The following is a 288,358-nucleotide window of genomic DNA, read 5'->3' as shown; positions in this document are numbered from 1 at the left end:
TATATCTCCCTCCTTCCACTCACCCTGCAAAAAAATAAATAAATTGTTGGGTCCCATGTAAACTGCCTGTCATACAGTTTTTAATTTCTAGTCAGCAGACAGCAACTTGACCAGGTCTGATATGGAACACAGAGGCAATTAAAGAGCTTAGATCTACTACATCCAGAATAAATGGAAACTAAAATAATTTGTGCTTTGGTGTGAAACAGTATAGAGGGTGACTCCTGTGACCTTTTCTCTAAAAATGTCACTTTGCAACCCCCTAGATGACAAAAGCATCCATGTTTCCCCACATGTTTATCTTTCCCAGCAAGGAGTGAGGATAAGAAACAGTGAGGTGAGCAACACTTGTCATTTCTCGGCAGTTTCATTTGCGGTTGCCCTTTAACGGATTCGTAATGAGACATTTCAAAGACGGTTGAGCCAAATCGTTTCTTTCTTTTTCAAGGAATAATACAGAGCCATTGGTGAACTGATAATAATGTGCATGAAAGGAAAGCTTCGCTGTTGCCAGTCGACGTAACGAGCTAGTGAGAAGAATAAAGTAAAAACTGTCACGATGCTAACTTCAATTCCCTGCATCTGTCAGCTGACACCATGTAGAACGCATACGCTTATAAAGACCCATAGGGCTCCTCTCTTCCCAATCCTACTGTTTATTATCTCCATCTACAGCACACATGAAGAATCTATGGCTCTATGAATCTCAATATAGCCATGCTGACTAGAATTGATGGGAATTTGGAGTCAAACTACATCTGAACAGCCACAGGCTCCCTATCCCTGGTCTACAACTCAGCATCCAGCACAAGATACAGCAACCAGCAAAGATTATAACAGCAACACCAAATGTACAGATTATTTATTGTGCCTCAAATCTTTGGATTTTCTCTTTTTCTAGTTCAGAGATCACCAATGTGGTACCTTTAGGTCTTCACCAGCACCCGTGAAGCTACTCAGCCTAGTCTTTAATATGAATGGGGGGGGGGAATATTGATTCAGTTTGCATTTAAATGTGAATCTATCAGATTCACACTTTCGGACACAATATGTGAACCAAAACACAGCTGTCTTTCGAAATTTGCACTTATCTGAATTTTGCAATGCAGTTCTTCAACCAACCAATGCTCTCAAAAATGCACACCTCAGTGGAAAGTGTACATAAGAGTAAAGGCATTTGTGAAAATAACATACAGAAACACATTGCATTAGGGGAAATTGCTTGCAGAACATGGGTTCATTAGCCAAAACTGCAGACAGGTGGCGACCATTTTGTTTGCCTCCGATAGCTGTGCAACCGCTGACATGCACAACACAACCCCTTTGCAATTGAGGAGCTGCCTGTATAAAAGTGTTTATTCAGAGTGTGTTTATTCCAATTTACACTAAATTATAATGGAGTTTTTTATTTTTTAAAGAGTTGCAAATGGCTACAGAAACATGGAGAACTGAATTTAAGTTTGGAAAAATTAGAAACTGAGAAAACAATAATTGACAGATCCTTCCATCGCCACTTGAGGTAGTGAAGAGAACATAGAGCTGGAGGAGGAAACTGGAACAACGACTCTCTTTCCAACTTCCTCTAATAGCTCTGTGTGCTTTTAGGTCTACTGAATAAGGTCTCTTGGAAAAATGACATGGGTCTTAGAATGGGGGAGGTTCATGAAAACAGGACCAAAGGGGACATTGCCCACAGCAGTCACTCAAAAATCTAAATGTGCTCACAGGCTTAAAAATGTGGGTAACTTCCAATTAATAAGTGTGTTTGTATGTCCAAAACCCTATAGACATAATGTATATCAAACTTGAGTCTCCTGCTGTTGTTGGACTACAACTCCCATCATCCCTAGCTAACAGGGCCAGTGGACAGGGATTCTGGGAGTTATAGCCCAACAAACAGCTGGAGACCCAAGTTTGAGAAACACTCAAGAATCACCACCAGTACTGAGCTAGCTGGACCAATGACCTGGCTTTCTATGAGGCAGTTTCCTATGATTTGTGTTCCTATGTCCTACTCAGAAAAAAAATCCCCATTGAGTTCAATAGAACATACTTCTATAATATATAATGTATATAATATCGTAGCCTAAAGCTTGAATGTGTATTTTGCCAAATAGGGATTCTAGTTCTTTGCTTCAGCTTCTCTTCTCCTTGCTACTGTGCACCTAAAATTCGCTTTCTTTCAAGGCAGAAGAAAATAATTACCAAACGCGTCATCTCATATCCTCAATGAAAACTGACATCCTGTGTATGTCATGTGGAGAGCTCTCTCTTTCTCTTTCTCCCCTCTCTCTACTCTCACATCCTTGACATTTGAACTGGCTCCGGAACAAACAGATGGAATTTCTATAGCATTACTTACAGATTACCAGATGTTTACATTGCAGTCTTCAGTGCAAACAGGGCAGGTCAGTTGTGTGTTGCATTTACTTAGCATTGCCTCAGGCTTGCAATAAAACTCTGGCACAGGCAACTCTCATTATTCATGGTCATCCATTTGATTAGATGCTCAAACCAGCTTGCAAGGGGTAGGACCATAGACATTCCCCTCGCCTGTCAGGTATATTAAGTTGGGAGCACTTCTATAGAGGTATTGGGGGTGTCTAGCTTTTGAACAGGTGCCTCTGAATTATGGTGCTGGAGGAATCTCTTGAGAGTCCCATGGACTGCAAGAAGATTATACCACTTTAAAAATTATAGGAGTCCCCTATTGCCCCTGTAGAGCTACACTTCCGAGAGTTCCCTGGGAAAAGGGACTGTTTAACTACTCTGGGTATTGGAGCCCTGTGCTGGGAATAGGGGTCTCCTAGATCTCAATGGGACTCGGTAGCGCTGTGGTCTAAACCACTGAGCCTATGGCTTGCCGATCGGAAGGTCGGCAGTTTGAATCCCTGCGATGGGGTGAGCTCCCGTTGCTCAGTGCCAGCTCCTGCCAACCTAGCAATTCGAAAGCACATCAAAGTGCAAGTAGAAAAATACTGTAGGTACCGCTCCGGCAGGAAGGTAAATGGTGTTTCCGTGCACTGCTCTGGTTTCACCAGAAGCGGCTTAGTCATGCTGGCCACATGACCCAGAAAAACTGTCTGCGGACAAATGTCGGCTCCCTCGGCCAGTAAAGCGAGATGAGCACCACAACCCCAGAGTCATCTGTGACTGGACTTAACTGTCAGGGATCCTTTACCTTTACCTTTTAGCAGATCTCAGCATTCTTAACAATCAACAGGATTGCCACAGCTGCTTAAAGCAGAGGTTATATAAGCCCATTGTTATGTCCCATTCTTCTCCTTTTTCCTGCCACTTCTGGGGCACAGAGATGTGTGCAGGCACAGTCACAAGTGTTTTGAATGTGTGTATAATGGTCATTGCCTATATAAGGTTTATTTCATCCATGTTATAAAAATTAGTGAATTCATCTTCTTGGCAGATAGTATGTTTTCCTAATATTATTTTTAATATGCTAGATTAAATCTTCTATTGATTAACTTCAGCATTATGCACTCCAATCGTATCATTGGAGGCCAACTCTAATGAAGGCTTCATTGTCTCTTCTTAATCATCTCTCAAATTAATCAGTGAATTTCACCATTTGCAGAATATGTCATTCTTTTTCACTGCTGCATTTTCAATGAAGTTGCCTCTCTCACACACACTTTGCATCTGTTAATTCCATACCAGTTCCTGATTCTCCAAATGCAGAGGATTGAATCCAGTGCTGTTTGCACATGGGAATGTCAGAGAATTCAGTGGAAAACAGAAACAGGAGCGGAAATTACAGGTGTTCACTTATTTGTCCCATGTCTGGAACAGAAATCAATCCAGCAAACTTTTTTTTTTTTTGCTGTTGCTTTCAGTCTGCAAAGGATCCCTGATTGGTTATGCTGCCCCAGTTCGTATTGTGTTTCATTTGCATTAAAATGCCTTGGATGGAATAACAAAGTGGCAGTGTAGCTTATGCGATTTGCATAATTAATTATGTCAGTTACATAAGTTATATAATTTTGCCACCACAGACAGTGAGACAAATGACAGCAGAACAGAAACCAAGTTGCATGCAACGAATGCAAGGTGGAAGAGAAAACATTGCCATTGTATGACTGCAAGTGCTTTCACATAGTCCTCACAGAAACATTTACATATTTTTGCATGACGCCCCAATCACCAAGCAGTGTGTCCAGGGGTTCCAGGATTTGTGTTTCCTTCAGAATGAGGTACAGGCAACATTGTGGTTTCTTTATAATATATGCTTTATTTACACATATATGCACAACCTGAGCCTATGATGGAGGGTTTCATAGCATTAACACCCCAAGAGGGTCTTGCTTCAGCCTGCTTCTTCCTCCAGCTTCTAGCTTATGCTTACAGAACTCAGCTCTGACTTTTTTCTTTGCTAACTACCTACCAGGAAGTTGTGGGAGCAGGGCCTACTTATTTGCTATAGCGTGTTCTCACTAAAGGAGAGCACGTGTTGCGGATGGGGCCAGGCAAAGCACCCCGTAGTTGCCAGGCAGGATAGATTGAAGGGGCCTGGCTTGGATTGGTGGTTGGTGTTGCTGGGGTAAATTTGATGTTGTCAATTTGGGGGTGGGAACAGAGGTTATTTAAACAAGGTTCACAGCAAGCTGCTTTCTCTTTCGCTGTGGGCACCGGATCACCCGCCCGCCCTCCCTTGTTTGGGCTTGTGCTTTGACCTTGCTATGCCTGTCATGGGGTTGTCCGCCTTGGTGCGGGGGCCTGGTAGGAATTTTTCCATTTTGCTGATTAGTGTGTGTCATTTGGTTTTTGCCTACTGCGTAGCAGATCGTCACAACTTGTAAGGTTGGCGGTTAGGCATTGGTTTAAATTGGTTGGTGGAGGGGTACGGATTGGCGGTGCCTGCCCCTCCAATGCTGCTGCTGCACGGGAATTCCATTAAAGGAATTCAGGGGCTTACCATCCTTTCGTCCAAACCCCTGGAATTGGGTTTGGGCCGCGTAAGCCCCTGGGAGCATGCGGGGAGAAGCTGAGGGTCTGTGCCGCAGCTCCAGTTATCCCTGATCTTGTTCATCCACACTGGCTTTCGCTGGAATCCAGGAGTCAGTGCTGTCCCCAAGGCGGGGGGGACAGATAGTCAGAACCAATGCCTAAGCAACCACTCACAATTTGTATGTTTAATAAAGTTGTGGCCAAAATTATGCCAAAAACCTTAAACGAAATTTATGAGTGATGTGTGAGTTATTGGGGTAGGGGTGTTTTGGGGGACCTCAGCATGCAACTGGCACACACTGGCACAGGAAGAGGGGGGCATGGGGAGCGCACTGCCCCTGGCAGCGTGATCCCGGTGGGGTGCCATGGCGGCTACCCCCCCCCCCCGTGCTGGGCACCACACCACGCAGGTAGTATGCCACACCCCCAGGGCGCACATTATGCCCCTGGGACACCACACCAGGAAGCTAGCCTGGCTATTTCAGGAATTTGAATCATGGTACTTGCTGTACCCAGGAATTAGAAGGGTCTCTGCATACAGCCTTCTCCCCAAATTTTCACCCCGAACACATAACAATATCCTAACAGGACAAAGCAGACTTGTATATCTTAACATTAAGGCAGCAGTTCTATACCTCTTACCTTGGAGAAGGGATTTGGGCACAGGGGGTCGGATTCAATTCAATTCACATTTAAATATGGAACCTTTTAATTTGTGCTTTCTGAAATGATACGTGAACTGAAACAAAGCCATTTTTCAAAACTTCTCGGATTTTTTTTATGCCGCTCCCCAAGCAATCTTTATAAACATTAGGGGGAAGTATGCATAATCTTCCATGTATTAATGAAAATAATACATAAAACAATGAGGAGAAATTGGCGTGCAAAGAAAATGTGTTCAGCAAGCCCACAACTTGCGCAAATTTAACTTGTGCACATTCCGCTTTGTATGTGTGGTGGTAATAATAATAATAATAATAATAGGGAGTGAGAAAGGGGTTGTGTTCTCAGGAAACTGACTTTGGCAACCCCACCTACCATTGAACCATAGCTATCAATGTTTTCCTTTTTTTAAGGGAAATTCCCTTATTCCGAATAGGGTTCCTCGCAAGAAAAGGAAAAAGTTGACAGCTATGCATTGAACGCAATGGGTTTTGATTATATACAATTTTGATTTTAGGCCCGATCTCTGGAACCTAACCCCCATGTAAGTTGCTGGCCTACTGTGTAGTATGCATAATTACATACAGAAATGTGTATGTTAGGGGAAATGCTGACAAATTTTCAAGATGTCTTTTTCTTAAAAATGGCCAACTGAGGAGAACTGAATTTAAGATTGCAAAAATGCGTAACTGAGAGAAACTGGAATATGATAGTTCACTCATCTCTACCTAGGAGTAAGCATCATAGGAGTTTATGCATAAACTCACCAAAGCCAAATATAATATCTGATGTTGTTGTTGTTTAGTCGTTTAGTCGTGTCTGACTCTTTGTGACCCCGTGGACCAGAGCATGCCAGGCACTCCTGTCTTCCACTGCCTCCCGCAGTTTGGTCAAACTCATGCTGGTAGCTTTGAGAACACTATCCAACCATCTCGTCCTCTGTTGTCCCCTTCTCCTTGTGCCCTCCATCTTTTCCAACATCAGGGTCTTTTCCAGGGAGTCTTCTCTTCTCATGAGGTGGCCAAAGTATTGGAGCCTCAGCTTCATGATCTGACCTTCCAGTGAGCACTCAGGGCTGAGTTCCTTAAGAATGGAGAGGTTTGATCTTCTTGCAGTCCATGGGACTCTCAAGAGTCTCCTCCAGCACCATAATTCAAAAGCATCAATTCTTCGGTGATCAGCCTTCTTTATGGTCCAGCTTTCACTTCCATACATCACTACTGGGAAAACCATAGCTTTTACTATACGGACCTTTGAATGCTGCTGCTGTGAGTCATAAGTCCCATTTCTTCTATTCACCTTTTCCACAGTGGGCTTACGTGAGAGCCATACACTGAACATTGTAGGAGCATTTGAAGTTTGGATGCAATGGTTTCTGCTAAAAAATGCAAACTTTTGATGGTGCTGTAGCCATCAACATTGCTTGCATCCTTTCCCAAATTTGCTCTAAAAAGATCCGAGCAAACTGCACATAGCAAGCTTGGTGTATTTCCTATGTTGAATAAGACTCCTTGAAATGGGGAACGTATTTTGTTTCATATGGTTTTACTCTCCCCCCGCAAACAGCTTTTGCAGAATCAACATCTGATTCTTTGAAAGGACCAAGGTTGAAACATTGGAGCTGCAAACTAAAAAGCCTTATAGGTTACAGAAATACTCTGGGAGTTATTATATTTCAGATTGTTTGTTTAATATCCTTGTCATAGTAAAAAAAAAAAGAAGTAGAAGAAGCATGTGTTTAAAGGTGTAATAAAGAAGTATCAACAAAGCTTCTTCAAGTATTGGAGTCTCTGCTACATCACGAAGGAAATTAAAAATATAGGTCTGCTTTGCTGAAATGTCACTTCAGAGTCAAGAGTCAGTAAATAAGTTTTGCAAAGGCAGGAAAAAAATGCTTCAATTTTCTCCAAGGAATCTTCTTAAAAATTGTATTCTTGTTCGGCCACTTCCTTCCAATTTAATGAATAAGGTGGTGGATGACTGTCTATTTGGGTTCCACCATAACCAGCAACCTCTCCATCGATGTTGAGCTGGACAAGTGGATTGGCAAGACAGCTATGTCAATAGCTTGCGTCTGCAAAAGGGTATGGGAAAATGTGATGTCAACATCCAATACCAAGATGAAGGTCTTGGTATTGGATTTTGAGCATGCTGCTTTATGGAAGTGAGTTGTGGGCAACTTACAGCTGTCATCAGCTGAGGTGCCTGGTGCCACTGAGAGACATGGTGAAACATTGTATTGGCTGTGTGTGAATGTTCCCAGCAGAGACCAGATTCACAGAGCCAAGGCAGCAGGCTTTACTCTCCATCCATCAGCTGATGAGCAGGAGTTAAATCCTGCTCAGTTCAAGCAGGCTAGCATTCCTGTCTTAGTCTCTGGAAAACAGGCTGAAGCAGCAGCAGGGGAGTTATCTAAAACCTCTCTGTGAAAGGACTTTAAAGCTGCCCAGGATTTCTGGCTGGGGGCTGAAACAGAAGGTGGAGGTTTGTTTGAAAGCTCTTTGCAAAAGGGCTTTCAACTAGCCCTGCACTGCACGTTGAAGTCCTGACTATTGGAACGTCAAAGCTCAGCATCACCTGATGAGAGATAACACAAGTGGGGAGAGAATGATCTGGCCAGAAGAGGTTCCCCAACTCTGCAATATGGAGTTAAATAAACACTTCGGAGAACACTTGTCAAACTTACAGTTCAGGATATGAGGGGCAATTGATATTTTCTGCTTGCAACAAGGAAATTTTGAGTGAGCTCAGTATCTAATATTAAACCCATCACCCTTAAGGCTTTGAAAGAAGTAGATTTAAAATGTGAACAACAGCTGGCTGAAAGCTACAGCTGTCCCACTAAATGACACTGAAGACCTCATTAGCAGCGTATTTATGAACCAAATGCCATTCACTTAATCTTAAAAGTGTAGCTAACAGTTAATAGCTTCAAGTCACTGCCTAATAACCAAAGGCATTCAAAATATTTACACTATAAGCTAATCAAACAGCATTTCCCCCACAGCAAAGGACCCTATCTTTCATGTCCTTAAAAGAAACATTGCTAATTTTGATGTTGAGGCATTTAAAGCTTGGCCAGAATGAAAGCTTACACTCTGTGGCTTGCAAGAAGAAACAAAGAAAATGGCATAATGCAAATCTGTTGAGGAAATGAAATAGTGTATTCTAGAATTTTAGGCCTTTAACATATCAACAGTTAATGTATTTACTCCCTTATATAGCCTTCCCTACCTATAGAGAAAAGAAACTATTGTACGCATAAACTACATGAAATAAATGAGGTATGAATATTACATTGTTAAGAGACCCCATTCCCCTCACAGAGCTAAAATTTCCAGAGCTCACTGGGAAGAGGGACTGATCCTTAAACCACTCTGGGAATTGTAGCGCTGTGAGTAGAAAAGCAGTCTCCGAACAACTCCCATCACTCATAACAAACTACAGTTCCTAGGCATCTTTGGGGAAAGTCATGACAGTTTAAAGCGGTTTAATAGTGCTTTACATTTATAATAATATAAATAACATAATAATAATTTATTATTTATACCCCGCCCTTCTGGCTGGGTTTCCCCAGCCACTCTGGGCAGCTTCCAACAGAACACCAAAATACAGTAAGCTATTAAACATTAAAAGCTTCCCTTTTAACAAGGTTGCCTTCAGATGTCTTCTAAAAGTCTGGTAGCTGTTTTTCTCTTTGACATCTGGTGGGAGGGCATTCCACAGGGCAGGTGCCGCTACCGAGAAGGCCCTCTGCCTGGTTCCCTGTAACTTGGCTTCTTGCAGTGAGGGAACCGCCACAAGGCCCTTGACGCTGGACCTCAGTTTCCAGACAGAATTTATAGTGCAGATGGGGCTTAAGTTGCAACAACTGTAAACACAGACCCTCCAAGTGTTCCTATTTTCCAGGGACAGCCCCAGATTTACAGAAACTTTCCCAGTTTCTGATTTGATGCCACAATGCCCAGCTTTTCCTTGGGACGTACCTATTTTCATTGGATAAATGTTGGTGGGTATGGAGTTATGCCAACCCTGAGCCAAGGAGACATATGAATCTTTAGAAGACATCTGAAGGCAGCCCTCTATAGGGAAGTCTAATCTTCAGTGCTTTATTATGTTTTTATATCTGTTGGAAGCCACCCAGAGTGGCTGGGGCAACCCAGTCAGATGGGCAGGATATTATTATTATTATTATTATTATTATTATTATTATTATTGAATAGGACATCCCTGTTTTCATTGGAGGGTATGTAAACAACAAGACCATCTTAATCATAGGACAGCTGAGTAGGCAGATAATGGAAATAAGCAGCTGAGGTTGAAATCCTATACACAGTTACCCATGAATGAGTCCACATGTATAGCAGTGTATGCTAATACATATTGGCCACTTATTAATATAGGTCAGCTACTACCCACACCAGATTAACTGTCCCATCTTTATTATGGCAGTTTGCTAAGAAATATCACAAGGCATCAGACAAATTGGGCAATACAAAATGAGGTCCAGAATAGCATGTACTGTAAATCCAATATTATTATTTTTTATAACAGTGATAATTGTCAAGGATAAATTGGCATGTGCTGGTGTTCAGGAAAAGAAAAACAGCAACCCCCAAACCTTGCAGATGAAATGAAATCCTTCATATGAAGGGAAAAGAGAGAGAGAAAAAGAGAGAGGAAGAGAGAGAGAGTCATATCTGCTCCACTGAGTTGAACAGTTTCATTTTCTTACATGGCTAACATCATTAATGAATGTTTCCAGTCTACCAAATGTTTTAAAACTCTGTTTAAAAAATGACAACCCACATATACAGCGAACCATGAAATGGGGGATAGCTTGCTATAAGCATTAGGAGGTGATTTGAAGGTCACCTAAAAAAGTAGTGGATTACTTAATTGGTGGGGGAAATGGGGGCAGGGGACGCTGTCATGAACAGTAGAGGGGGTGGAAATAATGTTTGGGAAATATATTTCATTCAGACATGCTGTTATGACACATCTTCCTTTCAACTGTATTAATGTGTACAGTGGTACCTTGGGTTAAGAACTTAATTCCTTCTGGAGGTCCGTTCTTAACCTGAAACTGTTCTTAACCTGAAACACCACTTTAGCTAATGGGGCCTCCTGCTGCTGCCACATTGCCTCCGTGCGATTTCTGTTCTCACTCTGAAGCAAAGTTCTTAAACCAAGGTACTATTTCTGGGTTAGTGGAGTCTATAACCTGAAGCTTCTGTAACCCGAGGTACCACTGTATTATGATCTTCCTTTCAACTGTATTAATGTGGTTGCCATGAAGAACATATTTAGAGATTCATATGAGAGCCACTGAATAGGTCAGGGGTCGGCAAGGTGATCTGGGCATGGGCTGGATCACTCCCGTGGAGTTTCTCTATGGGCTGGATTGGCGCAGCGCGACACTGGAAATCGCTTCTGTGCATACCCAGATGCCGAAAATTGTGCCTATGCAGAAGCGATTCTCTGCGTCTGGGCATGCACAGAAGTGATTTTCGGAGCCGCAGAAAAGAGTCCCCATGCTGCGCTGTGCCAGTTTAGCGCAGCACGCAGGGACTTGCTAAGCGGGCAGCTCAGTTCGGAGGCAGCTCAGGGGCCAGTTAAACGGCCTCTGTGTGCTGCTTCCAGCCCATGGGCCTTAGGTTTGCAACCACTGGAATATGTGAATCCAGGGCTTTTTTTTCAGCCAGGACTCAGTTCTGGTATCTCTCAGGTGTGCACCATTGCTATAATAAGAGAACAAGGGAGGTGTTGCTGGTGAGTTCCATCACCTCTTTTTCTAGAAAATAGCACTGAGTGAATCCCTGTAACAAAATGGAAGGAGAGGGGGCAAAATGCTTGTGGCCTGGATGAGAGCCAATACACATAGTTTAAATCCTAGCAAGATGGAGGCCCTGTGGGTGAATGGTTCCTATGTCTGGGAGTTACCTGTTCTGCACTGCCTCCAAAGGAAAAGGTATAAGAAACAGTCTGTTGGTGTTCTGTGTCACTTGATGTCCCTCTGCAGATCTCCATATTGGCAACCCCTGAGGCAGAGTATTGTATTTGTACCTTGGCAAGTGTTTTCTTTTCTTTTTAAAAACTTATTATCATGTGATGTAATGTGGTATAATCAAAAGGCAGAAATTGATTGAAGGATTTTGATTTCCTATATCCCCGTCCCGCAAGAGATGTTCTCTTAATTGCAAACATGCAACCACCAAAGAAATACACCCAAACAGAATAGAACCTTTTGTAATGTTGATCTGCTGCAAGATCAATATACAGACGTATTCCTTTACAGCCTCATTCTGAGAAAGGTTTGTACTGCTGTTAAAACTATTTGTGTGGAAGTGTTAAAACAGAGTTGGCTTTAGTGACCTGGTTCTAAATAGTGTTTTTTTTTTTAAGTCTGAATAAGAAAAGCTCCCTCACAAATAGAGTTTCTTATATATGTAGCTTCTCTGAAAAAGGTTGGCTTACTGTGTAGAACATATGATATATTATTCAGATAGCACCTTTTCCTGAAGTTTACTTACCCATTAATTTATGTGGTTTATGTGATCCTTTACACGACGTAAAAGCCACTTCTGGAAATCTAGTGGAGTCTAGCAGAAGTTTAGCATTCATTTCCTCATTTAATATTTCCAGAAAATATCCATTTGCAACCAGGAAATTTATGGGAGTTTGGTGCTGCAATTTCCCTGTCCTTTTCATGGGTTGTACTATGACGACTCACATGGTGAAATTTGGGGTGGTATTCTGGTGGGCAGCTTTTGCACACCATCTTCATGGGGGAATAATAGGAGAACAGAAATCTGCATGCACATAAAGGGTGGTGACATGTCTGATGACATTGGCGGCTGTATCACACCATGCCCACAAGTTTGAATGAAATGTAGCATTACATGGCAGTATATCAATCAAAATACCACATGTCCACAGCACAATAGGTAATGCTGTTGTGGAGAGGAATGTTAGGAACCAGAAGAAGACATCTTAACCAGGAAAACTAATGCAATAACCCACATACAGTGGAACCTCTACTCACGACCACAATCCGTTCCAGAGGCCCATCCTTATGGTGAAATGGGTCACTGGGAGAGGCGCTGTTGTGTGCAGGTGCAGGCAGCGATTGCCCGCTTCTGCGCATGCACGAACGGCGGCAAACCTGCCGGTTACTTCTGGGTTTGCCGTGGTCGCAACTTGGAACGTCCACGAGTGGAGGCAGTTGTGAGTAGAGGTACTACTGTACTAGAATGTACCCATATTGTCTTGGTAAGATATTATTTTATTTCTAAAATTCTTTTTAGTACAGTATCAAAATTAGTTGGGCTTGTTCCCACACATTTGGAGTTAATAGGGCTCCCCCCCCCCGCCACCTAAATAAGTTTGCTCAACCAGCTGATAAGGAATGGAGATGATTTCACCAGCTAATAATAATCTGAAAGACAAAAACAGATTGCCTACTGTTCTTTGGCATGAATGTCAGGAAATGTCACACAAAGGCTGGCTAGCATAATTTGATATATACTTGCATTGTGATATGGTTATACAGATTTATTTCAATGGCTCTCAGACTACAGCCTGTTGAATTTGATTGACAATATGATGTCCTGGCCCAATTATCTGAGTATACCAAAAGTACTGGAGAAATGAAAGAAGGAAGGAGCCTTAGCAGGGAAGATAAAAAGACTAAATATATGTCTATGAAAATAGATTAAGTTCTCCCAACTTCAGTAAACCAGTCTTTTCTATAAGTGGAGATAACTCAGGACATTTTGGTGCTCAGTCTGATCTTCTGGCAAATCCTGGCCAAAATATCAAGTCTGAAGCAACTGATGCCTTCATGTAAGGCAAAGAGAAGGGCATTCCCAGTATCGGAACAACAGCTGAAAATGCCCATTTTAGGGTCAGTACTCAATGATATTTTGTAGGGTGTGGTGTCATGAGAAGTATTTCCCCAAATGCTCTAACGAGTCTATACAAGGGCATGCAATCTTTCAGATAACCTGGTCTTGAGTTGTTCAGAGCTTTATATGTTAACAGCAAGACCTTGAACAAGTCCCAGCAGCTGATTGGCAGCCATTGCAGATTCCTCAGCACAGAAGTAATATGGCTGAATCAAGGTGCTCCAGTTAACAACCTGGTTACAGCATTCTGCACCAGTTGTAACTTCTGGACCAGTCCCAAGGGAGGCCTCACATAGAGCGCATTGTTGTTGTTGTTTAGTCGTTTAGTCGTGTCCAACTCTTCGTGACCCCATGGACCAGAGAACGCCAGGCGCTCCTGTCTTCCACTGCCTCCCACAGTTTGGTCAAACTCATGCTGGTAGCTTCGAGAACACTGTCCAACCATCTCGTCCTCTGTCATCCCCTTCTCCTTGTGCCCTCCGGGAAAGATAGAGTGCATTACAGTCGTCCAAATATACTAAATAGTTGGCAATCTGCTCCCCACAAAAGGTACACACAATCTGCTGCCTACTTGAGCACAGGACACCTCATCTTATTAGCAAAGTCAGCCTCATGTGTACTAAAATCATAGACTGCCAGCTTTTGGGTGGGGTGACACAGGAACACCACACACACCTTACCTGAAATATGATTGCTATGAAGCCACAAATCCACTTGCTAGGGCACATGCCCCTTGCTTTCAGGTGATAATATCCAGCAACACAAAAGTTCCTTATTCAGGTATGAAGAGCAAATAACTTGGGGAAGAACTTTTAGCAGACATAGCTTTGAACAGGGATTTCCTAGGCTGCCCTAAGTCGTATTTTTCATGGTGAAATTTTGGGTGGTATTCCGGTGAACAGCATATCTCCTCCATTTTCAAGGGGTGGGGGGAGACAGTGACCTCCAACAGCAACAGGCTAGCTTAGGGAGTGTAGAACAGGCTTTGTGGTGTAGGCATCTCTGTTCTTCAATATCTTACCATTTCTGGTTTCCCTCCAGCACCATATGCCACCTGAGTCAGCTGCCTCACTCTGCCTAACAGCCCTCAAGCATCCATGTCATCTGAATATCTCATTTCGCAAAGGGTTTGGCAAGGATCTCACTTCTCCAAGGGGTCCCTGGTAGCTTTGTATCCTGGGAATATATCCCTGGCATTATTAAATAATGATGAATGCAAGTGTTCCCATATGTGAGCATAACATGAGCCTCAACCCTGGAGCTGCAGGAAGAAAAGGAAGTGACATGCAATATACAACCTAATAAAACCAGTGATGGAGCTGAAATGTGTTCGTAGCACTGGGTTTTTATTTCCAGAGGTTGCAGAGCTTGAAGGATGAGGTTATGGTAAAACAAATGCAGAGTGTGTTATATAACAGCCAAGAGTGATCATAGTGTTCAAACAAATATGAAGCAGTGGTGTTTTTTTTAAAGACCTTTGCATGGGTCTTTCCTTACTGAGTAATTCAAGAAACACACCTGCCTTTAGAAATAATAATAATAATAATAATAATAATAATAATAATAATAATAATAATTTATTTATACCCCGCCCATCTGGCTGGGCCTCCCCAGCCACTCTGGGCGGCTTCCATAGAAACCAAAAATACAGTAAAATATCACACGTTAAAAACTTCCCTGAACAGGGCTGCCTTAAGATGTCTTCTGAATGTCAGGTAGTTGTTTATCGCTTTGACATCTGCTGGAAGGGCGTTCCACAGGGCGGGCGCCACTACCGAGAAGGCCCTCTGCCTGGTTCCCTGTAGCTTTGCTTCTCGCAATGAGGGAACCGCCAGAAGGCCCTTGGCGCTGGACCTCAGCGTCCGGGCAGAATGGTGGGGGTGGAGACGCTCCTTCAGGTATACTGGACCGAGGCCGTTTAGGGCTTTAAAGGTCAGCACCAACACTTTGAATTGTGCTCGGAAACGTACTGGGAGCCAATGTAGGTCTTTCAAGACCGGTGTTATATGGTCTCGGTGGCCACCCCCAGTCACCAGTCTAGCTGCCGCATTCTGGATTAGTTGTAGTTTCCGAGTCACCTTCAAAGGTAGCCCCACGTAGAGTGCATTGCAGTAGTCCAAGCGGGAGATAACCAGAGCATGCACCACTCTGGCGAGACAGTCTGCAGGCAGATAGGGTCTCAGCCTACGTACCAGATGGAGCTGGTAAACAGCTGCCCTGGACACAGATTTGACCTGTGCCTCCATGGACAGCTGTGAGTCCAAAATGACTCCCAGGCTGCGCACCTGGTCCTTCAGGGGCACAGTTGCCCCATTCAGCACCAGGGAATCCTCCACACCTGCCCGCCTCCTGTCCCCCAAAAACAGTACTTCTGTCTTGTCAGGATTCAACCTCAATCTGTTAGCCGCCATCCATCCTCCAACCGCCTCCAGACACTCACACAGGACCTTCACCACCTTCACTGGTTCTGATTTAAGAGAGAGGTAGAGCTGGGTATCATCCGCATACTGATGAACACCCAGCCCAAACCTCCTGATGATCTCTCCCAGCGGCTGCATGTAAATGTTGAAAAGCATGGGGGAGAGGACAGAACCCTGAGGCACCCCACAAGTGAGAGCCCAGGGGTCTGAACACTCATCCCCCACCACCACTTTCTGAACACGGCCCAGGAGGAAGGAGCGGAACCACTGTATGACAGTGCCCCCAGCTCCCAGCCCCTCAAGACGTTCCAGAAGGATGTTATGGTTGATGGTATCAAACGCCGCTGAGAGATCCAGCAGAACTAGGAAACAGCTCTCACCTTTGTCCCTACCCCGCCGGAGATCATCAACCAGTGCGACCAAGGCAGTTTCAGTCCCATGATGAGGCCTGAATCCCGACTGGAAGGGATCCAAATGCTCCGCTTCTTCCAGGCGTGCCTGGAGTTGTTCGGCAACCGCTCGCTCAATCACTTTGCCCAAGAATGGAAGATTTGAGACTGGGCGATAGTTGGCCATTGTGGCCGCATCTAAAGATGGTTTTTTAAGAAGCGGTTTAATAACCGCCTCTTTCAGCGGGTCTGGGAAGGCTCCCTCACGGAGGGAAGCATTCACCACCCCACGAAGCCCATCGCCCAGTCCTTCCCGGCTAGCTTTTATAAGCCAGGATGGGCAAAGTTTTCCTCATCTGCTAATTGGCATAAGCAGAGTGTGAACCCAGGAAAACATAGTGTTATCCAAATTCTATTGCATATGTTTTTTTCCTGAAACATTTGGTAATAGTTACTCCGGTCATAGCTAAGATAGACGGGATGGCGCATCTGTCCAATATGTGAGTCTCTATGGTAGAAAAGTTGTTTGCGATTTTGATCAGTGTAGGCCATGCCCTGTTTACAGACAAGCTATAAACAGAGCATGACCTATGCTGGTCAAAAGCACAAACAACTTTTTTCTTCCATGGAGACCCAAATCATGGAAATTTACCTTCCTCCTCAATTTCATGGGGTTTTAAACAGCAGAATTTTCTAGATGTCTTGAACTTCATGCATGCAACAAAGGACCCCCCCCCCCAACTGCAGTGTTCTGGAGATGTAGCTGTAATATTTGCTAAAGAACTGAGCAAAAAAGAGGGGAGGGGAGATATTTTTATTGCCTTGTGTTGCTGTTGTGTTTGTTCTTATGTTAGGGTTTTTTATGTTTCTATATTGAAATCACCCTGTGATCCTCAGACAAAGGGTGGTACATAAATTAAAATAAATGCATAAGCCTATCCACATTCCAGTGTAAACATAGGGCCATGGTAGATAACTTCTGCACCTAGACAAAAAAGTGTATTCATAAATTGCATAAACTAAGAAAATGTCCATGGCTGGTTGCGAAAGTGCTGCTGTAGCCATGCTGTCATACCTAGTGGAATTTTTGCCTTTCCTCCTCAATGTCTTTGCTTTACAGAGGCAAGTTCTATGTTTGAAGGAACTTAGGCATCGGATCATTGATCCATAGAGCTCAGTATTTTCTACACTAGCAGTTGTTCGAGGGTTTCAGACAGGGGAAACCTACCTAAAGATGCTAGAAACTGAACCTGGGACTGAACTGAATCTTCTGCATGCAAGGTAGGTAAGAACATTAGAAGATTGTGTTGGATCAGGCCAATTGCCCATTAGCCTAGCATCCTATTGTCATTGTGGTCAACCAGATGCATGCCTGGAGTTTGCAAGTAGGACCCAAACACAAGAGCATTCTCTCCTCCTGTGGTTCCTAGCAAATGGTGTTCAGAAGGATTACTGCCTCTGACCAATCCCTGCCTCCTGTGAGAGCAAGTTGCCCTATTTTTTGCTCCATAAGACGCACCTGACCACCTAGTTTTTAGAGGAGAAAAACAAGAAAAAAATATTCTGAACGAAACAGTGGATGTATGCTTTTTGGGGATCATGCTGTGGCCACAGACATGTGATCTGGTGGTGAATTTGGGGCGACCCAATGCAAAAATCCTGAGGATCCATGTGGATCCGTGCTTTGTAACCATGTTTTTGCACCATTGCGGCCCCATGCAACAGTGGGTGCGTGATTTTTTTGGTGCAGGCTGTAGCCATGGACATGCTATGTGATCTGATGGTGAATTTGAGGTGACCCAATGTAAAAATCCTGAGGATCCATGGGCTTTTACCTCCCCCCTCCCAGGCAGCCTCCGCTAGCGTCCCTTATCTCTCTCCCGATCTCACCAATCAGCTGTTTCCTTTCAACACTCCCTTCCCTCTTGTTTGCCTTAGTGTCTTTTCCTTAGCTGGAACAGTTTTTTGCTCCTCCCTTTCTTCTAATTTATCTCCTTATTGCTTTAGTCTTCCTGTTTCCCCCCTTTGCAAGTTTGCTGTCTTTACCTCCCCACTCCCAGGCAGCCTCCTTTATCTCTAGCGTCCCTTATCTCCCTCCCGATCACTTGCTGATCAGCTGCTCAGCGCCTTCGTTTCAACACCCACTTCCCTCTTTCAAAAAAACAACAACATGATCTGCTTTTTGCCCCTGGGCAATTCAGCTCCAGGGACCACACATTCGCTCCATAAGACGCACAGACATTTCCCCTTACTTTTTAGGAAGAAAAAAGTGTGTGTCTTATGGAGCAAAAAAATACAGTATGTACTGTAGCACTCAGCTCTAGCACCGAGCTATGATTCTTCCCCTTGGAAAAAAAAGTGTTGTATTCAAATAAGTCCCACTCAGAGTCGGCCCACTGAAATTAATGAACCTAAGCTAGTCATGCACATTAACTTCAATGAGCCTACTCTGAGTAGGACTAGCACTGAATGCCATTCAAAGAATCACAAAAAGAGGAAGCAGAGGCCTTGAAGTTGTCAGTCAGCAGTTAGCACCCAGTCACAGTCTTGTACTGCATTTCTATTTAAATTATAGTGAATATTTTTAATTTGCATCTGGATATATAAATTAGCATATGCACATTTCATGCAAATATGAATTCTCCATCATCTTCTCTTTGAACGGTGCATTTTCAGTGCATTGCCATTTCAAATGGCTTCTTTTTAAATGTATTTTCTCACAAAATGCAAATAACTAAACATATTTTTGGCTTAATTTATGCAAGCAAGATATATTTTGTTACATTTTCTGAGCCAAGCACTGTATCAGAAAATTTGGAGAAGGGCATCATCTGAAGGATCAATGTATTCTGATCTTCACATAATTCAAGATGTGTGGTTCAGATCAGTTCATATTGAAATGTAAAAATAAAATAAAAAATTCAAACATCCCAACCATCAAAATTTAGTAACCTCATCTGCTTTGGTTAGAAAAAGAATTTTATACATCTCAACTTTGTAGTATTTAGGGCAATTTTAAACGTTTAAGCAAGTTTTGTTACAGAAGAGAATAAAGAAAGGTTATTTAATGATTTAAGTGCTGAGAGCCCACACAATCTCCTAAGGCTGCATAATATTTGGTAAATAAATCACGAGCCAACATTTTCTGCCTTTACAGAAACATGCTCAGAGTTTTGGGAAATCAAAGGACCATATACACACAAAAACATCATATGGTTTTGCCAGCTTTGGCCAAGTTATTTAATTAAGTCCCTCCTTCTGCATATTTCATTGCTGGCTCTGGAAGGTTATAGATTAGAATTAAGATGAGATAAAGTGCATACTTTAGGAAAGGTGAAACATCCTTAACTCATTGCTGGTCAATTTACAAATGGCAAGATGTGGCAAGTAGCAATTTTCAGTATTCAGATGAATGTCAAGTACCAGGTTATATAAGCAATATATGTGGCTCCAAAATCCTTTTGTAAGGTTTCTCAATAGCTGCAGGTTTAGATCACACATGCATAAACTCAAAAAGCTGTGGATTATGTTGAGAAGGTGCCAATTTGACACTGACTGCTTGCCAAAATTCATTGGGGACTTTAGTATAATGCTTTACTTGGCCATTGTCCCTCCCAATTTCAGCATAGCTATGAAACTAGAATATTTGTTTGTTGATAACCTCCTATCTCGAGAGACAATGGAGTGCACCTCCCAGGGTGAAGTCAAACCACTACATTCCACTTAAACAGGCTTTCTTATATCCAACAGAGTATAACAATAAAACAATGAACAGGTAGTGATACAATGACTACTGCAATCAACATAAGATAATATCACTAAGGCAACTATCTGTAAACAAACAATAAATGTATGTAAAAATGGCAAAAGTAGTTTCTTTCCCAAATAGGTTCTATCTTAAACAATAGCAAACACAGTAAATAAATTGTTCACTTGTAATATATCAGTGGTTCAATGCTCAGTCCTTCTCTTTCCAAAATAGATTTTATCTTGAACAATTGCAAACACAGTAACAAAGGGCCCACTTGTGATATACCAGTGGTTCAGTGCTTGGATGCTGTTCCAATAATCCAATGTTTCGTTGCTAAAAAGCTTAGTCATCAAGCTGTCAAAATTGGTTGTAACAGAATTGCACTGAACTAACAAGTAGAATAAGGAAAATTAAAATGAAAAATATTCCTGGCCAGGCACAGTTCTGGATGAATTTACCTAATTTTATCAACTCCTGATATTCTGTACTCACATTTTATCCATAGGATAATACAACTTAGCCCTAGTATAATCGCACAAAACAAGTGATACGGTGCTGAGAGCCAAGATTGGTATTAAATGGTTTCTATTACTGGGCATAGGGACACGGGTGGCACTGTGGGTTAAACCACAGAGCCTAGGACTTGCCGATCAGAAGGTCGGCAGTTCCAATCCCCATGGCGGGGTGAGCTCCCATTGCTTGGTCCCTGCTCCTGCCAACCTAGCAGTTCGAAAGCACATCAAAGTGCAAATAGATAAATAGGTACCGCTCAGGCGGGAAGGTAAACGGCTTTTCCGTGCGCTGCTCTGGTTCGCCAGAAGGGGCTTAGTCATGCTGGCCACATGATCCAGAAGTTGTACGCCGGCTCCTTCAGCCAATAAAGCGAGATGAGCTCCACAACCCCAGAGTCGGTCACGACTGGACCTAATGGTCAGGGGTCCCTTTACCTTTACTATTACCGGGCATCTGCTGATGCCTGAACAAATTCAGGAGTTCCATTGCCACTGCTGAGCCTGAAGATTATGGATACTGCTGTTTCTCCTTCTCTTATTTATTTATTTATTTAGCCTCTGCTTGCTTACTTGCCCTCTCCAAGCATTGGCATGAGTGAGAAGATGAATCATCCTTGCCTTTCCTCTTCCTCCTCTTCCTCTTCCTCCTCCTCCTCCTCCTCCTCCTCCTCCTCCTCCTCCTCCTCCTCCTCTTCTTTTTACATTTCCTATGCTGATTGGGGCCAGAGGAAGGTGGCACATGCATGGTCAGTGGTGAGAAAAAAAGTGGACACTCAGAGAGACATGGGAGCCCCAAGCCAGGAGACTGCATTGCCCTGCGCCCAAAAGGAAAAATGTCTTAAAATGGAGTGGGGAGCAAGCCCAGATTCTGTGAACCACAGGTAACACTTAGGGCCCACTTTTAGGCTCCCACTGTGAGCAAAGAGGGCTGGACTACATTGGCCTTTGGTCTGATCTAGCAGCGCACTTTTTACGGTAAGTTTTGGTTCCATTCTATTTCTTATAGCAAGAACTAAAACTCTTGAAATGGTATGTATTTTTGAAGGGGACAAGAGCTCAAATAACGCTTCAACACTTGATGCAGTACATGTATCTGTATCTAAGTCTATTCATCAGTTGGTTCTTAGTAAGCAGTGGAATTCAGACAAATGTAAGGTAGCCTTCCTTATGTTGACCCAGTTTTCTTTCTTTCTTTTTTGTATTGAACCCTGCTGGAACCTTGTATATATGCCAATAAAGGTTTGAGAATCTGATCTGATATATCACTACCTCTCCCCCCCCCCTCGTGTGGCCATTGTCCAGACAAAATTGCCTAACTGCATCAATTGAGTAACTGTTCTATTCCCTATAAAATATTTCTGGCCCTCATGGCCAGAAGAAGACATTGCAAATTTGATGATGATTGAATAGTTATATAATTGTGGCATAGCTATATAGCAGTGGTTCTGGGGAACCCTGGAGCTCTTTGGAAACTTATCAGGGATTCCTCAATGACAAGATGACTAACAATGGGCAAAACTCCCAGAAAAACAGCTTGCCTAGCATCACCAATCTTCTCCTGCAATGTGTTGAGTGTTGTTTCAGTGTGTGCAACAGACCTGGCCATCACCCCATGTGAACTGAGTGTTCAACCTAGCAAACTCCCAAAAACTATCTGTTCTGTGGTAGACATGCGGGGAAGTCCTGCAAAACAAGTTCGTTCGGAAAAGAGTTCTCCACAGGTGGAAAGTTTGAACAACAACCACTATACAGATTTGTCAGCCAGAGTCTCCAAGTGTCCTTGAAATGAGCGGTTATTGTGATGTGTCCTCTTCTCTTTCTGTTGTTCATGGATGTAGATGTATAACATCCCCAGTTGCAGCATATCAGAGTGGTTTATCTACGTGTCCCAACTCTACCTTGGTTTCCAGTACTGAGACTATTTACTGAGACACTTCCAAATGCAAGCTGCAGTGGTACTGTAGCTGGGATGTTGGCCAGCATATCTAATTGGCCAGCAAGCTTCCAGCAGGATGATATTATGTCAACAAATGTGTTAGAATCCAAAGGAGAACTCAGCTGCAGTCTCCTTGAATTTGCCAATGAACAGTGAAGGACAACACATCCCCATATAATTTCTTGGTGGGAAACTTGGGTGAATTTCAATTAGAAATTGTGCTGTTTTGTGGAAATAACAATGGTCACGAAGAGGAGCAGTTGGTATTGTGTACCAAACTCCATCAAGCCAAGTAATCAAATTGCATCTTTATTCTACTTCCCACAAAATCTTGGTGGTTGTTCTTGGGGAGAAGGAGCATCCCAGAGCCTGGGAGTGGAAATCTAGTTAGCTCCTGGGGAAAGCTTCAGAGACACCATCACTACTACACCTGGGACTGATGTAGAGGCAGGGAAGCTGTGGCCCTTCAAATGTGTTGGATTGCAACTTGCATCATCTCTGGCCACTGGTGATGCTGGTTGGGGCTGACTGGGGCTGACTGGACCAGAGGGCTGCAGGTCCCCCAACCCTGGGCTGAACTTTGCTCTTTATCTACCACGTCCAGCATACTCTTCAACATCTCTTCTGATGGAGTGCAAGAGATAACTGTCTGAAAAATCAGAATACTGGCATGGACCCAATGCTAGCCATACTCAGAGCAGGTCCACTGAAATCAATAGACATGGCTCCAACCCACTATTCTTTTTGGACCTTTTGGACTGAGTATTCTGCAGTGGTTTATTTTCTTTCTTAAAAAGAAATCTTATGTTTGCAATGTCTTTAAAAATATATTTTGCTATTTCATCCCCTATTGATTATCTGTCTATCTATCTATCTATCTATCTATCTATCTATCTATCTATCATGAACCCCTTGGGGACAGAACTACTAATATTTAGAGGTGGGGGGAAACTGTTGTGAGCTGCTTTGAGTTCATAGTTTTAATGGATAGAAAAGCAGACAAACCACCTCCATTGGCCACCTTGTAATGACAAAATAAACTCATTGCTGTACCTAGGAAATTCTAAAGAAATTCTGTAGTCACCATGGCCAGTAGTTAGGGTTAATGGGAGTAATAGTCTGACAATATCTGGGAGACCACAGAATTCCCATCGTTGATGTTTTTTGATTTAATCCAATTAACATGTGTCAGGGAACTGCCATCGGAACGAGAGGAGGAGGAGGGGCTCCACGACGATGCTGGAGAGGGGCCAAGTAGGGAGAGAGGCAGGTCTCCTGTTGGGGAAGAAATTCAGCGCGACACCAGGGATGGAGGGGGGCCAATGGGGGAAGCGGAGAGCAGGCTCAGAGACTCTTCACTGGACACCAGCGGAGAGAGCACAGGTCCTCCGATACCCACGCCCACCCGCGCAGGGAGGCCAGGAGGAGACTGGGCGTCAAACAACTTTTATGTTGGAAAAGGTTGAAGAACGCCCACTGTCGGATTCTGCCAGTGACTGAGCAGCCACGAAGTGAGGGGCTGTCCAGCCAGGAAAGGTTTAACCAGGCCACCTACCCAGGAGTGGCGGCAACTTACGCACGAGCAACCCCATAACCATTAGAACATGTAAGTGTTAAATAAGTGAAAAGTAAGGAAGAACAGATTTCTCTGCTTCTTGTATTGTTGTTTTGCATTCCTCCTGAATTCTGGTTTAAGTAGGACAATTTCTAAAACTATTGCTGGAATTGGAGCATGCTGCAGCTTTCATTAAAAAACAACAACCCCAAAATATGCCATAGCAAGAACAAAAAACAAAAAACCCTATTTTGATTTGGCTTTAGGATGTCAGCACATTGCCAGATCCCATTGGCTAGGTAGTGTCATCAAGAAGCCAAATAAAAGGGAAGGCTTGCTTTTCAAAGCAGCCTCAAGGAGTTGGTACCCCAAGCCTTGCTTTTCAATTGGGCCCTGTCCACAGCCCACCCCATGTGAAACACTGCTGAAGATGGAGGGTCTGTTTGCATTTTGGTCCCATTATATTATTGATGCCATATGCCACAAGCCAAACGCAGCTTCTCAGCCACACATGGCTGCCCACAAGTGCTCAACGTATAAGCCTCCAGTTTTTGCTGCCAGTTTGGGATTGCTATTTGTGGGCAATTTTGGCTCAGCCCTGAGCCAGACTTTTGGAGAGCTTCTGGGACAGCTGCCTCCTTGTGATATTTGGCAGTGAACCCCACAGCGTTCTATTCTGACAGGGGACTCTCAGCAGACTCCTCCAGTGGTGTGGCTGCAGGGATCAATTTTTACTTTACTCAAATTATTGACATCCCGCTTCGAAAACCAATTATCAAAGTTCTTTGAGCTGGCCTGGAGTCCAAAACGCCAGCCCCCGCTACACACAACAGCGGTGCTCAAGCTTGCAGAACTCCCAATCTTTTCCAGCCGTACGTTTTCTATGAGCATAATCCAGAAAGCTCCGGCGCAAATTAATGAAAAGCAACTTAGTTCCATCTATTTCCCACTCGGCTGTGCTGTTTTCACCGGGAAGCTGTCACATTGCAGTGAAGCTGTTACACATGCAGATGGCTGGGCTTCCTTGTAGGCATGGACATCTGCACCCATCCCTGGTAATCAGATCAGCACTTTCTACTAATTACCCTTTCAATGCACTCTGATTATCCTCAATTGTTCCCACTAGAAAGCCACTGGGGTTTGTGTTGCATTAGCTTTTACAAAACTGGGAGTGGGGAGACGGAGGATGTATGGACACGCAGCAGGAGCCATCTAAACATTCACATATATATCCCAATCCGGTGATTACAAGGGACATGAATAATATTTGTCGAATTGTTACTTCAATCTCACTGAGCAAGGCATCTTGAGGAGTCACAACACAGTCGTGTCCTTACGTTCTCCCAAAGAACACCACCATTAAGAAGAAGAAAACTCATGGGGTCATAATCGTGATGACAGTCCGTGCCCCCAACCACAATTATAGCAGCAATTACCATAAAGCGAACCCAAACAACAGCAACAACAACAGGAAAAAAAGGAGGTACCTTGAACTGAGCTGAAAGCAAAGCGGATAAGAAAGACACCTTAATATCACGCTGAGCTGCTGGAAACGATAACCGGATCTTGCTTATTATCAAAACTGAGCAGCTGCTCTGCCAGGATACTTTTGCTTACCCTTCCTATCCGGTGCCATGCCCACTGTTTAGATCTGCTTTGGGGATTTGGTGACAGCTTAGTGTTGGGAGGAAAGATGCTGAGATGAATCGGACAGCCGTGTTGCGGCTCCATCTGGCACATGCAAATGTTTCTGTGCCTCTGTAAGAATTCCTCGGGACCTTTGAATGACCCTGTGTCTGCACAAGCCATACTGAACCTCTAGAGGGGCCACATGGTGCTCTCTGCAGGTGGAGAAAGACTCTTCTCCGTGGAAGAGAGGGGAGTGGTTGTGGGCGGGAGCCCGAGCACCGCCCCTAGCAGGGGGCGTTAGCCCCCTGCCTCCACCTCTCCTGGCTGGCGCCCACGCCCCTCGGCAGGCACCCAACCAGGTGCCTCCGAGGGGGCGTGCTTAGCAACCTTTTGCTGCAGCGCCAGCCTCTCCCCAGCCTCATTCTTCGCCGTCGTCTCGTCGCGAGTCACCCACCCTCCACTCCCTTTGAGTTAGGGCTTAGGTCATTGGCCTTGCTATGGACCTTAGGTTGGTCGCCCTGGTTGTCCAGGGGGCCTGGTAGGAGTTTTTCCATTTGGCATTAGGCCTTTTGGTTTTTCGCCTACCTCGTAGCAATCGTCACAACTTTTGTGGTATTGGTGGGTAGGTTAGGCATTGGAATAATGTGTTGTGGTGTGTCGAAGGGCTAGGTGTGGCCATCGCCTATGCCTTCAATTTTTGGGTATTCCGTTAAAGGAATCTGGCGGTCGTGTATTCTGTCCGATGCCTGCTTGGCGGGAGGCCATGGCACGACCCTCGGTGACATCAGGGGTGAGCCTATAGTTGGATTAGCATCAACAGGCTCCACCTACTGGTGAATAAACCCACTTGTTTTAGAGATCCAATGCCTAAGCCAATACCTTTTCACTGCTGTAATCAATAAAGTTGTGGCCTTTCCTTGCCCATTAACCTTATATCATGTGTCCTTGTGTATTCATTTCACATTGCGGGGGTCGGGTCCTCGAACCACAACATCAGACCGGGGGCTGAATGCAGCCCTCCATGCTTCCCTGTCTCTCCTCCTCCTTCTTGAACCCTGCTCCTCTTCAAGTGCTTTTGCCTGGCTGGAATGTGTCCTTGAACTGTGATAATGCTTCTTGCTTCCCTGGATGGAGGATGGAAAAACGTGTGTGTTTTCGCACAGCTGGAATGTCATCTACTGTAAAAAGACAAGAGAGGTCATCCAACCAACCAGCTTTCTAGCTGAGGAAGGGACTAACTACTACAATGTCTCTCAGCATCAACCTGCTTCTTCCTCTGTCCTAACAAGTACTGGGATATTGTTATACTTTACTAGCTCCAAGACAAATAGCAGATGGGTGGGCAATTTTCAGCAATGCAGAAACAATACAAAAATCCTCTTCTTATACCATGGTTTTAAAATTAGTTTTAAAAGACTGAAAGAGTCTGAAGCACAAGATTTAAAAATGACAGTAACATAATGCGTATTTTGAACCTTGGTTAATGATAGGCATATCTTTTTTTACAGTCCCCCCCTTCTTGCCTGCCTGATGCTACAGCCTCTGAGAGCTCCAGTTAAGTGCCAGAGTAAACCCTAGGCAGTCAAAATCTCGGGTTCCTCCTTGCAAACCCTAATATGTTTTTTTTTTTTTGTAATTTTATTTCAAGATCAAATCAATATTATTTTTATCTGTTGTTGTGGGGTCCCTAAAAGCCATGGGGGGCATAGGCAGGTGCCAACTCTGACTACTTGGTAATCCAGCACTGACCCAGATCACACTGGGCTGCCCAAGGTGACCCACAACAGTCCAGGAGTAACTCAACCTGACTTGACCATGGCCCTGAATTAGCCCAAATCAGCTCAGGTCTTGGACCTTGACCAAATCTGGGGCACAACCATATTAAATAAAGGTGTAGATTGTTGTTTTTCTCTGTACAAAGTCACCACCAGACAGTTGTATCCAACAAACTCATCCCATGACTTCTCTTTGGCCAACAGAACTTACCCTCCTTGTACTCCCCTGGGGAGCCCCTGCCCCAATCTGCTTCAGAGGGTTGGGAGAACACGTGGGGTAGGAAAAAGAGTTCCATTTCCCAAGCAGATATCCTTGTATGAATGGGTTGCAGCCCCTCCAAAAGAGTCTATCTTCCAGGGACAAAAGCCATCCCAGTTTCTGATTTCATCCCAGAATGTCCCACTTTTCCTTAGGACACCCCTGTTTTCATCAGAGCTCAGAGTTATGTAATTGCAGCCAAACTTTATAAGAAGTTCTCCAAATAGTTCCACCCATTTAAACATTTCCCCCCTTTTAGCCAAATTTTGTAGCACATAGCTCCAGGCTGGGCTGATGGTAAAGAGCCATTTGTCCGCTCTGCAGTTATCGTTTTGCTTGAAAGAATTGTTCTGCCTTTAAAGAACACCAGGTCTTTCTCCTGCATCTCCAAGCCGTTATTCACTGCAATCGGCGTTCACAGAAAGAGTACTTTCTTTACATCTAACAAAGAGAGAAACTTGTGTCAATTCTTGCACACCAGTGTACGTCGGCATCTGGCATTGATATTAATTTCCTCCTCTGATCTATCATTTTAGGCAGCCACAAAGTTGTCCCCGCAGATCAAAGAGGCAGCAGAGATCCAACTGACAAAAAGTTGAAATGGGACTTCAGAGCAGCAGCAGAGAATCATTCCCTTTAATCATAGAGTGAGCCCAAGCCCAGACTGTGAGGAAGAAGAAATCTGGAGATCAGGAGATTCTCTGCCAGTTTTTCAAAGTTATGCTAGAACATCAAGGCAGAGGACACATGTACTGGTGTGCAAGCAGAGAAAGGGGCCAAGGGCCAAGTAAAGGGGGAAGTATCAAAAACCAGAGGAAGGGACATGTACATCTTATCTAGGGTTGAACAGAAAGTTAAGAGTATTGGACTTTTTGCTGAGCTTTTTCAGGGCAGGGGAGGTGTACCTAAAACTGGAAGGGGGAGAGACAGTATTAGAGAGGATTTAAAAGTATCAGGGATGCTATTTATAGCCTGTGCTGGCTTCGCACATCTCAGCAGTTGCCAATGGTTGCATCTTCCTTACCCTAAATTCTGCAGGAATTATGCCATGTCATGATATAGCATTGTTCTGAAAGAAATTGAGGGACAGAAATGGCTACTCCATTTCCCCTCCTTAGAAGCCCTCTTGGAGCAGTGGTTTGCCTAACATTGTACCAAGAGAAATGCCATCCAACACAACACTACCATCAAAGATAAGTGCCCCCTGAAATGTTACAACCCCACTCCCAGCCAATTGTGAATTGTACAATCATATTTATATGCAGCTATATACATGACACTCCGGGTCTAATCCGTAACATTTCCAGTTAAGTAGAATTTAACTTAGGGATAGGGAGCAAGTTGTTATTCCAGATGTTATTAGAAAAGAACTCTCACCTTGACTATTGGCATCCTGGCTGGGGTGATGTGTGTTGAGTCCACCAACATCTGGCAGGCCACAGGTTTGCCATATCTGTTACAACTAATTTTGCTAGGGAATAATTCTGCCTGAAATCCTAAACACAAAGGCTGGGATCAAAATATGCTTGTGAGTGGATCTGTTTTCAAATGTTTGGTCGGGTGCACTTGAGCATTCACAAGGTACTCTCATGATTACTCCATCGCTTCTCCGAAGAATTCACTGGCTTTTCAGTGGCCAGCTTTTCAGCAGGGCTGGCCGAATACATTTGCTCCCTGAGAGGAGCAGCAAATGGATCCCTGCATCCTTGTCAAGATGCAAAATATCAAGGGGCAAGCCAAGTTACTTTTGGCACGTTGAGTGAGAAAATCACAGGAAATGAACCAGGTGGTGGCTTGGAAGCCCTGGTTAGCATTGAAAAACGTCCCGCCCATATATTTCATCTGGGGCAACATCAATAGTCTCCAGAGGTCCAGTTCGGTTTATTACAATAGCTCATATCGAAATATAAAAACAGAAAATTCTTGAGCTGTCTTTGTGGAAGGATGGAATTAAAAATGGAGAGGAAAGGGGCACGTCAAAGGATTTGGGAAAATGTGCTCACTTACTAAGAAGCAATATCTTTCTAATATTGGATTTCTTAGCCTTTGACTAAAAAACTTCAAGTTCATCACTTTTTTGCTATTTATTTTCTGAAGGCAAAGCATACCCATTGAACAATACTTACGATACGATATCTTTATTGTCATTGTCCCTTGCAGAACAATGAAATTGAAAAACTACATAAAACTACATCAAACTACCACAAAACTACATAAAACTACATAAATACATAAAACTACTACAAAACTACATAAAACATTCAAAAACCCCTAAAAACTCTAAAATTCCATTTTAAAATACACTATACTACAGAGACCCCTTAGGCTGCGTTTAGAACCAGAATTGCATTAGCGTAGAAACTGTTTCTCAGGCGGCTAGTCCTGGCCTTTATAACCCTATACCTTCTTCCAGAAGGCAGAAGCTGAAAGAGATCATTTCCAGGGTGCGTACTATCATGTGCTATCTCTGCCGCTTTCTTATGGCACCTGGCAGCATAGATTTGATCTAAGGTGGGAAGAGTGTGTCGGTTTCAAGCCAGCAGAACCAGCTTAGCTCTGAGGAATTTGGCCACCCTCCAGGTGCCCGGCTTGAATCCTTGTGACCTCCTGTCTGCGACTCCCGGCAAGATCAAGGGAGGTCTCCAATCGGCGATTCTTCTCAAACGTGAAAAGAACACACCATTCCTCCCCCTCCCATCTCCAGGGGGGGGGGGGAATGAGACAGACAGAAATATATTTACATGTCTTTATTCCTGTCTTTCACCAGTACAGAGAAAACACGTCTGTACCCTCTGATTCACAACTGCAGAGAGAGAAAAACTCCACCCATGTACTTCCAGTACAGGGTCATGTGACACTCTGAGCTAACATCCGGCGCTCAGAGCACTGAACAGACTGTCCCTGGTTCCCACGGTACAATCCAATAACATCAGTTTCCTGTTTACCATTCCAGCCACCTGGAGCTCGCTTCTGCATTGCTCCTTTTTCGTAACAGAGTGCACCCAATAATTCTCTCTGCAGTCTTTACAACCCTGGATAGCATTGTTTTTTCCCTGGCCGTGCAACTCCCAAACCACACACACAGACCATAAGTTAGTACGCTCTCCACAGCGCAATGGTAAAATTCCATGGTCTCCCAACTCCTAGCCCAACTCTCTAACCCTGTCAATAGTCTCAGTATGCGTTTCCTGGACATCTTACCCCAGGAACACTGAGCTAACATTATACCTTATATCTATAAGACTTGTATCCCAGTGCATGACTTGTGTCATATAGGACTGCTTAGTTGAACTGGGTTGGTAGGTAGGGGTGAGCAAACATGTCAGTTTTGGTTTCTCTCTATTTCTCATTTTTCCCCCAATCTTAAATTCATCCCTACACCAGTTTACATTTTTTATAGGGTCCTTATTAAAATTTATTAGCATTTTAGTGCAAATTTATCATAATACACACATTTTTCTATGTAATTTTTCTTAATCTACACATTTTCGCAAAGCATTTCCCCACAATATATGCATCTTAGTATGTTATTTTCAAAAATATATGCATTTCTAGAAACACTTTACCCTGGTATATTGCTTCTTCTTCTTCTTTGGCAATCATTAGTAGCTGAGTAAGATTGTCTTCCATGAACACGGTCTTAACAGTGAGTCTGTAAGTGTCTGTGGAGGCCAATTCTGGATCCACACATCTTTCCACAGTGGGGACATAGTTTTCTGGGCAGGAGTTGAACATGGTGAGGGTTTGCCAAGTGTGCCTTCCTTTTAGCACATTTCTCCCTTTCGTCCTGAGTTTGAGCATCTTCAAAGTCCATGACACCTTTGGTAAAGGCTGTTCTCCAATTGGAAAGCTCGTAGGCTAGTGTTTCCAAGTTGTTAGTGTTTAAACTACTTTTTTAAAAAAGATTTGCTTTGAGAGAGTCTTTAAACCTCTTTTGTTGACCACCAGCATTATGCTTTCCATTTTTAAGTTGGGAATAGAGTAGTTGCTTTGGAAGACGATCATGCGGCATCCAAACAACATGTCCAATAAAGTTGATGTTGAAGAATCATTGCTTCAACACTGGTGATCTTTGCTTTTTCCAGTACACTGACATGTTTGCCTATCTTCCTAAGTGATATGTATTTTTTTCCCCAGAAACACCATGGATGGACTCTTTCGAGGAGTTGGATATAGTGTTTATAAGTGGTCCATGTTCCACAAGCATACAGTAAGCTTGGTAGTACAATAGCTTTGTAAACAAGCATTTTGGTTTCACTGCGAATGTCCTGGTCCTCAAACACTCTGCACTTCAGTCAGGAGAAAGCTAAACTCAGAGAGCTCAGGCAATGCTGGCTTTCGGCATCATTGTCAGCCCTTGTGGGAAGATAACTGCCATAGTAGGAGAAGTGATCAACACTTTCCAACGTTACAAAGGGGTTGTTTTGTGCTTGTTAGTGCAGCACTTTGGTTTTTTGGATGTTGAGCGATATAGGCCAAGCTTTCTGTAAGCTTCTACGAAGATATTTATGATGTTTTGGAGATCATCCTCTGAGTGTGCACACACTACGTTGTCATCACCATATTGAACTCTATCACGGAAGTTATGGTAACCTTACTCTTTGCTTCCAGCCTGCCCAAGTTAAAAGCTTTCCATCTGTTCAATATATGATTTCTACTCCGGTGGGGAGTTTCCCTTCAACATTGTGTAGGATCATGGCAATGAAAATAATAAATATGCATGGCTTGACTGCACTGCAAAATTAAAATAAGTGCAGATTACAACACCCAGCTGTGTTTCAGTTTGCACATTGTTTCAGAGAGTGCAAATTCAGCAAGCTCACCTTTAAATGTGAACTGAATCAAATTTATCCCCCATTCCTTTGGTGGACACCATTTGTGCAGACTTATTTGCTATTGAAGGGACACGGGTGGCGCTGTGGGTTAAACCACAGAACCTAGGACTTGCTGATCAGAAGGTCGGCAGTTCGAATCCCTGTGACGGGGTAAGCTCCCATTGCTCGGTCCCTGCTCCTGCCAACCTAGCAGTTCAAAAGCATGTCAAGTGCAAGTAGATAAATAGGTACCACTCTGGCGTGAAGGTAAACAGTGTTTCTGTGCACTGCTCTAGTTCGCCAGAAGTGGCTTAGTCATGCTGGCCACATGACCCGGAAGCTGTACGCCAGCTCCCTCAGCCAATAAAGCGAGATGAACGCCTCAACCCCAGAGTCGGTCATGACTGGACCTATTTGCTATTTACAATGGCCAACCTGGGGCTTGCTTTTATTATTGTTTGAGACAAAACAGTAACAAGAGGATTGTGTGGGATGTTGACAAGACGCAGGATGTCGCAACTGGGTGTTATTCAGGTTGTTGGGCTCTGCTACCCTGTCCTAAACTTGTATGTTTCTGTAGAAGAAATAAACAGCTCCTTTCCAGGGGACAACTATTATATAAGTGGTTTTTGCACATTCAGAAAATGGAGACAATTATGTTTGCACCTTGTCTTATTGGTTGGACTGGTGGCTTGTCAAGAGTACAGAATTATGGAATCAGTATATCACTGTAGCTCCCCTAATGCCTGAGACATAATGGAAACTTGGAGTCAGAGCCAAACATGTCATCTCCAGTTTGGGTGCTTCAGAAACATAGCTGGCCTTCATCCTTGTAGAATTTGGTTCTTTGGAACGAACAAGCTGCAACAAATAAAAATGGAAAAGAAACATGACACAGAGATAGATAATAAGACAATGAAAAATGAGACAAATTAGTGTATGTTACAATATGATCTGCATCCCCCTTCCCACAAAAAGATAGAAAGAACAACCTCAGGTTTGGGAAATAAAGATTCTATGAAGAGAACAAGGAATAGCCAGACAGACATATAGCAATCACAATTACTGGGAGGTCCAAATCTGAAATACGGGCAAAGAATCATGGCCAATCTTACTCCTTTAAGAATTTTAGAATAAAATGAAAAGCTCCATGTTTTTTGAAATTGTGAGAAAGATGCACACGGAGAACAGAGCAGAAAACAGGACAAGTGGGGCTGAAATTACTTGATTTAAGAATGGAATATTTCTCTCTCTCTCTTTGCAAGTTTCCTCAATAGTTGTTGTTGTTGTGTGTTTTTTTAAGGCACTGGAATCCAAATCAAGTTGGCAAGAATGTATTGGCCGAGGCTTTGAAAGAAGTATTTTTATCCTTTGCTTTCTTGAGAAAACTCAACTGAGAGTTAGGAAATATGATTTTGATTATTTTAAATAAGCAGTGTTCAAAAGACAGAAGCAACAGCAGGCAGCTTAAACAAAATATTTCAAAATACAGTCATGTATAAAAATGTTACATTCCTACAAAGTAATCATTACCTGGACATGGGATCTATGTCTGATTTATACAATTACCTACCCTGCTCCAAAAAAGAAAAAGAAAAAGAAAAAGTATTTTTTCACCATAATAAAGCTTTAAAGGTAAAGGGACCCCGACCGTTAGGTCTGGGTGTGGACGACTCTGGGGTTGCGGTGCTCATCTCACTTTACTGGCCGAGGGAGCCGGCGTACAGCTTCCAGGTCATGTGGGCGGCCTGACTAAGCCGCTTCTGGCGAACCAGAGCAGCACACAGAAACGGCGTTTACCTTCCCGCCCGAAGCTTTAGGCATCATCAAAATAACCACTGCATGAGCAAATCAAGCCACTTTCGCATTCATAGCCTTGGTTCATGGCTTGGTACATGGCTCTATTGGCATCTGCTTTAGCAGCAGACAATTTCACACTCACTTTTGCCCAAGAGAGTTGATTTTTCAAGGATGACAGAGATAGCTGCAAAGAAATGCCAAGTCTGCATGGAACAATTAGAAAACAGCTGTACTCATGTTCTGAAAACCCAAGCTGTTCAGGATGCAAATCCATTAACTTCTTTCCATCTTCAGAATTTGTCTCCTGAATTCGTATGTTATGCACTAGGGAGAAAATATTGTCCATTTGACGTCTTTTAGCATTTAGGATCTCACTTTCATATAAAAAGTGGACAGCGCTGATATTTAAGTCTATTATTTAATTTAAAAAAACTGTTAATTCAATGTTAAGTAAAGTATAGTCCAAACAGTGAAATAGTAGATGTCATCCTAGTCTTCTGTAATAGGAAGCAGATTAAAGTGTGTGGCAATTACATCACTAAACCACTGTAATAAACAGGACAATGACTCAATCAAGACTGCCATTTTGCATGTTCTGAGACGTATATGAACATCACAACTCTTTCTGATTTGCCATAAGGGAACATTACATAATGTTTCTGTTAATCACGGTGCGAACCTGACCCCCCCCATCCATACCACTGGAGAGGATTAGGATACATTGGAGGTGACAATTTGCCAGTCGCCACTGGCCTTTTTAAATGGGGTGGTCTTAGCCACTATGGAGGCCCCTACCACACTCAGAATTGCAGGAAGCTACTTGCAGAGAAGCCCATAAATGGAAAATTTCAGACTGGGCTGCCAGCAGGGATGAATAATAATAATAGAAGAGTTTGGATTTGCTATCCCACTTTATCACTACCCGAAGGAGTCTCAAAGCGGCTAACAATCTCCTTTTCCCTTCCTCCCCCACAACAAACACTCTGTGAGGTGAGTGGGGCTGAGAGACTTCAGAGAAGTGTGACTGGCCCAAGGTCACCCAGCAGCTGCATGTGGAGGAGCAGGGAATCGAACCCGGTTCACCAGATTACAAGTCCACCACTCTCAACCACTACACAACACTGGTTCTATAGTAATAATAGTAATAGTAGTAGTAGTAGTAATAATAATAATAATAATAATAATAATAATAATAATAATAATAATAATTTATTATTTATAGTCCGCCCATCTGGCTGGATTTCCCCAGCCACCCAGGGCAGCTTCCAGCAAAATATTAAAATACAATAATTCAAATATTAAAAGCTTCCCTAAACAGGGCTGCCTTCAGATGTCTTCTGGAAGAAGGCATCAATTCCTGTTCTGACCTGTGTTCATTCCATGCAGCACTCTTTCTCTTCTGCTACAGTTCAGTTTCCAGCAAAAACTAGATTATCCACTACCCATGTACAAAAGAAGCAACAGATTTTGTGTTTAGCTTTTGTGGATCGGGGGGTTAGGAACAACAGTGTCTGTACACAAGTGGCTGTATTCATTTAAACAGTTGTCCAACAGTGATGTAGCACAGCAATGATTTAGATTGTGCTTTTTAGTGAGAGTCTTTTTGAACTATTTATTGAATTTCCCTACACGAATTTTTCCCTATATTGGCATACAAAAAAGTTAACAAAAATATACATTGATATAAGTATTTAAACATCACACAGATGCCTGTTTCTCAAGTATTGTATTTACTTCAGCTGGAACCAGAAGGTCCGCTTTTCCAGAAACATATCTAGCCTTTTTATATTATTGAATCTCTGCTCTCTTCAATTTTGATATTTTCCCCATGTTCCATGTTTTTTCTCAAAATACTTTTTTTGTATTCTTGTCTAGAGCTGATGCTGAAAGCTCCCCCCCTCAGCAAGTCTTTTCTTTTCCAGTTCTTTCCCCGCTTTCAAACATTCTTATTCATTTATAGACTCTCTTTTTTAAAAAGGAGAAGTTTAAATTGTATTTTTTATGCCCCCAGAGTTGTGCAATGACCCTTTGGAAATACTCCATAGAATTCCATTCACTAACAAAATATGTTCAGTGTGCCTCAGAAATCATTATGAGGTGCATTCTACTGCTTCAATAGTACCTGATACTGGGAGAGAGAAAAATTAAATGGCGGCTATCTCAAGACCTATATCTGCATTCACAATATACGGGGTTTTTTGTGCAGACAATATGTGCTCTGAAAGCCTTACAATCTGATATTTTCTACTTCTCTCCATAAAATATTTGACACCAGACAGTCATACAATAGAACATTCTCTCCCTATAATCCATATTGCTAGAACTCAACTTTCTGCCTCAAATAACTTTTTGGAAATGTATTTTTAAAATCTGCTTAGTGCCTAAGGAGAAATATCACAGATAAGCAATGTGGTGCCCTCCAGATATTGCTAGACATCCAGTCCCATCAGTCTCAACCAGTACAACCAATGACAGGGATGATGGGAGTTGTAGTTCTGCAACCTCTTGAGGGCATCTTTCTTGCTACTCCTGCATTACATATTAAAAAAATTAGAAACTGCAGTCCTGCACCCAGTATCCTGGAAGTACATGGGAGTAGACATGTTTAGTATTGCCCGATTATAAGCATTATAGAGGTGTTATGTACTAAGCTTGGATCCTAGAACAATAGGCAGGTAGGATCCTAGAAGGCAACAACCTGATTGGCATGCAGGAACAGCCCAATCAGACCCCAGGAGGAAGTTAATCAGCCTATTAGGTCAGTAGGATACTATGATGCAGGAGCAGCCCAATCAGGTTCCAGGAGGGAAACATAATCAACCAATCAGTCGGTTCTCGTTGTGTAAATAATGTATATAAAGCCTGAGGTTAGGGGGGAAATTCAATCACTGTTCCTATGAGCTGAAATAAAGAGCATGAAATTACTACTTGGCTCTGAGTATATTTCAAGAAGATTTCTTCCCTATGTTTTACAGCTGCCATGCTGAGTAGCTTCATGGAACTGGTGACTCCGCCAACAATGTCCCAACTTTGTGGCATGTCTATCTACCCCTGCACTTTGAAAACACATGTCCCTACTTACATATGCTGTATGGTGGCACTCACCTGCCAAGTTGATGTTGCTTGTTGAGAAGGAGAGCAGGAGGATCAAGGTGGCAGATAGGTCAGTGTGGTGCAAACACGCTAGCAGAAACACCAGATTGGCTCTGCTGGTGTGTTTGCACTATGCTGATCTCCCTGCGATCTTGCTCCTCTCCTTCCTGGTAAGCAACATACCCTCCGACGTTTCTCCAATGACGTGGGTGGTGCTGTGGGTTAAACCACAGAGCCTAGGACTTGCTGATCAGAAGGTCGGCGATTCAAATCCCTGTGACAGGATGAGCTCCCGTTGCTCGGTCCCAGCTCCTGCCAACCTAGCAGTTCGAAAGCACGTCAAAGTGCAAGTAGATAAATAGGTACCTCTCCGGTGGGAAGGTAAACGGCATTTCCATGTGCTGCTCTGGTTCGCCAGAAGCAGCTTAGTCATGCTGTCCACATGACCCGGAAGCTGTACACCGGCTCCCTCTGCCAATAAAGCGAGATGAGCGCCGCAACCACAGAGTCAGCCACAACTGGACCTAATGGTCAGGGGTCCCTTTACCTTATTCCATAATAATAGTAATAATATATATATATATATATATATATACCCTGCCTGTCTGACTGGGTTGCCCTAGCCACTCTGGGTGGCTTCCAACATATATAAAAACATAATAAAACATTAAACATTACTAAACTTCCCTATACAGGGCTGCCTTAAGATGTGTTCTAAAGGTCAAATAGTTACTTATCTCCTTGGCTCAGGGATTGCATAACTCCATACCCTCTAACATTCACCCAATGTAAAAACGGACATCCTAAGGAAAAGCGGGACATTTCAGAATCAAATCAGAAACTGAGATAGCTTATGTAAATCTGGGACTGTCCCTGGAATATAGGGATACTTGGAGGGTTTGAAGCAGCAGTGACTCAAGAGTTTAGGAGGACAGATGAGCACCTGCCCCTCCCATGTGCTCTCCGCTGTTGCCTATTTAAATCCATTGTTGCAAGGCATCATATTAAAATAACAAGAAAAAGGCTTTGCCACACCTCAGACATTAGCCCCACTTAGTTTAATAGCATTATTCCCAGGTAAGTCTATGTAAGATTGCAGTCTAAAAATATTTATACCATATAAAGCACCTGGCTTTTCTGTCCAATGAGAATAGTTGTTAAGAATGTCTGTGGAGCTTTGTTGCTATGGTAACAAGCAATTATACTCTCATGTCAGTTCAAGGGTTTATATCTTCTCTTCCAGATTTTCAGACATTTGGAAATAGCCATTTCCCCCCCCTCTCATATTTCTTATATTTAGCAAAATGTGCCACATAGCTCCAGCATCTTAAAAGTTTTACTTACTGAGATCCTTTTAGTATGTTCTTTGTCAAGCCAATTAATGTGATAAGAGGCGTGGCATTGTGGCAGGAAATTCTGCCCCCAACTGATGTGTGGTCCTTTGTCGGTAAGATGTGAAAATGCGCTTTTCCATGGTTTTTCAACATTCCCTCCCCATGATCAACTGTAGGCATGGAGGTCTTTTCAGAGACTACGATGAAAGCATTCAGGTCAAGGTGAAGCCTGCCATTTATGTACTGCAAACACACACACACACACACACACACACACACACACACACTCTTATTGTATACAGTAGGTTATGAACCACTGAAACCCATTTCATGAACCCATTGAATGCATTCATTTAAGATGTCATTTATAAAAGTCGATTCTAAGCTATACTTCCAAAGAAGTTCAAAATTGAACCAACCCATTGAACCAGCCGTTCATGCTACAATAACAGCTTGTCACTTGGAGGAAATTCCTGTTTAACATAGGTGACTAGTTGATTATCTACTTGCAAGACTTCTGGATAATGAACATGGCACTTTTAGGTTATACAGAGAGCTGAAATCACTGAAGGCACAATATAAATACGATGTAGTAGAAGTAATACTAGTAGCAACAGCACACATCCAGCTTAATACATATCTGCTTACTCTGCCCATTGAGATACAGTGGTACCTCAGTTTAAGAACAGTCTGGCTTAAGAATGATATGGTTTACAAACTCTGCAAAACCGGAAAAAGTGTCTTGGTTTGAGAACTTTACCCCAGTCTAAGAATGGAATCTGAATGGTGGAAGGGCACCGGCGGCAGGAGGCCTCATTAGGGAAAGCACGCCTTGGTTTAAGTGCAATTTTGGTTTAAGAACGGACTTCCAGAATGGATTAAGTTTATAAACCGAGGTACCATTGTAATTAATACAGGTGTCCTTGGACATTTTGATAATTTTACTAGTAATTGTTGATTTTATTGGCCAGTGTTGTGCTTTATTATATGGTGATCCAAACTGGCATTTATTTTTGTAAAAGAAAAGTGGTATAGAATAATAATAATAATAATAATAATAATAATAATAATAATAATAGCAACATTAATTAACAGTATAAACTCATTATCCTGTCTCAGTGCTGCCCTTGTAGACGTGAGGAAGGAAGAGGACAGGGAAGAAACTAAAATGAATGGCCTCTGTCTTTTAGTAGCTCTGGCTCCACCCATTGGGGTCCCTGGCTTCTGGCTCCTCTGGAATGACTCAGGCAGGGACAACAGGGGCTTTGAAAAAGAATGGGAACCTTTTATGATATATTTACAGAAACACACAAACACAAAATGGACTCGTTGGCAGGATTTAAATAAGTATTTAAAATTTTATTTACATAAAACAAGGACTATAACACTGTGATAACATAGTATTGTATATAAACAGCAGAATGTATCATTTGATGTAATAAACCAGAAATGGAAGCAGAGGGAAGTCAACGGGGGGGAGGGTGTGTGTGTGAAAAACGTGAGGCACGTTTGCAACCCGCATCATTCACAACCTGCAGTGCCGCGTCTGCTCACACGCAGGTCATGATTCGGCGCTTCTGCGCATGCGCAAAGCGTGATTTAGTGCTTCTGCACATGTGCAAGTGCCGAAACCCGGAAGTAACCCTTCTGGTACTTCCGGGTTTGGCGTGGTGTGCAACCCGAAAATGTGCAACCTGAAGCGTCTGTAACCCGAGGTATGACTGCATAATAATGCAAAATGCTACTGGGAGTAATCATATCCAATTGCCAGGCTTCAGGGGAATCTGATCCCTCCCACGGTGGCAGCGAAGAAGCAGATAAAAAAGAAGAGCTCTTACCAAGTCTTTTATTCAATATTTACAGAGAGAACATAGAAATGCCATCTCTCCTAGATAATGGCGTTGCTCCGAGTAAAGTCCCACCCCCTCCATCTTGCCTATTCTACATCATCCCTGCACCGACTGATCTGTGCTCTTTGCCTCTGAGCTTCCTGTTCTACTACTCTCAATGCACGCCGGGTCCTAGGAGAAGGGGGGTCAAGAATGCTTTTTAATGCTAATGTGTCAGCCAGCTCTGCTGTCCCCCCTCCCCTTCCATTATTTCCCAGCTTTCCCCCTCTTCTTTCTCAGAGTCAGGACCTTCAGCAAACCACTATTGTAATTCTATACTGCCCTCTTGTTTTGGGGAAAGTTCAGGAGAAGGAGCGGGGCTGTCTCCACCATTCCTCCTCCAATGTCCAGTTCCTGACACCAATAGATGTAGGTGCACATGGATATAGATGGAAATCAAAGCAAATAAAGTAGACATTTGATGACATTTTATATTTTTCATAAAATTGTGACTAAACATAGCTTGAGGCTTCTCTGAGGCATCCGTGCCCTGAAAATACACCCCATGTTTAAATTAAAGTTAAATGACTTGTTGAGCGGGGAAGTCGATTAAATATGCAAAAGTTTAGGGATCACATAAATGAGATTCCATTTCCCACTTTGTTGTCTTAGGGATCTGCTGGGCAGCAATTCTTTGCGGCCCTCCATTCTCCTTTATTCATTAGGAGGAAAGAAATTGAATCAAGGAAAACAACAACATATGCCTCTGAAGCCAAGTTTTTAATTATTGATGGTCAATTTGAGAATGAAAATCTTCGGGGGGGGGTTGTTGTTGTTGGCATAGCCTGCAAAATAATCTGAGAAATTTCAAGCTGTATATTCTAAAGAAAATGGCCGGATCTGAAAAATCTTAGTTGGCTACTGTAGTTATTTTAGCACAATTTTGTTCTTGGTTTACATGTTACATAGCCAAAGACCCTACCTGGGATTATTAGCGAATTCCAGTTTCTCACCTAAAAATGCAGGCTTTGTGAGCCTCTGGTGATTTTCATCCAGGATGGGAAATCTATTTCCTGTCTATGCCACTTTCCTTTGAATTCAATTCCCTTTCTGCATTAATGAGCACATTTTCTTTTTTTTAAAAAAACAACAACTTTCAAATTACATCCCTAAATACATATTTATATCATTTATTTATTGTATTTATGCATCGTTCTTTCCCGAACATCGCTGAAATGAAGAACAGACAAGAAAATTAGATCAGTGATTAAAATGATTAAAACAAATGCAAACCTAAAATATTTATAATGGTCATTAAAAACGCAGTCCACATTCTGCCGTTTCAGAGTAAACATTGACATATCAGTCTGAAAAGACCTGAGTAAACAGAAATGTCTTTAGCTGATATATAAATCTCAACAATGAAAAGGACAGATGCCACTCTGAGGGGAGTGAAAGCCCGATCAGAAGTTCTCCACCCAATCCAGTTCTCATGGGAACTACAAGCAGAGCTCTCCTCCTCCTCTACTGGCTTGGTACTGGAAGAAGCACTCCTGCGGACGCATGGGCCCTGAGACATTTAGGGCTTTAGAGACTATTACTTTGAATTGGACCTGTTAGTTTACCACAGCCAGTGCATCACATTTCTTCTTCTTTCTTCTTTGACAATCACTCGTAGCTGAGTAAGATTGTCTTCCATAAACCTGGTTTTAACTGTGAGTCAATAAGCGACTGTGGAGGCCAATTCTGGATCCACACGTCCTTCCACAGTGGGGACATATGTTTCTAGGTGGGAGTTGATCATGGTGAGGGTTTGTCAAGTGTGCCTTCCTCTTAGCATGCTTGCATCCTGAATTTGAGCGTCTTCCAAGCCCATGACACCTTTGGTAAAGGCTGTTCTCCAATTGGAGCACTCACAGGCCAGTGTTTCCCAGTTGTCAGTGTTTATACTACATTTTTTAAGATTTGCATCACATTAAGGAGTGGTGATGGTCCATGGGGTCACGAAGAGTCGGACACGACTAAACAACTAAACAACAACAACAACAAGGAGTCGTTATATCCAAAGTCCTGAACAACTCAGGCCCAAGGTACCTTTATTTTATTATTTTTTTATTATTATTATTATTATTATTATTATTATTATTATTATTATCATTATTTTATTTATTGAATTTATATACCACCCTATACCTGGAGGTCTCAGGGCGGTTCATAATAAAGATCAACATAAAAACTGTTGGGATTTTGCCTACCTCCAGCTTCCCACAGAAGAAGAAGAGTTTGGATTTGATATCCCGCCTTTCACTCCCTTTAAGGAGTCTCAAAGCGGCTAACATTCTCCTTTCCCTTCCTCCCCCACAACAAACACTCTGTGAGGTGAGTGGGGCTGAGAGACTTCAAAGAAGTGTGACTGGCCCAAGGTCACCCAGCAGCTGCATGTGGAGGAGCAGAGGCGCGAACCCGGTTCCCCAGATTACGAGACTACCGCTCTTAACCACTACATCACACTGGCTCTCCAGAGGCAATTAAGAGTTGGCCAAAGGCCAAGAAGACTGAGCAGAAGGAGCTATTCTGCCTCGAGATATGGGACCTTGGATACAACTCTGCTATTGGTTGAGGTCTCCACATAGGCATGATGACTCATGACCTTCCTGGCTGGATAGGTGGTTGGTCAGTGTTGTGTTCTGAGAGTCATTTGGAGTTTGTTCAGTGAGAGAGAGATTTAAGATCCGTATCTGTGTCCTGTATATAGTAACTTGTAGAGTCTGTTGTAAATAATAAACACCTCTAAGTAACCAAGTTACTGGTAGCAGCGTCTTGTTCCTGCTTCATCCTTCCTTCATGCAACTGATTGCTTCTGGAAGTCAACTGGGTCTGGCTAAGATCCTGCAACAGGTTAAAGTTGTGAAACACTAATAAAAACTGCAACACACACACACACACACAAAATAAAAACAATCCAATAACACTCCCCCAAAAGAGCCATGTTTTAAAAGGGTATAGGTTGTCAATCAGATCAGCCAAAGGCCTGGTTAAAAAGGAATGTTTCTGCCTGGCACCTAAAGGTGTATAATGAAGGTGCCAGGCGAACTTCCACCTGAGCCATTATATTTCAGCTCAGGCACTGAGATCATCTGGAGGAGCTGCTGTTAGATGTCCCTTGCATCACAGAGGCCCAAACAGTCCTCAGGTAAAACACAGCATTAAGTATCACTGATCCCATTCTGCGGAACACTCTTCCAACCAAGATTCAGCAGGCATCCTCAAGGGCAGTTCTACTATGAAACTACACTTCAGTGCCCCTAATCCTGGAGAGGGCCCAGTATTGATTTTAGTCCATATTACTTAAAATTTTGGGGTCTAGTAGACCGGATTTGACTAGCAGGATTCAAATCATTCTATGATGTGTCATGCAGGTATATAACATTTCTCCAATAACTCAAAAGCATAGGAAATTTGTATTTGCGTCACTGACTTTGACCCCTTCAGATAATACCATACAGTACAGCAATTTTATGAAAAATCTGAGTTGTAGTAGTTACAGTGATACCTTGGGTTAAGTACTTAATTCGTTCCGGAGGTCCATTCTTAACCTGAAACTGTTCTTAACCTGAAGCACCACTTTAGCTAATGGGGCCTCCTGCTGCCGCCGCGCCGCCGGAGCACGATTTCTGTTCTCATCCTGAAGCAAAGTTCTTAACCCGAGGTACTATTTCTGGGTTAGCGGAGTCTGTAACCTGAAGTGTCTGTAACTTGAAGCATATGTAACCCAAGGTACCACTGTATTCTTTTTTTAAAAAACAACAACAACAACACATACAATTATGGTGATCTGTTAAGGAATAACCGAATTGAAAAGATATAACAGTGGTTACCCAGACCTTGTTGCTAGTCACGAAGGGACCCCCATGGCAGTTCAAAAATGCAAGTCTGCCAGTGGGCAGCCTTGCCTTGGACTTTTAAATATTTATTTAAAAGGCCTTTGCAGCTGGTTAATTCTGATTAGCCAGTTATTGATTATCTGTTCCTTCAAAATATAATTTATTTATTATGTTTTAGTAGTGTGCATGTTGATATAGAAATAATTTCATAAACAAACAAAGAAATACCATACTCACTCCAGGAACAACGTCAGAAGGTGAAGTGGCAATAGCTGGAAAGAGACACTATTTGTCACCCAATTTATGATTTGCATGCCCCTTTTTCATGAGTTCATACATTGAATTCTTGGGGGTACATAAGTGGCTTTTATGTTCTTAGGTTTACATGGTTTTCCCATTATGACACTTTTGCCTCATGCCCCATTTCAGAATTCACATGACATTCAGAAAGCTGCAATGAGTTAAAAGCAACAAAGGTCTGAAAAGAGGAAGACTTACAATTATTCTCTTAAAATCCGACTCGCAGAGATACATGTAAATCAAACAAGCAGCCTCTCTCCACCAAATATCAGTGACTGAGATCAGTTTTCTAAGTGCCCTAGGGATAAATCAGCATTGAATCAGAATGTATGTCAGAACTCATGTGATTTATGAAGCTGTTTACTAAACTATATTGAACTGATTGTGCTCCACTGATGCCACGTATGGGGGAAACTCATGCATGACAAGTAGAGAATATTATGTGTGCTCCCCACTTAGATGATTTTTGCCTTGTGTGACTTTCCAAAATGTGTGTTCTGGGGAAATAGGTTCTTGCAGTGGAGGACTGCTTTTGCATACAAAAAAGGTAGATTGTTAAAAAAGAAAAGAAAACCGAAACTCTTAGCATATAGCCCTGAATTCCAGTTTCACAGTGCAAACTAGACCATATTAGCATTTGGCCTAGGGCATCATTTAGAAGCAATGATAACAAAAAGTCACTATCTCCTCACATCTTCCATATAACATCAAGTGCTATTTGTGAAGGTTCATAGCTGGAATGAAAGTAGTTCAAAATGAGGAGAAATTCCAAATACTTGTATATGCTTTGAGAGCTGATGAATTAGACCCAGACATTTTGCCCTCTCATATTTTTCACCTAGAATATATTGGACTTCACTAGCCACCCTCGCACTTAACATCTGCTATGAAAACTTTTATCTGATGTTCTAGTAGAGGACTATTTTGTTCTTAGCTACCCATGAGATGATTAGCACACGTTAAAAAAAATACCAAGTGTGGGAAGGGGGGCGCAATAGAACAATTTACATTGGGGGGGAATCCCATTGGCACCTGGTTAGTCCTTTTGACTGACTACCTCAAGCTGAGTTTGGCCCTTTCCTGGCACATTTACGTCTGAGTAGACCTGCATAAAAGTAGGAATTTAATGTGAAGGAATTGTAAGTGAAAGATACTATTCTTGAATGTTCTCCTCAACTTTTTATTTTTATTTTTTAATCTCTATAATAAGAAAACTAGGAGTCGGGGGCGAAATATAGCCAAGTTCTTTTATTGTTCTGCTGGTTTCCTGTTTGCCGTGAGATATTAATATATTAATATAAAATAAATATTAATATTTGAAGACCCACAATCTCGGGAATGGTTCTGTCCATTCTACTATCTCATCATTTCCCCCCTCTTACTTTGCTGTGTGTACAGATGAGGTCTAGGACAAGAAGCTAGGCTACTACCTGCCTAGGTTGTATATTCCAGTTGGGAAGCATAAGGGTGTCCAATTCCCATACTATTTTCAGGGAACACCTAATGAACCTTATCAGTGGAAGCCCTGCAAAAGGGCTTCCACTTGCGAAACATGGTTTCCACCCTCTCTTCTCCCTGCACACCCCCTATGCCCTCTGAAGTTGGCTTTGCGGGAGAGAAGGGGCTTAGGAGAATTTCCAGAACAGTAGTGGGAGGGGACATTTCACCTGGAAACCCCCAGTGCTTGTGCAGACAGAACATTTGTAATACTGTGACATTGAATTCTGCCCACAAGGTACTAAGGTAGACAATAGGGTCATCCTAATGGGCATGCCATGGATTCTATGTACAAGAACCTATGGAAGCCAGACTTCCTGGAAAGCCATATATATGAGAGCAAAGCCAGAGAATTAGAAAGTGATCTGAAAATTGGTCCTGCTAGCATTTAAAGCTGAATCCATCAAATTCACACTTTCTGAAACAATATGTTAACTGAAACACAACCATTCTGCAAAATACACACTTATCTGAATTTTGCGAAGCAGTTCCTCAGCTAAGCAATGTTTGCAAAAATGAATATTTTAGAGGAGAGTGTACAGATATGTGAAACTGAAAATTGCATTCTGTTAGGAGACATTGCTGCAAAAATATGGACATTAGCCAAAACTGAATACAAAAATGTGTTTCTTATTTAAATGTGCAAATACAAAAATGTTATTACAATAAAACACTGAACAATTTCCAAAATTATTATTATTATTTTAAAAAATATGCAAATAGCTGCAGAACTGTGGAGAATTGAATTTAAGATTAGAAAAATTAGAAACAGAGAAGTGAAATGAACAGATCCTTCCATCAGCACCTGGTTCATACCGTATTTTTCGCCCTATAGGGCGCACCAGCCCATAGGACGCACCTCGTTTTTTGGGGGGAAATGAATAAAAACAATATATTTCCCCCCCCAGCCGCAGGGCTGGGGCGGGGGAAGCCCGAGCTTCCCCCGACCCCAGCCCCCAGAACAGGCTGCTATCCACAAGCCTTGCGAGCCCACGGGAACTCCCGCCGGGTGCGCAAGGCTTGCGGACACCTGCGTGAAGCACGGGGCACCCTCCGGAGGGCGCCCCGTGCTTCGGGCTGCAGGCTGCTGCCCACAAGCCTTGCAAGCCCGCGGGAACTCCCGCCGGGCGCGCAAGGCTTGTGGATAGCTTCCTGAAGCCTGGAGAGCGAGAGGGGTTGGTGCGCACCGACGCCTCTCGCTCTCCAGGCTTCAGCGAAAGCCTGCATTCGCCCCATAGGACGCACACACATTTCCCCTTCATTTTTGGAGGCGGAAAAGTGCATCCTATAGGGCGAAAAATACAGTAATTTAATTTGCTATTGTTTAGTAACCATAGAACCAGATGAAAAAAATATTTCATAGCTTATAACCACAATGAGTTTCTGCCTTGATGTAGAATCCATTATTAAACTTTCTTCTTTTTCATTTTTTTCTTTTTATAAAAAAGGGGCATCGTCATGTGGGGCAGTTTTAGGCCACTTTGTAGCCAGATGGTTAAAGGTTGTCATTAAATTAGCGGAGAACAGCCAACTTCCCATCAGTTCAATGTATATGTACCATAAATGGCAGATGAGTTTTCTTTGCACTGATTATGCAACTCACAACATCTGCCCATTTTCTGCTTCTTTGGGTCCTGTCTGAAATAGTCATTCCCCAAACCTGCCACAGCCCAATTGAAAACCTGCTAGTTCTCGAACAAGCTTTCACGCACACAACTATTCAGCCTCTGCTTCCATCACAGCTTATCTTGTATCTTTAACAATATGTGATGAGCTGTGTAAAAGTAAACCATTAAATGCTAGATGGCAAATAAGCACAGAAATTATATTTAACGCTGTCCTGTTGCAGGAACCTTTATTGTTCTCCACTGGGGCTGCTGTTGTATGAATGAAAACTAGGTTTAAAATGCTTTCCCTCAGTCTTGATATACAGGACAGTGGCTATTCTGAACCAGTGTTTCATCTCACAACAACCCTGCGAGGTAAGTCATACGAAGAGATAGCTTCTGTGGCAATGCATACCTGCAAGATGCATTTTATTGGTTTAATAGAATATCTCTAGAAGATACTATATCCCACACTGCAAATCCCAAGGCTGCACCCTCATCAGTTCCAAAATATGCATAGTGCTGTGGTATATTGTTGAAAATGTGTCTGCTCATGAACTATAGGTGTGCTCACAATTCTCTTCCAGCAGCCTAGTGTACTGGTGGAAATCTCAAAATTGTAATGAGTGATCCCCCGCCCTCATTCTTCAGCCTGCTGTTCCAAATTCAGATAAGAAATTTGACCTCTCATATCATTCAGTCTTTCTGTAATGCCACTAAAAAACAAGAACCCCTCTGCTGTGGTGAGTAGGAATGAGGAACAAATCCAATTCAGGCAAACATGCACTTTCCGGAACAATATGTAACCCAAAACACAGCCAGCCTTTGAAATTTGCCCTTCTCTGAATTTTGCAATGCAGTTCTCCAACTGAGTCATGCATACAAGAATACATACACTAGGATAAAGCATGCATTCAAATTAATATATATTGCTCAAAACAGCATATATTAGGGAAAGCTACCTTGCAAAAATGTGAATATGAGAAGAGGAACTACTCCCACTCTGTAACCCATCCTGGAAGCTCAACTGATTTTTGAGCTTGTAATCTGTACATTTTCCTTCCATGTTTACATTTATATTCAGGCAGAAAAATAAAAATACTCTTCTTTAATATATGTTAGGACCTGAGATGACTGCTTCAACCACTTGCTGCTTACTATATAATCTCTGGGGGGGAGGGGAACACCTTACACAAGTGTTTTACCAATAGAGTTGAGTTCTATTATGCCTTGTTCCATGCTCAACAAGCATTATATGCCTTTGCCCGGTGGTGGTGCGGTCCATAGATTGCAGCAAAATACTGGGCAAAGTTTTGCCCAGTATCCTCTATGTGTGACGGGCTCATGGGAAAAAGCAGTCCCATGAGCCCTTGCTGAAGAGGGGAGGAGAAAGCCTCTATAAGGCTGCTTCCCCTGGAGCTCACAGCCATTTTGCTTTGGAAGCCTCCCACCCCCCACCCCCAGGTTAGAGCCTTCACTGAACAATTTTGGGTTGCTGGGTGACAGGGCCAGAAATCTATTTTTTTCCCTCTCAACCTGATTGGCACTTGGTTGGTTCCCCCCCCTCTTTTCCCTCAGTGAAATTATGGCCTTCCTTTGTTATGCAGATAATGTTGTTTGTATGAGGGTGGAAATGGCATTGGGTAGGATCAACATAGTACAGCCCCCCCTCGTAAGGAGTTGAGTCCCAATGGCAAACCCAAGTGTGGGTTTTGTATTTGCGTGTTCAGACCCAGAAACCTCCCCCCTAAATAAATTCAGACAAGATTCAAATTTTGGTTTTGGTTTTTGGCAGAATTTAGGCCACAACTTTATTGATTACAGAAAGTTACTGGTTGCATAGGCTCTGGTTCGACTAACTCCCTGCCATGCAGGTAGTGCTGACCCAGGGTTCCAGCATAGATCAGCCAAGGGTGAACACCTGGATAAGCGGAAAGCCGGGAACGGGCTAACTCTGCCACCCAAATGTCCTGCTGGACTCAGGCACAGGCACAACCCCCTCTCAGGGGTTGACCAAACCATCAAGTCTCTGGATTCCTTTAATGGAATACCCTTCACATAGGGATGGCGAGAGCCTTCTCCCATCCCTATCACCTGAACCAGAGCCTATCCTCAACCTTACAAGTTGTGACGATTTGCTACGCGGCAGGCGAAGCCCAAATGGCAACAGCCAATCAGCCAAGTGGGGAAAATTCCTGCCGTGCCCCTGTCCCTACGACAGACGACACACAACGACATAGCAAGGTCAAGCGCAAACCCTAAATATAGGGAGAAGTGGGCGGGTGTTCCGAATGCATGCACCAAAAGAGGAAGCTCTGGGTCATGTGCATGGGCATAAATAGGTCCCTCGAACCGTTTGGACTGCGTCCCTGCTGCTGTCAATAAAGATTTGGCCTGATTTTATCCCAACATCAGTGTACAGTCTTGTTATTTTGCTGCTTTCACATAATGTGCTTCCTGGGCAACATATTTTTGCCTCTTGACTCACCCAAACATAAAGTAACTTAATACCCAAACCTACACCCAGAGATCTGGCAAAGGACATTGAAAGTACGACATCCATCTTTAGGAGAGGGAAGTGATTGCACTTCAAAATAACTAAAATCAAAACCATTCAAATACACCAAATGAGTGCCACAAGGACTTAGAAGATGCACTCTTGTGAAGTCTGGCTTCAATTAAGTTGGTGAATTATTTATCGGTGCTTTTTGTTGCTGTCACAAGTAAAATTCACAAATACCTCTGGAGTTGCAAAAGTTGCATCAATAATAAATGCTACCAAGAAAAAGAAAAGAAAAGAAACTAATAGATTAAAGAGATAAGAAAGAGAGCAATAAAGAGCTGCTTATTTACTCGGTATTCAAATCAAAAATCAACCCGGATTAACCCCTCTGTCAAACTTTCCTCTTGATGTAATTGATTTCCAAAGAGGCCATAGAGTAATATTTAAGCTTTGTACATTTTGTGGCACTTTTGATATGTGGATACACTACTTGATTAACCCTTGGTAGCACTTTATTTTAGAATTTATGTTTGTGCGTATTGAAGCACATATGAATGGCAGTGTAGCAGTTATAAGCATTTGATCCAGACTGAAAGTTCTAGGATAAATTCTTGGGAGGAGAAACATTCTGACCCCAAATTAACTTTACTTGAAAGCTGTTTTCAGAGCCAATATCTGAATCTGAATCAACTTTATTACAGTCACAGACCAGCATAAGAAAAACATATAAATAAAATAGCAGTTAGGATTTAAAACAGGTAATTGTTAGAGCAAATAAGAACAAAGAAACAAGCATAGGATAAAACATGTGAATAGAATACGAGATTAAACACGGATAATGGATGGATAAGAACTGATAATTAAAACAAATAATTACTAAAAGACACACAGTTAAAACAACTGTAAGAGGTAAAACTTAAGGGAATACAGGTCTTGGACTGTGAGAAAACAAATGTTCTTGCAGCATTGTGATGCGAGAATTGTAGCTGGCCCTAGCATAATTTTTTTTGGGGGTGGGGATTACAGTATGCCAACCTGTGAGCAGCTTAATAATAATAATAATAATAATAATAATAATAATAATAATAATTTATTATTTATATCCCGCCCATCTGGCTGAGTTTCCCCAGCCACTCTGGGCAGCTTCCAATCGAGTGATAAAAACAATAAAGCATTAAATATTAAAAAGTTCCCTAAACAGGGCTGCCTTCAGATGTCTTTTAAAGATAAGATAGCTACTTATTTCCTTCAGATCTGAAGGGAGGGCGTTCCACAGGGCGGGCGCCACTTAGGTCAAAGGTACTCATTCCTATTTAACGTTAAAATAATGAGTCTGAAACTGTGCAGCAGTAGCTGGTTGTGCACAGGGTTGATTGGCTGGTAACTGATGTTACTGAAAATCAGCCCTCCAGCTTTTGTTGGCAGTTTACTGTAATAAACATTGATTGATTGAGCCCTCCAACTTTGAATAAGTTTTGAACTTTTGTAAAGAGTTTTATTTTATTTTATTTTATTTTATTCATAAGGCTAAAAGTTAACAGAACACCTGTTAATTTTAATAATATATTTATATATTTATAAATATATAATAATATATTTATATATTTATAAATTTATATATAAATGTATGTGTGTGTGTGTGTGTGTGTGTGTGTGTATATATATATTAAAAGGACCTATGACCTATCAGAGAAATGCAAGAAGCAGGGACACTACTGCTAACTGATGAAGTGTTTGATTTATTAGTATGCATGCAATGAAATATTAAATCATTTCTGTTGTAAATTTAGGAGGTAACTTCTCATCCCATGGCAAAGGGAAGTACTGTGAGCTCTCTTTTTGCATCAGAAACCACCCTGAGATACTAATTGTAGTATTGTTGTACTGCAGTGCTACACATATTGCTAGGATCCATGTCAGTCTACATATATGAAAGTGTTTGACATTCCTGAACAGCAGATTAGCTGATCTCGCAGTATATTAATTTGCTATATGACTAACTGATGGATATAATTATACACCAGGTTAATTCTCTTTAAATTACATTGCTGTGGATGATACTTATGTAAATATGGCATCCTCTCAAGAAGAGGAAAAGAACTCTAAAGGAAATCATTAACAAGAGTTGTGAGTGCTTACCAGCTAGAGAAGACATTAAATTAGCAAACTGCTGCCTGTTGACAGGAGTGTTACCTTGGAGCGCCAAATGAATTCTTGCTGCCAAATTTAACGGCTCATTCCAAGAACCTCTTTATGCTGATATGTTCCTTGGAAGAATGATGGGGATTTGGTATGTAGGTCACAGGTAAATTAACAGAATATGTTCCTGTGAATGACTCCAGTTGTGGAAATCACAATACAAAAGCTACATTGGAGGGTTTCCTTAGAGAACTTTAAGCTCAAATTTAGGGACTGCAGGTGCAAGTTCCTGCCACTGGAACTAAAGTTGAATCTATGTCCATTTTGTATATGTCTGCCCTGTCTCATTTATCCATTGATTTGATTTTTTTTTTAAAGTCTGATAAAAATGTGGTCTTTAAATGCATATATTCTATAAAAAAATACACATTACTAAAAGCATTTTATTCTAAAATACATGTTTCATATACATTTGAGTGCATTTATTGAGCTGGGAATTGCATCATTCCCGGGGTTGGATTAGATGGTTCTCAGGATCCCTTCCTATACTACATTTCTTTGGTTCTATGATTCACAAAATCTGGAGAAGTGTGAAATCTGTAAGAAAACTGCATACCAATCCACACAATACTCCAGGCTGAGGAGATCAAGTCAGTTCGTATTAGAATTTGCAAATAATTCACCTAGCCACCCACAAATTGGAGTCCACTTCATCCTCAAATATTTCTGAGCTTTGCCTGTAAGGACATAGGATTGATTGTGTCTGTTCGATTTGAGGCCACAAGATGAAGCAATTTTATTGAAGCAAAAATAATAATGATTATTTTTATTTTTATTTTTTTGCGAGAAGTGAAATTACAGGGATCCAGGCAGAAGACATTTCAGTAGTCACACCCACCCTGTGGAACACTCTCCCAGAAGACGTCAAAGAGTTTAACAACTATTTCATAGACATTTGAAGGCAGCTGTGTTACAGGAATGTTTAATGTTTGATTTCTTTTTCTTTTTTTCTTTCCCATTGTATTTTTATTGGAAGCCTCCCAAAGTGTCTGGGGCAACCCAATCAGGTGGGTGGGGTATAAGAAAGAAGGAGGAGGAGGAGGAGGAGGAGGTGTGGGTCAAAGTAAGGGACTACCCGGTAAAGGTAAAGGACACCTGACAGTTAAGTCCAGTCACGAACGACTCTGGGGTTGCAGAGCTCATCTCACTTTACTGGCCAAGGGAGCCGACGTTTGTTCCCAAACAGTTTTCCCTGGTCATGTGGCCAGCATGACTAAGCCACTTCTGGCGAACCAGAGCAGTGCACGGAAACACCATTTACCTTCCCGCCGGAGCAGTACCTATTTATGACTTGCACTTTGACGTGCTTTCGAACTGCTAGGTTGGCAGGAGCTGGGACCGAGCAATGGGAGCTCACCCTGTTACACTGATTCGATCCGCCAACCTTCCAGTCAGCAAGCCCTAGGCCCAGTGGTTTAGACCACAGCGCCACCCGGCTGCATTATTTCCAGATAAACGAAATGTTTAAAAAAGATATAAAGGAAAGTGGTTATGTAGAAAAAGATTCTAAGTTCCAAATAGATATAATAAATAATGAATATAAAACTTTGTCAAAAATGTATAAGATATTGTTAGAATGGTACATGAAAGACGAAGAGGTTAAATCGGTCATGATACACTGGGCCAAAGACTTTGGTTATAACATTCAATTTGAGGATTGGGAAAAACTGTGGAAAGAAAATTTAAAATTTACTGCATGCACGGCGTTGAAAGAAAATGTTATGAAAATGTTTTATAGATGGTACATTACACCGGTAAAACTTGCAAAAATGTATAAAACATGTAATAAGTGTTGGAAATGTAAAGAAAAAGAGGGAATGTTTTACCATATGTGGTGGGAATGTAAGAAAGTGAGGAGCTTTTGGGAAGTGATATATAATGAATTGAAAAAGATGTTAAAATACACCTTTGTTAAGAAACCAGAAGCTTTTCTCTTAGGGATTACAGGAAATGAAATAAGAAGAAAAGACTGTAAACTTTTCCAGTATGCAGTTACAGCCGCAAGAATTTTATTGGCCCAGAAATGGAAACAAGAGGAAGTACCGACGATACAAGAATGGAGATCGAAATTAACGGACTATGCGGAACTGGATAGACTGACTGGGAAAATAAGATATGTTCGAAACCAAAAGTTCATCGAAGATTGGGGAAAGTTTGTAGATTATCTGAAAAATGTATGTGATGTGCAAACAACACAAGTGGGGTTTCAAGAAGCACTGTAAAAGTATGAGATGTATTGTCAATAAGAAATAGAAAGAGGAGAGAAGAAAAATGGCAATACAATGAAGGGAATCCGTAATTGAAGAGTAAATATGGATGATTACCAGAGAAGCGGGAGGAAGTCAAGAAGTTTAATTTGTTAAAATATGTAGAAAAATGTATAATTGTGTTGGAAAATTAATAAAAATGATATGGGGAAAAAAAGACCACAGCGCCACCCATGAGGTGACTACCTGAGAACCCCACTATTTTCAGCCTGAGTTCCATGATGGGAGAAAGGGGATAAATAAAGGTACAATATTAAAGTATTTTACAAATGAGCCTAGAAATGAAGGGATTTGCCATTTGTAGCCCAAGGAATATATATATATATATACAGTGGTGCCTTGCAAGACGAAATTAATTCGTTCCGCAAGTTTTTTCTTCTTGCGAGTTTTTCGTCTTGCGAAGCACGGTTTCCCATAGGAATGCATTGAAAATCAATCAATGTGTTCCTATGGAAACAGCCTTCAGACCAGGTCCGGGGACAGTCTGTCCCCCGACCTCTTCTGAAGGCTGGGGGGGGGGACAAGGGCTTTTCTTCCCACCGCCAGCCTTCAGAAGGCTGTTCTGAAGGCTGGCGGTGGGAAGAAAAGCCCTTCTCCCCACCTCCCACCCGCTGCGCTTCTCCGCTATCCCAGGAAGGCAGGCGGGGGGGGAGCAAAGACTTTTGCCCCCCGCCGGCCTTCAGAAGAGGTCCAGGACCTCTTGTGAAGGCCGGCGGTGGGCGAAAGTCTTTGCTCCCGATGGCCAGCATTTAAAAGAGGTCCCCGGGGATTTCCCTATGGGCTTGCTTCTTGCGAAGCAAGCCCATAGGGAAATTTGTCTTGCGAAACGACTCAAAAACGGAAAACTCTTTCGTCTTGCGAGTTTTTCGTTTTGCGAGGCGTTCGTCTTGCGAGGCACCACTGTGTACACACACACACACACACACACACACATATATATATATATATATATATATATATATATATATATATATAATGTCTACATAGGTATCATAAGTGTAGACTTACAAGCTGAATTTAATGCTCCCCCATTGCTGCCTAGCTTGTGAACAGTTTGCAAAGCCATACATTCTCTCACTGAGTTAGCATATCAAAATATAATTCCAAATCAATGAAGGTTTTGACAAAGGTCAGAATTATCTATTCTACTGCCATGGACTGATGATTAGGATAGCTAGACACCTGGCTAATCAGTGTGTCTGATTTCAGTTCCTGAAAGCATAGCATTGAAATATGCTGCTGCTGCTTTATGCGCACAGCTTAGACTAGGAAAAGAACAACAGGTTGAAAGAAATTATTATTGTTATTAAGCGCTGCAGAAATAATAATGAGTGCACCTGTTCTCTGGCTCAATTCATGGTCTGAGCAAGCTGAGTTTTTCCCTCCCCTTCCAAATTATTCCAAGGACAATCTAAATTGAACCCTGTTGCATTCTGAGGGCGCCCCTGAGAGAGCAACACAGTTCAGGTCTTCGCCCTAACCTCTTGACATCTATGAAGCCACAGTACTCTGAAGTGGCTGCTGCTGCATGGAGAAGGAAGAGGCAATGGCTAGCGCTGTCGTAATGACTGGCACAAAGGCACTCTAGGGACTGAGGAAGGTGTTTAGTGAGACCTCCAACTGCTAAAGGAGCAGCAGCAAGAACCAGAGAATAGCCTGGTAAGTGAGTGGATAGCTGTGAGAGAGAAGTACTCCATCTCATATTAGAATCTGTTATGGAAAAGAATCCAGGGCTATTGTCTTCTCTAAGATTAGCATGAGTTTTGGAAGTTCATTTTCCAAGTAATTGTGAAGTCTTTTGACATTATCACTTACAACTCTTTTAAGAATGATTTTTTAAAAAATAATGTCCTGGAGATATCATGTGCGCAATGCTTCAACTTCTTTTAGAAATGATCCTTTGTCCTATTTAGAAGGGAAATGTTTTATTTCAATATTTTTATTGCAGACTTTTACAAATGAAAACCACAACTGCAGGGTTTTTTGTTTTGTTTTATAAACGCTTCAGCGATGTCTCTTCTCCTGGTACACATCCATGCTCAACATTACTTGACTTCTAGCTAGTTATTCAGGGGTTCAATATAATTTCCCCCCATATAAACTGCAGCTAGTCCATCTCTTTATCTGCATGTTACACAGCTAAATTCAGAGTAATTTTCCTGCCTTCTTAGGAATCTGTTGTATATCACATTCTCAGCTCTTCTGCTAGTCAGTTGTGCTAACAGGGAATCTAAGTAATGTTTTCCAAGTCACTGCAAGCCATTTATTATTGTATTACATTAAAGTCTTTTGTATTGACTGGATAAAATAGGATTGGTTTACTTCCTTCCTGTCTGTCAAAAGCATAAGATGATAATATCCCCTTTCCCTCTCTTCTCAAGGCATCTATTGTCTATGTTTGACAAAGTGTGACTATTCACATAAGTTTCCTGGTAGAGCAATTCACTCTGGAAAACACATCACTGCACCAGCAGTTTTACTGTCTATGGTTTTTGTTTTTAATTGTTTTGTGAATCCAATAGTTTATCCAGTTGCACAGTAGAGGATTATTTAAAGATTAAAACAGCCATTGGGTCAAAGCAGATGGATGAAAATAGGTTTTATCTAGGAAACACGCACTTGGGCTCATCCACACTCACCTATGCCCAAACCTTCTTGCCAGAGATCTGGGCTTCCCAGTTCCTTTTTTTATTATTATTTACTATTGAATTGGAGGAAAAGGCAATGCGTGGAAAATCCAATTGCTATTTGCTCTGATCCAGTGGTAAAACATAGGTTTTCTCAAGGAAAGAGCTGGGACAAAACAACAACCCTCCCCTCTAGATTGTGCCCAGTTTTTATTCAATGCATAAAATCCAACCACATTAACTATGTTTATTCATGATAAGATTAGCCATTGTGTTGAACTTGATGGGGAACAATTTGATGTCATGTGTAAGCATGTTGTTTAGCCATTGGTTGTCACCAAGAAATAATAGTTAGCAGTCTAACTAGGACTAGTGATTTATGTGAAATCCCAGAATATATCTTGGGGAAAGTATAACATGAGGATGGGAGGCAAAAATAACCAATTCCACATGCACAGAAAATGCATTACTGGTTAAAGAATAAAGGGCTTAATTTTATGCAACTTGATCTGGTGTTTGATCACCAGCATAGCTGTCAACTTTTCCCTTTTCTTGCAAGGAATCCTATTCAGAATAAGGGAATTTCTCTCAAAAAAAGGGGAAAGTTGACAGCTATGATCACCAGTCACCAATTTGTACAGAAGTCCTGTACCTCCAGTATTTAGCACTCAGAGATTATCATCAGAAAATATATTGGCTGAAAGAACTGGTTAACCAAAGTAGCCATGAAAGGTGTTAAAAGATAAATAAACTGTTAAAATCTACATAAGAAGGGAGGGGAAGAGAATAATAATAGAAGCTGTGTGCAACTGATGTATTTGTGCCATTGTTGTGGGACGACCCAAAGACGTTACTGTAAGAAAAAATAACATAGATTTATGCAGTGTTTTTTTCTGGGGGACGCAGGGGAACACATACTCCTAAACATTTTGTGAATCTAAGTTTGGCCTCATTGAGGGGCAGTATTTCAATATGAGCAGGAAAATGAGAGTACCCCTAAACGTTTAATTTTTTTAGAAAAAAAGCACTGGGTTTATGCTACTGAGTAGTTTATATTCTTTTTCCCCATTTAGATAAAGAGCATTATGATGCTGTATTTGATTCATCATGTGGTTGCTCGGCTGCCTCATTGTGCATTGGCTATTCTAAAGTTGCCTATGCAATTTATAGAACATTTCTGGGAACTCGCAAAATCACAGATATTTCCAATTAAAAATGCTCTGTGAGAGGTGCTAAAGCATTGCTCATTTTTGGCACTCTGTAGGGAAATCAATATATTGTCTCCACCCACCTTAGAGGAGGATGAAGTTGAACCTTGCCGAACAATTATGCACAACAGTCAAGCATGAAGAACTACTGCTGTGGATATGCTATCTAAGAAATGAGCAGAAATACAAAATATATTTTAAAAAGAGCCCCAACTTTTCTGGAGGCAATTAAATGCCAACCGCAGGGATGTAAGTAACAGCAAGGCCATGGCACAAACAGATAAGGCAGGAAATTAGAATTCTTAACTTTCGCTGTGAGGTTAAAAAACAAAACCAAAAAGCCAAAAGCAGACACAATGGGGGTGATTATGAAAAGCCGTAAAAGTTTTAATATTGGATTTCTGGCCCAAATATTTCTTTAAATGAGTGCATGTCAAAGTTGCTGTGGATGAAATAGTGGAAGCTTCAATGAGCTTCTATTCTGTGCTTGTTTAGCAGTAAAATGACCACCAGAACACACTTAAACATTGGAACAACTACTGGGCTCTGGGCAGGGAAACAATTAAGAAGGAAAAGAAGACTAAAGAAAAAGAAGTCCTTTTTAGGCATTCACTTTTAGAGTGCATGGAGCAAGAAATGCCCCCCAACACCTTCATCCCCACAAGCTGCAGCCTCAGGGTGATATCAAACAAAGATTCCAATCAAGGATTGATTGACGGACAGCTGGGAGGGCACAAAGAAAAGGAAGGAAGAGGTTGCTAGCTGCGAGAGAACTCAAAGCTAGGTCCAAGTTTGATGGAAGTGTGTTTGGCAAAAGCTTCTCCTCCCTGTGATGTTCTGAACTTCAGTGATTACAGTTTCTAATCTGAGGAGAAGAGGTGTTCTCGGCTTGATCTGTGTCCAGCACCTCCAATTGGGGACATTTTCCTGAAAGGCTTACAATCTCTTCAGAGGAGCTATGCAAATATACGAGGGTGGATTTCTGGTTGTTGTGCTTGTTAGACCGGCGTGTGTGTGTGTGTGGTGTGGTGTGATGGAATCTAGCATGTAATATCCAATAACAAGGAGTGAAAAGGCATAAAATTCAGAGACAAGTTGGCGGTGCCTCTTATCCTGCCATTTGCTCTTTCAAAAAGTAATGAAATATACAGGAACATGTGTGCTCTGTCAATTTCCTTTACATTTACATCCTGCAGAGATATGCCTCACTGTGGGAACCTGCTTTCCCTTCATGTTGTTGTCTTGTTTCGTTCTCAGACACCATGAGTCTATTTAGTTGCCTTTGCATCTCTCTGTCTGTCACAAGAAAGATAATTACATTTGATGATAAGTTACATCGGAGAATAGGGAAACATGTAAGGGACTTTCTCTCATTGCCTCCTCCAGATTTTGCTTTGGAACGGGAGGAAAGTGACAGCTGCATAGATTTTCATGAACACACAGCTACAAAGATTCCAGCCACTGATTTTCTCCATAGTAGGGTAATTGTATGTTTTGAAACGGTATGTTCTCCCTCACTACCCTTTAATCTTCATAACCAGATACAAGGAATCTAGAAAACACCAGGGATGTATTTGCCCGGGCAGGAGCATTATGTGAACCATGTGAACAGCAAAATAACCAGACTGTACAATGGTGACGGGATAAAAGCAGACTGAATCTTTATTGACAGCAGCAGGCAGGGTAAAATTTGGCATGGCATTGCGTCCCAGGAAATGTATCCACCAGGTTTGAACCGCCCCGGGAGTCGGCCAGTGCTGAACTTTGTCGTGGTGCAAACCAAGTAAACAAGGTCTCACTGGGCAGATTCCAGCCAGGCAAATATCCCAACCTGAGCTTGGGGGTGCTGTGGTCATTCCTCCCCTCAGGCCCCTTTTGGGGGGACCCCCTATACTATGTTGTTCCCGCCCAATGCCATTTCTGTCCTCATACAAGCAACATTCTTCTACTAACAAAAGAAACCCAGCCAAGTGTCAATCAGGTTGAAAGGAAAAAAAATCATTTCCGGCCCTGTCAACCAGAGCCCTAAAACTGTTTAGTGAAGGCTCTAACCTGAGGCTGGGCAAGAAGCTCTCAAGGCAAAATGGCCCTAAGCTCCAGAGGAAGCTGCCTTATATAGGCTTTTCCCTCCCCCTCTGCAGCAAGGGATTTGGGCAGCTTTTTCCCATCAGCCCATCACACAAACAAGATACTGGGCAAAACCTTGCCCAGTATTTTTTCCTGCAATCAATGGGCAACAGCATCGCTGGGCAAAGGCGTCACACCTTATTTGGGCGTAGAACGAGGCTTACGTAACTACTGGCATCTTCCTCAAGTCCAGGCATAAATTTCTCAATCTTGTCCTGATGAATGACCTTGCTATGGTTGTGATGAAGTAAAACTAATCTTAAAATAGACTTGTTTACCACTTTTGGCAGCCCAGGAAAGGAAATCCAAAAAAAGAAGCCAAGCCAACACTGGTGGTCACTTTGCCCTCTACCAGCCAAATGTCTCCATTATTTCTGCTGCCCAGGGCAGCAGTGACGTGTGACTGAATGTGTACTAGCAATGTCATTCCTCTAAAACTGTTGCACACCCTGACCATGCATCTGTCTCTCCATTTATGCCTATCTCTCCTGGATGTCCTCTGCGTTCACATTGTCTTTTGACACCTTTTATATTCTCTTTCTCCTCTCAGTCTTTTCTAGTAGAAGGTGCTAGGCAGTCTGGAAAAAGAATCTCTATTTGTGGAAGCCAACCTTCACTTGCAGTGCTGTTCCCTTAGGAAACCATGTGCAGCAAACCATTCCATGAAATCTTTGCCTGTCTATTGTGCTTACCTTTGCCTGTGGTCCAAGGCAAAGTACCTTCTTCAAGGACATTCTTCAGCTGAAAAAGGAAGAAACACTGCCATTAATTTAGTGAATTTTTTTCTATGCAAATTGAAGGCCTGCTATTGCCACTTTGATGAACAAAGGGACATTTGTCAGACTTTGACAAACGTGTCTCTAAATAACACCTGGTTGTTACCCAAATAAAATGTGACCTGATGAATTTTTTTGTGGTGGATAGAGTATTAATTTGCAAACAGTGTTTCAGCAGGGCACACTGTTATGCCACAAGAAAACTGGTAGTATGCTCTGAGGGGAAGAAATGAATTAACTAATTAAACCTCCCCTCTTGCAAACCCAAACCACTCACGAAGGAGACTGCTATCACAACTGTTCTGTCATGAAATTTTACTCAGTATTGATCCAGAGTAGATTCCAATGTATAGTTAGCAGACTAACAACTTAAACACTTCTGAAGAAGTGTGCATGCACACAAAAGCTCACACCAATAACAAACTTAGTTGGTCTCTAAGGACAGTGTCAATTCTGATTTTCCTGATCCTGGAAGGATTTTTTTATATTTTGTTTCAACTTAAACATGTTGCGGGATTCCCAAAAAAATAGACCAGAGGCAATTGTATTTCATCCAGCAGAGCTTTACTGCTACTGAAGGCAAATGAGCATAATGGTCACAAATCCAATACATTCAGGATTGTCCATAAGAAATCCAGTTGCAGCAGACTTGACTTAAACTTATAATAACATATAATAAGTCTAAACATTATCTATGTACAGAACACCACACCAGAAGGAAAAGAGACAGAAACAGACAGTGTGAAACCCAGGCTCCTTCTGGCCTTACTTTTAGTCAGCATGACCTTGACTGAAAGAGATAACAGAACCAGTTTAAACCAGTTGTACTCAGCTTCTCTGGAGGAATAACCCAAACATCCTGAACCTTCTGCTTGTTTCTTCCAGAAGCTTCCAGAACCCTCTTGAATTAAGTAGAATAGGAAAGATCTCTACACATCAAATCAATACTTTCTGCATTAAGAAATGCAAACTGACATGTTCTTCCTGTGTCTCTCAGGAACACAGACCCCTGGGTTCATTTAGATCAGCAATGTCTATGTTAACTGACAGAACCTCTCCAGGATTTCAGACAGACAATCTTTCCTACCCTTCCTGCAAATGCCACTGAGCTATGGTGTCACAGGAAGCTGTCTTACTTTTTTGTTTTGTTTTTTGTTTAACAGGATTTATTTATATAGTGCTTAATCATTCTTAATCTCTAAGCGGTTTACATAGTATAATGTTCCTAAAAAATTATACCATGTCAGACCCTTGGTCCACTTTGTTCAGTATTATCACTCCAGGGCTTCAAACCCTACTTGGAGATACTGGTGTGTGATGTGCCAACAGAACCACTATGTCCTTCCTCTCCGTCTCTGCAGGAAAAAGTAGTTTCTGCTGCATTGGATATGATTGGCCCAATCAACCATTCTTGAGGCAGAGAGGCAGCTGAATTTACCTGTGTGACAGTGGTTCCCTGTAAAGTCCTCTTGTTTGTTAGCCACATCGCCATGAGGAGACCCCACAACGGGGCATGGAGCACATTGCAGGCCTCTTAGTTTATGAACCTAAGAACATAAGAAGAGCTCCGAAGGATCAGGCTAAAGGCCCATCTAGTCCAGCAGACCTTTCTCACAACAGCCAACCAGATGCGCTTATGGAAAGCCCACAAGCTTTCTGAGTATAACAGCACTTTCCCTGCATGCTGTCAGTAGCATCTAGTGGGGAAAAAAAGCTCATTCCTGACTAATTTTCTTTTTTGGTTGAATATACAGACAGACAGACAGACAGACAGACAGACAGACAGACAGAGAGTCATCTCAGGGGTTGAATGGTGGGGTTCCAATCATTTGTTGGAAATTGATCTGAAGGCTGAGCTTCAGTGACCTTAAGCCCCTGAATTTTGCTACCTGGAAAACAATGAAGACCTGAGAAGGACAAACCTGGATCCATCTTCATTATACCTAGGGTCAGAGTTGCAAGTTGCTATTTTTGGTCTGCCCTATCTTGTAGAGGACAAAGTCGAATTTCTAAGCAAATACACATTTCGTTTGAATTGTATTCTTTACGTAGAATTGTTGGCTGATTCCACCTCACTCCATGTTTCCTGGCATGGTACCCCTTACACTCACAAATTGTATGAGACAAAGTAATGACATTGCTATTGTAGATGAAAGCTACTTTACTTCCCGCCCCCCCCTCTCATCTGAACTCTCTCCATTCCAAATAATCATAGGTTACAAGTGAAACCGGAATTGAGCTTTATATCTTTATTATTCACTAAATTATTATGGTGAGTACACTTCCCTGTATACATAATTCATCTACTATGTTTGAAGGGGGTTCGTTTAATCTGGATAATGGACTTATCTTCAGTTTTCAGACAGTCCAGACTGCATTATTCAAATGACTTGGCGCAGGCATTGCAGAAACAGCAGGGCCTCTCCGCATTTCCCCTTCTACCCGAAGCCTTTAAAGAACTCCAACCCCACAGAAAGCTAGTCACAATTTGATGTGAAATACTAAGACTCTGTGTACTTCTGCACATCACAAACACCTCCCTTGATCAGCACAACAATGAGGTTGTGATGTGTGAAAGGAATAAATGGGGAGCTAAGTTGCTAAGGGGCAATGAGGCATAAGAAAAACAAAAAGCAGATTACATGCACACAGAGAGAAAGCAAACAAAGCATATGGCAGCCATGCTTCACGGGAGGAAATGGCACATGTACGCACATGTTGTATGCAAGTGTGTATCTATTCCCTGAACAATCACTGCCTAAGTGGCCTGTTTTGATGAAATATTGTGAAAATGATGATATAATAATTGAAAATATATCAAAAGATGAGTCCTGCTGGATCAGACCGGAAGCCTGTCTAGTCCAGCATTGTGCTTTCGTATCCAGTTGGTCACTGTGGTAAAATAATTCTGGACAAGATGGGCCTTTGGTCTGACCCAGGAGGGAAGAGATATGTCCATCTATTTTCTTATTGATTTTCTTCACAATCCCACCCCCCCCAGCAAAACAGTACAGTTCTTAACAAATTGTTCAGATCAGTCGACCAGCGAATTCCATCTCACATGCTGACGGAGTTTTGATCCTTCTGCTTTTTCAGTAAAGCTGAAACAAAATGGTTGTTACAGAAATATTTTATATTTTCAGTAACATTTACCTTCAACCCTGAAGATGTAATCTTTAGCCTTTGGCTAGAAGATCGGCACTACAACTGTATATTGGTAGATTCAAGTACTCTTTAATGTCTTCTTGATACCTCCACTTCTGCTACATTTGCGGCATTCAAAGCAACCATGTGGTCAATTGTCACACAATGACTACTCCCCACATCAAATGGGGGGCGTTTTTTGTGTGGTCATATGCAGCCCCCCAATCCTACACAGCTCCCTAAAATACAACCTGGCTTTGTCCCCTCCCACTGCCTAACCTCAGACAGTTAACAAATCCTGGGGTTGGTTGGGGCGTTGCCAGGGGAGTTGGCCAGGTAGGGTGGGACCACCCTGCCTACACAATAGAGGGTGAAACTTACCTGGGAGTCCTCGGTCGGCTCCAGAGCCTCTCCCACCCTGCCCTCCCTCAGTTATGCCTTCTTTTGCAGGTTTACCTCTTCTCCACAGGTATGTGAGAGCGGCTACGTCATTAGTTGCTGTTAAAGGACCAGGAAGGAATTCTCCTGCATTGGCAGGTTTGCCTTCCCCATAGCAAAACATCACAAGTTTGGCAGTTTCAGGCCTTGGGCAGAATCCTTTAGTCTATCTTCCCTAAATGGGGGGGGGGCGTGAAGCAGTGACCCACGCCCCCCCCCTGCAACGGTGATCCCAGGGTTCCCCATTAAAGGGGTTGTTTTGAGGGGAGTCATTGGCCATACGCCGATAGGTTGTCAGTTGTCTCCCCTGCGTTGCGGCAAAATGGGGGGCAAGCTCTCTGCTTAAACATACGTTTTCCAGAGTCAGCTCAGTCCCCACACATTTTGGATAACCCTGATGTTCCCCAGATCCCCGGCTGAGGACTGGGAGGGATAAACGCCCAATGCCTAAGCCAAGGTCTCCCTACATCTGAATCTTTAATAAAGTTGTGGCCAATTTTAATTCCATAACATGTTGTCATGAGTCATTATTCCACTAGGGAGTCGTCTGGGGTTGGTGGGAGGGTCTCTGCCTGTCCACACAAACACACATTACTGAATCATTATTTGCTTTATTCTAGCCATCAAGGATCAAACAGGTAAACCGCCTATCAGTATTGTTATAATTATCATAATTATTCACAATATAAAATATCATTTTAAAACACCACGTCCAGTAAATGTCTGCCAACCCCTGCTCTACTGAGAGATATGCAACCTGAATGTAATGACTGAACCGTGACAATGCCGTGCTTATTCGCAGAAGGGCAGAAAAGAGAATCTATGGCATAAGTGAACTGAGCAACCATTTTGGCAATGGCATCTTGCTGGTATTTGCTGATTTCAAGGATTAAAAAAAAAAAATTGTCATCCCAGAAGCCTTTGGAATCTTGCTTTAAACCTTCACTTGGTTTAGAAACTGCCTTCCCTGGACTTTCCTAAATTTTGTGCTTGAAACAACCTGCCTAACCATACTCACCTCATAATTAAGTTGAATCTTGCAGAAATATATTAAAATCAAAATAGGGAGTACATTGATCTCTCGCTCTCTGTTTCTCTATCAGTATAGGGGACCCTTTTCTCCCTGAGGGCAGCATTCTGTAACAGGCAACCTTTTGAGGGCAACATGCCTTTGGCGAGTGGGAAGGGCATGGCTGTGACTCTTAACTTTGTACCATAGGCTATGTTCAGCTGTGCAAAAGTTAGAGGTTTCTACACAAATACCCTTCCATCTTCCTTCCAGGTAAGCAAAAGGCATTAAGACAGTTCAGTAACACATTCCAACTAATGTGGGAAAGAAGAGTCCTGAGGGTCCAATAAAGAAACCTAGAGGACTGCATTTGGCTCCCAGATCTGAGGTTCCCTATCATGGAGACCTGCCCCCTCCCCACAATACAATGCAGACTCCATGGTATCATGAAGCATCCTCAAGAGGCACTTGCACCCCCATTTTCAAAGTGTGTGACAGCTGTCGTGTGCAGGAATTGGGGGGGGGAATGGGGGGAAACCTCCAGACCATCCCCATATAGTTGTTAGGAGCTCAGCCTACACTTGAGTAGGACCCTGGCAGAGACACATGCCTAACTGGCATGTTCCCTCCCTCCTGGTCAATCGTTCAAGAGCTTCATAAGCTTTCTTTAGCCCAAACACCACAGCGACTGATGCCAACAGACACTGGCACACTTAGGGATCTGCAGAGTTTGTGCAACTTGCGTAACAGACCTCAGCAACTCAGCATTTCGGCTAATCTACTTTATTTACATATAAACACACATGGAGCACTGCAATATGGCTCCCTCTCTCTCTAGCATCAGACAGCAAAGAGAAATAGAACAAAGGACAATAGTCTCACTTCACGGAACACAGTAACACAAACATCCTGTCTCCGTCACTTCCCACTTTGTGGAGTCAAAACATACACCATTATGTGATAGATAACAATCCCATGACTGCAATCATGGAGCAGGAATTCTAACATCAGTACCCTAAGAACTTGAATTCTACCCAAAACTATTTCTGCGCATCATGGATGCCCCTGAACTTCCACCTGCATCCCCAGTGCACACCTTTGCTGGGGAAAGGAAGGAACTTCAACTGGCATTTATCACATCTTCCCAACTGATGTGTCTGTCTATCTTCCACCTGCAACCAGAAAAAGGCAATTTAAAAACAGCAACACAAGTAAAGCAGAGGCGGGCGTCTTTCTCCCTCCACACTAATTCCACACCTGAAACTTGCCACAGTAGAGAGGGAGTGGGCCATTCTGATCCTTATGCTCAGCTGAGTGGAAGGATTTTTCATTTCTCACAACTGATGAAGGTTCATGCGATGAACGAAAAGAACAATCTTCCAGGCTGAAAGGGGTTATACAATTAGTCTGGATAGGAGGAGGACAAACATTTTCTCCCTATAGAGGACGTTACCAAAAATTGCAGTAAATCAGAGAGCATGATCTGAGCATCCTTGGAAAGATGGCTATTTCATCTCCCAGGGCAACATCTTTAGAACTCACTATCCTAGGACAATTCTGATGACTCTATAAGTAATCAACATTCATAACCAGACAAACCTCTGTTGGAAGACAATGACAAGTGGTTCTGGGCTATGTATGGTGATTAGTCAGCTACTTACCCATCACGATTTCCAGAGGAATCTTTACTATAAAAATGTGTACTTTGTTCTTAATGGGAATATTATTTTAGAAGAAATAATATTTGCATGATTTGTGACATTTAGTCTTCAATATATCTAGAGAATGGCATTCGTTCAGCATGCCGCTTGCCATAAGATAAAAAACTGCACAGGGTGTCTATTTATGCATAATAGCTTCTATATGCATCTCAAGTGGATATGTTTTAAAGAATTAATTGCCTTAATTAAAATGCTGGCTTTGTATGTAGCATAGAGCCAGCATTACCATATACATTAAGAAATAAAATAACTAAAGCCAATATAAAAGATCTACTGCCTCCTCAATGTAAAATACATCTTTGTCAACCAAGGCCAATGATCTGGAGGAAGAGATTCTTGGGTGTGCAATTCCATTTGTACCTACTCAATGCACTCAACAACTCTGGGCCATCTCCCCCCATTTTCTAAAATTTGAGTCCCCCAAAATAGGGGTAGTCTTATACACGGGGGGAGGGGGTGTATTATACAGGAAAAAATGTGGTATATTTAGAAACCTTTAAGCAGTTTAGTAAAGGTAAAGGGACCCCTGACCATTAGGTCCAGTCGTGGCTGACTCTGGGGTTGCGGCGCCCATCTCACTTAATTGGCCGAGGGAGCCGGTGTACAGCTTCCGGGTCATGTGGCCAGCATGACTAAGCCGCTTCTGGCGAACCAGAGCAGCACACGGAAACAACATTTACCTTCCCACCGGAGCGGTACCTATTTATCTACTTGCACTTTGACATGCTTTCAAACTGCTAGGTGGGCAGGGGCAGGGACCGCGCAACGGGAGCTCACCCCGTTGCAGGGGTTCAAACCGCTGACCTTCTGATCAGCAAGCCCTAGGCTCTGTGGTTTAACCCACAGAGCCACCTGCATCCCTTAAGCAGTTTAAAAACCATAAAGATCAATATAAATTAATGCAGTCTCACTACTTATTGTGCTCTACATGTTCTATTAGTTTAATTGGAAGTCTCCTTGAAGATCAGACCATTGATCTGTTTATTTTGGTGCCAGTGGCTTCCCAAAGTCTCAGGAGGATGTCTTCATCAGGTGCCACCTTGACCTGGAGATCCCTAGGACAGGAACAAAGGTATTCTGCATTCAAAACATATATCTCACCATTGCCCTATGCAGCTTTCCTACAGTATATGAGCTTAACATGTCACCTTAGCAGATTCAAGGCTAATATTTGCAAACCTCTATTAATTGTTTTTGAACGCATTCACCACTTTTCACAGAAAGCATCAAATTGACTTCCAAAATTTAAAATAATACACAGTACAAAATGCTTAAAAACCAGCTATAGCAATACTAAAAGCAATACAAACAAACAAACAAATCTTCCCTTCTCAACATATGCCTGACTACAAAACCAACCAGCTAAAACACCGTCAGCTTCTGCAGGAATGAACACTCTGAGGCCTTGGCTGCATTTCTGTGACAGTGAATGAGCTATTTTACCGATCAAGGGAAAACAAATATTCACAGCATTACTTGTGATTTGCTGAATGTCACTCAGGGGCTTAATGGCTCGACTCAGATACTAGATCTCTAAGCATACTCTTAACTTAGTGGTTGTGTCCTGCTGCGTAGATATCTAATTTTTTAAAATTTCCCAAGTAAAAAAAGAGAGAGAGAGAGAGAGAGAGAGAGAGAGAGAGAGAGAGAGAGAGGACTATTAGGTTCACTGTAGTGAAGACTACGGAAAGCTAGAGGAAAGCCAGTTAATTAGCAGAGTCTATCACAGAACTTAAAACTGTGAGAAGTTAAAATATACATTCATTTCCAAGGCACTGAGTCTGGTGGTAACCTTAACCATTTAGGAAAACCTACTTCATAAATTGGCATGGGGATAACTTTAGAAGCTATAAAATGATATTCATCTCAAAGGCTAGATATGATATTGCCTTCAAGGGGCTCAGAGTCCCATTTTCTGCAAAGTTATATATCTTTGTATACATTTAAATTTAATGTAGCCCAGAGAGGGGGAAAGGCTAACTTGGGTTCTCCCCGCCTTTTTTTTCTTTTTTAAAGCACAGGGAAACTTATCTTGCAAATGAAAAATGACTGCTCAAAGTGACTCATTAAATCTTCTCAGTAGAGCATCCCAAGAGGCATGATTTGGATGTTCCCAGTGATCAAACTCTACAGATGTAAAGCTCACTCAAGATGTACTACTTAGTTTATGCTGTTGATAACAGAAGCATTTCATACACTGCATTGTAGAACATTGCATCTTATTTTTGTCTTCTTTGACAAAGCCCAAAGCTATGAATATACATAATCAAAAACACAGACCTAGATTAGATCTAATTTAGCTTGTTCTCTCTGAGGGCTTTTTCAAAACGAATTCTACATCAGTCAAAAAACACCGCATTCTCTCTTTTTTGTGTGTGTCTTCCACAATCCCTTACATGTCACTGCCTCGGGCAAAACCCGTCTTCATTTTCCTGTATATGATTTCCAATGAACAGGAGCTGTGCAACTGCTCTAGGTCCCATTCATTTCAATGGGATTTGTGAAGGGGAACTTTCCCCCCTAAAAACAACAACACACACAAACAAGAGCTCCGCTGGATCACATATCAACACAATTGATATGGCAGTGTAGTCAAGCATCATTGAATGGCCTCGAGGACAGGTTAAATCAGCATGTTAATTTATTTTGGCATTTCACATGCCTGTAAATCCCGTGAAATAGTTATGTTCACAAGATAGTTATGTATAACTTGGTAGCTCAGCTGGTAGAACATGAGGGTTGTGGGTTCGGGTCCCATGTTGGGCAAAAAAGTCCTGCATTGGAGGGGGTTGGAGAAGATGGCCCTTGTCATCCCTTCCAACTCTATGATAAACTTAATTTTACACATACACATTTGATTTCAGTGGGTCTCCTCTGAGTGTGACCCAGTTGAATATCACCTTTTGTATTTATATATTAAATGTTCCTTTGTGATTTAAGTGCTGCTTCCTTATTTTCCCTTCACTTATGTTTGTTTGTTGAGGGTAAGGACATCTCCTTTTTTAAACTTTATGCATCGTTTGAAAACAACACGGAAGTAGGAGAAGACAATCTGATTTCCACTCACAGTCCTAGGCAAAAACAAAAGGGAAACATTTACAGTAAGTTTGCATGAATCTGCAAATGGAGTGAGAAGTTGGAAGAAGAAAGAGGACTAGGCCAGCGATACATTTGTCACACTTATCTTTATAAAGTGTTTCCAAGAAACAAAACTCGCTCGTGACTGGATTCTGCAGGAAGCTGAATGAACCGATTGTAATGTTTATTTATAAAAAAAAGACACATGGGGAAAATACATTATGTGGTAGCAACTAAGCCCTTCAGCCTTGGGAGGGTAATAGGTAAAGGTAAAGGGACCCCTGACCATTAGGTCCAGTCGTGACCAACTCTGGGGTTGCGGCGCTCATCTTGCTTTATTGGCCAAGGGAGCCAGCTTTTGTCCGCAGACAGCTTCCGGGTCATGTGGCCAGCATGACTAAGCCGCTTCTGGCGAACCAGAGCAGTGCACGGAAACACAGTTTACCTTCCCGCTAGAGCGGTACCTATTTATCTACTTGCATTTTGTGCTTTCGAACTGCTAGGTTGGCAGGAGCTGGGACTGAACAACGGGAGCTCACCCCGTCGTGGGGATTCGAACCGCTGACCTTCTGATTGGCAAGTCCTAGGCTCTGTGGTTTAACTCACAGTGCCACCTGGCTCCTGGTTGGGAGGGTAATAGGCAGTGCTATTTTTCTAGAAAAAGAGGTGCTGGAACGCACCACAAACACTTCCCTTGATCTCTTAGAATGGCAATGGCGCCCCCCTGAGAGGTGCTAGAACTGAGTTCTGGTGGGTTGTGGCTGAAAAAAAGCCCTGCTAGAAGGTCAGTTCATCATTTATGGCAGTTTTCAACCTTTTGGAGTCCACAGCTCCCTTAACCAACTACATTCTTTCTGTGACACCCCTGTGGAACTCAGTAGCCCAGTTACGTCACCCCTTGCCTGCAGAGCTGACAGCCTCTCACCCTTTTTTGAACACCCTCCCTTGTTCCTCGGGGCTACCATATTTTGAAGAGCAAAAAAAGAAGAAAAAGGACACATTTGCTGACTTCAGCTTTTAGCTACAGTGCTCTATGACAACTCTCATGATGAAAAAGGGGAGGTGCCTTGGAAACAGAGGACATATGGCGACCCTAGTTTCCCTCAGCCTCCTCGCCTCTCCCCTCTCCTTGGGAATCCTCCAGGCACCTGGTGCTGCCATCCCTGGCCTTTAAGCTGCCCCCACTCCATGTCATGTGACAAAGCTTTTTGAGAGCAGAAGCAGTAAAGGATGCAGTAAAGCAGTCTGGAAATGTTGGGAAATGCTGTAAAGCTGCACATTCACTCTGTATGCTGAATCACTGTGACTAATCTCAAGGATGACTCATTCTCTGTATAAATGTATCTGTTTGCAGGCAGAGTTGGTCAGACAGTTTGGAGCCTGTTAGTTTGGAGCTTGTGAGCTGTGGAGCCATGAGTCAGGGTGGAGTCAGTGTGTGTATGGAGCCTGACTCAGAAGTGAAGCCTGTTCTCTTGTGTATGCTCTGAAGCTAGTTTAAATCTTCTGCTCACTATGCTGTTTATTAGCAAAGAAGTTCTAACTCAGTAAAGCTTTTATTATTTTACTGAAGAAGACTCTGTGTTACTAATTTACACTGCAAGTCACTCCACCCCAAACCAGAGGCAAAATTCGCCTGCAACGCTTATAGCCAGGGCTGCTGCAACAAACAGCTGTGCTAGCCTTTGGAAGGCAGAGATATGAAAGGGCATAGGAAGGGAGGGAAGGAAAGAGGGAAAGAGACCAGTGTTGCCCGCGGCATCCCGGACTATTATTCGAGGCACCCAGGGTGCCAAGGCACACTAGTTGAAAACCACTGATTTAAGGCAACAATTTGAGATATAAAACAAGTTTCTATATGCACCTGATTCAAGGAATGGACACAAAAAAAATGTTTGTTCAAGGAGTCTAAGGACAAGCAAGCACAAAAAAAGAGATCATTTGGCTTCTCCGGCTTAAAATTAGAGAATAAAATGTATGTCATTTATTTTTAGATTTGTATTTATTGATATAAGCTGTCTTTCCATATATGCCCAAGTATAAATATAAAAAACCCAATAAAAAACAAAAGTGAGACATCAAAACTTAGATGGAGGCAGGATCCCTCTAGGATTTTGAATCATTGTTCAGAGGGATAATTCAAAGCCCATGAGGTGTTCTAAAGTGAGAAGTGTGCAGAACGAAGAGAACATGTATGTATACAGCTCAGTATACAGTGGTACCTCCGGTTACATACGCTTCAGGTTACATACGCATCAGGTTACAGACTCCACTAACCCAGAAATAGTGCTTCAGGTTAAGAACTTTGCTTCAGGATGAGAACAGAAATCGTGCTCCGATGGCGCGGCAGCAGCAGGAGGCTCCATTATCTAAAACGGTGCTTCAGGTTAAGAACAGTTTCAGGTTAAGTACGGATCTCCGGAATGAATTAAGTACCGAGGTACCACTGTACATTATAAAGCATCCTTCCAAACCATGGTTTGGAAAATCTGAGGTAGTGGGTTCTGGATGCAGCCAATATCTGTGTAATAAAATATACAGATTCCTTCCTCCAAGACATACTAATACAGTTTAGATTATTTTGTTCACTGTAATTCTGCTTGACAAATGAGCATATTTGTATTTTGAATGACAGATTGATTTTAAAAAAGGAAAAGAACATTTGATGTGTGATCAATATGTTTCCATTTATTTCTCAGCAAGACTTGATCATAACCTCTAGCCATAGTCTCTTATCTTCTTTTGGATTACAATAGTTAAGTCAGAGTGGACCAAGGCTTTCCATCCCATTACTTGCCAGGTTTACAGCAGATGTTCCACAGTAACAATCTCCATGATTGCACCATCAGCAGCAAATGATTCCTGTCCTGACTGCATTTAAAATCTCATATAAGCTCAGTAGACCAGGGGAGTGATCATATAGCAAGTTCTGTCAGGCTAAGTGGGTTAGTATCCAGCCACTTGAGATGGGAGGTTTCTGGTGCAGCCAGGATGCCCTTCATCCTTGGCTCAGCGAGAGATATGCCATTGTATATTTCCCATCACAGCTCGCCAGTGGATCTTCAGCCAATGTAACACTTGATTAAAGGGGTGTTCCAGTGGTGGGGCAGGGGAGGGACCACAGAGGGGGTAAATTATGCTGGGACGCGGGTCCCTTTTGTTGGGATACTGCCAGGGAGACAAAGGCCATCATGCCCCCACACCGGCTCTTCCGGACGATCCATCGATCTCCCGTAGATACAGTATCAGTCAATTAGCGACACGAGCCACAGAAATAACATGCCACATTCCAAGGCTGATGCACCCTCTTTCAGCAGAGTTCGCACAGCGAAAGATGCACTCAGGAGAGCATTATTTACAACTTTATTCAGTGTTGGTCAGAACAAAGAAAAACATGACCGCCTGCTTCGATGTCTCAGGCACAGAGAGAAAACGAAAGCAATGTACAAAACATAAACTTCCCGTGAACAGGAAATACGCAGGCTGTGACACAACAACCTGCTCCCTTCTTAAGGTGGAACGGAAATATCCTAACACCTTTACCTTACACCCATTCAGTTTTGTCACATGACATGGCAACCCAGCATAAGTTGGCAAAACAGGTGATGAAACTGAACACTTCAATTTCCCCTCTGCCAGGCTTTCACTGGGTTGTTTTCCCGCTGCTGGTTCTAGGCTTACTCAGCATCAGTAGCTCCACTACTGAATGGAGTTTGGACCTGCTGTAGCTTTATGCCATTTTAATTCACACCAGCTTGCTTTGCGTGTGAAGACCCCCAAAACCACCCCCAAAATAAATACACAATAGACACAGGATTTTAGTTTAAGGTTTTTGGCAATAATTTGGCCACAACTTTATTGAATTATAGCGTGTGAGTGGTTGCTTAGGCATGGTTCCAGGCCACCTGGCCCGGCACCATGGCAGGACAGGACTGACAACTGGACTCCACCAGAGGTCAGTAAGGGAAAACATACTAGGGGAGTTGAGTGCAGGCTTCAGTTCACCCATGTTCCCAGGGACTCTGGCGTGGCCCTAACCCCTGAAAGGGGATTGGACAAAAGTAAGGCAAGTCCCTGGATTACTTTAATGGAATTCCTTAGCAGCAGCAATGGAGGGGCAGGCACAGCCAACCACTTCCCCTCTGAAAAACATCGAACCAATGCCTAACCACCAACCTTACAAAGTTGTGACGATTTGCTACACAGTAGGCAAAAATCAAATGGCAACGGCCAATCAGCCAAATGACAAAATTCCTACCGGGCCCCTGCTCCAAAACATAAGACCCCTAGACAGGCATAGCAAGGCCAAAGAACAGCCCTAAATATAGGGTGGGAGGGCGGGTGATCCAATGAATGTTGCAGGAAAGAGAAAGCTCCTAGCGACGTGCAGCAGCTTAAATAGCCCCTCAGTAGCCAATAGACAACCCAACAGGCCAAATTTCTACCCAGCAACCGAGGGGCAACCAATGGGGTGTTATGGCTCTCCAAACGGTCCCGCCTCACAACAGGGAGAGCATCGTGCTCTCCACGATGGAGGACACATTTATGACAGCTTATTGTGTAGAGGATTTCTCCCTGGGTTCCAAGGCCAGCTAAGGGTATCAGGATGAAACCTAGAGTTTCTGAACAGGATATCTATTCTGATGGTACAGCTCCTGATATTTCTAATCCCAATCATGATTGCAAGGCATTCAGCAGCACCGTTTAATAAAGAAAAGTGTGTTGTTTAACATAAAGGTGTTGCAATCTGGGATTTGTGAGAATCAATACCTTTGTACATTGCATCTTAAATTCTACTTATTATAGCCTTGCTAATAGCCTCATTGATTCCTGACTGCCAATATTGGGGGGGGGGGTTACTAAGGAAGAAGATACATTGAACAGACATTTAAGGAGCCTTAATTTATAATTGTTACCCATCCACATATCAGGCTCTTCATTTGTCACTTAGGAAATAAATGAAAACTAAAACCTTCCTAGCCTAGTAGCTCCTTGCACTGGCTTTGCGCTTAGACATGAGGATATTTCCATTTCCCTTTGGCAAGATTACATTCCTGTTTCTAATCAATCTGATTGCAAACTCAGAAAAGCAATAAAAACAACTATTGTTTGATAGTTTAAGGTGCTGACCTTTAAAGCCCTAAGCGGTTTTGGCCCAGTATACCCAAAAGAGCATCTCCACCCCCATTGTCCATCCCAGACACTGAGGTCCAGCTCCGAGGGCCTTCTGGCAGCTCCTACACTGCAAGAAGTGAGGTTACAGAGAACCACGCAGAAGTCCTTCTTAGTAGTGGCACCCGCCCTGTGGAATGTCTTCCCATCAGATGTCGAGGAAATAAACAACTGTCTGACTTTTAGAAGACATCTGAAGGCAGCCCTGTTTAGGGAAGTTTTTAATATTTGATATTTTGTCATGTTTCTGTTGGGAGCCGCCCAGAGTGGCTGATGGGTGGGGGAAGAAGAAGAAGAAGAAGAAGAAGAAGAAGAAGAAGAAGAAGAAGAAGTGCTGTCATTTAACTGGACAAATGTGACAAACAGAAACTTTGTGTGTAAGATGTTGATGTCATAAGGGGCCCTGGTACATATTCTGTTTAAAAGATGAGCTATACCAGTTTGTGAGTTTCATATGGACCTTTATTAAGGTTTTTCTTGATTTTTGTGGTGGCATCTTTGGATGTTGTACTAACGTTACAACAGGGGCAACCATTAAAACAAGTTCAGGATGAGGATAGCTCTGTTTCCTTGATTGTGGACTTCCCCTGCTGCTGTCATCCCTAGGTCAAGAACTTACCTTTGGATCAGGGAAAGGCAAAGGCAGTGGTGTCAGCAAAGACCTGCTGTGTTATCTTTTGCCATCAAGGTTGGGGCAAGTAGCCTCAGAATTCCTGTCAGGAAAATGGTGACAGCTGTGTAATTTCTGCCACCTAAATATGTCTGGGTGACTCCCAGATCCCATCTGCAGCAGAAGAAAAAAGAGATGTCTTCTTCTGCCATTTCCCCCAAATGCAAATTTTTGGTCTTCAGGGCTGGGGGAAGCAGATGTGGCAGAGCCATCGTGTGCACTTCTGAGCCTTTTGCAAGTGCTCAAACTGGGTGCTGTCAAGAGCTTAACCATATCTCTATCATACTATCAGATGTTCATGCATCCTTAGCAAAATCATTTAAGCAATGATTCAGTTCATTCTTTAGCAGCTGCAAAAAATAAATATTATCTACCCCAATCAAATTTTACTAACTTCTTCAACCTCTCATATTATGACAATGGATACATCCCATTTAATTGAATCCTTGCTGTGAAAGTATGTTGCCGTTTTGTGCTCTGTTTCTTCCATACATACTCTACTGAATCTATTTAATTTATCTAATCTGTATTCCAAGCAAGGATCTATTGAAACGAGACAATATCTAGCTTACTTTGAATTATTATGACCTACTTAAGTTTCATTGCAATGATACCCGATTTAGTCCTGTAATTTATAGCCAATTATGAAAGGCAAGATTATTAGGTTATTATTATTATATGCATTATAGATTTTTAAAGGAAGTTGTCATGTCTAATGAATGTCATCATTTGTGGGATGTGGCCTATGTTCATGGAATGATGGTACTAGCAAAGAATGGTTTGCCATTTATTCTGCAGACTTTGAAATGTGATCATGGTCCCTTCCTTTGTTCCTACCTTTCTTTCCTTTGACCACTGATTTCCTGCCTCTGCTTATCCCTAAGATTCTCACATCTGTCTGGTGATTCAGCTGAATCATCTGTCTGACACCAATGTTGCTGTTGTTTTTTCCCTAAATATTTTTTTATTAAAGATTTTCTTGGTTTACAAAAGCACGTGCATTCTCTCTTTTTCAGATTGTAAAGTCTTTTCTACAGATCAGAACATTTGATATGAGACATTTGTGTTGTATATAGTATAATGTCGGGGGAGAGGAGCGGTAGGGTGGTGAAACTTATATAATTTTATATAGTGTACGTGTGGGGTTTTGTGCCAGCATCAACTGGCTAGGTTCTCTTTTCTTTTCACTTATTACATTTCCTTTTTTTTAAAAAAAATAATATTTATTACTTTTAAAGATTACAGAAAAGGAAAGGAAAAAGAGAAAAGAGAAAAGAGAAAAAACAAAAAAGGAAAAGAAACAATACAATATAATATATAAACAATACAAAACACAACCTAAACACATTAAATTAAACACATTAAACTAAACTAAAACCCTAACCCATCCTAAAACAAAAACCATTTAAAAACATACATCACACCTTTTCCATACTCTATCTTTCATTCCCTTGTTTCCTCGACTTCCTCTCACCTCCCTTTTTGTATTCCACTTTTATTAATTGTTTCAGCAAATCCTTTCCATCTTTCTCTATTTTCTGTCATATTATAGATATCTTAACATATTTTTTATCCTTATTTTTCATTAAAACTAAAATACTTATATATGCTTAACTCCTTATAACATTTCTGCTAAGGCCATAAAATTTCTTTCCACCATTTTTCTATCACTCATTAATTTTACAGTATTTCTATATATAAACTTTAAATTCTCCAATCTTCTTCCACCATCTCCTCTCCCTGGTTTCGGATTCTGCCAGTCCTTTCCGTCAATTCCAAATAGTCCATCAACCTGGAGATCTTATGTCCGAGGCTCTTAACTCTTTTCCAGGTCCCTTCTGCAGGTCTTCTTCATATTCTTTAATGCCAAAGAGCAGATCTCGAGAAGACTCCAACCTAACAATGCTTTTATTCCTTCTGGACAGGTCAGCCAAATTTCCATAGTTGAAGCTGAGGTCTATAAGGTGTTTCATGACCTGTTTCAAAATTCCTCCAAATCCAAAGGCCCCCAGAACTCCATCTCCTCCAGACCCAAGTCCATGTCCCAAAAGTCAATCAATCCCTGCATAGAGGGATCTTTCCAACTTTCCTTCTTCCGTCCAAGCCGGGATCCAATCCTCAAAATCTGGCTTTTTCTAGATTCAATCATAGAAGGCCTCAATTTGTAATCCTCAATTTGCTTCTGTAAGACTGAGGATCCCGCTTGTATTACTTTAGGCTCAACAACCACAGCTTTCTCTTTCTCCTCCACAATTTGTCCTGCCAAAGTAGATTCTTGTACCAAGTCCTGAATTATTTCTGTGTTGGTGCTCACTTTTTGTCTCCAATTAGTCACTTTTTGTTCCAAGTTGTCAATTTTAAAAGACATGTCATCCGTCTTCTTATGAAGCTGTTCCAGCGAATAGCTTATCTTACATAATACCGTCACAATGGCTTCTCCTGTCAACATTTTAAATGGTCCAAGGTCAATCTCTGGTTCTCACAATTTCTAATCTTGCAGCTGGCGATTCCTCAGTTACACTCCTGTAACAGTTTCAAAGGCTCCCTCTAGAGGGAAACAGTCTCCATTTGTATCAATCCTTTCACAACTCAAACCATAAAGATAGTTTCAATTTCCAATTACTTTTCCTCCTTTCTAAACGCAGAAGAGGACAATGGAAACAGTATCTTTCTCTTATTTAACTAGCAGTCAAAAATGCTCTGTTCGAAGTCAATGAACTCTCCCAAAACTTCACTCTTTCTGGCAGCCCTTTTCCAGGTTCAGAGCAGTGGTAATTTGGTTTTTCACTCTCTCCTGCAGGCTCGCTAAGTCCAAAATTTCCCCCCTCTTCTCCTGCTTCCAAGGGGGGTTTTGTAGTTTTAATAGATGGAAATTTAATCCTTTGCCAAAAGCTTTCAAAGACTTTAGCTTATAACGTCTTTGCTTCAATCTATTTACAAAAGGGGAAGGCGGACTTCCTGTTTAAGACCTTCCCTGTTTCGGCGCCAAATTAAGATATTTAAAGATCCAATTTTCCGTTCTACTCACGGGTAGTTGTTTAAAATCCAATTGTCCACAGGAAAAAGTCAGCGCTCTCCAGCAACAGCAATGCGGCTTCACTCCGTGAAAGAAGCAGCCAATTCGAAGCACCGCGCCACTCACCCCACATCGCTCCGGATCCCCAAAACAGGGTTTCCCTGCGAGTAGGGGAGGCGCAGAAGGTGCCAGCCGAATCCCAAGTTAACAAGCTTCTCCCGCTTGTGATTTCAGAGGGTCTCCGCCTTCGCCGTGGCGGTCAGACCCTGCTTTCTACGGAGCAAGTTCCTCCCGATCGGAGGAGCTCCGCCATTGCTGGAGGCGCCAACCCGGAAGTCTCACTTATTCCATTTCCTTGGTAGTGGGCTCAGTGTGTGGTTTGTTGCCTGTAGTTGGCCGCTGTGAGATTGGTTTGCATTTGTGAGGGGAAGAGGAATTGTTGTGTCATGTAAGCCATATCGATTTGTAGGCTGTCAGTGGATTCTTCTTGCTGTCTTGTTGGGCTGTGTATGTGATAAAGGGGAGCCGTACCGGGGTGAAAGCATCCTCTTCTGTTTGACCCTGTATCAGTTTCAGTCTGTTCATTAGCTTTTCTAGTAAGGCTGCTTCCCATACGATTGGTACCACTGGTCCATGTTCACTCCTGACAGGTCTTCACATTGTCTGGCTATGATGCTTCTGGCCGCTGAAAGTAGGTGGGTTGTAAGCTCTTTATAATGGGACGCGGGTGGTGCTGTGGTCTAAACCACTGAGCCTTGGGCTTGCTGATCGGAAGGTCGGCAGTTCGAATCCCCGTGATGGGGTGAGCTCCAGTTGCTCAGTCCTAGCTCCTGCCAACCTAGCAGTTTGAAAGCATGTCAAAATGCAAGTAGATAAATAGGTACCCCTCCGGCGGGAAGGTAAGTGGCATTTCCGTGCACTGCTCTGGTTTCGCCAGAAGCAGCTTAGTCATGCTGGCCACATGACCCGGAAAAACTCTCTTCAGACAAATGCCGGCTCCCTCGGCCAGTAAAGTGATATAAGCGCCACAACCCCAGAGTCATTCATGACTGGACTTAACTGTCAGGGGTCCTTTACCTTTTTTTTTATTAAAAAAAAGCCCTTTATAATGTGAGTGGGCTCTTCCATGAACAGAGAAACCAATATCTATCACTTATTTGTAGCCAAGGTATGACACCTTCCTATATGTTTTTGACACGATATATACAAGCCTACATTATTGGAAATGCAAAAGTTTGTATTAGGCAGAGTCATTAGATTAATAGGTATAATTAAGGGTTTTTTTTAAAATAGCATATTATATAATAGTTCAATTTACATTTTGCAGGGGATATTAGTTTTTTTCCTCTCCTTTGTGTGTGTGTTGCAGGGGTGGGGGTGGTTAACAGCTGAATTGCAGGAGCAAAACCCATACTCTATATATCTAAATCTAAGTATATAAAAGTAGCACTGCTCACATGGGGAAAGTGTTGATTAACTACCATAGAAGTAGGAGGAAGTTCAGATGCTAATATTTACTAAGAGATTTCATCCACAGTTTCATATTTTCCCTCTCCCAGTTGGGCAGGGAGGAACACAGAGAAATTGCAGACTGTAGGACTTCATTATGCCATTGCAGAACTTGGATAAAGTTGCATGCTACAACTTTTCCTTTGATTCCCATTTAGGTCACAAATAAGGCCAAATTCCACAGGGAAACTTGAGTATAGTAGGCACTTAAAAACATAGCAGTGCAGAGATAAGTTGATGAGCCCAGCTGTTTGTGCCCCCAAAAATTATCGGGTGAGACTTTTCAAGCTACCAGAAAACACAGATGTAATGACACCAACTCATGCCATTGGAGCAGGGGTAGGCAACCTAAGGCCCAAGGGGCCAGATGTGGCCCAATCGTCTTCTCAATCCGGCCTGCAGACGGTCGTGGAATCAGCATTCTACATGAGTAGAATGTGTCCTTTTATTTAAAATGCATTTCTGGGTTATTTGTGGGGCCTGCTTGGTGTTTTTACATGAGCAGAATGTGTCCTTTTATTTAAAATGCATCTCTGGGTTATTTGTTCATTATTCCCCCCCCCAAAAAAAAATATAGTCTGGCCCACCACATGGTCTGAGGGATGGAGGAACGGCCCACAGCTGAAAAAGGTTGCTGACCCCTCCATTGGAGCCTCTGCACAATCTTAAAAATGCCGTGATTGTGGTGGCAACACACATAAAGGTAAAAGGTAAAGAACGACTGGATGGTTAAGTCCAGTCAAAGGCGACTATGGGGATGTGGCGCTCATCTCACTTTCAGGCTGAAGGAGCCGCCGTTTGTCCACAGACAGCTTTCCAGGTCATGTGGCCAGCATGACTAAACTGCTTCTGGCACAAAGGAACACAGTGACGGAAACCAGAATGCACGGAAACACTGTTTATCTTCCTGCTACAGTGGTGCCTATTTATCTACTTGTACTGGTGTGCTTTTGAACTGCTAGGTTGGCAGGAGCTGGGACAGAGCAACGGGAGCTCACTCTGTCGCTGGTATTCAAACCGCGGACCTTCTGACCGTCAAGCCCAAGAGACTCAGTGGTTTAGACCACAGTGCCACCTATGTCTGGCAACATACATACCCAGCAGTGACCACAACAGGGAAACACCTAATGTGCAGGTTTATGGGATGCGTATCCAGGTAATATTTTTCAATACATGCTTGAAGCACCTCAGATTGGTACTCCCCAAAATAATGTCTCTGGCATAAGACTAAATTCTCTTCTCAGCTGGCATAGTGAATTAAATATGCTGTTCTCAATACAAATAGTTCCGCTATGTGACATCTCTATAATATATGCTACTGTTGCCTGCTTGATTTTTTTCATACAAAGCACCATCATGACAAATACCTTATTTGGCTTTTTGTGTTTCATAATCTGTGGCCATTTCGATTGTTATGCGTGCAACCACTGTTTTTTTTCTTCCTGGAACCAAAAACATAAATCACGCCTTAATTTATGTACGCATTTACTGGAAAATTGTTTTCAAGGGCAATTCACTTTGACTATCTTATTTGCAAGGCTCCTCTTCTAAACAAGCTTGAAAACCTAACAGCAAATCCCAAATTGCCCAAGATGAAAAGAATGCTTCAGAGCATGAGATAAAAAGGATGCCTTGAAACATCTTCACTAAACTCTTCATTGTTTAAGCAATTTAATGGAGCATACTTTAGTGCCACAGGATATTATATGTGCTCATTAGCCAGCATGAGCCGTTGTCCCACAAAAGGTAATATTCAGGGATGCATGAGAGGTCACTGTTTTGCATGTATTAAGGTCCTGGGTTATTTGTCATCACCAGTAAAAGGATTATCTGAGACCTGATCTGTGCTTTGCGTGTCGAGGTCCCCAGGGCCACCCCAATAACTCACACATCACACCAAATTTTTTGTTTAAGGTTTTTGGCATAATTTTGGCCACAACTTTATTAAAATACAAACATGTGAGTGGTTGCTTAGGCATTGGTTGCGACTATCTGCCCCCACCGTGGGGACAGACTGACATTCCACACGCCAGCGAAAGTCAGAAAAGGGGAATACACTTGGGGGTAGCGACGGAGCAGGGAACCTGCCCTCAGCCCACCCCAAATGCAGCCAGGAGCTCTTGCAGTGGCCTGAGCCCCCTTGACAGGGTGGACAAGCAATAGTTAGCCCCCGATTCCTTTAACGGAATCCCTTGCAGCAGCAGCATTAGAGGGGCAGGCACAGCCAATCCATGCCCCTCAACCAACCAAACCATAAACCAATGCCTAACCGCAACCTTACAAGTTGTGACGATTTGCTACGCAGGAGGCAAAAACCAAATGGCCCCAGCCAATTAGCCAGATGGACAAAATTCCTACCGGGCCCCTGCCCCAAGAGCAGAAGACCCCATGACGGGCACAGCAAGGTCAAAGCGAACAGGCAATCCAATGCACGGGCGAAAAGAGGAAGCCCTAGCTTCGTGCAAGGAGTTTTAGCATTTCTGGCTGTCAATCAGCAAATGGCAACATTAACTTCTTCCCAACAACAAGGGAAGCCCAATCGCATCAGTGGCCAATGATCAATTAGCCCGCCCCACAACTTTGGAGTGTCCTGGCGGCCCCCACCGCAACATGTGCTCCCCATGAAGGAGAACACGATTTGTCTGACTACATTACAGGAACATCTCCCTTGACAGCCATCCTAGAACTTGACTTTTTGCTGCACCTGACTACAAGTATGAGAACCCGACTCCTGTTTGCTGACCTCACTTTTGAGATCAGACCTTGACCATAGGACCCTGGATGTGGATTTGGTCTGCGTTTCACTCCCCTTGAACCTGAGCCCAGATACGTTCTACCTAGGGTAGACCTCCCAACCCCTTGCCCCACAGCAGGACATATTCCTTGAACAGCTGTTTGTGCATGTGTGTGTGTCCCCTTCACTAGCTTCAGCCATATCCATTGGGAAATCCAAGTTTCTTGACCCTTCTTTCCTCAATTTCAAGACCTCTTCAGCATTACTTTAACAGTAAACAACTGAAGGAGAAGAGTGCTGACCATCCCAATCACCCCTCCATCGTCCATCATAAAATTTGTCTTGGCACCGAGGCAGGAGTGTACGTACACCTCTCTTATATTTGGCAAGCTCTGAAAATACTGGGGGTTCGCATATGAGCTTGTTGCAGCATGTGCCGATTTACCAGTCAAGTACTATTTCATGATGTTGTTGCTTTGAGAAGATTCTGGCTGATAGTTTTGCTCCGCAGTTGATAGTGCGAGATCACATTAAATAGTCAAGTTGAGGAAGCAGGGGAGCTTGGAGGGTGAAACAAAGATACAATCTGCACTGTATATTTAAAGCAGCACTTTAAATTGTTCTGCCTTTCCCCAAAGATTTCTGAGAACCGCAGTTTGTTAAGGGTACTGGCAGCCCCCCCCCAATTTATGCAGGGGTTATGTCCCAAGGCACTGCACACATTAGTGAAATTGCGCAGAATTGAAACCCATTGGAAAAGCCTGCAAACACCCCATTTTGCCCCCACCCCACCCCGTTCCACCCTTTTAGTGAAATTTCAGTGTCATCTTTATGACATTTCTGAGTCACTTCCAGGTTCAGCATGAGGCACGTATACACAATCACGCACATATTGAAGGAGCGCAAATGGAGGATTGCCTGTACTAAGAGTTGTGAAGCGTCCCCTATTCCCTGTTCACGAAAAAGAGAGATTGTTGAACTCCCTTGGGAACTCTACTACTACAGTGAGAATTGGGCTCTCCTAACAGCGGGTGGCGCTGTGGGTTAAACCACAGAGCCTAGGACTTGCCGATCAGAAGGTCGGCGATTCGAATCCCTGCGACGGGGTGAGCTCCTGTTGCTCGGTCCCTGCTCCTGCCAACCTAGCATTTCGAAAGCATGTCAAAGTACAAGTAGATAAATCTGGCGGGAAGGTAAACTGTGTTTCTGTGCACTGCTTTGGTTCGCCAGAAGCGGCTTAGTCATGCTGGCCACATGACCCAGGAGCTGTACGCTGGCTCCCTCGGCCAACAAAGCGAGATGAGCGCCGCAACCCCAGAGTCGGCCACGACTGGACCTAATGGTCAGGAGTCCATTTACCTTTACCTAAAAGCTTTCAGAACCCTTAACAATTTATGTTTCCCAGGATTCTTTGGGGAAACATGGTTATTTGAAGTGGTATGATACTGCTTTAAATGTACACTGCAGAAGGGCCAAAGTGTGCTTTCAGGCTAAGTGTTTATTGTAGAATCAGTCTTCCATATGCATGCAAGCTTTTTGTAGTATCCACACGTCATAACTATCATCAAAATGGCAGCTCATACTTCCACCCCATTTAATCCAGATTTATTCCTTCTAGAGAAAATTTAAGAAGCACAAAACAAAAAACAAAAACTGTTGCTTGTGACCCTTTTCCAGTATCTCAACAATTCATTTAAAATATTAAACCTGTGTTTGGAAACACCCAGATATACAAGAATGTGATTTTTTTCCAGTCAAAAATGAGTAACTAAATGCCACCTATTTCTGTGAGTAAATCTTTTTGCATAAATAAACAGCATCTCTATATGAGCACAACATTGCACATTTGAAGGAATGTGTAATAAGAATTTCTCATTTCATGGTCAGTGTAAAGATGACCACATTTATAAGCCCTAACAAAAGCTGAGAAAGAATACTTGGGAAAAATCTTATTTCTTTTTGAGGGTAGAGAGAAGATGACACAAAAATGAAAATATAGTTTCTCTGGTTCTCTTGGTGATGCGCCTGAACTTGACAACCTCTTGGTTTTTGAAATGATCAAAATATTAAGTCAACTATGAAGTGTCTAGATTGAACCTGTGACCTTTCCAAAGCAGACTGGGTAAATTTTTTCTGACAGGCTCAGATTAGAAAAAGCTGAAAATCACTGAGAAGCATAAGTAGGCGTAGAAGCTAGTACAAACATAGCTAAAATATGGACAGTCATTCATCCCAAGAGAAAGACGATCAAGCAGTTCCGTAATGTGCTTGTTCTGTGTTTCTTTCACATGAAAGAACCACTGGACAGAACCAAGGCATTTTAAATATTTGAAGTAGACATCTATGCCTTTGTGCACAAATGGGGGGAGAAAAAAGTTCACAACCAAGTGAGCTGATATTTTCAAATAACTCAATATCCTGCACTTTAAAAATGAATTTCTCCAAAGGTGTTTGAAAAGCAATTTACATCAGGCAGCATTTAGAACAGTTCCTCTGTCCGGTGACCCATGAATGATTATCTTGCTCAATGATAGGAAATATATATATATATATATATATATATATATATATATATATATATATGAATGATATTTCTTAGCAGTTGCATACTTTTAAATATCTTGTTGGAGGTTATATACTTGCCATCTATATTCTGTTTCATGGTGATAAAAGAAACTGTTCTTCCGTACTTATATAAAAAAATGGGACTACATTTTCTGTCTGGGTTATAAGCAGGCATTTATGACTTGTACTCCATAATGCTGCTGACTTTATATTCTTCTGGGGATGAAGGCTATTTGTTTATGTATTTAAAAAGCATCTACCCCTCTTTCTGATCAGATGTGCTCCAAAGGAGCTTATGAGATCATTTAAATCAGTATCTACATAAAATGAATAAGATAATTAAAAAGTATAAAAACTCTTACACAGAGCACATTGAAGTAAATGTCAGCAACACGATCCTAGGGATGGAGCAACCCAATTGGACAATCCTAAATTTGCTTGTGGATTAGAAAACAACAACAACACACTTCTGCAGATTTTGCGAAACAGCCTTGGTGCACAAAACGCATGTACAAAAATACCATTTGATTGTAAAAATGTATGCGAAATACGTATCTTACAAGGGGGAAATGAATTTGAAAGAATGCATATAATAATATGTACAATTTAAATGTATGTTCTTTAAAAAAAAAATGCACAAAGCTGGGCAGGACAGAATTATGACTGAATGTCGGGGGATAAAATAAACTGAAACAGGATGGACTTATGTAGCCATGACAGAATTACTTCTATACTATCAGCAGAATTAAACAGAGCAAAACTGCTGGGTTATACCACTTCAGACTACAAGTGAGGGATGGGAATACCATTCCTATCAGTTTTATCCTTCCTTACAGGCAGGCAGAAAGCGTATCAAACCACTACTGGAAATGAGATTCTTTGCAACACACACGGCTGAAAATGTATGCATGCACCCTGATGCCATTTTTTAATCCAGTAAGTGAACCCTCCACTTAGGACCTTAGGGAGAATAATATGTTCCATGGGAGACTGAGGGTCTGTTTCAAACTGTGCAAACCACATTCCCACGGGGAGAAGCCGTGTGCAGTTGTTAATGGGCTAACAGAGTTACACATTCATTGCTTCAGTGCCTAAATGTTTAGTGCCTCATTAGCTGGAACTTTTAAGAGCTTAAACAGTCAGATTTAAAAGGACATCAAGTGTGCATTGAAGCCAGGCATCTGCTGATGGATCGATGCAGTGCAGCACACAGTAGCAAACTGGATTTCCCTTAAACCAGAAGGATGGGTTTGGATCTAGGATTCCTGAGGTCAGGTACCTTCTTTACAATAGTGGTGAAGCAATAAAACTGCTAGCACATTTGCAAAGCTAAGCAGGGTCTGGGCTGGTTTCAAATTGGATGGGAGACTGTATGTTGAAATTCCTGCATTACAGGAGGTTGAACTAGATCACCCTCCATTTTGAGGACAGGCTGTGAATGTGCTCAGCCTGGAATCCTCAAGAGCCACTGGCAGTCAGAGCAGAAATGGCTGTGCTAGATGGATGAATAGTCTGACTGAGGATGAATTCAGACAAATGTTTATTCAATTTTCCCAGTGTTTCCTTACCCAAAAATTCCCATGGTTTATGTGATCTTTCACATAAAATCTGTTTGCAGAACTCCATTAAACTAGAAAACCCACAAGAGTTTTGCATTGTAATTTTGTGTGGTGATATTTGGGGTTGTATTCCAGCATACAGTTTTTTCCATCGTCTAAAATTTAGTGGGATGTGGTGATACAAAAAACCATGGTTCCATAACGCAACAGGTAAGCTGTGTAAAAGGAATGTTAGAATCTGGGATAAAAGTGCTAGCATTAATTGGGAAAGCTAACGCAATAATGCCACTTCTGTGTTCACCCCCAGTATAAGGTAGCTTCCAGTGTCCCCACATTCAAAATTATCACATTCTTTTTTGACTCATTAGAGGTCACACATGAGATAGGACTATTTTTTTATAAAAACCATGTTCAGTTATCAGTACAGATGAATGGAAAGTCTCTAAGAAGGTTCTGCTAGTTAGATGATTCACACTGTCTCAAGTACAAAATAGGTTGGATTTCTATGGATATAAATATGGACTATCATTTTATATATGAGGCAAATCAGAAGTGTAGACATTTATGTCATTTATGTCATTACCTAGTGTCTCATTCAAAGTATGGAGTCCTACATTCCCCCACCCCAAAACAGACCAACTATTGGTTCACTATTTCAACCTGTTTACGTTCTTAAACCTTACAAATGAGACTGAATAGGCCTCAGATTCAAACTGAATATTCACTTATCACACACATCTTCAAACTTATCACACACAGGTTTCAATGTGCATTTGGTTCTCTAGGAGTGATCTGGCTTGTGAACAGCTGAAATGATTGATCTCCAGATCTGAAGAGCCCAATTTATTTTCCATAGCTGACCAGTGAAAAACAAACTTATTTCTCCAAAATGATATTCCCTTTGAAACACCATGAAGGTGATAAGATTTTTTTTAAAAAAAAAATTGCTATGGTGAATGTTTTTTTAAAAACTAGAACTACAAATCACATTAGCTAGACAGCTTTTACCTAAATTGAGTTATTGCCGAAGATTCATTCAGTGATACAAAAGTGGTACAACTTCATATAATTCCTGAGGATGTTATAAACTAATACTGAAACAGGAAGGGCAGGGAAGTTGCCCTTCCTCCTTTTACCCCTTTTCTGTAATGTCTGAAAAGGAAATGCCTGCATTTTCCTCACATTTACAAGCCTACGCCCCAGGTTTATAGAAAGAGAAAGGTGGCCTAAGGAGGAGTTTGCATCAAGCAAAACTTAATGAGTTGATAGGTTGGGACACCGTGATCTTCACAGACAGAGGCTTAGAGGCATTGTGTAGTGGTAAGAACCAACAACTGGGGAGAGAAAAATGATCTGTCATGTATGCCATGTCTGACATGAACATAAGAAGAGCCCACTGGATCAGGCCCATGTCCCAGCTAGTTCAAAATCCTATTCTCACAGTGGCTGAGTTTGGCAACAGTATCATGAGAAGCACCTGAACCTATGCAAAAAACAACAGGTCAGGTCTCACCAAAGTCACGGTTTGGTCTTCCATCTTGATTCAAAATGGTGGCTAGCATTGAAACATTGACTATGAGCACCACCTCCACCTCAGGAATACTCCTGCTAAGTTTAGTGATGATATCACAAGTCGTGTCTCCTAACATTCAGAAAAAGAACAATGGACAAACAGACAAACGAACCACTTTCCAAAATATGTAGCAGATAGTCTAGCATACTGTATTAATTACTTGTATATTTTTGTTGAGAACAATAACAGATAGAAAACAAAACCATGGTGACTTAGTTCTCATGGTGTACTGTAGCTGTCCACTCAATGTATGGGACTCTGTTATTACACGTTGATTCCTTTTTTGCCATGGCAGCAGCCTCTCTCCTCCTGGAAAAAATTCAATTTGTGCTCTATAGAAACCATTGCATTCTGAAGAATGTGACCAATTTGCAGTTTAGTGTCATTTAGCCATCTGCTAAACACAGCTCCTAATTGAAGTCTTCTTACTGAAAGTTATACTGGCTTCCTTTCAATACTTACGGGCAACAGTAAACATAGGACAGCATCTTTTACAGATACTAAGATATATATTACAATATGTGGTTGATTAGGCCTTTGTATTTGTGTGCTGAACTTTCCCGAGAAAGAAGCCAATTATCTAAGCTTCAGCTCCGTCATACGGTTTGCAATTCAAATTCAACCCATTCCCTCTCCTCTGTGTTGGCCCACGTCAGTGTAATTCTAGGTAAATGGCAGGTCCTTTTCTTCAAATATTTGAAATGAGTCTTTCTGGAAATCATTTGTTACAGCATAGTATTAACTGGAAAAGCAGTTGTAAGATGCAAAGATGGTACTGTTCAGGGAAGTTTTTAATGTGTGACATATTAGTGTATTTTGGTCTTTGTTGGAAACCACCCAGAGTGGCTGGGGAAACCCAGCCAGATGGGCGGGGTACAATATTATTATTATTATTATTATTATTATTATTATTATTATTATTATTATACTAGCATGTTAGATAGCTCAAGGTTGACAGCTGTTGGTATAGCACAGCATAAAGGGTCTCTCATTTAAACCAACATTTGGTATATATACCTGTTCCCAGACTGGCTATCTAATGAATGCTAATGAACAAAATTTATCATTTCAGGCATCCACCCTTATTTACCTAAATAAATATGGACCTATGAGGTCCATAATGAAAAACTATTAATCAATCAAGTAAGAAGAGTTCGTGGGTGTCAAATTCATGTAAATGTATGCACATTTAACAAAGCAAGTTGACACTGAACTCATTGGGAATTAGTCCAAGTAAACATGTTTAGGCTCAGGCTGTGACTCATTTCAATCTGCACAACTAGTTGTTGTTGTTTAGTCGTTTAGTCGTGTCCGACTCTTCGTGACCCCATGGACCAGAGAACGCCAGGCACCTCTGTCCTCCACTGCCTCCCGCAGTTTGGTCAAACTCATGCTGGTAACCTCGAAAACACTATCCAACCATCTTGTCCTCTGTCACCCCCTTCTCCTTGTGCCCTCCATCTTTCCCAACGTCAGGGTCTTCTCCAGGGAGTCTTCTCTTCTCATGAGGTGGCCAAAGTACTGGAGCCTCAGCTTCACGATCTGTCCTTCCAGTGAACACTCAGGGCTGATTTCCTTCAGAATGGAGAGGTTTGATCTTCTTGCAGTCCATGGGACTCTCAAGAGTCTCCTCCAGCACCATAATTCAAAAGCATCGGTTCTTCGGTGATCAGCCTTCTTTATGGTCCAGCTCTCACTTCCATACATCACTACTGGGAAAACCATAGCTTTAACTATACGAACCTTTGTTGGCAAGGTGATGTCTCTACTTCTCAACTAGACACCTAGTTGTACTTCTGCACAACTAGACACCATGCTAAATATGTGGTTTGTGCTGAAAATTGTAGTTGTGTACCTAGTTTTCCCTCCACCAACTACATCAACAACAATTTACCCATCTCCTGGTTTTGCAGTATTTCTCCATTTTCTGCCCCCGGCAATAACAATCACCAAAGGAGTGGGAACAAAGGACACATCATAATGTCTGGGCAGAGGTACATTTTTCTAGATGCTCTGCAGTGGGAGGGAAACTCAATGTGTGGCCATTTACAGCAGCAGATATTCATAACACCTAGTTTGGTTTTTTTGCATTCAGGGCTATGGTAGAATTATCTATGGGCAGATAGTTATCTATGAACATATGCATCTATGAGGCAAAGCCAATAGCAGTAATATGGCAATGTGTCTTGAACCCCTGGTCTACCTGGTGGCAAGTCAGCATGTCAATCCATGTGTCCAAAATCCAAAATGAAGCACAGTCCTGTAGAGATCCAGGAACATCCAAACTGAGGTCCATCAAGGTGGATAATTGAGCACCTCAGCTCTGCTGCCCTTTTATACTTTGCATGATGGTTGCAGCTGCTCCGCCCCCTTGGTCAAAATGGTTGTCCTTTTCTGAACCTTTTCTAACTCTAAGGCCTGAAGTAACAGAGCAAGGCCTGAACTAAGAAAGACCAAATCTTTCTGTTCCTTTCTCCTTAAATTATACACACACACAACCCCCGTTTGCTTTGTAAAGTGTTTTCAGGACTTCTTTTCTCTCTGGACTCTATTTGTGTTATATAAGTGCTAAGTGCTACAGCTTGCCCTGCACATCATCAGCAATAATAATAATAATAATAATAATAATAATAATAATAATAATAATATATTACTTATACCCTGCCCATCTGGCTGGGCCTCCACAGCCATTCTGGGCAGCTCCCAACAGAATATTAAAAACACAATACAACATCAAACATGAAACGTACCCTCCAACATTTCTCCAATGAAAATAGGGATGTCTTTTTCCAATAATAATAATAATAATAATAATAATAATAATAATAATACTCAATCCACCTGACTGGGTTACCCCAGCCACTCTGGGTGGCTTCCAACATATAACAGTAAACATCAAAAATCTTCCCTATATAGGGCTGCTTTCAGATGTATTCCAAAAGTTGTATAGTTACTTCTCTCCTTGGCTCGGGGGTCGTATAACTCTGTACCCTCCAACGTCTCTCTGGTGAAAATAGGGATGCCCTACCATACCCTCCAACATTTCTCCGATGCAAATAGTGGCATCCTAAGGAAAAGTGGGACACCGTAGGATCAAATCAGAAACCAGGATGGCTTCTGTAAATCTGGGACTGTCCCTGGGAAATAGCGACACTAGGAGGGTCTGCGTCAACTAGTGGGTGATGGTGGTAGAGGAGCACCAGACGACTGGGAAGACCATGCCTAAATGTGGACCCATAGTACAGGTGGATGGTGACGGACTGCAGTAATGTACCACTTGATGAATTAAGCTCTGTTTTGATCCTGAGCATTTGATATAACGCTTGAGCTTACTCAACTGTAACCCAGAGAACAAGTCCCAGTTCACCATCTGGTGCTGTAATTCAAAACTTATTATTTCCCCACACAAGGATGGAGCGAACTGGAAATTATTCAGTGGCAAAAGGGATTATCTTCCAGACTGTTATCTTGAAATAACATTCACTAACATCACTTTCTCTTATATGCTTTCAACCATTTCAAGTGTGCTTATTGTTTAGAAAGCATATCCTATCGTTTTTCCTCCCATCATTTTTATATCTTGTCTTGCTAGCTAATTGTTTCTGTTCGCCATGTGGTCAAAGACTCTGAGTATCAACAGAGGACAAAGCGATAGCGCAGACCTATTTTACAACCTCCCAACTCTGCCAACCAGCTGGACTGTACTTGGCAATCAGTAGGTGCAATTAATATATGAAAATGTAACACACAACCTGAAGTGCATTATTGATGTTTTAGCAAAATTGACTAATTTTCAGCCTGTTTAAATATTCAGCATATCTGAATCCATTATGTGAAAAAGAAAACATAATTAATATGGAAATTATATTTGGAGAGCATTTGATGGAAGATGTTTATTTTCCAAGACTTGGTTATAAATTGCATAAATATGCGCTTGCATATCATTTTATGCAGTTAGAGAATCAAGTTTTGCCTCATTGTCCACAGGTAGTGATTACACTTTTGTATTTGTATGCAGTGTTATTTTTCTAGAAAAAGAGGTGAACACTGTGACAATGGTGCCCACTTGAGAGGTGCTGGAACTGAGTTCCGGAAAATTCCATCTGAGGGAAAAAAGCCCTTTGCCTATCCAATACCTTTCCTAAACCAAAAAATGATGTATTTGCATTGAAAGCTAAATATTCCACCTCTCTCTTGACTTCTAACCCCTGCTTGGTGCACAGCTTCTGCAATACAATTTATGGTTTCATTTCTCTCAGTCCTCCTTTACCATGAGATGAGGTTTCAGTTCACTGATTTGTAGTTACTAGTGCCCTGTTTAGTTCAAAGGAGCACTGAAAAATAGCTTTTGGGCTTCTCCACATCACACATCAGCTCTGTTGGGTAACTGTTGATTATATTTCATTCCTTGGAAATGTTTGATGCTGCTTAGCTCCTAAAGATATTCACTGGGTTGGGGGTTGGACACACTGTTTTTCGGTGTTTTTGCTCATATCTGGAGAGCTGATTTCAGAAGATGCTATTGGACAACGCTGCTTTTGCCCTGTGGCCTTTTGTTTTCAGAGTTCCCCCAAGAATCAATTCTGTCCCCCATGTTGTTCAGCTTTATTTGTAGCCACTGAATGAGACCATCTGATGCTGATGTTGGGTGTCACCAATATGCTGATGACATCCAGGTCCATCTGCCTTTTCCAGCTGAGTCAGAAGTGGTGCTTGGAAGCAATAATAGACTGCATGATGTTCGATAAATTTAAACTGAATCCTGATAAGATGGAAGTGCTATCAGTAGGCAGTTTGTTTGCACAAGGATGTGATGTCCTACTGCCTTTGGAGGAAATGAGCACTCACACTTTACATTGTGGGTGCCCTTTGCAGGATCATGCACAGCGCTACAGTTCCCAGGGAGCTCACTGGCAATCAGGGGCTGGCTTGCCTCTCAGTGTTAATTTTGGAGGTTCACGCCCAGCCTCAGTAATCAAGTTTCTTGCTGGGAGGCGGGGCCAGCCCCATTTATAAATAGGGGTTGGAGCTGACAATAGCCAGGCAGTCGGCTCTGGAGATTCACCCTCCCTACCTTCCCTTTGTTTAATGTTTCTTGTTTGCAGGTTAACTTTTTCTTCCTGTTTAGCTGGCGCTGCTGCAGTCTTTGACTGGTTGCTGTTGAAGGACCTGGAAGAAATTTTCCTGCATTAGCAGGTTTTGTCTTCCCCGCAGCAATTCGTCACAACTTTGGCGGTTATAGCCTTGGGTGGAATCCTTTAGTTTTTTTCTTCCCTATATGGGTGTGTGTGAAGTGGTGACTCACCCCCCTGCGGCACAGATTCCAGGATCCCCCTCTTAAAGGGGTTATATATAATGGGTGTGATTGGCCATACACTAAAAGGTTGTCAGTAAACTACCCTGCATGCGGGGATATGGGCTGGGCTGCCTGCTATACTTACGTCTCACAGAGCACCCCCATATCCCATTTACCCTGATGAGCCCCAGTTCCCCCCGGCTGGGGGGCTGGGAGGGATACATGCCCAAGACCTAAGCCAAGGTCTTCCTATATTCAGAAGTTTAATAAAGTTGTGGCCTAATTTTAATTCCATATACATCGTCAGAGTCTTTATTCCTTCCTTATGATTCCTGGGGGCTGGGGCTGTGCCGCTTGGTCACACAATTGTAATTTCCCTAAAGGATAAGGTGTGCCATTTGAAATGCTATATCTCTTGCAGCACAAGTAGCCTTCTATCACTGGAGGTTGAGAAACTGATTATGGCCCATCTGAAACTGAGATGATAATAATAATATTTTTTTTATTATTATTATTTATACCCCATCCATCAGGCTTGGTTGCCCCAGCCACTCCGGAAAGCTTCCAACACATATAAAAAATCAACCGTTAAAAAAACCTTCCTGATACAGGGCTGCCTTCAGGTGTTGTGTAGTTGTTTATCTCCTTGACATATGATGGGAAAGCATTCTACAGGGCGGACACCACTTCCAAGAAGACCCTCTGCCTGGTTCCCTGTAGCTTCACTTCTCATAGAGTAGGAACTGCCAGAAGGCCTTCAGTGCTAGATCTCAGTGTTTGGGCTTGACGATGTGGGTGGAGATGCTCCTTCAGGCATACAGGGCTGAGGCCATTTAGGGCTTAAAAGTCAGCACTAATACTTTGAATTGTGTTCAGAAACATACTGGGAGCCAGTGTAGATCCTTTAAGACCAGTGTTATGTGGTTCCAATGGCCACTCCCAGTCATCAGTCTAGCTGCCACATTTTGGATTAGTTGTAGTTTCCGAGTCACCTTCAAAGGTAGCCCCACATGGAGCACATTGCTGTAGTCCAAGTCGGAGGTAACCAGGACGTGTATCACTCTGGCGACACAGTGTGCAGGCAGGTAGGATCTCAGCTGGCGTATGAGATAGAGCTGGTAGACAGAGATAGCCAAGCCTCAGTTATCCATGATGTCCTGACAACTTTGAGGTTGGTGCTTTATGTGGGGCTGCTTTAGAATGCTGTTCGGAATAATAAAGCTAGTCTAAAGGTAAAGGGACCCCTGACTGTTAGGTCCAGTCACGGACATCTCTGGGATTGCGGCGCTCATCTCGCTTTAATGGCCGAGGGAGCCGGCGTACAGCTTCCGGGTCATGTGGCCAGCATGACTAAGCCGCTTCTGGCGAACCAGAGCAGCACACAGAAACACTGTTTACCTTCCCACTGGAGTGGTACCTATTTATCTACTTGCACTTTGATGTGCTTTTGAACTGCTAGGTTGGCAGGAACTGGGACCAAGCAACGGGAGCTCACCCCATCGCGGGGATTTGAACTGCTGACCTTCTGATCGGCAAGTCCTAGGCTCTGTGGTTTAACCCACAGCGCCACCTGCAGCTAGTCTACAACACTGCAGTTAAGTTGCTAACAGGATTCAGATGAAGATTCTGTATTTTTTGCTCTATAAGACTCACCTTTTCCCTCCTAGAAAGTAAGGGGAAATGTGTGTGCGTCTTATGGAGTGAATGCAGGCTGCGTAGCTATCACAGAAGCCAGAACAGCAAGCGGGATTGCTGCTTTCACTGCGCAGCAATCCCTTTTGCTGTTCTGGCTTCTGAGATTCAGAATATATTTTTTCTTGTTTTCCTCCTCCAAAAACTAGGTGCGTCTTGTGGTCTGGTGCGTCTTATAGAGCGAAAAATACAGTATCACCTTCTGTCTGTATTGGAACAACCCCATGAGCTTCCACTGTGTTTCTGAACTTAATTCAAAACTGTTTTTTTTTTTTTGTTTTTTTGTTTCCTCTATACTGCATTTTAGGTTGTAAGCTCCGTCAAGCAGGGACCAGTTGTCTTCAACTCTGCACACTGATGGCGCGGTTTGTATAAAGAAATTCATACACACATAAAGAAATCATATGCGGGTTGTCTTGTGAAATGGAAAGCCACTTTGTAAGAATGGCCCAAGGAGTATATTGGCAATTTGACACCTATCGCAAAGTTTTTTCACCCCGAACTCCTGGTGGCAGGCTGCTAGCAGCTTCATAAATATCCTGTTTTTGCTGACTCCCGGCAAAAAGACTGTCAAACGTCATACAAAGCGACAACACTTGGATTTTCACAAGTGCCACATAAACCAACAAATCAATACAAGTGTGATTGATGGAGTTCTGTTCACTGAGTACAATTTATGCAGGCTTGCTGCAGTAATCTTTTCATCCTGAAAATGGGTTAAACATATTTAAAAGAACATGATGAAATTGTAACTAGACTAGGGTTAGTCATATGTCAGTATATGGTCCTTGTAAACAGTGCCCAGGTGGAAATTGCTGAAATGGTAGCCTATGTCAGAGATTATTTTTTTTTGGGGGGGGGGGAGATGCAACGACACAACCAACCAGAGATATGGTGAGCGGTGGCACCCCACCCCACAATCCACTGTTGACCTAGACTACATGTTTGTCTTTGTGGCTCTCTGACAGAAGGGATCATGCATGAGGCTTAGAGCAGACTGTGATAGCTACAGGAGCTAAAAACATTGGCTCTCTTATAAACTGTCATGTAATGCAGCTACAGCCGACATATCTTTTCTGCGTTTGTGCACTTCTACTCTTGTCCACAACACATTTATGAGTCTTTCCTCCGCCTGCCCCCTTGCAATTGTTTTTTTTTATTAAAAAATATATAAATAAGCAAAATCTTTGGTAATAATCCAGGCTTACTTTGCCTGTGGGGCACAATATGATTTTGCAATTGCATCCCGATCACACCTGTTACTGCGCTTCCAAATGCATTTTTAACTACCTGTGATGGGGAAAAACAACAGGGGCGTCCCTCTTCTCTGGAAACAACAGGTGCTGTCTCCTTCGAAAAAGGCCGCTTTGCCTTCTGTTTACCATTTGTTTCATTAAGAAACAATGCTTCCCTGCTACCTCAAGCTGGCACAATGCTGGTATCCTACATCTTCTGAGAGATTATGTGCCACTGTCAACGTATCTGAGTAGCTTCCCTTTCATCATAAATATTGAAGGAAACAGATGTCAGCTGTTTAAAACCATCCTCAACTTTAACAAGGAAAGCCTGAGTCACCACCTCTGAAACTAGCATTAGCAATTCTTATGTGTTTGCAGACAGTTTTCCATGGCTGCTTATTTAACCCTTTATGGTTAGGTTGTCCTGTACCAGTTGAAATGAGCTTACAGAAATAATACACCCATGTTTTATCAATTGATTCACAACGGAAATCCCCTTTTTCTTCTCCTTCCGAAAATATTATCCCTTTTTTTCATCCAGCACAAACATTTCCAGCTGGTATATAGAACAAAAACTTGATTATTAACTTCTGCCTTCTGTGCAGCGTCTGATATTTCCATCCACTTTACAAGTAGCTCCTTCTGTTTACCACCTGTGTCATACTAGGGTACGGGTATGAGGCCTTTCATTGGAGCAACTTCTGTTGGGGAGATTGCAATCTGATTTTGGAAATAAATGAATAAATAAAGAATGTTCTTTAGCACAAAAGTGATCAAAGCAAGGTTAGGGTGGTTTTCAGTGACTCAAGTGGGACGTTTTGGAAAATTAAAGAGCAATGGACATGAGCATATCAAAGGAGCAGGCGTGTTTTTAAAAACACAAATCAGCATTTCCATTTAGCTGGGAAACTGAAATAATAACAATGTAGGTTTTCTCATGGGGATGCAGGTGGCACTGTGGGTTAAACCACAGAGCCTAGGACTTGCTGATCAGAAGGTCGGCGGTTCGAATCCCTGCAACGGGGTGAGCTCCCATTGCTCTGTTCCTGCTCCTGCCAACCTAGCAGTTCAAAAGCACATCAAAGTGCAAGTAGATAAATAGGTACCGCTCCAGCAGGAAGGTAAACGGCGTTTTGGTGCCCTGCTCTGGTTCGCCAGAAGCAGCTTAGTCATGCTGGCCACATGACCCAGAAGCTGTACGCCAGCTCCCTCGGCCAATAAAGCGAGATGAGCACCGCAACCCCAGAGTCGGTCATGACTGGACCTAATGGTCAGGGGTCCCTTTACTTTTTTAGGTTTACTCATGGGCTGTTAGAGTCTCACTATGGGTAAACGAAAACCTTTGCAGGCACTGGGAGAGCATTGAAAACCTCACAATGAGTAGGGATGTCAATGAAGTCAATTGTAAATGGCAGTGGAGATTGCTACAATTTGCATGTTCTCCTGAGGTCAGGAACATAAATCACACAGAGAATAAGAGTGGGGTGTGCTATAGTTATGTAATGTTAAAAAAATGTTTTTATGTTATTTTCTTCATTGTTTTCCAAGTTAAATGCTTAGACCTGGTAGCTCAGTGACAACCAGTGCAGTGCTCTCAATACTGGAGGGCTGTCCTCTCCACCAGCTGAGGTATCAAGACCATTTTCAGGGCCCAAACACAGAATGCATTTCCTTACCATTGACCTATCTCAATGATAGCAGGAAAACCAAGTACCCCTTCTCTGGTCCTGCACACCCCCACATACACACTATGCCCTTTTTGGAGTGTGTATGCTTACGATCGCCTCAGCTTAGCCAGATTTGTCTTAGCTGGCTGAGGCACAGATGAGCCAGGAAGAACAAGTTGATTCAGTGTGTGATTAGCTGAGCCTATGGAGGAGACTCAATGCTGGCTGAGCCTGGCTAAGCCAGAGATCCACTAAGCTGCTCACAGATCTTGCCATGGGATTTCCCCCCTAAGGCCGCTAGCTTCCTATGTTTCTAGGATTGCAGCTGTAGGGTATAATGCAAGCACATTTAAGCACTTCAGTGTGCAAGTCCAGACAGGCACATGTTTAAATCTCTCTCAATGAAAACAAAGGACCTAAAAAAGTGGTTAATTTTCATTGAATTGTGAGCCAGTTAATAATATGCTATACACTGATATACTATTGTTTATATCAGCAGAATACAATGTTCTGCTCTTTGTGTATTAATGCAAATACATTTTTTTCCCTAGTAGGGTATGATTACCATTCAGACATGTACAAAAGCACATGGAGCTGCAAGATAAAAATGTGTTCAGGCTTTTATATAAAAGCGTACATTTGTACAGTGCTAAAATTCAATTAGCTGCTTGAAAGCATTGTTTGTGCAATCAGAGACATGCCCTTCTAAGCGACTCCAAGTCATTTCACATCTAAGCTATTCCAAGCTGATCTTGAGAGCCCTCATGCATGCATTTTTTAAAAAAAGAAAGAAAGAAGAAAAAGAAAACAGCGACAACAGCAATTACTGTTAAAAGGAAGAAATGTTAGAGTGCTACCTTTTTGGAGACCCGACTTCTGTTTTACATCAACAGCAGTTTTACATTTTATTCCCTTTCTTAAGAAACACATTCAGAAGACAAGCACCTTCAAAAAGCTCCTGTTTCATTTGATGAAATAAACATGCTGCCTTTTTCTATGGGTTGCAAGGGCAGAGAGAGTTTGAATGTGTCTACAGTTTCATTCCAGGTTAGAGAAGAAACTCAGAGGGCACATGCCAGAGTGGTGGCCTTCAGTGAGATTTCAGGATGCAGTCGGTTTCTGACCAGATGGTCAGGACAGCATTGACGTAAAGCGGTTTCGCTTAATTTTTCACAGCATATGTATTTCCCCCCTGACAACTGGTCCAGTTGAATGTTCCACTTGAAAAGAGGGAAAGTGTGATATAACCATCTGAACAGGAAGGCGTTAGTGAGTGGAGAATACCAACTGTCCCATGCCCAAGAATAACACTTAGCTGTGTTAACACGCTAAGCAGAAGGTGTAGATGTATTGATTGCTAAATATCTTGCCGTAGTAAAGACTTTAGTATACTAGCATTCCTCTTCTGGATCATAAAATGCTTTTGCTTACTCTTGCAATGGAGGGCATGAGATGCAAAAGATCACAGGGTAAGCTGAAATCCATATTTCACAGAGGAAAAGCAGCAGCTGCTGCCATTTGATTACAGAATACAGAGACATGACGACATTTCCAGTGGGGTTCCTTACATTACCCTACTAGCAAAGTGATTATTAGCATTTTGTAAGCACAGCTATGACATAAGTATCATTATCACACAGCCAAACAAAATTAAGGGTTAGCACATACACACCCTTCCATTGACAGGCTCTTTTGCAGTTAGCAACTGCAAGATCAACAAAGAATCTCAGATTTCTTTTTCCAGCGAAAGGAATGTCTTCACTTTACTCTGCACACATTTAAAGGTGGAAAGCTGGCAATCCTAATTTTTGCCAGGCTCAGATATATTTTAATTCATACAAATAAATCTCCTCACTCTCTTTGTCGCTGAATAAACTGATGTCATATGAGAATGTGACTCCAATGTGAGACTCCCCCCCCCGCCTTTTTTCCCTTCAACCCAGAAACTCTTTGAGTCTTTCCATAAAGCACATTTAATTGTGGAGATGCTGTATATTTATTTATGTTATTCGTGTTGCAACTGAACCAAGTTATATTATTTATACTGTATATTGTATGTATGTCTACACGTATAGAGCTGTAGCCATATTTGTGTTAGTGACTGGATGTAACTTACAAAAATAAATGCACAAGGAAAACTATTAACACTGCTGTGGATGACAGGTGACTATTATAAAAGAGTTTATTCTAAGGAAACTGAGAGCTGGAAGATATGATCTAGTTTTGACACTTTTTCAGAATCCATTAGACACCATGTTCTTGGCTAAGTGTCAGAGAGTAACAAGATGTCAGCACAGATTTTTGAGCCTCACATCCCCTGGAATAATATGTCAGATGAAAGTTACCAACAGCCCTAGCAACATCCACACCCCCAGCTTCAGATGGCTTTAAAAGGGAACTGGTAAATTCATGGAGGATGATGCTATCAATCGCTATTAATCCTGTTGGTTTGTTCTACCTCCTCCATCAGAGACAGTATGCTTCAGAATATTGGTTGCTGGAAACCACAGAAAGACAGAGTGTTTCTTCACTCAGGTTCTGCTTGAGGAATTTCCACAGGCATCTGGTTGGCCACTGTGAAAACAGAATGCTGAATTGGATGGTCCACTGGCCTGTGTTATTATCCCACACTGAACTCTTCCAGTAGCTCTGGGAGGAAAAACATCTTGGGATCTGAAGTGTAGGTGGGTTCCCACAAGGCAAGACACAGTGATAACAGCAAGAACCCTTATTGAACGAACAGAACTGGACAACAGGGTCAACCGCTTATATACATTTCTGAAGGCCTGGGCCACTCCCAACCTGATTGGCTATCTTAACTTCCAAGCTGCGAATCATAACTCAGAGTTTAAGGGCCAATGGCAGAGGCCCAAATCCTGAAATGTTCTGTGATTGGATATCATGTATTGAATCAGAACACAGGGGCTAAGAATCCTTAGTCCAGACTCAAGCTCGGGCAAGCACAGATCACTGAATACACAACAGGATCCAAGCACAAATCATTTACACTCTGCAGCTTCATGCTTCCATTTGCATGGTGGTTACCATATTGTCTGACATGAAGAAGAAGAAAAACCCTATATACTTTTCATTTGTGAGTCATTGTAAGATGGATTTAGGGTAGAGATGAGTATTTCAAGAAGCCTGAACCACATTCCTGTTAGAATTGTAGCAAGGCAGGCCACCTCAAGCAGTTCTGAACATCTCAGTTCTGTTCCTGTCATGTCTTCCTTCCACCAAGAATAACAACAAAACAACAACACATCAGCTTGGGAAATGTGAATTGGGTAGCAGACTATGAAGAGCTCCAGAGGGTTAGTCCTGCCACCAAGCATCACACTGAATGCAAATACTCTTGGCGGTGAGCATGAGGCTGATTGACAATCTTTAGATGGCATATCAACAAATCCTTAATCTATTTACCATAAATTTGGCTTCACTGTACTTGAACCTGAAGTGGTACAGTTCTGGAACACCATAACCCCTCAATTCTGCTGATGGTATAAAGTTGTCCTCTAAATCTGGCTGTTAAGAACATATCACTTCAGTCAGTTCTAAGAATGGGACTTTTTTCCAACTGGGAGGAAATTTCACAATTCATTATACTCCATTTGCCAGGTCATATTCAGAATATTAGGTAACAAAACCAAACAGGAAGCAAGCATTCTGCTTCTAAAGCATTTATTAAAGGTCACATTGAATTTTGGCTTATTGATCGATTCTGCAGTGGGGAGGCCAAAGTGTGCATAGGAGTTGTACTTCTTTGAAACTATAAAAAGTTATGTTATTTCAGAACAACCCACATGTTTGGAAGGCAACCAAGATTCAAGTCCAGCTGTTCAGAGAGCAAGATATTTTATTGTCTTTCCTCTTCTCCATCTTCTCTTTCTTCCTTGTAAACCCTCCATGTTCTAAAACCTGCCTTCATTTAATTAAGCCAAATTACAAAGAAACATATCATTTGAGTAGTGATATTATTTTTAATTATATGCTTTAAAGAACGCCTTTAGTTTTATAGCACAGACTAGCGTGCTGTATTTATCTGCCCTATGTACAAAAATGGATGTGTTATATTTCGTTGCCAAGACTTGCCATGTTTTTATAAGCTCTTAGAGCCACTCAGTTTACAAAGGAAACTGGTGTCTCTCTCTCAAAAACAAACGTTGTTCTGATTATTGTCTACAGGATACAAGGATTGTCATACAATAGTACTTGTTTATATCATGTTTTAGGCATTTGAAGATATCATACAGAATCACAGATTTATTGCTTGAATGGTTTGTAAAAGACAGTTTCATCTTTTCTTCTCCTTCTCCAAGGAAAGCCCAGCTTATTTATCACATCCACGAAATCTTACAAGACACATAATTTCCAGGTCATGTTAATAGCAAGTGCAGTAGGCTGGACGTTAAGTTGCAAAGGTGCTGTACCTCCCTAAAAAAAATAAAATACTTATTCCAAAAACAGTTCTGTGAATTGTTCCTAACAAACATGCCTGTTAAGTTTCAAACTCAAAAACATGCTTTGCTCCGCAGTTAAATACACTGCACATTGTCCATCTTTGTAAATTTAGCGTAAGGGACAAATTCTTTAAGTGGGATAGATAACAAAATGTGCAACAGATATATGCTGCTATTCAGGTCTCCAGTCAACCAGCTCTATACTCCTGGTTACTGTAAGAACGTAAGGAAACCAATTCACTCTCCCTTCACATCCCCCCCCCCATTTTCAGAGGTCAAAGAATATTCCATAGTTCCCTCCTACTGATCACTGGCCTGCTCAGACCTCACTGGGATGCTTGGGTTTTGTTTTCTGTTTAGGACAGGAGGTTATCTGTTTTGTTTTGCTTAAAAAATGAGACATCTGCACATTTTGGGGGCTCTCCATAAATGCCGATACCTTCCTCTTGTTTAATGGTGGCCTCATTCTGACTCCACTTCTGTTGACACAGAGATTCTAGAAGGGAGTGATAGCATTCCATTAAATGCAAAAAAGTAAGGAAAATTATGTGGTCAGTTCACCAACTGCTTCAGAAGACTACAGAACATTGGTCTAGTCCTATTGAACTTGGCTTCCACGAAATTAGTGAAGCCAAGTTAGGACATGACTAACACTGATTTCAATAGGACATAACCTCAGTTATTTTAGTCTCCATTCATCATGTTGCAGATCAAATTAATACAGCATGGAACTGGATTTCATCTTAACAGGAACTCATTTCCCATCAATGTGTTGGCCTTTCTACTGGCTTACATTTGAAGTATTCTCCTTCTCAAGGAATCTATTTAATCCACCTTTTTTTCCTTATGCCTCCAAAATCAAACAAAGAAAAAAATGATTTATTCTTATTCTATACTCATAGATTTGCCATAAATTCATATTTGTAGTATAGACAACTAAATACATAATAACTCTCTGAGAAGGAGGAGTGCACAGCTGCATAAGACCATCATATTTCTATCAGAAGGCTTAAGCTGAATGTTTATGCAGCTAAATTGTTTTGCTTTTGAATCAAATAACTCTGCACAACTATTACCGGTCTTCAAAAGCTCAAAACAGCCTGTTAGCTGATGTTGACTTCCTTAGTCCGTTCCACCACTCAAATCCAGAGGGAGACTGGGGGTGAAAGTTTACGATCGAAGAATCCTTCCTATACGACAAAATGACACCTCCTAGTAGACCGGTTGATAGAAAAAGAAAAATCACACCTGAGACAGCAGATGGTCAAAGAGACAGGGCAGGACTAGCACAGCTGATGCCAAAAAGATGAAATGAAGATGAAAGAATTCTGGATAAAGGCAATAAAAGCCAGGGCATACTAGGAAATCACTTTGGATGCTAATGATATGCACAGAGGAAACACGACTGAAACATAGTTCCCACATTTGTGTATACCTTAAAGATCAGAAGTGGGGAGTTGTGCAAGGAGTGAGCTGCAAAAAAAGGTTCCTTCATTCATAAACCACTTAGAGAAAGATTCAACCCCAGGAATGTGACAGCAATAGACACCTGAGCAGGTTTAGATGAGAACCCGAACAGAAGAGTATTACCGTATTTAAAGGTAAAGGACCCCTGACAGTTAAGTCCAGTCGCGGATGACTCGGGGGTTGCGGCGCTCATCTCGCTTAACTGGCCGAGGGAGCTGTTTGTCCACAGTTTTTCCGGGTCATGTGGCCAGCATGACTAAGCCACTTCTGGCAAAACCAGAGCAGCGCACAGAAACGCTGTTTACCTTCCCACTGGAGCGGTACCTATTTATCTACTTGCACTTTGACGTGCTTTCGAACTGCTAGGTTGGCAGGAACTGGGACCGAACAACAGGAGCTCACCCCGTCGTGGAGATTCGAACCACCGACCTTCCGATCGGCAAGCCCTAGGCTCAGGGGTATCACCACAGCGCCACCCACGTCCCTCTATTACCGTATTTAATCAAATGTAATGCACACATTTTGGGGGGCAAATTACATCAGGAAAATTAGGATGTGCATTAGATTTGATGGAATCAGCAAATACTTTTCTGGTTTCAAGGTTTTGAAAATTGAGGTGTGCATTAGATTTGATGGCAAATTAGATTTGCTTAAATACAGAATGCCTGTTGTCTTTGTCCATGGAGTTTTCTTGGCAGGGATACTGGAGTGGCTTGCCGGTTCCTCCTCCAGGTGGATCACGTTTGGTCAAAACTCTCCACTATGACCTGTTCATCTTGGGTGCCCTGCTCGGCATAGTTCATAGCTTCTCTGAGTTCTTCAAGCCCCTTCGCCACGGCAAGGCAGTGATCTATGAAGGGGAAGGAAGGTCCAATGCTGTAAAGAAAAATATTGCATAGGAACCTGGAATGTAAGAACCATGAACCTGGGTAAGTTGGATGTGGTCAAAAATGAGATGGCAAGAATAAATATTGACATCCTGGGCATCAGTGAACTAAAATGGACAGGAATGGGCGAATTCAGTTCGGATGACCATCATATCTACTACTGTGGGCAAGAAACCCGGAAAAGAAATGGAGTGGCCCTCATAGTCAACAAAAGAGTGGCGAAAGCAGTACTGGGATGCAATCTCAAAAATGATAGAATGATCTCGATACGAATCCAAGGCAGACCTTTTAACATAACAGTAATCCAAGTTTATGCACCAACTACTGGTGCTGAAGAAACTGAAATTGACCAATTCTATGAAGACTTACAACACCTTATAGAAGCGACACCAAAGAAGGATGTTCTTCTCATTATAGGGGATTGGAATGCTAAAGTAGGGAATCAAGAGATAAAAGGAACAACGGGCAAGTTTGGCCTTGGAGAGCAAAATGAAGCAGGGCAAAGGCTAATAGAGTTCTGTCAAGAGAACAAGCTGGTCATCACAAACACGCTTTTCCAACAACACAAGAGACGACTCTACACGTGGACATCACCAGATGGGCAGCATCGAAATCAGATTGATTATATTCTCTGCAGCCAAAGATGGAGAAGCTCAATACAGTCAGCAAAAACAAGACCTGGAGCTGACTGTGGCTCGGATCATCAGCTTCTTATAGCAAAATTCAAGCTTAAACTGAAGAAAGTAGGAAAAACCACTGGGCCGGTAAGATACAATCTAAATCAAATCCCTTATGAATACACAGTGGAAGTGAGGAACAGGTTTAAGGATTTAGATTTGCTAGACAGAGTGCCTGAAGAACTATGGATGGAGGCTCGCAACATTATACAGGAGGCAGCAACGAAAACCATCCCAATGAAAAGGAAATGCAAGAAAGCAAAGTGGCTGTCCAATGAGGCCTTACAAATAGCGGGGGAGAGAAGGCAAGCAAAATGCGAGGGAGATAGAGAAAGATACAGGAAATTGAATGCAGATTTCCAAAAAATAGCAAGGAGAGATAAGAAGGCCTTCTTAAATGAGCAATGCAAAGAAATAGAGGAAAACAACAGAATGGGAAGAACCAGAGATCTGTTCAAGAAAATTGGAGATATGAAAGGAACATTTCATTCAAAGATTGCCATAATAAAGGACAAAAGTGGTAAGGACCTAACAGAAGCAGAAGACATCAAGAAGAGGTGGCAAGAATACACAGAGGAATTATATCAGAAAGAAATGGATGCCTCGTACACCCCAGGTAGTGGGGTTGCTGACCTTGAGCCAGACATCCTGGAGAGTGAAGTCAAATGGGCCTTAGAAAGCACTGCAAATAACAAGGCCAGTGGAAGTGATGGTATTCCAGCTGAACTATTTAAAATTTTAAAAGATGATGCTGTTATGGTGCTACACTCAATATGCCAGCAAGTTTGGAAAACTCAGCAGTGGCCAGAGGATTGGAGAAGATCAGTCTACATCCCAATCCCAAAGAAGGGCAGTGCTAAAGAATGCTCCAACTACCGCACAATTGCACTCATTTCACACGCTAGCAAGGTTATGCTTAAAATTCTACAAGGAAGGCTCAAGCAGTATGTGGACCGAGAACTCCCAGAAGTGCAAGCTGGATTTAGAAGAGGCAGAGGAACCAGAGACCAAATTGCAAACATGCGCTGGATTATGGAGAAAGCCAGAGAGTTTCAGAAAGACATCTACTTCTGCTTCATTGACTATGCAAAAGCCTTTGACTGTGTTGACCACAGCAAACTATGGCAAGTTCTTAAAGAAATGGGAGTGCCTGATCACCTCATCTGTCTCCTGAGAAATCTCTATGTGGGACAAGAAGCTACAGTTAGAACTGGATATGGAACAACTGATTGGTTCAAAATTGGGAAAGGAGTACGACAAGGCTGTATATTGTCTCCCTGGTTATTTAACTTATATGCAGAATTCATCATGCGAAAGGCTGGGCTGGATGAATCCCTAGCCGGAATTAAGATTGCTGGAAGAAATATCAACAACCTCAGATATGCAGATGACACAACCTTGATGGCAGAAAGTGAGGAGGAATTAAAGAACCTTTTAGTGAGGGTAAAAGAGGAGAGCGCAAAATATGGTCTGAAGCTCAACATCAAAAAAACGAAGATCATGGCCACTGGTCCCATCACCTCCTGGCAAATAGAAGGAGAAGAAATGGAGGCAGTGAGAGATTTTACTTTCTTGGGCTCCATGATCACTGCAGATGGTGACAGCAGCCACAAAATTAAGAGACGCCTGCTTCTTGGGAGGAAAGCAATGATCAACCTAGACAGCATCTTAAAAAGTAGAGACATCACCTTGCCAACAAAGGTCCGTATAGTAAAAGCTATGGTTTTCCCAGTAGTGATGTATGGAAGTGAGAGCTGGACCATCAAGAAGGCTGATCGTCGAAGAATTGATGCTTTTGAATTATGGTGCTGGAGGAGACTCTTGAGAGTCCCATGGACTGCAAGAAGATCAAACCTATCCATTCTTAAGGAAATCAGCCCTGAGTGCTCACTGGAAGGACAGATCGTGAAGCTGAGGCTCCAATACTTTGGCCACCTCATGAGAAGAGAAGACTCCCTGGAAAAGACCCTGATGTTGGGAAAGATGGAGGGCACAAGGAGAAGGGGACGACAGAGGACGAGATGGTTGGATAGTGTCTTTGAAGCTACAAACATGAGTCTGGCCAAACTGCGGGAGGCAGTGGAAGACAGAAGTGCCTGGCGTGCTCTGGTCCATGGGGTCACGAAGAGTCGGACACGACTGAACGACTAAACAACAACAAAATACAGAATATTTTACACTGAGTAACAGTATAAAAAGAATACTTAGCAATTTTATCACATTTTCACATACAGACATCAACCAATTTGCACAGGGGTTACACCCCACCCCATCCCGTTACACTCCTTTTTGTGATGTTTTCGGGTCACTTCTGAGTTCAGCGTGATGCACTTGTGCATATCAGATGTGCATAAAACAGTCACTGCCTGAACTTAAAGCAATTCAAATAGATTTTCTTCTGATTATGACAACAACCCTCTATAAGTCAACAGGCTTGGTCCCATATTACAGACAAATTGATGAGGATAAGAGATATTGGTTTTCCTAAAATCACCTAGTCGCAAAGGCCAAACGAGATAATTTTCTGATTTGTAGCTTGCTTTCTTAGTTGCTAATCCACAACATTTTCTACAGTCAGTCCATATGGTACAGCCAATCTGGTATTCTCCAGATGTTTTGACTACAATTCCCATAATTTCTGATTGCTGGCTGTGCTGGATGGAGCTGATGTGAATCCAAAACATCTGGATTACAAATGGCTGCCAATGCCTGATAGAATGGATAAAATGCTTAACATGGACCAGGGAGTCCTGGGTAAGTCATGTTGTGTGTCACACACCCACCCACACACACACATATGAAGTGTAAATGAAAAACACATGGATGATTTTCTTCCGCTGAATTAGTGAAACTTAAAAGTGTAACTTTAAACAGATTGCTTTGAAAGGACAAGCGCGTGAACTGAGGTAGTTGCCATTCCCATTTTCATATATTATGGAAAGCTCCAACATCCCCGCTGCAGGTATATATTTAAAATAAATAAATATATATAAGTGGGCCATGTATTTTATGAGACTTCAGGAGCTCATTATTAAATTAAATTAAACAGCTAATCTCTTTAGAATGTCAGCTTATGAGTTCTACTGGGGACATTTAGCATGAAGAATGTAATTCCAAAGACAGAATGGAAGAACTTGCAAAAAAGGTTTGATGAAAGATAGTTAGGCATTTTGCTCTAAACCGAATTATGGTAGACATAAATTTGGAGATGCATTTGTCCTGCTCATGTGAAGCAGCAGCATGCTTTGCATGCTTTCACACAAGAAGGTGTAACCACAAAACAGTCCAGTCAGCTGTTAAGTTGTTGTGGGTTGTGTGTTTTTTGTGTGGTGGAGGGAAGTGATACGTAGAGTCAACTCTATCTGTGCACAAAAGCTTTTCTCCATGCACATCCTTTGCCAGGAAAGGAGCAACTGCTTTCAAGGAGCAAAGATTTCTGCAAGAAAAAATGAATTCTGATAGTTACCCCATGGGATTGAATGTGGCAGGTTATTGTAACTGAAATATAGAAATGGAAGAAATGGACGTGCCTTAGCAGGCTTCTGTTTTGGACTTCTGAATCAAATATATGTACATGGCCTTTTTTGTCACTTCTGTGACTTAGCACCAGTAGGACTGGGAGATCTGAAGTACTGTTAAGGAATGGCACACAATCTTAAGTGGGTAGGGAGGACGGTGAATCACAATCCTGACGCAGATACCATTGGCCACATGTCAAGATAGCATCAATCCACAAAACAATCTAGCAAAAAGAAACCCCAATATGCTGCCAGGATCCTTCTGCAGTTTGTCAGGACAAATTAGACATAGAGTTGATTGTATGATTGCTTTTGCATCCAGCCTATTGACATTTAAAAATGTAAAAAATAGAAGCTGTTTGGAGCGGGTGGTGATCAGAATCGAAATCTTGGTTTGTGGGATCAAACTCGTTGCCCCATTTGCCGATGAAAATCAACCCATCCCAACCTCTGTTGACTTTGGAAAGGAGGTTCCTGTTAACATCAGTGAGAGCTTCCCTAATACAGAACAAAAGCAGTCTTGCAGTTGGTGGGATAATTTTTCATATGGACCACATTGTGAGGAGCGAAGGTTAGCAAGCTCCCTGCACATTACAGTCCTGATCCAAAATGCCCCAGTCCCCTAAGACTACGATTTTAAAATTCAAAAGTAGATAATGGGCTGCATCTAATGTTAGCCCTTCTGATCAGCAAGCCCTAGGCTCTGTGGTTTAACCCACAGCACCTCCCGCGTCCCACATACCAACACATACACACACACACACACACACAGAGAGAGAGAGAGAGAGTTCCAGTACAGATACAGCCTGCAATAAAGATTTCAAAGGCTTCATTAAAGATGAAGATCTTCAGTAGATTCCCAAATGACAACGGAGTCTGATATGTAATGGAAGGAAATTTCAGTATGTAGGTGCCTCCACACTGAAGACCCTCTTGTTGAGATGTCTACTCACCAGCCAGTCTGTATACAACAAATGCAAGCAGAGTTGGTTGGTACTGTGTCCATCCCCGTTCATCCCAAATTATTAGCATATATTTCGAACAGGTTCTGCTTACCAAGAAAAGGTCCCACTCGCCCCCTCTCACCTCATGGATAGTACAAAATTTGATTATAGTACATGGACAGAGCGTTCTGAACGGGGGGGGGGGAAATAGTGGTTTAGTACTGGGAAGGGAAGGGACACAGGTGGCGCTATGGACTAAACCACAGAGCCTAGGACTTGCCGATCAGAAGGTCGGCGGTTCGAATCCCCGCGATGGGGTGAGCTCCCGTTGTTCGGTCCCTGCTCCTGCCGACCTAGCAGTTTGAAAGCACATCATGTGCAAGTAGATGAATAGGGACCGCTCCGGCAGGAAGGTAAACGGCATTTCTGTGTGTTGCTCTGGTTCGCCAGAAGCGGCTTAGTCATGCTGGCCACATGACCTGGAAACTGTCTGCGGACAAACACCGGCTCCCTCGGCCTATAGAGTGAGATGAGCACGCAACCCCAGAGTCGGTCACGACTGGACCTAATGGTCAGGGTTCCCTTTACCTTTACCTTTACTGGGAAGGGAACAAAAAGTATCTCCTGGAGAACGTTTTGGAAATATTTGTTATTCTTCAAATGTGCCACTACTCTATGTATTTTAGTTTTCAAAGTTAAGCTTGGGATCTTCATCTAGACCCAGGAGAAAGTGGCAAATCTCAGACTTGTTAGTCTACATAAGAAGTGACATTAACAATTATTAACTTTAGGCTCGTTTCAACAATACTTTTGAGTATACATGTATAAGATTTGCATTGTTAAAGTGGCAAAACTAAAGTTGCCTAATGTTCTTTGTTTCATTTTGACTATGCTCCATTTATCTTGGAAAACCCAGCACAACAGCCTTTAAAATTGATTTCATGGGGTTTCAGCCCCCAGAAGTCAACTTATCAATCATTTCATTGGAAAACTGGACCAAGAACGTAAGGACAAATAGAAACACACCACTGATTTAAGTTCCTAATGTGAAAACAAAGGACACAATCCATCAGGAGGTCCTCATCTCCAAGCCCCATTTAAATGTTTTGGAAGTATGCACTCTGCACTATTTAAGAAAAATATATAGCATGCATAATGGATGGCTAATGTCCATGCACTGGTAGTTCATTAAAGTTCGAAACCCCTCACATTGATTAACAGACCATTAAAATTCAAAGAACACTGGGAACAAACATAGCTCCTATTACAGCTTAGTTAATTAAATAAGGATGCAATCAAATTAAATGCATAGGCCACTGTCCAAAGACGTCATAGGTGGGTGATGTTGCCCATGCCATTGGTGCCAAAGCGCTTCCTTTGAAGGTTGCCCTGTAGCAGCTTCCACTCCCAAAAAACTCAGCTTACTTTTGGCCTTAGAGACAACTTGGCTTTTGGTGAGTAGGAGCTGCTGTGGGCAAAACTTCAAAGTGACTTCAGGAGTGAGAAAGTCTGCCTAGCTGGGTGGAAATAACTGCTTTGGGTCATGGCTTTAGGCTCTGTGCTAGCTTGAGCACTCATCCAACATTTTCTCTGTTTACTCATTGTAGGAGGCCCACAAAGTACCCTCAGAAAGACTTGCAACCTCAGTATGTCCTAAAATAGACCCTAGCCTGTGCCCGTGCTACTCACAGTACTTTGAGATAGTCACATTCAAAGTTGAACAGCCATAGTATTTCCTCTTTAGTCAAATGCCACTGAAACATCTGCTCCCGACAGTGTATATGAAGCAGCTGCCACAGTCTTCCTGTTTCGTCGAACACCCAAACATCCCTTCAGTAAATAAATCCTTGACGCTTAACCTTTTTTCAGATTCAGGGTCAGCTTTGCAAATTCCTTCCATGTAAAACTTTGCACGCTACTGGGACTGAGAGTGATAGCTTTCCAGCAGCCTTATCCTAGCTAGGTTGACTAAGAAGTGTGCTCTGCACAGGGTTGGACTAGATGATCCTCAGGGTCTCTTCCAACTCTGCAATTCAATGATTCTATGAGTGGGCAGTGGGATGCAGCAGCAGCAAAAGAAAGAAAAAGAAAAGGCTAACACTGCCCTAGGCTTCATCAACAGAAGTATAGTGTCCTGAACAAGAGAAGTAATAATCTCCCTCTATTCTGCCTTGGTGAGACCACATCTAGAATACAGTGGTACCTCGGGTTACAGACGCTTCAGGTTACATACGCTTTAGGTTAAAGACTCCGCTAACTCAGAAATAGTACCTCGAGTTAAGAACTTTGCTCCAGGATGAGAACAGATATCGTGCAGCGGTGGCACGGCAGCAGCGGGAGGCCCCATTAGCTAAAGTGGTACCTCAGGTTAAGAACAGTTTCAGGTTAAGAACAGACCTCCGGAACGAATTAAGTTCTCAACCCGAGGTACCACTGTACTGTGTCCAGTTCTGGGCACCACCATTTAAGAAGGATGTTGACAAGCTTCCATGTGTGTAGAGGAGTACAACCAGAATGATTAAGGGTTTGCAAACCAAGCTTGATGAAGGACAGTTGAGGGAACTGGGCATGTTTAGCCTGGTAAAGAGGAGACTGAGAGGAGATAGGATAGCCATCTTCAAATATCTAAAGGACTGTTGCTTGAAGGATGGAGCAAACTTGTTTTCTCCTGCTCCAGACGCTAGGACCACAACCAATTGATTCAGGTTACAAGAAAGAAGATTCCAACTAAGCATCAGGAAGAACTTTCTGACAGTAAGAGCTGTTTGACAGTGGAACAGACTCCCTCAGAATGTGGTGGACCCTCCTTGGAGGTTTTTAAACCAAGGTTGGGTGGCCATCTGTCCTTTGTGATCTAGTTGAGATTCCTGCATTGCAGGGGGTTGGACTAGATGACCCTTGGGATCCCTTCCAACTCAGCAATTCTATGATTCATAGAATCATATGACTCATATATATGAGTTTAATGTTACTGTAACTATATGCAATTACCGTTTTACAGCTCATCGGCAAACCTTTTCCAGACATTATTATATGCCAGACAGCAGGCTTAAGTTCCATTTCAAATGGATTTCCCTCATCTTTTGAGGAATACCATTATAAAAAGATCGAAATGGATAAATTAGAACCTGTACATCAATGAGAATAACTTATGCAAGTTTATAATAAAGGCGAAAGATTCCCCCACTCTGATCCCAAGAATGAATTTGATGAAATTGTGACTAAAAGAACTGGAAGAATCATGTTGTTGAAATATAAGGCAAGGTCAGTCACTTTTGAAGGCCCAGTACAAGAGGCTGAAATTGATTGATTGACATAACTCCAAAGGAAAATGAAAGAGCAAGCTAAAGAGTGGAGCCTTCCCTCCAACCCATAATAACAGGAGACCATATTTAACTCTATAACTACTAATTCTGATAAAAGGTGGCTTCCTATGTTCCCGTTGGCTTGCAGAGGTTCTCCAGTGTCTCAGCTTGGCCCAGAGGCTTCCTTTGTTGCCTGGGAAACAGTCTCTGGGACTTCCCATGTCAGATGCTGGCGTGGGAATGACAGCCCATAATGGCGCCCACCAGAGAAGGTGAATGGACTTCCCACATCTGTTGTCTGACCCTTCTTAACTAGCGATGTCAGGAACTGAACCTGAGACTGTACATCAAGAATGGCTCCACTACAAAGCTATGGACCTTACCCAAATGGTCCTATCAATTCTGAAACTCAGCAACATGACTAGGGAGGACTGTCATGGTCACCTTAAGCAACATTTGGTAGATAGGCCAGATAGAAATTTCGCAAATAATAGCTAAATTTTAAATGCTGCCGTTTGGCTGGAACATTTTTTTAAAAAGCTTTGGGTCTCGGGGGTTTTCCCTCCAGTGTACAGAAGTGTGAGTAACTGCATTGGGGGGGAAAGTCAATCTTATAAAACCTACTCTAGACTTGCCTCAAAGTTGCCACAGTGCAAACCTCTTAAAATTCATCTAAACTTCACTTGAACTGAAATTTGACGGCAACGCTACTGTAGCACATCGTTTACTTGTTTAATGCTCATTGTTGCTTTATGCTTGAGCAATTTGCAATACAAGATTCTGAACACAGCCCACTAGTTTAGTATCCAGCCCTGCTTGGAACAGGGTGGTTGTGTTTGTGGCACCTGGTAGGTAGTGGGAATAAGCAAAATGTCATTTTCCAAGCTGTATGCCAAGAATGTTAAGGATATTACATTAATGGTTTCTTCTTTTTTGCAAAATAGCTCGTAATGAGCGAATAACTACAATGTACATTACATTTCTTTATAGCACGTTATCGCTTCCTGAAATGTCTTTAAACCTTCTTTAAAGACTGGGGTTCTTTTTATTCATAGGTTCAGCAGCAATGACAAGTGTTTTACAGAGAAAACCTATGCATATCTCATCAGATAAAAGTCCCAAGGAATTCAGTGAGATTCACTCACAAGTAAGTGTTTATAGGATTGCAGTCTGAGCCCATAGCTGGCAGAGTGATTGAGCCTGCATAGGACCCAATGCTAGGATATAAAATTGTCATTATTTTCCAAAGTATGATAATCTGTGCCATAATATTTTCCAGAAATGGAAATGATTATTTCTTTCAGCTGCATTTTATACAAACTTATGGACTTCATATTACCTCTTAACTTGTTTGATGAATAACTAGAGAAATGTCTGCTTAGCAGAGCATGCTTGATACATAGTAAATCTTTAGTTAAGCCCATTAGTTCATGGTCAGATGCTCTGAAGCCACTTGAAAGATCCTTAACATGGGGGTGAAGGTAAGTTACTGACCAGGCTTCACACACACACAAAAAAACCCCCACCTTTAATTTTACCATTATTAAACTGCCTCACAGCCAGAAGCTACCGAAGCAGTGCACAAGACAAAATGGGTCATAATACCAAAGATAAAAACTTTTTAAAAAAATAAAGATAAAATCAACAACATACAGAGTCTAAAAATACTAAAAACCATTATGTGAGCAACTTCCAGGAATAGGGTGATTTTAAATGGAACATTGCATGCTGTAATGGTTCTAGGGGTTGCTCGTGCGTAAGCCTGTGCCAACACCTGGCTGGGTTGCCTGAGTGAACCTTTCCTGTCCGGACAGCCACTCACCTTTGGCTGACTCAATCGCTGGCAGAATCCGTCAGTGGGCGTTTCTTAAACTTCTTCCAACAAAGAAGCTATTTCACTCCCAGTCTCCTCCTACTCTCCCTGCGCGGAAGCCTTCCGCGCAAGGAGGGCGTAGGCAGCGGAGGACCCTTCCTCCCCCCGCTGGTCCCCGGCAAGGAGTCATGTGACCCCCTCTCAGATTCCCCCATCTGCCCCCCTTCTCCACTGGAGTTAATCTGATTCCCTTCCCCAGAAGATGGGCTGCCTCTCCCAATCCCGGGACGCTCTCTGGGATCCCTCTGGAGCTTGCTCTCTCCCTCCAGCACTGATGGCAGTTCCCTGACACATGCATTTTCATGACACATTAACATATTTAATGAACGTATTTTCCTTTTTCTCACAATTCTCTCGCTTGCCATGTCTGAAGCACTTTAAACCAACAATTTAAGCAGAAGGTGTTGCATCCAAGGGAACAACACCGGTAGCTGTTACCTGGGGCGGGTGGGCATGTGCCAGGTGGGAAGGATGCCAGTCCAGCTCTTGCTGCTGCTGCCAGAGTGACCCCACCCCCACCAGAGCAAAGCGGGGTGGTGCTGAGCCACCTGACAGACCATGCGGTGGGGAGCCCAGCCTGCCAATGTGGCCCTTGGGCAGAGAGAAATGCCGGGCTGGAGGCTCCTGCATTGGGGTACCTGGTTCGCAACCCTCAAAAATTGTGTGTCCAGGACCACGGCCCCTCTGGCACACACACCCATGCGATGCCCCTGGTTGCATCCAATAAAGTTGTGCAAGCAGAACAACATCCACTTGCTGACTGGGACTTGGTCTTCTTCACACACACACACACACACACACACACACACACGTTCCCCCACCTGGCTCTGCTCTGTGGGTTCCACCAAGCAGATTTGGTGAGGATACTGGGAAACCTGGGGAGAGCAGGCACAGAGGAAATTCCATTGCACAAGTAGAAGTCATTCCACTGATGTTAGATTCAATCTACGGGGTGTTGTTGAGTGTTAGTTATAGTAGATCCATCAATGGACTTAAATTATCTAAATCCATTGCTTTCAATAGGTCTCCTCAGAGTACAGTTCACATTGGATTTCACCTTAGGTTTTTGATCCAGCTAAAATATTGAAGGACAGATCGTGAAGCTGAGGCTCCAATACTTTGGCCACCTCATGAGAAGAGAATACTCCCTGGAAAAGACCCTGATGTTGGGAAAGATGGAGGGCGCAAGGAGAAGGGGACGACAGAGGACGGGATGGTTGGACAGTGTTATCGAAGCTACAAACATGAGTCTGACCAAACTGTGGGAGGCAGTGGAAGACAGGAGTACCTGGCGTGCTCTGGTCCATGGGGTCATGAAGAGTTGGACACGACTAAACAACAAAAATATTGAAAGGGCCACGCTAGAACCTCTGGTTGTTCCATCCTTCAGACATTTGAATCCTAGTCAGACAGAAGAGAATTCTTTTGAAAGCAATTACCAGCAATCAGACTGGGGTGTTAAAAATGCTCAATGTAAGCAAATCCAAAGAGACTTTCTTCTATATATTGGGGATGACACATGGCAAAGGAAATTGAACCTTGACACTGACATTGTAATAGGGGTTGGCAGTGAAAGCCTAGGACACAATGTTTTATGGGAAACGCAAAAATAAATATTTCTGAAAATTGTCACCTCTAATTAATAACGGGAAAAGTCCATCGATTACCCCAGAGATTACAGAGATACCTTTTGCGTACCCAAAATTGTTGGTTTAAAGTGTTTCAGACATTGCAAAGCCACCACTCCTGGGAGCAGGACTACGAAGGGTAGAAGAACTAGACGTGATACCATTCTGGGATTAAATGGCCACAGCTTTATTGATTTCAGATGTAGGTAAGTCTTGGCATAGGGATTGGGTGTGTATTCATCTCCCCGGCCTGCTGAAGGTCTGAGGCATGACAGGATCAAATTGGGAGATGAATCCATTGCAAGACACAGGTCTACGCAGCCCATTGAGCTGCGAGGTGCAGCGTTGGCCAGAATTTATGTCCTGAGTGAAGACTGCTACCCGCAGGTCTGTTCGCTAAGGCCTGCCCCCCAGGTGGCTGCTGATTGGCTAGGATTCAAAATGGGTCTGGCGAGAACCCGTGATGTTCTGCAGTGGCCAGGGAAACATCCAACAGCCAAAAGGAGCATGGCACAGCTCCAGAGGGTGGTGAATCAGCCACAGTGGGTCGCAACAGCTGCCCACCCTTTAACTGGGTAAGCGTCCATTACGTGCTGGAGCTTCAAGATGAGCATATTGATCTAGAATGCTTAAAGGGCTTTCCATTCGCTGCAGTGTTGAGGACATGTCTTCATCTACTTTCACCATTGTCCTTCTAGAACTGTCCCTGCAAACAGCCCTTGTCATTGCAGGGAGCGGAGAAGCCTATATTTGCAGAAACGTCATCCATTAACAGGCATCTCAGGTGGCTACTAAATGATACCCTTTCCCTATTCACTGTATGCAAATGGTGTGGCAAATCAGTGTGGAGCAAATCTGTCATGTACACCACCATGCAAATATTCATTTTTCATCCATCTTCTCTTGTAGTCAAGTCTCTTCCTCCATCTCTCTGCCATTCTTTCCCCATTTCTCATATTCAGTCCTTGTATGTCCTGTATCCTCACATTTGTTCAAATCTCCCAAACACTTTCTTCTTCTTCTTCTTCTTCTTCTTCTTCTTCTTCTTCTTCTTCTTCTTCTTCTTCTTCTTCTTCTTCTTCCTCTCCTCCTCCTACTCTATTTCTCAGTATTGCATCCAGGAAACTGTTGCTCTTAATAAATGTGTCAAATAGTAAGCAGCTGCAATAAAGAGCCAGAAACATTTCTGAAAGGCTTCAGTTAGCAGTTGCTGGTAGCTTTGAGTGATTTCAGCTAATTAAAACTACCCACCCCCTCCGTTTCTAGTGCGGAAACAGTTGAACGAGCTTGCCTAAAATATATCCTCGACGTACGTTTGGATTCCTTTAAGGTTGTAAAAATGTCATCCCCAAAGGAAAATTGATCTTACCCTTTCAGAAACTGAGTAATGAAAATAAGAGGGCTATTTTGGAACTGTGTTTGCAACTTTAATAGCCTCTGCTGCTGCTAACACCATAACATTTGGAATGAAAACATTGGAAAAGGAAGGGCAGCTGTACTCTCTGCACCTATTTCCTAGAGGCAAAGATATTATTAGCCGTTGCTCATTCACATTGATTTGAAGCCAGTTGATCAGCATATGCGAGCCTCGCAGGGACAATGTTTGTACCGCACTCTCAAATGTAGAAGATTTATTCTCAAGCTTCATCATATAAATTGACCCCAGGCTCTCTTATGAATGAGATATGGCATATCTCCAAAAGGATATGTTAAATTCATTTGTACAGTGGGTGTCTGGATAGAACATCAGCTGCCTGCACTGGACTTCTTGCTCAACTTAGGCTTCCATCGCCTGATATTTTCAGTTCTATGCAGTATCTCGAGCAGTGATAACCTCATTCCATTCAGACAGTCGGTGACTGCATGCCTCATATATCATTCTGTCCATGATCTGTCCAAAGTAAAACACTTCGGATTGGATACAGACTTTTTCAGCTGAGCCAGGGTTGGGGACTCAGAACCAACTGAGCCCACCTGAACTGCTAATTGGCTGTCTGAGCTGGAGATCTGTTGCATCCCAAGGTGCTGATCCCAATAGAACTGCCTTCTGTATGACAGATATTTTACAGATTGAGGTTGAATCCTGACAAGACAGAAGTACTGTTTTTTGGGGACAGGGGGCGGGTGGGTGTGGGGGATTCCCTGGTCCTGAATGGGGTAACTGTGCCCCTGAAGGACCAGGTGCGCAGCCTGGGAGACATTTTGGACTCACAGCTGTCCATGGAGGCGCAGGTGAATTCTGTGTCCAGGGTGACTGTCTACCAGCTCCACCTGGTATGCAGGTTAAGACCCTACCTGCCCCCGGACTGTCTCGCCAGAGTGGTGCATGCTCTAGTTATCTCCCTCATTGCGAGAAGTGAGGTTACAGGGAACCAGACAGAGGGCCTTCTCGGTAGTGGCGCCCGCCCTGTGGAACACCCTCCCTCCAGATGTGAAGGAAATAAGCAGCTATCTTATCTTTAAAAGACATCTGAAGGCAGCCCTGTTCAGGGAAGTTTTTAATAGTTAATGCTGTACTGTTTTTAAAATTTGATTGGGAGCCGCCCAGAGTGGCTGGGGAAACTCAGCCAGATGGGCGGGGTATAAATAATAAATTATTATTCTTATTCTTATTATTACCTGTCCAACCCTTAAAGCTGCATTCCCTCAGGTAACCAGAAAACCCAGTTCATTGCATAACTTTTCACACTTCACCCAACACGACTTGTTGGATTTCACCGGTTTCTACCTATACATTGTCCAGACTGCCCTGTTTTGTTCCCTGATCTACCAGATTCCTCCAGGTCTCTGTCGAAATAATGATAGGAAGGAATCGTGCCAAAATCTACAAAACAGATGCAATTTGCACAAAGTCAGAACTTTAAACCCCTGAGGGGACAATTTGCAAAGAGTACCACCATTATTAGTTTGATAAATCATGGTCATTTTCTGCGTGTAAAATATAAGCTGTAAAGAGCACACCTAAGACTCATTTCTGATTCGCTGGAATCATTCTGGCCATGTTTCTTAGGATAGGGAGCTGCTGTCATCTCCAAGTAGCAATCTGCTTCCATTTTGCAGTTAGAGCTTCACAGTTATAACATATAGCATGGCATACAAATAGGACCATATCTCCATTTACAAATAGAAAAAAAGAATGTTAACAGTGGGTGGCATCCAATTGTGGTGCCTCTCTTACGCAATGTCAGATCTCAACCATTGAACTTTAGGTCCGTTAAGTTGAAAGATTTTTAGTAGGGCCCAGAAAGGGGGGAAAGGGAGAGAGAGAAAAAGATAAACACTGTTGTGGCTCACACAGCAACCACAGACCACCAATTGGCCATTTCAATTTCACATAAGTCTGTTCCATGTGCTTTCCATATTAATCTGTGCTTATTATTGTTCTAAAAATCAGCAAAAATGTGAACTTAATTACACTTTAAAAACACCTTTCAGCGCAACAGTATGTGTTGATAGTGTAAGCATGTGTTATAAATGTATTTTCTTCTAAAATACACATTTTATTTCTTTTTAGCTGAGAAGTCTGCTGCAAATTTCAGAAAAAGTTGAATCCAGAAGATAAGTATAATCTTAATAGCGCACTCATTAACACTGGAATTTACAGAAATCAAATTTCTCAACTATCCCCTTTTGTAGCATATGTGAGCAAACCTTTCATTCCTTCTCCGCAATTTAGTAGAATTTCAGAATGGAAGTTCAGTGGTAAATCAGTTAAATATGCTTGCCTCCCATGGAGCAGCTTGCAATTAAATAAACGTTTTCACCGCTCTATGGTGTACTTATTCTCGGATTCGTCTCCATCAATCCCCCCCCCCAAGCAGGGAAGTGAAAAGAAAATTAGGGTTAGAAATATGTATCAATTGCTTCTCTTTATGCTTTCCATGGAGAAAGTATCTGTTCCTTCTCTTTCTCCCCATCCTGAAATGTCCTCTTTGACCAACAAGTTGACTTGACTCTTAAAACATGTGATGTCAGCAGTAGAGGAGTATGGCCAATTGGGGAAATAAACAGAAGAAGCAGATGAACTCTTATGAAACAATGATTTCTGTTTTCATAAAAATGTCTTTGTTAATAAGAAGCAAGATGAGAAAAGCAGAAAAGATATGACATATTTAGGTTGACTATTTTCCCCAAGTAAACGAACAAATAAAAAAATCCAAGCTCTGTTCAAAGTCTTACTTTCTTTTAAAATAATAATAATACAGCAGCTACCACTAATTTCAGATCTTCCTTTCCAATGAACTACATTTATTTTTTCAGAAATTTGTTTGGCTATCTCTACTGGATCAGATAAAAACCCTTCTACTCCAACTCCTTGCTTCCTACCGAGGCAAAACAGAAATGCCAGATAAATCCATCAGGAGGACATGAAGGTAACAGGCACCTCTCATTGGTGCTCCCGAGCAAATGGTATGCAGAAACATGCTGACTATGCCTTCCAGGGTCCATAGAATTAAATCTTTACAGAGCAATCCTAACTATAGGAAGTCAATGTCGCTTACAAGCATAGGTTACTCCTATTCTGAACCCCATTCAATAGCTTCTGGGAGGGGCCACTGGCAGCTTAGCCAGCAGGTGAACATGGGCCCGTGTTTTGAGGATTGGGCCCTAGATCACAGGACCAGGATTTGTGATAGGTGCAAGCTTTTCCTTGCCCTATTCTGCACCTGCCATTCCCCTGGCATGTCCATTTTGGGGGACTTAGGTCAGCACAAATTACACCAGTTTAAGTTCCACTTACTGATCCCGGTGAGGGATTTATGCCAGTATAGCCACAGCCCAGGGATGCAGGTGGCACTGTGGGTTAAACCACAGAGCCTAGGACTTGCCGATCAGAAGGTCGGTGGTTCGAATCCCTGTGACGGGGTGAGCTCCCGTTGCTCGGTCCCAGCTCCTGCCAACCTAGTAGTTCGAAAGCACGTCAAAGTGCAAGTAGATAAATAGGTACCACTCTGGCTGGAAGGTAAACGGCGTTTCTGTGCGCTGCTCTGGTTCGCCAGAAGCGGCTTAGTCATGCTGGCCACATGACCTGGAAGCTGTACGCCTGCTCCCTTGGTCAATAAAGCGAGATGAGCTCCGCAACCCCAGAGTTGGTCACGACTGGACCTAATGGTCAGGGCTCCCTTTACCTTTACCTAGCCACAGCTCAGCTGGGAAAGTTCAAGATCCACCGGGTATCCAAACTCTCTCATCCTTCTGGCACATTTAGCAAAATGACATGGCACATTAAAATATAATTTGAGAAGAAAATGGAGACAATAAAGGGAAGAAGCGTTTAAAATATTTTTGCACATATTTATTTCAACATTGAGAGAACTCTGTCCCAAGGGCTCACTTACAATAGACTCACTCCAGAAATAATTAATTATGTTCTTATCAGGCATGCAATATAATTTATTTGATATTTCATTTATTCAGTGAAATTTATATACCACTTCATTGGAGAAAAACCTCTGATGTTTTTCAGTAATGTTAAAATCAAGTAATTAAAAATATTTTTTTTTAATGAAAGTAGTAAAGAGATTAAATCCTGCCCGTGTCATCTATGTTGTTCGCATAGGCTTGTCTAAAGAAATAAAAAATTAAGCAGGCACCCAAAGGAAAATAGTGAAGTTTCCTGCTGATGCCAATAGTGAGGGAGTTCCAAAGTGCTGGTGCTGCCACAGTACAAAGATGAACTGGGATGAGCAAGATTCAGTTGTTATCTTTGCTGAGCAGGGAGATTTCCACCTTAACTGAGCTATATTTCTCATCCTCTGCTCAGCTGAAGGTACATCATTGTATTTTCCCCATCCTGGCTCAGCTGAGACCCAACTGGCTGAGCGTGACATATCTTAAGCCAGGGAAATAGGGGAGTGGTGAGGGCAAGATGGGGTGGGGAATAAGGCTGGATCCTAAGCCCATTCAGCTTGGCCCCATGACCTGGTGACCAGTTTAAGTGAAGCTAGCAAAAATGGCTGCTTTCCCTCTACCAGACTTAGGATAGCTCAAGCAGCAGTAGCCCTGATGCTGAGCAGAGTTTGGATCTGGTGCAACTTTGAGCTGGTTTAATTTACACCAGCTTATGGCATATAGAAGCATTATCTGTCACCTGCATTAGTGCCAGTTCACAGTTTATAGTTAATATAAGTACAGTGGTACCTCGGGTTAAGTACTTAATTAGTTCCAGAGGTCTGTTCTTAACCTGAAACTGTTCTTAACCTGAAGCACCACTTTAGCTAATGGGGGCCTTCTGTTGCTGCCACGCCACTGGAGCACAATTTCTGTTCTCATCCTGAAGCAAAGTTCTTAACCTGAAGCACTATTTCTGGGTTAGCAGAGTCTGTAACCTGAAGCGTATGTAACCTGAAGCATATGTAACCCGAGGTACCACTGTAATAATAGAATTTAAGGAATAAAAAAGGCCAAGCCGAGTAAAAATTATATTTTGGAGGGGAAATCACATGTGGTTAAAATGATTAATCCTATCCCACATTCTCTTGTCCTGTGTTGTCTTCCCTATGCGCGCGCACACACACAAACACTAATTTTCCCTATTAGTAAAATCCTGGTTGAATCTCGACACATCAAAGAAGCATTTCTGTTGAAAGCATTGTAAATTTAAACAGGGAAAACAGGTAAAGAAAAACGGGACTCCACATCACCCTCTGGTAGCACAATGTTATATCACACATACAACGCATATAAATCGCTTTTTCTTTACCAGTCTAGCTGAGAAACCTGTCTCATCTAGTTTCCAAATCTCCCCAAACTTATTGAATACAAGTGAAAGATGGATAAGAAAATAAAAACAGCAGATCTCTCTCCAATTTGTCACTGACAAATATTCAGGATTATAGGGCACAATTGAGATAAGCAACAGAGGGGGGAAATGACTTTTAAAGTCTGCTAAATTCAAAAAGCATGTTGGGATGTGAAACTTTTAGCAAAAAAAGATAAACAAGTGCTGATGTATGTCCATTATTTTCCCTGAAAATTTCCCTTCAGAAATGTGGTACACATCTGAGGAATGCAGCTGGTATTCCCTCTCCCCTAATGATAAATCAACTGTCCTGTGAAGTTGTTATGATGACATATGACAGTTGGAATAGTAATGAAGTGTGAATTGATGTAGATGAAACACTTTCATTGTGATATCAATCATAAGGTCAGGAGAAGATGAGCTATTCAGTACCAAGAGAAACAAACTTTTACTGGCAGTTTCAGAACAGAGCATATGAAAGCAATCAAACAAATAGTGAATTTCACAGTGTTGGAGCTAGACTGTCTATTAAACTTATTTCCAAGTGATATCAATGAGACTCATGCTAATTTGTACCACTGATTTCAATTAGAACTAAATTAAGCTAACTTAACTTAACCTGGAATTTGGATTCAAACCATCCCCCTCCCCTAATTTATTTTAAAAGATCCTAAAACTGTCAGGTGCTGTAAAAATCAAATAAAAAAGGACAGAGGCAGTAATGCTTCCCAGTGAAGCTGGTGTAAAGTTACACTAGACCCAGACTTTGTTCAGTAGCAAGGCTGAATTGGAACAGTCGGGTTTTACCACGGATTTCCATTTGTTCTGCTTTTGCGCTAAAGATTGGGTTTTCTAGGGGAAAGCACCAGAGCAAAGGCCACACCACTTGAACTGTGTGTTCTAGGAATGGAACAAGCAGACATGTGGATGAGGTCTGAGCTGGTCTAAGCCCAGACCCTCCAAGTATCCTTATTTTCCAGGGGCAGTCCCAGATTTTCAGAAGCCGCTCCGGTTTCTCATTTGCTCCCGAAATGTCCTGCTTTTCTTTAGGACATCCCCATTTCCATTGGAGAAATGCTGGAGGGTATGGAGTTATGTGACCAATCCCAAACCAAGGAGAGAAATAATTATACAACCTTTAGAAGACACCCGAAGGCAGCCCTGTATGGGGAAGCTTTTTAAAAATGTTTAATGCTTTATTATGTTTTTATATATGTTGCAAGCAACCCAGTAAGATGGTCTGGGTATAAATAAAAAAAATGTTGTTGTTGTTGAATAGGACATCCCTATTTTCATTGGATAAATGTGTGGGAATGTTCAGGCAGGCAGGAGAGGATATTGTTTAATGATATCCTTCCTAATGTGCGTTAGCAAATTCTATCTCTAAGCAGAGTTTAAACATTCCCCTTTAAACGCACAGCGGTTTGCTTGTTGCATGGTAGTTCTAGCCTCTAAATACAGTGGTACCTCGGGTTAAGTACTTAATTCATTCCAGAGGTCTGTACTTAACCTGAAACTGTTCTTAACCTCAAGCACCACTTTAGCTAATGGGGCCTCCTGCTGCCACCGCACCGCTGGATCACGATTTCTGTTCTTAACCTGAAGCACTATTTCTGGGTTAGCGGAGTCTGTAACCTGAAGTGTATGTAATCTGAAGCATATGTAACCCGAGTTACCACTGTATAGGATTCCTGGTAAGATCCCTTCTTGTCTCTCTTTAAAAGAATAAACATGACAATCTTATTAAAGTCAATATAAAAGTAGTTTCCTCACATTCATTCAGTTCACAGTTGGATCCCTGAAGGCAGACTTATGTTACAAAAGTATATACACATGTGGAACTATTTCATAAGGGAGTTAGATCCTAAGTGACTGCGAACAGGCAGTCACTTCTCCTCACGCATAGAAAAACAAAATGGAGAATATCAGAAAGAGAGAGAGGTATGCTCTCTGCCTTGCTCTTGTTTCCGGGGTAGAGAGAGGGCCAGATTAGACCACACCCACCTCTAGTCACATGCAGAGGAAGTTTGTCCCAGCTCAGGAGGAAACAGGAAGTTTTCTCCTGGCTGGTACACAGCATCCCCTAGCATGTCCACTCTAGGAATGTTGTACTTGACTGCTATTTGTTTCAGATCCCACAAAATGTTGGAAGCCTGGAAGAGGGAAAGCCAGCCTTTAAACTAGTGTTTTAATTGCAGCATCATCCCTTTTGGTGGCTTAGTTTGCATTGGGTTGACAGGTCATGTGACAAAGCTGAATGGGGTAAATGTCCTTTTCGCCTTTCACTGTGGCTACCATTAGTACTGCTGCCACTCTACAAAGCCCCACTAGTGGGAGTTAGATAACTCCCTAACTTTGGATTGGACCTGATTCATAAAACCAATCAACTAAATCTGCAATCCTATACCTAATAACATTGTGATAAGTCTCATTGACTTACTTCTGCATAGACATGCATGGAATTGCTCTGTAACATTTATTTAATTGGCTGTGAGCCCTAGTTTTAAAATTTATATTATTTTGCGATATTCCATGCATACAATGAAAAGTGTGGGTGTTTTTTTCCCTTCTTCTACAGGCCGTTAATCTGGGTGTTATATACACATCAGTGCACATAATGTAACCGGAGGGATCATGGAATCAGTACCATAAATGAAATGAATTGAATGATTTATTGTGACACAGCGCTCAACATTAAAAAGCATGGAATATAACACAAAATAGAAAATGAAGGTTGTGGTGCAGTTCTGATCTCCCCAAGCTGTCTCCTTAATCTTGCTTAGTCTCTCCTTGCCTCGCTCTCCATCATCTGTAAATGGAGGAATCACACCAAAGAGCTCAGGGAAGGCAGATATTCTCCTCCTTGATGACCTATCTGCTGTCTATTTCTACTTGGGTGGACCATTTTCAACCCATTTCCACTTTGATTGTTTCAGTCCCTAGCCTCTGGCTATGTGTCAGCCTTGTGATTGACATCTGCCATTCTCCAACCAATCAAGGCCAACATTCTGAAAGGTGATGTGTTGCCGTACAGTCATTTGATTCTCAACCTACCTCAGCTGACCATCAACTCTGCAGCATTTGAGGAGGGCAGGAACCTGTTTCTAAGTAGCTGCAATAAGATAGACTTCAAATGAATTGCGTCCTTCCTTTTTATAGTACCACTCTGCGTTTCCCTTTGTCCTCATCTTTTTTAAAAAAATCTGACTAAATTTCCTTTTTTAAATAATTTTAATTTTTTATTGGAATTTTATTTACAATATAACATAACCCCCACCCCCCAATACACAAATCCACCCTCATTAAACGTGAACATAACATACAGTGAGCATAACATACAACAATACAAACAACCAAATATAAAAGACTTCCTTTATCCTGTATCTGGCCTCCTTATTTACTTCTTATAAACTGTTTCCTTTATGAATAATTATTAAGATTTTTCTAATTATAACTTAAATATCCACAAAGTCTTCTGCAGACATTAATCGAAACAAGTCCAGTTATGTATTTTAGGGCACTGTTTTGTGAAGTATTCTCTGCATTTTCCCCATGCTTTTTGAAACTCTTGTCTAGTGTGATCTCTGATTGCCTCTCTTAATCTAGCCAGTTCAATATATTCTAACAGTTTGTCTTGCCATTTATTTTTGTTGGCACAGTTTCTTTTTTTCCAGTTTTTAGCAGTTAGGACCCTTGCCACTCCTGTGGCATAGAGGAATATTTTCTGATCTTCTCTTGCTATACCTGTGTCCATTATCCCTAGTAGAAAAGCTTCTATGTTTTCCATAAAGTTATACTTAAACATTTATTTAAGCTCGTCATATACTGTGTCCCAGAAGATTTTGGAAAAAAATATGAGTAAATTTCATACCATTTAGCTGTAGGGTTCTTGGCTGTATCTTTACCCCAACTCAAAGGGTTATTCTTGGTTCATGATACATGTGTGTGTTACACTGGGCTCAGGAAAGAGGTAAATTGGATGCTTTCTCAGAATACCTGCCATTTACTCCCAGAAATCACACCCATCTGAGAGTAAAAGGAACTAAAGGAGTGTGGTGGTAACCTATCTGACAGCCTCTTGCATGGCTGGTCTACCCAGATCAAAAGCCATGTAAAGAGAATGAAAAGGTTCTTCCCTGGCTCCCAGTACATTTATGAGCAGTGTTAGTGCTGACCTTTAAAGACCTAAATGGCCTCGGCGGAGTCTTCACCCCCATCATTCAGCCTGGAAACTGAGATCCAGCACTGAGAGCCTTCTGGAGGTTCCCACACTACAAGAAGTGAAGCTACAGAGAACCAGGCAGAGGGTCTTCTCAGTAGTGGCACCCTCCCTGTGGAACACCCTCCTATCAGATGTCAAGAAGATCAGTAAATAGACAACCTTTAGAAGACATCTGAAGGCAGCCCTGTATAGGGAAGCTTTTTAAGGTTTAAGGATTTATTTTGTTTTCATAGATGTTGGAGGCTGCCCACAGTGGCTGGGGCAACACAGTCAGAGGGCGTACCAAGCCCAGGTGGTACCCAGTGCGGAATTTTTTTTGTCACCCGCCTGCATCGACAGCTCGGTGTAGGCTTGGGAGTAGTGGGTGGGCATCGAATGTCCGCTTCTCCTTCCTACACCTCTGTGCCCCCATCCCCGCAACTCCCAAGTACCCTGAGACGTCAGGGGGAGGGGGAGCCATGGCTCACATCCGCCCCTCCCTGGCTCTCTGTAAAGCGGCAAAGCAAGAGCCACTCACGGCGAGCCGGGGAGGGAGGGAGGCTGGGAGGGCAGCCTCTGGCTAGACGTAAGCGGCTGCTGCCGGTGGTGGAGGGATCCCACCATCGTCTGTACGGCGTTCTAGTGGCGCCGGTGGCAAACTGCTATGTACAGCGCATGTGCAATGTCGCTACGCAAAGCAACACCGGATATGTGTTGTACGTAGCGGTTTGCCACTGGCGCCGCCCGATAAGCCATACGGATGGTGGTGGGATCCTCTGCTCGCGGCTGCAGCAGTGGTGGAGGGATCCTCCGCTTGCGGTTGTAGCTGCGATGGAGGCAACCCACTGCCATCCGTGCGGTGCTCAGGCAGCGCCGGCAGCAAACCACTATGTACAGTGCATGTGCAACATTGCTACGCACAGTGCATGCATGCGACACCGCACATGCATTGTACATAGCAGTTTACCACCGACGCTGCTCGGACAGTGGCAGGATCCTCTGCTCATGGCTGCAGCGGCGAATGGAAGATCTTCCACATGCGGCTGCGGCGGCGCGATGGCTGCTTGCGCCACCGCGCCCAGGCTGGGCCGGGCCAAGGCGGCAGGGCAAGCACCCCACAGGGTGCCTTCCTTGTCACCCTCACAGACATGGAACCCGGGGCGAACCGCCCCCACCTTGTGATGCCACTGAACGCAGTCAGACGGGCAGGGTGCAAATAATTTATCACCATTATCATCCACCTCCTCCTTGCACTCCTTTTGCCTCTTGGGAGTCAACTGGTTTCGCTTTGGGACCTCAGATGGCTGATCCCTACACCAGATTTCCTTCTAGCCAACCTAAGCAAAAATATGCTTAATCTCAATAAGCCCTTTGACAATCACATAAAAAATAAAATAAAAAACCCTTGGAAACATTTACCAATGCCGGATGTCAAGTTTTGAAATATTAGCTTTTTGAACGTAACAGGAGGTAAGAAGAAATAGTACACGAAATTAATGTTTTCAGAAGGATCGCCAGGGACTTAAAATCTAAGTCTGCCTTGCCGCACTATTTAACAAAAATGTCACTCCTGTTTTGCCAAATAGCTGGGGAGCCATTCTCCTCTGTTTTCTATTTCCTCCAGCTCTTGTTGAACTGGGCTGTTTGATGTTCTCTCTGCCTTGATAGATTATCTATTTCCTAACATGAAGAGGAACCATGGGAAGGGTTTGAGGTCTCCACATCTGTCTAACAATCAAAAACTGCAGTGGGATAGAATCGAGAGGTGGAAGTGTTAAAAAGCTGCACAGTTATCTCCCGCTATCTCGGGAACATATGTACTTTGCAACATAAAAAAAAAGGAGTCTAGGAAGTACAGTCAAGTAATGAGCATGATCCAAAAAGCTACTTTAGGCTAGCCCCAAGGGCAAAGGTAACTAATCCAATTCTTGACTTGTCTTTGAGCAGCAAATTCTTATTCCAAGGCTGCGTAGCACAACCCCATAATTTCAAGCATACTCTGGCATGTCGCATAATGCACTTCAGGGAGAGTAGGGGCACAGGTCCAATTTCCGCTCTTTCACTGCATCACCTTATTTTCATCAATCTTTTCCAAGTTGGAAGCTGACCTTCTGAAGTAGGGAGTCTCCTCTACTCAAGAAGCTGCCATGCAGGATTTGAACCCTGGTTATGCAGGGTTCTAAATTGCAAATGGAGTCTCCACAAGTACAAGAGTTGGAGCTGACCCTCCCATCGGGGAGGGCTGGCCACATGCTGGAGGGAGAAGGTCTTGACAGTGTGCCTCCATCTTTATCTCCTGATTTTCATCTCCTGTAAACACTGAAGACCTGAAGATGGCTAGAAAAGAAGATGAAAGTCCATAAATCTTCTTCCTTATGTACCTTGTGGAGCCAGTCTTAGCCAATCTGTGATAGCCTGAAGAGATGACCTATTGGTAATGAAGACATTGCCCTCCTCCAAACCTGTGCACTTCTGGCTACAGAGGTTCTTTAAGATTATGTTGGTTAAGGAAGCCTTAGCAAACTTTGTCTCATTGGCTCAAGAAGCATTTGGAAGAAAGTTGTTTGCATTCCACAACTATACCACAAAGAAAGAGAGTTGCAAAAGCTAGAGCACCTAAAACCAATAAAGAGTAAAAAGAGCAAATTCTGAAATCTGGCAGTAAGCTCCCTTTAGCCTCCAGAAAAGCGCTGCAAGCATTACGGCCCTGAAAAAATGAGCTATTTGCACATAAGAAAAAACTGCTTCCATGTGTGAATTTATGTCTGCACGAATTCAGATACACAGAAGGAAATGAAAACCATTTTGCTTTCTGGATGGTTTTCAACAGCTAATTCATATTTACATCTCACGAAATCTACTTTCAGAAAGAAAGAGTAAACAGGAGTTCCTCTCTTAACTACCTAGGGGGAGAAATAATTCTGGACTGAACATGACCATGTAGCTGCAGAACCAAAGCTGCAACCTGATATTTAAAAAAGTAAAAAAGAAAAAGCTAAATTCTGCTTCATGTTTTCTCTCAGACTTTTTAAAGCATGTAGATGTGACAGCAGGGAGACTTTTTAATTAGTGTGTTATGGTTGAATTGAATTCAATGAATTACTTCATTTGCAGATATAACGCTGATATAATTGGAAATGGCAGTCAGCAGAATGATCAGTGATGGATCAAGAGGACAGAAGGAGCAATCCTATCCACAAGAAGCTGACAAAATACAAGCTGGTGTACGTTAAGCCAGAGGTTACACCAGATCCAAACCCTGTTCAGCATTGGGATTGGTGCTCAGCCTATGCCTGTCAGAGGAAAACAAGTCTTTAAAACAGGCTTTTATTCCAGATTGCCAGGTCACATGACTGAGCTGATTTGGTTTAGGATTCAGCCTAAATCCCCATATTCTGGGCATGCCACACACCCAGAACACCCCTTTTGGGGGACTTACAAAAGCAGAGCCAGCTTTGGCTCAGTTGGGATGAGCAAATCACACCAGAATAATATTCAGCTGAGCCAAGATTGGAGATTTAATGCCTGGTGAGTTTGATGGAGGGATGAATCACTCAGCTGAACTGGAGAACTGCTACATCATGGGTAGGCAAACTAAGGCTCAGGGGCCAGATCCGGCCCAATCGCCTTCTAAATCTGGCCCACGGACAGTCCAGGAATCAGTGTGTTTTTACTTGAGTAGAATGTGTCCTTTTATATAAAATAATAAGAATAAGAATAACACTGGTCAACAACAAATTTGTTGTCTGTGTTTTTTCAGTTGATTTAGGACGAATCTGATGCGCTGAATCCAAAAATCACATTGGTTTTGCTCAATCAGGTCAAGTTTTTGAGCTATGGCCACATGTCTTTTTTTACGCTTTTGTTCACATGTACGCTTGTGTGGAGCATTTTAGAAGAAGTTGGTGGGGGTAAAATGCCATGTCGAATAATTGTTTTGATTGGAAATGATTATTTTAATGACAAGAAGTATTCAGGTCCGATAGTTTTGGGTGATTATGTCGAAAAGGGATCAGTTTGAAGTCATAAAACCTCGAAATCTTCCATAAATTGGTGCAGCAAAGCATAAAGTTGGGGGATCAAAACTAAGTTAATCCTGATCTTCAATCAGCACGTCGTCCTGTAGCTCATTGTGATGAAATTCCAGTGCCTATCTTCGGAGAACTTCCTGACATTAGTGACGAAGATGCCTCCAGTGTTGAAGGACATGAAGAAAGAAGAAGTGGTTCTTGAAGATGATGCTCCACATCCATTTTCCCAAAAGGAGTTGAATGATCTAGTTCGCGACCTCAGCTTGTCAAAGGACTCTGCCGAACTGTTGGCATCCAGATTGAAGGAAAAAAACCTCCTCTCTGATAGTGCTCGCATTAGCTTCTTCCGCAACAGGCATCAAGAGTACCTCCGTTTTTTCTCGGAAGAGAAGGACTTGGTGTACTGTGCAGATATTGCGCAGCTTCTGCTCAAGCTTGAAGTGCTACAGTACGAACCCAAAGATTGGAGACTGTTCATTGACAGCAGCAAGCGATCACTGAAATGTGTTCTGCTACACAATGGCAACCAGTTTGCCTCTATACCCCTGGCTCACTCGAGTACACTGAAGGAGAACTATGAAGCGGTGAAGTATGTGCTGGAGAAAATTGGTTATGATCAGCATAAGTGGTTTATTTGTGTTGACCTGATGATGGTGAACTTTTTGTTGGGACAACAGTCTGGCTTCACCAAGTACCCATGTTTTCTGTGCATGTGGGATAGTAGGGACCGTGCTCAGCATTACACGAAGAAGGACTGGCCTGTGCGGGAGGAATTGGTGCCTTGCAAAGAAAGGAACGTCATCAACGACCCTCTGGTGGACAGAGACAGAATACTCTTCCCACCGCTGCACATCAAGCTCGGCTTAATCAAGCAGTTCACCAAGGCTCTGGACAAGGATGGTGACTGCTTCACTTACTTGTGCCAGGCTTTTCCAGGATTGACCATGGAGAAGTTGAAAGCTGGCATCTTTGACGGTCCTCAGATCCGTCAGCTCATCAGAGATCCAGAGTTCGGAAACTCAATGAACGAAGTGGAACTGGACGCGTGGAAGGCATTTGTTCTGGTAGTGAAGAACTTTCTTGGCAACAATAAGGCCAGAAACTATGCAGAACTTGTCAACAACATGCTGACTGCTTTCAGAAACCTGGGCTGCAACATGAGTGTCAAGATGCACTACCTATTTTCACATAAGGACCGGTTTCCTGAGAACCTGGGTTCAATGAGTGACGAGCAGGGGGAGAGATTCCATCAGGACATGAAAGAGATGGAGACCAGGTATCAGGGTCGCTGGGACGCAGTCATGATGACTGACTACTGTTGGACTCTGAAGAGAGACCTCCCTGCCGCTGAGCATTCCAGGAGTTCCAAGAAATGGAAGTTCAAGCCCTGAAGTTTGAAAAATGGTGAAGCAGCATGCAATTTACGTGTACTTACCTTTATCAATGCCCACCATTCAGTTTACAGTAAACCTGACCTGATGGAGAGAAACGGATGCCATTTCCTGATTCAGCAGTGCAAAAATACCCTAAATCAGTTGTAGAAATCTAGACAACATTCAAAAAGTAAAAAATTGTTGCCCAGTGTAATTTATTATTTATACCCCACCCATCTGGTTGGGTTTCCCCAGCCACTCTGGGCAGCTTCCAACAAAATATTAAAATACAGTGGTCTGTTAAACATTAAAAGCTTGCCTAAACAGGGCTGCCTTCAGATGTCTAAAAGTCTGGCAGTTGTTTTTCTCTTTGACATCTGGTGGGAGGGCGTTCCACAGGGCAGGTGCCACTAGCAAGAAGGCCCTCTGCCTTGTTCCCTGTAACTTGGCTTCTCGCAGTGAGGGAACCGCCAGAAGGCCCTCAGAGCTGGACCTCAGTGTCCAGGCTGAACGATGGGGGTGGAGATGCTCCTTCAGGTATACTGGACTGAGGCCATTTAGGGCTTTAAAGGTCAGCACCAACACTTTGAATTGTGCCCGGAAACATACAGGATCTCTGGGTTATTTGTGGGGCATAGGAATTCATTCATTTTTATTTATTTTTCAAAATATAGTCCGGCCCCCCACAAGGTCTGAGGCACAGTGGACCGGCCCCCTGCTGAAAAAGTTTGCTGACCCCTATGCTACATCCGAAGCTGCTCATCCGGGTGAATCTTTTCTTAGGATTGCTCTCTTAGTATCAGAAGGTTGTGGTAGAGTTAGCTGGGTGGCATCACTCTTTTTATGAAGTGTGCCCAGAAATACATGTTGACATGACCATAGCCTTATCTGATGAAGACTTCACTGTCCTATAGCCACTTGACATTATATATATCTGGGCATATATCAAAGAAACAATTCCTATACATGAATAGATTTCAGAAATTGTGATGTGTTTAAAGCACCAAATAATGTCACCAGAAGAAAACCAAGATCTCTATTTTAACTGATGACATTTTGATTAATCTTAGTCCACACTAGAAGTGCTTGACAAAGACATTTTGCACTTCTAAATGTAACATACTTATCAATGTTTTTTCAGTAGGACTGGCATTTTGTCTTGGGAAGATAAATACCATTTTGGGAGTTAGCAACAAATATATTATTTAATATGAAAACCATTATCCTCCTCACACTCAAGTATAAAGTGAATGAGATCTTCAGTCATCTGATGATTACAGGAACAGACTTGATTTGGTTATTTAAATAAATGTGTGTTAAATTATTTTAAATGAAGATTTAAAATATCCTTCTGCACTCTGCATTTTAAAAATGCAGTTTTGAATTTAACCCTACCCCCTGTTAAAATTCCCTTTTTAAAAGCCCTTTGCAATTTGACATGTTTTTATGTTACACATGAATAATCAACCTTTCTGGTCTCTTATACCATCTGAATGTAAATTTGTTTGGGGACAAATGCAAATAATTGTGTAGATTTGTATATACTCATATATTCAATTAAATTTTGTTTTTTATTTACCCTGACCTTATATTTTCCTTATTTGAATCCATATAGTATGTATTTTTTCTGTGTAATAAAAATTTTCACTTCAAAACAGTTATAAGATTTGTTCATCTTATTAAGAAGAAATCTTTTCTGATGTCATGTCATATATATATATATATATATATATATATATATATATATATATGAATGATATTGGCGAATATAAGACATTCATGCTAAGGATATTCAGAATGGATAAAAATTAAAATCCCCTAAGGCTTTGAAGCATACTAATAGGTATATTTTTGCAGAAGGGTATTTGTTTTAAAGACTTGTGGGCAACTTGGCGATGTAAAGAACATAAACCCTCAAATGCCATTGTGCGAGTTCATTCAAGGTTTCTCCAATCCACAATAAAAGACTGCAGATCAAGTCAACTTTGTCTGGGTTCTATATCCAAGAAGAGCATCTTGCAATGCATATAGCCAAAGGAGAAATCATTTTTTAAGTGTGATGTACTGCCATCCTTCTCTAAGCCTGCACTGGAAATTTATGCAGAAGTCTCAACGTTCTACCCAATAAAGGATGATATGAGGTTGAGGCTAGAACTGTAAGAGCTCCACAGCAGAAATATATGTAGAGGTAACTTTGCGGTTAGATCTCCCCTTCCCCCAGCTGCCCAACCACCAATATTTCCATGTCAGGTCACATTATTGCATCCTTAGTGGTCTAGCATCAGCTTTAAGGTAAATACATTTACAAGACATTGGGTGTCGTTACGAGTCATTGACAATACGCCACCAAACAGCAAGAATAGAAATATCTCACTAGAATTTCCTGTGGACTTGTAAAAAGAAAATAATTGTCTTGTAACATTCCACCCTGGAAAGGAGTTAAAGCGAACAAATATACAGCCTTAGAATTAGTTTATTGGTGCCCTATACCTGTCTGTACATCACACGCAAAACTCAAGAGTCAAAGTTTCAAGTTCCTGATTTGGGATTTATAAAGGTTTGATCTTCTTGCAGTTCATGGGACTCTCCAGAGTCTCCTCCAGCGCCATAATTCAAAAGCATCATTCTTCGGCGATCAGCCTTCTTTATGGTCCAGCTCTCACTTCCATACATCACTACTGGGAAAACCATAGCTTTAACTATATGGACCTTTGTCGGCAAGGTGATGTCTCTGCTTTTTAAAATGCTGTCTAGGTTTGTCATTGCTTTTCTCCCAAGAAGCAGGCATCTTTTAATTTCGTGACTGCTGTCACCATCTGCAGCGATCATGGAGCCCAAGAAAGTAAAATCTCTCACTGCCTCCATTTCTTCCCCTTCTATTTGCCAGGAGGTGATGGGAGCAGTGGCCATGATCTTAGTTTTTTTGATGTTGAGCTTCAGACCATATTTTGCGCTTTCCTCTTTCACCCTCATTAAAAGGTTCTTTAATTCCTCCTCACTTTCTGCCATCAAGGTTGTGTCATATGAACCCTATAGCACAGCCAAAACCTAATCAGAGCAAGGAAGAACATCATTCGCTAAATGTTCATATAATCTTAGAATTGTAGACCTGGAAGGGAACCCAAAGGTCATCTAGCTTTACAGCTATCATGTTTGCTTCCCTAACTGTTTAGGGAGGCTTCCCAAGGATTCCCTCCACCCCCTGTGTGAACAGTCTGTCCTAAGAGATCTCATTCTGGCCCTCCAGAAAGTGCTGGACTCCAAACCCCATTAGCTCCAGCCAGCATCACCAGTGGTCCATGATGGTCGCAGTTTCAGTCTAGCGACAAGTGGAGGGCCACATGTTCCCCATCTCCAACATATATAGGTATGTCTTTTGCTGCATTCTGTTACCTCCTCAAAAATATTCCCATTCTTCCTCAGCCATTCCCCGCTCCGCCGCCAGTCCAGACAACCACAAGTTTAGCCTCTATAGTATTTTTAAACTACAGCAGGATATATCATCACCCTTGCCAACACAAATGAGACAAAATCACCGAGTCATATTGACGCATTTCCCTCCTGACCATATTTTTTAATATTAAGGTTGTTTTCTCCCTGGAATCATTAAGACATGACACAGAATAGGCTCGAGCTACTTCATAGCATCAAATATTTCCCTGCGTTGCTATTGAAACAGATCGTTCTTAGTAAAAATGAACCTCAAATGCAATTACGGGAACACCCTAGGCTATGTCAGCACTTCCATTAGAAACTCCTTGTTTCAAGGATTTATATCGTGGCAATAAAAATTGGCTTTGGGCTGGAATTTACTGTAGAAATTCAACATCAAGGGTGTTGTTTCTCTCGCTAATTTTTTCCCCCCTCTCGCTAATTTTCAAGACCGTCTCATCATTTTTTTTAAAAATAAATAAAGTGAAAGAAATGAGCAAGTAATAATGATGGGTGTTTGTTCTTCTTCCTGGAACAAATTGCTTCCTTCCAATCTCCAAATTAAGAGCGCCCACTGCTTTATTCATGGAAATTCAGCCACCTCAAAAATGCTGGGCAAAGCACTTTAATCCATTCTAAATTCCTACCATAGAGTATTTCATAAGTCTGCCTTGATCTTCTCTACTGCATCATAGGTGGAGGACCTCAGGTTCAGGGACTTCCCGGCTACTCTTTCTAGTCCTTGAAGGTCCCCCCCAGGCCACACTTCTCATTACTGCCTAGCTGGAATGTGTCCTTGATATTGAATAATGATTCCGATGGAAGACAAGAGAGTGGGCCTTGAGTGTGTGCAGGGAGTAGCCTTCTGTGCAAATATAAATTTGCACATTTGTTTCTCTACCCACTTTGAGCCTGTCTACCCCTCAGGCTCAGAAAGGTTTCCTACATAGTTGAGTTTGGGGCTTACCAGTGTTTACGGTGACAGAGGTCTACATAGATTGCAACGCACTGCTAAAGAACCATGATCAATCAAATAGTATGGCTTATTTTGCCTAACAAAACTGTCACCTATCGAATCGGCTCTTCTTTTGGTGTTTGTTTGGTCTGAAACTCTGAAAGAACAGGACCAAATTGCCATTATTCTGAGTTTTTTTACGAGGCATTGCAGCACGCTGAACATTTACAGTAATGAAGATAGTCAATAGGGATTGATTGTTAAACTACTCTGGGGTTTGTAGCTCAGTGAGCACCCTTAACTCATAGCACCCTTAACAAACTACATTTCCCAGGATTCTCTGCAGGAAACCATGACTGTTAACGTGGTATCATAGTGCTTTAAATGAACAGTGCCGCTGTGACCTTAGTCCCGGGCTTTATCCAATTTGCCTACTATATAGAGAAGGTCCCAGTACCTTCACTCTCTAAACAAGATACTCTACAATGTTAAAGGAAACAATATTCCTAGCACAGCCTGAAGAATGTGCAAATGAATGCTGAATTTTGTATTTGTGTGGACATCAGTTGCCAGATGAGGGTTAGAAATGCTTATGTTCTGGAGATATTGCCCATCTTTTTCTTTTCATTCAGTATGGATTTTATTATAGGCTTTTTTAAAATCCTGGCAGGAAAAGACCACCTGATAAATCTGGAATTATTATTATTTCATTTTTCAGAATGAAAGTGGGAATATTGCACACTGTAATGCGCACACCCACCCACACCACTTATTTCCACTGGTTAAATTGGTTAGAATTTATAATTGAGTTTTATCTGATTTTATATATTTTATGTTTGGTCCCCGCATTTGTATCTGGATCCAATGAGATGAAGGGTGGGCTATAATTATTCCTCACAAAATGATGAAATGAAAGATTGAGGTGCTAAATTAAATATGGATTAATTTGCTAGCCTTTTTATGGTTAGTGAACAACAACCAGGCAGCTCTGTCAACTAAACACAGAAGTCTGGCATTGTGTTACATTTAACAAAAATAAATCCTGGTATCTTTCAAATGGGATGTAATGGCTTAGCCAGTAATGGGGAAAATACACCTGTTTGAAATTTGTGCAGTTTATTTTGGGGGTGGGGGAGGGCAGCATTAAACCTTAACAGTCTAATTTATAGGTGGCAAAGCACACATTTTCTCCCAAGCTGTGCACGGTAGACCGTTTGAATGCATTCCTATATATTAAGATCGACAGTTGTACACATGGTTTACATTCAACTGCAAAGCATATAATCACCTGTTTTCAACCATTCTAAATTTGGTTCAAAAGTACCCCAAATACCAATTTACTCCCAAAGGACATTTAAATTTCCTTTATGTTAACTCTGGGTCACGTACTTCAAAGGAGGCAAACTGACAGCTTTTATTACACGTTACACATTCCATTCTTTTCTGTGTTAAATACTTTAATGGCTGACCTGGATTTGCTTATAAGTAGCCTGATGAGATGTGCTGAAATGCTGCCTCCCCCCGCCCTACAGCTGTTACTAGTCTTTCAGCAATATTTAAAGATATGTGAAATTTAATTCCTTATTTTCTACCCCAAAGGATAATTTCTAGGCAGCAATCCTATGACAAGATCTGAGAGGTTGAGCATCCCAGGATACAGCAGATCTCTGACTCAGCTAGCTGAGGTCGCCTGAGGTTGCACTGCATGATGACCAAGGGACACGGGTGGTGCTGTAGTCTAAACCACTGAGCCACTTGGACTTGCTGATCGGAAGGTCGGCGGTTCGAATCCCCAAGACGAAGTGAGCTCCCATTGCTCTGTCCCAACTCCTACCAACCTAGCATTTTGAAAGCATGCCAGTGCAAGTAGATAAATAGGGATCGCTGTGGTAGGAAAGTAAATGGCGTTTCCATGTCACGGAGTCCTGTTGTGCCAGAAGCGGTTTAGTCATGCTGGCCATAAGACCCGGAAAACTGTCTGTGGACAAACGCCGGCTCCCTCGGCCTGAAAGCAAGATGAGCACCGCAACCCCATAGTCACCTTTGACTGGACTTAACCGTCCAGGGGTCCTTTACTTTTGACCTTGCATGATGACCTTTGCCAAGAGAGATAGGGAAAATATGTCCTTGTTAATTCTCCTCAACATCTCAGTGGCTTTTGATACCATCAACCATGGTGTCCTTCTGGAGCAGCTGTCTGTGTTAGGGTGTTAGGTAACACCAGTGATTTTTTTTCTAGAAAAATATGTGCCATTACTCACCATTAGGTTGTTACAGTAAGCGCCACACTTTTTAACAATGAAAAAAGTCGCACTAAGTATCCTTATGTATACTCTGAAAAAAAAGCACTGGGTAGCACTGCTTTGTGGTGGTTCTAGTCCTTGCACTGTAGGGCTCACTGAGGTAAATTGTGTTTTTAAGTAGCTTGACTGAATTCATGCTTCTTTTTTCACACTTTCAGTATCGCACAGTGGATAAAATACTGAACTGGATCTGGGAGATAAGAGTTGAAGTCTCGACCCAGGGCTGAAGTCCCGACTAGGTGACTTTGGGTCAATCACTGTCTCTCAGCTTAACCTACCTCACAAGCAGGGCTTTTTGCCAGCCGGAACTCGCCGGAACTCCATCCTGGCACCTCTCAGGTGGGTGCCATTGCCATTCTAAGAATGAGGGAGGTGTTCATGGTGAGTTCCAGCACCTCTTTTTCTAGAAAAATAGCAGTGCTCACAAGGTTGTTGTGAGAATAACACAGGAAAGGATCAAAGCATGTATGCCACAGATGATGTGCAGAAATGGATTTATGAATAAACACATGCAAACTGTCACGTACCAGAAATACACTGATCCATCTGTATCTCTGCTTCCATGGAGAATGTTGCACGTGACTCAGTACATATGTTGAATTCAGAATGTGAATTTGTGTGAGAGACACATAACCATTGCCTTCAAAGGAACACACACTTGAATGCACTTCAAAAGATAGGTGTCATCAGAGAAGGTGTAGATTAACAATGTCACACTCAAAAATGCACTTGGATTTGCATCTGAGCATAGATGCTTCCTATCAACACTGTGTGGATGCCATTTAAAGCATCCATACTGGAATTGGATTACTGCAATGGGGATGATGTGAGGAAACCCATATGTGTCTTGAGAATAACAAATAAAGTTCATTTGGCTAAAAGGTAAAGGTAAAAGGTAAAGGACCCCTGGATGGTTAAGTCCAGTCAAAGGTGACTATGGGGTGCAGCGCTCATTTCGCTTCCAGGCTGAGAGAGCCAGTGTTTGTCCACAGACAGCATTCCGGGTCATGTGGCCAGTATGACTAAACTGCTTCTGGTGCAACACCGTGACAGAAGAAAGAGCGCATGGAAACACAGTTTACCTTTCTGCCACAACAGTACCTATTTATCTACTCTCACTGGCATGCTTTCAAACTGCTAGATTGGCAGAATCTAGGGCAGAGCTACGGGAGCTCACCCCATTGCATAAATTCAAACCACCAACCTTCTGATTGGCAAGCCCAAGAGGCTCAGTGGTTTACACCACAGCGCCACCCAAGTCCCATTTGGCTAAAATAGCTACCTAAACCATGAAAATGTGACAAATCTACCTGTCTTTAAAATTATTGGAAATTAGATTGCAGAAGTTCCCAAAAGCTGATTTGGGGGAGAAGATATCCACCTCCACCATTTTCAAATGGCTCAAGGAGACCATTACCCAGACCTGTCAAGTTTTGGGAAAGTCCCACTTTCATACACAAATCAATATGGTTGTGAACTCATATCTGAATACATACCTGCATGAACAGTGAATTATGTAGCATTGCCTTGAGGTGCACATAGAGATCTTTATCCCTGTCCAAGGCCACCAGCTGTGTGCAGTTAAGGGTCAGCCTTCAGTTTATATAATCTGCAGGAACACCTTCGGGAACCATTTGATGCACAGGAATTTGGCATGAAGCAAGATGGTGTGAGTTAAGCAAGTGTAAAGTTACACCAGATCCAAACCCCATTCAGCAGTGGGGCTCCTGCTGCTTCTTTGCCTACACCTGGCAAAGGGGAAACAAGCCTTTTAAAAGTGCTTTGGGGGCTGGGTTTCCAGACCATGTGAGTAAACTGAAGGGGTTAGGATCCCACCTAAGTCTCTCCTCTGTGGACGCACCCCCAGAACATTGCTTTTGGGGGAATTACACCAGCTTTGGCTCAGCTGGCAGAGGCAAGATGCAGTAGTTATGCAGGCATACATTGGGCCTAGCTGGCGTTGGGGATAAGACGAGATGAGCTAGGAATCAGTTGGTAATGCTGGAGATCTGTTGTGCCCTAAGTTGCTTGCCCTGGTGGATCTTGCCATAGGAATGTGCCGTTAGACAAGAACTCAGTTTCACTTTGTCCTGGATCTGAGTTTGACAAAAACAGAAAACTGAATCTTTGGACCTGCAGCTGTGGGAAACAGTAGATGTCTGCTGATGTACTTAATATTTCTTGTGTTCTGTTAACTTAAGGATTATTATTTTTAAGTATTTGTATTCCCATGAATCTATAATTGGATGCAGTTGGTAACTGTCGTATTTTAATTAAAAAGTAGCATTAAGTCATGCTGAGAATATAAACACAATGAAGTCATGGCATGTAAACAGTCCTTAAATCCAAAACTTCATTATATTCCATAATTTGTTGAAGATATTTTCTCTAACGTGTGGCCAAAAGCATTGAAAAGATGTGTTGCCTCCAAGTTCCATATGACTCAGAAAAATGATAATCATGGGATCTAAAATATTTTTAAGGCAGATTGCCCCCTTGCCTTTCTGAAACCTCCTTCTGGGTGAAATATTAAGGTTGCAATCCTAAACATGCTTTCTAAGAGATCATTGGGGAACCTGTGGCTTTCCAGGTCTTGTTGCACTATAATTCCCATCATCCTTGACCATTGGTTATGCTGGCTGGGGCTGATAGGAGTTGAAGTCCAAGAACATCCCTCATGGAGGGTGGCTTTGCATGTCAGCTAGCTCATTTGGTACACTGGTACCTCGGCTTACAGACGCTTCAGGTTACAGACTCCGCTAACCCAGAAGTAGTACCCTGGGTTAAGAACTTTGCTTCAGGATGAGAACAGAAATTGTGTGGCAGTGGTGCAGCAGCAGTGGGAGGCCCCATTAGCTAAAGTGGTACCTTAGGTTAAGAACAGTTTCAGGTTAAGAACGGACCTCCAGAATGAATTAATGAGGTACCACTGTAGCTGCTCTTTCTTTCTTTCTTTCTTTCTTTCTTTCTTTCTTTCTTTCTTTCTTTCTTTTTTAAAATCAGGATCAAGCAAGATCTAGAGGGCAAACCTGTTCTTCAGCTGTCAATTTGTTCCTTAATTCAAACATTAGTTCCATGATCTGGTGAGGATTTCCATGTAAGATCAGAGACATATTCATTCTCTCCTTGAAGCCAGCAGGAAAATGGTAATTGACGTCAACAGGAAGTAGAAATAGCTGCTATTTGAGAGAGCCAGGCAACAACAAAACCAGCATCGTTTCCCTAAACATTATGCTTGGCTAATTAAGTCAGCATGCACATTGAATTTTGAACTTTTGCCATTTTTTGCAGGAGTGTATCCCCAAGGGAGTTCTAAATACTGCCTAATCAAAGCCATTTCCCCCCACTCTGGGGAAAGCAGATAGAAGTTAATTTCTGTCAGTTTGGGAATGTGTCTCAGAGCCAAGATCTGTTTGCCATCTGTGGCTAGGGGCCATAATAAACAAGCCTCAAACTAACTTTCAGATCCCAAATCTCTCAAAAGGTGCCCATTGTGATTAAGAGCAGAACATGCACATCTCATTTTCCACACAAGATAATATATATTCTGCTTAGTTGAGATGGGATGGTAATTTTGTTTCTCATATTTTGATATTACATGTCTCACTGGAGAATATACTTTTCCTCAGCTTGCTTAACTCGGATGGCAGTTTTGGCCTAGAAACATTATTTTGGCGGCTTACAAAACATTTGTCTCCGGCATCCAAATCTCTCTGAAGTGAAAATGAACTCGATATAAAGAACAGGCAGCACACGGGAGTTGAATTCATTTGTAAGACCTCTTGATTTGAAAAGCGGAGAGTCAAAAAGGTGGAGAAGTTTAAATATTGTGGGATGTGTGTGCACGCACACACACAGTGTTTGAAGAGAATTAAACGGTTTGGTGTGAAGAGACAATGGCAGCATTCTAGGTATACGTATCTTGAACCTAGGGGAAATGACAGAAGAAAGCAATTAACATTGCTGCCATCGCTGTTCTGCAGGTGCATGAAATTTAGAGTACACCATCAGATTAGGTTTAATGTCCGCTTTCGGAAGATGCTCATAAACACAAAGCGTGTTCTCCCTAAAATGAGAGCACGGGTTGCGGTGTGGGCTGCCAGGCCAGCCCTCTGTTGCCAGGCAGGTTAATTGGTTATTGCCTGGTGCAACGATTGGCTGACCGGGCTGCTGGGGCAAATTGCATGTAGCAAATTAGTGGGTGTGACTATAGTCTTTAAATATTGGGGCACTCTGCCTTTTGCTTTCTCTCTAGCAGAGTGCATCGGATCACCCGTCCACCCGCCCTGTGTTCCGGTTGACGTTGCTTTGCCTGTCATGGGGTCGTCTGCCTTGGAGCAGGGGCCTAGTAGGAATTTTGCCATTTGGCTGATTGGCTGGTGCCACTTGGTTTTTGCCTACTACTTAGCAATTCGTCACAACTTGTAAGGTTGCGGTTAGGCATTGTTCATAAAAAGCTGGTGGTGGAGGGGTCAGGATAGGCTGTGCCTGCCCCTCCAATGGTGCTGGAAGGGAATTCCATTAAAGGAATCCTGGGGCTTGCCACAATTTTGTCCAATCCCTGAAATGGGACCAGGGCCGGCTGTAGGAATCAAGCCTAGTCAGAGGAATTGGCCACTCTCCAGGCACCCGGCTTGAGTTCCTTGTTGACCTCCCCGTCTGCGACTCCCGGCGAGATCAGGCGAGGTCTCAATCGGCAATCCTCCTCTAACGTGAGAAGAACACACCACTCCTCCCCTGCCATCCCCAGGGAGGGGAGAGAGAGACAGACAGAAATGTATTTACATGCCTTTATTTCTGTCTTTCCAGCAGTACAGAGAAACGTGTCTGCACTCTCTTAACACCAACAGCAGAGAGAGAAAAAACTCCTCCCCTGTACAACCAGTACAGGTCAGATGACACTCTGAGCTAACATCCGGTGCTCAGTACATTGAATAGACTGTTCCTTTGTTCCCACGGTACAGTCCCAAACATCAACATCCTGTTTGGCTTTCCAGCCATCTGGAGCTCGCTGCTGCATTGCTCCTTTTTCGTAACACCGGCAAGCCTTGGGGAGCTGGTTGGGTGAGCAGTGAGGGACTGTCGCTCAGCTCAACTGATCCCCAACATTGCTTTCCCTTCTCTGGCTTCCGATGGAGTTCGGAATGTCAGTTCTGTCCCAGGCGGGGGGGACAGATAGTCATAACCAATGTCTAAGCAACCACTCACAGATTTTGTATATTAATAAAGTTGTGGCCAAAATAGTGCCCAAAAACCTAAAACTTAAATTACGTGTGTTTTGTGAATTATTTTGAGGGGTGGCTTGGGGACCTACACACGCAACAAACCATTGTTATAGTTGTTTCAGTTGTTTTCTTTTGAATGAAAAAGCATGTATCCCTCGCTCTCCCTTGCAAGAAATTGCCTTCCATTATAATGGACTGTGCATACGGGTGAAGGGAGAATGTGCAAATATTGCAGATATACCACAAGGGGATGGATACAGCACCTCTCTTGGTGATGTGCAGATTTGTAAAGGCACATTGCCCTTCACCCATGGGGCCTGTGTCAGCCAGAGCCTGGTGACCAAAGAGTCAGGCTGGATAAAGCCTTGAGTCAGCAGGGCCCACCTTAGGGAGCCCAGCATGCATGAGATCCCACCTGGTCTCATCCTCTCACATGGCCACAGATTGTGTTCAGTTGCTTTCCATCCACATGAGATGTCTTGCCACTGCTGCCCTGTGCCATAAATGGCACTCCTTGGTGAATCAGGGAATGGGGAAGCTCATGAGAAACTAGGCATATAACAGTGCAATCCTATGCATGCACTAAATTAAGTAGGGATTACTCCAAGGAAGATGTGTTCAGAATGCAGTTTAAATAGATTAAACAAAGATGATAGATGATGATGATGATGATGATAGGTGATAGATAGATAGATAGATAGATAGATAGATAGATAGATGATAGATGATAGGTAGGTAGGTAGGTAGATAGATGACAGATAAATAGATGTTAATAATAATAATAATAATAATAATAATAATAATAGATATGCTTTAAAATATACAACACTAAAACCCCATATCCATTGCCATTTCATCTCAGATGCATATATTAAATGATAAAAACAATCAATATCTAAATTATGCCTATTTTTTTTAAATACTTTTATTTTGCTTTAAACAAATACAAATAAATATAGACAACCAAAATTACAAAAGAAAATTCCATCATCATCATCATAATGAAAAAAGCTAAAAAACTACAAAAAATATCAAACTACATGGCATAAAACATAAGCCATTATGGGAAAGAAAAAAGGAAAAGGAAAGAAAATGATGTCTATTTTTCATAAAGCCTGTAAAAGGAAGCCATATATTGAGAAACATTCCCAAATGTTTCCTCCCTCGGCGCAAGGCATTTAATTATTTTGAACACTTCTGCAGGATGTCATATTTTAACTAGCCCTTGTTCTAATGGCAGGACAGTATACTTTGAGCAATTGCTAATGACAACTTTCTTTCTCATCTTTTCCCACTGCTGCTGAGAGTACATTCCAAACAAATATAACTTTGATAGTAAATTCCATCCTAGTTGCTTAAACAGTGTTGGCATAAGTTGTGTTGCATTGTGTATGTCTCCTGCCTCCTAATGCAGATCTCATTTAGCTGCTTTTGGGTATTTTCTGGTCTTCTTCTTTTTGCTTGTTAAAACGCAATTCTTTATTTTTCTTACATGTGTTCAAATAATGAATTCCTTTTGCAACATAGTGAGAAGAAATGATATTCAGAGTGAATGGTTTTGCTCCGCATTTGACAAAATTAAAGAGATTCATCCCGTGGAGGAGATAAGGGGGTTCCTTTCAATGTTTTGAAGAAGTAAATGTGAGGGAGTGACACTTCTGGCATAATGAAAGACGAAAACAAATGTGGAGCATAATGAGGAAGCGCCAGAAACAGGGTTGTACATTGAATATCACAAGCTCTTTTGTTGAATATTGCAATGGAAGTGTGGGGTGAAAAAGTGAAATCTATGTGTGCTTCCATTTCTTCCTTCAGAATCAGGCTGCATAGACAACATCACAGGCCTGACTTTGCGAGCAGGGGAAGGGGAAGAAATTAGATTCATTTTGCACTTAAAGGTGAAGCAACCTAAATCACACTTTCGAATTAGGTTCTCCAGTCAAGTAATCTGTACAAAATGGTATAATTATTGACAATAATATAAGGAAACGCATTGTATTCGGTGAAATTGATGTGCAAAAATGTGCATATTAGGCAGAACTCCATACAAAAATGTGTATATTAGGATAATTTAACAGAAAACTGCTTGCAGATTTCATGAGACCTTTTTTTTAAAAAAAAGAAAGAATGCAAACTGATGTCAAAATGTGGATTTTAGACTAGAAAAAAATAATGAAAAACTATGAGAAACAGAAAAAGTGAAAAAGGTTGATCAGAAAGACAGTACGCTTATTTTTTTTATCAGACACGTGTCCCTTAGCAATAAATTATGTAATACAAAGACTTGCTGACCAAATTATATCCATTAGGTGCTGGATAAATAGTGCCCCATGTTAATGACGCACGAATAAGCTGAATTATTCTAAAGAAAATTGGAATTCTGACTTTTTTAGGGGGGAAACACTGGTTAGGATGAACTGGTGGCTTTCCCCCTTATACGTAACTTTAAAGAAGAAAACAAGTTATGAAAAGCGCATGGAAGCATGAAATCTATGCACTTGTTCCATGAAATTCAACTAGTTAAATAGAAAGAGATTGTACACCACAGGTCCATGACTGACAGGATTATGGTAAGTTGACCACAGTGTATAAAGATGAGTACACTGAAGAACTTTTGTAGCAGTTCTGTGGAATTCTCTGGTGATACCAGAATTGTATCCCACCCATATTCACCTTCTGTTGCACTCTGACCTGTGAGCCAAGTTGCTCTTGGCTGTCCACATTTCCAAAACCTTTGGAAGTCAACTAAAGCTTGCTAAGTATCCTAAAATTGCTTGTCCATTCTTGTCTTTGGCTTGCCACCTATGTCCTGTAAATTTTGGCTGTGGATCTTGAGAAAGGAATAGGATGCCATGCTAACAGATGGGTATGAATATTAATATGAAATAATATTATATACATCAAGTGAGCTTCTTCATGGACAGCTCTGCTACCCGACTGATGACATGCTTCTAAGCAGTTGCTAAATCAAGTTGCTCAAGGTTCGATGAATATGGATTCTCTAATAGAGCATTCATAAAACTACAGTATGTTCCAGCTCTAAGGTGGTGATGCAGTTTTCTGACCTAAGCAAACTGAAGCTCAACACAGGAACATTTGTGATTTCTTCCTATGAGCCATGGCTAGAAATATTAATGTAAAAGGAAATTATATACTTCAACTCAGTTCCATGCACAGGTCTTCCATTCCTTAACTTTCTTTCAACAATTTCTAGAACAAAACTGCAGCTCACTGGAAGGAAGGAGAGAGAGAGAGAGAGAGAGAGAGAGAGAGAGAGAGAGAGAGAGAGAGATCTGCCTTACATCCTGGCAGGCCATTGATCCATCTACAGTGGTACCTCTAGTTATGGACTCAATCCGTTCCAGGGTGCCCCGTTTGCACTCCGAAGAGTCTGTAACTAGAGCAGCACTTCTGCGCAAGTGCGAAAGAGCACATGCGTGAAGCGTGCAGAACTCTTTTGCACATGTGCGCATGACGAAACCTGGAAGTATACACTTCTGGGTTTGCCATGTTTGCAACCCGAAAAGACGCAACATGAACCTGTCGCAACACAAGGTATGACTGTAATTTGTCTAGACTGACAAGCAGTGATTCTCCAGAGGTTCAGACATGAATCTTTTCCAGTCCCACCAGCAGATGGCATTGATTGAGCCTGGGATGTTTTTCCCATGAAACAGTCTAAGCCATTGCCCTTTCCCTTATCCCAGAGGGGAAAACCTGTGTCTCTCCAATTGCTGTTGGATTCCAGATTTCATCATACTGAGAGTTGGAGTCCAACAATTTTTGGAAGGACACAGGTTCCCTATTCCAGGGTTAGCCAGGGTATATATGAGAACATCAGTTCTCTTTTGCTCTGTTTACATTTCAGCTGCAATCCTATACACCAGGGCAGGGAATCTGTGGCCTTTCAACTGCTGCTAGACTCCAACTTCCATCAGCCTCAGCCAGCCAGTATGTTTCCAAGCACAATTCAAAGTGTTGGTGCTGACCTTTAAAGCCCTAAACGGCCTCGGTCCAGTATATCTGAAGGAGTGTCTCCACACCTATTGTTCTGCCCAGATGCTGAGGTCCAGCGCTGAGGGCCTTCTGGCGGTTCCCTCACTGTGAGTAGCAAAGCTACATGGAACCAGGCAGAGGGCCTTCTCAGTAGTGGCACCCACCCTGTGGAACGCCCTCCCACCAGATGTCAAAGAGAACAACAACTACCAGACTTTTAGAAGACATCTGAAGGCAGCCCTGTTTAGGGAAGCTTTTAATGTTTGATGTATTACAGTATTTTAATATTTTTTTTGGAAGCTGCCCAGAGTGGCTGGGGAAGCCCAGGAAGATGGGCAGGGTATAAATATTATATTATTATTATTATTATTATTATTATTATTATTATTATTATTATTAGAGTAAGAGTCTAACAATACCTGGAGGGAGATATATAAAAAAATAAAAATAAAAATTGTCCAGTAGCACCTTAGAGACCAACTAAGTTTGTTCTGGGTATAAGCTCTCATTTGCATGCAGACTTCTTCAGATACCTGGAGGGAGATAGTTTACTCACCCATGCCTTAAGCGATGACTATTCTGTGGAAAGAGATGTCCTGACTGGGCGTAAACTAGGGATTGGCAAATCTGTCAGTTTTGGTTTCTCCCTGGTTCTCATTTTTCTTATATTAAGTTCATGTTACCACATTTCTGTATCAGTTTGTGATTTTATTTTTAAGTCTTAATGAAAATTCATCAGCATTTTGGTATACATTTCTTCTGAGAAACTTATCTTTTATCCAATTTCTCCTAACGTACAGATTTTTGCAAGCAACCTTCCCCAAGAAATGCATCTTTGTATGCTATTTTCACTCTACATGCATTTTTATGCATGCTTCCCCCCAATTTGTGTATTTTTGAACACATCATTTGCTTGGAGAGCCCCACTGCAAAATGCAGAGAAGTAAAAATTTCAAATGATATTTATTTTCAAAATTAAAAAGTAGTCCAGTAGCACCTTAGAGACCAACTAAGTTTGTTCTGGGTCTAAGCTTTCGTGTGCATACACACTTCTTCAGATAGCTTCAGATTGCACACAAAAGCTTATACCCAGAACAAACTAAGCTGGTCTCTAAGGTGCTACTGGACTACTTTTTAATCTTTTATTTCGACTGCGTCAGACCAACATGGTTACCTACCTGAATCTAGATTTTTTCCCCAGTTTGTGTATTGTTTCAGGAGGTAAGATTAGTGAATTTCATATTTAAACATAAACTAAACCAAATTTATCCCCACCTGTAGCCAAGTTAGAGCTACAGAGTAGCGCAACAGATGTATAAGCTGTGGGTTTGCAAACAAAAAAACTTTGAAATTTGACCTCTGTTTCAGGTATGAAATATGGCAATTTACCAGTACGTTCTATTATCTCCATTTACTTATTGCAACGTAAGAGGCATCAACTTTGCAGTTACTGTTCTGGAGACAAAAGAAAAACTGTGAATGGCACCTGCAAAATATCAGGGTTTCATTGAGACAACAACATTATGACAGACAATATAAAAGAGCAGAGTTCTCCATAACATCCTTCAACATTGTATAGTTGCCAAGCATAGACTCCATAGTTTTCTTTACTAAATCCTTACACGTAACTTGGGTGTTTTCTAAATTAAAGGAGTTGGAATAACATTATTTAAACACAGATAAGAAACATGTTTACATCAGTCTGGTTTCTATATACACTAAAATATTGAAAACTATTAACTTTTTTTTTAAAGAAACAAACAAACCAGTAAACCCTTTCATTGAGTGAGAGCATAGTTCTGGGTTCAGAAAAAGGATCTCACTAGCAAGTTTTTACCAGCATTCAGGCAAACTTTTCCATTTCAGAGTAGAGCTCAGGAATAATGTTTATATACACAGAGAGCATCGGAAGGGTTCAATTTAATCACTCAGATAAATCCTTCTCGGTCAACAGCTGACTTGTTTACCTCAAGTAAAGTCCAACTCAGTTTCCAGCTCTTAGCAGAGAAAGGCTTTTCTAGCTGACAGGTTTTTCCTCCAGTTTCAAGTCAGATTGAGATCATCCAAGTCATGAAGTTCACATGCCTTTAATGTCAAGTATGATATCAGTATGGAAAAAATAATAATCCAGATCAGTCCTGCAAAGCCTGTCACCCACCAAGCTAAATGCTTCTCCTTCCTCTTTTTTTTTTTTAAAAAAAATGCCAGCATGGTGCTTTTCAAATGTTGTTGGACTCCAAGTCCCATCAGCCTAAGGCAGCATGGCCAATGATGATGGATGATGCGAACTGTAGTCCAGCAACATCTTGAGGGGACCACATTGGCTACCCCAGTGTAAATAATGCCTTTATATGGTTTACTCCATTAACGTGGAACCTGTGACACCCTCATGCTGTTGTACTACAGATCCCATCATCACTAAGCATTGGCCATGCTGGCTTGGGCTAATGACATATAAGGAGGCTCTCCATCACTGGTTCAACCACTAGGTGGCCCCGGACTTAATAGTAGTTGGGTTGATAGGAGCCGTTTCTGTTATGTACTGAAGTTTTCACCCTGGGCCAGCAGGGGGATACTGTAGATAGTTATGCAAATGAAGGATCGAAAGTGACGTTCAGTGATTGGATAGTTTGTATGCAAATGAAGGATCGAAAATGACGTTCAGTGATTGGATAGTTTTAGAAAGTTGCTACAGTTACGTTGTTCTGGAGCTCTATATAAGCAGGCTGACTGAGCTCCTCAGTTCAGTTCTGTTCTGGTCTCTGAATAAACAAGAGCTGTTTGAAGAATCGCTGTGTCGTCTGATATGTTCACTCACAACTTAACAGTTTCCTGTTGCTGTTCTGCTCTTGCCAGGAAGAGAAAAAAGTGTCTCAATGACACTAGCATAAAAACATGAGAGTTTTTGTAAAAGTTGCAGCAGGCAGATTTCCAAGCAACAGATTAGACTATACCATACCGTATAGTCTAAGGCCGATAGTGATATGTACAAAGAATTGCGACCATTCATTATTGCAACCATAGTGCCCACACTCTTCCCAACAAGAGAGGCCTTTTGCCACCTAACAATCAGATACAAGACTTGTCAGTGCAAATCCATCACAATATGCCCATCACTACCTCCCATGGTGCCCAAGAAAGGTGTCAGTAGATATCTCCGCAAAAATTTGCTCTTCCTTTTTGCACTGTTTCAACTTTTTCTGCAGTGAACGCATCTGCTAACATGCTCAAATTTCATTGGGTGCCATGTTTGGACATCCATGCTATTCTCCCATCCATTTTGAATAGAGAAGCCCCTGTCTCCTTTTCTGTTCCTTTGGATGTGACACCCTTTTTGTCTTAGGCCACACCCCACAGCAGCCATTTTGTCTTCACAGCAGGCATTTTGTGACTGGCAACCACAGCAATTCCTCAACATTTCAAATGTTCCCACTGGCCCCAAATGATTGGTGGCCTATTAGGGCTAATCTCTCCCCTCTCTCTCTCTCTCTCTCTCTCTCTCTCTCTCTCTCTCTCTCACACACACAGACACACAATCTAAGTTAAGTGTTTCTAATGTCAGGCATACTAATTTTCTTACGTATGTTCCAAATACTTCTGTTCCTCCATTCTTTCCCCCATTATGTATTTCCCATATTTACAAGCAGGCTATCAATAAAATGGATTCATATTGCCTGTTTAGGAGATGGGATCTAGTTAGCTTGATGAATCACAAGCAATGTTGGTCTAATCTAGATCTTATACCCATGCTTGCAGTTTGCGTAGGGTGGTGGAGTGTGATTGCTTTCTATAGGTCCCATCTTTATACATCCATAAGTTGGCAAGCATCTAATTATTTGAAGAGTGGAGTTGAACAGCTGCATCTTAAAATCTAAGAATAAATAGTTTCCCGGGTACAAACCGAAGACCATGTGTTTTTAATAACCGTACAGCTTACAAAGCGTGTTCTCATTAAAAGAGAGCACGTGTTGCGGTTGGGGCCAGCCAAGCCAGCCATCTGTTGCCGGGAGGGTTAGGATAGATGGCCTCTAGCAGAGATTGGTCGACGGTGTTGCTGGGGTAAAATTGATTTTGCCATTTAGGGGGAAGGAACAGAGGTTTTTTAAGAATTGCACGCAGCGTGAGAGCTTTCACTTTTGCTGCACGCAACGGATCACCTGCCCACTCTCCCTTATTTTGTTATGGTGTGTAGACCTTGCTATGCGTGTCATGGGGTCGTCTGCCATTGGGGCAGGGGCGTGGTAGGAATTTTGTCCATTTGGCTGATTGGCTGGTGCCATTTGGTTTTTGCCTACTGCGTAGCAAATTGTCACAACTTGTAAGGTTGCAGTTAGGCATTGGTTAAATAATTGGTTGGAGGAGGGGTAAGGATTGGCTGTGCCTGCCCCTCCAATGGTGCTGCTGCAAGGGAATTCCGTTAAATGAATTCAGTGGCTTTCCATGCTTTCGTCCTTATCCCTGGAATCGGATTTGGGCCACGCAAGCTCCTGGGAGCATGAGGGGGAAAGGTGAGGGCCTGTGGCTCAGCTCCACTTTCTACCCAATATTGTTTCCCCTCACTGACTTTCCCTGGAATCCGGAAGTCAGTTCTGTCCCCAGGCGGGGGGACAGATAGTCATAGCCAATGCCTAAGCACCCATTCACATCCATGTATGTTAATAAAGTTGTGGCCAAAATTATGCCAAAAACCTTAAACAAAAATTCTGTGTGATGTGTGAGTTATTGGGGAGGTGTCTTGGGGACCTCGACACGCAACCAGTAAAAGAGAAAAAGTGCCACAGACAGAAAAGTTCACTAGTGTGCTTTGCAAATTGCCACGTTCAGTACTAGGAAAAATGGGGCACATGAGGAAGATGGGGGTGGGGGTGACTGTTCCAGTTATAGCACTTAATCACAAAAACCCTGTCAGTAGGCTAAATACCTCTGGCAAAGTTAAGTTAATTAAAAGTGGATTTGTACTTCATCTTTTAAGTTAATTAAAGGTGAAGTTGCACTGTGTCTTTTACAGATGATGGTGTCATTACTCTGGCTCACGCAACTACAAATTGTATTCTTCTTAATGAAAATCTCTTCATAACACTTCCATCTGGGGCTGTTTAAGATGCTGTTGTTTTCGTTACACTGCTTCAGAAATACCGCATGGTTATCCAAGTATCTGAGACCACATGAAGCTTGGAGGTTATCCATGTTTTACTGAAATACTTTCTGTTTTGGGGAATCTATGGAGATTAGTGTTGTGATCTGATTGTGGTTCTGATATGCATTCAGGTCCTGCTTATGAGTTTCCCATAGACATCTTGTTGACTGGTCACCATGCAAAAAGTATGCTGGACGAAGTGAGCCACTGGTCAGATCCAGCAGGACTCTTATACTCGTTTAGATGATTCACATACATGAGTCTAGGATGCTTCCAAGTTGTTACAACACTTGTTTGTTCAGTGATAACATCTTCCTGCAAGGCAGCAGAGGTTGAGGATCAGAGTTTTCCTTCTCCTAGATTCGCTACCTTAGGGTTACCAGACATCCCCGGTTCCCGGGGACAGTCCCCGGATTTGCAATTCTGTCCCCGGACAAATTCCATCCCCGGAGTGTCCCCAGATTTGCAAATCTGTCCCCAGGAAATGTGACAGCGGCAGCCTCAGCAGCCCGGAGCCAGCCTGTTAGCGCAGTTGGCAGACTTCCCTCAGCTCCTCTCTCTGGTTTTTCCATACTTACAATTTTCTGCATATTATAAAATTGTAAAAATCCTTAACCGATTTGTCTATATGTTATTAATAATAAATTTGTGAATGTTTATTCAAAACCTGCCAAGGAGTCCAGTTCATTTTGCTGTTTCTTTAAATACTGTGTAAAAGGTTCCCATTCTTCTTTAAAGTCACAGTTGTCCTTATCACGTAGTCTGTATGTCAATTTCACCAATTCCGCATAGTCCATCAGTTTCTCTTGCCATAGTTCTTTAGTCGGGGTTTCTTCATTCTTCCATCCTTGTGCTATTAAGACTCTTGCCGCCATTGTCACGTACATAAAGATATTCTTAAATTTCCTTGGCAGGTCTTTCCCGAAAATCCCTAACAAAAATTCTTCAGGTTTTTTGACAAATGTTAATTGGAACATTTTCTTCAACTCATTATATATCATTTCCCAAAATTTTCTAAACTTACTGCAATCCTACCACATATGGTAAAAAGTCCCTTCTTTTTCCTTACATTTCCAACACATGTTTGAACTGGTTTTATACATTCTTCCTATATGTACTGGTGTTGTATATCATCTATACATCATTTTCATTTAATTTTCTTTCAACAGAGAGCAATCTGTAAATTTTAAATCAGTTTTCCATAATCTTTCGCAGTCTTCAAAGATTATATTGTGACCTATATCCTGTGCCCATTTAATCATTACTGATTTCACCTCTTCATCTTTTGTTTCCCATTCTAACAGACTACTATATCCACCTTTCAGCCGCTTCAACTTTCCTTCTACGACTTCCTTTTGGAATCTGGATGTCGTATAGCTAAATCCTTTCTTGTTATCTTCTTTGTATATTTCATGTAGTTGCCAATAATGTAACCAACTCTGAAAATGGTAATAACTTAGGTACACTTGTCAATGATTCTTCTACAGAAAACACCACATCACCCGCAAAGGCTTTTATCTTATAATTCCGTTGGCCCACCCTTATCCCCTTTATGTCAGAATTATTTCTTATCCTCTGCACCAAAACCTCTAGGGCTGATATAGATTGAAGCAGTGATAGGGGGCATCCTTGCCTTGTCCCCTTCTACACCTTACATTTTTCCTGTAATGGCATTATTTACAATCAGGTTTGCAGTTTGATCTGTATAAATTGCCTTAATTCCTTTGATGAAAATGACTCCTAATTCCATTTTCCTCCTAATAACTTAATCATAAATGACCAAAAACAAAAAGAAATCCAATAGGGACTAATCTAAGGTTCTGCACTTCGGCAGGAAGAACCAGCTGCACCAATATAAGACGAGGGATATCTGGTTTGCTAGTAGTACATGGGGAAAGGATCTAGGGGTCTTAGTGGACCACAAGCTTAACATGAGTCAACCTGAGAGTGATGCAGCATCAAAAAAAAAATGCTAATGCTGTTTTAGGCTGCAACAACAGAAAAGTGTCCAGATCAATGGAAGACAATAATACAATGGAATTCAAAACAGTAACAATTTATTGCATGTTTATTCAAAATCCATTAAAAACTATTTAGTTTAAGTAATGCAAGAAAATGGATCAGCTTGATCCAGTGAGACCAGAGAGAGCCATTTTCAGATGGAAGATGCAACAAGCGCTTTTTCTCCTGCTCTGGACGGTAGGACTCGAACCAATGGCTTCAGGATACAACAAAGGAGATTCTGACTGAACATTGTTCAACAGAGGAATGGACTCCCCTGGAAGGTGATGGACTCTTCTTCCTTGCAGGTTTTAAAGCAGAGATTAGATGACCATCTGTCATGGATTCTTTCTTTCTTTCTTTCTTTCTTTCTTTCTTTCTTTCTTTCTTTCTTTCTTGTTCTGCCCAATTTCAGTCCATATTTCATGGCTGCTTAAATCATCTGTCCCCCTCCTGATTCTCAGTGCCTCTTCTTCTGCCAGTCTTTGGCCAGTTGAGATGTCCAAATAGAGCAGCAATTTCTTCAAGGAGGGAAATCATAACTCCTCAATGATGATGTCATCTGGATGGAAAAGAATGAAAAAGAGAGAAAATCAGTTCAGTCCTCTCCGCTTCTTGTAGCTGGAGTCAGTCTGGATGCTGCCCTCCCAGGCCAGGTGGGAAAGGCCTGCCAGGCAGGGTGCAGGTCCTGCAGGACTCCCAGCAAGAAGACCTGGGAGGTGTGTCTTGGGCAAACAAGGGACAGGGAGTTCACTGTCCCCAAGGTGTGGGGCTTACCTTCTTTCAGATTATTCCTGAAGCACGCCAGCTCCGGCCGGATTACTGTGTTCTGCAGAGGAAAGACAAATATGAGTCAGCTGACACTATGAACCCCACCCTGGATGGGTGTAAGAGAAGCAGCCCCACCCAGGAAGGATGGAAGCAACCAAAGAACTGAATACAGGAAGGCAAAATACTTACTCTTAGGTATGGTAATCTTCGTGAAAGGGCCAGCAACAGGGATATACTGCTGGCCGCTAATTTCCTTTGGTCTTCACTCCCCAAAAGGGCGCAATATCGGAGGTCCTGCGGGATGAAAGAAATGGGACAGTCAGTTGGGTAAGGGACGGGGGGGGGCAACCCTAAATCCACTCCTGATGCTATCAGGATACTTACGGTAAGCAAGTGGAGAAGGGTGCTAGTATTGGGGGCTTCTAGGAGGAGACCCCCCAGCAGGCTCTGGAATGGCCTCTTCAGTTCCTGTGGGAAAAGAGAGAAGAGAGGTTGAGTGCTTCTGGGTTAAATTTTGTAAGAGTGTGGGAAGAAGAAAGAGCTGTGCGAAGAGAAGTTAAAGCAGAGGACATACCTCTTTGTCCTCCTCTGCACTCCCCAGAACTGCCTCTGTTGTTCTATGGAGGATTGCACTCACCATAGAGGGACTGAAGTGGGGTCTCATAAAACTGGAGAGAGAAAGGGAAGGGGTTAGACACTGCCTCCTCCAAGTCTCCCTTGTCCCCTTCTCCCTCCTGCCTGACTTGCCCACCCAAAGCTCCCCCTGGAGTTCTGCCCCCTGCAGCCCCGCCCAGTCCAAAGACCCCACTCACCTCAACTGCAGGAGGGCCTCGAAGGCCAGGGTCAGGCTCAGGGGGCGATCCCTGAAGTACTCCAAGTGGCCAAGGATGTTCTAGAAGAGAGCAGAGGAGGAAAGTCAGCTCCTTCCAGGAGTCTCCAGAGGACGGCTCCAACCCCAAACGCAGCCCCTTTCTGCCCCTCCCTCCCCATGGGGGTCCCTCACACCACCCATCACTCACCAGAATGGCTTTGGCAGTCTCCTCCTTGGAGTACTTCAGGGTTCGGAGCCCCCTGAGCCAAGCTGCCTGGCAGTCCTGGATGACCCCCAGGAGATAGAGCTGATCTTTGTCCAGCAGTTGAAAGGCAAAAGTCATGCTGTCAGTTCCTTGTGGGGGGAGGGCTCCTCCGCATCTGAGAGCACAGAGTGGAGTGCAGGTCTGAGGGATCCCCTCCCTGCTCTCGTTTTATCCAATACTCACCACAACAATCAAGCTACAGTGGTACCTCGGGTTACATACGCTTCAGGTTAGAGACGCTTCAGGTTACAGACTCTGCTAACCCAGAAATAGTACCTCGGGTTAAGAACTTTGCTTCAGGATGAGAACAGAAATCGTGCTCTGGCAGCGTGGTGGCAGCAGGAGGCCCCATTAGCTAAAGTGGTGCTTCAGGTTAAGAACAGTTTCAGGTTAAAAACGGACCTCCTGCACGAATTAAGTACTTAACCCAAGATACCACTGTATCTTAGTTCAATGTTATTCCAGCATGCACAGGAGACCTGTTCCCTGCCCAGATTTTGACTGCCAAGGGGCCTCTACAGGGTTTAATCCAGCACTGCCCCATGAACGGCTCAGTATACCTGAAGGAGCATCTCCACCACCATCGTTCAGCTCCACCCCCGCCCACTGAGGTCCACCCTTCTGGTGGTTTCCTCACTGCGAGAAGCGAGGTTACAGGAAACCAGGCAGAGGGCCTTCTCGGTAGTGGTGCCCACCCTGTGGAACGCCTTCCCATCAGATGTCAAGGAAATAAACAGCTACCTGACTTTTAGAAGACATCTGAAGGCAGAGGCATAGGAAAGGAGTGTGTGGTTGGGGCCGTTTGCCCCAGGTGTCAGTACTGAGGGGAGTGACAAAATGGCAAATATATGTGTTTTTAAAATAAATCGCCCCCCAAGGTGAGGTACACCACGCCACTCCTGCCTGGGCAGCTGCCTCAGAGCGACTGAGGGAGATGCTGCTGTCGGCGCTGCTGCGATTGCAGCAGGAAGAGGAGGAAGGAAAGCGATCCCTCCCTGAATGCCTCTGTTCGTCTCACCACTATGTGCTTGTCCTCTTCCCCTGGACCCAAATTACATGCAGGGCTTGATGGAGATGAAGTTGGAAGCAAATCCTGTCACTGGTCCCCCCACTTAAAAGATGGCAGCGAAACTTAGGCAGCATACATTTAAAACACATTGCTTCTCCCTGAGGATTCTTGGAACTGCAGTTGACCATTCAAAAAGCTACAGTTCCAACTCCCTTAACAGACTACATTTCCCATGATTCTTAGGGTAAAGTCATGTCCTTTACATTTATGGCATTTACCTCACAAAGGGGTGCAGGAGCAAGGCCATGGGTATCCATGTTTGGCATTGAACCCAATGATGATACATAGACTTTGGCAGTTGCTCAGCTATGCTGACCCCCGAGCGCTCCAGTTGGAGAACAGCCTTTACCGAAGGTGTCATGGGTTTTGAAGACTCTCGAACTCAGGACGAAAGGGAGTAACATGCTAAGAGGAAGGCACGTTTGGCAAACCCTCACTGTGATCAACTTCCACCTGGAAACCAATGTCCCCACTGTGGAAGGAAGCGTGGATCCAGAATTTGCCTCCACAGTCACTTACTGTTAAAATCATGTTCATGGAAGGCAATCTTACTCGGCTATGAGTGATCGCCAGAGAAGAAGACTGAGTACAACTTATTCCCTCCACTGCTCCACGCACTTCCTTCCAAAATTCAAGCACCAGGGAAGCTAATAGGGTTTTTAATAATAATAATAATAATAGTAATAATAAGAATAAGAATAAGAATGCTTTCCTTAGACTAGCAAAATGGCAGATATTCCTATTAGTGAGCCAGTGTGGTGTAGTGGTTAAGAGCAGTGGACTCGTAATCTGGTGAACCGGGTTCGATTCCCCGCTCCTCCACATGCAGCTGCTGGGTGACCTTGGGCTAGTCACACTTCTCTGAAGTCTCTCAGCCTCACTCACCTCACAGAGTGTTTGTTGTGGGGGAGGAAGGGAAAGGAGAATGTTAGCTGTTTTGAGGCTCCTTAGGGTAATAATAAAGCGGGATATCAAATCCAAACTCTTCTTCTTCTATTAGGAAGCCCATGAACAGTGGAATATTCCCAGTGCCCAGACTTATGTCCATCTTCTACACAAGGGCAGTTAGGGATTCCTCAGGGCAACAGTTCACCTGTACGATTTTTGGGGACTTGTAGCCATTTAGACTTGAAAATGGTTTGATCTTTTTTTCTTCTTTTTTTCCAAAAGCACATCACCTAAAAAAGGAATTGCATTATAGCCGGCATCAGGTCACGGAGGCCATGTCATTATGAAGCTAATGAGTTGTGACTTCATGCCACCTGAAATGTTCAATGAACAGAGCCCCTTGTCCTAAAGCCTCAGTGTCAATTCTTCCTCTCTGTGGCTTGTTAAAAAAAAGGGGGTCTAAAGGTTCTAAAAGCTAAAAATGAAAATGGTGGAAGGATCATGAACTCTGAGCGATAAAGAGAGAGAGAGAGATATCATTTCTTCTCACCCCCCAACCGAAGGGCCAGTTTTTCAACAGGTTTAAAAGCTCATTCAGGGAGGTAAGGTGGGGAAATGGAACTCTGGAAGAGACCAACCTCATTCTAGAAAATGCCAGCTTCTTAAATTGGTTCTAAAATTAATTATTTTATGGTCCGCTGCAGACAATTGCCAATCGGTGACAAGATCTGGAAACCATCAGGGTATAACTGAAGCTCTGACTTCTGTTATAAAGATGTATGTTATATAAGTAAGCTGGCATCATCAGATCGCTGGCCAGAATATCTTTTCACATTTTTTCTCCTGGCTTTTTTTCCTAGCTAGAATTTGCGTTATCCATAATAATTTCATTTCTATTTTATTTTACTGTACAGTTTTATGCGTGATTGTTGTAAACCACTCTGATCTTCCTTTATGAATAGTGGTATATAATTTTACAGTACAGTATATAAATAATGACAACTACAATAATGCCAATAAAGGAGATACGATTACAAATAGACCCAGAAGAAGAAAAAACTTGGCATTTTAAGAGACAGCTATATCATCCCCTCGGAAGGCACAAAACTCTCAGGAAGAAAAGAGTCTCCTAGCAATTAAATGGTGTTCCTGTTCCTGTACAGCCACGGGGCTGTTTGAAGTTATTGAAAATGCAGCCTCCTATTTTCCTCTAAGTAAGTAGGGAATGAGACAGAAGAAGATAAAAAGGGAGCAAAAGGTGAGAAGAGATTATTTGCTTTTAAGGAGGGGGGAGCTATACTACAGCGGTTTTTTATTTCCAAGTGAAAATTCAAGAGAAGGGTGCAACCAGCTGCAAGTCATCTCCACTCCTATGCCAGACCCTAGCCCCAGAACATATGACCGTCGCAAATTGTGGACAACAGGTTGCATTCTGGGTGCTACTGCTTAAGCGCTGCCACTGTTGATGGAAACCAGTCCCTATTTTCCAGGGACGGTCTGGATTTACAGAAGTCAGCCTAGTTTCTGATTTGATCCCGGAATATCTCACTTTTCCTTAAAGGTAAAGGTAAAGGTACCCCTGCCCGTACGGGCCAGTCTTGACAGACTCTGGGGTTGTGCGCCCATCTCACTCAAGAGGCCGGGGGCCAGCGCTGTCCGGAGACACTTCCAGGTCACGTGGCCAGCGTGACAAAGCTGCATCTGGCGAGCCAGCGCAGCACACGGAACGCTGTTTACCTTCCCGCTGGTAAGCGGTCCCTATTTATCTACTTGCACCCGGGGGTGCTTTCGAACTGCTAGGTTGGCAGGCGCTGGGACCGAGCAGCGGGAGCGCACCCCGCCGCGGGGATTCGAACCGCCGACCTTTCGATCGGCAAGCCCTAGGCGCTGAGGCTTTTACCCACAGCGCCACCCGCGTCCCTTCACTTTTCCTTAGGATGTCTGGATTTACAGAAGTCAGCCTAGTTTCTGATTTGATCCCGGAATATCCCACTTTTCCTTAGGATGTCCCTATTTTCATCAGAAAAATGGTGGAGGGTATGGAATTATGTGACTCCCTGAGCCGAGGAGAAAAGTAACTATACAACCTTCAGAATACATCTGAAGGCACCCCTGTATAAGAAAGTTTTTAAATGTTTAATGTTTTGTTGTGTTTTTATGCATGTTTAAAGCCGCCCAGAATGGCTGCGGCAATCTAGTCGGATGGGCGGAGTAGAAATAAAAATAATAGCTGTTGTTGTTGAATGTTGTTGTTGTTTAGTCGTTTAGTCGTGTCCGACTCTTCATGACCCCATGGACCAGAGCACGCCAGGCACTCCTGTCTTCTACTGCCTCCCGCAGTTTGGTCAGACTCATGTTTGTAGCTTCGAGAACACTGTCCAACCATCTTGTCTTCTGTTGTCCCCTTCTTCTTGTGCCCTCAATCTTTCCCAACATCAGGGTCTTTTCCAGGGAGTCTTTTCTTCTCATGAGGTGGCCAAAGTATTGGAGCCTCAGTTTCACGATCTGTCCTTCCAGTGAGCACTCAGGGCTGATTTCCTTAAGAATGGATGCGTTTGATCTTCTTGCAGTCCATGGGACTCTCAAGAGTCTCCTCCAGCACCATAATTCAAAAGCATCAATTCTTCGGCGATCAGCCTTCTTTATGGTCCAGCTCTCACTTCCATACATCACTACTGGGAAAACCATGGCTTTAACTATACGGACCTTTGTTGGTAAGGTGATGTCTCTGCTTTTTAAGATGTTGTTGAATAGGACACCCCCATTTTCATTGGAAGCATGTTGGAGGGTATGTTATGGAGGACAGGAAAAGGGCATGAAACTTCTTGCCCACCAAGACTTAAAGTGCCTTTTTCCTTCCAGGTTGGGGGCAGAGAGTAAAGAGGTGAGGCAGCAGCCAAAGGGAAGTTGAGGGAATGAATCCAATGCACAGCTGGTCCCAGGAAGTGAATGGTACTAACCCAGCTCAGACAAAAGTAAGATCCTTAGAGTTTAGCTGGGTCCACTATCCCATTGACAGTGCCAATCTGGTGCTTCCACTGGTGCATTTGCACCAGCTAGCCAGCCAGCCAGCCTTCCCTCCCTCTCCATCTCCCTCTGCCTCCCAGTAAGTAGCAGCAATTTGAGTGATTGGAGGTCAAGCAAGCATCAACACCCAGCACACTGTCTGCTACTGATCAGATAACTGTCTACTTCTCTGAGTTGGTTGGCATCTGCCCAGCGCATGTCTTGGCTGCTGGAGAGAACCACTGTAATGGCGGACGCAGCAAATCTCTACGGAGTGTGGAAATGAGGGGGGGGGACCTCTCTTAAAGCTTTTCCTATTATGTTATACTCAGTGCTTTTTTCTGAGGAGACACAGGGGTATGTATACCCCTAAATGTTTTGTGTATCTAAGTTTGGCCTCATTGAGGGTCAGTATTTCAATATGAGTAGGAAAATGAAAGTACCACTACACATTTTTTTTTGGGGGGGGGAGCACTGGTTATACTGAAAGCCCCTGGGGTGAGTGAATGGTATGGCCAGTTCTTCTTTCCTTGCCTCTGTCATAATACTGTCTCTTATGCTTGTTTCAGTTTATTTGAGGTTTGATGTTTTTAATGTACAGTCATACCTCAGGTTACAGATGCTTCGGGTTATGCATTTTCAGGTTACGGATGTGCCGAAACCCGGAAGTACCAGAACAGGTTACTTCCGGGTTTCGGCACTCGCACATGCACAGAAGCACTAAATCGTGCTTTGTGCATGCGCAGAAGCACTGAATTGCGACCCTTGCATGCACAGATGTGGTGCTGTGAATTGCGAACGTGTCTCCCGCACGGATCACGTTCGCAACCCAATCGTCCATTGTATAGGAATGTTTTGGATCATAATGTTATCTTGTTATTGTAAGCTGTCTTGTGTGCATACTGGATGAAAAGGCAATGTGTCACTCAATAAACAAGCAATAGCAAAGGCAATGGGATGGTGTTGTTCAATGGTACGTGATGTTACGCCATCTCTAAGATGGAGTAAATAAAATCACATGGACCAGCACGGCCAATCAGATGCAACATCGCACATGGGGTGACATTTTTTTAGTGATGAACTATGTGTTGATTTGACTGAGCTGTGAAATATGCATCATCATCATCATCATCATCATCATCATCATCATCATTGGAGAAGTAGCTGAAAAAAGTTTGGTGTGGTGGAAGTTAGGCTAGTGAGAAATATTGGTTCAGTCCAGCTCTTTTCAAACCTGGAAGATAAATAATGATGGAAAGGCAGTTCATAGAGAAGGGTAAGTTTTTGAAGAAATCTCTCCACTATAGGATGAGCAAGATCAAGGGCTCATCCAGACTTCTGCTTTCACCTGTGGAAAACCTCATCTTTACTGCTGAATTGGAGCAAACATTAATCAGGTTTACCACAGATTGACATCTGCTCTGATTCAGCACTAAAGAACGGGTTTTCCCAGGGAAAGTGGTGGGGTAAACAGAAAACCACTCAGCAAGTACAAGACAAGTGGAAAACAGCTTGGACTCATGCTTTTTAGGCACAGGACAAGTCCCTAGTCTGGCCGGTCAGAATTTAGGAAAGACCACTGGACAGGCAAGTGATTTGTGAGGACATAAGTTATTTGCCTTGCCCCTTTGTATATTTATTTAATTGAATAACTAATCTTCCCCTAAAACAGATTATTACTTTCACCGCCTATTGGCTTAGTGTCAGTTGCTGATTTTAGCTACTCCAGGGAGGCTGTTGCTTTTTTTTACCTTCATGCCAATGTGGCTGGGAGTGGAGTTTCCATCCCAGAATGCTTCTAAAGCATGGAAACATAGGGATAAATTAACAGCAAACTAGAAAGAGCCTGATGCATTTTAGCCTCTGACATGCACCTCCTTAATTCACAAATTACTCTTGATTACCAAAGTGTGCAGTCCAAAAATAGCCACAAATGTACAGTTATTCTTCAACTTGGTCATTATTGGAACTGGGTTAACTACACATGCATTCCTCACTTTGCTATGTTGATCCTTCCTGCTACTATTTTCGTTGACCTGACCTTAAACTCTCGCAAGGCTGCAGGGCTTTAGAGAATGATCTGGTGACCTGACCCTAAAATAAAACTCCATCTCTGTTTGTAGAACGCTTTAAATTCTGATTGACAGTCGCTGATAACTCTGCCAAAGGAGGTGTTTGTTTCCTCAGACTTAGGTGTTAAAGCCATAATTATAACTGAAGCTGTCATAAGCCTTTGTATTCTCAAAAATTTAGTAGCTGTCCAGTTGTTATTCTCATTGGCAATAAACCCGTAGACATTAAGAACACAGAAATCAATGTCAGGCTAGGCTCTCTGTTGCTGATGCACTAGTTTTTCTGCCTAATAATAATAATAGGAAAACTGATGTGTGTATCGCAGTCTGTCCAGTCAGGTGCTTCACAAGTTATTTGTCCTTTTTTTTAAAGTCCTAGTTAGAGACAGGGAGATTGAAAACTTAACCAGGTCTCTGTGGGGCTGAAGGGACACATCTGGTACAGCTCTTTTTATGCCAGCCTGACTATCTTAATTTCTATCTGCATCTTGTCTCCTTAAAGTACAGTGCACTGAATATATATCTTAGCATCCAAAATAATTCCCATATGATATCACTTAATTACCCCTTAAAATGAACAAAATATATTCTTTCAAAGGCATGCAAATGAATGCCAATTTTTTCATATTTCTAGACCATCTTTTAACAAGAATGTATTGCACACATTAAGAATAGTGCATAAGAATGGTTATATTAGCATTATTTGAAAAGATGGGATCCTTCCCATAAGTAATTCACCTGCATACAGATGAGGATAAAAATTTATTACAAGCAAATGTATGAACACTTGGTTGATGGCTAGGGATGGGGAGAATTTTGATTCCGTTCACATTTGAAAGTGAACCTACATAATTTGCACTTTTTGAAACAATCTGTGCACTGAAATGAAAGTATCCTTCTTAATGCATTTTGCAATGCAGTTCTTTAGCCAAAAAAAATGTGTACAAATGTGCACATATTAGGTTAAAGTATGCACATAGTAGTGGAACATAATATGAAGTGCATTATATTTGGAGACATTGTTTTGCAAAAAAATGTGTACATTAGGCAAAACTGCATACAAAAATGGGTATATTAGGAGAAATTTGCACTGAATTGTAATGAAATGTCACAGGGTCTTTTTTCACCACAATGGTGCAAAAGTGAATAAATAAGCAAACTGAAATGGAGACCCGAACTTAAGTATGGAGAAAAAAGAAAGAGAAATGGAGAAAAAGTAAAACTGTCAAAATCCACCATTTCCTACTGGTGGCTTGCATATCTTTTGCGGAGTCACTTGAATGTCTGTTAAATCTTTCATTAGAAATGTTTTTTCCCCATGAGATGGCACAGCAATGAAAAGCAGCCCTCAGGCATCAGAGTGTCAAAGAGTTTTCTCTGCATCCCTCTTGGAGTGCAATTCTGTGTGACATTGCCAGAACCCCAAAAAAGACGAGTTTGATCACCTTCACTTGGTGAATAATATAAACCTGGAAGTACTTGTGCTGTCGTATACATTCCACAAGAATAAACTCTATGTTCACTTTTGAAGTAACAAAGTTTTGTTGGGTTTTTCTTTTTCATTTTCCTCATCTGTTATTTTTCCCTGTTCTGGACATCCCCACTTCATTTTAGCTGCTAACCCACATAACAAAATGTCAGTTGCTTGAGCTCCATTAGAAAATTTATGGCCCCTAACTCTGCCCTTTGGGTTCCCATTGGTTAGTCATTTTACAATTAGTTTACCCTTTCTTTATGAACCCACTATGATGTCACACACCTAGGAGGGCAAACGCCACAAAGAGTATTTTGGTTTATGGGTTCAAATAGGCCACCACTTTATTGGTTACAGATGTGAGCGGTTTGGCTTAGCATTGGGTGAAGCCAGGCTATATCTCGACTCCCACCCATCTGCAGGGAGTCCATATAAGGGTAAACCACCAATAGGGGGAGCCCTATGACTTGCATCAAATAGGGGCACCCTGTTGGGGGCGTCTACTTTATGCCCCCCATGCCAGATCACTGTAGATTCCCAGATACCAGCCGCAACACCACCCACCAGGAAGGGTAAGTGGACTTAAAAGACTCAGGGTAAAGGTCCATGACACAAAACATAACATCTCTGTATGCTAAGTTATATGTATATATACACATTTATGTTTTCTCAAAACAGGGTGCTGTACAGAACTGTAAAAACAAACAAAACAAAACAAAACAAAACAAAACACCTCCTTAAATAACATTCATTAAAATGACAGGATAATCAAGAAAGAATTAAACCACTGTCTTGGCCTTCCAGCATAACAAAGTCTGCAAGAGATTCCTGAAGATCACTTTTGATGCCTGTTTAATCTCTGCTGGAAGAGTGTTCCACAGCATGGGACTTTTGATACTAACAGCTCTACTTCTAGTGGAGCCAGTTGGGTGGCTGTAACAGGGGGGGATAACTGATATATAATTGGATATCTGACCTCCAATCCACCCCCCTACCAAATCTCCTGCTTTTGGCCCATTGGACTAGCAACAGCATGTGTTGGACCCTGCTGTTCCTAACACTTCACCCTGAAAATTTCTTGCTCACCCATAATGGCTGTATTGTCTGATACTCTGCACTTTGCCAGTGTGGCACTTCCTTAATCCTTTTCTTGTCAATATCGGGGACATAATGATTCTCTTGGTGGCAGATACTGTCCCATTTCAGAACATCAGAGCTTTCTTGTGGTAGCCAGTTTCGAAAGTACTCCCATTTCTGTGTTGCACTGGAAGCACAAATGAGGGCAATCCAACTTATTTATCAGCTCACATCAATATACCCAGCTCGAGAATGACCAAGACCTTGGAGGCATTTTTGCTTGGTGAATATTAATGCCATTTTTCATTGCAACAATATTTCTGTATTTATAAACTGGATTTAGAGCAAAATAGTGCTGCTGCTAGATAATAGAATTTACTGGTGCATGAAGCCAAGTTTGTTGCATAATAGATAACTAAAAATAAAAGCCAAGTTTTAAAACCTCCCAGTTCCACTGCATGGATGAATTATGTCCCAGCTGAATATATTACATGACACAATGCAAGTTTTTCCGCATGCGTTTTCTCCAATGGCTTGACCCTAGAGCTCAAGCTCTTTAAAAATCATGAACACGCTTAGCAAAAGCTTTAATGTGTTTGACTCAGTCACATTATTTCTTGCAAGTGTGTTTGGAAGAACCTGTTTCAAAAGTGAGAGAAAGGGAGGGAATGTTTCATATGATTGAAGTAAGATGTGCTAGTTCAAGAAAGCAAAATGCATTTTCAATGAAGCTGTATTTTAGCAATATCCTGTATCAGAAAGAGGCAGAGCCTCCTGTGACAGGAGTTCTGTGACACAATATAACCTAAACCTCAGCTGACTTCAACAATATAACTCAGTGCTATTTTTGTTGAAAAAGAGGTGCCATAACCCCTTTGTTTTCTTAGAATGGCAATGGCGCCTATCTGAGAGATGCCGGAACTAGGTTCCAGTGAGTTATGACTGAAACCCCCCCCCCCGATATAGCCAAAGAAAAAGGAACTGAATTTTGAGGTGCTGGCGGAATTGAACCTTCTTAATTCAATTCTGAACTGACTACTGCTCCCAGGCCCAGCCTTAAAAGAGGTCTGGGGAGAGGACATTTGCAGGCCCCACACAACTCCTTAGTTGAGACTTGTCCCCCTTCTGTGGCAGGTATGGGTGGGTGGAAAGGCAAAAGGGCTGAACAATTGGTGAGTATGCCACTCATCACTCATAGTCACTCTAATGTCCAGTGCTCTGCAATTTGCCAGTATGGTACTTCCTTAATCGCTTTCTTGAAAATATTGGGAAGATGTCAGTATGTCTTGCTCCTTGTACCGATTTTCTTTGAGGCAGATGATGCCTGGTGATTAGTAATTACAGAGACGTTCGCAAAGGGCTCTGCAATCCATAGGGCCAGTTGTGGATCACTGTTGAATTTTACCTGTGTGAAATACTAGGAATTCTGTGGCCCAAAGGAGGTGTAAATCTGAAAAACCATTCTCCTCACCTGTAAGGGTGTGGCAGGGGGAAAGTGGTAGAGTTTAACACCACATTTTCACCTCTGCAGAGTAGGCTCACCTGATCATGGCCAGCAGAGGACTGAATATTTCTCACAGATGGTACTCTCACCATATAGTTGAGCTGGGTGATATATTGATATATAATCCCAAACTGATTAGAAGTCCATATTGTGATATTGGTTTCATAATTTTTGGTCTGGCTATATATTGTGAATCATTATGTGTGTGTGTGTGTGTGTGTGTGTGTGTGTCTGTGTGTGTGTGCGCGCGCGCATGTGTGTGCTACATAATTCCATCCTTTTTCAGTCATCGTGATATATCAGTGTATCACGATGTTTAGCTGGTAATATATCATGATGTTGAAAACCAGATATCACCCAACCCTAGTTTAGAGGTTCTTAATGTTGTTGTTTAATAAACTTCCCCTATTTATACCCCATACGTTGTGTCTTGCCTTCTTATTTCTGGTCTCCTAAAACAAGTAATATGAATCTATAGGGCAAATGGGGTAAATTTATTTATTTCATAAAAATCTATATGCCACTTTGCTGTGAAGAGAAGCCACAGAGCCATTTACAAACATAACTATCCATTGAAGTCCATATTTCTCTGAATGTTGCAACATTGGAAAATAAGCCTCAAAATCCATCTGAAATATATATTCTAAGAGGAAATCCATTTAGAAAGGCATATTTTGAGTGAATCTAGGACCTTCCTCTGCATGCAAAGTAGATGTTCTACCACTAAACTTCATCCCCTTCCCGGTCTCTCTGAATATTTTTTATGGGGGGGGGGGTTTGGTATCCTTATTCTGGCTGCAAGCTTCCTAACAATACCTGCAAAATGCTACAGAGTCGATTCAAGTCCTGAAGAAATTTCCACATTGTTCTAAGACTTAACCTGACATGCAAACATTAGCATTATGTGTCTCAGGCTACAGTATTAGAAATTCGAGGTCTTTTCTTTTGAAGTCGGAGAGCACAAGAATATATCGGTTCACTTTGTGATCTTCTGCCAAAATAAACTGCCAAGATTTTATTTATGCTCTTGTCAACAAGGCTTTTTAAAAACATGGCATCATGCTCTCTTTTTTTCCAGGTTGCCAATGAAAAGTTCATTAAGGAGATGGAGCCAATCGGCCTAGAAATTCACAGAGGCAACACATAGCCGCTTCTGATAATTGCTACAGAGCACTTAGCATTACAGCAGCTTTCAGTGGTCCAAGTGCTTCACATTTTATGTGTATTGTTACACTTAGAATAGAAATGTATTTTTTTTGTGAGGGAAACATTGGCTTCCCTGTCACACATTTCCCTCATGATGGAAATGCATGGGTGTAGTTCCTCAGGAAAGCAATAGGTTGGATGGAGTGCAAAACTCAGATAACTAATGGTCTGTACATCTTTTTTATAAAGAAGAAATAAAAATAATCCACACAGAGCCCACTAAAAATTATCCTCTTCAAATGATCTACCAATCATCTACCATGATTTTTAATCATGTTTCCTCAGATAGATGGATGCTCCATTTGAATTCAAATCTCCAAATTCAGCTCAAATTTTGCTTTACAAAAAATTTGGTAACAACATAAAAAAGCAAAAACTGACCTGCCTCCCTGCACTATCAGTATAAAATTGCACCTATATGATACTTGAAGAATAGGTAGGCTTTTGTCACGAACATTCTGTCCACTGTGCAGGGCAGTTGAATGATATCTGCCAGTTTTAACTGCAACCCAGGGTTGATTTTTCTGAACAGGCCCTTTCTGCAATCTGTTATCTGGTCCATTCCAAACTGCTTTTGCAGCACAGATGGGCAAATCAGTCTGCTTTGGTCCACTTCACTCGCACACATAGGGAACAATCCTATGCACAAGAATCTGGCATAAATAAGCCCAGCATAAGATGTAAAGGACAGTGTTACCTCGGTTTAAGAACAGTCCTATTTACGAACGATTCAGTTTACTAGCTATGCAATACCGGAAGTAGTGTTCTGGTTTGTCCTGGTAGGGAACTCCTCTCAACCTGCCATCCAACATTGCATAAGGAAAGACGTTTAGTCTGGCTTTGGTGAATAACCTTCGATAATTTGGTACTGTCAGGTTTTTAATGTAAGGTGTTAACTTAAAGACATGCCCATATTGTACTCCTACTGCCAGCGGACTACAGACTGTGTGTGATCGAGCTCACAAGTCACTGTGTGCATTATCCCATAATCTTTGCTTTAACGTCTTTAGGGTGCCTTCATAACCCAAGTAATAAAGTTTTAACCAACTTTGGTTGGTTGGATATGGACCCTGAAGATATGGATCTTCAGGGTCCATATCCGAGCACTGACAGGGATTTTGCCCAACCTCCAAGCGGACAGCTATGTTAGACACGCAAGAAGGGATCCCTAACAGGCAGCAATAAAACTTAGTTTGGAAGGATTCTAAGGGACCAAGATTTAGGAAGCTGCAAGTCTGTGAGCCGTATGTCAGCTGTGTTAATACTTGAGAGGCTGCCGGAATATATTGGCCCCCTTTTCCATAGAAATACCTTATAATAGCTTTGGTAGATCTTTGAGCATTTGCAATAGCATTTTTAACCTGCTAATGCCACAAGCCCTTTTCCTGAAAGGTTATGCCCAGGTATTTAAAAGACGATACCTGTTCTATGGGTCGATTATCAATTCTCCATTTGTGTCTCATTCTTTTTTTATAGAACACCATGACTTAAGCAGAGGCTTGACAACCATATGTCAGGAGTGCTCTGATGGTGTTTCCTGCTTGGCAGGGGGTTGGACTCGATGGCCCTTGTGGTCTCTTCCAACTATGATTCTATGATTCTATGATTCTACAAATGGAAACCGAACAGTGGAAGGCAGTGGTAGGCCTCATTAGGGAAAGCATGCCTTGGTTTAAGAATGGATTCAGTTTAAGAACAGACTTCAGGAACGGATTAAGTTCGTAAACTGAGGTACCACTGTACACCAGATCCATCTCTGCTCAGGAGTGGGGCAGGTGCTGGCTGAGCTATTCTAAGGCTAGCAGAGGGAAAACAAGCCTTTAAAGAGTGTTTTTGTTACACCACCCTTTTAGTTGGCTTAATTTATACCGGGTTGCCAGGTCATGTGACCAAACTGAACAAGCCTAGGTTCCAGGCCCTCTCTGGTCCTTCCCTCAGAATGCCACTCTTCACTGGCTTAAAATTCAATGGATTCAGCTCAGCTTTCTGTGTCCCAACTGAGATAGGATGCTGAACCTCCTGGCTCAGCTGGGGATCGGCTGGATACTAATCCTGAGCATCCCAGTGGCTCTTGCTAAAAGATTGCTCTCATAGTTGTCTGTAAATCCATTGTCCTTTGTCTGCTTTAATTTGTGAATTAAAAAATAAATAAGAAAATCTGCACATAAACTTGCATTCAAATAGGCATTTTCTCCCCAAACCCATTTCCAAATTTACTTCCTTCCAAAATACACCAATCTAAACATATTTTCTCACAAGAGGAAGTGCATTTTGATACTTTCTTTAACACCTGAAAATTGTATTAGAAAATTCAGGAAGTGTGAAATCCACCAAGTAGCTACTTTGCATTGTGACACACTAGTTTGGGAGGTGCCGATCAGGTCTGTTCATATCAGAATTTGACACCCCTGTTTAAAGGAAGGCTGCATCTCAGCTTCTTGCTGATGGTAAAAAAAGAATATGAACATCAGCTACATTTATAAGGGGGAAAGTTCTAAGCAAACAACAAGGGCTTTTGCCATTGGCTGTCCTTCACCATATGAAGCCTTTTCTCCCAAGAGAGGTGACTGTGACAACAGCTGTTTCCATTCTCTGCCCTTTCAACTGTTAGGAAGATGCTGCCATTGCTTGTCATTTTTACTTTGTCACTTGATGTCTCAGGCTCTACCTGTCAAGCTGAATTAGCCTCGGGTGGTACTTGGGTCAATGTGCTTGGACAGAAGTGTGTAATGCACAAGCCCGCACAAACTAGGAGAAGGGATGTTGACACTCAGGTTCACAGGATCAAGCAGCAATTATTTGGGATTTCTTTGGGACAGGGGTTATGAGAAAATACAAAGGCCTAGCTAGAGAAGCGTTAGGGTGCTAGCTGTCAGCTTAGGGGTCACGCCTATACAATTCAAAGCTCTGGGTGATAGCGCCAGTTCCTCCATTCCTGAAGGCCAATGCTCAGACTGCATGGTAGAAGGCTGGCGTGAGGGCCTCTGTCATTCACATAACATTTAATGTGAACTGAGGGCAAAAGCAGGCATGTCTTTTAAGTGTGGCGCAACAAGCGATCTGAAGAATGAGGCCTGCTGTATTTGGAGGCATTTGTTTTCAGGGCAGACAAAGTGTGTTGAAAGCATTTCCATTGCACTTAGAAGAACCACCTATCTCCACCCAGCGCTTTTGTGTGATTGGACATGTTCTCCATCTTAACAGAGGTGTGTGTATGAGGGAGGGTGATTGCATGAACTCCGTGCTGTCAGGCATTTGTGCAGAGTTTTGAGTTCAGACTCTTTCACTGCAAACACAGTCTAGAGAAATATGAGCCTGGGGATTGAAGAGTTTATTCAGTTACTCCATGCCCTGCCTTTCTTCTTTACTGCACTCTTCCCCTCAAAGTAGAGTTTCCTACAGGAAGAGCAGGATGGGCAAAAGAATCTCAGAACCCTTACTTTGAATCCTGGCATTTCATTGTGTAATCAAACAGCAGCACCATGAGGTGGTGGCATAACATGGGTTGCCAGTGCCCGGGACTGTGTGAAAGGATGGGAGGGAGGGAAATGGAGACTATTCCTGTGTATTCAACTGCCTAATGACATCCATGTCACTCAAGAGATCACTGGCACAGAGATAAGAAAAGAAGAGTAATTCTTTTGTCTGGAGAGGTAACTCCCAGGTTTGCGCGGAGAAGCCGTTTCAACATAGCCCATGAACAGAAGTATGCAGTGAAATTGAGGCATTGAAATTGGTGTTGAAATTTTGTACCCCTAACAATTTTGTACCTGGGGCAACCGCCCCTGGAGCACCCACACACACTGCACTACTGTCTTGAAGCCAATCCCACAAATGCTTATTGCTGTCACATTTGAGGACTTCTTTTTTGAGGAAGCCACTAGTTGGGCCTGCCCCTTTTGCTGTCCCTCCCCCAAGTTACTGAAATACGGCCTCACCAACTATGCAGCATGTTAAAAGGGTGCTGAAGCTGAGAGGGCCATTTTGCATCATCTCTAATTGCCCAATGGTTACATCATCTCTGAGCAGGGATGGGCCTTGGTCTTTCAAATTTCAGCAGCACCCTGTGCGAGGCCAAAATTCAGCACCCTTGTCCACTTCTCACTTTCCCTTCTGCTCAACTCACTACATCACAATTGTGGCACCCCCCTAGGCCTGGTGACCAGTGTGGCGAAACTTATCACACCACCCTAAACTGCCTCTGCTCTGGGTGATAGAAGGGGAAACTGTCTCAGGTCTGCTGAGCCTGTAAGTATGCCGGGTGACCCAGTGAATCAATGACATGATACATTGGACCCTATAAATCACATGACCATATTTCTGCTCTATAGCCTGATCAACTCAATCTCTCCAGTTGGGACCAAGCACTTTTACAGAGCCAACCTGTCCCTGACTAACCTGCTGGCTGATCCTCCCTGTCCCCCTTGCCTTAATAAAGGGAAATCTTATTAATAATAATATTTATGATTTTCAGTTTTATACATTTCAATAATTTTACTAATATTTCAAAACTTGACTTCCTTCCCCCTCTTTCTGAGATTCCTTAAATTTATTTTTTATATTTTCTGCAGATTCCAAATTAACTTAACTTATTCATTTATTAATCTACTTTAACTATATACTCTTATAAAACTGCAGGCTATTACAATAATCCTGCCAATGTTCTTATCTGCTTACAGTTAATTTGTAAATATTCCATAAACCATTTCCATTATTATATATATATAATCTCGATTTCTTATTGTTTTGGTAAGTTTTGCCTTTTCTGCACATTCCATATCCATTGTTCTTTTGCTGGGACTTCTTCCTCTTTCCATTTTTGGGCAAGTAACATTCTTGCCACAGTAGTTGCATACATGAATAAATTTCTATACAGTTTGGGTAGTTCTGTCCAACTCAATCTCTCCAGTTGGGACCAAGCTGTGTTACAGAGCCAACCTCTCCCAGCTAAACAGCTGGCTGGTCCTCCCTGTCACCCTTTCTGTAATGAAGGGAAATATGTTTGCCTCCTGGGCTGGAAGAAGGTGATCTCCAATTTTCCACTGTAGCTGAAGACATCCATGGTTAAGCCCATCTTCTTAATAACATACTACAAAGGAGGGATTTCATAAGCCACCACAGTGCCGTTCCAGGAAGGAAGCAATTTGATAAAGTGTTCAATTTAGTCCCATCAAACAATTTGTATATGCCATGACAAAGAAATGCCTCTGCCATTCTGCTCATTCGACATTATTGTTACCGCAATCACATTCATAGGGAAATTAAATTCATTAAAATGCATAATGCTTATAAGTAGATTACATAAAGGCACACCTGGGAGAAAAGACAACTGATTGGAATTAAGCGATAAGAAGAAAACAGATTTTAAGAAGAAAAGAAAAGGAACCTGCTCATATTGTGAATATCCGAGACAGATTCTGAATTTTTAGAGGCATTGTAATATTGATTAAGTAATAAATAAATAACATTGATTGCATCAGCTAGAAGCACAGGAACAAAATTCATTGATTCAGTTCTAAATGCAATGCAAGATCTGAATTAGCAATGGCGCTGAAGCCAATCAGCTCTGTTTTTGGTCAGTGCCCAGCTGGAAGTAACCATATACAATTTCACTTTCTCTGGGCTTCACCTTTTCTGGGTCTTAAGTTCAGTTCTCCATATTTCTGCATCAGTTTGTGATTGTTTGATTGATTGATTGATTGATTGATTGATTGATTGAAATCACTGAAATCTGGTCAACATCCTAGCTTGTTCACATGATGTATGGCAGGGTACAGAGCCAAAATAAATATAATTTCTGCAAACAATTTGCGCTAATATTTTTGTACACATTATTATATCTTTGGAGAACTGCATAAAAAAAAATATTATTTCCTACACGGCCATAAAGGGCATGAAAGAACACTACAGATAAGAATGCATTGGCTTCAAGGATGGCCTTTCATTATTTCAGATTCTGGAGCAATAAGCCAACTTTTTCAAAAGCAAACAACATTTGTTAAACGTTGTCTTAAATGAGGAGCCAGCATTGCCCTGCTAGAAAGAAATCAAATGCAGAAGCTTATGAGTTCTCCATCTCTTCAAAGCCAGCGAATTTGTCACAATATCTTTGGGAGGCAGAAGACATAAATACTCATTCTACGTACATAATTCAACTGAATATATATCCCGTGTAAAATTAGAAATCGTTGGGCTTTCCTGTGTGTGAAGCAAGAAGCAAATTAAGGAGCTTTCACTGAGATGAGAAGCTATGCCCTTTGCTTCTGCCGACATGGAATAGCTGGCATGACCTCCAATTTGGTAGACTTCAAAATGCAAACAAGATTATAGTTCTAACATTGACTTTGAAAGGTTTTTTTTTTACACATAAGGGGCAACTTAGAAAATACACTTATTCCAGTGTATTGGTCTATTTAAAAGGGACATAGTGGATGTCACTAAAAAGGTGTCTCAACTTAAAATTGTAGTGCATTTTAATGATCAGTGTTTCAGTGGAAAACATAGAGGGATTTTAATTCTTGCCGTTTTCAGATTGTCACTCCTTATGGGATTTAATCACATCCTGGCAAGTTCAGGTTGTGTAGTTAAAATTGATCCAGATCAGGAGCAGGGGGAGTGGGAGGCTTCCACCATTCCTCCTCAGTGCAGCTCTCCTCAGCATGGTCACACACACACACAAAATGGCAATACAATTAAATTTGCTGAGGCATTTGGAACCTGAAAAAAGATCCCAACTATGACTAAATAGTTAAACAAAAGCAACTCATTTATATCAGCCCCTTGAACTGTGGTGAGTTGAATGTCATTAGCAGCCTTCTCAAGATCTGAAACCCTGAAAACGCAGGGTTCTCAAAAATGTGTGCTTGACCACCTACAATATTTAGACCTCTCATGATTTAGAAATATCGGTTCTTCTAATTATAAATGGTTTTAATCAATTTTAACCTGGTATGTTTATATGGTTGCAACCTGGCCGGAATCTTATGGTGAAGGACAGGTAAGAAATCCAATAAACCCAATGGATTGCCTTTTAATATGGCTTTCATAGATGCATCATCACCACCAGGCTCATACAATGGTCAATGATGAAGTATCATCATAATTTTTTAAAAAATTGTATACCATCTTTCTATCTTACAATACTCAAGGCTGTTTACAAGCTGAAGAAACAAAAAATGTACAGCTTATAACAATCTAATGCAATACAAAATTGTGATAATAAAACATAACTTTAAAATAGGCAACCTACACCAAAAAGTAACATTCAACAATCATTAGAATAGTATAAAATAATATCGACAAATAAAAGTTAAACAGAAATCCACTCAAGTTACAATAAATACTGCATTTTTCGCCCTATAGGGCGCACCGGCCCATAGGGCGCACCTAGTTTTTTTGGGGGGAAAGCCCCAGGCTTCAGGATGCAGGCTGCTATCCGCAAGCCTAGGGAGCCCGGCAGGAACTCCCGCTGGGCTCCCCAGGCTTGCGGATAGCTTCCTGAAGCCTGGAGAGTGCACCGACCCCTCTCGCTCTCCAGGCTTCAGTGAAAGCCTGCATTCGCCCCATAGGACGCACACACATTTCCCCTTCATTTTTTGAGGGGAAAAAGTGCGTCCTATAGGGCGAAAAATACGGTGATATCTAAACTATAATCAATAAAACAACGGCAAGCCACAATACATAAAATAATACAATACACGGAGGAAAAGGAAGGAGAAGCTGTAATGTTGTTAAAGATAAAGGAAGGCCAGAGGCCTGACATGACGGCTAAGGTGGAAGGTGGAGCTTTGGGGACATTTGGACTTGAAAGGATTAAGAAACAAGATTCAGGCTCCACTTTTAAGTATGGAGGTCTGGCTGGAAGAAACATGGACCATATTGGACTAGAGCTCCTCCGAGATTTGGTGCTTAATACCAAGGACTATCAAAAAAACCAGCAGAGAGGAATGGAGAGAGAATTAAGAGCCTCGGACGTGAGGTCTCCAGGCTGATAGTAGATGGACTGATGGACATTTGATGGGGATTGAAACAGGGAAAGGGGGGGTGGAGTTTGGGAATCCAAAGGGTGTATAATCTAACTTGTTCTGTTTTTATTTTGTTTGGATATTTATATGAAAATTGGGGAAATCGTGGAAGGGAATTTAGGCCGACTTTAGAAAAAGGTTTAAAGAATAAGCAATGATGTATAAACATGAAGTCTATAAGGCAAAATTGGTTTTTTAGAAAAAGGAACTAAATATAAAAAGGTTTAAAAATAGGGATAAGAGCTTGTTGAACCAACGATCTGACCTGGAATACAAGAGGGAGAGGTGTGGGGAAGTCAGGGAAATATGTTATAGAAAATAAGGATTGTGAACCGTATGTGTTTTTAATTTTTTTTGTTGTTTTTTTCTTTTTTTTCTTTTTTTTTCTTTTTGATTTTTTATTGTATTACGGTGGAAATTTTTAATAAATATCATTTTTTTAAAAATAAATAAATAAAATAATACAATATACATTGAGAAGCAGAGGGTAGAGGATAGAGCAAGGCAGGTGGAAGGAGGCCTTGCCTGATGTTCAGCAACATCTGGAGGACTATAGGTCCCCCAGCCCTGCTTTACTGTTGAGTTTTATAAAAAGAAAATAATGTTATAATACTGACTGCAGCTCTTCCTTGGAAAAAACTAAACACCTACTCTGTAGCTGATTTTTATTGTTTTCCAATAAGCAGTAACATAAAATGCTAACAAGGCAAAGTGCATACAAATGATGATTCCATACAGCATACATATAAGTTTATATAAAGTTTATATCCTGTTCTACTGCTGCCTATGCCCCACTCACAACAACATTAGTTAGAGAATACAACAGGGCCAAGGGAGACATTCAGCTTTGCTTGTATTTTAATTATACCGAATTTTCACTTCTTGAACCAATAAAACAACAACAAAAATTTTATTTATATCCCGCCCTCCCCAGCCGAAGCCGGGCTCAGAGCGGCTAACATCAAATGTATAACACATTAACATAAAATCAGACAATTAAAATACATCCTCAAATCAGATCAGGATCAGAATAAAATCCAATCAGATGGCAACCCGCAGATTAGGGTTGGGGACCTTAAATACTCACCAGGCCCAACTGTTTGTGCTGAACTTATATGGGCCTGTGAGAAAAATTGGGAGGCCACTTTCATGCAAGTTCTTATGAAAGGGGAGAGGGAGTCAGACTGAACCCCGACCAAAGGCCTGGCAGAACAGCTCCATCTTGCAGGCCCTGTGGAAAGATGTCAAGTCCTGCAGGGCCCTAGTCTCTTGTGACAGAGCGTTCCACCAGATTGGAGCATATGGAATGAAAGACACAGCTGTCCGTTGAAATTCACACTTCTCTGAATTTTGTGGTTCAGTTCTCCAAGAAAACAATGGAGGTTTGAGACATATAAATGAAGCAGCTGTATTGTAAACAGTCAGTGTTATACAGTGTTTACAAGACCGGTGTTCACTGAGAAATTATAGAATTTCCATTTTGCTCCCTGCATAACTTAAAAGCACCCCCACCCACTTTCTAACCTATGGATGCAACCTCAAAATTGTCAGCTGCAAATAACATTTCCGAATTGATTTGGTGGTCAAGTGTCCAAATGGGCAATTATTATTATTATTGCAAAGATGAGAGATAGAGATGAGAGACACACAAATGTATTTAACTGAGTGACATGGCAAAGGAGTGAAGAGGAATAGAATTGTAGGACAGCAAATGGAAAAACAGCTATTCTACTAACATTTTATTGCAAGAGCAGCTTTTGGCTCAATTTGCAGTGTCCTAGTTTTGCATTTTGCCTCAGTAAGTGTCACAGTATTTTTCATGGTTGTGCCAGAGATTTCATCTAATGGGCACTTATATTTTTCCAATGACTTGACCTTGGGTTTAATTAGGACCTCTGACTTTTACTTATACAATTTCACTTTTAAGGTTGTGAGGTTTTTTGGGTTTGTTTGTTTTTTTAAAAAAAGATTTATTCTGCTGTGCATTTGTCATATTCCCCTCCCCCGCCCTCTGGTTTCCTATATTCCAGAATATAAAATCATATTGTGGGGAGGTTCCCCTTTGAATAGTAAGAACGCATATCAAAACTAGTCCTAAAGACAACCTATGGGCAAATGGCAGTCTGAAAGCTTCTCTATACCTCTCAATTTCCACAGGGCCACTTCTGCCTAAGGAGGAGGTGGGGTTGCAGGCTTCACAGCCACTCCATGTGTGTGGTGGGTGGAGACTGCTCCGCACAATTGGGGGAATTCCTGGCCATGTCATCCCCTGGCCGGCCAATCAGCTGGCTCAAGGGGCGTGGTCTGCCCTATTTAAGACAGGACATGGCCTGTGAACTCCCTCTTTGCTGCCCGCCAGCTGTTCCTGTTTTTTCCCACCCTCCCGCCCTATTAGGTTTCCGTTCCTTGACCTTGCTATGGACCTTGGTTGGTCGCCGCTGAGGGGCCTGGTAGGAATTTTTCCACTTGGCAAATTGGCACCAGCCACTTGGTTTTCACCTAAAGGTAAAGGTAAAGGGACCCCTGACCATTAGCTCAGGTCGTGACCTACTCTGGGGTTGTGGCGCTCATCTCGCTTTATTGGCCGAGGGAGCCAGCGTATAGCTTCTGGGTCGTGTGGCCAGCATGACTAAGCCTCTTCTGGCGAACCAGAGCAGCACACGGAAACGCTGTTTACCTTCCCACCGGAGTGGTACCTATTTATCTACTTGCACTTTGAGGTGCTTTTAAACCGCTAGGTTGGCAGGAGCAGGGACCGAGCAACAGGAGCTCACCCCATTGCAGGGATTTGAACCACCGACCTTCTGATTGGCAAGCCCTAGGCTCTGTGGTTTAACCCACAGTGCCACCCGCGTCCCTTGGTTTTCACCTACCTCGTAGCAAATCGTCAGAACTTTCTGGGTATTGGTGGTTAGGCATTGGTATTGTTCTGTAGATGGAAGAGGGGAGGTAGCACCATCACCTGCCCCACATATTGAAGGGTAGTCTGTTAATGGATTCCGGGGGAGTTAGGGCCCAAGGCACGCCCCCTAGCAGTGACCCTAGGGGAGTTCCTAGTTGATGTGCATCAGCAGGACTCCCCCTGCTGGTGGTTAACCCTTCCTGGACTTCAAGCAGATGGGCTGGAGTCAGATATAGTCCGTTAGGACCAATGCCTAAGCCAATACCACTCTTCACCTGTAACCAATAAAGTTGTGGCCTTTTTTTAGCCCATTAACCTTAATAATTGTGTCATGTGTCATTATTTCCACCTGGGGGGGGGTCGGGAACTCGCCATGCAATGTTTCTTTCACTTGCCTTAGTAGTGGAGTGTGTTGCTTAAGGCTTTTGCCTGGGATGGGAGTGTGGCCTGCAGAGAGTCTCTGGGGCTAGACAATAGCAACTTGGAGAGTTGCATTTGAATCCTGGACCTGAGATTTCCCAGCCCTGGGAAAACAAGAGCCCCATTGTCCATGTCCAAAAAGCGTGTTGTGTGGAGCAAAATAATTGCCTCAAGCCACCAAGCTACACAAATGATGCTCTGTGTTGGAACATACATATGTGTGCGTCCCCTATTGCATCCCAGCCAAGAAAATAAGATGCGGTTGAGTGTGAGAGGAGCAGGAAGAAGATAACTATATAAAAAATGTTTCCAGCCCTGCTTCTCTGTCTGGGAGAGATAGTGACCCCTCAGAATACAGATGCCTTGCTTAGACATCCACTGTATGCTGTGGCAGGTTTGTAATCATTATGAAAACAAGCCTACATATCTGAAGGAAATAGGTAGGACATGTGGAATGTGGCATGAACTAAGGATATTCTACATTGACTGAAAGGCTGCAGTTTTGCAGTAATCTCTTTTGTGTGGGGGTTTTTAAAAAACCAACTTTAATTATTTCCCCGGGGAGGACAAATACTGGACCATTAAGGTGTTGTGATTGCAGAGCATGGCAAATGTATTCTTTCTGACACAAAAGCTCTGTTTTCTTAATTTATCTTTAAGGCGAAAGCAATATTCTGATCCTAATCCTTCTGGGAGTGCTCATTTGCCTAAATTTGAAAAGAAAGCCCGTTTGGATCGTGTGGGATATGAGCCTCAGCATCTAATTCTTCCCTGCTCTTCAGTGAGTTGAGGATAAATAAGCCAGCATTCAGCATCTCTCAGGAGGGAACAGGAGGATCCTGCTGACACAAATGCTACCCGAGCATTTTCAATTCAACAGTGTACAAGTTGAAGCAAAAAAGGGGGGATCCATAAAAAAATGAAAGTTGAGCAGAAGGAAACAGCCTTTATACTTTTTGGAAATATTGCAAAATCTATGCCAGTTCTCAGCCGAGAAGGTTCCTCTTCCAGGCGGATACTTGTGGCAGAAGGAGTTTCTCAACTGATTTCCCACCCCACCCCCCAAAAATGGAACATCTTGTTGCACAAAGGGGAGCCTATGTGTCATATTCATTTATTTATTATTAGCGTTAGCATTACATCTAAACCTGGGCCTGTGGAATGTCTCACTCCAGACAAATCAGGAGCTGAAGCCAGTGTTTATTCTTGGCTCTCTGCTTGTAGTTCATTTGGAGGATACAGTAGATGGTAATATCAAGCCAAACCAGAGCTTAGCTTTGGGTGGTTTGGCAGCAGGGTGACCAGGGGAGGAGTGAAGCGCCAATGTTTTTACAGTGTGTACTTTCATACATGCATGTTCACACTGAACTGGGCCCATAGTCCTACAAAGATGGTGCATAATGGGAAAATTTGAAACATCGTAAGTGATCCCCTCTTAACTACCTTGTGATGCTTCCTGGTAAGTGTCAGTAAATGATGATAATAATAATAAAAAACTCAGACTTGCCATCAGCTCAAAGGGGAATTTCCCCTCCATTTCTGAGCTTTTTTGTTCTGTTTTACGAAACCACCAAAATGGTTGATTTTATTTTTTTTAACAAAAACGGCAAAAAACGCAATGGGAGCCCTAGAATAGGAAAGAGATAATTATGTGTTTTTTACACAATCCCCAGAACCAATCCTGCTTGCTTCGACTTCCAGGGCACAGCTTTTTGTGCTCCCAAACCTCTGGACATTTTGGCATTTTTTTAAAAAAAACCACCCTCCCCCCCGACACTATTTTTGCCCTATCCTCATTGCAGGGACAGCCCAATACATTTTATTTTATTTTTTTACTGCTCCGTCTATATATTTACTTAATTTTCAGATTTTGAAATTTATACACAATCGTCAAACCAAAAGGAAATTCCATAAATCCCCCTGGACTTCCCTCCTCCCCTTTGTGGGTCCTTATGTTAACTTTTTTTCCCTCCTGCATCTTCTCTAGAAGAAGAAGAAGAGTTTGGATTTGATATCCCGCTTTATCACTACCCGAAGGAGTCTCAAAGCGGCTAACATTCTCCTTTCCCTTCCTCCCCCACAACAAACACTCTGTGAGGTGAGTGGGGCTGAGAGACTTCAAAGAAGTGTGACTAGCCCAAGGTCACCCAGCAGCTGCATGTGGAGGAGCGGAGACGCGAACCTGGTTCACCAGATTACGAGTCTACCGCTCTTAACCACTACACCACACTGGCTCTCTATGAATCCAATTCTATTAAATCTCCATTACAACCATAGTCCAAGTACCATTCGAATCCTACTCATATTTTTAATTGTTTACAACATTTTTTAAAAGGTAAATTATATATTTTTCTCCAATACATTTTGATGCCTGAGGTGAACCACAAAACGGCACACACAACCCACCAGGGAAGAAGGAGTAAGTGAAGACATTACATCAGGAAAAAGGGTGGGAGGGAGAAAGATCTGTTCATTCTGCTACCTCAGGTGGTCACCTTGCCTCAGGGGTCGGCAGGCCCTACCTCATTGTACAAAGTTGTTGGTTTTTTCCCCCCTGAGAGTATACAGTGAGTATATAGAGCTCTCAGGCTTGAGAGTGACCTGCCTGTTTTTACACTATGCCCACAGTACAGCTCAAAACAAAGCTTGTATTTTTAGGAGACAAATCAATAGATTACTGGAGAGATGCTAGGCAATGTTTTAAAGATCTCTTACATAATACTTGACGTTGGAAGGATATATGTGTCCACTCAATCCTATGAAATGTGTGTTCGGCTTTAGGCGGGATGTAGTGAACTGAAACTTAAGAATTTATCCTATGAGAAGTACAAGAGATTGGAGGCATGTCCCAGCAAGAGAAGTTCACAAGCGGAAGGGATGCTGCAAGCTATGACTCAGGAAGCAACTAAATGTACCATAGCCAGCAGTAGGATTCCTTTGTAGTTTTGGGGATTTGTATTGCACTCAAACTTTCCAGTTGACAGAGTGCAAAAAAATGGATACGAGAGTAGGCAAGCACTGAGAAAGTAAAGTGATTGAAACTTCAAATGACCAGGCTACTGTGTGATTTGCAGTTGCCATTTAAGAAATCCATTTTACTAATTGTCTTTTCTGGTGCAGGACATTTAAGAAGTAATCCTGTAGCCTGAACCACTGGTATCAATGAGGTGACTGCAGTGGGAGGTCCCTGGTGCACTGAGCTATGCCAGCTTAACTCCCTCATCCTCAGCTCACCCAGAGATAAAAGGTAAAGGAACCCCTGACCATTAGGTCCAGTCGTGGCCGACTCTGGGGTTGCGGCGCTCATCTCGCTTTATTGGCCGAGGGAGCTGGCGTACAGCTTCCGGGTCATGTGGCCAGCATGACTAAGCCGCTTCTGGCGAACCAGAGCAGCGCACGGAAACACCGTTTACCTTCCAGCTGGAGTGGTACCTATTTATCTACTTGCACTTTTGGGTGTGCTTTCGAACTGCTAGGTTGGCAGGAGCAGGGACCTAGCAATGGGAGCTCACCCCGTCATGGGGATTCGAACCACCAACCTTCTGATTGGCAAGTCCTAGGCTCAGTGGTTTAACCCACAGCTCCACCCGTGTCCCATCACCCAGAGATACACAGGCATATATCCCACATCCTTGCTCAGCAGGGACCAAGCTGGCTGAGCTAAGTGTGATGGATCTTAAGGCAGGGCAAACCCTGAAAAATGGGCATTCTGGGGACTTGGCAAAGATCAGAGAGGAGCAAGTTATGCTGGTTCCTGGTCCATTCAGCTCAGCCATGTGACTGGCAATCTAGTATAAATTAAGCCAGCACAAAGAGTGGTGTAAATTAGACATTCTTTGAAAGGCTCCCTGCTCCCTCTTCCAGGCTTAACCTAGCTCAGCCAGCAATAGCTGCACTGCTGAAGTTGGCTTAACTTTACGCAGGCTTAAACTGTCCTGGGATTTATTATAGGCTTATAAATGCACGGGACCGCAAAGGTTAGAAGCAATTGGTTTAAGAACTTTGACAGCTACATTGTTGCAGGCACATATCATGATGGTTCAAAGCCCTTTGTTGTTTCTCATCAAGTGGCCTCTTTGCAGTACGGCCTCACTGGTGTGGGAACATCCCACATAATGAGGAACCAGTAACCAGATGCCATTGGCCTCCATTGAATGTGGATATACAGTAAGATGTAGACTGGCTCTGACTGATGATACACAGTTCAAGTCTGCTCATCCTTTTAGGTGCGGCAGCATTGCGGGACGGCAGAGGCTCCTCCAAGGACCCAACAAGGTGGTAGCATCATTGCAGCTCCATCTAAAGAGGCTGAATAGGCCACCTTTCAGAGGCCGGATCCTAGCCTGCATCCCAGATTGGCAAACACCTGCACCATTTGGTCTTGTTTTTTTCTCTTGTTTTAGATATGGTAGCCTTTTTGTGCTACAGGCAGATCCCTGCTTATGTGGGCAATTCTGTTCCACACCTTTTCAGCACCAGAAACGGCACATGTGTCAGTGGTCGCACGCATGCTGATTGTTCGCATGTGGGGAGGTGCCTGTACCACATTCCTGTGGCAGCCATTTTGTGACTGGTACCCATAGCACTTCCTCAGAACTCCAAATGTGTCCACTGTCCCAGAAAGGTTTATGACCTCTTCTTTCTTTCTTTCTTTCTTTCTTTCTTTCTTTCTTTATAATGTTATACACTCCTTCATCATATTTTATTCTAGGGCAGTTATATAGATAATCTATTGCCTATAAATATGACTCCATCTTGAAATAACTGATAACTAAGATAACATTTATGTGTCCTTTGATATAGAATCAAGCAGAATACTGTAATGAATTTTACACATATCCACTGAAAGGGCAATCCAATAGTCTACTCAATACCACTGAGAAGCCATGTTGGCATATTAGCAGTATATGCATCAATAAATGATAATGTTAAATATTGTCTCAAATGACTGAAGAGAAAGTTCTGTTTCTTGAGCAAAGCAGTATGGAAGTAAACAGATATTCTGTGGATATATTATCATGCCAAGGTGTTGCCACTCTCATGGTATGAATGTATTAGGTCACCAGAATGCACCATATGTTGCCTCAGCACGATATTCTGAATTTAGAGAAGGACTAGTTGCATTGTAGAGTGTTTCTTGGCTTCTGTTAAAAAGAGAGGAAAAACCTGGTGATGGCTTACAAAATTTAACCTGACAAGTGCATAGCAAGAACACCATAGTAAAGGACTTTGCTAGTCCTACAAAGTAGATGAACCTCATATGGCTTTTGCTGGAGCATTCCAGTGTAGTTTTAGCACAAGTGGTTTTCTGTTGTTGATGTTGCTGGGATAGCTGGTTGCAATGCCCATCAAGAATGTTGATACTAAACTCCAGAGATACAGAATAGGCAGACTGAAATGGGGGGGGGGGGGCTGTTGCATTGGAACAGACTGCATTATCTATTGATTTGAAGTAATTTGCCTTGTTTAAAAAGGTAAGGTAGATGCATTGGTCCATAAGAAAAATTAAAAATCCATAACAGTCTGTATAACCCCTAAAATTAATTTCCAACTTTGGTAACATAAGGACTGCCATCTTTCTCTTGATTCCTGTTTGCTACCAAGGAAGTTCTGTGTTTTCCCTTAGAATAGAGATGGATCCTAACCCTAACCCCAAAGTCCTTTGAGCCCAAGTTCATAGTTGGCCCTAGGACCAGAATAACAATAACTACTACTACTACTACTACTACTACTACTACTACTACTACTACTATTCCCCAGCCACTCTGGGTGTCTTCCAACACATAAAAACATAATAAGGTTGAATCCTGACAAGACAGAAGTACTGTTTTGGGGGGACAGGAAGCAGGCAGGTGTGGAGGACTCCCTGGTGCTGAATGGGGTAACTGTGCCCCTGAAGAACCAGGTGTACAGCCTGGGAGTCATTTTGGACTCACAGCTGTCCATGGAGGCACAGGTCAACTCTGTGTCCACGGCAGCTGTTTATCAGTGCCATCTGGTACACAGGCTGAGACCCTACCTGCCCCCAGACTGTCTTGCCAGAGTGGTGCATGTTCTAGTTATCTCTCACTTGGACTACTGCAATGCACTCTATGTGGGGCTACCTTTGAAGGTGACCCGGAAACTACAACTAATCCAGAATTCAGCAGCTAGACTGGTGACTGGGAGCGAGACCACATAATACCAGTCTTGAAAGACCTACATTGGCTCCCAGTACGTTTCTGAGCACAATTCAAAGTGTTGGTGCTGACCTTTAAAGCCCTAAACGGCCTTGGCCCAGTATACCTGAAGGAGCGTCTCCACCCCCATCGTTCTGCCCGAACACTGAGGTCCAGTGTCGAGGGCCTTCTGGCAGAAAGTAAACAACTACCAGACTTTTAGAAGACATCTGAAGGCAGCCCTGTTTAGGGAAGCTTTTAATGTTTAATAAACTATTGTATTTTAATATTCTGTTGGAAGCCGCCCAGAGTGGCTGGGGAAACCCAGCCAGATGGGTGGGGTATAAATAATATATTATTATTATTATTATTATTATTATTATTATTATTATTATTAAATGGACAGATTTAGAGAGTCTGTAGTTTATAGAGTCATTCAATTTCAGATTGGACTTTGCCACAATCAGGGTCTGCTGCAGTCTGAAATGGGCACATTGGCCACTAATTCTTTCTCTGGAAGCTTCTGGTGCTTGGTGCAATGATAATGGTCCCATTACTCTGTGCTGGGATTTAGAAGTCTGCAGCCTTACTGTGGCCTCCAGGCCATAAATCAGTTCCTCACCAAATAGGTCCAATTGGGCTTGGGATTTGAGCATCAGCTGATGCCAGTACACAGCCTACGTGTATGTATGTGTGGTGCATTTTGGAATGCTGGGAACTCTGGTAAATGCATGAGTTTAGCGCTGTATCAGCTTTCTTAACTTTGTCATCATCAGCAGGTTTAATTGAAATGCTCTTCCGTTCATCTGCAAGGTCACTAGCAAAAAGAGGCTTAAGACTGGTGTTTGGGGAAATGCATGGGTTACTCTTCCCCTACCTGAAAGTTAATGAACATCTTTCTAATTTAAATAGCTATTTCCTGTGGGGTACTCAATCGTTATTAGTCTTTCCACTATAACTCCAGATCCTCCTCATCTCTTTCCCCTCCGTTCCCTTTAGCCATCGTCTTCTGAATATTTCCTAATGTTCAGGAAATGGTGATTATGCCCATGATAAATGTGACATCTCCAGCTCTGGAAAGGCAAAGTCCCTGCTTCACCATAATTACAACCGATACGGTTTCCCCATCATTAAAAAAAAATTGAGTTTGGTATCTCATACAGGTACCTTAAGCAGTGTTATAAGAATTCTCTTCTTTGATGAAATATTCTCTTGATGCAATTTATGCACCAACTTGAGAACACTTATTATACCAGAGTTTAAAGTGCCATTAAAAAGTAATGGGGAAGAAACACCATGGAATTTTAATGGCTGATAGGTCATCCAGAGTAGGAAGAAAGAAGAAAGGAACGTATATGAGATGAGTTGAAGACCTTCACTATGGGCCCAGAGGAATGGTGTTCCCATTTCAGATATATATATTCTACAAAAAGAATTAATGTATAACCATGTTTGAAACTGCAGGGAATTTGTACCAACTAATACATCTGAAACTAGATGAACTCGTTCTGGAATCCATAGGCAACCTAAAATGGTACGGCTTTCACTAAGTCAGTTTAACCCATGATGGGGGATTTTTCTGGGATTTTTCACATTCTAATAGTGGCTGTGGCCAGACAGAAAAGTGTAAGGGGCCAGACTCACTCACTCAGCCTTAAATCTCACACAAACACACGCAGCTATTTCCCATGGAAACAGATGCAATCTCAGTTCATTTTTAATTCTTAGTAATTCCAGTTACATTTCTCACCTGTAATTCTCTCCACAGATTCCCCCTCCGCGAAATATGTAAAACAAACTCTCCCACACCCTTCACTCTGTCCCGACTGTGCAAAAGGCAAAAAAATAGAACTCTGTAATCGCAACTGAAGAATGCAAATAAGGTTAATACACAGCTGAATCGAAAGCCTCAAAGTTCAAAATGCAATTGCGTCTCAAATATATGGATGCATGTATTTGCAAAATGCAGCAACACTGTTTGCATATTTTTTATGTTTTAAAATTAATTTTCAAAAATAAGGTTATACAAGTTTCTGCAAGATACAGTGTTATCAAACGAGATTTGATGGCAATATAGTCCACATACAATTATAGATCACGGTTGAAAAAGGCATACATAAAATAAAACTAAAGTAAATAAACCACAGGTATGGGAATGCATGGAAAGTAGTGTTTAGAACTATTAGACACAATGGCACAGACACAATGGTTAAACAACAAAGAGTTACAAAACATAAACCAATTATTCAAAAGGAAAGTAATTAAAGTATTCACATGCTCTTAGCCTTTGCATCAGCCATATTCATTTGTAGAGTGAGGTTGGTCCTCAGCCATGTTCCTTCTTCCTTACAAAAGAAGTAAAATCAGACCAGACAAGTCATCCGTTTTTCTTTGGTCCCTCAAGACTTTCAGTCTCAGTCGGGTGCCATTTTGAATCTAGATGGCAGACCAAAATATGACTTCAGGAATTTGGACACCTCTGAATATATTGTCGACCAGTTTGGTGGGACATCCCCAAATTTAGCAGCACAGGTCCAACTTGTGCCAGTGTGAATACCTCTGAGGATATCACAATATTTGTGAGATTTTTAGAATTGCTGAGTCCTTTCAGCTGGCACTCAATAAACAGATTATCTGGAAGTGCCCTTTCTCGCTCCTCATTCTTGTGGAAGTCCCATTTCCTGCATACAAACCCTAATTTACTCCTCTCTCTCTCTTTGGTGGGACATTTGGAATAGGCTGTGTAAGACGACAGTGAAGAAGGAGTATTATTTGTCCAAGTTTGTTTGCAAAACAATAATTGCAATGTAGGCAGATCATTTTTTCTGAATGCAATTTTACAAAACAATGCTAGTTCTGATTAATCTGCCCCATCCCAAACTCTTGCATTCTTTCAAAGATTGTGCTTATTATCCCCCCCCATTTAAGCTCATTTGCATTATTTCCTGTTAATTTACATTTGCAACAAACAGATGTTTCGGAAATGTGTTTCTTCTGCTTTACTGTGCCACCACCAGCAGAAAGCGTACACAAATTAATTGTCTGTTTGCTCTTGTTTTAGTAACTGCTCTTGTGGCTTGTATTAATAGATTTTTATGATGTACTGCAATGTGATTTTGTACATGCTCATAGTAATTTTAACATTTTGGATGCTTATTGCAAACTTCTCAGAAGTCTATTAAAGTAAAAGAAATAAATGCATGAGTCTGTTCTTAGCAACTAGCAATTAAAAAGAAGAGAAATAGAAAGTGCAAAATGCAATCTATATCTAAGGATTTTCATCTTCCTGCACTGTTCATAAGAACTTGGGATGTGGTGAAATTCAGTTAAGTTTGCCTTTACAGGTGAACCTATCAAAACTGCACTTTTTGAAACAAGGTGTGGACCAAGATGCACCCATCCTTCGAAATTCCCACTTCTCTGAATTTTGCAATGCTAAATTCTCCAGCCAAGGAATAGTAAAGGTAAAGGGACCCCTGACCATTAGGTCCAGTCGTGACCGACTCTGGGGTTGCGGTGCTCGTCTCGCTTTATTGGCCGAGGGAGCTGGTGTACAGCTTCCGGGTCATGTGGCCAGCATGACTAAGCCGCTTCTGGCGAACCAGAGCAGCACACGGAAATGCCGTTTACCTTCCCGCCGGAGCAGTACCTATTTATCTACTTGCACTTTGAGGTGTTTTGAACTGCTAGGTTCGCAGGAGCAGGGACTGAACAACGGGAGCTCACCCCGTCACGGGGATTCAAACCACCAACCTTCTGACTGGCAAGTCCTAGGCTCTGTGGCTTAACCCACAGCACCACCCGCATCCCTCAGCCAAGGAATATGTGCATGCAATTTGCATATACCAGAGTGAAATGTGCATAAAAATGGAACCCGAGAGAGACCAGAATTGACAGATTGACCCATTTGTACTAAGAACTGTGATGATTGTGATACACGTTAGGAAACAAAAGTCTTCCACAAGGGGTTGTAGTTAAATGTAGCTCTGGTAACCCCAAACAAAAAAGTTACAGAACTGGTAACTCATTTAGTGTTAAGTGTCATGTTCCATTGCTGCATATGCTAGACTTCTGTTCTCATGATCTATAAGGTCTGCTGCAGTTGGTTAGAGCATGGTGCTGATGATGCCAAGGTTGCAGTTTCGATCCTCGTTTGGGAGAGCTGCATATTGCAAGGACTTGGACTAGATAATCTTCAGGATTTTATGAATTGCCTTGCTGAGAATTGGCCCATTTGTGTTCACACTGACTGACAGCAGCTGTCTAAGGAGAAGGTCTTTCCAAGCTCAACCTGAAGATGCTGGGAATGGAAAGTGGAAATTTCTGCATACAATGCATGTGCTCCACTACTACACCACTCTTGCCAAAGTCATATCCCACATATGGGGGCTTTTCACTGTGTCAGACAAGACCTGAACAGGATAGATTTTGTGCAGCAATAGGTCTGAATCAGCAATTTAGAATCCTTTGCTGGCTGAGATGGCCATAGCTGCTTCTCTTAGATGAAGAAATTCCACTCTGGTTCCTTTGATAACTTGAATGTCAATGCATTCTGACATATGCCACCTAAAGTAAGTATGTTTTTTTATGGACACTCCAGCCCAATTTCTGCAGACACTGAATGATTTATTAATGAATGATCCGGTGTGCGGGAACATAATTGATGATGACACAACTGAAATAACTATAATATTATGGCCTAATCTGCATACATGTATAAGAATATCTAGCTTTGGCATTTCATGGCCATCGCTTTAAAAAACAACTGTCATTTTTATAAACTCAGCAACTGCAACTCATAACACTAAAAAAATAGTCACTGAAAAGGACTTAGACAAGGAATGGAGAGCTTGTGGCACTCCAGATGTTGTGGGATTCCAACTTCCATCAGCCCCAGCTAAGTATTGCCAATGGTAAAGGATGGCAGACATTGTAATATCACATCTGGAAGGCCACAGGTTCCCCATCCTTGGCATAGGCCAGGCATGGGCAAACTCAGCCCTCCAGATGTTTTGGGACTACAAGTCCCATCATCCCTGACCACTGGTCCTGTTAGCTAGGGATGATGCGAGTTGTAGTCCCAATATATCTGGAGGGCCGAGTTTGCCTATGCCTGGCATAGGCTCTTGCATGGTAGCAAAGGACAGGAGCCCATCAGAGCTCAGTTATGTCTGCATAACTTCCTTTACCAACCTGATGCTGCCCAATCATTTTAGACTACAGCTCCTGTTGTCCCCGAGCATCAACCATATTACCTGGGGCTGATGCATGTTGCAGTGCGAAAACATCTGAATGGCACCAGCTTAGGGAAGGCTGCCCTACAGCCAATGCAGAAGTGGCTCACCTTGTGGAGTGCAGCAGCAACACTAGTGTCCCGGTAATGGAGTTACTGCCACTTATTGAGAGAGGATGGGGCAAAACAGCAGGGGTTGGAGTGGGGTGGGCGCAATGGCAGAACAAATCTGGATCGTCTACTGATGCACCCACAGTGTGTTGGCTTCCCTGCTGCATTGATTGCCCTGTAAAGGTAAATGTCCCCTGGATGGTTAAGTCCTGGTCAAAGGCGACTATAGGGTTGTGGCACTCATTTCACTTTTAGGCCACAGACTTTCCAGGTCATGTGGCCAGCATGACTAAACTGCTTCTGGTGCAATGGGACACCATGACAGAAACCAGAGCACACGGAAACACCATTTTCCTTCCTGTCACAGCAATACCTATTTATCTACTTGCACTGGCGTGCTTTCGAACTTCTAGGTTGGCAGGAGCTGGGACAGAACAATGGGAGCTCACCCTGTTGTGGGGATTTGAACCACCAACCTTTTGATCGGCAGGTCCGAGAGGCTCAGTGGTTTAGACTACAGCACCACCCGCCTAAGCCCTGTAAGCGGCAGTGGTCACAGGGTGAGATACGTTTTTTTTAAAAAAAGTTGCAAAGTGCTCAGCAGTAACTGATAAGAGAATCAACCATGATCTCCATTTGCCTTCTTATTTCCGCTAAGCAAAGCTAGAAGGATTACTGAAGTTAGGCAAATGTGGGCTCTCTCTTGTCTTTTTAACATTCTCCATCTATTCTCCAAAGATTTCTAAAAGCTGAAAGGTACACGGAGAGATGGGAAGATTTTGCTTTTTTTACAAAACAAAAAAGGACATCATCTGTGTTGCTCTTGTTCTTTCTAGTACGTGCGTGAGGGAGAAAGAGTTGTGCCTCCTCCAGCTGCAGGGTAACAATGGGAGCTGATTACAAAATTATTTCTGAAAGGTCCAATTGTTGCTGGAATTGTTCTCAGCGAACTACAGGAAATAATGTATGTTATTTGCAGCACCAAATGCCGCAGAAGAATAAAAGCACCTAGTACTCGTGACATTTCATAGAGCCAAACAGATATTCATGATAACAGTAGGAACGAACCTGAGTATTATGCACATGCAAAGGTTTTAGTGATAACAGATAACTATTTGGATGCATGAAGTAGCTCTTTAATGAATCAGGTCATTGGTTCATCCAAACCAGTATGCTCTACTCTATCACACCGGTGGCGCTGTGTTCTAAACCACGGAGCCTCTTGGGCTTGCTGATCAGAAGGTCGATGGTTTGAATCCCCGCAACAGAGTGAGCTCCCGTTGCTCTGCCCCAGCTCCTGCCAACCTAGCAGTTCAAAAGCACACCAGTGCAAGTAGATAAATAGGTACTGCAGTGACGGGAAGGTAAACAGTGTTTCTGTGCTCTCTGGTTTCCTCCACAGTGTTCTGTTGTGCCAGAAGGGGTTTAGTCATGCTGGCTACATGACCCGGAAAGCTGTCTGTGGACAAATGCCGGCTCCCTTGGCCTGAAAGCAAGATGAGCACCACAACCCCATAGTCACCTTTGACTGGACTTATCCATCCAGGGGTCCATTACCTTTTCACTCTATCCAGTAGTGGTTTTCCAAGATCTTAGGTACAAGTTCAGTTCCTGGCCCGTCTACCTGAGATACTTTTAGTTAGAGATGCCAGGAACTGAATATGGGAGCATCTCCTCAAAAGAATTGCACTCCATCTATGAGCTATGTGTCCTTACATTATTTTCCTCACATTTATGGTCAATCTCTCAATCTCAATGTCTACAAAAGATGTTGCCATGTTTCTGCTCAGCATTCAGTGGATCTCAGGAAGGTTCAGGCTCTCTTCATATCTGGAACACGCTGTTTGGGTAGGGTTGCCATATTTCAAAAAGTGAAAATCCAGACTCCATCAGTGGTGGCCGGTGGGAGATTGCCTTAGCTGGGAAAACTGGGCAGAGCAATACCTCCAGCTAGTCCAGCTCACCCCCCTCCTCAGCCCAGTCAGAGGGTTTCAATTGTTCGGCTAGAATCAGAAGGGAAAAAATGGAAAACCTGCTCCCTCTTTACCTGGAGAAGGTTGGTATTCAGATTCCCTCTCTCCCTCTCGCTTGCAGTGTGTGTGGGTGTGGGTGTGTACACTGCATAGGTTGTTCTAAAGGACTGAGCATAAAGAAGTATTATTTATCAAATGAATAGGGATTGGGGAATCAAATTGTTTTAGGGAAAGAAATTTTAGCTTCTTCAACAATGGATGTCTTTGAAACCAGTCCTTGCTTACAGTGCTCAAGGAGATGGCTAAGCTGCTCCATTGTTTTCAAGAACTGTGAGTTAAGTGTACAGTCATTATAATCCTTTCAAGGAGATTGCAGCAATTCCTTTCCCAAACAACCCTCTCTCTTGCAACATATTATCAGTGATACAGTATATGAAATATATATTTAAAGATGCAATTAAGGCATGCCGTCTGCCTCCGGTGATTGGCCTTGTGGGCAAATTTGCGGCTAGTCAAGTCCTGAACACACTTAAACTTCTGGTTCAAATCCTGTTTCTGCCACAGAATGAATGGGAAACCATAAATGTGTTGCCTGGGGTCGAAGGCTTTGAGGTGTAGGAGATTCTTAATCAGATTGTTTAGAAGTTTAAAGCAGCTGTAAAAGGATCCAGTTTTGGACAAGGCTGTGGTACTGGGAAGGAAGGAAGGAAGGAAGGAAGGGGAAGAAGAAGAAGAAGAAGAAGAAGAAGAAGAAGAAGAAGAAGAAGAAGAAGAAGAAGAAGAAGAAGAAGAACAACAACAACAACAACAACAACAACAACAACAACAACAACAATTTATTTGTACCCTGCCCATCTGACTGGGTTGCCCCAGCCACTCTGTGCGTATAAAAACATAATAAAAATGGAATGGACATATTGTGGCCTTGAGATTATTTCTAATGCTCAAACACAGCTGCCTAGGAATTTATGTAAACATCATGTTTTCTTGTTGGTGAGTCTATTAATCCAGGTTCCACAATAAAGATAAATTTAGTCCACCTAGAAGAGAAAATCGTATCTATTTTCTTCTTGCTCACTATGGCATCCCGTATCACATACCAGCAGATTGATTTGAGTATCAAACCTCTGAATTAGAGGGGGAAAACAAAGCAAGTTTAAAAGTTTGGATGTTAGTGATAAAAGACACTGTCCTGCACCCCATCCGTAAGAAACAGGGGAGAGAGGGAGATAGAGTTATCCTTGCCCTTGGCAAATATGCAGAAAGGCTTTTGAGATGCTTCACGCCCTAATGGAGGGACTAAGGGATTTCAAACTGCTAGTCTGTTACAAGCTTTGGCATACTGCAACAAGACCAGCATGACAGAACCTTTGATACATTTGATATGCTGGACTCCACATCATGAAAACAGGATTTCACCTCAGGGCACAATTGCTGTATACTTGCTTCTGCCCCAAATATGTGCAGTTCAGTTTTTAAAAACCTGAACGCCGCAGATTAATATGGAAGGAGACAGAACAGATAATCTCTGTGTGTGTCTCAACCTGCTGAGAAACTAGCAGTGCAATTCTGTACCACTGGGCAAGCAACTTTTGAAAAGATCTCTGAAGGCATGTGAAATCGGCACGCACCAAAAATAAGACCGATCAGTCCATCCCTAGGAAAGAGTTCAATTCCCATCGTTGCCCTCATCCAACCTCTTGCCTCTGAAGAATTGAATTTTACAAAAATCCCGTGTAGCATCTGATCAATGATCTGCCTTCTTCTCTAGTTGTACTCTTAAACTGATGCACAATTCATGTTTCCTTAATGGAAATAAAATACAGGAAGTACATTTGTCATGAATGATTGAATGGTACTTATGTTTCCTCAATCATACACTTCGTCTCTGCCAACTGTGTCTCCTACTGCCACTAATTATGAAGAATCTGTTTTGTTCCTGATTAGACCACCATGCTAGGTGAAAGGATAAAACTTAAATATGGCAGAGGTGGTGTTCTTTTTGTTTTGTTTAACAAATGAACAAAACACATTGGAGGGCAGCACTAAAGACCAAATGCCAGATGGGATAAATCCTAAACAGAGGAAATGGATGGATTGGAACGGTGACAAAACAGGCTGTAGCCTGTGCTGTGTGAGGAAAGGGAAGGAAGAAACCAATACTTGTTGTTAAGGGTGCTTGACATAGCAAAGAAATGACCTAGGGACCTGGATGTCATGCTCAGTGCTTTTTTCTGGGGGCAAGCGTACCCCTAAACATTTTGTGAATCTTTGTGCTTTTCTCCATTTACTGTATTTATTTTCCCTGATTTGAACTATAAAATGGTGATTTTCTTGAATCAAAATGAGAGTACCCCTAAACATTTTTTAAAAAGAAAAAAGCATTGGTCATGCTACAATTTCCATGGATACAGAGTGCTACCCCATTTAACTGATTGTGTTTAACAGGAGTGGTGTCCTCCTCTGTTATTTCCAGATACATATCCAAATGGATGGGATAAAAGGAGACGAGAAATAATTATTTGTATAGCATCCCTGGGACAGTGAAACACGCCAAGGTTAATAGAATTAAAGCATGGATTAAATTCATGAAGTGAGATGTGGCTATTGACATTCACAGAGGATACGCTTAGTCTTTTAGTGACACCTCTGCATTCAATACAATTAAGGCTGGAGGAGATGAAAATGTGGTGAGTTGCAGTAAAACAGAGGAGTTGCAAGGGGGGAAAGAATGCTCTCATAAGTCATCGTAAACTTGAAAGGTGGGGAGCAGCCTCCATCGACACATGGTTGTGCTTAATGACAGCAATGGACCTCCTGGTTATCACATTCCTAATATGTGCAGTGTGTTCTCAAAGCCACATACATCAAGTTAGCCTGCACACCAGGTTAGAATGCTTAACAAGTTGTGATGTGCTTTTCTGGGCAGGGATGGGCTGAGCAGTGAACTCCATCCTGTTTCAAACTCATATATATATACACACACACACACACACACACACTGGGCAACAATTTTTTTACTTTTTGAATGTTGTCTGGATTTCTACAACTGATTTAGGGTATTTTTGCACTGCTGAATCAGGAAATGGCATCCGTTTCTCTCCATCAGGCCAGGTTTTTGTGTTATGTTGATTTGGAAAAAAAATCAGATCTTATGACAAAATTGATTACATTTTTATGGCATTATCAGCACATATTTTGTCAACACATATCATCCTAAATATGTTTTAAAGAGAGAAAAAATGTTTTTCCAACAACATATATTGATTACCTGATAGAAACATCAATTAATGTAAACTGAATGGTGGGCATTGATAAAGGTAAGTACACATAAATTGCATGTTGCTTCACCATTTTTCAGACTTCAGGGCTTGAACTTCCATTTCTTGGAACTCCTGGAATGCTCAGAGGCAGGGAGGTCTCTCTTCAGAGTCCAACAGTAGTCAGCCATCATGACTGCGTCCCAGCGACCCTGATACCTGGTCTCCATCTCTTTCATGTCCTGATGGAATCTCTCCCCCTGCTCGTCACTCAGTGAACCCAGGTTCTCAGGAAACCGGTCCATATGTGAAAATAGGTAGTGCATCTTGACGCTCATGTTACAGCCCAGGTTTCTGAAAGCAGTCAGCATGTTGTTGACAAGTTCTGCGTAGTTTCTGGCCTTATTGTTGCCAAGAAAGTTCTTCACTACCAGAACAAATGCCTTCCATGCTTCCAGTTCCACTTTGTTCATTGAGTTTCCGAACTCTGGATCTCTGATGAGCTGACGGATCTGAGGACCGTCAAAGATGCCAGCTTACAACTTCTCCGTGGTCAATCCTGGAAAAGCCTGGCACAAGTAAGTGAAGCAGTCACCATCCTTGTCCAGAGCCTTGGTGAACTGCTTGATTAAGCCGAGCTTGATGTGCAGCGGTGGGAAGAGTATTCTGTCTCTGTCCACCAGAGGGTCGTTGATGACGTTCCTTTCTTTGCAATGCACCAATTCCTCCTGCACAGGCCAGTCCTTCTTCGTGTAATGCTGAGCACGGTCCCTACTATCCCACATGCACAGAAAACATGGGTACTTGGTGAAGCCAGACTGTTGTCCCAACAAAAAGTTCACCATCTTCAGGTCAACACAAATAAACCACTTATGCTGATCATAACCAATTTTCTCCAGCACATACTTCACCGCTTCATAATTCTCCTTCAGTGTAGTCGAGTGAGCCAGGGGTATAGAGGCAAACTGGTTGCCGTTGTGTAGCAGAACACATTTCAGTGATCGCTTGCTGCTGTCAATGAACAGTCTCCAATCTTTGGGTTCGTAATGTGGCACTCCAAGCTTGAGCAGAAGCTGCGCAATATCTGCACAGTACACCAAGTCCTTCTCTTCCGAGAAAAAATGGAGGTACTCTTGATGCCTGTTGCGGAAGAAGCTGATGTGAGCACTGTCAGAGAGGAGGTTTTTTTCCCTTCAATCTGGATACCAACAGTTCGGCAGAGTCCTTTGACAAGCTGAGGTCGCAAACTAGATCATTCAACTCCTTTTGGGAAAATGGATGTGGAGCATCATCTTCAAGAACCACTTCTTCTTCTTCATGTCCTTCAACACTGGAGGCATCTTCGTCACTAATGTCAGGAAGTTCTCCAAAGATAGGCACTGGAATTTCATCACAATGAGCTACAGGACGACATGCTGATTGAAGATCAGGATACTTGAGGCTGCTCTGGTTCTTTCTGTTGATCCCAGTCACATAAACAGCGCAGAAGTAGCAGTGAGCGACATGGTTTTTCGGCTCCCTCCAAACCATGGGAATTCCAAAGTTCAGACTCCTCTTGCCATTGGTCCACCCACGTAGAGTCTCGGTGCATGCCTTGCACACCATGTGTGGTGCCCAAGCTTTATCCTGGTCACCAAGTTTAATACCAAAATAACTTTATGCTTTGCCGCACCAATTTATGGAAGATTTCGAGGTTTTATGACTTCAAACTGATCCCTTTTCGACATAATCACCCAGAACTATCAGACCTGAATACTTCTTGTCATTAAAATAATCATTTCCAATCAAAACAATTATTCGACATGGCATTTTACCACCACCAACTTCTTCTAAAATGCTCTACACAAGCGTACATGTGAACAAAAACATAAAAAAACGACATGTGGCCATAGCTCAAAAACTTGACCTGATTGAGCAAAACCAATGTGATTTTTGGATTCAGCACATCAGATTTGTCCTAAATCAACTGTCATTTTAACATTTCAAAACTTGACTTCCTTCTCCCTTTTTCTGTGGTTCCTTAAATTTATTTTTAATAGTTTCTGCATACAGTGGTACCTCAGGTTAAGTACTTAATTCGTTCTGGAGGTCTGTTCTTAACCTGAAACTGTTCTTAACCTGAAGCACCACTTTAGTTAATGGGGCCTCCTGCTGCTGCTGCGCCGCCGGAGCCCAAATTCTGTTCTCATCCTGAAGCAAAGTCCTTAACCTGAAGCACCATTTATGGGTTAGCGAAGTCTGTAACCTGAAGCGTATGTAACCTGAAGCATATGTAACCCGAGGTACCACTGTATACAAATTAACTTAATTTGCTCATTTGTTCATCTACTTTAAATATATACTCTTATAAAACAGCAGGCTATTACAATAATCCTGCAAATGTTCTTATCCCTTTACAATTTGTTTGTAAATATTCAATAAACCATTTCCATTTTTTTATTTAAAAGTTTGTTATCTTGATTTATTATTTTTCCTGTAAGTTTCATCATTTCTGCATATTCCACAAGTTTTTGTATGCATTCTTCTTTCGCTGGGACTTATTCTTATTTCCATTTTTTTGCCTCTGTAGTCACATACATGAATAAATTTCTATACAGTTTGGGTAGTTCTGTCCCTATAATTCCCAAAAGGAAAGCTGCTGGTTTGTTGTTTTTTACAAACGTTGTTTTAAACATCTTTTTCAGTTCATTATATATAATTTCCCAGTAAGCTTTAACCTTACTACAAGACCACCACATATGATAAAAATAATCTTCTTTCTCTTTACATTCCCAACACTTATTTGATTTGGATTTATACATTTTTACCAATTTACTCGGTGTTAGGTACCGTCGATATATCATTTTCATATAATTTTCTCTTAGACCATAACATGCTGTAAATTTTCTATCCTTTTTTTAAAAAGGAGTTTTCTCTACATTTAATGGATGAGAATTTTGAAAGCAGCATGTATTTTTCACAGCTCTCATTGATTTCAGTTGCCGTAAATTTTATATTCTATCCTGTTTCAAACTCACTGGCACTCAGTCTTTGGACTCAGCTATACAGCCGCAAATATAACATTTCATGTGTGTTTTAAGTGCATTGTACAAATATGGCAATAGATGGCAATGGTGAGCTAATGGGAAATATATATATATATATATATATATATATATATATATATATATATATATGTCTAGATTCAGCCATAGGTCTGTTCTATTTGTTTGTATCCCACTTCATTGCATTGCATGCATTTTGGGTGCATTTTTAATATATGTGTGCAAAACACACACTTTTCTGTGCTTTTCAATATATTTTCCAGTAAGGTAAGCACCTTTTTGTAAAATACAAGTTTTGGCACACACTTTGGAGCACAAGAAATGCACTGCAAAATCCAGAGAACTGTCTGATCCAACTAGGAGCTGTGTTCTCATCTGCAAGAAAGTTCAGGAATGTCAGTTGTGTCAGTCAGTTGCTTCCAAACTCAATGAATAGAGCTGACAAACATTAGGAGCTGCACTTTTTATGCTCCTAGGAGCTCCCAGGACTTAGTACTCAGTATGGACATCTATATGGTACCTATGTGCTTTGGGAAACAGGAAGAAATGACACAAGGGAAAAGTGCTCAACACTCCCCACCCGAACTCTATCTTACTTTAATTTGGGCCCCTTCCCATGACTGCTATTCAATTAAAACAATAGCAACACACAGGAGATCCTGTTCTCTGCATTTCCCCATATCCTATCTACTTGTGTACTTAATCAGTAATATGTAAGTGTACATAGTATTTTCACTTTCACTTAAAAGCAATACCAGTCCTAGAAGCTTCACGTTAGAATGTGCATTGCAATGCAATGTGATGAACGTGGTACCCATTCATAATGCAGAATTTGTTGCAATGCAAATGGGAACATGCACTCCAGTCCACAGTTCTGAGCCAGTAGTCATGTGGAACAGCTTATTATGCCCAATTATAGCTTGGTCAGCGCCTTGTCTTCAAGGCAAAATTATATATTTGACATAATTATCATGTCCTTCACTACCGTGTTTTCTGAAATTGCCATTCATATTAACAGCATGCTTATATTTCCACCGTTAAGGTGAACCTGATGTACGGCAGATAAAAGTTAAATGTTGAGCTTCCATGTTTAAACGATGTGCTTATTTTTTTATTTATACATAGTGTGTTCTCCCTCATGGAGAGCACGTGTTGCGGTGGGGGCTGACGAGACACCTCATTGTTGCTAGGCAAAAGGTTTGGCCATCTTTTAAGCAGGGGCGGGCTGTTACTGGGGAAAGTTATATGTTGCCATTTAGTGATTGACAGCCCTATTTGTTAAATACATTGCACACAGCGACAAACTTCCTCTTTTTGCTGCGTGCTTCGGATCACCCGCCCTCCCTTCCCTAATATTAGGCTGTTTGCTTGACCTTGCCATGCCTGTCATGGGGTCGTCTGCTTTGGGGCAGGGGCCCGGTAGGAATTTTGTCCATTTGGCTGATTAGCTGGTGCCATTTGGTTTTTGCCTACTGTGTAGCAAATCGTCACAACTTGTAAGGTTGCGGTTAGGCATTGGTTTGGGAATTGGTTGGTGGAGGGGTATGGATTTGGCTGTGCCTGCCCCTCCAAAATGCTGCTGCTGCAAGGGTTTTCCGTTAAAGGAACCCAGGGACTCACCATGCTTTTGTCTGAAACCCCCTGGCAAGGGGCTCTGGACACACAAGCCCCTGGGAGCATTCTGGGGAGAGGTGAGGCATGGTTCCCAGTCCCGTCTCTCTCCCCAGGTGACTTACTCTTTCTGACTTCGCAGGGGGTGCGAATGTCAGAGCTGTCCCCGTGTGGGGTCAGTTAGTGCTACCAATGCCTAAGCAACCACTCACATTGCTGTAATTTTAATAAAGTTGTGGCCAAAATTATGCCAAAAACCTTAAACAAAAATTAAGTGTCATTGTGTTTTTATTTGGGGTGTGTTGGGGACCTTGACGCTCAACATATTTTGGCCGGCAGGCACACAAGGTTCACTTTCTAATAATCTAACAGAAAACAGCTACCTGCAAGTAAAGCAAATTTAAAACAAGGATAAGCTATATAAACCAATGAACTTCAGTACCCTGAAACACTGAAATGACAAATGTGCATACTTGTGTCTACCTAGGGCAATGCCCGAGTAGAAGATGCTATTTTATTTTTGAGTGGCTCCATTTACTTCCAACTGACAGACACTCAGCCACTTGAGTTTATTGTTGGAAGGAATTATTTGGGAGCACGAATATAGGATTTCTGATTGGGATTATGAGTTTTGAGGGTGTTCCAAAATCTACCCCTCTGAGCCAGCCAGGAGTCATACATTCGCAAGAGTCAAACATTCACAGTCTGAAGTGGATTAAAAATTCTCTGTGTACCATTCCTCTCTCTGATCCAACTTCCAGCCTTTGGAGATGGACCTTCTTCAAACAGCAGTAACTGGCTGTTTAAAAGGGAGAAGGAGAGGCTGGATTCAGTTCTCCTTGCTCTCCACATTCCACCAAACAGCCGATTATTAGCATGGTTCCTGCTTTTCAAAGAGTATATAATACATGCTATGCTGCATGGGCATGTTTACACTGAATTCTGAGCATGTTAAATTAGCTATATGGTGATATTATCTGAGCTTTAGAAATTTATAGTTAGAAATCCAAGCACTGTACTATTTTAAAATGTTCAAAATGTTATGCATTTGATACAAAATTCAGTTCCATTTTTGTTATTACAAAACACAGACTATACACTTTTTATTATCATTACAAATCAGTTTCGTATGGGCTATTCTTGTGTTTGATCAATAAGTAAATATAAAATCCTAACTCGGCTGACAGGCTTCATTGAATGTAAATATCTGGTTTTTCTGTATGACACAGAGATTTTTGGAGTCTAAAGGCTGCACATGCCTGCAGCTGTATAAATGGGGTGTGATAGGGCTTGTATAAATTTAAATAACTGCTAGTCAGCCTGTGGTGTTGCCATAAAACTGGATCCTGCTAAAGTATGTTCATCTAGAGCAAGGGGTTATTAGCAGATGAATTATTCCAGGTGAAGGCAATCATTTGGCAGACATTAACAAAGGACTACTGCCTTTTTTGTCACTTTCACATTAGGCGAATATAGTTTATGCCAACAACTCACATTAAGTGAAGGGCCCTCCTGTAAAATATTTGGCTGTTGGGAACACCTTCTTATTGCACTTAAATCATCATTATTACTATTGCATTATTTCTCAGTGGTACAAGTCACTGGAAAGAAAAGAAGAGAGCAATTCAAATTGCTTGCTGAGACTCTGCAAAGTGGAAGAGCTGCTACCATAGCCCAGATACTGACAGCATCAGAAGTGAGCAGGCAGATCAGATCTGATCCCTGTACCAGATTCAGGCTACCGAAGTGATTCAGCCCAGATCAGATCTGATGCTGGCTGGCACCAACTGTGAGAACAGCTTGGGATCCAGCAGATTCTGAGTTGGCTGAGCCCTGGCCTCAGTATGTCCCATTTCTATTGCAGAACATGTTAATTATAGTTTCATTTATTTCATGTTCAGTAATTTCTTCTTTGGAAAGATGGACATTCATAAAGTCCTCCCAGTTGTGAAAACTGCTATCAGGCCTTGGGGGGGAATTGAGCTGCTGAGATTTCGGTCAGCATGTTGATACCTCCCTTAGCTACTATTTGCATTGGTCGTATGAATGTTTATCAGTTCCTCTTGGGGAATATTTATTGCAGTTTTGATCTGAGGAAGACCTTTGAAACAGGACCTGTTTCCGGAAGCCTGCCTGTTGTCAGTTGCTTACAGCAGTCTTCAATATTATCATTATTACTAGCTCAGTTGGTTGGTTACTATTGTGCCATATAGTTCCTTGTAAAAAGAAAGTTGAGATTTACACTTTGTAATTGCAATGATATTTTGACTTCTCTTTATTGTAAATTTCTCCTTATTGATATATTGTTGTTGCATCTGTGTGCCTTGTAACACTTTTGTGGTTGTAATGAGGCATCTGATCAAGGCCTGTATTTTAAAATGAGCTTAAAGATATATTTGCAAATGTTTCATGCCAGGCAGAAACCAGCTGGCTAAGTACTTTGGCAGTTGTTTATCTTCTGAACAAGCCCCCCCCCCCCGATTTATAGCAGTAGCAGGAGACAAGTTTCTCAAAGTTGTAAAAGGGAATTACAGGCTGGGAGCAAATGTTACACTGACCCTACATATTACAGAATACAATCAAGCTGCAAAAACACTAATTAAGAGTTGGTAAATAGTAAGATTTATTGTTTAACAGAAAATAATACCATGTGCCTCCCATCAGACTCTAGCCATATTTTCCTAAGGTTTAAGGCAATAAATTTTGGGAAAAGCTAATGGGAAAAGCAGCTGGCTGGGAAAGGGGGGTGTAAATTGAAGAGGCTTCTTTTGAAGCTGTTTTTTACTGAGTTCCTTTTTACTTTGCAAAGGCCTTTTCTTCTAAAAAGTTATCTATGTTATGTATGAGATTTGTTGGCTTAATGTAATTAGGCAAAGGATTTAGAAAGTAAGAAATGTTAGATTCTTATGTTAGATTCTTATTTCATTGATGGTGTGTGAGAATGTGAACCCAAGATCTCTGTTTAGATAGAATTTAATACCACGAGCCATTTGTTTTAGCCATTTGTTTTGGAATGCAGGGGCAACAGGGGCAAAAGGTGATCTGGTAATTAAGGTGCCTTGTCGAGGCAAATGTAAGATATATGGCTACTTGTCTGCCATTTATGGATAGAAGGAAATATAGCTCTTTGTCTCCCATAAAAGGTAATAGGAAATGGGTGTATCTTTTATGATTGGTTCTAGCAAACAGCCAATAGGAATTTCAACCAGGCTGATTGGTGAGAGGCAGCCAAAGGAGGAGCAAGGGGGCTGGGCTGAGGAAATATAAGTGCTGGCCATCAGGGCTGGAGGGGGCAGAGCTTTGGTAACCATATACCACTGTGCCTATCATTTATTTGTCTGACAAATAAATTATTATTTTAATTTCTCTATTGCTGCGTTGAATATTTCATTCCAGCTAAGCGTTAACCACAAGCAGGGTGCTACAGTAATATACTGTCAAACTGTGCCCTTGTATGCGATTTGACAGGGATGCTACTAACAGGCCTTTCACCTCCACCTGCTCACTGGCAGCCAGCGGGAGGCTGACTGAGGTGGCAGAAGCAAGCAAAGGATTGATTCTGTTCAACCTACCTCCCATTTTCATTGTAGCTTAAGTAGTATTTCTCATAAGCAGCTGCAGCAAACCCTCAAAAAGGTATTAAGAACATAGAAAGCTGCCTAATGTCGACACAAACCATTCCTCCATCCAGCTCACAATCATCTATGCTGACTGGCAATGGATTTCCAGGGTTTCAGGTACCAAACTGTACCTGGAAATGTCGAGTATTGAACCCAGGGCCTTCTTAGGGAGCGAAGCAGCTGTCTTGGGTGGCAAAAGCACAACTTTCTAGTGAGATCTCGCCAAAGCCTGATGCTGTCCTTGCCACCATACAACCTATAGTAGGTAAGGGAAGTGACAGGGCGTGGTGACACATCCCATTTTGCCTCAAGCGGCAAAATGGGATGCACCACTCCTAGGCCTTCTGGATGCAAAGCAGAGAGTCTATAACTGAGCTCTGGTCCTTTCTTTCCTGTTGACCCTCACTAAGCCCTTAGATATTTTCATTGGGTCTTACTACTATAGAAATCCCTAGTTCCAAAGAACTTACTAGAATCTTCAGAGAGCCATCTAATCATCACCAAAAACATGTTCCCCATTGTTTAAAAGAGGAGGCAGATTCCATTTATCAGCTAATCACTGAGTTTTCCTACAAAACTTTAGTCTTCTTGTTTCTCGTCCCGAACCTCACTAGGCCATCACTTGTGAAGATCGATCACCATCCGCTTACCATCTGAACCAGGGGTCAGCTAACTTTTTCAGCAGGTGACTGGTCTGCTATCCCTCAGACCTTGTGGACTATATTTTGAAGGGGGGGGGAAAAGAACGAATTCATATGCCCCACAAATAATCCAGAGATGCATTTTAAATAAAAGGATACATTCAACTCATGTAAAAACACGCTGATTCCTGGACCATCTGTGGGCCGGATTTCGAAGGCGATTGGGCCGGATCTGGCCCCCAGGCCTTAGTTTGCCTATCCATGATCTGAACTAACATTGTTCTCTTCTTTTCCTCTCTTTTGTATTCCCCTGAGTTCTGAGACTGTACTATTCTCCACAACCACTGTTTTTGAATTCTGTAACCCCAAGGAATTTGCTCCTCCCCCCATTTCACTACATTGTATATGACAGCCATACAGAATTTTATGTATTGTACTCTTGATATGATACCTATTATCCACCTGTGTAATATCCACAAAGCATTTCGAAAACATTGTTGGCATGGTATGGAGGGAACACATATGGGGGGGGGGCTCAATTCCTGTAATCAATAAAGTTGTGGCCTAATTTGATCCATTAACTCGAATTCTTGTGTCTCGTGTCTTTATTTCTGAGAGGGGAGGCAGGAACTCACTACACAAAGCCACTTCCGAGCTAGGGAGGAGGTGGGGTTGCGGGCTTCACACACCTCTCCACACTCTCGGGGGCTGGCTTCAGCCCCCGCGATACCAGGGAATCCTCGGACGCGTCATACTCCGAGCCAGCCGATCGGCTGGCTTGGGGGCGTGGCCTCGCCTTACTTAGGTCTGGTGCGGCCGAGGGTCTCCCTCTTTCCCGCGCCGCAGCAGACCTGGCTTTCCCTCCCCTCCCACCCGTTAGGCTAGGCTCTCTGACGTTGCTATGGACTTCGGTTGGTCGCCATCAAGGGGCCTGGTAGGAATTTTCCCAACTGGCAGATTGGCACCAGCCACTTGGTTTTCGCCTACCTCGTAGCAAACTGTCACAACTCCACAGTATTGGCAGTTAGGCATTGGTGGGGGTACTGTTGTATTGTTATGCAGATGAGGGGGGGAAGGAGCGCCATCACCTTCCCCCAAATCAAAGGGTAGTCCGGTAAAGGATTCCGGGGGGCGTGGCATTGTCCTAAGCCTATGGAGGTGTGGGCCCACGGCATGCCCCCACGCGGTGACCCCGGGGGAGGTCCTAGTTGACGTGCATCAGCAGGACTCCCCCTACTGGTGGTTAACCCTTACCGGCTTTCAAGCATGCAGGCTGAAGCCGGTTAGTTGTTAGGACCAATGCCTAAGCCGATACCGCTCAATTCCTGTAATCAATAAAGTAGTGGCCTAATTTGACCCATTAACTCGAATTCTTGTGTCTCATGTCTTTATTTCTGAGGGGGGAGGCGGGAACTCGCCACGCAACACATATGGGGGGGATAGATTGTGTGTTTCTGGGGATGCACTCTAGAGCTAAACAGTACATTTAAGTTCTATTGATTTGGGGAAAGAGTTTTTACAAACCTTGTGTTTTGAAAAGAGAAACAAAGACAGCAAGGAAGCAAGAGAGTCAACGCCACTCCTTTCTTCACCGAAAAGAGAGATGGATTTTGACATAATATATTTAGTGCAAAGCAGATCCAGAAGCAAAACACCCCAGAAGTGTCATGCAATATAGATGTATATGGATGTATATATAACGCCAGAGGATTGAGGTGGAAAATCAATCATTGCCTTGGAGAAGTGAAGCAATTTACCATTCAGCCTTGGCAGAATATCTATCTAAGGAGGAGAAATTAGAAATTTCTGTGCAGATAACTCCACGCCCAAGCTTCCTTGTCTGCTGTTGCTCAGGATTTCATGACTACTATATCTATCCTACCTTTTTATCAGATCAACAGACCAATTCTTCATCTGGTTTTGGTCCCAATGGGATGGTGGTGATCTGGAAATGCTAATTCCTTTATCATTGTCCCACCATTTGCTGATAAGGATTAAGGTCATAGTAGCAGCATCATGCCTTCGTGCCTGATTAGGATGGCTGGTCCTTTGAGGCTGATGGATTCCTGAGGCCCCTGTTGACTTGACTAACCCTCTTGTTGAAGCTCTAGTGGTGCCAAATATTTCATATATATATTGGACCATATATATGTGGTCCAATATATATAAGAATTTCATGGATGCAAGCTGAGTTGAAGCACCAGTCTCAATCAAAGAACCAACCGACTCAATGAATGGACAATTAATTGAGTTGGTTGGTTGGTCCTTTCTCTGAGACTGGTGCTTCAACTCGGCTTGCATTCATGAAACTCAGCCTAGCATTATCTAAGTCTGAATGTCACTTTCTATACCGATGGAAAATAGTGTCTGATCTGACTCCAAATGAAATAAACTCAGTAGCAAGAGAACAGTTTCTTCCTAGGTGTGAAGCCAAGTATCATAAGGAGACATGGAAAGAGCATGGCATATTCTTCTCCTGCAAGGTTCTGCATTATGATGGCTGGGAGTTTGTTAAGAGGGAGATAGTAAAAGCACAACTTCAGGCAATACCAATGAGACGGAAACATGGAAGGTGCCTAAAGAAGCCAGGGTGGCTATCTAAAGAACTTTTAACTGAGTTAAGATTAAAAAAGGATGTGTACAAAAAATGGAAAAGGGGGGAAACCACCAAAGAGGAATTCAAACAAATAGCCAGCACGTGTAGACACAAAGTCAGAAAAGCTAAAGCACAGAATGAACTCAGGCTTGCTAGAGAGGTTAAAAGCAACAAAAAAGGCTTTTATGGGTATGTTCGTAGCAAAAGGAAGAACAAAGAAACAGTGGGGTCACTCAGAGGAGAAGATGGTGAAATGCAAACAGGGGACACAGAAAGGGCTGAACTCCTCAATGCCTTCTTTGCCTCAGTCTTCTCCGATAAAGAAAACAATGCCCGACCTGAAGAATTTGGAGCAAATGATTCAGCAGAGGAAACACAGCCCAGAATAACTAAGGAGATAGTACAAGAATACTTGGCTAGTCTAGATGTATTCAAGTCTCCAGGGCCAGATGAACTGCATCCAAGAGTATTAAAAGAACTGGCAGATGTGATTTCAGAACCACTGGCAGTCATCTTTGAGAATTCCTGGAGAACAGGCGAAGTCCCGGCAGACTGGAGGAGGGCAAATGTTGTCCCTATTTTCAAAAAGGGGAAAAGAGAGGACCCAAATAATTACCGCCCAGTCAGTCTGACATCAATACCAGGGAAGATTCTGGAGCAGATCATTAAGCAAACAGTCTGTGAGCACCTGGAAAGGAATGCTGTGATCACCAATAGTCAGCATGGATTTCTGAAAAATAAGTCATGTCAGACTAACCTGATCTCGTTTTTTGACAGAATTACAAGCCTGGTAGATGAAGGGAACGCAGTGGATGTAGCCTACCTTGATTTCAGCAAGGCATTTGACAAGGTGCCCCATGATATTCTTGTAAAGAAGCTGGTAAAATGCGGTCTTGACTATGCTACCACTCAGTGGATTTGTAACTGGCTGACTGACCGAACCCAAAGGGTGCTCATCAATGGTTCCTCTTCATCCTGGAGAAGAGTGACTAGTGGGGTGCCACAGGGTTCTGTCTTGGGCCCGGTCTTATTCAACATCTTTATCAACGACTTGGATGATGGACTCAAGGGCATCCTGATCAAATTTGCAGATGACACCAAACTGGGAGGGGTGGCTAACACCCCAGAGGACAGGAACACACTTCAAAACGACCTTGACAGATTAGAGAACTGGGCCAAAACAAACAAGATGAATTTTAACAGGGAGAAATGTAAAGTATTGCACTTGGGCAAAAAAAATGAGAGGCACAAATACAAGATGGGTGACACCTGGCTTGAGAGCACTACATGTGAAAAGGATCTAGGAGTCTTGGTTGACCACAAACTTGACATGAGCCAACAGTGTGACGCGGCAGCTAAAAAAGCCAATGCAATTCTGGGCTGCATCAATAGGAGTATAGCATCTAGATCAAGGGAAGTAATAGTGCCACTGTATTCTGCTCTGGTCAGACCTCACCTGGAGTACTGTGTCCAGTTCTGGGCACCACAGTTCAAGAAGGACATTGACAAACTGGAACGTGTCCAGAGGAGGGCAACCAAAATGGTCAAAGGCCTGGAAACGATGCCTTATGAGGAACGGCTAAGGGAGCTGGGCATGTTTAGCCTGGAGAAGAGGAGGCTAAGGGGTGATATGATAGCCATGTTCAAATATATAAAAGGATGTCACATAGAGGAGGGAGAAAGGTTGTTTTCTGCTGCTCCAGAGAAGCGGACACGGAGCAATGGATCCAAACTGCAAGAAAGAAGATTCCACCTAAACATTAGGAAGAACTTCCTGACAGTAAGAGCTGTTCGACAGTGGAATTTGCTGCCAAGGAGTGTGGTGGAGTCTCCTGCTTTGGAGGTCTTTAAGCAGAGGCTTGACAACCATATGTCAGGAGTGCTCTGATGGTGTTTCCTGCTTGGCAGGGGGTTGGACTCGATGGCCCTTGTGGTCTCTTCCAACTCTATGATTCTATGATTCTATGATTCTATGATTATGTGTACATGTTTGTGTTATTTGTTATAATACGTCTCAGCCATTTATATAGCTCTGTGTTAAGTCTTCAAAATGTAGGTATTACAATTACAGCTTCCATAGTACTTTCAAACTCTGCAGTTTATGTTTGTGAGATGGTGTATCTAATTTATTTTTTATTTAGGCTTTTTTTGTTCACTTTGCTTACAGCTATTCCTACTGGTATAAAAAAAAATACCCCCAATGTTTTATACATTATCATGTAAAGGTGCACATGATTGATAAGATGTTACAGAAAATCTGATACAGTGGTATTTTGGGTTAAGAACTTAATTCGTTCTGGAGGTCTCTTCTTAACCTGAAACTGTTCTTAACCTGAGGTACCACTTTAGCTAATGGGGCCTCCTGCCACCGCCGCATGATTTCTGTTCTCATCCTGAAGCAAAGTTCTTAACCTGAGGTACTATTTCTGGTCTGTAACCTAAAGCGTCTGTAACCTGAAGCGTCTGTAACCCGAGGTACCAAGGAGTAACCTTGTTGTTACATTAATTATAGAAAATATATCAGGGAGGAGCTTATTGAACACGAGTCAATTAGAATGAAATAGTTCACTCAGTAATGAGGGGGAAATGTGCTCAAAATGTAAACTTGGAATGAGCAACCTTACTTTGGGGAGAGCTCAGATCTAGAAGCATAACTGTAGACTCATTATTTAGGAAGTAAATATATGAAAATTTATGAGCATCAGACAAAAGAAAATCTCACACTAATGGTGTTTTTTCCCCTCTCTCTTTCCTTTTTAAAATCCATGTCTTCAAGTAGAAAACCTGCAGGGAAATAAAATAGTCAGTAGGGATGGTCTGTTCTGTGCAGCATCAATGAAGAAGGTTATAAATAGAACCTAATAAAGCATAAATAGGAAGATAGGAAACAAAAGTCAATTCATGAATTGTCAATAATGTAAGTTATGAAGTTGGCAACACCTTCTTTTCCCAGTAGTAGGAATAAATTCAAAGCAGGGAATATATAGTTAAGCACTGTATTTACATAGAATTACAGAGAAAGTTGCCTTTGAAGGGGATGTCTGGGCTGCAAATTCACTACTCAGAGATAATAGATGGGCGTGATTAGAGTGGTAAGTTATAACAAATCAAACATTGGCAGGCTACTTTGGGAAATTTTATCCTCACAGCTAAATAATCTCAAGTTTGCCACGAACAATATATTTTAGCCATCAAGTACCTGGGGGAACATGAATATTTTAAAGCTTTGCCTATGTGCTAATTATGAGGTGGATTGGCATACCTCAAAAGGGAGGGCATTCCATAATTAAGGAACTGCTACTGAGAAGATCCTAGCATGCAGTGGTGCCAAGTAGAGGGCCCCAGGGGGCAGCCCCCCCAAAAAATAGTGAAGGGGTTGGGTCCCCTCAAAGTTCTGTGGCAGTCATATGCACACCATGCAGGGTGTGCTTGCGCAACGCAAGCAAGCCACAGGGTGTCTGCATGACACATTTGCAGAATGCACAAGAGACGTCAGCACGCCCTGGGATATGTGTGCACAGTGCATGCACAACGTGGGGAGCACTGATATTGCACGATCAAGAGTAAGTCTTTATCCTCATGTTGTTGTTTAGTCGTTTAGTCGTGTCCGACTCTTCGTGACCCCATGGACCAGAGCACGCCAGGCATTTCTGTCTTCCACTGCCTCCTGCAGTTTGGTCAAACTCATGCTGGTAGCTTCGAGAGCATTATCCAACCATCTCATCCTCTGTCGTCCCCTTCTCCTTGTGCCCTCCATCTTTCCAAACATCAGGGTCTTTTCCAGGGAGTCTTCTATTCTCATGAGGTGGCCAAAGTATTGGAGCGTCCTTCCAGTGAGCACTCAGGGCTGATTTCCTTAAGAATGGATAGGTTTGTTCTTCTTGCAGTCCATGGGACTCTCAAGAGTCTCCTCCAGCACCATAATTCAAAAACATCAATTCTTTATCCTCATAGCTCATAGCAAAAAGGGCACAAAGGGCACTTGAAAATTGGGGAAATAGTGTGTGTGTTTTCAATCATGATTGACAAATACATATGCAAAGCTCTGCAACCCAGGAGCATCTTCACATCAGGGCAACATTCATAAGGATCTGGGAAACAAAGTCTCCCACCCCCTCCCCATAAATGTCCAGAAGATAGCATTTATTACTGTAGTTCTACAGCCTCAATGGAAAATTCTGCAATCCAGGGCAGCTCTTTACATGCATAGCTGGATTCTCTTTGTAGTTTTCAGCACTGCATCTCTCACTGTGACACGGCTACTTGCTTCTAAACCTGAACAGCAGCTTGCCAGAGCAAATGTAGAAAATAAAAGCTAGGAAACTGCATGGAAATTCCCAGGGATGTGTGCAGCTCAGGATGGGATAATCTGTCCATTTTAGCTTCTCGTTTTTCCCATTTCAAATTCAGATCGCCACATTTCCAAATCAAGTTTGCACCCTTACGGAAATTTATCTGTATTTTAATGTGCATTTCCCTGGATATACGAGTTTAGCGCCACATCCAGGCTGAAAACACAACACAACATGGGTGTAGCCAAGGGGGGGGGGCAGGAAGGGGCAGCTGCCCTCCTAAATCAATAAAAATCAATAAAAACACATAGCTAACTGAGCTTCTGCCACTCCAACAAAAAGCCTGCCCCAAACAAAAATCCCAGTTATGTCCATGTAACACAACACAAAAGAAATTGGCAGCCCTAGTCACTTTCACCTGAATCTAGGAAGGCGGCCCTTTACAGACTCCACCTGAATAGTTACACATTGAGAGTACAGTGGTACCTCGGGTTAAGAACTTAATTCATTCTGGAGGTCCGTTCTTAACCTGAAACTGTTCTTAACCTGAGGTACCACTTTAGCTAATGGGGCCTCCTGCTGCTGCTGTGCCACCACTGTGTGATATCTGTTCTCATCCTGAAGCAAAGCTCTTAACCCGAGGTACTATTTCTGGGTTAGCAGAGTCTGTAACCTGAAGCGTCTGTAACCTGAAGCTTCTGTCACCCGGGGTACCACTGTATGAAGCCATAGGGGCATGTGATAACAGGATTCAAGTTCAGTGGAACAGAGTAGGTGATGTGCAAGCACTGTATCCATGTCTCTCATGCTGGATCTGATCATATAGCTTTTATTATTTTCCCCAGTGTAGTATTACCTAAGCAAATACTACTGATGAGTAAGCACCATTCACGGTGCAACTTTATTATGGAGACATGGGAGCAATTCTTATAGTTTTTAAAAAATGAAATAGTGAGTAGATTTGCCAACCTTCTTACTCCCACTGATCCTGCACTCCTGATACTGGGTCGATCTGCAGACAATAGCATGGGACAATACTTGTCTTTACCCTCTGAAAATCTGTCAGTTCCTGCATGTCAGCTTCTTTCAAAGGCACAGGAATAGGTCAAGTCGTCAACTCACTTCTGGTCCATCTTCACAGTAAACACTTCTGTCTCTGGTAGTATAGCCATATGCAGATTCTTGATCTCTCATATCCTGAAGATGAGGCATTTTTATTTCCTCTTTTTCCCAGGATTCTCCAGTGTGTTTAGATGTGTTCCTTTCTGTGTTGGCTTTCAGGAAATGAGTATATTATGGCTGGGCAGTTCCATCAGACTGAGTCATATTTTCCTCACATCTGTTTGTGCAGTCCTCCATCATATGTCACTGAATTATGAATGTTGGTTTTCGAAAGAAGTCTTCCAAAATGTCAAAAGCCATGTATATACATTTTGGTATACTGTACAGTCTTTTGGGTGTGTGTGTTTTTTAACTCACTTTAGAATCACCACAAAAACACTACACAGCTGTTTTCCCTGTATCATCATTGACTTCATTGTTTCATCTAAAGCTTGTTAGTCACCTTGAAGACTAGCAGACTGGTAATCTATACAATGGAACATCTCAGGCCAAACAAATACCCCCCCACACACACTTTTTGTGCCTCATTCACAGGGAAATGGGACGTGGGTGGCGCTGTGGGTTAAACCACTGAGCCTAGGGCTTGCCGATCAGAAGGTCGGCGGTTCGAATCCCCTTAACGGGGTGAGCTCCCATTGCTTGGTCCCTGCTCCTGCCAACCTAGCAGTTCGAAAGCACGTCAAAGTGCAAGTAGGTACCGTTCCAGCGGGAAGGTAAACGGCGTTTCCGTGTGCTGCTCTGGTTCGCCAGAAGCGGCTTAGTCATGCTGGCCACGTGACCCGGAAGCTGTATGCCGGCTCCCTCGGCCAATAAAGCGAGATGAGTGCCGCAACCCCAGAGTCAGCCACGACTGGACCTCATAGTCAGGGGTCCCTTTACCTTTACACAGGGAAATAGGGGGTGAAATATATAAGAGGTCAGTTAGTGAAATTAGAAGTGGAGGCAGCGATGCTGGGGAATTCTGATGAAAACAGAAAAGAATGGAAACTGCTGGTGTCTTCCTATTCATCCCATATCCAGAACAGAAATCAGTACAGGAAAAATTATTGGTAGGCACTGTTGTTGTTGCTGTCGGTTCACAAAAAAGACATAATTGATTATGGCCCCAACCCACCCCGACTTTGCTCTGTGTTTCTTTTGCATTGAAATGAATGGGGTGGAATAACAATGCTAATGTAACTTATGCAATTTATGTAATTAATTACATAAGTTACCGAATTTTGTCCCAGCAGACGATGAGATGAATGACAGTTTTTTTAATGGAAGATAAATTGCCTGCCTATAATTCTGGGCCCTTTCAGTGGTATTATCTTCTTGGAATCAAGTAATTTCTTTGGCAAGATAAACAACCCTCCCAGCTGTGAAAATTGCCACCCGGACCTTAAAATGTTTTAGATGCGTTATCATCTTAGGAAGATCTTTGAAACAGGACCTTATGTCTGTCATCAGCTGCTTAGAACATCTTAAATAAAATAATAATTTTTATGCCACATGGTTCTTTGTAAGCCTCGCTGAAATGTATACTTTGCAGTTGTAATGAAATGTTGCCTACTTTATTGTAAACTAAAAAAGGTAAAGGAAAAGGGACCCCTGACCATTAGGTCCAGTCGTGACCAACTCTGGGGTTGCGGCGCTCATCTCTCTTTATTGGCCGAGGGAGCCGGCGTACAGCTTCTGGGTCATGTGGCCAGCATGACAAAGCCGCTTCTGGTGAACCAGAGCAGCGCACGGAGACGCCGTTTACCTTCCTGCCAGAGCGGTACCTATTTATCTACTTGCACTTTTATGTGCTTTCAAACTGCTAGGTTGGCAGGAGCAGGGACCGAGCAACGGGAGCTCACCCCGTCACAGGGATTCGAACCACCGACCTTCTGATCGGCAAGCCCTAGGCTCTGTGGTTTAACCCATAGCGCCACCTGCTTCCCTTATTGTAAACTACTTCCTATCAATTTATTGTTGCCGAGTCCTGGGCCTTTCAGCACTTTTTGTTGTTGGAAGATGAACAGCAGCAGAACAGAGACAGTGTTCAATGTGTTGTGCAATGGGAAATGATGCCTCCGTACATCCTTGGGGAAACAAAAACTCTCTGCCACAGGCAGAGTTCCTCTCTCAGAAGACATTGTTTTCTTTCCCAAATGCCCACATTCAACATCAGATGTGAGGAATCTCTTCTGGGCAATCTTCTGAGAGCTGGACTACTGTACATGTTTTCACACTGTTTTCAAAGCTCACCTGGGAGGATGCAATGTCCAGCAGAGAAATAAGCCAGGACTTCAAGATTCCTAGCTGCTTTGTACTATTAATCCAGCTAGACAATTGTCTATTCTGACTGCTCTGACTGGCAGCCCTTCTCCTCATTCTTTCTATTCCCTGAACAAAGTGTTCATGTCATGGCATTCTAGTTATCACTTCCTAATTCAATTAAACAAAACCCATTGTGAAGCTCACTGTGTTCATCAAGCAGCTATCTCAAAGGACAAAAGAATGTTTCATTGTCTTTCCCTTTAGTTTTGTTCAGGTGAATGTCTGTTCCTGAACCAAACTTCACCACATTTAAGAGTGCAAATAGAGTGGTACCTCAGGTTACAGACGCTTCAGGTTACAGACTCCACTAATCCAGAAATAGTGCTTCAGGTTAAGAACTTTGCTTCAGGATGAGAACAGATATCACACAGCGGTGGCACGGCAGCAGCGGGAGACCCCATTAGCTAAAGTGGTGCTTCAGGTTAATAACAGTTTGAGGTTAAGAACGGACCTCCAGAACGAACTAAGTTCTTAACCCGAGTTACCACTGTATTCTGATTATGTTGAAACGAACTTGGGAGTAGGAAAATACTTTCACTTCTGGGCTGAACTACAAAACGCAGGTGTGACCTATTTTTGTCCTATTTTGTTGGTTGAATCCATGCATTGGTCTTTATTACTACATTACGTACCTGCACAGAAATGTGTCAAGGCAGCCAGGGTCGTGTGTGTGTGTGTGTGTGTGTGTGTGTGTGTGTTTACAAATAAGCATTAAGTTTGGATTCATGCTTGCTCATTAGACACACACACACACATACTGAAAAGTTATAAAAATTATAAAAATAAGAATATAATTTTCCAGTATGTTAGAAAACAATTCAGAGGGAAAAATAATCAGCTGAATATTGCAAATCAGCCAAATTCCAACTTTTGCTTTTAAAAACTTTCTCTACAATATCCTTATCACCTTTTTATATATATCATTCTTTCTAATGTTCCTAATTGTTACTCTGTCTAATTTTGTTTTGCTCCTGTGTGCGGAGACCTCGAACCAGCAGTGCTATGTCACAATTTGCAGGGCAGGGAAGAGATTTTAGTAGAGAAAAACTGAAAGCCCCATTAAATCCAGTACTGTGAGAGCTTGAGGCTTGCAGGGGAAGCTGGCAAAGGCAGGTCAAAGCAGAGGGCAGATAGGACCAGGACCATGGACAGCTCCAACAACCTTGAAGACTGGAGCATTCTGCTCCAATGGCATTTGGTTATAGGAAGATGATGTCTCAGTGGGGAGCTAAAGCCAACAGAAGCCTTATACACACTGGCAAGTCTTGCAAGCTTCACATAGCTTCAGGAACTGGCTTGATGGTGTACTGTGGGAAAACTTTTTCAGCCCAAGGGCTGCATTGCCTTATGAGTAACCTGCTGAGATGTGCATGTCAGTCTCCATAGGGATAAATGCAAAAGTGGGCAAGGTAGTATAGGAGTGGATTTAGACACTAGGAGATGAAATATTATTTAGTTGTTATTCTTCCTTGCTCACGTGATATCAGTAGAGTATCATCCTTTGCAGCTTAAACTTGGAAGCTAAGACAAGGTTGATTTAACCTTCTAGAACAGGCATCACCAACCTGCGGCCCTCCAGATGTTTTGGCCTAAAACTCCCATGATCCCTAGCTAACAGGGCCAGTGGTCAGGGATAATGGGAATTGTAGTCCAAAACATCTGGAGGGCCAAAGATTGGGGGTGCCTGTTCTAGGAAGAATAATCCAAGATGCTTTAAGGCACACCTCCTTTCTTCCACTTAAAAACAACAATCACACGTACATTGCTTTGTGAAGAAATAAAAGTGGTACTTACTCACATAATCTATGTCTTGAAATAGCAGTAATGGCAGCAAAATGAAGGTAGGTTTATAACTAAGTTACAAAAGTGCAAAATGTAAGTTCAGAAATGGGGTCTGAGCTGCATACACACTTGTGGTCAGCTTGGAAGCATGATGAAGGAAGAGGAGACTGCCCAGGCAGGAAGTGCATAGCATTACAGCTTCCTCCCAAGGCAGACAAAGGAAGTGATCTCACAAAGTTCCCTCTAGCAAATTTTATAGGAAAGCTCTGTGCCTATCTAGCAAAACCTGACTTGTTGATTTGACTGCACTAATATCCTACAGGTAGTAGATGCAAGTCTTACCTTTGTTTGATAGGATATACTTCAGCCACACCAAAGCCAGAGGTTTCTACACACATATATCTCTGCATTCTACATCTGATGAAGCAAGAGGCATTATCACAGTTCAAGGACACATCCCAACCAGGAAAAAGCACATGAGTAGGATGTGGGTTCACACGAAAGTGCTTGAGTGTGTTGTGTCAGTGCCTGGGATGAGTCTCAATAACTCAACAGGGAGTCCTGGAGGCTGCAGTCCACCCTCTGGCCTGAAGTTTCCCATCTCTGTTGTGCAGTGGCCAAGACACAATTCAATACTGAGTTGTGCAGAAAAAGTATTGGTGCTAGTATTGGTAGGTACAGGACCAGGGATAGGGAGCAAGTGCAAATGTCCTGCTCATTCTGTCCTTGAGTTTATTCCTCTGTTTCTTCCATACATGTGAATACTGCCATTCATTCCTAGAGATAAAATCAAAAGCTGCACTCAGGAGAACCACTGAAATGTGTGCAAAACTCCCCTCCGCCATCACAGGTTGGCCTAGCAGTTCCTGAGAGAGATCTCACAGGATGGTGAAAATAATGTGCAGAGTGTACAGGGGCACATTGGACACGCTAGAAATCCTTGTGATATATAGGACTCCCCTCAAACATATCCTGCTCACCATAGTAGGTATTTTCTGATTTACAGAACTGAAGAGAAGCTCTACTTATCCATACTGATGCACGAGGTTAGAGTGCAGCTTTTAAAGGGTGTGGGTAAATAGCATGAGCCATTAGTATTCATAAAGTATAAAGCTGTTTATTCCGTTCAGAGCATTTTAATCCTATTGTTGTGAAGGTTAAGTGGATTTATATACCTCTCCAACTCCTGCTATCTAAATACTACTACCACTACTACTAATAATATTTTTTTTATTATTTATATCCCACCCACCCTAGCCATAACCGGGCTCAGGGCGGCTAACATAAAAATCTACATACATTAAATCATAAAATTCAGCAATTGACTCAAATACAGCTTAAAATCAGATTAAAATCAAGTAAGAGCAGAAGGCAGCTGGCAAATTATGATGATAGGGGTTGGGAACCTTAGGTACTCATCAGGCTCAGCTATTTATATGAGCCAGTGAGAGGAGTTAGAGAGGCCTCTTATATATAGGGTCTTGTAGGAGGAGAGGGGTCAGACTGGGCCCCAACCAAAGGCCTGACGGAACAGCTCCATCTTGTAGGTCCTGAGGAAAGACGTCAAGTCCTGCAGGGCCCTGGTCTCTTGCTGCAGGGCATTCCACCAGGCTGGGGCCAGGGCTGAAAAGGCCCTGTCTCTGGTTGAGGCCAGTCTAACCTCCTTGAGGTGCGGAACCTCCCAGATGCTATTGTTTGCAGACCGTAGGGTCTTCCGCAGGGCATACCAGGACAGACGGTCGGTAGGTACAAGGGTCCCAGGTCATATAGGGCTTTAAAAAGTTAGAACCAGCACTTTAAACCTGATCCTGTACTCTACCAGGAGCCAGTGCAGCTGATGTAGCACTAGATGGATATGGTCCCACGGCAAAGACCCTGTAAGTAGTCTCACTGTGGCATTCAGTGTTTAAGTTTTAAGTGTAGATATGTCAAGGCTTCCATATAAAGTGGTATCTCTAGTTATGAACTTAATTCATTCTGGAGGTCCATTCTTAACCTGAAACTGTTCTTAACTAGTGGCGTGCTTTCGCTAATGGGGCCTCTTGCTGCCGCTGCACTGCTGGCACACGATTTCCATTCTCATCCTGGGGCAAAGTTCTCAACTCGAGGTAACTTTTCCGGGTTAGTGGAGTTTGTAACCTGAAGCATTTGTAACCTGAGGCATTTGTACCACTGCATTTACTTTTCCTTGTGTGATGAACCGATCTGCCACATCTGCTACAGCCAAAGCATTTAAAGCCCTCTTATGCCACTTCAACAGTCAGGCTGGGAAAATGTAGTTGGTTAAGGGAGCTGGGAGTTGTCAGGAGACCTCTGTTCCCCACACAAAGCTACAGTTCCCAGAGTTCCCTGGGAAGAAGGATTGATTGTTAAACCACTCAGGAACTGTAGTTCTGTGGTGTAAACAGGGGTCTTCTAACAACTTTCAGCACCCATAATGAACTGCAAGGATTCTTTAGGGGCAGCAGTAACTGTTAAAAGTGATATAATAGCACTTTAAACATATGGTGTGGATGTGATCTTTGAAAGGTTTCGGAGCTATGATCTCCTTTCATCAGGTCCACGGTATCAAAGGTCAATGAGCATCGCTGTTAGGGTCATTTAAAAACTATTTTCTGAGCCATTTTAAAAGGACACACCTGCCCCTGCTTTGAATTAAAAATGTTGACACTGAAGCCCCATAATAAGGACGTGTATCAATGTCTGGACCATGTTTGTGATCACCAGCTGTGGTCTTCCCCGGCTATACTTACAGGTGTAACCATGTGATGTTCCCCACACTCTGAAGATGCAGTCCCGTTAGGTAAGATACTAACAGATGCACCACTTGCTTCTAATATACCTCTCAGGAAATGTCAGTCACTTTGGGTTGGGTGAATTGTCTATCGACTGTTTGTCTGTTGACTCTTCCGTCAGGGACTGGGAATAGATAAAAGTGTATTATCAATTAATTCCAATGGGGACCTTTTGCTTTCTCTTCTTTTTTGACAGCAAGAGAGGAAAGAGAAAGAGAGAGAATGTAATAAATCATTACTGTCTTACAATGAGATCCCCAGATATTTATACCATCTGGTGCATTGGCTTGGTTCCATGTTAGAGGGTCTCCTAAACCCCTCTCCCTTATCTGGAACAATTCTTCAGTCTCCTTTGTTTGCCTGGTGTGAGTTAGTTGCTTCTTGTTTATCTGTTTTGTCTATGCTGCAGAACTGCCTTTTTTGAGAAGCATTGTTTAATGTGTTTGTGAAGTACTGAATATGGGGGTCTTATCTTGCTGAAGGAAGACAGTTCTTGGTACAGGAAAGCACCAACACTTGGTTGCAAAACTCAAGGAGCTTATTCATCTTAGTTATTTAAGTATCCTTGAGGCTCATGGCATTTCCAGTGCATATTGAGAGAGAGATAGGAGGTCTGTGGCACCCATAAACCCAGATAACCAGCTGTTTTCCCCAGTCAAATGCTTAAAACAAGGGAAAGATACAATTGTTATTTTTTATTTACTCTTTCTATTTGCACCCAACCCTTCATCAATTCAGGCAACATTAAAATAAGACATCAAAAATATGGCATCTATAAAAACATAACTACCAACAAAGCAAGCAGCTTAACCATCTGTTAAACTAAAAATACAATACAATGCAAAAAATACAAAACATATTTACAGAGTAGACATGATCCATTATTCTGCAGTGGGCCAAACTAATCCAAGCACCAGTAATAATCTGGACAAAGAGGGTGTGCCATCAACTGCCCCCACCAAAGTAAACAACACAGCCAGGGCACCACAACAAGAAGTTTCTGTCTCAGTATTTAATGTACCGTATTTTTTGCACCATAACACTCACTTTTTTCCTCCTAGAAAGTAAGGGGAAATGTCTGTGCGTGTTATGGAGGAAATGCCTACGGGTGGCATGCCTACGGATTTTCCTCCTCTAAAAACTATGTGCGTGTTATGGTCGGGTGCGTGTTATAGAGCGAAAAATACGGTACATCAAGTGTCTAATGAACCTGGATGCATCTTCATAGCTGAACTTTTTGAGAAAGTTAGTTGGGGAGCATTTCAATTAGATGAGTGAAACTTCTCAGTTTTTGCATATTGCTATTAAGTGTAGGAGAGGAATATGAAGCAATTTTGTTGTTGTTGTTTAGTCGTTTAGTCGTGTCCGACTCTTCGTGACCCCATGGACCAGAGAACGCCAGGCACCTCTGTCCTCCACTGCCTCCCGCAGTTTGGTCAAACTCATGCTGGTAACCTCGAAAACACTATCCAACCATCTCGTCCTCTGTCGCCCCCTTCTCCTTGTGCCCTCCATCTTTCTCAACATCAGGGTCTTCTCCAGGGAGTCTTCTCTTCTCATGAGGTGGCCAAAGTACTGGAGCCTCAGCTTCAGGTTCTGTCCTTCCAGTGAGCACTCAGGGCTGATTTCCTTCAGAATGGAGAAGTTTGATCTTCTTGCAGTCCATGGGACTCTCAAGAGTCTCCTCCAGCACCATAATTCAAAAGCAATAGGGGGGTGGTAAATAAGGAATCTAGCTACAAAAAAAAAGAATGACCATACACAGACACCCATGAAAATCTGATGCCCTTCAAAGTTTGTCCCCGACATTTGACTGTTGCTTCTCTGGGAATGGATTCCATACAGCTGGAGTGACCCAATCCCAAGGATGGGGCAAATTTCAGAATCTTCCTTATGTAGGAGGGAGGGTGTTAATTCCATCAAATTGCTTTCTTCTTCTTCTTCTTCTTCTTCTTCTTCTTCTTCTTCTTCTTCTTCTTCTTCTTCTTCTTCTTCTTCTTCCAATTTGTATTCTAAATGGCCGTGGATTAAATATTTGTGAAGGGGGGCATAAGGTTCATAAGAAATAAACACTCGCTTTGGCCCAACTCTTTCCTTGGCAGCCTTCTCCTCCTCACAATATAATGACTTGAAACATGAAATAACAGTTTTGTTGTTCTAAGCCAGTGGCGGTGAGCTTTCTCCAGTCCGAGGTCCACATTTGCTTTCCAGCAACCATCTGGGGGCCACCACAGCAGTAGCGGGCAGTGCCAGAGCAAAACTGTGTGGATCAATTAATGTATAGTAGGCTAGTGTCCAAACACACTCACACACCCCTCTCTATCCCCTATTGAGGCAAGTGAGAAGCACGATATAAATTCAAGGATCACATTCCAGCCAGGCAAAATACACTCAAGGAGGATGCAAAGCAAGGGTAGGAAGGAATGTGGACTGGGGAGAAGGGGTTGCAACCAGGGAGGAGGCCTTATTTGGGAGGCTTGTGGGAGGGGCTCAGCATCCCTACTCAGCCTTAAGTATATGTGCCTTTAGTTTGACTGGAGCATGAATACAAACATACATTTCAGTATTCCTTGATTTGTGACCCAACAAAGAGGCAGAACAGAAAATCAGTTGAGTGACTCTGCATCTTCGGGCAACAAGAGATGGCTTGACAATGTAAAAGGCTAATATTTTAAGTGTTTGTGTTGTGTATTGGCATTATCACAGCATACCCTATTTAAAAGATATCGCCGTAGGATTCACCAGCACAAGTATTTTTAAGATCTGTTTATGCTTGGCACATGAAAATCCATTTAAATATAAATACTGGAGGCATGTCTACTGGACATCTTAGGGCATGATGGATGCAAACGGTAAATCTTAATGATAGCTTAAACCAAAGGTCGTGCAAGATTGGCAATCACACACTATTTTAGTAGCAAGCGGGTGAAAACAAAAAAGGACCTAGGATGTCCAGCACGGTTGTGCTTAATTTCAAAAGGAGAAAGTTGTCAAAAGTGAAAGCAGATAAACATTTATTTATTTTTTACAGAGAAAGTGTGAAGGTTATAACTAAGGACGGATGGATCCCATCAGTGAGATTGATTGGAACTATCAGAGAGGCTCAAAGAAATTGTATCCACGACATCCAAACTGATGCCAGCATGTATAACTATTGAAGAGAAAAGCAACAAGGACATCTTTAAAAAGTGAAAATCTTCTTGTAACAGACATCCAAAATGGGAACTTCCTCTATTCCCTACACATTCTCTTCATACACATGGCTATGCCTTTACACTTCGATCATCATACCTCTTGGTGATGCAAGACCTCCCTGTCATCAACACCACACATTTGTATCCCAACACCACAGCTAACAAACTTTGATGTTCCAAGGATCCTTCATAAGGTCTTGTCATCATCATCATCAAACCTTTTATTGGCATCACATACAAACATCCAATGCAAATCAATACAGAATTCCCACCTTCCCAGTGACACAAAACATTTGTCAAATGAAAGAGGCAAAGCAGTCTAACATTACATATAGCGTGTTCTCACTAAAGGAGAGCACGTGTTGCGGATGGGGCCTAGCAAGACACCCTGTAGTTGCCAGGCAGGATAAGATAGAGAGGCCTGGCAAGGATTGGCTGTTTGAGTTGCTGGGATAAAATTGATGTTGCCAATTTGGGGGTGGGGACAGGTTATTTAAACAAGGTTCACAGCAAGCTGCTTTCTCTTTCAATGTGGGAACCGGATCACCCGCCCACCCTCCCTTTTGGGCTTCTGCTTTGACCTTGCTATGCCTGTCATGGGGTCGTCCGCCTTGGCGCGGGGGCCTGGTAGGAATTTTTCCATTTGGCTGATTAGTGTGTGCCATTTGGTTTTTGCCTACTGCGTAGCAAATCGTCACAACTTGTAAGGTTGGCGGTTAGGCATTGGTTTAAATTGGTTGGTGCAGGGGTATGGATTGGCTGTGCCTGCCCCTCCAATGCTGCTGCTGCTGCACGGGAATTCCGTTAAAGGAATTCAGGGGCTTACCATTCTTTCGTCCAAACCCCTGGAATCGGGTGCGGGCCGCGTAAGCCCCTGGGAGCATGCGAGGAGAAGCTGAGGGTCTGTGTCGCAGCTCCAGTTATCCCTGATCTTGTTCCTCCACACTGGCTTTCGCTGGAATCCGGGAGTCAGTGCTGTCCCCCAAGGCGGGGGGGACAGATAGTCATAACCAATGCCTAAGCAACCACTCACAATTTGTATGTTTAATAAAGTTGTGGCCAAAATTATGCCAAAAACCTTAAACAAAAATTTATGAGTGATGTGTGAGTTATTGGGGTAGGGGTGTTTTGGGGGACCTCAGCACGCAACTAGGTCTCCAGGAGATCAGAGTCTGCAAATTAAATTTGTTTTTAATATTTTCTGCCTATCTAAATTGACTTCATTTGGTCATTTATTCATCTTCTTTAAATATATACTCTTATGAAACTGCAGGTTGTTACAATAATCCTGCCAATGCTTTTATCTGTTTATAATTTATCTGTAAATATTCGATAAACCATTTCCATTCGTGTGTGTGTGTTATCTTGTTTTCTTATTTTGCCATTTCTGCATATGCCACAAGTTTTTATATCCATTCTTCCTATGCTGGGACTTCTGCTTCTTTCCATTTTGGGGCAAATATCATTCTTGCCACTGTAGTAGCATACATAAATAAGTTTTATAAAAAGAAGGTTCTTTTTTATCATATGTGTAGTAATGTTAAAGTTTGCTGGGAAATGATATGTAATGAAATGAAAAAGATGTTTAAAATAACCTTTGTAAAAAAAAAAAAACCAGAAGCTTTTCTTTTGGGAATTATCGGGCAGAACTACCTAAAATGTATAGATTCTCCACCAAATTTTGACTTCTCTTTAAACCGGCACTGAGCAGAGTGGGGACTGCCTTACGTGATGCTGGCTGGCTTCCCATTGGCTGCAGGAAGCTCCTGCAGCCAATGGGAAGCTGTGCATTCCTCCTCCATGCCGGAAGGAGCGCCAAAAATAGTGTTTGTGCATGCGTGTGTGCGCACACACACTCCGGCCCAATGCGGTGTCTGCAGGACCGTGAAGCAGCCCAAGCCACAAAAACTTTGCCAACCCCTGCTTTAAGGTATTTGCTGCTGCCACAACCTGACCTGGAGAATGCAGAACTATCCTTCTACAGTATTACTCATGTACCCTTTGTACCATATAGGTGTGGCAGCTGATATGGGCGCCTTTCTTTTCTTTGATGGGGGTAGATGGGATGGGGAGAAACCCTGCACCATTTTGCCACAATGTCTTTTTCTGCTCTTTTAGATGTGGCAGCCATTTTGTTTCATGCCAATTCTCCCCATCATTTGTGGCTGGCACCCATGTCACATTTTTTGCCCACTGGTTCAAAAAAAAGAAAAAAGGATGGCGACTTCTAGACTATTCAGACTTGCAATGGCTTTCTATTATTTCAGACTGAACCTGGGACCTTTGCATGAAAATCCAATGCTCTCCCAGTGAGCTGTGATCCTTCAATCCTTCATCGGTGCTCGCATCCAAAGAACCTCTGGGTGGGATCACATCTTTCTTTTGAGTTTTTGCTATTTATTTATTTTTTCCCACTTGAACGTTTCTAAAGCTGATATGGTTCCTTTTTGTGTAACATCAACCAAAATGTGCCCATCTTATAGTTCAATAACTTCAATGACAGACCTAAAAAAGGGGGGGGGGTTGTCCACAGAGTTGAACGATGTTAGCTGAATATGATACAATGGAGGGAAATATAGGATTTATAGCAAAAGGGAGAGAATAGCTTATCTCTTCAGGCTGTGCCAATTTTCAAAGCAGCTGGTTTCTTTTTTTGGATTCCTAGATCAGCGCACAGTGAGCTGCTTTGTGAGTTTCAGAACATTCTTCTGAATATATATATATATATATATATATATATATATATATATATAAATAACACCACATTGGTTGACCCAAACCTTTCTCCCCACTTGCTTTTTGAAAGAATAAAATATGATATGACTCAGATTTCTTCCTTATAATTTTTTTAAAGTTCTATATTCTACTGTAGTGAGGGGGCACAAAAAGTTTTTGGTTGGTTTACCAAAAAACAACAAAACAGCCCCAAAGGTAAGGCTGTGCAACAGGAGAAAAACACACACAAAGCCATTTTGTACATGAGAGTCTAATTTGAAGGAGACAGATAACAGCGCACAATGGTTTCTATAGCATTCTCATACAGTGCTGATTGTTCTCTTTCTCGTTGTATAGTTACCAACTTGGTGAAAAACAGTACTTTGAGGGCATTCTAGGATAGCTTGAGCTATTGATTGTGACTGTCAACATCACAGAGAAACTACATTTATTGTCCTCTTAATCAAAACTTAACAGTAAGCTTGAAAGACTGTAAAGTGCCTGGCCAGTTTTGCAAAGCCATGTTCGGCTATGAACTGTAGTGGGATTTACGTCATTTCATAAATTGCATGCTCAGAGCTTGTAAAAGTTTTCTTTAACACTACATTGAAATGTGACATCTCTGTGAGTTTGCCTCTAGTCTAGACTATTTCTCCCCATCCCTTGGTATCATGCGCCTGGCCAACCAGATACACAATATGGATGATTAAATGCTGCAAGTCATATAGGAATGGCACCAGTGGTGTTGTTTTTCCCACCAATTGCATATATCTTTTAAGAGTATAAACTTCGGAGATCTGTAACTCTAGCTACTGCTGGAGATATTTCAGCTCAGTTCAGTTTTATTTTTCATTTTAGCCATTGGCCTATCGAAGCCAAGGATCCAACTTGTAAAATGGTTAACAGCAAAATCTGTAACTTTCAGCTGAACAAAGTGAACAGAAAACAGGCCAGCTAGAATCTTTTTTTAAAAAAAAAATTTTTTTAATTAGTTTTAACATATAAATTATAAAACATACCACAAAACTTCTTCTTTTTTTAAAAAGATATTTATTGAAATTTTCAAAAAAAAAAACAAAACATAAAGAAAAAAAACAATTAAACACACATACAACTTACATTTCTTACTGTCAATGACCAATTTCCTTGACTTCCCCACACCTCCCCTTCTTGTATTCCAGTTCCAATTTTTAGCTCAGCAAGTTCTTGTCCCCAAACTTTACCTTATTTTCTCTAATTCATTTTAGTTAACCAATTTTAACTTATAAACCTTAATCTTTATACATCAATACTTATTCTTCAAAATATTTTTCTAGGTTCACCCCCTCAATTTAATTAACCAATTTTAACTTATAAACCTCAATCTTTATACGTCAATACTTATTCTTAAAAGTCTTTTTCTAAGGTCGGCCCCAATTCCCTTCCCTGAAATCCCCATTTTTATGTTAGTGGCAAAACCAAATTAATTAAAACAGAATATAGTTATACACCCTTTGGATTCCCAAAGCCCCACCACCCCCTTTCCCGGTTTCGAACCCCAACAAAAAGTCCATCAGTCCATCTGCAGTCAGCCTGGCGACCTCACGTCCGAGGCTCTCAATTCTCTCTCAATTCCTCTCTGCCGGTTTTTTTGATAGTCCTTTATATTAAACTCCGAATCTTGAAGGAGCTCTGTCCCAATAAGGTCCATGTTTCTTCCAGCCAGGCCTCCGTATTTAAAAATGGAGCCAAAATCTTGTTTCCTACTTCTCTTAAGTCCAAATGTCCCAAAAGCTCCAGTTTCCACTTTAGCCAAGTTTGTATTCCATAGGTCTTCAGATCTCCACATAGGGGGATCTCTCCATTCTCCATTCTTCAGTTCAAACCAAATTTTCATCATCCTGATCTTATTTTCCTTTCCATTCATCTTAACCGGCCTCTGGCTCTCCTCAATCATCTGTGGCATTATAGCTCCTCCTTTTTCCTTTGAATCATCATGTTCCTCTTTCATCACATTCTCGGATTTCTCAAATTTCTTTTCATATTCAGCTGCAAAAGTTTTTAAGTCAACTGCAAAACTTTCCTGTTCAACTGCAAAATCTTGAGTCAAGTCCCTCCCAGGCTCAGCAACTTTATTTACTGTTCCATTCAGTATTATCACATTTGTTGCCAAAACATCACTCTGTTCTTGCAACTTTCCCAAGAGAAAAAAAGTCTTCTCCAGTTCAGCCAGTATTTTTCCACTTACAGCCATTTTTGTAATGTCCTAAACCCCCTCTAGAGGGATTCTAGTTTCTTAATCTCTTCCAGTTCCAACCCAAAAGTCAAATTAGCCTTTTCTTCTTTATTTTTAACAATTTGTTACCAAATTGTAACGAATATAACCAGCAAAGACAGCAGAAACAAAGTTCTCCTTTTTTCCCAACTTTGACAGCTAGTTTGACAGCTGTCAAAGTCTTTATGTCTCTTCCGCAGGCTCTCTCACCGATCGCTCCCGGGTCTTGGGGGAGGGGTGAATTCTCAATGTTAGCTCTTATCCTCCAGCACAATCACTTAAATTGCCCCAACGTAGAGTTAATTGCTTTTCTCCACAAAGAAGAAACCTTAGTAATAAAATCCTTGCTTTACGATGTTTACAAGGCGGGTAGGCGGACTTCCTCTTTACACCTTACCCGGTCGTGCCTAATTCCCAAAGAAGATTTCCCTTTTAAGTCCAATTTCCGTGTTACTCACGGGTTGTTGCTTTTAATCCAAATGTTCAGAGAAAGAAGTCAGCGCTCTCCGTCCATGGCATGCGGCTTCACTCAGCAGGGGAAGCAGTCGACTCACAGCACCGCACCGCTCTCCGTCCCCCGTTCCAGAGCCTTTAAAAAGGCTCCTTTGCGGGTCGGGGGGGCGCAAATGGTGCCCGCCGAGTCACCAGGTCCATAGGCTTCAGCGCCTGTGGTTTCTGAGGGTCCCCGCGTCGCCGCCGCGGCAGGACCCGACCCCTGCTGAGCCGATTCCCTCCGGAGCTCGGAGGGAATCCGCCATTAGGCGATGGCGCTAACCCGGAAGTCTCAACATACCACAAAACTTCACCACTTATACAATCTTTTTTTTTTACTTCCATCAGCAGATCTGATGATCCACCATTTTAACCGCTTTTTATGCATTTCTTAAATTCATATTGCCTTTAATTATCTTAACTAACCTTCCTCCCCTTAGTCCATTTTAGCAATAGTTCCAATAATTCTCCTCACAAAACGTCTTGCAAACCTACAAACGTAGTCTGATCATCACAAATACTTTTCATATAATCTGTATATTTACTCCAGTCTTCTGTGAATTTCTGGTCCCGCCGATTACAAATCCTTCCTGTTGGTTTATCTAGTTCTGCATAGTCCATTAATTTCATCCTCCATTCTTCTTTCGTCGGTAATTCTTCTTGCTTCCATTTTTGTGCCAATAATATTCTTGCTGCCATTGTTGCATATAAAAACAATTTACATTCCTTTCTATTTATGTCACTTCCTACAATGCCCAGTAAAAATGCTTCTGGTTTCTTTATAAATGTATATTTCAACATTTTTTTTCATTTCATTGTATATCATCTCCCAGAAGTTTTTCACCTTAACAGGCCAGCTAGAATCAGTGGTCATAATGACAATCACAACTATTGTTGATAATCTGAGGAAATGTTTTGGACATTCTACGAAACTGGAATTGGTCTGAAAGACACTAGAACAAGGCTTAATTTATACAATGCTTCATTGAAGCTCTGCCTTGACATCAGGAACCACAGAATCAATTTTGCTGCCGGAATCGGAACCCAGATAATACCCACTCTAAGTGTGAGGGCATGAATCTGCATTCACACACACACTGGGGTCAACATCGCAAAAGCTCTTGTTCTCCCTCTGAGCATCATCCCTCTGAGTCTTCATCTATCTCACTCCTTTTGTGTTGCCACATTGGCTGACCTGACATTGCTTTTTTTGTATGCCAAAGTTCAATCCTAGATATAGGAAAGAAAATACATTGGTACCTTGGTTCCCAAAGGCCTTGGTTCCTAAACGCCAGAAACCCGGAAGTAACTTTTTCTGAATGTTTTTCGGAAGCCAAACGTCCGATGTGGCTGTCGGCTATTGTTTCTGGAGCGCCTGCACCAATCAGAAGCTGCGCCTTGGTTTTCGAACATTTCAGAAGTCAAACAGACTTCCAGAATGGATTAAATTTGGAGCTTTTGTTTTTGCCATTTATTTTGCATGTTTGTTTTTGAGGCTTTTTCGGTTAATTTGTTTTTGTGACTGTGTGGAACCCAGTTCAGCTACTGGGTTCAGCTATTGATTGTGTGACTGCGGAAATGGATAAAAGCCCCTCCCCTCATCCAAACAATGACTATCATCAGTGGAGTTAAGAATTTTTTTTTTATTATTTTTATCATCTACAATACTGTCTTATTTATTTTATAGTACAGTACATTGATTATGGAAAAGACCCTGATGCTGGGAAAGATGGAGGGCACAAGGAGAAGGGGACGACAGAGGACAAGATGGTTGGATAGTGTTCTCGAAGCTACCAGCATGAGTTTGACTAAACTGTGTGAGGCAGTGGAAGACAAAAGTGCCTGGCGTGCTCTGGTCCATGGGGTCACGAAGAGTTGGACACGACTAAACAACTAAACAACAACAACAACAACAACAAAAACATTGATTATTGCTTTCATTTTATGGATCAATGGTCTCCTTAGGTAGTAAAATTCATGTTAAATTGCTGTTTTAGGGATTGTTTTTAATTGTCTGGAACAGATTAATCCGTTTTGCATTACTTTCTATGGGAAAGCAAGCCTTGGTTTTGGAATGCTTTGGTTATGGAACGGACTTCTGGAACGGATTAAGTTTGAGAACCAAGGTACCACTGTAAACCATATTGCATAAAGACTCTGGCCTCCACTGTGCTTTGATCTCCCCAACAGAAACACAACCACAACCATGGGTAAGTGCCTAGAACCCCTGTAATTTTGCACAGGTTGTGGAGACTGGGGAGGCGTGTAACAGTACTGAACCTCAGAACATTTTCATTTCTTAATTTCAATCCCTGGAAATAAGTGTTAAAAACCACTCAGGATTGCACACAATTCCTGTGTTTTATTCAGTTTTCTGACTTTTACTTTTCTTTTAAAAAAAACCATATATGGAAAATAGGTTATTTTATTGTAATGTGGAAGAGGATTTGAAAAACTGTAAAATGCTCATGGGCGGGGGGAAATAAATAAACTAAATGTCATTGGTTTTCAATTTCCTTAAACTAAATTTCACACAAATTACAGTTATCTGCATAATAAGTACTTGAGAATACAGTATCTCTGAAGCTTGTCAGATTAAGCACTAAAAGCTTTTGTTACTCTTTGTGGGCCCCGCCATTACAGCCCATCAGCTAACCTCATTTTTAACATGTTTCATTTACCTTGGCTTCCAACTCTAGCCGAATTTTAGGTTCATGCGAGCAGCTTAGAAGGCAAATAATTGAAGAGCGCAGCCCCAAATCACCAACAGCCTCTCCATTAGTTTGTCAAGGAGGCTCTTCGGAACAAAAGCCAATCGTCTCCCCTCCACCTCAAAATAGTAATCAGCATGCATTGCAGGGCTGAAGTGTAATAATAGCTGCACAAAAGTAGATGTTGCTCTTCTTCTGATTTTTTACAAAGTAGCCAACGCTGCAGGATGCGCTAAAGCCCTGGGAACAAACCCTGTTGAGGAGAGGAGAATGTAATAGGATGTCACTGTTTATAAGCCTGTAGACAGCACTGTGCTCCATCACGTTGCCACGTGAAATGGCGAAATTTACAAGCTGTCAGACTGACGGAGCTTTGCTGCCCAAATCAAGCCTGCACTTCACATGAGAGACAGGGGAAAGAAATAGTGTGTGGGAAAATGTGCTTCCCACATGCTTCTGCGGGGGTAAGAAGACAATAGACATGCCTCTCTTTTCCTTGAGCATATCATGTTCTTTCAGGACAATTTCCTGACCCCTAATCAGATCTCTAAACCGCTTGAGCTGACTTAGGCCTCGTGGCTTTCAGTTCGATGGAATTTTGTGCCTCACAGTGGCTTCAACATGGCAAAATAAGACATAGATGGTTCCTTGTGTCGTAGGGCAGCCTCTGGAAATGGCAAATGTGTGTCTTGCCATCTTCCTTCCCAAAACCCCATAACATTTAGTACCTTGTGTAACAACATCGTATGGCCTGTCTCCCAGTTATGGTCCCCATCATTGGCTGCAGCCAGCAGCAAGAAGGAAATGGAAAGTCTTCGGATCCACCTATGTCTCAGGTAATGTGAGGTTCAAACTTCCAAATTTATTTCACACTTGCAAATCCCTTTTCATGTCTAGCTGTTGAAGTCTTGAAGAAAGTAACCAATTTAGCCATTGAGGGTTTATTTTTGAGCAAAAACTATTGGAGAATTTACTCCCCTCCATTCCCCCAAAATGTTGGTATAGGAAAACAAAAAAGACTGCCTCTGTTTTACTGCTCACAAATAACTTGGAGAATTTTGGGAGGCATTTGTGGAACCTTCCTATGAAATACTGTTAGATTCCTTGCACTCTTTTTGGTTTCTTTTAAAATTACCCAAATGTTTTACCTGGGGAAGAATTCCAAAATTAGTTTTGAATATCACTTTAGGTGGCAATTCTAACCCTAATCTCATAGATTTGGGGTCTGTAAAATGCTCTGGTGCTCATAAGGAGATCTGTTTAAAAAAGGGTTCCCCCCCACTCTATTTCAAGGAATGTTCTGCTCATGGGACCACAGGCATGGCACATTATTCAAACATTATTCAATGTGTTTATAACATTATTCAGTGTGTATGCTGAAGCCCTGCAGGCGTTCAAAATTCTTTGATCCGGGTAATTTTAATTACAGCGAAGCAAAAGTTGCAAGCATTTTGAACCCAATGGGCAACATCTGGAAATTTTATGAAATGCCATGGGTGCTAATCACAAAATGGCTGCCACAGGGAGCATGGCGCAGCATACAGTGGTTGCAGTGTAGTGTGGCAAAATGGCTGTCATATTTGAAAAAGCAGGCAGGGTTAAAATTGTGCAGTCATGTCCCTATCAGCCACTCTGTCAAGGTACATATAGCAGACACCACCACATTTGCTAGCAGAGAAAACTATTTGCACCACTCTTGGGTTTAGAACAGATGGATGCTCGGGCATCCAATCCCAGATTCCAATGGAATATGGCCATGTTTAAAGGGGTGTGTTCAATATAGACAAAGCTGAGCCACTGCAAACAGGAAAAGCAAATTACATCTCAGGTATACAAGTCGTACCTTGGAAGTCGAACACATTGTGACTTGAATGCTTTGGCTCCCAAATGCTGCAAACCCAGAAGTGAGTGTTCTGGTTTGCAAACGTTCTTTGGAACCTGAACATCTGACATGGCTTCCACGGCTTCCGATTGGCTGCAGGAGCTTCCTGCAGCCAATCGGAAGCCGCACCTTGGTTTTGGAAGTCGAGCAGACTTCCAGAATGGATTCCGTTTGACTTTTGATGTACGACTGTACTGGATTTTTGAGGTGTTATTTACTGAGCTAGGAAGTTTGTTGGATATGTCATCCCCTCAGAAGCAAAACCTGCCAAACTCCATGGGATTAGCCCCCGGAAAGAATTGCAGCTTTAGGCTCAAATCCTAAGCATGCTTGAGATTCATTGTTAAACATATCTAAGATTGTACTGTAAATTCACAGGCAATGTAGTTCCGGAACTGCTGACTGTGTTTAAATCTTCGATCCAATGTTTAGTCATTTTTCTCATCTGCCTTCAGAAGCTTCCTTTTTCAAATACCAATGCTGAATAAATTTGATTTCACTTATACATCATTAGGCTTGACTGCTGCATACTCTCAAGGAAAATATTGATCTTCTGTTATGCTTCAGGTTAAAATAGACGGCAGTGGTGATGGTTAAAATAATGATTTCATCATTCCTATTTACACACAATATAATAGTATAATAGTATATGTTGAGTCTGCCCCCAACCAAATTCTATTCCTACTTTAGATTGGAGCCTAGGCATTTAACTATAAATATACGGTACTTAAATGAGTTGAAATTAGTGCAAATCATAGTTTGTGTAGGAGAGCCATTGTAAATAATTAGTGGGCCACTCTAGCCTTAATTTCAGCTGGCACAGATACTCTGACTTTTTGGAATAGCTTTGGAAGAGCAATCCATATTAAACAGGAAATATAGTTCCCGATAGAACCTGTTACGCCTAGGAAATTTGATTTATACACCTCTTTGACCTGAAGCTCTCCAAAGGGCCTGCATAAGATTTGATAGGTGCCAGCAGCTTCTGACAGATAGCTTTTTAGGATTTAGAACTGATACTTTTTAGGTGAAGTGGTAAGTCCTACCCAAGATTAAGGAATACCGCCACATATTCCTGGGGTTCGAATGATTATAGAATTATGGAACTGTAGAGTTGGAAGGTATACCCCAAGGGTCATCTAGTTCAACCCCCTGCAATGCAGAAAACTCAGCTATAGCATCCATGACAGATGGCCATCCAACCTCTGCTTAAAAACCTCCAAGGAAGAAGAGTCCACAGCCTCATGAGGGAGACCGTTCCACTGTTGAACAGCTCTTACTGTCAGACTCTCATGTTTAGTCAGAATCTCCTTTCTTGAAGCCATTGTTCGAGTCCTACCCTCCAGAGCAGGAGAAAACAAGCTTACTCCATCTTTCATGTGACAGTCCTTGAGATAGTTGAAGATGGCTATCATATCTCCTCTCAGTCTCCTCTTTTCCAGGCTAAACATACCCAGCTCCTCATAATGTTTGGCTTCTAGACCTTTGATTATCTTAGTTGCTCTCCTCTGCACACATTCAAGCTTGTCAACATCCTTCGTAAGTTGTGGTGCCCAGAATTCAACGCAGTATTTCAGATGTGGTCTGACCAAGGCAGAATAGAGTGGAACGATTACTTCCCTTGATCTGCATATTATACTTCTGTATAGAGTACACTGACAATAGGTAGCTGCTTTGATCCTTCTGCTACATTTTCTAAGTCTGGGAACTCTGCATTCATATTTTTCAGTCATGAAAAGAAATTTCCCACAGCTTGGCATGTATCTTATATATCCTAGTCAAATGAACTGAAATGTCACTCTCCGCCTTGCTTTGCTGATGACATGGCCCTCCTATCACATACCTGTCAGGGACCGGGCAGAGGAGGAATGGTGGAAGAGGAAGGCAGTTTAGATTTACAACAGGCGTTTGAAGGAGGGCACAGCTCAGAGGCAAATGAGGGGAAAAGTTGGAAAATAATGGGAGAGGAGGAGGAGGAAGAGGGAGAGGAAGAGGAAGAGGAAGAACCAGAGGGGTGACAGCTGATGGACACAGCCTCTTTAGAAAGCATTCGAAACCCACCATCTCCCAGAACCCGGCGAGCCTTGAAAGTAGGAGAGCAAAGAGCTCAAAGACAGAGGGTACTTAGCGGCACCGGTAGAGGAATTGATGATGGTGGCAAATGAGGAAGTGGGAGAGAAGGGGGGTGGAGATTCACTCGGGACAACGCCATTATCCAAGAGGCTGGGTTCTATAGCCCCTCTCTGTAAATACAGTGGTACCTCAGGTTAAGATCTTAATTCGTTCCGGAGGTCCGTTCTTAACCTGAAACTGTTCTTAACCTGAAGCACCACTTTAGCTAATGGGGCCTCCCGCTGCTGCCACACCGCCACTGCACGATTTCTGTTCTCATCCTGAAGCAAAGTTCTTAACCCGAGGTACTATTTCTGGGTTAGCGGAGTCTGTAACCTGAAGCGTATGTAACCTGAAGCATATGCAACCCGAGGTACCACTGCACTGAATAAGAAATGTATGGTAAGAAACATTCCCTTGGTTTTGTATGCTCCTGGGCAACCAGCCAGGAGTCGCTGGTAGCAGCCTGACAATACATGTGGTGGATTGCAGAGAGCTTTTTGTAGAAGGGTTCTAACAACAACAACAACACAATAGGATGCCACTAGTTAGGATGAACCTCTTGCCAGGAATGACTAATGGGAAGAAATAGTGCTGTGGAACTGATCCCCCTGCTTTGGTGTGCCTGCAGGATCCTGGAATGGTAAGGGAGAGAGGCAGGGCAGTAGTGAGGTCAGTGTCATGGACTGGCTGGACACAGAGGAATTGGTGGGAGGAACCAGCTGGTGAACCACCAAGGGAAGAAGGCTCAGGGCCTGGCAAGTGGTGGTGGGACAACAATGAGTGGTCAGAGGGAAAAGACTGGGAAAAGGAGGTGTCAGAAGCTTAGGAGGTAACAGGGCTTAGGGAGCCTGCGGCAGAGAGAAATCTAGAATCACAGGCAGAAGCTGGAGCAGGAGGGTGGGAGGAGAGCGGCCAAGAGGTAGAGAATGCTTCATGGGGATGAGACCTACCGGAGATGAGTTGCTGTGCTCATTAGGTCTGACACTCTTGTGCAGATCATGTTCTTGCTAATAAAGAGTTAACTCCCAACTTGCACAGTGGGTTTTACTGCTGGCTTGCTCCTGCCAGAGAGGTTGGGACACCACAATGTGAGTGCTGGATTGGCCTTGCCACCACTTCTGTCCCGTTACTGTCATGGAATATGGCAGCAGCCCTGCCACTGTGAAGCTAGATCCATCACCACCAGCCACTACTGCTTCTTGCCATCTGTCCAGCTACTCTGAGTTTCTTTGCCTTGTTGCCCAGTAATCCTCCCATTAGCCTAGCAAGAGGAAAAAATAGAGGAACCTTGGAATAAGATTTACAAAGTCCAGTGGGTGAAGAACTTAACAACACCTTGTGTGACGTGCTTCCAATACAAGGAATAGAATTTAACAGCCATGTGGTCTTGCATGTGGGGAAATTCAAGAGACTTGCCTTTTAAACCATGAAGCCAAGTGTAAAAATATAAAGAATTTTATTTGGGAAAATGAAAGAAGAGGGAAGTTAACAATTGCACACAAAGACTTGCAGATAAAATCAATTAAGGCAGCCCAACTTAGCTAGTTGCATTTTACCTGCTTCAGCAAAGTCTTGGTTTTCGGAGCATGTGCAGAGTTCCTTTCAGAGAGAGAGAATCTTAGCAATCCTAATTATATGTTCCCAAGAGATCAAAACCTGAGGGCAAAGCGTCATGTATTACGTGCATCCGAGCCCAGTAACAGCCAGCCCTCTTACTAAAATGGATTGTTGTTTTGCCAAATCAATTAATCTACTCCATCTCTGATGTCAGTGGTCATTCTGTTCAAACAGAAAATGAACAAGAAGCTAGTTTCGCCTCACTAATGACTCTGAACTTACATAGCAAAAGGCCTGGGTGGTTCAGACCTGTCAAGCCATTTCCCAGAAAGGTTTAAGTGGAGAGTGTGTATTTGGAGACAATAGAGTGGATTGTTGTCTGCTGGAGGTTAATGCCAGAGGGGCAAAAGATCTCAGGTGCTTTAGGTGGTACTACATCAGAATATAGATGTTCTGAAGAGGCAATTTCTGGTTCAGTGCAGATAGAGAATTCTGAGGATGAGCAGCTGTACACAGACAAAAAAAAAAAAAAAAGGAGGAATACAGTCTTCTTTTGGAAATAGATTTAGAAATCAGAATCTATATGCGTGGAGTAGTCACAGTGGAAAATCTTGGCCACTGAATCCACTTTACACTTTAAATGTGGTGATGTGACTTTTGCACAAGCAAATATTCCCCGTTGGTTGGCATGCCAGTATAGGAATAACTGTTACAGGGAGACAGTTGTTATTCTTAAAGCAGTCGTGTTTGCTTTAATGGAAAATGAAGTCAAACACAATTGTAAAGAGATTAATGGAGCAAACTGCCAAGTAAGTATCGTGCTATTATTATTATGACTTTGGAATATTTAAGTGTTATGATTCTAATGCCATTACGGACTATGGCTGCAACAGTTAATAAATTATCTGTTTGACTGTACACATATGTGTAAAAGCCAAACATATGACTTCATTGTTAACCATTTCCAGTTGGCTAGAACTAATAATTAGGAGTATACTTGCATTCCAACCAGTCCTTCACACACTAGGCTTAGTTCAAATTCATTAGTGCTGGTCTAGAAAGAAAGAAAAATACCACTGTATAGCAACATTGCTCACTTTGTTAGAGTTTGACCAATACAAGTAACAACAAAACAACAAAACGAGGAAAAATCAGGATGTCCTTCATCATGAAGCTCTTAATCCATCAAAGCTTCTACCGAAAAGAACAAGAGGTTTGCCTGATTAAAAGCAGAATAATAAGAAAAAGGCCTTGAACTACAGTTTTCAATGGATTGGGGGGTATGGGAGGGAGTCAGTTCACTTGAGGAAAAATGGATTCTCTTTCTTTGTGCTGCGTGTGTGTGAACTATGTCTCTGAGGCTTAATAATGCATTAAAAATCCAAATTCAAAGAAATGAGAGCATTCATTTATTTCTGAAGGTTATAAATGTCTCTCAGCAAAATGCTGCCAAGGGGTTTAATAATGACACGGCTTAAATGCAATAAAATCACAAGCAAACATTTTAAAATGACGTGTATAAACTAGTCATAACTGACAGACACAAGGAGCAAATATGTAACATTTTGAAGGCAAAAACCTTCAGAAACGAGCTGTTTCTACACAGCTCCCCAAAATGCAGGTGGAATGGAAGAGGTGGGGACTTCAAATCATAGAAATCCATTGAAGTACACAAAACATGGCATGGTTTGAGCAGAGGTTCCTTGGAATGCCGGAAGGAAAGGAACAGAAGGAAGGAGGTGTTTCTTCAGGTAATTTTTACTTGCCTGAAGTTTCTTAAAACATTCAGGTGTTATGCCTGAACAAGAAATATTGACCCATGGAGGAGAAATGGAGCTATGTACAACAATGCATTCAAAGTAGCTCACAATTGCTATGTTCCGACAACACTTTGTTTTGTTTTACGGACATTTCTTTACACATTTTATGCAATCTTTCACACTATGGGAAAGCTACTTCTGGAGATTTAGCAGAATCTAGCAGAAGCTCAGGGCTCATTGCTTCCAGAAAAATATTTGGTTGAAACACATTCCAAAAATTGCAGCAGCTTTGTGGAGTTAATTTCCCTGTAGTTTTCATGGAAGACACCATGTTTTGAAATTTGGGGTGGCATTCCAGCATACAGTTCTTTCCCATTGTTTTCTTGGGGGAACAGAAGCACACATGAGTGGCAACATGTCCAATTGAGTTCGCTGCTGTGTCATGTCATGCCCACTGGTGTGAATGAAATTAAACATGATACAGTGGTATGTTGATCAAAAAGCTACTGTTCCATAATGCAAAGTAAAATGAACATTAGAAACCAGGACAGAAGTTCTAGCATTATAACTAGGAAAACTAATGCAACAATTCCCATGTTTCAATGCACCCTGAGTGCAGAATTGCCTTCGGTTCTGACCTTTGTGTCAGACAGCCAATCAGGAATAAAGGTTGGGATGTGGTCCCAATTAAGGAAAAAGAGGCAGGGCCTGAAATTGCTTTAGGGTTTATGGTTTTCAATACTAAACAGTTGATTATTCAGCAGGCATGTGAACAAATCAAGTTTCCACTATTACAGCTGCCACCGCATAATTCTGCTGGGGGTAGAATCTATTTTGAACCCCAAGGTTCACTCTCACTCAGGCCAGTATTTTTAAAACAATTACCGTATTTTTCTGTGTATAAAACTAGGGTTTCTCCCCCGAAAAAATAATGTCAAAAATTAGGGGGCCTCTTAAACATGGATAGTGCTGAGGGTGGACGGGCGATTGGTTTTGCCGCAAAAATAGGGGGCATCTTATACATGGAGGCGTCTTATAGACTGAAAAAATATGATAATTCAAATAAAATATTAGGATCCAGAGAAACAGGTTGTCCGTACCCAACCAAAGCCTACCATTTTTGAAGGGGATCTAAGTATTCCCTTGTGTTCTTCAAATAAGTGTCTATCAACGAGGCTATATTGATGCCATTTGGGTAGTTAAACTTGGGACTTCTGAGGTCAAATGGTGGTTTCAGTAATAAGCACAAAGAGCTTACCGTAAGCCTGCTGATAAAAGAAAAGACAAAACAAAACAATTTCATTGTGTTATAGCATAGGTAGCTCCTGACCTTTTTATTTAGGAGTGAGGATTACAGGATTAAAGGTTTAAGGCAGTAGGTCTCCCCAAATCCCTTCCTTATCAGGTCTAAATTTATCACTTTGATGAAAACTGATTACAAAACTCGCCATACTTAACTTTAACAAATGGATATTCATTTTTATGAGTTCCGACAGTTTAATTGCACTGCACGATGCTTAACCCTAACTAATGAGAGCCCACTTACAGGAAGCCTCTGCAGAAAAATTCTTAGATAGTAAAATATGATATTTATACTTACCAGGTACTTTTTCTGGCAACTGTTCTTTCTTTCTTTCTTTCTTTCTTTCTTTCTTTCTTTCTTTCTTTCTTTCTTTCTTTTTTCCTTCCTTCCTTCCTTCCTTCCTTCCTTCCTTCCTTCCTTCCTTCCTTCCTTCTTTCTTTCTTTCTTTCTTTCTTTCTTTCTTTCTCCTTCCTTCCTTCCTTCCTTCCTTCCTTCCTTCCTTCCTTCCTTCCTGGAATGGTATTTTTCCATTAGGATAGATTATTCTGGAGGAATATTGCCAAAAGCTATTCTCAGCGAAGGCGGAACTATGTATTACTTTGAAAAATATGCGTTCTGAAACTCAACAACAGACAAAAGAAAGTAATTCTTTGCACAGCTCATACCTAAACTATAGAATTCACTTCCACAAGGTGTAGTAATTCCCACCAGTGTAGTCACGATGGCTGGTTTCTACTTCCACTGTTCAGAGGAATTCTAGCTATTGGGAATCACAAATGGAGGTAGTGCTGGTTGCACTCAAATCCTGCTCGTCTCCCCATAGGCATCTGACTGGTCAGTGTGAGAACAAGATGCTGAACTAAATGGGCCTTTGGGTTTATCCAGCAGGGCTCTTCTTATGTCCAACCTTACTGTGTTGTTTAGTCGTTTAGCTGTGTCCGACTCTTCGTGACCCCATGGACCAGAGCACGCCAGGCACTCCTGTCTTCCACTGCCTCCCGCAGTTTGGTCAAACTCATGCTGGTAGCTTCGAGAACACTGTCCAACCATCTCATCCTCTGTTGTCCCCTTCTCCTTGTGCCCTCCATCTTTCCCAACATCAGGGTCTTTTCCAGGGAGTCTTCTCTTCTCATGAGGCGGCCAAAGTATTGGAGCCTCAGCTTCAGGATCTGTCCTTCCAGTGAGCACTCAGGGCTGATTTCCTTCAGAATGGATAGGTTTGATCTTCTTGCAGTCCATGGGACTCTCAAGAGTCTCCTCCAGGACCATAACTAACCAGCACCAGCAACCTTACTAACTTAGCGTAAATAAAGGAACAGAAGGAGCATTTGTAGGTGTCAGGCATCAAAGGATCCAAATCCCACGGTAGTTGCCAGGAATGGATAAGACAAGGAAAGTTATTACCAACAGTTATTTATGTTTATGGAAGCTTTTCATGTTTGATGTTTTATCGTGTTTTTAATATTCTTTTGGGAGCCGCCCAAAGTAGCTGGGGAAACCCAGCCAGATGGGTGGGGTAAAATAAAATAAAAATAATAATTATTATCATTTAATATTCACAGAGGAAGGTTTAGATATGCAGCTTCTTGGAATAATGGCATTGCTCTGAGTAAATCTCCACCCCCCCTTTCTCCCTCTTCCTTATTCTTCAACAGCACCACCCACCTTACGGTTGCTGCTTAGGACCATCTGTCTCTGAGTCCTTTACTCTCCTGCTTTTAAGGCTTGCCAGGTTTTGGGAGATGGTGGGTCTGGAATGCTTTCTAGTAATAACATGTCAGCCAACTGTTCTGGCTCTGCCTGCTCCTCCTCTCCCATTATTTCCCAACTTTTTCCCTCATCTTCCTATGAGCTGTGACCTCCCTCAAACCCCTGTTGTAATTCTGAACTGTCTTCTTCTTCTCTGGAAGGGTCAGGCTGGGGAGGTGGTCTCCACCATTCTTCCTCTGCCCAGTCCCTGACATCAGGGGAGAATTGGTGAGTGCAGAGTGCTGAGATGCGACTCTTACCTTCATACAATAGACTACATTCTAGCCACACAAAAGGTCAGAGATTTTTATGTGCATATGTATCTCTTCCATCATAGGGACGCGGGTGGCGCTGTGGGTTAAACCACAGAGCCTAGGACTTGCTGATCAGAAGGTCAGCGGTTCGAATCCCCGCGACGGGGTGAGCTCCCGTTGCTTGGTCCCTGCTCCTGCCCACCTAGCAGTTTGAAAGCACATCAAAATGCAAGTAGATAAATAGGTACTGCTCCAGCGGGAAGGTAAACGGCGTTTCCGTGCGCTGCTCTGGTTTGCCAGAATCTTAGTCATGCTGGCCACATGACCCAGAAGCTGTACGCCAGCTCCCTCGGCCAATAAAGCGAGATGAGCGCCGCAACTCTGGGGTCACGACTGGACCTAATGGTCAGGGGTTCCTTTACCTTTACCTATCTCTTCCACCAGGACAGGTAAAGAGAATTATTACCTGACATACCCCAGCAGAGCAAAAAACCCTTGAGGAACGTGGGGTGCAGGGCCAGTGACCCATGCACACTGGGAGAAGAGGCATGGTCTGGGAAGAATTTCAGGGGCCAGAGACAATACACTTTAGTAAGATAATTGTATAACACTTGATTAAAACAAACAAAAAACCCTGTGACACCTCCTTTTTATTTTATTTTTGCTTTGGTAAACCTACACAAACATGCAATTGAACCCAGTAATATTTTTTTAAAGTCCAACGCCTGTTTATAGATGTAAAAGAATAGAGAGTTAAGTGTTATCCTAATTTTGTTCCAGAAACTGTTGATTTTATCCATATATCCACGGCAATTTCTTCCTGGTGAGAGATCCTTGGGGACCTAGCTCTTAGCCATGGTTGTTTCCTTGAATTTTATTGTATACTTCTTTATGTAAACTACTTAGTGGGGTTTTTTTTTAGAAATGAAACAGTATATAAATCTTGCTAATTGAAAATATATAGAATACAAAAGATGCAAGAGCATAAAGTAACACATACGATCAAAGAAACTACAAACACCCTGAAGAAATGGAAGCAATGAGAAAGTCTTACCAGTTCAGCTTGGGAAGTGATGAACATGTTTGCATTAACCAGCCAACAAAATGAGTCTTTAAAAGGTCTAATCTCTTTTTTAAATTATGCAGCAGCTACATTAGCTCATCCATATTAGAGTGTCAGCTTTCATATCCAATAACATCATTTCATCATTATTAATTTGTTCTGTGTATCTGAGATAAGCATGTTTGACATTCTTTAAATGTGTTCCTCTTTTTAGTGTTTACATTTTGTTTTGATAGGCAGAGATTTCCCCACCCCCAAAAAAAGTAATGAATGTAACGAAGCATATGTATTCTAATGAAAGCAAAGTGTTTACCAGACCAGTTTAAAAAATCAGATAGAACTCTTTTCTATCACATAACGGACATCACTTTTTATGCATAGTAATAACATTCAAGTTCTATGACATATATTTGAATTACTGCACTCTCCAATAACTTTAATGAGATCCTGGGAATCTACTAAAATAAAGCTAGTTTCCTTTGGAGTTACACAAATGAAAGTATTTTGAAGTTTAAGATGGTAGATAACAGTTCAATAGGTAATATCTAAACACTGTCTTTTGACTTTAATTAACCTCAGAACAATTCTGGCTCTATTTTTTTTAAAAAAAATAATAATTCTATTATTAGAAATGTTGAATGTTGTATATCACTTTTTCTGTGATAAGAAACCTAAACTTGCAATAACAACATTAAAATGACTTTAAAAATGAATACACAAACAAACATATCAAAAAATCAGCACCACAAAACACACACCCCTTCCCAATTTACGTCCTTCATTCTGGTCTTCAGATAGTTATATAACAGTGCAGTCCTATACATGTTTTCACTTGTCAGCCATGGCCAAACCTGGCCCTCCAGCTGTTGTGGGACTACAACTCCTATCATCCCTAGCTAACAGTACCAGTGGTCAGGGATGATGAGAATTGTAGTCCCCAAACAGCTGGAGGGCCAAGTTTGGCCATGCCTGACTTAGGTATTATCCATTGACTTCAGTGGGATTTGCATCCAGGCAAGATATAGGGTACTCTCATCATCCCTGACCATTAGTTATGCTTGTTAGGGCTGATGGGAGTTGTAGTTCCTCAGCCCTGGGAGGTCCCCCAGCCCCGGTGTATAGGGATCCCAGCCTAATGCACTTTATTTATTGCCCTACATTGATAAAATAACCGCCATTAGCTGCTCACTTGAAATCACAATCACATATTGCCTTCAACACTATTTTTTCAGATGGATCACATATGTATATTTCTACCTAAGATTTGCACAACTACAAATGCTCATATTGGGGGGTTGTTGTTGTTTAGTCGTTTAGTCACGTCCAACTCTTCGTGACCCCATGGACCAGAGCACGCCAGGCACTCCTGTCTTCCACTGCCTCCCGCAGTTTGGTCAAACTCATGCTGGTAGCTTCGAGAACACTGTCCAACCATCTCGTCCTCTGTCGTCCCCTTCTCCTTGTGCCCTCCATCTTTCCCAACATCAGGGTCTTTTCCCGGGAGTCTTCTCTTCTCATGAGGTGGCCAAAGTATTGGAGCCTCAGCTTCAGGATCTGTCCTTCCAGTGAGCACTCAGGGCTGATTTCCTTCAGAATGGATAGGTTTGATCTTCTTGCAGTCCATGGGACTCTCAAGAGTCTCCTCCAGCACCATAATTCAAAAGCATCAATTCTTCAGCGATCAGCCTTCTTTATGGTCCAGCTCTCACTTCCATACATCACTACTGGGAAAACCATAGCTTTAACTATACTGTCCTTTGTTGGCAAGGTGATGTCTTTGCTTTTTAAGATGCTGCCTAGGTTTGTCATTGCTTTTCTCCCAAGAAGCAGGCGTCTTTTAATTTTGTGACTGCTGTCACCATCTGCAGTGATCATGGAACCCAAGAAAGTAAAATCTCTCACTGCCTCCATTTCTTCCCCTTCTATTTGCCAGGAGGTGATGGGACCAGTGGCCATGATCTTAGATTTTTTTGAGATCCTTCATGGATCACTGCCTTGTCATGGCGATGGGACTTGAACAACTCAGAGAAGCTATGATCTATGCAATGCAGGGCCACCCAAATGGACAGGTCATAGTGGAGAGTTTTGAGTAAACGTGCTCCACCTGGAGCAGGAACCGGCTGTCGGGATTCAAGCAAGCAGAGCCTCCAGCTCTTAGGAATTTGGCCACCCTCCAGGTGCCCGGCTTGAATCCTTGTGACCTCCCCTGCCAGTGTCTGCCGGCAAGATCAAGGGAGGTCTCTTCGGCGATCCTTTTCAAACGTGAAAAGAACACACCACTCCTCCCCCAGGGAGGGGGAAAGAGACAGACAGAAATATATCTACATGTCTTTATTCCTGTCTTTCAGCAGTACAGAGAAACATGTCTGTACACTTTGATTCCCAGCTGCAGAGAGAGAATAAACCCCACCCATGTACTTCCAGTACAGGGTCATGTGCTGCTCTGAGGTAACATCCGGCTCTCAGAGCACTTTACAAACTGTCCCTGGTTCCCACGGTACAAGCCAATAACATCCACATCCTGTTTACCATTCCAGCCACCTGGTGCTTGCTTCTGCATTGCTCCTTTTTCGTAACATCCTCCCCCAAAAGAATCAATGCGTGTTGCAGCAAGCAAAGCATGATCCAGAGAAGAAAACAAACAGTTGTTATACACATAACACTCCCCTGTTGTTTCAGTTCCACCCTTGGAACTCCCCGCCACTGGTTTCCCCAGTGTACCTCTCTGGTTGTCTGGTTTCCAAGGAATGAGTGCATCTGCATTACCTTGGCTAGCAACTCTCTGTTGTGTCTTTGTCTCTGACTTAGACACAGCTCCAACCTGTCCTCGGTTGTTTACAACAGCAACACATGCAACAGCTAAGTTAGCAAACTCTTTTGAGTACCTCTTGGGTGGTTGACCCTTTGTAACTCTCTCAGACCTTCGTATGAGGTGCTGATCCTCTCTGCTCACTGGTCCAGTCTCAGGACTCTTTGGAGAACTAGTTCCAATGGTAAACAGTGGTTCATCCTTCAGTTGTGAAGGCCTATCTATTGTGTGAGACTTCCTCTCAATGACTGTGACAACTGAGCTCTCCGAGCTATCAGTGTCATCACTTTCTGTACAGCTGAAATCAGTGAAATCATCATCATCTGAATCGTCCTCAGTGGGAAATGTGTGTACTATCACTCTCTCCTGTTCAGGAACACTCTCTAGAAATTTTGTGAGAATCACCTGACCAGATTCAGACAAAATTACTCTGTAGAGACCCTTTTCATACCCCACAAAAATGCCTCTGGCATTCTTTACTCCACCTGGAGCTTCTGTTCTCACATGAGACCCAAAAACCTTGAAATGGGCAACAGAAGGTTTTCTGTGGAACAGTTTCTCAAAAGGAGAACTTCCCAACTCTTTTGAAACCTTTCTCATTTTCGTATAACAGAACGACATTAGAGACTCGGCCCAGTACTCATGTGGCAGATGTGAACTTAGCAATTGCGCTTCCATCCCCTTTTGCTACCAGTTGTCGGGATTCAAGCAAGCAGAGCCTCCAGCTCTTAGGAATTTGGCCACCCTCCAGGTGCCCGGCTTGAATCCTTGTCACCTCCCCTGCCAGTGTCTGCCGGCAAGATCAAGGGAGGTCTCTTCGGCGATCCTTTTCAAACGTGAAAAGAACACACCACTCCTCCCCCAGGGAGGGGGAAAGAGACAGACAGAAATATATCTACATGTCTTTATTCCTGTCTTTCAGCAGTACAGAGAAACATGTCTGTACACTTTGATTCCCAGCTGCAGAGAGAGAATAAACCCCACCCATGTACTTCCAGTACAGGGTCATGTGCTGCTCTGAGGTAACATCCGGCTCTCAGAGCACTTTACAAACTGTCCCTGGTTCCCACGGTACAAGCCAATAACATCCACATCCTGTTTACCATTCCAGCCACCTGGTGCTTGCTTCTGCATTGCTCCTTTTTCGTAACACCGGCAAGCCACTCCAGTATCCCTGCCAAGAAAACTCCATGGACAGGCATATACTGGAGGGTGGGACCCTCCCAAAACAGTTCACCAAGGACTGAGCATGCTCTTCTGGTTGGTAGGCTATGTGTGTGAAATGAGGGTTTGGCAGGCTGGAAAAGGAATCATGTAAAGGAACATTCCATACCGCAACGTTTTTATTTTTTATTTTTTGCAGATCCCGCATGTACTAGGATCCTAAGCCAAGTCCTCAAATTTATTAAAGTGCTCTTTTTTTAATGCAAGCTTGACTAACCAGGGCGTTTCTGCTTCTTGCTGTAGGTAATTATACTCAAAATGTTCAAGTGTATTTCTATTTTTGTCAAAACGACATGGTTTGCTAGAGGAGTCTTGCCCATTAAAGTTACACCTGTCATTCTAACCGCTCGCTGCCAAGGAAGATTGACAAAAAATACCCTCTACAACCTGTCAGAATGGAAAAAAAGTGGGGAGGGTGGAAGTAATGAAGCTAATATGGAATAGTTATTAATCCTGCATATGGAGTCAACCAGTGGCGAACAGGGATTTGTCCAGAACACATGGCAACATATTCGGAGTATGAACCAGAGAGTAATGCATATATCATCATAAGCTCTTTCATTTAATGTTATTTTTTCTGACAAATATGCAGAGGGGCTGTGGGGTTTTATTCTCAGCAGGTGGGGGGAAGAATAAACAGAAGTTCATTCTCCTGTGTCAGATAGCTGCAAGGATGGAATCGAGGTGTGTTGATTCAGTGAGATCCATAGGTCTCTTTGGAGGGTAATGGGCATGTCTAGAAGCCAGCAACTAGGGCTCTGCTATTTTGCTGGCTGGCTGGATATGAAATGTATTTAAGGCACTCTGGTCTCACCAACCTAGAACTATATGAGATAGCAGTGAGGGCATTGACAGGGAAACCTCTCTATTCACCTTCAAGGTGTGGCTCAGCCTACAACTCCCAGCAGAATGGCTTGCCCGAGACAGCCCAGTTAGATTTAGCCCGTGTATATTTCTGTGCCTCATTTCTTTATTACCTACTCCACCTGCAAAGTGGAGAAGACCACAGCAGAGATTTAGAACTCTAGGTTACGCCCCTGAGCTATGATGTCATCATTGCGCACCAAAGTCTAATAGGCTTCATCTGGACCCCAGATGGTGGCAATGATTAGTTTGATTTGTTAGCTGTTTTCCTCACAAAAGAGACCCAAAGCAACTTACATTACAGCCAATTTAAAATAAGCGCAACCGATAAAAGTCGAAAAACACATCTATACAGATACAAAGTTGGCTCTTATAGATCCCGTGCCATCAAAAGAGGCCGGAAATCCTGCAACTTCAGGCCCAAAACCCTGGCCAAAGAGGAAAATATTTGCCTAAAAATAGATAAAAGCGGGTACATTGATAAGGGACCTCAGATGATGATTGCAGAGTTCAGATGGGTTTGTGTGAGGATAAGCACTGGAACTGCAGGTATTAGCAAAGCAGATTGGTGGTGCTAATACTGGCACGTTTGAACCATGTCATACTATAGTTCATTTTAATACATATAATTAAACATCTGCTATCATGCCTCGCCTTTTCTCTTTCTGTGTGTACTCTGTGCCGAATCTGGTGGATTTCCCCTTCTGTACATTGCAGTATTTAATTCCACATTAAAGACCTTCATAGCTCAAAAGCCTATGAAAAAGCCCTGTCAGTACAGATAACTCTTGAGATTATTTGTTCCCTTATATCATCGCCAAGACATTTGGGAACTCTGCCACCAGTCTGCACGAAAGCAGCCTCTAACCCACATCGTGGGTTTTGTGGTTAGGGAGAGCAAATTGCACATAATTACACTTTGGAAATAAGCAGCTGTTGTTCAATCTGTGATTCCTCTGGTGTTTAGGCATGTTTTGTGATTCTGTGATCTAGCGCCTCTCTTGCAATCTCTCTCTCCCCTTTAAAAACTGGACAGCAGTTGGAAATCATTGTGACTTAATGATAGAGTGCAGACCAACAATACACAAAGGGAAATATTGTTGAAGAATGATTTGAGTTTTCCCCATTTTAAAAAATGGGGAACAAATGTATGATAGAACCTGCCGTCCAAAACATGTGAAGGTATTCAGGTTGGAGAAGACTGGTGTTCATGTCCACAGACTAAATAGGGAATCTACTTCTGAACAACCTCAAAATGAGACTTATTTTTGAATAATACAGTACTTCTGAACAGAGACATGGGAGATACCAATGTAATTCACTTGTCATTCAAACAACTTTACCGGAATCCCTTTCCTACCTCCCTTTCTGAGAGACTCTAGAAGTTTCCCACTGAATTCTGCCTGCCAAACGCTGAACAACTTTGCTTGTTTTTATATGCTGGCGCTTACGTCAGAAATTTAATTTGAATTTGAGTGCCACAACGTTTTTATAGCCCATCAGATCACCTTTTATGCACTCTTAGGGTAAATCAATAATTCCATCACTTTTTTTATTTTTAAGAACAGCATTTTATGGACTTTATGAATTATCTCTCAATGAGCCACTAAAGCAGAAATATTATAGGACAATTAGAGCAAAATGTGAGCAATGACAAATTAGATGCATTTGCATGGCCCATTAACTAGCAGCAACAATCATGTTAGGATGACAGCTTCTGGGATTCTCTATTTAATCTTCTCATCATTGGAGACAATTATGGGTACATATACACAGTGTATGTAAAAGTGGTAAAAATAATAAAGCGTATGCCATTTCTGCACCTCACTTTATGGCAACGGACGCAGTGAACTGGCAATATTAAAAGGAATGGCCAAAATTAAGGAGACTTAGTAAAATACAGGAGATCGTATGGTAGGATATTTAAGCCAGACTGCCATCTAGTGAAACTCTTTGGTGTACAGAAATAGAAAGAAACATTCTGCTTTAAAGATTAAGAGTCTTCAAAAGTTTGTGAGATTGCAATAATTACAGTCCAGCAAAAAAAACCAAAATCCTGCTCACAACTAGGTCTCATTAAAATGAAAGGGATTCTACAGCATCATCTTATGTTAGGCTACGCAAGTCCCATTGAGTTCAGGGACATACTCCCAAGTAAGTGTGCATAACAACATCACCCAAACTATTGCCTGTCTGGCATTTTGGACTACAGTCCCCATCATCCTTTAACATATAATTGATCTAATTGACTCTGAAATGAAAATGCCTGTATATTAATGAAGGTTAAAAATGGAAAAATAGCTAAATTGGGGGTTTTCCAATGTTGTTGGGGTTTTTCCAATGTTGTTTTCTAAATGACTCTAATCTCCTTAATGGGTTCTAACTGTTGATTGTTTTCTTCTCTGTGCTGAGAGTGAACCTTTGATCATGTGGTGAAGGTATTGAGTTGCAAATCTCCATTTTGAAAGGTCCTTTAGACTTTTGTCTCCCAAACCCTATGGAGTGATGATGTAAATGAAGCTCTCCTGAAGGGAGAATCAACAGCCTAATGCCAATGGAGGCTGGAAAGCAGGCTATGGGGAGAGACAGACCTTTGCTTCTAGGTCTGTTTGGATTCTTTCATATTTTCTAAGAAGCTGAGCCTGTGCTGGACAGCACAAGACCTTGTATGGATATTTTGGGTGTATCTTTAATGCTTCTGTTTCATTTTAAAGAGTTCTGCCAGTAATAGTTTGAATAATATTTTAATGGGCCTGGACAATGATTTCTTCCAAAAGCAGTCAGTTCCTGTGCTTCCTGTCAATTCAAGAGAGCCAGTGTGGTGTAGTGGTTAAGAGCAGTAGACTCGTAATCTGGGGAACCGGGTTCACGTCTCTGCTCCTCCACATGCAGCTGCTGGGTGACCTTGGGCTAGTCACACTTCTTTGAAGTTTCTCAACTCCACTCACCTCACAGAGTGTTGTGGGGGAAGAAGGGAAAGGAGAATGCTAGCTGCTTTAAGACTCCTTCAGATAGCGATAAAGCAGGATATCAAATCCAAACTCCTCCTCCTCCTCCTCCTCTTCTTCTTCTTCTTCTTCAAACTGTGCAATATTAATATCTGCAACATGCCCATGATGGCTGGGACTGTCATCCAGGAAAGCACCGGTTTTTGGAAGGCTGGTTTATAGATTTGCATGGTGCCTAAGTTAGTCACCATAGCTTTCAATGGGAACTGGTTATGACTTTTGATGAATTGTCCTCTATTTTGTAATGTGCAAGCCAGCACAACTTGTAGCCCACTAAGTTAAACCTGGTTCAGTATGGCAGTCTACTGGGGACTAAATAAACTAAAGTAGGTTTCAGCACCAGGTGGCACTGGTCCTCCTGATGTTGTTGGATTCCCATCAGCCCCAGACAACATGATGAGTAGTACCTAGAGGACCACAGCTTCACCACCCCTGGATGAGTGGACTATTGACACTATTCAGAGATATTCCAGACAGCGACTTTGCCTTGATGTAGCATGAGAACAAGCAAGCGAACAAGATTTGGTTTTCATTGTTATGTTTTGTGACACATAACCTACACACACACCTGAAGGGGAGTTTGCAAAACCAGCATTCATGTGAAACAACTCTGTGACTATAATATGGTCTCTGAAACTCTGCTTAAACTCACTTTTGTCCTCTATCTAAAAATAAAGCAATCAATACTTCTTTTTTGGCAAGGCATTTCTGGCATTCGCAAAGCTGTCATTCCTCACAAAATGAGGATTGTGAATATATCTCACAAAGCGAACATCTCAAAATAAACTGCAGATAAGTTCCAACTAATAAAGCATTTTTCACCAGTCAGGTTTTTTTGTTTTGTTTTGTTTAATAAAGAAAGATGCAATAACCATTAAGTAGATGATGACAAGTTAAGTGTAAGTTCTTTTCCATCTCATTTTTAAGAGGCACAGCATAAGCTTTCTTGCGTGTCAAGACCCCGAGGCTTCCCCCTTATGTTGAATAATCACACGTGGACACCAAATATTAGGTTAATGGGCAAAATTTAGGTCACAACTTTATTGGTTACAGAATGTGAGAGGTATCGGCTTAGGCACTGGAATTGAACTGACTATATCTGACTCCCACCCTCCTGCAGGAAGTTTCACAAGGGTTAACCACCTGTAGGGGGAGCCCTGCTGATGTACATCAACTCGGACCTCCCCTAGGGTCACCGGAAGGTTGTGCAACGGCCCTAGCCACCACCCAGGCTTCAGACAGGAACCACGGCCCCCGGATTCCTTTAACAGAATACCCTTTAAAATGGAGAGGCAGGTGATAGCCACACCTTCCCTTGCCCAAACGAGATTTGACCAATGCCTAACCACCAAACCTTACAAAAGTTGTGACGATAGCTACGAGGTAGGTGGAAACCAAATGGCCAGTGCCAGTTTGCCAAGTGGAAAAATTCCTACCAGGCCCCTCAACGGTGAGGTCCATAGCAAGGCCAATATGACAATGCATGAAAAAGAGAGCGGGAGATCCACGGAAGCCAGAACAATAAAGGAGATTCCCACCCCCCAGCCGTGCAGCTGTTTAAAAAAGGGGTAAGCCATGCCCCCAACCAACCGGATTGGCTGGTGGGGCCATGACGTGGCCAGGGACTTTTCAAGGAAATATAAAAGAATTAACAAGGAGCCTGGATAAATTACTCAGGGGGTTTCATGCACACATCCCCATGCTGTCGTCAGGTTTTATCCAGAGCAAAACTCAAGGCAAATTAGGAGCTTCCCTGTCAGGGGGAAGGAAAAAACCCACGAAACAATTTTGGGAGAACAGCCCAAAGAATTACAGTAAGATTACAGAACTTTCTAGCGATAGGATAATATGTCTCTCTTACTCATAAATTCATTTGAAAATACGTTGGGCGAAATTATTTTTCTGACATAGAGGTAATAGATCTTTATATGCAGCAAATAACTGCCGTATTTTTCGCTCTATAAGACACACCAGACCACAAGATGCACCTAGTTTTTGGAGGAGGAAAACAAGAAAAAAAAATATTCTGAATCTCAGAAGCCAGAACAGCAAGAGGGATCACTATGCAGTGAAAGCAGCAATCCCTCTTGCTGTTCTGGCTTCTGGGATAGCTGTGCAGCCTGCATTCGCTCCATAAGACGCACACACATTTCCCCTTATTTTTTTGGAGGGAAAAAGTGAGTCTTATAGAGCAAAAAGTATGGTAAATGCTAACACTGTCCCCATCCAGCCATGAAACACACATGGATGACTGTAGGCCAGTAATTCACTCTCTCAGTCTAACCTACATCCCAGGTGGTTGATGTTTGGACATAATGGCAGAGGGAGCATGTTTGCTTTCCTGAGCTCCTTGGATGAAGGATGGACTACAAATGCAATAAATAAGTAAATAAGTGTGTGTGTGTGTGTGTGTGTGTGTGTGTGTGTGTGTGTATGTGTGTGTGTAAAAAAAAGCTCCCAGGGCAGTGCACAATAAAATACTCTAGATGAGGGATGGAGAACTTATAGCCTTCCAGATGTTGCTGAACTACAGCTCAGATCATCCCTGTCCATTGACCAGGCTAGCTGGGGCTGATGCTGATGGAAGGCCACAAGGTCCTCACCACTCCTATAAGCAAATGAATAGACTTCAAAATCTCTCCTAAAAACAAGCATCACTCGGGTTTTATCCCTTTCGTTCTCAATGACTTAACTTGGAGTCTCTATCTCTATGTCCAAGCACGATCCAAGATGGGATGACAATTTTCTTCTCATGTGACCAAACTGTAGAAGAAGTGGCAATACGAACCAGATTTCCTGGCTCCCCGTCTCGTATTTATAATTATCTGTTTTGACAGTGACTGTAACTTCGTGCTCAGTCGGTTTTCAAAACAGGATAATTGCAACACTGAAACATTACTCTTTTTTTTTGAAGCCCAAAGCATTTACTGTAGTTGCTCATGCTTGTAATGTACTTCTTAAGATACGTGGAAAGAAAAATACTTCTTAGCACTGTTAGTTCCCACCCACCTACCAGAAATATCAATGATATTGATGAGCCATTAATTTCTCAATAAAATTGGTGCAAGGGGACAATATGAAGTTGTATATACTTGGCTTATATTTGCTGTTTTGTCTTGCCCTTTGCACCATATGGACATTGCAAGACACCTCTGCTTCATCAGTGCTTTGTTCTTTGCAAATGTAATGGCCCTTCACTCAGCCTTTATCTATGATACAATTGTAAGGTGGCCAAAATGCAGAAAGCCTTGCTGACGTTTGTCACAGAACTCCATATGGCGGCTTAGCCGCTAGGTCCTTTAATCGTGTCTGATGGTGTTGCCTTCAAAGAAAGCTGAGCAAAGCTAAACAGGAGGCTTGTTTTCTTATCCCGCATGTTTGATAACAAAGGATCCATCTCACTGCAGGATAGGATGTCGGCTGCTCACAGAGAAACCAACACCGCTGAAGGACAAATGCATTGTATGCTCTGGTCCAAGCAAATAAGAATGGCAGAGGGGCCCAGTGATAAGATCTGAGGTTGAGGTTCACCTAGAATAATTACCAAGGCTATCCAATATTTAAACATACTCTGTTGCTTTGTCAGGCCCTCGTGACATGTGGCAAGCTGTTATTGAAACAAAGGAGTTCAAAAGAAACACATACAGCACAGGAGTTGGCTATTCAATGAGTTGGGAGAGGGAAATCTCACCGAACTAGCAAAAGTGCCTTGAGTGAGTTTTTTTCCATCCTGGCCAGTATATTGCCTCGGGATTCTTCCCACAACAAACCAACCCACAGGTTGCCCCTGAGATTGAAGGTGTCTGGCCCACATATGTGACGTGTAACGTCATGCACATCTCCTGACATCATGCAGGCTGGTGCAGCCTTCCACCAGGCCATGTCAGTCCCTGCAGTGTTGGGAGACATGGCACAGGACAATGCAATCTTGTGCAAGGCATCTAGTCCCCACAGTATCTTCCAACACCCCACAGGCTGGTGCAGCCTTCCTTTAGCTGTGGGAAGGTCTGGCGGGGCCAGCCACTTCTGCAGGTAGGTCCAGCAGGGCCCACTACAAGCCACAGGAAGGCCCAACCATAGACTGTGGAATATTGAGGGGGGCCACCACCCTCCTTGAATTTTTTGGGGGGGATCCTTGGCCCCACCAAGATGGCCACCCTGAGCCACCCTACTTTTCCCAGACCACATGCTCTGCGCCTTCTTTAAGTGTCTGAAATAAATCCTTAAGCCTTTTGCTTGCTTGAATAGAGGATCAAGGGGTGTGGACGGAGGGTGTAGAAACCAGCCCATTGTAGAAAGGTGCTTTCATTCTTCCATCCCACTTTTGCCTCTGACCCCACACAGCAACTGCACGTGGTCCCCAGAATGTGTCCCAGGAAGAAATGCTGGAAAAGGTCCCCCACAAAGGTCCCCCCCCCGCATCAGACATGACTAAAAATCTTGGTAACCTTACGAGGAACATTCTTCATAAGAATTCCATATCCACTTCTTCATCACCTCTTATACTAATTTCAATATAATTGCCTGGTTTATGACTTCTTGAATACTGCACCTCAAGGAATAAGCAGAGGGATGGCCATGCCTTTTCTTGTACTTCTTGCTTGAGAGCATGAGAAATACTTAAGAGTGGTTAGCAATTATGTTTCCCATCAGATTTCTACAGATCATTAAACCTGGGATTTTGTAGGGCAAAATAATTAGTGCAAGGAAGAAAGCAAGGATAACCTGTTCTTTTTTTTTTCCCCACAAAGAGAGAAGGTGGATGTGGTTGCATGACGAATGGCTCCCCCACAGTTGAATAACCTACTGGAAGGGAAAGAACCCCATAACTTACTAAGCAACTATTAAAAGTTGGCATAAGTTACTCCTATTCCAAACGCCACTCCGAAAGACTGTGACATACAGCATTCTTCTTGCCAGTTAAGTTCTGCTGCGTTGCTAGGTCATATGACAGAACTGAAAAGGGTTTGGAATAGGTTTAAATCTCTGCTTACCCTGCCCTGTTTCCCACAACATCCCAGTAATTATTAAGTAGAGGGCAAAAATCACCGAAATAGTTTCATTGTGGAATAGGACTCAGTTGGCATTTATGTTGCTATGTTGTTGACTGTATGGGTAAGCTAAATATTGAGCTGTTTCCATTCTGCTGCAGTTTGGTTTCTGCCAAATACTAGGTTATTCATCTCGCTGTCTGCTATTCAACACAATTTATGTAATTATTTACATAATTTATCTGAATGGTAACTTTGACACAATCAATGATGTCATTATTTCCACACGATTAATTTCAACGTGAAGGAAATATCAATGTTAAACAGTCATTAATTAAGTATTGCATGGGGGCTTCAAAAAAGGAACAAACCCAGCAATGTCATGAGCAGATACTAATCATATTTGATGAATTGACTTTTGCACCAGACCTTTGGTGAAAACAGCAGCAATTTCATTGAAATTCTTCAGCATCCACACTAATTCATTTTGAGGAAGTTGTAGTGACAAAACAAACAAACAAACAAACAAACAAACAAACAACAACACACCAATTAAACTTGGGTTGATGAAGAGCTAGCTTCAAAGAAGAGAGCATTGGGAATAATGCAACAAAACAAGGCCATTGTTGGCACCCAAAAGTTCAGACCCCACTTTCTCCTACATCTATAATTTTGGCACACATTCATACTCCCTGATCACTCAGACTGTTTGTGAATATTCTATGACATTGCAACAGATCACAGCTGCCTGATGGTTTTTAATTTACTGTATATGAAAAGCATTCTCAAGGAGCTACATGAAAGGTACTTAAATAAATTGAATCAGCTGAACCCTGCAGACCTTTTCTGTATTATCCAGAAGAAGCAAAGCACTGGGCTAAAAGCATTCAGCACGCAGGCCTCCTAAGATTGTTTTAAATATATAACTAATTATACATGAATTTCCACAATTATCGAAGCAGAATAAATATTTGCTGATTTTCCTTGAGGAAATGGATGCTTTTTAAAAATAAAATAAAATGCAAAGCAGGCCGAGAGGTTTGATTAACCTATTAAACTAACCCAGAAGACTCAAAAGCCAGAACTACAACAAATGCATTAAACATTAGTGTGTGGTAGACTTGCAAAACGTGCTTTTAGGTTCATTTTCAAGCAGCTTTCAAAGGTAATCCTGATGCCTACAGTGCCAGAAGCGTTCTCTCAAGCATGCTATAATATAGATTGTACCCACTTAACCTACAGACTATAAATGTCAATGGAAAACATTTACTAAAGATCTGTTACCCATTCGGTATCCATTTGCTTGTGATGACGCTCTAGACTCAGAAGTGTCTCCATTCTTGTTTAAAACATGTAACCGAAGATTTTCCTTCCAAAAGAAACATTGTGATGCTTGTGGAAAGCTTTCAGTTCTTCCTCCTACCCTAAGATATATATTAGGGCTTTTAAAGAGGTATTTAAAAAAATTGAGACAACATTCCTACCTGCTGGAGGAATCTGAAATGCTCCTTGCAGGAGGTGATCCTTTTTGCGTGTTCAGACCTTTAAACCTCCCCCTTAAATAAACTCAGACAGGACTCAAATTTTGGTTTGGTTTTTGGCAGAATTGAGGCCACAACTTTATTGATTACAGAAAGTGACTGGTTGCATAGGCTCTGGTTCGACTAGCTCCCTGCACTGTTTCAGGTAGCACTGACCCAGGGTTCCAGCATCGGTACAGCCAAGGGTGAACACCCAGACAGGCGGAAAGCTGGGAACAGACTATGTCCATCACCCAGATGTCCCCCTGGATTCAGGCAGGGTCACAACCCCCTCACAGGGTTGACCAAACCATCGAGTCCCTGGATTCCTTTAACGGAATACCCTTCACATGGGGATGGCGAGAGCGTTCCCCCATCCCTATCCCCTGAACCAGAGCCTATCCGCAACCTTACAAGTTGTGATGATTTGTTATGCAGCAGGCGAAACCCAAATGACACCAGCCAATCACTCAAGTGGGGAAAATTCCTGCTGTGCCCCTGTCCCAGTGACAGACGACACATGACGGCATAGCAAAGTCAAGAGTTCAGCCCTAAAGGTAGGGAGAGGTGGGCAGGTGGTCCGATGCACGTGCCGAAAGAGGAAGCTCTGGGTTACGTGCATAGGTATATATAGGTCCCTTGATCTGTTATCCTGCGTCCCATTGGCCTGATTAAACCGTGCTTCAAGGGACCTACCAATTGGGTGTTGTGGCTATCCAATCATACCCACCCACAACACAGGGTTTGGTTGCCAGGTCTCTTTGAGGGAGGGCCCAATTAATGTAGATACAGTCAAAATTTGGTTGTTGAATGTAATCTGTTCGAGAAGCCCGTTTGGCTTCCGAAATGTTTGACAATTGAGGCGTGGCTTCCAATTGGTTGCAGGACCTTCCTGCACTCAAGACGTCAGAGATTCAGCTTCCAAAAAACTTTCAAAAACCGGAGCATTTACTTCTGGGTTTTCGGCATTTGGGAGCCGAAACATTCCAAAACGGAGGCATTAGGGATCCGAGGTTTGACTGGAAATCCCTTTCTGTCTGTAAGGATGCAGAAGGCCACATGTGAAAGCTGGCCTCAATTTGCTGCCCTCTCGCTCGTGTTTTGAGAGGGATCAGACTTTGCTCTCTGAAGGCAGGAGATTTCAGGGGAAGCAGATTCCATCTACATGCTGGAGAAACGTGACATAAGGTGCTTTATATGTCAGCCCAATGAGTTCTGCCTTGCCTGCTGTGACTGACAGCAGCTCTCCAGGGTTTCAGAAATATATTTTTTTTCCTGGGTGCCCCTTATCAACCAAGGCCTCGCTGATATTTTGGTTTGTGGGATTCTTGCAAGGAGCAGAACTTGCATCTCACAAGACTCAATGCAGCTGCCGCCCTCCAAACCCACCCAAGGCCTTATGGATGGGGTCTCTAATTAAGCCACAGTCAGAGGGATGGCTAACACAGGTTCTGTTGATTTCAACATTGCACTCAGTGGGTTCTACTCTGTATATTTAATTACATATTTAAATGCATTTTTTCAGACGTAACATTAAGCAGAAAACAACTGGTGCCTCCATGCCTAGTGCAAAAGGAGACTTACTTTATGGAAATGGGGAATGTTTTTCTATAATGCAACAACTGTGGATAGGCCTTTTTTTATAAAAAAAAAAAAAGCCAAAGGCAGTTTCATACTGTGCTTAATTTTTCTTCAATATTTTGTTTTTGCAAGAATTGGCTCACTCATTCTCCTATATTTCCCCTTCCCTTAGCATAACCCTGGCATGGAATCCTCTTTCCTCTAGTGATATTTCATATCTTATTGTGTGTGTGTTTTGCATTCAATTAACTTCAACATGCTTTTGCACTGCAGTGTGTGTGTGTTTTAAAAAAACCCTTGACATGCATTATTAATGTCACCTCATCAAAGGCTTCTAGAGAGATCTTTCTATTTTTAAAGAATAAGCAATAGTTACTGCAATTTAAACTGAGTGAATTGGGGGGGGGGAGGGGGGGAAATGATTGCAAAGAAATCCAGAGGCTAACTGTGTCAGGAAACAAAAGGCAATTGTTCATGGCAACTAGGAATTCTGAAATTCAATTCTTTTCATGGTGGGAATCCATGGTTTAATTAATGGCTACCAGTTATCATCTGCAAAGAGACGGGATGGATAAGCATTTCAGCTAGTAGTTTCAAGACAATGGCCTATTCGTTTTCCTGCCCTGCTGTTCAGAAGCAATGCTGAGCAGGTTATTCATGTGTACAATCATTATATATGAAACAACCACCAATATTTCTGTTTCATCCTGCTGAGCAGGTTATTCATGTGTACAATCATTACACATGGAACAACCACCAGTATTTCTGTTTCATCCAGAAATGCCTGCCATAGATAAACAAATATCAACCAAACAACCATCTTGGTCAGATGTGGTATGTCTGAAAGGAATATAGGATGGGAGAGATTTTGAAATCTCTTTAGAGCAGTTCAGTGAGTTGTTTATGTTCATGTAACTGATGGCTAACGTGTGTAACCAAATATGCACACCTCAAGAATGTGCACATCAGCTGAGCATGAAGACAGAATTGTGTCCATTTCTCAGTCAGTAGTGGTTTTAGTTTCTTCACAAACTAATTGTTGTGTGGAGAATAGGGCAAGGGGAGAGGTTGCTCAAAGCTGTGACAGGAAATGAAATGATTTAACCATTGCAGTCAAGGACCCCACACACTTCACATTAAAACCTCAGACAGAGCTGCATGTACATAGCGCGCAGCTTGACCCTTACACGTTAAGACAGGTGTGTGAAAAGACTTGCAAGAGTTGATGCAAGTAGCCAAAGAGGCCATGGCAGCTTGAAACAAGATTAGTCATCACCCTTGTCAGTCAGCAATATTAGCAGGCTGCTTAATTTCACTTCCAATCTATCACCCCACTATCCTCAGCAGCAGACTAGCGTTCGAGCAGGAAAAGTGCATGAAAATGGCAACAGGGATGGCTAAGCACCAATCTCATGGACTTGAATTCAGCAAGAAAAGAGATGTTGTTGTTTAGTCGTATAGTCGTGTCCGACTCTTTGTGGTCCCCTGGACCAGAGCACGCCAGGCACTCCTGTCTTCCACTGCCTCCCGCAGTTTGGTCAAACTCATGTTAGTAGCTTCGAGAACACTGTCCAACCATCTCGTCCTCTGTCGTCCCCTTCTCCTTGTGCCCTCAATATTTCCCAACATCAGGGTCTTTTCCAGGGAGTCTTCTCTTCTCATGAGGTGGCCAAAGTATTGGAGCCTCAGCTTCAGGATCTGTCCTTCCAGTGAGCACTCAGGGCTGATTTCCTTCAGAATGGATAGGTTTGATCTTCTTGCAGTCCATGGGACTCTCAAGAGTCTCCTCCAGCACCATAATTCAAAAGCATCAATTCTTCAGTGATCAGCCTTCTTTATGGTCCAGCTCTCACTTCCATATATCACTACTGGGAAAACCATAGCTTTAACTATACTGTCCCTTGTTGGCAAGGTGATGTCTCTGCTTTTTAAGATGCTGTCTAGGTTTGTCATTGCTTTTCTCCCAAGAAGCAGGTGTCTTTTAATTTCGTGACTGCTGTCACCATCGGCAGTGATCATGGAACCCAAGAAAGTAAAATCTCTTATTGCCTCCATTTCTTCCCCTTCTATTTGCCAGGAGGTGATGGGACCAGTGTCCACGATCTTAGTTCTTTTGATGTTGAGCTTCAAAGCATATTTTGTGCTCTCCTATTTCACCCTCATTAAAAGGTTCTTTAATTCCTCCTCACTTGCTGCCATCAGGGTTGTGTCATCTGCGTATCTGAGGTTGTTGATATTTCTTGTGGCTATCTTAATTCTGGCTTGGGATTCATCCAGTCCATCCTTTCGCATGATGAATCTGCATATAAGTTCAATAAGCAGGGATACAATATACAGCCTTGTCTTTTCCCAATTTTGAACCAATTAGTTGTTCCGTATCCAGTTCTAACTGTAGCTTCTTGTCCCACATAGAGATTTCTCAGGAGACAGATGAGGTGATCAGGCACTCCCATTTCTTTAAGAACTTGCCATAGTTTGCTGTGGTCAACACAGTCAAAGGCTTTTGCGTAGTCAATGAAGCAGAAGTAGATTTTTTTTTATTGGAAGAAAGGAGTTCTTACTTCACAAATGGATCTAACACTATATATTGGAAGTGATTGGAAGTCCTTGCATAGACAGAGCTTTGGGATGTACCCAGTGCCTTCCAATATGAATGCAACATTAATCAACCCATGCAGACATTAAATCACAAAGGCACAAAGGTCTTTATTATGAATGATAGAAGACAGCACATCCTGCCTTGCCTATAACCAGAAATGATCTTCTTAAGATATAATCAAGCTCTTCTCAGGTTTTCTAACCCCCTACGGAAAATCAGTTGGGGGAGAGCAATCCTGCCCACCCCATCCTCCAGTTACATTACTTGTCACTCTTCACAAGTCAGAGAAAATAGTTTGTAACAGGGCACTTTATTTACTTCTGCAATATCCTGATGGGATTTGAAAGCCCCGGAAGATCAGGGTTCTAAAAACATGTGAAGTTATCTATTGTGGAAGATGATAGGAGATAGGGTGGTGATGCCCATTTCCCCTCAGGTCAGGGATGAAAACAGCTGAATGACCACTCTGTATAAATAACAGAGGGGAGAGTTATTTGCACTTAAACTGGTCTGACCCAAAATGGCGTCCCAAAATTCATTCCCCTATTTGTAGGCAGCAAAATTGGATGGCGGGATGAGAGAAGCATTTTGCTATTAATATTATTTTTAAGGGAAGGGGTCCCCCCCCTTTAGCTCCACTTGTCCTGAAAGCAGCTTGCAGTTACCTGCATAATTTCTGTGAGGTACAACTGTTTTCAAACTTTTCATCCCAAATGACGTTTTCTCTTAACATAGTGTAAGGTTACCAGATGCCCCTGTTTCCCGGGGACAGTCCCCGGATTTACAAATCAGTCCCCTGACAAAATCCATCTATTTAGCAGGAAGTTGAAAAGTGTCCCTGGGTTCACTGAAAAAAAAATCTGGCAACCTTAAATAGTGGGCCACACTGAGGTTTTTTTTTTAAAAAAGCTCCATACTTTATGTAAAACATAGGCGATCACTATCACAGCAAAGTATTTGCTGAGGGGGAAGGCCTAAGTTAAGGTTACAGTGGTCTAAGAAGGGAAATGGATTGTTAAGAAAGGTGAGGTCTTACCAGCAGGAAAGATGGACAGCCATATCAGCAGGACACTTCAAATAGTGTGGCTGAATCATGTCTCAAAATCACTTTGATTTAATATTCTAGCACATTGTGGTTTTGGAGTATACGTCACTGTCCCAGGGGATCACTTTTGTTTTGTTTTATTTAAAAGAAACCCTTATAGTGGTTATTTTAGGAAGCAGCCATCTTGGGTTCATGTGCACACAGGAAGCAATTGTTTATTTCATTTGCAATCTAACTCATTTTTTAATCTTGCACAGATGCCTTCAAAATAACATATGAGCATCGTTAAAATCCCGCCAGGAGTTACAAGATCAACTACCAGTGTTGATGACAGTGTGGTAGCCACCTTAATAAAATTGTCCCTAAATGACATGAAGAAGAACAATTCAAAATACTGGCTGGAGAAGTTCTGAGTGTGAGACAATATTTCCTAACAATAAATCACTTTTACTAATAAAGCCATACTACAACAGTTTAGCAAGGTTCTTAGAAACTCTAGCAGATATTTAAATGTCCGTGGATGCCTTTTCACATATGTTCAATATGGCTTAGCAATTCATTATACTCAAAAACAATATATATTTATTGTTATCCTTGTTTAACCAGTTCAAGTTTCAGTTTACTTTAGTCATCTAATAACTGTTAACTCAACAACTTAGCTGTCATAAATCTAATTTTTCTCTAAACATCTAAAATATTTTCTCAAGTTAGCTTCCAGTGCCTTATAATTGCAATAAAATGAAAATTTCAATCACTTCAAAAGGTTTATAACATTGTTCACAGTGTCCCAAAAGTAGTTCATAGGACTCATTAAGCTCATACATTTTTAATTCAGCCAAATTAGATTTAGTTCATTTAATATCACCCTGGTTTCAACAAAAGTCCAACAACAGTCAAGGCATTTAAAAACTACCGTACTTTTGAAGTACAAAAAGCAACTTGGTTTTATGGTACAGAAATCCTCTAGTTCCAGCAAATCATGCACGTTTACTCTTGCAATTTAGTTTCATAATTTGGTTTACCTCATGCTCTTTATAGGCAATAAAATAATTCAACTGCACTCTATTTTCAATATTAGGTTGTTGTTTTTTTGAGTGGAGGAGTATCAAGATCCAACATTTTTGCCATCATTTACAGTTATATCATATTCATAGCTGTCAGCGTTTCTGTTTTTTAAAGGGAAATTCTCTTATTCTGAATAGGATTCCTCGCAAGAAAAGGGAAAAGTTGGCAGCTATGATCATATTTCTGAAAAATTCAGGCCTCACAACACAACAGTATGCCACCAATTTTTTTCATCCAGGCCTCAGGCCTGCTGGGTAAGACCACACTGCTTTAGGAAACTGATAGGAAACTACCATGCTCAGATAACTGGGGCTCTTCACCTCTTCTTTCCCTCTTAAAAAAAAAAAATATTAAAGGGGGTGGGAATGTGTTCCCACAAAAAAAAAGCTCAAATGGTTTTCCAGGAAACTGGAAGGTGTTTGTTAAACCATCCTGCCTCTTGTTATGTTGCACACCTGCTAAAAGACATACGCAAACTCCCCGATGCCCAACTCCAACCCCTTGAGGCGTGGTCAAGGACTTTGAATGCCTCAATGCACCACAATCTTGCTCCTATTGGCCCGGAGTTAGTGGTTGAAGACTGTGTTAAAGAGGTTAGAGATTTAGCCTATTCAGAATCGTTCAGGTTTTAAGAGAGACCAATAACAGTCCTCGCCAAATAAGTCCAGGCCTTTCAAGGCTAGTTCTCCAAGGCGAAAGCAAGGTCTTTGGATGCCCCGATGCTCTACAACAGGCATCCCCACACTTGGCCCTCCAGCTGTTTTGGGACTACAATTCTCATCATCCCTGAACACTGGTCCTGTTAGCTAGGGATGATGCAAGTTGTAGTCCCAAAACAGCTGGAGGGCCAAATTTGGGGATGACAGCTCTACAACCTTACTCCTTTGTCAGCCAGAAACTAAAGGCACTAAAGAGCTTCTACATCAGCCTAGCTTTGCTGAGAATTAGCAGCCACACAGTATGTGCATGAGCATAATGCCACTCTCTCAGCCTCTCCCTCTGCCCCCACCTGTAAATGAAATCCTACTCCTTTATGGTGGCTGGGGAAACCCAGCCAGATGGGCGAGGTATGTATAAATAAATAAATAAATAAATAAATAAATAAATAAATAAATAAATAAATATTATTACTACTACTGAGATCTCCTCAAGACCAGGTGGGGAATAGTAATGCTTCCAGTACCCGCAGAGACAGTTGTTGTTCGTTTAAAAATATATTTAATAGTATAAATTTACACATAGCACTAGTAACATAGATGTCTTTAAAGCCTAATATTTTCTGTATTTGTATTACAGTATTACAAACAGTATCTCTTCCTGCCTCCTCCCCTCTTTGGAGCTCCTGCCCATAACCACACATCCTCCTGGCTCATCTTTCGATCTTTGTAAGATCCTAGTGTTTCCAACGAGCCATGTCTCCTCTTGACCACCCACCAAGCCAGACACAATTTGCAGCAATTTGCTTCCTTATGCTATATATCGTTTGTGGGTGCTATCCTCCCCCCCTTCACATCTTTTCTGGGAACTCAGGTGAAAGCATGAGGTCATAGCCCAAAGCCAGGCCTCTCAGTACCATTGGCCTGTGTGGAACTGTTGTGCAAGGCCCTCAGTCAACTGCTCTGAATCAGCAGGTGGGCAGGGGTTAGGAATAGACATGCATTCCAGGTGTGCTGGGTGTGGCCAGGCACACCTCAAGGTCTCAAAGAAGAAGAAGAAGTGGTTTTGAGTTTTAATTTAATTGCGTGATATGCTGTGTGTGCTTAATTATCTTGACAATCCACTCCAATTTATTTCTCTCCTTAATAAAGGGAGATCGGGTGAGAGATAAGAGGGAGGAGCAAGAATTTGGTATTTTGTGTCTTATTTATGTAAAGTTTATTCATGTGAAAAGATTAGCTTGATTAATAAAAGTAGTCATTTATGACTACGTATTCAAACAATGTTCACCTTTAAATAAAATTAAAAGGTGCACTTCAGGTAAACTCAAAACAGGAACATATTTATTTAAGTTTAGATAATATTTAGTAGGAACGTAAGAGTCCATCTGTATGGACCAATGCTGCATCTAGCCCAGTATCCCACAGTGTCTAGCTAGAAATTGCTGGGATGCGCGCAAGCAGGACACATTGCCCTTAGCATCTGGTGTTCAGGATCACCATTTCTTTATATATATCAACCAAATTTTACTTAAAGTTGTTGTTGTTTAGTCGTTTAGTCGTGCCCGACTCTTCGTGACCCCATGGACCAGAGCACGCCAGGCACTTCTGTCTTTCACTGCCTCCTGCAGTTTGGTCAAACTCAGGTTAGTAGCTTCAGAACACTGTCCAACCATCTCGTCCTCTGTTGTCCCCTTCTCCTTGTGCCCTCCATCTTTCCCAACATCAGGGTCTTTTCCAGGGAGTCTTCTTTTCTCATGAGGTGGCCAAAAGTATTGGAGCCTCAGCTTCACGATCTGTCGTTCCAGTGAGCACTCAGGGCTGATTTCCTTAAGAATGGAGAGGTTTGATCTTCTTGCAGTCCATGGGACTCTCAAGAGTCTCCTCCAGCACCATAATTCAAAAGCATCAATTCTTCGGCGATCAGCCTACTTAAAGTTAGGTATGGGCAAATCTGTGAATTCCATTTTCTCTATCCATTTACCCACCCCCAATCAGTGCTTTTTTTCTAAAAAATAAATAAAATATTTAGGGGTACTCTAATTTTCCTACTCATACTGAAATACTGCCCCTCAATGAGGCCAAACTTAGATCAACAAAATATTTAGGGGTATGTGTACCCCTGCGTACCTCCCAGAAAAAAGCACTGCCCCCAATTATCCATTTTCTGCATTTCCACAGCATTTTTTGCAATTTTTTAAAAAAATGAAGTCCACATGAAAATTCATGAAACTTTCAGTGCAAATTTCAACTGTGATGTATGAGTCAGAGACGTGCAAATTTAAATGGGAGTCCTTGGTCCACCACATCTGGGCTCACACTGGCTTTCTCCTCCAACTCAGCTATATATGAAGTATCAAATACATCCCCTTGATCCAGGAACTACAGTGGTACTTCTGGTTGCGGATGGGATCCGTTCTGGAGCTCCGGTTGGATCCTGAGGTTTCCGCAACCAAAGGTGCCTGTTCTGCGCATTGCTTCTCCCCGAGGATTTTTGGAACTGCAGTTTACCATTCAAAGAGCTACAGTTCCAGCCCCCTTAACAACAGAAAAGTGCCCAGAACAATGGAAGACAATAACACAATGGAATTCAAAACAGTAACAATTTATTGCATGTTTATTCAAAATCCATTAAAAACTATTGAGCTTAAGTAATGCAAGAAAATCGATCAGCTTGATCCAGTGACACCAGAGAGAGCCATTTTCTCTTTTCTTTCTTTCTTTCTTTCTTTCTTTCTTTCTTTCTTTCTTTCTTTCTTGTTCTGCCCAATCTCAGTCCATATTTCATGGCTACTTAAATCATCTGTCCCCCTCCTGATTCTCAGTGAGTGCCTCTTCTTCTGGCCAGTTGAGACGTCCAAATGGAGCGGCAATTCCTTCAAGGAGGAAAATCACAGATCCTCAATGATGATGTCATCTGGATGGAAAAGAATGAAAAAGAGAGAAAATCAGTTCAGTCCTCTCGGGCTTCTTGTAGCTGGAGTCAGTCTGGGTGCTGCCCTCCCAGGCCAGGTAGGAAAGGACCGCCAGGCAGGGAGCAGGTCCTGCAGGACTCCCAGCAAGAAGACCTGGGAGGTGTGTCTTGGGCAAACAAGGGACAGGGAGTTCACTGTCCCCAAGGTGTGGGGCTTACCTTCTTTAAGATTCCTGAAGCACGCCAGCTCCGGCCGGATTACTGTGTTCTGCAGAGGAAAGACAAATATGAGTCCGTTGACACTATGAACCCCACCCTGGATGGGTGTAAGAGAAGCACCCCCACCCAGGAAGGATGGAAGCAACCAAAGTACTGAATACAGGAAGGCAAAATACTTACTCTGAGGTTTGGGAATCTTCGTGAAAGGGCCAGCAGCAGGGATATACTGCTGGCCCCTAATTTCCTTTGGTCTTCATTCCCCAAAAGGGCGTAATATCGGAGGTCCTGTGGGATGAAAGAAATGGGACAGTCAGTTGGGTAAGGGACAGGGGGCAACCCTAAAACCACTCCTGATGCTGTCAGGATACTTACGGTAAGCAACTGGAGAAGGGTGCTAGTATTGGGGGCTTCTAGGAGGAGACCCCCCAGCAGGCTTTGGAATGCCCTCTTCAGTTCCTGTGGGAAAAGAGAGAAGAGAGGTTGAGTGCTGCTGGGTTAAATTTTGTAAGAGTGTAAAAAGAAGAAAGAGCTGTGCAAAGAGAAGTTAAAGCAGAGGACATACCTCTTTGTCCTCCTCTGCGCTCCCCAGAACTGCCTCTGTTGTTCTATGGAGGATTGCACTCACCATAGAGGGACTGAAGTGGGGTCTCATTAAACTGGAGAGAGAAAGGGAAGGGGTTAGACACTGCCTCTTCCAAGTCTCCCTTGACCCTTCTCCCTCCTGCTTGACTTGCCCACCCAAAGCTCCCCCTGGAGTTCTGTCCCCCTGCAGCCCTGCCCTCCCCAAAGATCCCACTCACCTCAATTGCAAGAGGGCCTCGAAGGCCAGGGCCAGGCTCAGGGGGCGATCCCTGAAGTACTCCAAGTGCCCGAGGATGTTCTAGAAGAGAACAGAGGAGGAAAGTCAGCTCCTTCCAGGAGTCTCCAGAGGACGGCTCCAACCCCAAACGCCAGCCCCTCTCTGCCCCTCCCTCCCCATGGGGGTCCCTCACACCACCTATCACTCACCAGAATGGCTTTGGCAGTCTCCTCCTTGGAGTACTTCAGGGTTCGGAGCCCCCTGAGCCGAGCTGCCTGGCAGTCCTGGATGATGCCCAGAAGCTGGAGCTGATCTTTGTGTAGCAGCTGAAAGGCAAAAGTCAGGCTGTCAGTTCCTTGTGGGGGGAGGGCTCTTCCACATCTGAGAGTGCAGAGTGGAGTGCAAGAGGGGGGCAGGTCCGAGGGATCCCCTCCCTGCTCTCGTTTTATCCAATACTCACCGCAACGGAAGGGATGTGGATTCCCAGCACATCTGCAAAGTGAAGGACATGGGGACAGGTGAGTTCCTCCCTGAGCCCCTTGCAAGGCTTTTCCAAGAGTTTTCTCCTGGATTCCAAGTCCTACTACAGGAGAAGGATAGCCCAAGCCTTGGGGGCCAATCCTGACCTCCTGCCCCCAGAACATGGCTCCCCAGGGAAGATGCCCCTCCCACTGACAACTGTCCCCCTGCCTTGCCCCACAGCCCACCCCCCTGATTCCTCCAACAGACCCCACAAAATGGGGTGGTTGCTGGGGGGGGCGGTTGGGTTTCCAGATGCTGTCGCAGATAGGCGGGTTGGATCCAGCCGTCTGGCTCTGTGCATCTTTTTACTAGATGCCCCCCTAGCCCATTCCTGCCCTCCTGCATCCCCAAAAGGAGGGCCACTTGCTCACCCGACACCACGGGCTGCTCCAGGACTTCCAAGGGGGCCACCTTCTTGCAGCTGATCAGCCGCCTTAAGCGCCTGAACCTAGAAGAGACGAGCAGAGAGAGCGACTCAGAAGCTGGCAGCCCCAATTTGGGTGTGTGTGAGAGAGGAGGGGCGTCTGGCCCAATTCCTGCCCTCTCTCTGCAGTTCTGCAACCTGAAAGGGCATCGGCAGAGCTGGAAAGAGGCAGCCCAGAGCACGAATGGCTGGCAGAGAGAGAAAGGAGGCCCCAAGTGCTATGGGTTCAAGAGCTCCAACCCAAAGGAAAGACATGCATTGCCAGCTGTTAAAGGGCTGCTCTGCCTTGTCTTCTTAGGACTGTCGCAGGAACCCCCCCCCCATCATTCAGTTTGTATAAACTTCACACTCACACACTCACACTCACATACTACATACTACATACACTATGCTTCTTTTATAAATCCATAGAAAATCAACCATACATCGAATTTGCACTGTTCCACTTTTATTTTACTCTATGAAGGAAGGACTACAAAATGGGGAAGGTTTGATACAGGGCAGCCATAATCCCTTGAGCATACCAGCATATACACAGGAGCCCTGCCCAGTTGCTATGCCATCCCTGATGGTCCTAGACAGAAGACCATCAAGATCACAAAGAACCTGCATATGGGAGTGGATTCAACACGGACTGGAACAAAGGACAATGATCAGCTCTTCCCTCTGGGGGCAGGAAACTGCAAACCCCCCTCTGTCACCTGGAAAGTACTCATGGGGAGGGGGAAAGGGGGAACCAGCCAGGTGACAGGACACTCAGGTTACCACCACAACTCCTCCCTCAACCCCTCCTTTCTGTGATGTAGGTGTGATGTATCTGAGGGGTGGTCTTAGGTTACACCCCTTCTGTGATGTATGTATGATGTTTCTGGGGGTGGTCTTGATCTACAGGGTGGCAATTCCAAAAGTCTTTATAAGGCCTTGCACACCATTTTACTGGGTCCCTCCTCTCTCCCGCAGGTGAGGGGAGCACCCTGTTGCAACAGATCAATAAAGGCCAAGCCTACAGGCTGCTGTTTTGCTCCAAGTTATCCTGGTTGGTGTCTTTGTTTTTGTCCAAGGGAGCCCTCGGATTTTTCCGTTAACAGTTTGGCGACCATGCTCAGGGACTCTTGGTTCTCCTGTGAAGGAGAGGGGGGAGATAGAGGGGATCGGGCGCCACTGGGCAACCTTAGCCCAGGGATCCTTTTTCCTCTCCCTGCCTCGTCTTTGCGGGTGGTAATCAGTCGTCACCAGAAAGCTGGTGAGCAAAGGCAAGGTCAAGCTGGCCAAAGAAAAGGATCCCGGGATCCACGAGGGACATTCAAGGACGTGAGTATGGTTTGAAGTTAGTATATTGGGAGGGGGGTGGAAGAATAATGTCTCCACGGCAGCTGAACTTTTCTTTCTTCCTCTCCTTGACGTCTTCTCTCGGAGCGTGGCCGGAAGAGTCTTGGAAGTCCTTCTCTCTCTCTCTCCTGATTCCCTTCTTCGGAGCGTGACCAAAGGGATCATGGAAAATCTCTTTTTTTCTCTCCTTGACATCTTCTCTCGGAGCGTGGCCGGAAGCGTCCTGGAAGTCCTTCTCTCTCCCTCTCCTGATTCCCTTCTTCGGAGTGTGGCCAAAGGGATCGTGGAAAATCTATTTTTTCTCTCCTTGATGCCTTCTCTCGGAGCATGGCCGGAAGGGTCGTGGAAAATCTCTCTCTCTCTCTCTGTCATTTGCTTCCTTTCAAACCTTTGTCTTCTCGGACCCCAATCTGGCACTGCACTGTGCAAGCGTCCAGTAGGGAATTCGGACATAGTTCTAAGGTCAGGCAGGAGGCTGTCGTGGACGGTAGAGCGGGAGGTTCAGGAAGAAGACGGGGCCCCGCACTAGGATTAGTTTTGTGAGCAGCTCTGAGTGAATTCCGGATCCGTGGTTTTTCTGGGTTAAGAGACCCGCGGCTTCCAGGCTAGTTGCCTGTGGTTTTAGTTGTAGGCAGGGATTGCCTTTGGATTTCTACTAGCCTTCTCCGGTCCGATCCGTCGGAGTTTTGCCCAGAAAGGGCCGAGAGGGGCACTTGAGTGTTAGACTGAATAACAGGATATTCTTTTCTCTTCTCCTCCCTCTTTGTCCCTCTCTTGTATCTCTGTTTATGTATCTCCTTGTGTAGCTTGTTATCAAGCAACCCCCCCTTGGTATTAAAGGGAAATGGGAGCTCACTCTTCTAAACACCCTAGCTGGACTCCTCCTGGCAACAAAGCTTCCGTGAAGCCTTTTTGCCCCAGAGAGGATTCTGATACGCCCCTCCAGTTTGTCATCTCCAACTGGGCAAATAAAATAAAATAAAGGGACAAAATGGTCTTTCCAAGTACAAATTGCGAGACCGTTGTAACTTTTAGTGGGTGGCTTAGGCCCACCACCTGGAACCCAGGGCACAGCAGCCACCTCAGGGATCCTTCAACAAAATCAGGGTGTGAACCCTTAAGGAGAACTGAGCACATCAAATTTGTGTTGTTAAACTATAACCTAAAGCTAGAACATGAAACATAAACTTAATGGTGTTCAGAAGGCAGTAGATATAATAATAACCCAGCCTGAGAGCCCACGCATTAGAGATCTTAGTTTCTCTAAAAATGAATAAGAGATGTACTCAAAGGTTTAGAAATATTTAAAGGGTTTGTGTTTACATTGGCTTCGGCATCCACAGACTGTTCTTAAGTGCACATAGTTTTTAAATTGCAAGCTTGCTTCAAAAATTTTAAATCTAAGGAAGCCATGGTGGGCCTTATCAATCTTAAACAGGACAAAAATGAGAATGAAGTGTGCAAATGTTTGTTATTTGAGAGAGGCTCCAAAGAGAGTCTTCCTCCAAGTGGTAAAAAGAAAAAAAGAGAAAAAATCCTGTATATGTGCTTACTTGTGTTCTGAAAGGAGAATTACCCCACCTCTTCCCTCTATAGTTTAAGTGAGGAGGATGATTTTAAGTTGATGGTAAATGATGTTTTGTTGCAACTTTTGAGTTTGTGAGTCTACATCCGTGTTCCAGTTTTTTTTGTTCCAGTATTTTGGAATGTGCTGTGAAGAAACTAATGTTTCTGCTGCAAAAGCCTAGTTGAGCACAACTGCTCTCTCAAGCTAAAATGCAGTGTCTGTATTTCATTAAGCATATGCCTAAAAAAAAAAATTAAAAAATTGTGTTTCTTCTAAGAAAATTTGTTATTAAAAGGTAGAAGCTCCCATAGTCAGCGATTGTCTATCTGAGTCCTGATATCAGCCTCTATAAGACTTCCTGGCCTCTTTTCTTGGAAAATCCCCCCCCCCTTCCTGTTTCAGTCTTTTTCAGTTTTTCCCCCCTTCTTACTTCTGTGCCAGGTAAATTTACTCCCGAGTAAGCTTCATTTAAAAGGAAACTGCGGGGAGGGGGGGCAATCTTTCTTAAAGGTACCCTGCATCTCAATTTCCTATGTGTGGTAATTTTAAAATCCTTATTAGGCTTACTATTCCTATGCAAGTTCAGAAAAATTGTTCACTTTTGTATTCCTTTTAAATCAAATCTATGGCTGTTTTATTATTTGTGAGTGGTTATATCAATTGAATTAACCCTATGGTTATAAAATATTCTCTCCCTGATTCTCTTCCTATCTTATCTTAGGAAAACTGTTCTTCCTTTAAAGATTATTTCTCTAGGAACTTGTACTCTTTAGTCTAAGGAAGTAAACTCTCACTCAAATTAGCTTCAAGATCTGCTAAAAGGGTTCTGTATAAAGTTGGGTACTTTTATTTTCCTCTTCCTTAGTACATGTGTGTGCTTGCTGTGTTTTCTTTCCCAGTTGCGCACCTATACTTAAATGTGTGTCTTTTTGGTAGTACAAATCTTGCTGTGAAATCTTGCTGTGAACCCTATATTTTGGAGGGTTGGACTAGATGACTCCAAGGTCCCTTTCAACTCTCCCAATTTGTGGCTGTGTGGAAGGTCATGTGTCTGCAAGCATTGGAGGGTAATTCCTAAATTCTGATGTGGTGATGAGTTGAAATTCAGTCCAGCTTTGCTCTTTGTTTTTTAAAAGGTGAGAGGTGAAAGCCGTGATGTTTTGAAGCAGAACTGGTAATATCAAGCATTTGAGTGATTACAGTGTTTATCATTTTGTCTATTATTTACAAAAATCAGACTTAAAAGTCTATTCAAAGTTTAAGCACATACAAATTCATAATCAAGTAGAATGAGCCTTGACCATCCTGTAAATAAACGGCAGAAAAGAAAAGAAAGCACTCCCTTTGCTTGGGCTGCAGGAAACATGATCCCTTAGAACTGAAATTTAATTTGACCAACTTCTATTGTTAGCTAAGTTTCTTGTTTTGTTTTAAATCTAAATCTATTTTTTAAATCTACTCCTTACCCTTCCCTTCCTTTATTGTAATTTAGCCAAAAGATGCAACACTTTCAATGGTATAATTTTTTTGCTGAAATATGAACTCTGCACATGCACAGAGGCTAGATCAGCTTTAAAAAAAAGGAGGGGAAAGAAGGTTTGGAGAGCGTGGGCTGCAGGGAGAAACTTATCCAAATTTCCTTATGTGAACTTGGAACCATTGAGGGAAATCACCCTTAATGTCTCCTTTGCTCCAGGGGCTACGTAAGACAAAAGGGTTAAGTACTGGACCATCAAAAGTCAAGAGGTTGCCAAGTTTCAAATCTTAACATGCCAAATTCTTTTCACAGGTAAATATCAAAGCACTCCCACTGTGAGTTCCTCTCTTGAGATTTAAATTTTATAACAGGTTTTGTTTGTGTGCATTTTAGGAACAGCATTTCCTGACAGACTTCTCACATGAAAATAATTTTCCTTTTTAACAGGATATGGGAACCTCTAACAAAGTGTTTGTCCCTTCTTTTCTCCCACAAAAAAAAAAACTAAAAAAAAATCTGGGGGGGGATACAAACAGTAATTTAAATATTCTGTACCCAAGATTCTCAGAAAAGTCATTGCATTTGTATTTCTTTTCGTCTTTCTTCCCTTTCAGCCAAACAGTCACTTTCTTTCTGTTCTGCGATACAAGTCTGAATCCCTGCTATATTAGTTGACTTTCCTCTATTTCTTTATGGCTTTGACACCTTTTAAGTTACAAATAATCTGTTTTCATTTATTAAATCAGTTTTTCCATGATGTCTATGAAATTAATCGAAGCACAAACAAACATTGTTTGTGGAATGGTATTTGTTTACCTTTTTATCAGATAGCACATGGTGAATTTTAAGCTTTTTACCCATTGTTTTCCCATTTTTTCAGTCCAGTAGTAATATGTGCGGTTTTGATAATATCTTTGTATTATTGGTTGGTGTCTTTGTTTTTGTCCAAGGGAGCCCCGGATTTTTCCTTTAACAGGACAGCCCTGCACTTCCTGGTGAGGGAGGAGACTCTGGTCCCTGGAGGACCAGAGAGCTAAAGCTGTGGAGGGGACCCAGGACTCACACCCCGCCCCCAGGAGACCAAGAGAAAGCAAAGGAATGGTACTTACAGCCGGCACATCTTCTTGATGAAAAATCCCTCCCCTCTATCTAAGCTAACTACCTATCTAAAATTCCCACCCAAGCCTGATCCCAAACTCTGATCCCACCCCCACCCCCAAACCCAGGCCTAACCCTAAACCTAACCCCCACCCTAAGCCTACACTTACCCCTAACTATTCTTCTGTAAACAAAATAAATATATTCAAAAATACGCACAAATATGCACAAATATGTGCAAATGCGCACAAATGCGCGCAAATACGTGCAAATGCACGCAAATGTGCACAAATGTGCGCAAGTATACGCAAATACGCACCAATGCGCGCAAATACGTGCAAATGCGCACAAATATGCGCAAATACGCACCAATACGCACAAATATGCGCAAAACACACAAATGCACGCAAATACGCACAAATACACGCAAATGCGCACAAATATGCAAAAAATAAAAAAATAAAAAACAAATAAAAATAAAAAATAAAAAATAAAAAATAAAAAATAAAAAATAAAAAATAAAAAATAAAAAGTAAAAAGTAAAAAGTAAAAAGTAAAAAGTAAAAAGTAAAATAAAAGTGTTAAAATAAAAAAGTAAAATAAAAAATAAAATAAAAATAAATCAAATAAAATGAATCAAATAAAAGTAATAAATAAAATAAAAAGAAAAATAGCAAGCAAACCTCTCCTCTTCTACAACCACCACCACCACCACTACCTCTCTCTCCTGACTCTCCTCACTAACCCACAATGGCCGCCTGCAAGTCAGAGGCTTTTAAGGGAAGAGCAAGAGATGTCACAAAGGAGGGCAGGTCCTTGTCACCATGGCAACCCCTTCACCTGGACCTGGCCCCTCCTGAGAGGTGATGCTTCTCTGTCAGAACTTGGAGGCACCTTCTGTTCCGCCTGCAGCTGGGCTGTATCTTCTATCCACAGATTCACGTCAGCATTTCATGTCCTTCTTGCTGCAGCCCCATTTCCAAAGGGAGACCACCCCCACATCCTTCAAGGCAGGCTAGGGGTCTCCATAGCGCAGCATTGGACCATCTGCTTTTCATGCAGGCCTTCTGTCCTGGGAATGTCCCCCCCCCCATTCGAAACCCTGGATAGCTGCTGCCAGTCAGCGCAGGCTAGTTGAAGAAGGATATTGAGCAGCTGGAAGGTGAGCAGAGGAGGGCGACCAGGATGATGAAGGGTCTGGAAACCAAGCCTGATGAGGAACAGTTGAGGCAGCTGGGTATGTTTAGCCTGGAGAAGAGGAGAGAGGAAAGCCATCTTCCAATATCTGAGGGCTGCAAGAGGGAGCAAGCTTGTTTTCTGCTGCTCCCAAGGGGAGGGCAGGAGAGGACATTCGGAGTAAACATTAGCAAGAACTTTCTGACGGTAAGACTATCTGGGACGGTGGTGGACTCTCCTTCCTTGGAGGCTTTTAAGCAGAGGCTGGATGCCAATCTGTGAGGGATTCAGCTACAATTTGGGGAGCGCATGGCACTGGCCTACTTTACAGGGTTGTTGTAACCACACAAGGCTGCTGAGCATCTGAAAGTGCCTGGCAAATGTTGAGCCTTCCATTTCATTGTGGGGAACAGCACGTCAGGAGGCGTCCCTCAACTTCTGTTTCTTCTCTCTCCTGCAGCCAAAGGGGCCGGGCTGGATTACCAAATAGGCAGAGTAGGCACTGGCCTATGGACCCCACACTTTTTAGGGGTCCCGTGACAATGGATCAAAATAAGATTCATTTGATCTTGAAAGAAAACAATCAAGCTTTCTTAGTTCAAGGTTATTCCAGTGTGCGCACGAGGCCTGCCCCCCTGCCCAGATTTTGGCTGCCAAGGTCCCTCCACAGGGTTTAATCCAGCACTGCCCCATGAACAGCCCAGTATACCTGAAGGAGCGTCACCACCCCCATCGTTCAGCTCCATCTCCACCCACTGAGGTCCAGCTCCGAGGGCCTTTTGGCAGTTCCCTCACTGTGAGAAGTATTCCCTGGTTACAGGGAACCAGACAGAGGGCCTTCTCGGTAGTGGCACCCATCCTGTGGAACGCCCTCCCATCAGATGTCAAGGAAATAAACAACTGTCTGACTTTTAGAAAACATCTGAAGCAATTTCCCCAAATACTTTCGTATGCTGTTTTCACTAACCAATACAACACTAGGCACAGTTTACTTGGAAAACTGCACTGAAAAACCTGAAGATGTGCAAATTATGAAGTATAGCTGCTTTGGAGCTTGCACTTTGGTGAGAAGTACGTATTAGGCACTTTCTCATTGAAATGCAACCAAAGTTGAGTTCTCCCTCCATGATAAGGTGGTATGAACACTATAATTATATCTCCCAATTTCAGTCTCATGCAAAAATATTTCAGGCCATATACAGCCATGATGAGCAAGAGAAACAATGGTTAATATAATATAATATAGTACATAATATAATAATATAATATAATATACAGTGGTACCTCACAAGACGAATGCCTCGTAAGACGAAAAACTCGCAAGACGAAAGAGTTTTTCGTTTTTAGAGTTGCTTCGCAAGACGAATTTCCCTATGGGCTTGCTTCGCAAGACGAAAACGTCTTGCGAATTTGTTTCCTTTTTCTTAAAACCGGGCGCATTGCTTGAAGAGGTGCAGTTCCGTGCTTCGCAAGACGAAAAATTCGCAAGACGAAAAAACTCGCAGAACGAATTAATTTCGTCTTGCGAGGCACCACTGTAATATAATATAATATAATATAATATAATATAATATAATATAATATAATATTGCAGTCATCTGAACCTGTCTCTGGCAGTAATCAAGACTCATAGACACCTTGTAAGGCAGGGAACAGAAGTAAAGAAAAACATCGCAGTAAATATGTCAGCCAAGCAGTTTGGACTCCTAAAGTTTATGTTGTCATGGAAGCCAAATGCAACATTTGGTATATCCAAACTGGCTTTTGGCAGCCAATGCAGCCAGAAGTACAATAAACCTGTAATTCCTCAGGATGTCTGCCTTCACTAGGTGCATCGCAACAGCTTCTAAGCTACAAATCTCCCTCTTTGGCTGTTTGCGCTTCTTCCTGAGAGAGGGGGTCTTACAGTTAATTTCAAATGCAATTAAAGTTCAAAGATTTACCGTGGAGATGGGGGTCTCCTCCAGATGTTGCCAGCTTACTACTAGCATCAGTCCCAGCTGGCAGGGCCAACAGACAGGGATGATGGAAACTATGGTCACAAGCAACCAGAAAACCAAGGAGACAGCACTAACAGGAAAAGATGCTAGCTGCTTGAGGAAAGATTCCATTCAGGCCTGACACATTTCAGAGTACGGTCAAACCTTGGTTCCCGAATGGCTTAGTTACCGAACAAATTGCCTCCCGAATGCAGCAAACCTGGAAGTAAGTATTCCAGTTTGCGAGCTTTTTTTGGAAGCCAAACGTCCGACGCGGTTTCCGCTTGAATGCAGGAAGCTCCTGCGGCCAATTGGAAGCTGCGCCTTTGTTTTTGAATGGTTTCGGGAGTCGAACGGACTCCCGGAACGGATTAAGTTCAAGAGCCAAGGTACCACTGTTATCATTATAAACTTTATTGCACTAGCCAAAGGCCATGGCATCATTCATAAAGGAAACAAAAAGAAAAACAACAATAACCATAAAAACACCAGGCACTGCAAATAGAATAAACCACAGTCACATCTCCTAGAAATTTTTTGTTGCATACGATAGAATAGCAGGGGGTTCTCAGATAGAATGTGCCAGCTTAAATGTCTGAATCACCTTTGCAATTGGCAGCTATTTTATCTAGTTCTTTTCTCCAGATCTACGTGAGGGAAATGTACAAATGTACAGGTATGTTGTAATGTGGGGAGTCCTAAATTTCCCCTTAAAAAGTCCCACAAGTGACATATGCATTAGCCCCACAAGGCTGCATTCTTGCTTATGAGTAAGCCACACTGAACAGGATCAGGTTCGCTTCTGAGAAAATATGCAGGGAATTTCAATCACATGATTATATCTGGGCTTCACATATAAGGTTTGTGTTGCAGCATTAAATTTGATCTCACTCTGGCTCCATGAGAAAGAATCAAAGGGTTCCCCTCTCATTTCAAAACTATAAATGCACATTACTGAATACTGGCTGACATCTTCTGGTAAACTTGGGGAATACTTTCCAAACATTAAAAGTAAAGCAAAAAAATGTGAGCTGTATATTATTTTACTGACCTAGTCATTGCTTGAAAGGTGGGGGGAACCACTAAGTCTAATGGGCTTATTCCCAAGTGGAATTGTATAGGATTGTAGCATTGGTATATATTATGACAGTACCTTATTGCTAAGCTTTTCCGGGCATTATGTGTTTAAGATAGCTTCCCTAACTGCTAAAACTCTAACACAATACCAGAAGCGTTTTAGAACAACTTCATTTTCAATTTAATTTGAATTGGCACTGTTTAGAAATCTTCAGCATTTGATTCGCCATAGTGTAAACCAGTCCTTAGTTGCAACTGAAGCATGGGTCCAAGAGATTCCTATACAGTGGTACCTCGGGTTACAAACACCTTGGGTTAAAAACGCTTCAGGTTACAGACTCCGCTAACCCAGAAGTTGTACCTCGGGTTAAGAACTTTACCACAGGATGAGAACAGAAATCGTGCGCCTGCGGAGCGGCAGCAGCGGGAGGTCCCATTAGCTAAAGTGGTACCTCAGATTAAATACGTTTTCAGGTTAAGAACGGACCTCCGGAACGAATTAAGTTCTTAACCAGAGGTACCACTGTAAATGTCAGGAAGTGAGCGAGTGAGAGGCAATGGAGGAGAAACTTTAGCACTACTTTCAAACACTGCAGGAAGAGGAGTATTTAAAACTGAAAACTCAAATATTTCATTGAAGGAAACAAAGATGCACATTATTATCGCACTCACCGCTTCCCTTATTACACATTGCTAGAGGTTTCTATTTGCTAGGTGTGCTGAATAGTTGTTGCTCAATAAAAGGCTGGCCTTGTTGTCATTTAGTCATGTTCAACTATTCGTGACCCCATAGACCAGAGCACTCCAGACACTCCTGTCTTCTACTGCCTCTCGCAGTTTGGTCAAACTCATGTTAGTGAACACTGTCCAACCATCTTGTCCTCTGCCGTCCCCTTCTCCTTGTGCCCTCAGTCTTTTCCAGGGAGTCTTTTCTTCTCATGAGGTGACCAAAGTATTGGAGCCTCAGGAACCGGCAAGCCACTCCAGTGTCCCTGCCAAGAAAACATCATGGACAAAGGCTGGCCTATACTGACTTTATTGAGATAAATTAGATGGTAGGATGGCATGAATTGTGTCATACTAGTGTGTGTGTGTTCATGTGCATGCTTCCCCTCAACCCCCCCCCAAAAAAACCCCAACACTTTCCCCAGAAGATTCCCTATGTGTTTTATTTTAGTACAAAATGTATTATTTATGGGGAAAATTTATTATATAGCCTGTTACATTTGTCTTCTCCTTTTCTCTCCTGTTTCTGCTATCTCCTGCAGTGTGGAAATCTAAACTGTAATCCCCTCAGGGTTTGTATTCTTTATTTGTTTTTCTATAGTAGAATGATGTGTCTTAGATGAAATAACAAGAACAAATATAATTTACAGGTAACATGGTTATTTTCATACATCTCAAGATGGCACATAGCTCTCAGGACAGTGGAACAGGCCTTCTCAATTCCCTTTTAGACGTGTGAACCCTTTGCCCCATGAATGAATGGTTTCCCCTCACCCCTTACTGTTCCCCCCCCCAATTGCTTATTTTAATTTTAATTCCATCAGGCTTTTATTTTACACACTAGGCTGTGCTTTTCCGCTCGGCTTTAACTTCAGATCCTAACTCCTTGATCAATGATTAATATATATATTAATTATTATAATTATTTAAAATGCTAATTTTAAATGAATCATAGCCCAGTATTTTTTAACCCGGTTTCACCTAGAAATGCCCTTGAAAACCACGCCCTATCCTGAACTGACAGACAGCGATGCTTGAGGGTTTCCTGCATGCACTTATTTACACAACCTTGACCATTATAAAATCTCTACGCTGATTGATTGGATCTGTTGTGCTCCTCTTTGCTGCAGTTTAATTAATCACTCCGTTCTCTCCGAGGCCTGAGATTCAGATCATTGTGCCAAGGTTTGTTTTAAAGTTGCAGTACTGCTTGGGCGTCTGTGGCTCGTTTCTTTCAATTAATTCAGTTGCCGTGCAGGCCTTGCACTCTGTCATCTGCATTACAATAAGAGAAAGTGACTTGCTAGCGTGTACTGGCAAGGAGCCAGGCAGACAGCATAGCCTGTGTGTGTGTGTGTGTTTGTGTGTGTTTGGGCTATTTCTGTCTGCAGGAAAAAAAGTGCAATCAGGTGAAGCTGTTTCCTTCATTTGGAAATCCCTAGGAGAGAATTAAAGGAGTGTTTTAATATTTTACTATGGGCCAGGAACATCTGTGAAGATCCAATTTGATGACTGCTGGACCAACAGAGTGGAAATGTGTTTTGTCAGTACCTGCCGGCTAGGATAGTTTTCTCAGCTGCTTTTCCCATTGTTAATCTTTTGGCAATCACGTTCTGTGTCACTGAGTGGTCAGGTCACAACTCAGAGTTTCTCCTTTCGATTTAATAAGCATATAAGACATGCGTGGCAACAAGGAAATCCTGCCTAAAGCCCCAGCTGGAAAGAGTCAAGAAAGGGAAATGGATTTGCTTAGCTGAAAGCTAATTCCCAAAAGGTGTGTCACAGCAGCACTAGAAAAGCAAAAAGAGAGAAGAGGCTTTTTGTAATACTCCTACTATAATGAATGTAACATTACTTGGACCTCCTATCTTGCAGTATCATAGCCAGTATCACCCAAAAATGTATAGGCAGTACACTAAAAAGGTGACCAGGATACGTCTGGACCTTCTTTTCTGTGTCTCAGGGATCTGGGACCACAGGAAAATCTTGGCCTGGAGTATGATTATATATCGTCTTAAGGGGGAGGAAGGGACCATTTTTGATATTTAGTAAATTTTTGGAATGTATTTGGTAAAATGTGGCAGAATCCTTGAAACTCCATCAGTCTTCTGGCCACCATTTTGGATTCCCCTCAATTCCCCATTCAAAATGTTGGTTTGAGAAAAAGGAAAACAAAAACAAAAAAAACCCCCGGTATCTCCTAGTGGTAGCCACTCCTGTGTGTGTGTGTATATATATGTATATATATATATATATATATATATATATATATATATATATTAAAATGCATCACCATTTCCCCCTTCATAATGGCATATTTGGGAACATCTAAAATTGGAGCTGCCAGTCTGTTGATGCTCTGGTATATTTCAGTACCTGAGGGGGCCTTATGCAAAATATGAAAGGTGGAAGACAGCTGGTCCCAGCTTCACCCCCAACCTCTAATTCTGCCCAGTGGCTTGAAAGTTTATCCAAGCTATAATTTGGGTTCATTTTGCAATGACACAAGCACAAGAACATGCCTTGATGGATCAGATGAAAGGCCCATCTAACCCAATTTTATGTGTAAAGTAATATAAAATCAGACCATAACACGATGAAGAACATTTCATTAGTCTTTCCTTTCTAAGATGCCTCACAGATTACGTAGCTTTTCTACCGGAGGATACAGATTAATTGTCTGTCAATAATATAAGACAATATGTGACTGGCCACTTCCAGAGGAAGATTCAGTTTCAGTCAGAATGTAATGAATGGAGAAATGTGCTTTCCAAGCACGGCAAAAGCTAGATTGTCAGTGGCCACAACCACTGACAACTCACTGTGGGACCAACTTAAAAGTCAGGTTGGATAAAGTCAGGCTAGATCTTCAATAATATCCTCAAGCTTTGTTCCCTCAGAAGAAAGCTGCTTGGACTTGGGGGAGCTATGATCAAATCCACAGACTGGCTCTAGGGGACCTGGGAGGCTTGTTGCCCCTGGACATGGCAATTGATAGTGACTGGGACACGTTGGAAATAATTCTGGAGATGAGCCCTCAAAATTAGAGGAGGGGTTGGGGCTACCACCTCAGGGAGAGGTGAGGACTCATTGGTTCTTGAAGCACAAGTGTTGCTTCAGAAATTCTTCTTTGGGTTCGTCCCTGAACCCTTTATTTCTATATCTTCTGTCCTATCCTCAGACTTTAGGGTATGTTTGTGTCTGTATCCATCCATCTTGAGTTATGGCAAGTCTAGAGTAGATGGGTCTTGGGTCTACTTTCTGGTCCTTCATACACTCTACATCAGACATAGGCAAACTCTGGCCCTCCAGATGTTTGGGACTACAATTCTCATCATCCCTGGCCACTGCTCCTGTTAGCTAGGGATGATGGGAGTTGTAGTCCCGAACATCTGGAGGGCCAGAGTTTGCCTATGCCTGCTCTACATGTATAGGTCTACAACAAAGATATGCTCGCACCATCCACTCCTATGGGTCATCAGAAAACTTTGGGATGGATACAGATTATTCTTCTGTTCTTTATTTCTCCTCCAGTGCCCAAACTGATTCCTCAGTAAGATGCTATTTATATACAGGCATCTAGGACTATGTCATTTCAGGCTATGTTTCTATTCAGGTCTCACTTCCTTTGCCTGACACACTGTTTTGGTTCATAAGTTATATCTCATTTGCATAGCCTCTGGATCATAATGCGGGGGGGAGGGGCGTATTGCATGCATTGCCTTGGCATCTGTGTCCTACAATGAAAATCTGCAATGAGGACTATGCCTTTTGAGAAACAAAATCCTACTGTTCTTTGTTGCAATAATACATCAGAATATATCGGTCTATCTAGATAGTTTTCTCACTTGACATTTAACAAACTTCCATGACATATTCCTTGCTGCTAAACAGAAGTGTCTCAGATCATAAAAAGTTATTTTTTTATTAAAAAACCCCCAAAACCCTTAAGATGACAGCTCTGATACAGTTACAAAGTCTCTAAGAAACTAATTATCATTATTACAGAGAATTGTAAATGGTAACTAACAATTAAACTGAACCTTCCAATAGAAATGCTAGTGATCTCATGGGGCAATTATTATAGCTGAAAGGAAACTAATGAACTTTTCTTCATCACATTGTAGTGACATAATTATGTGCCTTAGTATAGCTCTAAGAATTGAGAGCACTAGTACTTTCATTGCAATGTTTTCATATATTTAAATCTTCTATATAAAAGTTATTCATTGGTGTATATACCGTATTTTTTTGCTCTATAGGATGCACCCGACCATAAGACGCAACTTGTTTTAGAGGGGGAGAACAAGAAAAAAAAATTCTCCCCCTCTCTGCTCAGCACCCCTTCAGTGAAGCGGCAGGAGAAATGGAGCCCCTTTCATTTCTCCTCCTGCTTCGCTGAAGGGGCGCTGCGCAGCTCTCCCTCTCTGCTGAAGCCAGGAGAGTCTTGCTCTCCTGGCTTCAGCAAAAGGAACCCGAAGCCTCCGGAGGCTTCAGGCAGCTATCCCTGAAGCCTGGAGAACGAGAGGGGTCAGTGCGCACCGACCCATCTCGCTCTCCAGGCTTCAGCGAAAGCAACGGAAAGCCAAGGAGCGTGGAGGGAGCGCTCCCTCTGCGCTTTGGAGGCTTCGCGTTGCTTTCACTGAAGCCAAGGAGCCTGCATTCACTCCATAGGACGCACACACATTTCCCCTTAATTTTTGGAAGGGAAAAAGTGCGTCCTATAGAGCGAAAAATACGGTATTTGGAAACT

At 42.4% G+C, this 288,358-nt stretch overlaps 1 protein-coding gene and 1 long non-coding RNA gene across 4 annotated transcripts; both read right to left on the bottom strand.

The window, feature by feature from the left end:
* Positions 1-26,722: 26,722 nt before the first annotated feature.
* LOC128412387 (uncharacterized) lies at positions 26,723-33,428 on the bottom strand. Its single transcript, XR_008330079.1, has 3 exons — positions 33,239-33,428; positions 29,136-29,246; positions 26,723-28,199 (listed from the first exon to the last, which is right to left on the bottom strand). It is a non-coding gene; the product is annotated as an uncharacterized LOC128412387 (long non-coding RNA).
* A 124,467-nt stretch (positions 33,429-157,895) lies between these two features.
* Positions 157,896-278,744, bottom strand: LOC128411931 (uncharacterized). Of its 3 annotated transcripts, XM_053384554.1 has the most exons (10): positions 278,659-278,744; positions 273,124-273,200; positions 272,691-272,722; positions 272,440-272,556; positions 272,232-272,311; positions 271,994-272,087; positions 271,804-271,887; positions 271,612-271,716; positions 158,634-158,685; positions 157,896-158,418 (listed from the first exon to the last, which is right to left on the bottom strand). In XM_053384554.1, the coding sequence occupies exons 1-10, from the start codon at positions 278,667-278,669 to the stop codon at positions 158,393-158,395; spliced, it is 678 nt and encodes a 225-aa protein (XP_053240529.1). In that variant the 5' UTR covers positions 278,670-278,744; the 3' UTR covers positions 157,896-158,392. The 3 variants fall into 3 exon arrangements, with proteins under 3 accessions (XP_053240529.1, XP_053240528.1, XP_053240530.1); XM_053384553.1 differs by having other exon boundaries at positions 157,896-158,685; XM_053384555.1 differs by lacking the exons at positions 271,612-271,716; positions 271,804-271,887; positions 271,994-272,087; ... (3 more) ...; positions 273,124-273,200; positions 278,659-278,744 and adding exons at positions 159,012-159,095; positions 159,202-159,295; positions 159,440-159,519; positions 159,647-160,568 and having other exon boundaries at positions 158,390-158,418; positions 158,634-158,921.
* Between the last annotated feature and the right edge of the window lie 9,614 nt (positions 278,745-288,358).

This window comes from Podarcis raffonei, chromosome 4 (assembly GCF_027172205.1).
Source record: "Podarcis raffonei isolate rPodRaf1 chromosome 4, rPodRaf1.pri, whole genome shotgun sequence".
NCBI lineage: Eukaryota > Metazoa > Chordata > Lepidosauria > Squamata > Lacertidae > Podarcis > Podarcis raffonei.
Note: the sequence above shows the minus strand (reverse complement) of the source record. Positions and strands in the feature narration are given on the sequence as shown.

Excerpts from the sequence above, each read along its gene's own strand:
- LOC128411931 (XM_053384553.1), bottom strand. Across the intron at positions 271,888-271,993 it reads GCGCAGAGGAGGACAAAGAG|GAACTGAAGAGGGCATTCCA; the intron begins GTATGTCCTCTG and ends CTTTTCCCACAG. Across the intron at positions 158,686-271,611 it reads GAAGATTCCCAAACCTCAGA|AACACAGTAATCCGGCCGGA; the intron begins GTAAGTATTTTG and ends TTTCCTCTGCAG.